The following is a 288,358-nucleotide window of genomic DNA, read 5'->3' on the forward strand; positions in this document are numbered from 1 at the left end:
CATTGACTCCTCCTCATCCTCCTCACAAACTGTCCCCTGCCTACGCGTTTGTGAGGAACCACGTGGCGCTGACTGTCCAGAAGATGATGGAAGTGGTGAATCCTCATCCTCCACCTCTTCCACAACATCATCCCTTAGCGCTTGCAGTGATTTTTCAAGCAGGCAGATAAGGGGGACAGTCATGCTGACTAGTGCATCATCTGCACTCGCCATCCGCGTGGAATAATCAAAGGGACGCAAAACCTGGCAGACATCCTTCATAGTGGCCCACTCTGTGGTTGTGAAGTCTGTACGGCGCTGACTGCGACTTTTTTGCGCCTGATACAGCTGGTACTCCATTACAGCTTGCTGCTGCTCACACAACCGCTCCAACATATGTAACGTGGAATTCCACCTGGTAGGTAGGTCACATATGATGCGATGTTCCGGCAGGCGGTGTCGGCGCTGCAGAGCCGCAATGCGCGCTTTTGCCGTGCTGGAACGCCGCAAGTGAGCACACTCTAGGCGGACCTTGTGCAGCAGTGCATCAAGATCCGGATAGTCCCTCAAAAAACTCTGCACGACCAAATTGAGCACATGTGCCAGACATGGGATGTGAGTGAGGTTGCCGAGGCCCAGGGCTGCCACCAGATTTCGGCCATTATCACACACTACCATGCCTGGCTGGAGATTCGCTGGCTCAAACCACACATCGCTCTCCTGCTTGATGGCATTCCAGAGCTCCTGCGCTGTGTGGCTACGATTCCCCAAAAAAATTAATTTCAAGACGGCCTGTTGACGTTTGGCCACGGCTGTGCTCATGTCGGTCGTAACAGGTACACGTTCATCACGGGTCCATGTGGAGGTGGACTGTGACGGCTCCTGCAGCGATGATTCTGAGGAACTGGTGTAAGAGGAGGAGTCAATGCGTACAGAATGGATTCCTGCAATCCTTGGAGTGGGCAGGACACGTCCTGCGCCACTCGCACGGTCTGTACCCGGCTCAACGACATTAACCCAATGGGCAGTGAGGGAAAGGTATCGCCCCTGTCCATGTTGACTGGTCCACGCATCGGTGGTGAGGTGGACCTTGCTACTGACGGCGTTCAGTAGCGCGTGTTTTATGTGTCCCTCCACATGCTTGTGCAGGGCAGGGACGGCTTGCCTGCTGAAGTAAAAGCGGCTGGGCACACTGTACTGTGGGACTGCCAATGACATCAAGTCACGGAAGCTGTCAGTCTCCACCAGCCTGAATGACAGCATTTCCAGTGACAGAAGTTTGGCAATGCCTGCAGTCAGAGCCTGTGCTCGTGGGTGGTTTGACGAGAAAGGCCGCCTTTTCTCCCATGCCTGTACTACCGATGGCTGTAGACTGGGCTGGGAGTGTGTGGTTGACTGGGAAAGTGGTGCTGCGGGTGGAATGACAGCGGGTCTCTGGACAACAGGGCCAGAGGTTCTTCCACGGCGATCCTGGGAGGAAGCCGAACCAGCTGCGTGTGAGCTAGAGGAAGAGGCAACACGAGCTGAAGAGGTGGTAGCTGCCGCTGTTGGTTGGCCTAGCTCTTCAGTGTGTTTGTCTAACTCCGCCGGGTGCCTGTTGCGCACATGTTTCCACATGTTGGAGGTATTGAGGTTGGCGACTTTTTGACCTCTTTTGATTTTTTGATGACACACCTTGCATCTGACATAGCAAATGTCATCTGCAACTGTGTCAAAAAAGGACCAGGCACTGCAAGTCTTGGGAGCCCCCCTTTTGACTTTTGGAAGAGACATGCTCCTTACGGGTGCCAAAGCGGAGGCTGCAGGATCCGCAGTCTTCCCCCTCCCTCTCCCTCTTTGGGCCGTACGGGGAATCTCTTCCTCAGAGCTGCTCCCACCACCTTCCTGTCCCTGACGCCAAGATGGGTCAAGGACCTCATCATCTACACTACCCTCTGCCCCCAACTGCTCCTCCTGGGTAGTCTCAGCAGCAGAGCACGCACCAGTAAGTGGCACCTGAGTGTCATCATCAGCTGATGCGGCCTGCGAGGTGGTGACCGGAGCCACTGGCCCACCCGCCTCTTCAGAGGAAGACAGAAAAAGCTGTTGGGCATCACTGCACCCTGCCTCTTCTTCCATTTCTCCAATGCTGCTTGGCTGGCCCCCTGTTTCCAAGCCAAGAGATGATTCAGAGAACAGAAGTAGAGACTGCTCCTGTCCTGGGATCTCTGTCTGCCTGGGCAATTTTGCAGGTGGTGAAGAGACAGATGGCTGCTCTCCAGTGCTCTGTGTCTGAGAGGATGTGGCACTAATGGAAGTTGATGCATTAGCTGCCATCCATCCCACAACGGCTTCAATTTGGTCTTCACGCAGCAGCGGTGTACGGCGCTCGGCGACAAAGCTGCGCATGAACGACTGTTCCCTTGTGAAAGTGGGTGCTGATGACTCACCGGTGCCCGCAGCAGGCACAGAATCCCCACGTCCCCTCCCTGCTCCGCGCCCACGCCCACGCCCACGTGCCTTACTCACTGCCTTCTTCATCTTGGTTGACTGATAAAGATAAGCAGAAAAGTACTAACGGCTTTGTGTGCTTATTCCTGAGCAACTCCTCCTAACAGGTATAAGACACACTAATTTTCTAAAGTGTGGACTAGACTTGAATATGAGCTAATGTGGCCTACACAAATGTAAAGTGGTGTAACTGGTGTGTTTGGTGAACTTTATTATTTATTTATTTTTTTGGGGCTGAACTGACAACGGATAGAGCTGCAATCACACGGAGACCGTGCAGACAGCCGTAAACGGCGCTGCAAGGCCCAAAAACCCTCCTCTACTTTATCCTATCTAGTGTTTTTCCACAAATTAGCTGGAGACGGGTGGAAAGACACTAATAGGATTTTTTAAAATAAATTAGCAGCAGACTACACTACTTTGAAAAAAAAGAAAATTGATTTGGCGGTATGACGCAGTGAAAAACCCTGAGCTGCAGACAACCAGGCTACGGCTGCTCACAGACTACAGGGCGAGCTGCAGTCACACGGAGACCGTGCAGACAGCCGTAAACGGCGCTGCAAGGCCCAAAAACCCTCCTCTACTTTATCCTATGTAGTGTTTTTCCACAAATTAGCTGGAGACGGGTGGAAAGACACTAATAGGATTTTTTAAAATAAATTAGCAGCAGACTACACTACTTTGAAAAAAAAGAAAATTGATTTGGCGGTATGACGCAGTGAAAAACCCTGAGCTGGAGACAACCAGGCTATAGCTGCTCACAGATTACAGGGCGAGCTGCAGTCACACGGAGACCGTGCAGACAGCCGTAAACGGCGCTGCAAGGCCCAAAAACCCTCCTCTACTTTATCCTATGTAGTGTTTTTCCACAAATTAGCTGGAGACGGGTGGAAAGACACTAATAGGATTTTTTAAAATAAATTAGCAGCAGACTACACTACTTTGAAAAAAAAGAAAATTGATTTGGCGGTATGACGCAGTGAAAAACCCTGAGCTGGAGACAACCAGGCTATAGCTGCTCACAGATTACAGGGCGAGCTGCAGTCACACGGAGACCGTGCAGACAGCCGTAAACGGCGCTGCAAGGCCCAAAAACCCTCCTCTACTTTATCCTATGTAGTGTTTTTCCACAAATTAGCTGGAGACGGGTGGAAAGACACTAATAGGAATTTTTGGAAAAAATGTGCAGCAGCCTGCACTACTTCAAAAAAAAAAAAAAAAAGGACAGTATGAGGCAATGAACCACCCTCCCTGAACTGAATACAACCAGCTATGGATGGCCTATGTGGCTGCACTCAGACTAGAGAGTGGGCTGCACTCACACACACACACAGAGAGACCTTGCAGATCGCTGTGAAAACAGCGCTACAAGGCAAAAGGAAGGTGAATAGTAGGTGAACACAGCGGTTGCTAAATTAGCCTTTGGAAAGCACAAAGAAGCAAATCGCTATCTCTAAACTGTCCCTCAGTCAGCAAACAGCGTCCTGTCACTAACTGAATTCACAGCAGAGTGATCGCAAAATGGCGCCAGCGACTTTTAAACTGCATCATGACATCATTTCAGCAGCCAATCACAGCCATGCCAGTAGTTTCATGCCCTCCATGCTAAACAGGATGTGCCCACACTTGGAATCTTTCTCATTGGCTGAATTTCTGAATTTTGAATCATTGAACTTCCGATTCCGGTATCCGATACGCGCCAAGTATCGGAATCCCGGTATCGGAATTCCGATACCGCTAGTATCGGCCGATACCCGATACTTGCGGTATCGGAATGCTCAACACTACTCATGAACAATCCGTGAGACTGGGTAGTTCAGACGTTCGAGGTCAAAAGCCGAGAGAGTACGTCATAGACAGAGCGGTGAGACAAAGGCATTGTCAGGAAACAGTCCCAGGTCAATATTCTAAGAAGGTAGTGGATCAGGACAAAAGGCCTAGGCAAACGGATGGTCAAGACAAATCCTAAGTCAAGGAGCAAAGATCAGAATACCAGACAAGGAGCACAGTGCAAGCACACACCTCATAGCCAAAGCTACAATTGGCAGCAATCAAAGGCAGAGAGCTGGTTAAATAGCCAGATAATTACTCTGGACATGAGACACATGGATGAAGCCCTGGCACACGCTGGTCCTGATTGGACGACTAAACTGTCTCTCCAGACACTAACATATCAGCAGGCCCCAGCATCCGATTGGACGGCTGAGCTGTCCATCACCACACTGATAGTTCAGCACGCCCCATTCCTAGATTGGTTAGCAGAACTGTCATTCACTGCATGCGGACACGCAAATAGGAGGAATCGTGACAACTTTATATTTTTCATTATGAATAGAAAGATTAATACAATGAAAATCATTGTTTATTTTCTTCTCAAAACACAGAGATACAGATTTAAAGGTTATATAAAATAGTATTAAACTGTAGCTATAGTTTTAATCTGCAGGAAAATAACAATTTAAACGTGCTGCAGTCTAATTGGAAGAGCGGCTACAGGGAGAAAGTGACATAATATTCTACTTGCAGTCACTGCTTCCAGTCATCAAATTGGGACAGGGGTAATGAATAGTGAGTGTCACTACACAGTGAGCTCGCTGTAATCACTCCCTGCTTCTTGTCTAATATCCTGCTCTGCACACACCCTGCACCAGGGCCAGATTGGGCTCAAAAGGCAGCCCTAGTACACAAACCCCACAAGACCATAAATTATATCCCCACCCCGCCACCATCAAGGCGCAATGAATGGTTCAGTGAATTTTACTTTACTTGGTCATGCCACTTACCACTCCCTTAGAGGAGATGCTTGAAGAATCACATGTGATTGATGCGGCAGTGAACATGATTGACCAGTGCTCCATTCACGCCAAGCACTTCAGAGCCCTGGATCTTGGGATCACTGGGGGTCCCAGTAACTAGAGAGTTATCTCCCACTGAGAGACATTGCTAGGGTTTTGGTTTGGGGTGGTGAAACTTCTGAATGGGCCCATGACCAGGTAACCTTGATTACAAGTGGGTGACGCACCCTAAGAGTGGAGGAGGACCTCGGCAGATGACCGCGCTGTTACTGAAAATAATCTCTATATAAAGACCAACATTGATATTACCATCATATGGTCAGTGGTAGATACCAGTCCTACGGAACATATAAGAGATCACAGCACAGTTATAGCTGGTGGCTTACAGAGGACGTTCTTTCTGATGGAATCGTTCACTTTTCATGTCTTTTCCATCCATCTAGCCCAGACCGACATTCCATCCAGTACTCGGCTGCAGAGATTACAACAAATGCACATTTCATAATTACGCAATGAATAACAAACAGGGTGAATGCAGTCCAAGAAGGAAAGGCAGAATATAATCCTATATGTGCTTGCAGACAATAGTATAATTGAAGCCACTTAGAAGTAACACGTACAAATTGTGGGATATATTGTTCCCCTAAAAAGCCTGGCTATAGTAATATAGTAATTTGCTGCACATACATCAGTGAGGAGTCCGTGTATGGCGTCCCCCGCTGCCCCAACGCATGTTTCGCTTTCTTCGTCAGGAGGTGTGTGCTGGGAAGAGATGGGAGTGTATAAATAGTATGTATGACCAATCAGAGATAGCGGTTATGGAGGTGTGTCAGTCATGTATCTGCTGTGCATCTGAGTAATGAACATCGTAACCAATTCCGGTGTATAGCGCGCATGCGCCGCTGACGTCATCCCTTCCTGGGACACATGGCTTTGCGGCCCTTGAACGCAAGCCACCATGGACCGTCTGTAAGATGGCACATGTGTCTGGGCTCCTGTGCGGCCACTCATCCAGCCATCAAAGGGTGAGAGAGCGCTGCTTACGTCACAACGGATGTTAGGAACCTAACTGCTCTACTGTAGAGCGTGTGCACATTGACTTATATGTGAATGTGGTGCAGAAATAGTGCTGCATATAAGAAAAGCTAAACATACCTTACTGGTACACAAGAAACTGACCCGATTTAAAAAAAAATTATTTCAACTGCACTATTGGTCACAGCAAAACGGTCAAAAAATCTCCGTGATCTTCTAGTAAAGAGCCATTATGCCTCTACATCCAACAAAATGAAGAGTTCTGATTCCGCTGGTCTTCAGGGCTTCTTTCCATGTGGCCTGTGTAAGGCCTGTAAAAATCTAACCAAATATAAAGAATTCTACAACTCAGAGGGTACAACCACCTACAAAATCCTACATAGACTTACCTGTTCATCGTCCGGGGTCATATACTATGCCCAATGCCCGTGTAAAAAGATCTACATTGGAATGACCACTAGAGAGTTCAAAATCCGGGTAAGGGAGCATATACGAGACATTGACAAATCTAAGACCATGAAAAGTGAAGAACCTCTAAAGACTCTCCCGAAGCACTTTAAGAAATTCCATAATTCAGACTCCAGCAAACTCATCCTGAGGGCCATTGACCAGTTTATTGATTGAGTTTATGCCACCAGGGGGCGCAGCACCGCAAGTCAACGAAGCTGCATTCCATTCATTCCCCAGTTTTTACAGCCAGGGGCGGCTGCATTAGAAGGCTCCTGGTTGTAAATTTATTTAACCCCTTCAGATGGATTTACATTGTGTCTGTACGTCAGGTATGGGATATTGTTGCGTTTTTATTTTCTTTTTTTTAAAGAAGACAAGGGTCATCAGTTGGATTGAGCGTACAATAAAGATATTAAAACCACATGAATATTTATTTAATTAAAGTACATTATTCATAATGTGTGTGTGTATTTTTAACTCTTTATTACTATTGGATTAATAATGGATAGGTGTCTTATTGACATCTCTCCATTATTAACCTGGCTTAATGTCACCTTACATTAGCAAATTGACATTAACCCCTTATTACCCCATATCCCACCACTACAGGGGAGTGGGAAGAGAGTGGCTAAGTGCCAGAATAGGCGCATCTTACAGATGTGCCTTTTCTGGGGTGGCTGGGTGCAGACGTTTTTAGCCAGGGGGGGCCAATAACCAAGGACCCTCTCTAGGCTATTAATATCTGCCCTCAGTCACTGGCTTTCCCACTCTGGCGGAGAAAATTGTGTGGGACCCCACGCCAGTTTTTTCTGTGATTTAACCCTTTATTTTTAACACCTAGAGCTCCAAAATTTTGCACACACACACTACTAACATTATTAGTGAGGAATATGTAAAAATATAACGGATATGAAATGGTTTACTGTATGTAAACCATGTCTCATATCCTGTCTGGTCTGGTAAGGAGACAGGAAAAGCTGGCAATTGAATTATCGGCTTTTCTGCTATCTAGCAGATGTCTATGTCTAGCACTGACATATATATATACTGTATATATATATATATATATATATATATATATATATATACACTAGATGGTGGCCCGATTCTAACGCATCGGGTATTCTAGAATATGCATGTCCACGTAGTACACTGTACAGCCCACGTAGTATATTGCCCAGCCACGTAGTATATTGCCCAGCCACGTAGTATATTGCCCAGCCACGTAGTATATTGCCCAGCCACGTAGTATACAGCACAGAGCCACATAGTATATTGCCCAGTGACGTAGTATACAGCACAGAGCCATGTAGTATATTGCCCAGTTACGTAGTATATTGCCCAGTTACGTAGTATATTGCCCAGTGACGTAGTATATTGCCCAGCCACGTAGTATATTGCCCAGTTACGTAGTGTACAGCACAGAGCCACGTAGTATATTGCACAGCGATGTAGTATACAGCACAGAGCCACTTAGTATATTGCACAGCGACGTAGTATACAGCACAGAGCCACGTAGTATATTGCCCAGTTACGTAGTATACAGCACAGAGCCACGTAGTATATTGGCCAGCCACGTAGTATATTGGCCAGTCACGTAGTATATTGCCCAGCTACGTAGTATATTGCCCAGCCACGTATGTCACAGGTTAAAAAATAAACATATACTCACCATCCGAGGGTACCCTTGTAGTTCTGTCGCCTGTGTGCGGTGCTGTCAGCAGCTTCCAGTCCCAGGGTGTGATGACGTCGCGGTCACATGACCGTGACGTCATGGCAGGTCCTTCTCGCGCAGGCGCGCAGGACCTGTGATGATGTTGCGGTCACATGACCATGACGTCAAGGCAGGTCCTTGTCGCACAACATCCTTAGCACCGGAACCTCCGCTTGCATGGAGCGGTCACCGGAGCATCGCGAGGAGCCGGAAAGGCGGCCCGAGGTGAGTATATAATGATTTTTTAATTTTTTTATTATTTTTAACATTAGATGTTTTTACTATTGAGGCAGCATAGGCAGCATCAATAGTAAAAACTTGGTCACACAGGGTTAATAGCGGCGGTAACGGAGTGAGTTACCCGCGGCATAACGCGGTCCGTTACCGCTGGCATTAACCCTGTGTGAGCCGTGACTGCGGGGAGTATGGAGCGGGTGCTGGGCACTGACTGCAGGGGAGTAGGGAGGGACTAATCGGACTGTGGCCGTCGCTGATTGGTCGCGGCAGCCATGACAGGCAGCTGGCGAGACCAATCAGCGACTTGGATTCCATGACAGACAGAGGCCGCGACCAATGAATATCCGTGACAGAAAGAAAGACAGACAGACAGAAGGACAGACAGACAGACAGCAGTGACCCTTAGACAATTATATAGTAGATGGCAGAGTGGTGGCCCGATTCTAACGCGTCGGGTATTCTAGAATATGCATGTATGAGCCACGCAGTATATAACACAGCCCATGTAGTATATAGCAGTGTGAGCACCATATCCCTGTTAAAAGAAAATAAAAAATTTATACTCACCCTCCATCGTCCAGCGAAGCTGTCCCGATGCGCGAGCCGCTGCCGCCAGCTTCCGTTCCCAGAGATGCATTGCGAAATTACCCCGGACAACGGAAGGTGAGAATAGCAGGTTTTTTGTTTTTTTATTATTTTTAATATTAGATTTTTTTACTATTGACAATCCATAAGAGGTATAAGAAAAAGGGCACTCACCGTCAGAAGTCTTTATCAAAATAGTCCTTTATTGTGGCATAAAAACATTCTTAGTAGACAGGTCTTACAGGAGAACGGGGGTGTCACGAGACGACGGACCGTTTCGCGCTTGTGCGCTTCTACAGAGACCTGTAGAAGCGCACAAGCGCGAAACGGTCCGTCGTCTCGTGACACCCCCGTTCTCCTGTAAGACCTGTCTACTAAGAATGTTTTTATGCCACAATAAAGGACTATTTTGATAAAGACTTCTGACGGTGAGTGCCCTTTTTCTTATACCTCTTATGGATTGTGGATTGTGAATTGTGCATGGAGCACCCCGTCTTCTAATACTGGCAACTCAGTTGTGCACTCAGTACGGTAACCCGATGTCTCTGATTTAACCAGCTGTGAGTGCGGATTTTCTCTTTTGTGTGTTTTTTACTATTGATGCTGCATAGGCAGCATCAATAGTAAAAAGTTGGTCACACAGGGTTAATAGCAGCGTTAACGGAGTGCGTTACACCGCGGCATAACACGGTCCGTTAACGCTGCCATTAACCCTGTGTGAGCGCTGACTGGAGGGGAGTATGGAGAGGGCGCCGGGCACTGACTGGAAGTAGGAAGGGACTAATTCTTGGCTGTACTGTGCCCGTCGCTGATTGGTCGAGGCCTAGCGGCCTCGACCAATCAGCGACGCGGGATTTCCGGGACAGACAGACGGGAGTGACCCTTAGACAATTATATATATAGATATCAAGCCAAAATATTTTTGTACACCACATTTCTTGTGAATACCTTTTGACTACCTATAAGCAACTTTCCTTGTAAAGGGGTAGAAAGAACTTGCACCTTGACGTTGGATCTCATTTTAACTCTTGAAAATGCAACGTAGAGTTGTCCATGACCAAAAACGGGCTGCGGTAGATATATGCCAACACGGTTTAGAGTTTGACCTTGTGACTTGTTTATTGTCATGGCAAAAGCTGGTTTTATTGGAAACTGTCGACGCCGAAGCCTAAAGGTACCGTCACATTTAGCGACGCTGCAGCCATCTAGACAATGATGCCGATCGCTGCAGCGTTGCTGTGTGGTCGCTGGAGAGCTGTCACACAGACAGCTCTCCACCGACCAACGATGCCGAAGTCCCCGGGTAACCAGGGTAAACATCGGGTTACTAAGCGCAGGGCCGCGCTTAGTAACCCGATGTTTACCCTGGTTACCAGTGTAAATGTAAAAAACCCCAAACACTACATACTTACATTCCGGTGTCTGTCGCGTTCCCCGGCGTCCGCTTCCCTGCACTGTAAGCGCCGGCCGTAAAGCAGAGCGGTGGCGTCACCGCTGTGCCCTGCTTTACGGCCAGCTGGCGCTGACACAGTGCAGGGAAGCAGAACGCCGGGGGACCCGACAGACATCGGAATGTAAGTATGTAGTGTTTGTTTTTTTTACATTTACACTGGTAACCAGGGTAAATATCGGGTTACTAAGCGCGGCCCTGCGCTTAGTAACCCGATGTTTACCCTGGTTACCAGTGAAGACATCGCTGAATCCGCGTCACACACGCCGACTCAGTGATGTCTGCGGGAGATCCAGCGACTAAATAAGGTGCTGGCCTTCTAGCTCCGACCAACGATGTCACAGCAGGATCCTGATCGCTGCTGCGTGTCAAACACAACGATATCGCTATCCTGGATGCTGCAACGTCACGGATCGCTAGCGATATCGTTGTTAAGTTGTTCAGTGTGAAGGTACCTTAAATGGAAGACCCGTGTCTGAAGGACATAAATCAATGCATGGAATGAACACTTCATCTCCTTTTGCTGATCCAGTGATCACTCTTGCTTGAATGACGTGAGAATGGAGTCCAGTAACAATAAGGCGAGTTCCATTACATAGACCATTTTTCGTATTTAGATTCCGCAGCAACATTATGATTGTTCCAACTTTCAGTTGAAGTCTGTGGGATGGCATTCCTGATGGCGTAAGACTATTTAAAAATTCAACTGGATAATGCTCTCGTTCATCTTCATTGTCTACATCCACTGAATCATCACTTTTATACAACTTATACTCACCAGGCATTCTATCCATCACCTGGGAATTTAGCAGAGCCACGTCATCATTCTTGGGACAGAGAATTGCATGAGAAGAGGCCCTCTCAACACTGCTTTGGTCGTTCACGTTAATTTCAATGCATTGTCCAAAAACATCAGTTACGATGCAGTCAGTGCACAACATGTCTTCTGGTATTTCAATAATATCTTCTCCAAGGTTGTATTCATTGCTAAGTTCACCGTTGCCAAGTTTAAGAAGCCAGTTGCTATACTCTGGGTCTGAAGATCGCATATTGTTAATTAGTTGGAGTTTATTGAACTGTTTCCAAAGGTCAGCCATTTTTAAGCTGGACTCGATGACATCTGTTCTTGTTCCATTTGGTATGACTGGAAGGCATTGCCTAAAATCTCCGCCAATGACAAAAACTTTACCTCCAAATTGAATTTTATTTTTTTCAGCAACATTTGTAGTCATTACTTCACGCAGAAGTCTGTTAATTAAGCTCAAAGCATATTTGGGTGCCATGGTGCACTCGTCAAGTATGAAAACATGTGCATTTTTTAACAGTCTTCCTGCAAATGTGTCTTGTTTTATTCTGGAAATAGAGATTTCATTGACTGGAACTGGTGGAACTGGTATCCCAAAGAGTGAATGGATAGTGTGACCTCCTCGTAAAAGGTTTGCTGCAATCCCTGTTGTAGCCGACGGCAATACGACTTTTCCCAACCCTCTAACGTGATGCATTATAACTTCATAGAGGTATGTTTTACCGCTCCCTCCTGGACCATCAATAAAGAAACATTTTGGCCTTGCATCTGCTTGGTTTTCTATAGTGCTCACAATAGTGTCATATGCAATCCGTTGTTGTTCATTTAAGGAGTTTGTCTTCTCTGTTGCCAACAATAATTCGCAAGCTTCGTCATACTCTGGAACTTGTGGAACTTGAATGGCAGGCTGGGGCACATTAAAGTCTGAAAACGTTTTTCCATGTAGTAGTAAGATATTTTGGACATCTTGCATGGCATAAGATTCGCAATTTTGACAACTTCCACTTCTGTTGTGAAAGACGTAAGCAGTAGTCCTTGATTAGATGTTCTTTAAAATTTGTCCAAAGTTGAGCTGGATTTGTAGGCGGTCCAAATACACAGATGTAGGCAAACAATTCACGAAGTTGCTTAGGCATATGTAGGGTAACTGCGTCTTCTAAAGTAAGTCTCCACACAGTATCATCCAATAGAAGTCCTAAAGCCAAAGCTGCAGCTTTAAATGTATCGTGCAATACTCCCTTAACTGTTTTCAAATCGTCATAAGTTTTAGCTCCTTTGATATGTAGTAGTAACAGCCGAAGGCAATATCTTTCTTGATCCTTGACACTAACAGTATACAGTACATGCGTCCAATTATTCTGCTAACTCCTCGTTGTCTTGGATTCCAAGTTTTATTCCAAATGTAATGCTCTGCAATCTCTCGGTAAAAATAGTGCCTTGCATTTTCGTCACGTTGGTTCAGCAAAAACCATTCCATTAATGTTGATGTCGTGCTTAAAGTTTTTGAGACATCTTTGAATTCAGCATCTTCAAAGAAATAAAGCTGCTGTTGATTTGGTAAATGAATAGCTAAACGTATAATGGCATGGGACTGTGAATGCATTGGAAACGCAAACATCCTCCAAGCAGCTTCTGGAGCACTAACATATCTTGAGTCAACAAAAGTTGATGATTCATCGTGATTGACTGTTTTCTGTTGTATTTCGATGTTAGCTTTGTCATGCCCCTTGTAGATGTACTTGAAGAGATATTTTACACTTTTTATTGAAGCACAGATTTCTATGTTGATGTGACAGTTGTAGCATTTTGATAAGTATGGGTTGTATGGGACTATCCATGAGTTATTTATAATTTTTTTGTTGCAAGCAATGTTATCAATGTGTTGTCGCCGGTAGGATGGGTAGCCATACAAGTCTTTAACAGTGTGCTGTTTCAACTCCTTTGGAAACCCTTTTGTACACTTTCCGTTTTCCATGCATGGACTTTTTGGATTTGCTACACCGCATGGGCCATGAATCATATGAGAGACTACAATATTATACAGTTCAGGATAATTTTCTTGGTTAGGAATTTCAGCCCACACTATATTGTCGATTTCTTCCTCCGTACGAATCTTGGAATCCGTGTCTAAGATAATTAGTATATGCCAATGTAGGAGACCTCGTTTCTGAAACTCTATGACATGTACCATTGCTATGACTGTTCCAAAAAGCCCATTTTTGATGTCTTTCAAAAGGCTGATGAGTTTCAGTCGAAATACACGTGCGACTAAGTCCGGCCTGTATTCAACTTTTTGCCAGGGTTCTAGATTTTTGGTAATTTCCGGGCATTTAGGATTACAGGTCATTGTCACAAAAATGTCAGGTCTTCCAAACTTTGTTACTATTGCCATTACATCTTGATAACGCTGTTGCATGTTGCGGGGGCTACCTTCAAACTACGACGGGAGGAATACTGTTTTTCCAATTGGAATTCCCTTTTCAATTGATTGTTTTTGCAAATGTTCTTGAAGAACGCAGTAGTCTTCAACTTTAAGTTGTTTTTGGTTCATTCTTATGAAATTTAGACGATTAGCTTCAATTTTAACATATGCGTCAACTAAGTACTGTTGTGTCAGTTTCCCACCGTTTAAAATAGGATTAGAAGTAATTTCGGACAGACAGACGAAAACTGTAGTATTGCAGCTGTGTAATTCTTCTTGAAGTTCCTTGTTGGTTTAGGTTTTCATGCCACCCTTGTTCACCTCTTGGAAAGAATAGTGGATACAGAAGAGCATCAAGGTTGCTGTGCAAAATGCTAATTCGTTGTGTCTTAGGAACCAAAGGGTTGTTTTGGTCTGGCTTGAGATGGACTAATATATCCCTTTGAAAAGGAGGTTCTCCATCATCGTTTTGAAAAACAACTGCAACCTCACTTACACGTGGTTTGTTGTAAAGTCGAGGATTCTGTTTATGCTCTTGTTTAACCCCTTCACCCCGAAGCTTGTTTTCACCTAAGTGACAGGGCCAATTTTTACAATTCTGACCACTGTCACTTTATGAGGTTATAACTCTGAAACGCTTCAACGGATCCTGGTGATTCTGACACTGTTTTCTCGTGACATATTGTACTTCATGATAGTGGTAAAACTTCTTCGATATGACTTGCATTTATTTGTGAAAAAAACAAAAATTTGTCGAAAATTATGAAAATTTAGCAATTTTCAAACTTTTAGTTTTTATGCCCTTAAATTAGAGAGTTATATCACATAATATAGTTAACAAACAACATTTCACACATGTCTGCTTTACATCAGCACAATTTTGGAAACATAATTTTTTTTTGTTAGGGAGTTATAAGGGTTAAAAGTTGACCAGCTATTTCTCATTTTTGCAACAAAATTTGCAAGACCATTTTTTTTACGGACCACCTCACACTTGAAGTGACTTTGAGGGGCCTATATGACAGAAAATGCCCAAAAGTGACACCATTCTAAAAACTGCACCCCTCAAGGTACTCAAAACCACATTCAAAAAGTTTATTAAACCCTCAGGTGCTTCACAGGAATTTGTGGAATGTTTAAAAAAAATTGAACATTTAACTTTTTTTTCACAAAATTTTTACTTCAGATCCAATTTGTTTTATTTTACCAAGGGTAACAGGAGAAATTGGACCACAAAAGTCGTTGTACAATTTGTCCTGAGTACGCCGATACCCCATATGTTGGGGTAAACCATTGATTGGGCACATGGCAGAGCTCGGAAGGGAAGGAGCGCCATTTGACTTTTCAATGCAAGATTTGCTGGAATTGAGATCGGAACCCATGGCTCGATTGGAGAGCCCCTGACGTGCCTAAACAGTGGAAACCCTCACAAGTGACACCATTTTGGAAAGTAGACCCTCTAAGGAACTAATCTAGATGTGTGGTGAGCACTTTGAACCTCCAAGTGCTTCACATAAGTTTATAATGTAGAGCCGTAAAAAAAATGTCATATAAGTTTCACAAAGAATTATTTTTTGCCCCAAATTTTTTATTTTCCCAAGGGTAACAGGATAAATTGGACCCCAAAAGTTGTTGTGCAATTTGTCCTGAGTATGCTGATACTTCATATATGGGGATAAACCACTGTTTGAGCACATGGCAGAGCTCGGAAGGGAAGGTGCGCCGTTTGACTTTTCAATGCAAAATTGGCTGGAATTGAGATCAGAACCCATGTCGCGTTTGGAGAGCCCCTGACATGCCTAAACAGTGGAAACCCCCCACAATGGACCCCATTTTGAAAAGACCCCATAAGGAACTTATCTAGATGTGTGGTGAGCACTTTTAACCCCCAATTGTTTCACAAAAGTTTAGAATGTAGCGCTGTGAAAATTAAAAAAATAATTTTTTCTTTCCACAAAATGATGTTTCAGCCCGCAATTTTTTTCCCAAGGGTAACAGGAGAAATTGGACCACAAAAGTTATTGTCCAATTTGTCCTGAGTACGCTGATACCAGATACATGGGGGGAAACCACTGTTTGGGCGCACGGCAGAGCTCGGAAGGGAAGGAGCGCCGTTTGAAATGCAGACTTAGATGGATTGGTCTGCAGGCGTCATGTTGCATTTGCAGAGCCCCTGATGTACCTAAACAGTAGAAACCCCCCACAAGTGACCCCATATTGGAAACTAGACCCCCCAAGGAACTTATCTAGATGTGTTGTGAGAACTTTGAACCAACAAGTGTTTCACTACAGTTTATAACGCAGAGCCGTGAAAATAAAAAATATTTTTTTTCCACGAAAATGATATTTTAGCCCCCACATTTTTATTTTCCCAAGGGTAACAGGACAAATTGGACCACAAAAGTTGTTGTCCAACTTGTCCTGAGAACGCTGATACTCCATATGTTGGGGGGAACCACTGTTTGGGCGCACAGGAGAACTCGGAAGGGAAGGAGCACTGTTTTAGTTTTTCAAAGCAGAATTGGCTGGAATTGAGATCGGACGCCATGTCGCGTTTGGAGAGCCCCTGATGTGCCTAAACAGTGGAAACTCCCCAATTCTAACTGAAATCCTAACCCCAGCCTTAACCCCAGCCCTAACCCTAGCCCTAACCCCAACCCTAACCCTAACCCTATGTTATGACCCCAATGGCGAGGGTCTCAGAGGTACGTGGAAGTCTGCAGAATACAAAAATCCAGCTCATAGGGCAGTGGTAACTGGGTTGACCATATATCTACTCCTAACGCCAACACTAGAAGTAGCCGGGGATCATTCCTACGTTGATTCTAGATGACACGCTCCAGCCGGAGAATCTAGCTACCCCTAGTAGAGGAAAACAAAAGACCTTTCTTGCCTCCAGAGAAGGGGACCCCAAAGCTGGATAGAAGCCCCCCACAAATAATAACGGTGAGGTAAGAGGAAATGACAAACACAGAAATGAACCAGGTTTAGCACAGAGAGGCCCGCTTACTGATAGCAGAATAAAGAAAGGTAACTTATATGGTCAACAAAAACCCTATCAAAATCCACACTGGAAATTCAAGAACCCCCGAACCGTCTAACGGTCCGGGGGGAGAACACCAGCCCCCTAGAGCTTCCAGCAAAGGTCAGGATATAGATTTGGAACAAGCTGGACAAAAATACAAAACCAAAACAAATAGCAAAAAGCAAAAGGCAGACTTAGCTGATATAACTGGAACCAGGATCAGTAGACAAGAGCACAGCAGACTAGCTCTGAAAACTACGTTGCCAGGCATTGAACTGAAGGTCTAGGGAGCTTATATAGCAACACCCCTAACTAACGACCCAGGTGCGGATAAAAGGAATGACAGAAAAACCAGAGTCAAAAAACTAGTAACCACTAGAGGGAGCAAAAAGCAAATTCACAACAGTACCCCCCCCTTAGTGAGGGGTCACCGAACCCTCACCACGACCACCAGGGCGATCAGGATGAGCGGCATGAAAGGCACGAACTAAATCGGCCGCATGAACATCAGAGGCGACCACCCAGGAATTATCCTCCTGACCATAGCCCTTCCACTTGACCAGGTACTGAAGCCTCCGCCTGGAGAGGCGAGAATCCAAGATCTTCTCCACCACGTACTCCAACTCGCCCTCAACCAACACCGGAGCAGGAGGCTCAGCAGAAGGAACTACAGGCACAATGTACCGCCGCAACAAGGACCTATGAAATACATTGTGAATAGCAAACGACACAGGAAGATCCAGACGAAAAGATACAGGATTAACAACCTTAGCTATACGTTTAGAGCATGCTGAGATAACATGTGTAGAATCACCACAGTAGTAGCACAAGCCATTCCGGCGTCTATGAATTTTCCGCTCATTTCTAGTCAGGATTCTATCACATTGCATTAAATCAGGTGTCTGTTCAGACAACACCATGAGGGAATTTGCGGTTTTTCTATCACATTGCACCGAATTAGGTGTCTGTTCAGACAACACCATGAGGGAATTTGCGGTTTTGCGCTCCCGCAACCGCCGGTCAATTTGAATAGCCAGTGCCATAGTATCATTGAGACCTGTGGGAATGGGAAAACCCACCATAACATTCTTAATGGCTTCAGATAGGCCATTTCTAAAATTAGCGGCCAGTGCACACTCGTTCCAATGTGTCAGCACGGACCATTTCCGAAATTTTTGGCAATACACTTCAGCCTCGTCCTGCCCCTGAGACATAGCCAGCAAGGCCTTTTCTGCCTGAATCTCAAGATTGGGTTCCTCATAAAGTAAACCGAGCGCCAGAAAAAACGCATCAATATCAGCCAATGCCGGATCTCCTGGCGCCAGCGAAAAAGCCCAATCCTGAGGGTCGCCCCGTAAGAACGAAATAACTATTTTTACTTGCTGAGCAGAGTCTCCAGATGAACAGGGTCTCAGGGACAAAAACAATTTACAATTATTCACAAAATTCCTAAACTTAAACCTGTCTCCGGAAAACAGTTCAGGAATCGGTATTTTAGGTTCTGACCTAGGATTTCTGATAACATAGTCTTGTATGCCCTGCACACGAGTAGCCAGCTGGTCCACACTTGTAATCAAGGTCTGGACATTCATGTCTGCAGCAAGCATAGCCACTCTGAGGTAAAGGGGAAGAAGAAAGAGAAAAAAAAAAAAACTCAGAATCTTCTTTCTTATAATCCCTCTTCTGCAACGCATTAAACATTTAATACCGGCCTGGCAAACTGTTATGACCCCAATGGCGAGGGTCTCAGAGGTACGTGGAAGTCTGCAGAATACAAAAATCCAGCTCATAGGGCAGTGGTAACTGGGTTGACCATATATCTACTCCTAACGCCAACACTAGAAGTAGCCGGGGATCATTCCTACGTTGATTCTAGATGACACGCTCCAGCCGGAGAATCTAGCTACCCCTAGTAGAGGAAAACAAAAGACCTTTCTTGCCTCCAGAGAAGGGGACCCCAAAGCTGGATAGAAGCCCCCCACAAATAATAACGGTGAGGTAAGAGGAAATGACAAACACAGAAATGAACCAGGTTTAGCACAGAGAGGCCCGCTTACTGATAGCAGAATAAAGAAAGGTAACTTATATGGTCAACAAAAACCCTATCAAAATCCACACTGGAAATTCAAGAACCCCCGAACCGTCTAACGGTCCGGGGGGAGAACACCAGCCCCCTAGAGCTTCCAGCAAAGGTCAGGATATAGATTTGGAACAAGCTGGACAAAAATACAAAACCAAAACAAATAGCAAAAAGCAAAAGGCAGACTTAGCTGATATAACTGGAACCAGGATCAGTAGACAAGAGCACAGCAGACTAGCTCTGAAAACTACGTTGCCAGGCATTGAACTGAAGGTCTAGGGAGCTTATATAGCAACACCCCTAACTAACGACCCAGGTGCGGATAAAAGGAATGACAGAAAAACCAGAGTCAAAAAACTAGTAACCACTAGAGGGAGCAAAAAGCAAATTCACAACACCCTAGCCCTAACTCTAGCCCTAACCCTAGCCCTAACTGTTGTGAATTCTGTTTGTGGGCTCCCCCGGTGGTGTTTTATGGTATTGCCACTTATTTGCCTTCTTCTATCCTTGATCACCTGTTGACACCCATTAGGGGAGTTTCCTATTTAAGCCTGCTTGGCTGCTGGTCTGATGCCGGCCAACAATGTATCAGTAGCATTCTGTTGCATTCTCCTGCCTCAAGTTCCAGTTCAGCTAAGTTGAATTTTGTTCCTAGTTAATGCTATTTTTTGTCCAGCTATCTGCAATGTGACTCTCTGTAGCTGGAAGCTCTCGTGGACTGAAATTGCCACTCCAGTGGCATGAGTTGTCACTGGAGTTTTAAAGTAATTTCAGGATGGTGTTTTTGAGTAGTGTTTTGAAGTTGACCGTGAAGTGACTCTTTCCTGTACTTCTGCTATCTAGTAAGCGGACCTCACTGTGCTAAATCTGCTGTTCATCCTACGTATGTCTTTTCCTCTTGACTCACCGTCAATATTTGTGGGGGCCTGCTATCTCCTTTTGGGGTTCATCTCTGGAGGTAAGGCAGGCCTGTATATTCCTCTGATAGGGGTAGTTAGATCTCCGGCTGGCGCGTGGTGTCTAGGGCATCGTAGGAAACACTCCCCGGCTACTTCCAGTGTTGTGTCAGGTTCAGGTCACGGTCACTTTAGTTTCCATCACCCGAGAGCTAGTCCGTTTGTTATTTTTGATTTCCCTGCCATTGGGAAAATCATAGCACCTAACCCTAACCCTAACCCTAATGGGAAAATGGAAATACATACATTTTTTTAAATTTTATTATTTTTCCCTAACTAAGGGGGTGATGAAGGGGGGTTTGATTTACTTTTATAGCGTTTTTTGGCGGATTTTTATGGTTGGCAGCCATCACACACTAAGAGACGCTTTTTATTGCAAAAAATAGTTTTTGCATCACCACACATTTTGAGAGCTATAATTTATCCATATTTTGTCCCACAGAGTCATGTGAGATCTTGTTTTTTGCGGGACGAGTTGACGATTTTATTTGTACCATTTTCGGGCACATAACATTTTTTGATCGCTTTTTATTCCAATTTTTGGGAGTCGGAATTAACAAAAAACAGCAATTCCTGAAATTCTTTTAGGGGGGGCGTTTATACCATTCCACGTGTGGTAAAATTGATAAAGCAGCTTTATTCTTCAGGTCAGTACGATTACAGTGATACCTCATTTATGTAATTTTTTTATGTTTTGGCGCTTTTACACAATAAAAACTATTTTATATAAAAAAATAATTGTTTTTGCATCGCTTTATTCTGAGAGCTATAACTTTTTTATTTTTCTGCTGATGATGCTGTATGGCAGCTTTTTTTTTGCGGGACAAGATGACGTTTTCAGCGGTACCATGGTTATTTATATTCGTCTTTTTGATCACGTGTTATTCCACTTTTTGTTCGCCTGTATGATAATAAAGCGTTGTTTTTTGCCTTGTTTTTTTTTTTTTTTTTTTGCGGTGTTCACTGAAGGGGTTAACTAGTGGGATAGTTTTATAGAGCGGGTCGTTACGGACGCGGCAATACCAAATATGTGTACTTTTTTTTTTTTTTTTTATTTACATAAATAAATGGAGTTATTGGGAAATGTTTTTTTTTTCTTTATTTGGGGATTTTTTTATTTTATTTTTATACATCCTATTTTTTTTTTTTTACTTTCTACCATTGTCCCAGGGTGGGACATCACTGTTTTAGATCAGATCGTTGATCTGACAGTGTGCATAGCCATCTTGGATCTGGGGACTCCTTCCGGGTCACCGGAGCAGCGCGATCTCATCGCGTTGCTCCGGTGGGAGAGCGCAGGGAGCCCCCCGTTCCTGCGCGATCCCCCTCTATGCCGCTGTCACTACTGACAGCGGCATCAGAGGGGTTAAATGCCCGCGATCGGCGCTAGCGCCGATCGTGGGCATTGCTGCGGGGTGTCAGCTGTCATATACAGCTGACACCCGCACCCGATCACCGCGGCGCTCAGCGCGAGACTGTGGTGATCGATGCGCCGTACTAGTACTGCGGCTGGCACAAATGCAGTGCCGGCAGCGCAGTACTAGTACGGCGCATGGCGCGAAGGGGTTAATGGCCATGACAATAGAAGGCATTTCAGTACCGTTTTGTATAGCCCTCTGTTCCTCCTCAGCTTGAACGTCTTTTAGCATGCGATATGCGGCAGCAAATGGGCTTATTTTTTGTAAATATACATCAATTTGGTTCATCAGTTCAGCATCACACTTTTTGTTTTATTTTAGGTTCATGCTTTGTTCTGTAGCCTCATTTGTATCAATGATGTATAATTGTGCAAATTTTGGTGGTTGTCCTATTTCTGGGTGAAGTGTTCCAGTGCGGTGGTAGATCTGGCCGTGAATTTTAAAACAATACGGTCCGAATCCAGGGGGCGGTGCAATGTTGGCACCGAATGAAGCAAACGCATGAGAACTGTTGATGCTTCTGATATTTTCCATGAAATTTCTACTGTGTTGATGCATTCCTTTCATTAACTGCTAAAACAGATCTGAGTAGTGAGGTCTCGGTAGCATAACTTTTCCTTTTTGGCAGCATTGAGTAAACTGATTGTCAGATGGTTTTTCATCTATGAAATTCAGAGAGTCGCATTTAGAGCAAACTGCATTCATATTCCCACAGTAGTGTTCATGACTTGTACTTTCATTGTCTGTTAAGTAATGTGCAAGTTGTTGAATATTGTCCTGGTTGTGCGCCTTAGTTGGTAGAGCATTCGTTTTTTATTAATTTGGTGATCATGTTGTTCCTGTCGTACAACAGTTTGTTGTGGTGTCTCCGGTTGGCGACGGTGTCTGTGAGATTCCGCATCCTGGGCTTGTCTGGCGGCAGTTTGTTGTGGTGTCTCCTGTTGGCGACGTTGTCTGTGAGATTCCACATCCTGGGCTTGTCTGGCGGCAGTTTGTTGTGGTGTCTCCTGTTGGCGACGTTGTCTGTGAGATTCCACATCCTGGGCTTGTCTGGCGGCAGTTTGCTGTGGTGTCTCCTGTTCCCGATGTTGTCGTTTTCTTGCTGCTGCTGCTGCTTTTCTGTCATCCTCATTGGCGTATTTTCATTTACGACCCATTCTAAGATAGAAACACAGGGACATGCCGCCCATACAGGGAGACGCAGGCACACACCCTACACAATGGCGGCACTTCACTTGACAGCAGTGGAGGACAATGATGATTCCAGAATTCGCGGCAGACTGTGCCCGTCGCTGATTGGTTGAGGCCGGCTGGCCTCGACCAATCACCAAGGCGGGATTTCCGAGACAGACAGACAATTAGACCCTTAGACAACACAATGGCGGCACTTGACAGCAGTGGAGGACAATGCCCGTCGCTGGCGGCCTCGACCAATCAGCGACGCGGGATTTCCAGGACAGACAGACAATTAAACCCTTAGACAATTATATATATATAGATATATAGACTGTATATATGTTTTCACTAATATCTGAGCCCATGGATCCATTCTATGTCCATTTTGCAAGCTGGCGAGAAAATCTCGCCGTACTGATTCCATACGGATGACACATGGATAATTTTTGGAGAAAAAAATCGCATCCTCGCATTGAATACGGATCACTGTTCAGGAACTATTCTGCGTATCTCGGCCATAAAAAACGGACCGTATTTTGATACGTTAGGTCTGACTCCGGCCTAAACGTTCTGATTGTGTCACAACTGCTTCATCCAGTAATCTAAATTACATTGTTGGATACACTGATATGTTGTTGGGTTCAGCTTCTCTTTCCCTACTGCTCTCAGATGAAGTAGCAAAAACCCGCTGACAGATTCCCTTTAAATAAAATGGGTAACAGGATTGCACAGAATTCTCATAGCACTAAAACAAATTGGATCAATATCTGTCTAATCTACAAATGGAACCATTATCGAGTTACACACAGTGACCTTCTCTACCCTGACTGTGTTATACTCCTTATTTATTTATTATGCTTGCTTATAACACTTTATATATTTACACTAATAGATACAGTTTCTCCTATGGGGTGCAATAGAATATTGAATCCTATAAATATAATGGGCATTTTGTGTGAAATCACCAGTAGTGATGGGCGAACCCCCCGATGTTCGGGATCGCCGGATACGCCCGAACTTTTTGTAAAGTTTGAGTTCGGGGCCGGAGATGTCACGAACTTGCGTCCGAACCCCGAACTCGGACTTTACATATATGGGATGGGGCGGGGGGAGCTGTAAAAAAAGCAGAAAATTAATAATAAACATTATAATTATACTTACCTGTCCAGCGATGCGTCCTCCCATCCCGCTGTCTCCCGGCCACATCTGCTTCCGGGGCCACTCATTAATTGCTGGCAGTGTTCACTGCACTTGGCAGTCTTCGGCTTTTTCCGGCAGTGTTCTTGCGGTGACGTCACCGCACGTACACTGCCGGAAAAATCCAAAGACTGCCGAGTGCAGTGAATACCGGCGGAAGGTAATGAGCGGCCCCGGAAGCAGATGCGGCCGGGAGACAATGGGATGGGAGGACGCATCGCTGGACAGGTAAGTATAATTATAATGTTTTGTGGAAAAAGAAAAAAAAGAAAAAAAAAAAAAAAAAGAAAAAAAAGAGCATGAACCGCACATCCCAAAATCATACGTTGATCTAAAGCCGCTAGGCAAAAATTTAAATACTGAACATGAGGTTTTCAGTTTAACATTCTGATGAGACTGTATGAAGCCCACTGCCCCTTCACGGCAAACCTCGTAGTGGGTCCTAACGCCCTAACGGAGCGGAGCCGTGCGGCGACCACCGCCGCAGCGGCCATGCACCAGCAGGGCGGACGGCCTGTTGCCCCACAGCACCCATGCTGCGAGACTGAGTCCCCAAGACTCCAGACCACACCGCCCCACCAGCACAAAGCCACAGCAACAATGGCCGCCACACAGCACCAGCACCAAAATGAAAAGGAGCATTTAAACTCGCCTTCCTCCAGCTCTTCAGTGAGAGCCAAAATGGGCTAGACCCCTTACTTTGCAGTCTCCTGCTAATTAAAATCACCTGAGCCAAATGGGAGAAGTGCTGGTCCAAAAAAAGACAAGTACATGCTTTGTGGAAAAAGAAAAAAAAGAGCATGAACCGCACATCCCAAAATCATACGTTGATCTAAAGCCGCTAGGCAAAAATATATTCTTTTTGCACATAGCATGTACTTGTCTCTTTTTTTGGACCAGCACTCCTCCCATTTGGCTCAGGTGATTTTAATTAGCAGGAGACTGCAAAGTAAGGGGTCTAGCCCATTTTGGCTCTCACTGAGGAGCTGGAGGAAGGTGAGTTTAAATGCTCCCTTCATTTTGGTGCTGGTGCTGTGTGGCGGCCATTGTTGCTGTGGCTTTGTGCTGGTGGGGCAGCGCGGTCTGGAGTCATGGGGGCTCAGTCTCGCAGCATGGGTACTGTGGGGCAACAGGCCGTCCGCCCTGCTGGTGCATGGCCGCTGCGGCGGTGGTCGCCGCACGGCTCCGCTCCGTTAGGGCGTTAGGACCCACTACGACGTTTGCCGTGAAGGGGCAGTGGGCTTCATACAGTCTGATCAGAATGTTAAACTGAAAACCTCATGTTCAGTATTTAAATTTTTGCCTAGCGGCTTTAGATCAACGTATGATTTTGGGATGTGCGGTTCATGCTCTTTTTTTTCTTTTTGCACATGATTATAATGTTTATTATTAATTTTCTGCTTTTTTTTACAGCCTGAACTGGACCCGAACAATAACATGAGTTTCCCATGGAAACCCGTGTTAGGGACCGTGTGACCGAACACTATACCTTCGGTACGGTCCCGAACTTTACAGTTCGGGTTCGCCCATCCCGATTCACCAGTATTCAGCCCTGGCATTTCAGAGCACACAGGACCACTCGGTGCGTGGTGAACGGTGAATGTGAAATATTTTTGTGCGCTTTTGGGTTATTCCTGATTTGGGTATATGTCACATTTTTAAAATAAAAATTGCTGTAAACTGCACTTTATCATCGACAGACAAAAGCTGAATTGACATAATGGAGAATCTAAATTTCCCTCCAGGAAAATTTTAATTTCGTTCAACTGGAGGGACGGACATATTTGTAATAAAAAGCTCCATCATGCCAAAAACGCTATATTTGATAGTACCAAAAATGTGAGTGAGATGTCGGAAATTCCATGGAAAAGCAGCTTCTTTTGTCCTTCCAGTTTCATGTCTGCAGCGTCTATTCTTTCAGCATTTTTGCAGCGTTTTTCATGGGAAACAATCTCACATAAAACGCAGCAATATCAAGGCGATTTTTCTGCCAAAAAACACATTTCATGAGCAGTAATGTCTGAAGGAAGCACTTATTGAGTGAACATACCTGCACCATCTTATTACCAGTGAACATTGCAGACTATGGGCTATTATCTTTACTAGATACTAACTTCAACAATTATCTTGAAGTATGTGATTTCCATAGTTGCAGTTTCGTCTTGAATAGATTCTCATCATCTTCTCTCAATGTTCTGTTGAGTAAAGCAGATGAAAATGATCACAATTTAGCGCAAATCACATTCCTGCAGTGATGTGATAACCGCTCCAACCAACAAGCAGAGCTCAATCCTGACATTGTGTATAGTGCACACTGTTACTCCATACGCTGAACTGCTTGCTGAAAGATTCCTTTGGGGTGAAAAACCCCTTTAGTGGCTATGGTTAGCCAGGGTAAATGCACCTTAAAGAGAACCTGTCAGCAAGTAAAGTCATGGCTGTAATGGTGCTGCAATACTGATTACATTGATCTCTATGGTGAAGAAATCCGCGTTGTTGTTTCTCTATAATTACCATGTGAAGTTTTCTGCAAATGAGATTTCAGTGCACAGGTACCGGACTGTTTAGCTAGTTAGCTTTCCTTAGACTTCATTGTTAAAAAACATATCCAGTTGAATCCATTATTTTTTAGCAGGACAAAACAGTTGTATCCGCACAACTTTTTTGTTTATTGATTGCTGCTGGATCTGTTCTTCCTGATGATTAATGGACATGTGAACAAAGCCTTACTTTAGGGCACATATGTCAAACTCTGGCCCACAGTGTGAGTATATTTTGCCCGCAAAGGCGGGTAGGACCACTATGTATATTTGGCCAGGTCCCCCACCTGGTATCACATCCTAGATGCAGATACAGTTGAAAGAAATGATATAGGAGAGCCCGATGATGTCACTACAAAAAGTGCCCTGTACTGAGTTGTGCAGAGGATATGAAGACATGAAGAGATCGGAGCAACAGGGGAACGGGCAGAAGTGAGTATTTTTTTAAATGTGGGGTCTATTATACTGAATGGAGCACAAAGTGGGGCACATTATTCTGTATGAAGCACTATGTGGGGCACATTATACTGTATGGAGCAATATGTGGGGCACATTATTCTGTATTGAGCACTATGTGGGGCACAATATTCTGAATGGAGCACTATGTGAGGCATATTATGCTGTATGAAGCACTAAATGGGGACCATTAAACTGTATGGAGCACTATGTAGGGCCATTATACTGTACGGAGCACTATGTGGGGCCATTATACTGTTTGAAACACTTTTTGTGGCCATTATACTGTATAGAGCCCTATGGGGGGCCATTATACTGTATGGAGCACTATTTGTGGCCAATATACCGTATGGCGCACTATGTGGGGCCTTTATACTGCATGGAGAACTTTTTGTGTAATCACTGCATATTTCAGGGTTATGTGCTTCTGAGGACTAGAAACCTGGTTGTGACCTTATATAATATGGAGCTAGCCAGTCTCACCTACCAGTTTTGCTTTGATGTTTTACTCATTGTTTGTTGTGTTTACACCCCAAATCCCTCTTAATCCTGGAGATCAAACCTATTAAAGTAATTTATGAATGGTCATAACCCCTCTATGAAGGTAATTATAATCTCCTTAATATTTGCTTCCCTGTGCCCCACATTGTTACATGATGTACTCAATAGTCTGTCTGAACAGTGTGGGATGCAGTAAGCAGCAGAGATGTAAGCATTAAAGGGAATCTGTCAGCAGTTTTTTGCTATATAATCTAAGGACACTATAAAGTAGGGGTTAAAACACTGAACTCCACGATGTGTTACATATCCAGTTGTGTGCTGATTTTTTTTAGACCAAAGCTTTAACCACCTTTTGGTTAACATTACTGTGACTACCTGGTCTTATGAGCCATGACCCGACTTTGCCCCCTTCTGTGATAAGCACCTCACTGTCTATAGCTATGTGCATGAGAGCCTGGTGTGGGTGGCGTTAGCTGTGGTATGGGCTGGGTTAGATGTGATATGGGCGGGGTCAGCTTTCTCAGCTCTGCTGCATTGCTAAATCTAAAAACTCTGTCAGAATGGCTGCACCCAGTAAACGAGCCAATACATCCTTGGATTCAGGGTCTCTTTTCCTATATTATGCTGCTCTCAGCTGAAATAGCAAAAAAAATACTAACAGATTCCCTTTAAGCAAAAATTATTTTAACTTTGTAGCTGTTGTGAATCTAAAAGTAATTGATCAAGGTAATAAATAAGAGAGAGTGATCCAGCTCACTCACGTAGAACTAGCCTGCAAATCCTCAGCTCGGATAAAAAAACACTCCTGCTTGTTGGTAGCATTAGGAAAAGATAGTGATATCCAACTGATTTCTGGATAAAAAAAATTTGAAAACAATTTTTTAGTAGAATTTAATAAAAACAGAACATTCCCAGTACTATAAAAAAAAATGGGAGACCTTTTCCAAAATGTTCTGTTTATATTCAATTCTACAAATAAAACATTTCAAAAAAATTATATCCAAAAAAAGATCTGGATAGCCCTACTTTTTCCAATGGATCAAGCCACTCTCCAAATTACATATGTGGATTATTTACCTCTGACATAATACTACAAAAGGATATGGAAAAGGCTCCTGCAAGGGCAAACACATGGCAGATGAAGTTTAATGTTAATAAGTGTAGAGTAAAGCACCATGACCAGAGTAATAGTACTGCTGCATATAGATTAAAAGTAAATATATTAGAGAACAGGACAGAACAGGAGAAGCACTTGGGTATTCTGGTTTATAAGTAAGCTGAGCAGCAGTTCTCAATGTCAAGCAGCAGCCACAAAAGCAAACAAGATTTTAGGCCGTATAAAAAGAGAGATAAAATCCACATCTTGGCTATGGGATCTAATTTGGGCTCCACATTTTAAAAAAAGATATTTGGAATTTAGAGTCAGTTCAAAGGTGGAAACTAGATTATTACTAGATCTCATTTACAGGTACTTCTCACAAAATTAGAATATCATCAAAAAGTTAATTTATTTCAGTTCTTCAATGCAAAAAGTGAAATTCATATATTATATAGAGTCATTACAAACAGAGTGATCTATTTCAAGTGTTTATTTCTGTTAATGTCGATGATTATGGCTTACAGCCAATGAAAACCCAAAACTCATTATCTCAGTAAATTAGAATACTTTATAACACCAACTTGAAAAATGATTTTAAAATTCAAAATGTTGGCCTACTGAAATGTATGTTCAGTAAATGCACTCAATACTTGGTCGGGGCTCCTTTTGCATCAATTACTGCATCAGTGCGGCGTGGCATGGAGGCGATCAGCCTGTGGCACTGCTGAGGTGTTATGGAAGCCCAGGTTGCTTTGATAGCAGCCTTCAGCTCGTCTGCATTGTTGGGTCTGGTGTCTCATCTTCCTCTTGACAATATCCCATAGATTCTCTATAGAGTTAAGGTCAGGTGAGTTTTCTGGCCAATCAAGCACAGTGATACTGTTGTTTTTAATTCAGGTATTGGTAGTAAATAGTAAAACACATGTATTGGTTACTGTGATGAAGACCATAGGGGCCACTGCCACAGCATAGCTAAGTCCTAACTCCCACCACCAGGCGCTCTCTTTCTCAGACCTATCTTCAGGATGCGTGCAGTCTGGTGTAGGGGCTATAAAGTACTTTGGGGTTTGGGTTTGAATCTTACTTACTTTTCGGGTGTGATCCATTACTTAGGTTGGAGATGCGACGTTTGAAAAAGGAAGGACATATATTAATAATATAGTATTGGGGCTACTAGGAAACTAAACTTAAGGAAAGCAAATTTCCATCTGCTCATAGATGATCTGGATACTGGGCAATGTGCTTGAAAATAAAAATACACAAAGCAAATGAGAGACTATTATAAGCATCTTGAATAGGACGTGTGCACAATATTTAAATTATGGGAATGAACAAGCTGGAAACAGGAGGAAAGCACTAAAGCTAAATAGAACTCCAAGGGGCAGAATAAATGAGGAAAAGAAAATGATTAGGGAAATAAAGAAAGTGGATAGGGATGAAACATTAAATAATTATTAAGGATAACATAAATATATTATGTGGAAATAAAATCAAGACAGCAAAGACTTAGTCAGAGAGACTAATTGCCTTGGAAAGTAAAAATAATCCAAAATTATTCTTCAATTACATAAACAGCAAGAAATTTAAAAAAATGTTAGTGTTTGCCTCCTCAAATTAATCTGGGAGAAATGGTGGAAGAAGATGAGGGAAAAGCCAATCTACTAAACGCCTTCTTCTCTACAGTATATACACAGGAGAATCCTATGACAGATGACATGATCAGGGATACCATCAATTCTCCATTAAATGTCACCTGCTTCACTCAGAAGGAAGTACAGCGCTGCCACAAGATCACTAAAGTAGACAAATCAAAAGACCCGGATGACATACACCCCTGAGTAGTACTGCAGGAATTAAAAAAGCCCTCCTCCTCCCATCAAAGTTTTCATCCTCTTAGTATATTGCAATCATCATATTACATAGCACTGTGTACTTACAATTGCTCATTTTGCTCATCGACCCAGATAATTCTTCTGTTTTCCATTAGGTCTATGATTCAAAATTCACTTTCTGAATCCTTCTAAGCTCTATGTAGAAACAGGAGGTTAATTTTCTCTGCTCAAGTAATGTGTCCCTGCAAAAGTCTATGGTGGAGGTGGATGAGCAGCTGGGTCAGGAGTTGAGGGGAATTATTCATGCAGGGACAAGAGACTTCTTGTTTCAACATAGATCAGAAAAATGAGAAGAATTAAAACTTAGTAGAAAGGCAAAATGAGCAATTGTAAGTACACAGTACTATATTATATGATGATTGCAATCTATTAAGAGTATAAAACAATTGATGGCAATGCTTCTTTAAGTACCATGATAGACAGACTACTATTTCTAATTTCAAGGATTCTATAATAACAAGGTCTGAATCACAGGACAGCCGCTGTTATGGCGGTAACTCACATGCCTCCTCAGCATCGCTCTTCTCATCACTGTCACCATGCGGCTTTTCTTTTTGTCAGGTGGGCTCGCTGAGTCTTGCCTCTTGGAGCACTGCTGCATATGAGTCCATTTGGCTTTAGGGGAGTGTGGCTGGTTGCTGCAGGAATTTAACCCTGCTGTGTCCTGCAGATATTAGGTTCCGAGGCCTATCCCTTGCAAGCAAGCTTTATATGAGGCAGCTCCTCTGACCAATCTTGTCCCAAACATTGGTTCCTAGTCAGTTTGTTCTGCTAGTATCCTGGTAATTCATGTGTGTTTTGTTTCTCCCATTGTTGACCCCATCTTGCCTGACCTCTCCGTTCCTGACCTCGGCTATGTATCGTGAACCTGTGCTGCCTGCCCGACCTCAAACCGTCTGACCTCATCCTTTTCTTTGCCCTCCTTTACCTGGTACCCAGCTACCCTAGAGTGGAACCTGGCATCTACTGGAAAGCCTAGAGACACCCAGGAGACATTCAGTCACATCTCTCCATGGTAGGCTTGGCCGGTAGTGCCTGACCTCTCCGTTCCTGACCTCGGCTATGTATCGTGAACCTGTGCTGCCTGCCCAACCTCAGACCGTCTGACCTCATCCTTTTCTTTGCCCTCCTTTACCTGGTACCCAGCTACCCTAGAGTGGAACCTGGCATCTACTGGAAAGCCTAGAGACACCCAGGAGACATTCAGTCACATCTCTCCATGGTAGGCTTGGCCGATAGTGCAGTGGATCAATAATCATCAGCGTTACATTCACCCACCAGGGTAACAGCCACATAGCAAATGTGGTACCAATATTCAAGAAGGGGACAACATCATAGCCTGGCATTCGTAGGCTGTTAAGTTTAACCTGTACATCTTTGAGTGTTTTGTAAGAGATGCTATCCTGGAGTATCCCAAACAGAATAACTTAATTTTCCAATATCAACATATGTTCATGAGGGATCTGTCCTGCAAACTAATCTTATCAGATTCTATGAGGAGGTAACTTCTAGATTGGACCAGGGAAACACAGTGGACGTTGTCTATCTGGACTTTTCAAAGGCGATACGGTGCCACACAAAGCTTTGCTCTCATTTTATGGAGCCAGGGGAAAATATGTGTAATTGGTTTAACAACTGGCTCAGTGTTAGGAAACAGAAAGTTAACAGTGGGGTTCCACAGGGATCAGTAATGGGAGGGTCAGACATAATGCTGGTGCATATGCATCGGGGCCACACTGCCCCACGTGTGCCGCACATGTGCCACACTGATGTGCAACGTGAGCACACGGACACACGGACACGGATAACTCCGGTACCATTTTCTCCGATCCCGGAATTATCTGGACGTGTGAGACTGGCCTAAGAATTAGACAATATTGATAAATATCACCCATTGGGAAATATTTATCAAGCTATATGTGGCAGATTTTGATGTAATTTTATGACCTGCATAATATTTTTTTTAATGTGTTTTACTTCTTATAAATTGTCTGATTAGAGACCCTGGACTCATTAGAAGGGAGCATGGCTTAAAGAGCAACACCATTTGCCAAAATAATTTAGCAAAATTGTGGCACACATTTCTGGCACTAAATAAGCCAACTAACTACTGGCTAAACTTAGACTCAACAGTCTTAACGTTAGACAGATTTATCAAACAGTATGAAAACCTTTGATGATTTTTAAGATTGTATAGTCTAAGTGTGCACTGTTTAAGAATCAGTTTTTATAAATAGTCCCCATGTTTTATTAGATTCTTTCACACCAGAAACATAACGCAGAATAAGGGCTTGTTCAGACAAACTCATTAAGCGTCCGTGTGCTGTCCATATCCAAAACTGATATTAAGGCAGACAGAACATTGTCAAATGCGTGTCAATGGTATAGTTCACATGAATGTTTTCACATAGACCAATGGACTACGTGTAAAAATGGCAGCATGCACTACTTTGATCCATATTCTAGATCAGACATGCCCATTATAAAGTCAGGTTCACATCGTCCATTTTACGTCCAGGAAAAAATAACAATTTTTAATCCGTATTTGTCTTCTATATAGCATAATTATTTCAGTTTTTTACGTCTGTATGCAATCCATATTTCCATTTTATAAGTCTGTATGGTGTATAAAATCCGTTTTTAACATGAACAATTTAATAAATAATAAAAATCAAATTCAGCTTCCTATCTTTATAATTGTGATGTATTTGTAAAAATTGCATAACATGTGGATTTTAACCTAATGTTCGAGTCTGATCCAGAATATGGATCAAAGTAGTGAATGTTGCCATTTTCCATACGCAGACCATTGGTCCATGTGTATAAATGAACCAATGGTCTGCATATAAAAATGGTCTGTGTAAATGGACCAATGATCTGCGTATAAAAATGGTCCATGTATTTACGTTAACTACACCATTGACTTGCATTAATTCCTGTGCTCTCCGTATTCTATGGCTATGTGCACACGCTGCGGATTTTGCTGCTGATCCACAGCGGATTTGATGCTGCGGATCTGCAGCAGTTTTCCATGAGGTGTACAGTACCATGTAAACGTATGGAAAGGAAAATCCGCAGTGCACATGCTGCAGAAAAAAAATGCGTGGAAACACAGCGGTTTACATTCCGCAGCATGTCAATTCTTTGTGCGGATTCTGCAGCGGTTTACACCTGCTCTACAATAGAAATCCGCAGGTGTAAAACCACAGGTGGAATACGCACAAAAACAGCAGAAAAACTGCAGTAAATCGGCAGTGCGGTTTACCTGCAGATTTACCAAAAACAGTGCAGAAAAATCCGCACACCATTCCGCACCGTGTGCACATAGCCTATCAGTTTTGCATATGGACAGCACACTGACATTTATTCTCATCTGAATGAGCCTTAATTCAGTGGATGTGTATAAAAAAGCCCAGATCATATATAAGTTACCATTGGTATGTTATGTTTTTTCATGGATGCATCACAATGAGGCAGTCACACTAGCAGTATTTGGTCAGTGGAGCACCCCCACGCATAAGGGCAATGGGATACTCGGTACCGGGTCCCCCTGTCTCAGTTCTGGGGATGTCACGGTGGCCCGACCCGGTCCGTGGCCCTTTGAGGGGCGCCCAATTAAAAGGTTGAAGTTTGTCTGGTGTTCGTGATGCCACCTGTGGTATTCGGTCAGGGTGACCGACACTGCTTAGGGGTCCGCTGGGGTGATGAAATGGCAGCTAGATGGTATACCTTCCCACAGGTGAAGTATGTCCCCAGGGCTTCCCAGATGTGTAGGTGGTGATGGTGGACGATGTAAGGCGCAATGAATAACGAGGACACAAAGGTTGCAGTCTCTTTACCTTTTACTGAAGACTTCAGCGTCCACAGTCCAGAGTACCATTCACAGGGCAGGCAGAGTCTGGCTGGTCCGAAGGCATCTCCAGAGTTCTCTTAACCAGGTGGAAATCAGTAGCCTTCCTACTAGCGCCTGTGTGTTGTAGTACTTCCCTGCTGAGCACCACGGGATAGTCCTCACAACTTTCGTGGATGTTTCTGATGTTCTCTCTCTCGTCCCCCAGATGGTATGGATAGGACGAACCCGTATGACTGGGATGGCCTGAGGCTTGTTTATAGGGACCCTAGAGACGCCCCGACCCCCACAATTTGCCACCGTGTCTTCTTAGGTATTTAGGTCGGGCAGCCAACTTGGAATTGACTGTCCTGCCGGTCTCTGAAGTAATGCGTAGAGTCAATTACTCCCTCGGTGTTCCAGCCACCGGCTACGCGCCTCAGAAGGAGGCTGCCGATCTCGGGGCAGAACTCCTCCCGGTATTATCTCCTTGTGCTGTGACTTCGTTTCTCACTCTCTACAATACAGTTCGCTTTGTGTCCTTTCTTAGGATACTGCCGCACGTGGGGCAGGCGCAGCTCCGTAGCTTTCTATCTCGTGCTAGGCCTCTGTCAGGATCCCACCCCTGACAGGGACCCTCTGTCTGCAGCTCAGATGTTCCTCCTTTCCCCCTGTCTGCCTGACAGGTGTTGCCTGGGCAAAGCCCAGCCAGCGTCTCTCTCACTTTCTATCCAACCCACCAGTTTTACCCTTCTGTGAGGAGTGCCCTACTAGATAGGAGCATGGCTCCCCCTGGTGGATTAGAGTGTGAAATGTGTTGTGATACCGTGATATCTGGAAAGATGAACTCCTTTAGTGCCATCAGATGTAATATCACTCCCCCTGGTTGAAGAATGACATTACTGCAGCAATCAGGACTCTGGGGCGCTGCACTCCCCCCCCCCGTTAAATCCAGTACTCCCAGACTGGGAAAAGAAGAACAACAATACATGTTAGCAAAAGACATACAAAAGTTTTGAAATGCTATAAACAAGTAAATATAACGATGCTTCCCTTTATGGGAGGTGAGAACACTTGAACGTTGCAAAATAAGAACATATTTACATGGTATATAAGGCAAATGGGAAACAGTTATTATCTATGAAACACAATTGCCCATACAGGTATTCTATCTATTAAATACTAAGTGCTATCTCTCAACAATAAATTCACATTTTCTTTCTCTAAGTGCAAAGCCTATCAACCATCTATCTATGGCTCTCTAGAGGACTCACTAATCCCTACGGGTTCACTTTATTGAAATTCAGAACAGGTTTCACCTCCACTACAGGCTATACTGTATCTTTCTTCCAACTTCCTTTATCCTCAGCTTTATTTAAAGTACATCATTAAACATTTTACTCTCAACATTTATCAAACATTTCACTATTCTTGGCTACATACTATCATTATGTAAAACACTATCGCTATCTAACTTCTTTAAGCAACATTTTCACTTTTAGACATTCCCTTTAAGAGGAAACTCCAAGTCTTTTCAGAGGTAGTGCAAATAATCACATCATTAATTTTCCAAGTTTGTTTAAAGCAGTATGACGTGATAGGATATGAGGGACCCGTTACAAACCCCCGAACGTTGGTCTTGGGTGCGCTACAAGACGTGTAATCCTGACCCGGAATTCTGCCGCACCAACGGGTTTTTCTTCAGGTCTGTGACGCAAAGCAGTTATTTTACAGCATAATTAACAGCAGTTTCTGTTAAGAGGCAGTCTCTGTAAAAGCCTCCTATGTAAAACCAGTATAAAGCACCTTTAAGAAGGTGCAAACTATGTACAGGGACAGTTTGTGAATCATTCACCGTCCATAATTCCAATGTTCTTTGGTAAAAAGCAGGATAACTTGTGCAAACTTGAAACAATAGGGATCCCGTGTAAACAAATGGATCCCTTTAAGGGTACCGTCTCACAGTGGCACTTTGGTCGCTACGACGGCACGATCCGTGACGTTCCAGCGATATACTTATGATCTCACTGTGTCTGACACGCTACTGCGATCAGGGACCCCGCTGAGAATCGTACGTCGTAGCAGATCGTTTGAAACTTTCTTTCGTCGTCAAGTGTCCCGCTGTGGCGGCATGATCGCATCATGTAACAAAGGTGTGCACGATATGACATGCCCGTACGACTGTCCCGTACGACTTCTACATCGCAAATACTTCATGAAATTATCGCTCCAGCGCCGTGCATTGCGAAGTGTGACCGCAGTCTACGACGCTGGAGCGATAATGGAGCGACACTGGAGCGTCACGGATCGTGCCGTCGTAGCGACCAAAGTGCCACTGTGAGACGGTACCTTTAGAGTTAACCCTGGATGGGTTTAAGCAGCAGGAAACAAACAGTTAACTATTTACATTGTCGTGGTTTCGAGGTTTATTCTCATAGAAGGTTGCAAGACATCAGTCGGTAATGAACACTTCTTGACCGGGGAAGCTTTGGTTCCGTGCTCTCGTCTGAAGCGGTGTCAATATTGTTGGTTCGTCCCTCAGGTGCGGTCAAGTCACTAGGAGTTTGGATTCGAATGTCAGTTTTGGTAGCAAGTTCAGTAGCGGCAATGATGCACACAGTGGTGGTAGTGTTAGGATTTGTCAGTTCAGAGTTAGTCTTAGGGTACCGTCACACAGTACCATTTTGATCGCTACGACGGTACGATTCGTGACGTTCTAGCGATATCGTTACGATATCGCAGTGTCTGACACGCAGCAGCGATCAGGGATCCTGCTGAGAATCGTACGTCGTAGCAGATAGTATGGAACTTTCTTTCGTCGCTTGATCACCCGCTGACATCGCTGGATCGTTGTGTGTGACAGCGATCCAGCGATGTGTTCGCTTGTAACCAGGGTAAACATCGGGTAACTAAGCGCAGGGCCGCGCTTAGTAACCCGATGTTTACCGTGGTTACCAGCGTAAACGTTAAAAAAAACAAACAGTACATACTTACATTCCGGTGTCTGTCCTCCAGCGTCTCAGCTTCTCTGCACTGTGTGAGCGTCTGCCGGCCGGAAAGCGAGCACAGCGGTGACGTCTGACGTCACCGCTGTGCTTTCCGGCTGTGGAGAGAAGCAGAACGCCGGGGACAGACACCGGAATGTAAGTATGCACTGTTTGGTTTTTTTACGTTTACGCTGGTAACCAGGGTAAACATCGGGTTACTAAGCGCGGCCCTGCGCTTAGTTACCCGATGTTTACCCTGGTTACCGGGGACTTCGGCATCGCTCCAGCGCCGTGATTGCAACGTGTGACCGCAGTCTACGATGCTGGAGCGATAATCATACGATCGCTGCGATGTCACGGATCGTGCCGTCGTAGCGATTAAAATGGTACTGTGTGACGGTACCCTTAGTGAGGATGGCAGGTGGCGCTACAGTAGGTTCACATCGCTTAACATTTTTAGCGTACCAACCTTGCTCACTCCAATGGCGGGTGTAGGTTACATGATCTCCTCTGTTCAAGTTTCTGTGATGGTGTCCATCGCGGAACTGAGCTTCCACGTTGTAGCTGGTAACAAAGACTTCGGTCGGCAGTCCCGGCTCTTGTATAAAGCCCCAACCCCTTTTCGGTGAAAGGCCAATACCGTTCCTTGCCTCGCCGAGTTCTTATTACCACGTTTGGTCTTAGGCTTCTGTACTTTAGGTGGGTCATTTTGTTCTGTCTCCTTTCGATGTTTCCAGTGTGAAGTTAAGCATTGTTTATACTGCTCCCAAGTGATCACGGCAATGTAGGCCCCCTCCTGCTTGGACCCGTCCGGTTTGGTCTTCGTGGCATCCCATTTGAAGATCACCCCCTCAGAGCTCACGTCTAACGGTTAGCCCATAGATGTGGGTAACGGGGGCAGTATCCCTTCCATCGTGCCGAGAGCTGTCACAACTAGTTCGGCAGCAGGTGGTTGGTCACAGTCGGGGCGGGGAGCGGTCACCGGAGCAGGATCGGTCGGTGGGGCAGGGGCGTTTCCCATACCTGCGTCTGATGTGGTTCCACCGATGTCGATCCGCTCCGCTCATGAGGACACTGGAATCTGCTGCTGCTCGGACCGCGGTTCTTCCAATGCGGTCTTCCGGCATAGTTCCGACTTCCATTTCCTCGCTGCTGTCGGCACCGCGTCCTGGAGTGGGGAACTCTGCTCCTCCACCGGCGGATCCAAGGAGTCCGGATCCTCCAGCTGCAGTAGGTTCGGGTCCGCCTCCAGTCGACTGAGACAGTCCTGGGTCACTTCATCGTCATTCAGGTACTCGCTGGTCGCCCTCACTGCCTCGAGGTCAGCGACTGCATATGCACGTTGCGCCTCCATTTTCTGAGGGTGGAGCTCCTTCTTCGCTTCGGGGCACGTCGTCTTCTCGCAGCAGTAGTCGGAGGAGGTGGTCGTCACTTTTGGCGCCGCTTTGGTAGTCTCCTCCCATGGCACGCCCTTCTCCTTCTCCTGCACTCCTCATCGCGCTGTAATGGCGGCGGTTTTGGCGGGAATTTTGGCGGCAAATGGCAATACACAATCTTTAAGAAAATCACAGTTCCAATCACAATTCTGACACAGTTCTTAGGCACACATGACCCGATTTTCAGGCTTAAGTAGATCCTGTTCGTGACGCCAAGATTTGGAGCGCCCCCACGCGTAAGGGCAATGGGGTACTCGGTACCGGGTCCCTCTGTCTCGGTTCTGGGGATGTCACGGTGGCCCGACCCGGTCCATGGCCCTTTGAGGGGCACCCAATTAAAAGGGTGAAGTTTGTCTGGTGTTCGTGACGCCACCTGTGGTATTCGGTCAGGGTGACCGACGCTGCTTATGGGTCCGCTGGGGTGACGAAATGGCAGCTAGATGGTGTACCTTCCCACAGGTGAAATATGTCCCCAGGGCTTCCCAGATGTGTAGGTGGTGATGGTGGACGATGTAAGGCGCAATGAATAATGAGGACACAAAGGTTGCAGTCTCTTTACCTTTTACTGAAGACTTCAGCGTCCACAGTCCAGAGTACCATTCACAGGGCAGGCAGAGTCCGGCTGGTCCGAAGGTAGTATATCCAGAGTTCTCTTAACCAGGTGGAAATCAGTAGCCTTCCTACTAGCGCCTGTGTGTTGTAGTACTTCCCTGCTGAGCACCACGGGATAGTCCTCACAATTTTCGTGGATGTTTCTGATGTTCTCTCTCTCGTCCCCCAGATGGTATGGATAGGACGAACCCGTATGACTGGGATGACCTGAGGCTTGTTTATAGGGACCCTAGAGACGCCCCGACCCCCACAATTTGCCACCGTGTCTTCTTAGGTATTTAGGTCGGGCAGCCAACTTGGAATTGACTGTCCTGCCTGTCTCTGAAGTAATGCGTAGAGTCAATTACTCCCTTGGTGTTTCGGCCACCGGCTACGCGCCTCAGAAGGAGGCTGCCGATCTCGGGGCAGAACTCCTCCCGGTATTATCTCCTTGTGCTGTGACTTCGTTTCTCACTCTCTACAATACAGTTCGCTTTGTGTCCTTTCTTAGGATGCTGCCGCACGTGGGGCAGGCGCAGTTCCGTAGCTTTCTATCTCGTGCTAGGCCTCTGTCAGGATCCCACCCCTGACAGGGACCCTCTGTCTGCAGCTCAGATGTTCCTCCTTTCCCCCTGTCTGCCTGACAGGTGTTGCCTGGGCAAAGCCCAGCCAGCGTCTCTCTCACTTTCTATCCAACCCACCAGTTTTACCCTTCTGTGAGGAGTGCCCTACTAGATAGGAGCATGGCTCCCCCTGGTGGATTGGAGTGTGAAATGTGTTGTGATGCCATGATACCTGGAAAGATGAACTCCTTTAGTGCCATCAGACGTAATAGCACTCCCCCTGGTGGAAGAATGACATTACTGCAGCAACCAGGACTCTGGGGCGCTGCAGTCAGTATTTTACATCAGTATTTGGAAGCCAAAACCAGGAGTGGGTGATAAATGCAGAAGTGGTGACATGTTTCTATTATACTTTTCCCCTAATTGTTCCACTCCTGGTTTTGGCTTACACATACTGATGTAAAATACTGACCAAATACTGCTAGTGTGACGCCGGCCTAAGGGTAGGTGCAGATGGCCGAATTATTGGTCTGAGTGTGATCCGACAAAACATTCTATACCACAAAAAGAGACATTTGGGGTTTTACATGAGCGCTCCCCTGCGTATATAGCAAATTGCATGTGAGTAGAGCGTTACTTTAGCATCATTGCCGTCAGTATTGCAGTATGTTCCAAAGCTAAAAGAGACCTACACTGTGTTTGGTAATGTGACAAATCCCACACCTCACCGAGACTTCATCCGCCTTCTTAATGATAATCTGTCTCCTATGATATCCCTGTGTGCTTGACATTTCATCCCTCAGAAATCTAGAGGTAGCAGTGAGCTGCATACTGATGCGTTGTGAAGGTCATCGGGTCGCTACATGACAACAGCAGAGCGGAGATGGGTATTAGATGACTAGCTGCTGCAATCTTTTACATCAGACCACACTGAACTTTGTATTTGTTTTTTATTTGTATTATTATTTGTATTATTTATTTGTATTTTGTATTTTTTTTCTTCCAGTAAATGTACTCCTGTAAATGCAATTGATGTAAAATACAAATTACATTTTAATAAAATAAGACAATGTTCTGCACACTCCATATTTGTGTTTACCTGTCATCTTTATGGTCAGTATTATTGCTTATGAAAAAGCCCTCACTCTACTCCTCATTTTTCCACATTGACCAGACTTCCTCTACCTGGTGGAATCTTTGATGGTCTCTTGTCAGTTTGCACTTGTGGTCAAAAGTTTTGAAATTGACACAAATTTTGGTTTTCATGAAGTTTGCTGCTTCAGTTTATTGTCAGGTATTTCTATGGCTACTGAAGTACAAATATTAGCATTTCATATATATTAAAACTTTTAATGACAAATTCATCAATTCATTATGACAAGACTTAATATTTTCAGTGTTTACCATTATTTTTCCAGACTTCTGCCCTTCGCATTGGCAGCTGGATATCATCTTCTGGGCCAAATCCTGACTGATGACAACTCATTCAGTATAATTTGACAGACATAGCCTGGGGAAGCATTTGTGCAGGGGGCATTTGTGCACTTCTATCTGTGCACATTTAATCGAAGTACATTTATCAAAGTACTGGCAGTTACAACATGGATGAATCTAACATGCATCTCTATTCTCTTCATAAAGGTAATCATATCATTCAACCTCTGAACTGAACTACCTTGCATGTCTTTTTACTGCAGTAATTGTCAGCAAGCAACCTGAATGGTAATCATATCATTCAATCTCTGAACTGCACTACCTTGCATATATTTTTACTCCAGTCATTGTCAGCAAGCAACCTGAATGGTATTTAACTCATTCTATCTCTGGAATTGAATCCTGCATGTATCTAGATTTGTTAGCCATCTTAGCAAGCATTTGTTTTGGTATATTTTTGTATATAGCTATTGAACTTGTTTCTGCTTGTTCCTTATGCACAGAGGTCATATAACTGTTTTCAAAGTGGTTTATGATCCATGCAGGCTTGGACATTTGTCTGTTTCTATTCACTACAATTATTGTATCCTGCAGTCTCAAGTTAGTTTGATTGCTAATGAGTAGTGTTGAGCATTCCGATGCTGCAAGTATCGGGTATCGGCCGATACTTGCTGTATCGGAATTCCGATACCGGGATTCCGATACTCTTGTGGTATCGGGTATCGGGTATCGGAACAACATTAATGTTAAAATGTGTAAAATAGAGAATTAAAATAAAAAATATCGCTATACTCACCTGTCCGACGCAGCCGGGACCTCAGCGCAGGAACCGGCAGCGTTGTTTGTTTAAAATTCCCGCTTTTACATGGTTACGCGAAGTCCCGGCTTGTGATTGGTCAGGGCGGCCATGTTGCCGGGCCGCGGACCAATCACAGCAAGCCGTGACGAAAATACGTCACGGCTTGCTGTGATTGGTCCGCGTCCCGGCAACATGGCCGCCATTAACCAATCACAAGCCGTGACGTCACGGGAGGCTGGAAACGCGCTCATTTTAAAAAGGGCGCGTGTCCAGCCTCCCGTGACGTCACGGCTTGTGATTGGTTGCGTCGCGGTCAACCAATCACAAGCCGGGAGGCTGGACACGCGCCCATTTCAAAATGAGCGCGTCCAGCCTCCCGGCTTGTGATTGGTTGCGCCGCGATCAACCAATCACAAGCCGTGACGTCACGGGAGGCTGGACACGCGCCCATTTCAAAATGAGCGCGTCCAGCCTCCCGGCTTGTGATTGGTTGATCGCGGCGCAACCAATCACAAGCCGTGACGTCACGGGAGGCTGGACACGCGCCCATTTTAAAATGAGCGCGTGTCCAGCCTCCCGTGACGTCCCGGCTTGTGATTGGTCAGGGCGGCCATATTGCCGGGACGCGGACCAATCACAGCAAGCCGTGACGTAATTTCGTCACGGCTTGCTGTGATTGGTCCGCGTCCCGGCAACATGGCCGACCTGACCAATCACAAGCCGGGAATTCACGTAACCAAGTAATAGCGCGATTTTTAAACAAACAACGCTGCCGGTTCCCTCGCTGAAGTCCCGGCTGCGTCGGACAGGTGAGTATAGCGATATTTTTTATTTTAATTCTTTCTTTTACACATTTATATGGTTCCCAGGGCCTGAAGGAGAGTTTCCTCTCCTTCAGACCCTGGGAACCATCAGGAATACCGTCCGATACATGAGTCCCATTGACTTGTATTGGTATCGGGTATCGGTATCGGATTGGATTCCGATACTGTGACGGTATCGGCCGATACTTTCCGATACCGATACTTTCAAGTATCGGACGGTATCGCTCAACACTACTAATGAGAGAAAAAAAGTAAGATCTAAGAGCTAGCCTCCTATAAATTTAGACATAGCCTGGGGAAGCATTTGTGCAGGGAGCATTTGTGCACTTCTATCTGTGCACATTTAATCGAAGTACATTTATCAAAGTACTGGCAGTTACAACGTGGCAGTTAGGGCAGGAGAAAGGTAAGACAATCAAATAAATCTATTCCCTGTACATTTGGAACACAATAAATATTCACCATATGCATTTGTATAATCTATATCCTTGTTGCTTCATTCACTCACATTCACCGCCCTTGCATTAACTCTTTACACTCCATCCATATTGGCCCCTCTGCCCTTTCCTCACGTATGTATAGCACTCACGCTTTGTTCACATTGCTTAACAGCGCAGACCCACTCAGTCTCACCATCCAACACAAAAGGAGCTCTCACAAATCACTTAACCATCTGCTCACTCTTTCTATCCTCCTTCTCCTTGTCGCAGGAGACATCTCTCCCAACCCCGACCCCCCATGTTATAGCAAGTCTAACCTCCCAACCACTACACTCAGAAACCTCTAACCTTATTAATATCCCATGCATGCCTTCTGCCTCTTTCAAATGTGCCCTTTGGAATTCTCGCTCTGTGAGTAATAAACTCCCTTTCATCCATGACTTCTTCCTTTCTAATTCTCTTCTCCTGGCTCTTACTGAAACCTGGATCCAGCAGTCAGACACCACCACTGCTGCTGCTCTTTCATGGTGGACTACACTTTTCTCATACTCCAAGATCGGACAACAGAGCAGGTGGAGGCGTTGGCCTGCTCCTATCAACCAAATATACCTTCCAAGTTATCCCCCAAGTACCCTCACTTGTCTTCCCTTCCTTTGAAGTCCATGCTGTCAGACTCTACATCCCCTTCTCCATGTGAGTGGCGGTGGGGTATCATCCTCCCGGCCCCTCTTATCAGTTCCTGGATCACTTTGCCACCTGGCTTCCACACTTTCTCTCCTGTGACATCCCCACCCTCATCATGGGTGATTTCAACATCCACATTGCTTTTCCCCTCTCCCTATCTGCTTCTCATCTTTTATCTCTAACCTCCTCTTTTGGCCTCTCGCAGCATACAAACTCTCCAACGCATGAAGGCGGAAGCTCTCTTGACTTGGTCTTCTCCCGGCTTTGCTCAGTGGACAATTTTACAAACTCCCCTCTCTCACTCTCTGACTACAACCTTATTTCATTCTCTATCAAGAGCTGCCATCCCGCTCAGGTCACCCCCACTTTCCACATTTATAGAAACTTCCAGGCCATTAACACCCAGAAACTTATGAAGAACTTGCAGTCCTCGTTGGTCCCTATCTCCTCCATCTCATGTCCTGATTCTGCACTCAAGCATTACGATGAAACCCTGCAAAGTGCCCTGGATGAAATTGCACCTCCTATACATAGAACAACTCGGCACAGGTGGCGACAACCATTGCACACACTGCAAACACGTTTCCTGCAGCAGTGCTCCAGGTGCACCGAACGTCAGTGGAGAAATTCTAATCTACCCAAACATTTCATCCATTATAAGTTCATGCTTAACCCCTTTACCCCCAAGGGTTGTTTGCACGTTAATGACCGGGCCAATTTTTACAATTCTGACCACTTTCCCTTTATGTTATAACTCTGGAACACTTCAACGGATCCCGGTGAGTCTAACATTGTTTTCTCATGACATATTGTACTTCATGATAGTGGTAATATTTCTTTGATATTACCTGTGTTTATTTGTGAAAAAAACAGAAATTTGGTGAAAATTAGGAAAATTTTGCAATTTTCCAACTTTGAGTTTTTATGCAATTAAATCACAGAGATATGTCACACAAAATACTTAATAAGTAACATTTCCCACATGTCTAGTTTACATCAGCACAATTTTGGAACCAAATTTTTTTTTTGTTAAGGAGTTATATGGGTTAAAAGTTGATCAGCAATTACTCATTTTTACAACACCATTTTTTTTAGGGACCACATCTCATTTGAAGTAATTTTGAGGGATCTATATGATAGAAAATAACCAAGTGTGACACCATTCTAAAAACTGCACCCCTCAAGGTCCTCAAAATCACATTCAAGAAGTTTGATAACCCTTCAGGTGTTTCACAGGAATTTTTGGAATGTTTAAATAAAAATGAACATTTAACTTTTTTTCACAAAAAATTTACTTCAGCTCCAATTTGTTTTATTTTATCAAGGGTAACAGGAGAAAATGGACCCCAAAAGTTGTTGTACAATTTGTCCTGAGTACACCGATACCCAATATGTGGGGGTAAACCACTGTTTGGCATGGCAGAGCTCGGAAGCGAAGGTTCGCCATTTGACTTTTCAATGCAAAATTTACTGGAATTGAGATGGGACGCCATGTTGCGTTTGGAGAGCCCCTGATGTCCCTAAACATTGAAACCCCCCATAAGTGACACCATTTTGGAAAGTAGACCCCCTAAGGAACTTATCTAGTTGTGTGGTGAGCACTTTGACTTATTTAAGTGATTCATAGAAGTTTATAATGCAAAGCCGTAAAAATAAAAAATCATATTTTTTCACAAAAAGGATTTTTTCGCCCCCAATTTTTTATTTTCCCAAGGGTAAGAGAAGAAATTAGACCCCAAAAGTTGTTGGACAATTTGTCCTGAGTACACTGATACCCCATATATGGGGGTAAACCACTGTTTGGGCACATGGGAGAGCTCGGAAGGGAAAGAGCGCCGTTTGACTTTTCAATGCAATATTGACAGAAATTGAGATCGGATGCCATGTTGCGTTTGGAGAGCCCCTGATGTGCCTAAACAGTGGAAACCGCCAATTCTAACTGAAACCCTAATCCAAACACACACCTAACCCTAATCCCAACGGTAACCCTAACCACACCCCTAACCCTAATCCCAACCCTATTCCCAATCGTAAATGTAATTAAAACCCTAACCCTAACTTTAGCCCCAACCCTAACCCTAACTTTAGCCCCAACCCTAACTGTAGCCTTAGCCCTAACCCTAGCCCTAACCCTAGCCCTAACCCTGGCCCTAACCCTAGCCCTAACCCTAGCCCTAACCCTAACCCTAACCTTAACCCTAGCCCTAACCCTAATGGGGAAATGGAAATAAATACATTTTTTAAATTTTTTTATTTTTCCCTAACTAAGGAGGTGATGAAGGGGGGTTTGATTTACTTTTGTAGCGGGTTTTCTAGCAGATTTTTATGATTGGCAGCCATCACACACTAAAAGACGCTTTTTATTGCAAAAAACATTTTTTGTGTTACCACTAGTGTTGAGCGATACCGTCCGATACTTGAAAGTATCGGTATCGGAAAGTATCGGCCAATACTGGCAAAGTATCGGATCCAATCCGATACCGATACCCGATACCAATACAAGTCAATGGGACTCAAGTATCGGACGGTATCCCTGATGGTTCCCAGGGTCTGAAGGAGAGGAAACTCTCCTTCAGGCCCTGGGATCCATATTAATGTGTAAAAGAAAGAATTAAAATAAAAAATATTGCTATACTCACCTCTCTGACGCAGCCTGGACCTCACCGACGGAACCGGCAGCGTTCTTTGCTTAAAATTCGCGCGTTTACTTCCTTCTGTGAAGTCCCGGCTTGTGATTGGTCGCGTGCCGCCCATGTGGCCGCGACGCGACCAATCACAGCAAGCCGTGACGTAATTTCAGGTCCTTCAGGATTTTAAAATTACGTTCTGGCTTGTGATTGGTCGCGTCGCGGTCACATGGGCGACGCGACCAATCACAAGCCGTGACGTCACGGGAGGCAGGAAACGCGCGCATTTTAAAATGATTTTGTGAGGCAGAATGACCAAAAACCAGCTATTCATGAATTTCTTTTGTGCGGGGCGTTTATACCGTTCTGCGTTTGGTAAAATGGATAAAGCAGTTTTATTCTTCGGGTCAGTACGATTACAGCGATACCTCATTTAAATCATTTTTTACACATCTGAATATTTTTTTGTTTACACTATATCATTGCCCCGGGGGGGGGGGGGCATCATGTTATAATGTAAGATCGCTGATCTGACACTTTGCAGAGCACTGTGTCAGATCAGCGATCTGACTTACAGTGCTGCAGGCTTACCAGCGCCTGCACTGAGCAGGCGCTTGGTAAGCCACCTCCCTGCAGGACCCGGATGCAGCCCCATGGCCATTTTGGATCCGGGGCCTGCAGGGAGAAGGTGGTAGGAGACCCTTGGAGCTACGCGATCACATCGCGTTTCTCCGGTGGTCTCAGGGAAGCACCCAGGGTGCCCCCTCCCTGCGCGATGCTTCCCTATACCGCCGGAACACTGCGATCATGTTTGATTGCAGTGTGCCAGGGGTTAATGTGCTGGGGGCGGTCTGTGACCACTCCTGGCACATAGTGCCAGATGTCAGCTGCGATAGGCAGCTGACACCCAGCCGCGATCGGCCGCGCTCCCCCGGTGAGCGTGGCCGATCGCTATGACATGCTATCCCATCGGTGCCACATACAGTCATATGAAAAAGTTTGGGCACCCTTATTAATCTTAAGCTTAATGTTTTATAAAAATTGTTTATTTTTGCAACAGCTATTTCAGTTTCATATATCTAATAACTGTTGGACACAGTAATGTTTCTGCCTTGAAATGAGGTTTATTGTACTAACAGAAAATGTGCAATCTGCATTCAAACAAAATTTGACAGGTGCATAAGTATGGGCACCCTTATCATTTTCTTGTTTTAAATACTCCTACCTACTTTTTACTGACTTACTAAAGCACTTTTATTGGTTTTGTAACCTTATTGAGCTTTGATTTTCATAGCTAGGTGTATGCAATCATGAAAAAAGCTACTTAAAGTGGCCACTTGCAAGTTGTTCTCCTGTTTGAAGAGTGGCATCATGTGCTCCTCAAAACAACTGTCAAATGATCTGAAAACAAAGATTATTCAACATAGTTGTTCAGGGGAAGGATACAAAAAGCTGTCTAAGAGATTTAACCTGTCAATTTCCACTGTGAGGAACATAGTAAGGAAATGGAAGAACACAGGTACAGTTCTTGTTAAGGCCAGAAGTGGCAGGCCAAGAAAAACATCAAAAAGTCAGAGAAGAAGAATGGTGAGATCAGTCAAGGACAATCCTCAGACCACCTCCAGAGAGCTGCAGCATCAATTTGCTGCAGATGGTGTCACTGTGCATCGGTCAACTATACAACGCACTTTGCACAAGGAGAAGCTGTATGGGAGAGTGATGCGAAAGAAGCCGTTTCTGCAAGCACGCCACAAACAGAGTTGGCTGAGGTATGCAAACGCACATTTGGAGAAGCCAATTTCTTTTTGGAAGAAGGTCCTGTGGACTGATGAAACCAAGATTGAGTTGTTTGGTAATACAAAAAGGGATTATGCATGGCAGCAAAACAACACAGTGCGTTGTATAGTTGACCGATGCACAGTGACACCATCTGCAGGAAGTTGATGCTGCAGCTCTCTGGAGGTGGTCTGAGGATTGTCCTTGACTGATCTCACCATTCTTCTTCTCTGCCTTTCTGATGTTTTTCTTGGCCTGCCACTTCTGGCCTTAACAAGAACTGTACCTGTGTTCTTCCATTTCCTTACTATGTTCCTCACAGTGGAAATTGACAGGTTAAATCTCTGAGACAGCTTTTTGTATCCTTCCCCTGAACAACTATGTTGAATAATCTTTGTTTTCAGATCATTTGACAGTTGTTTTGAGGAGCACATGATGCCACTCTTCAAACAGGAGAACAACTTGCAAGTGGTTACTTTAAGTAGCTTTTCTCATGATTGCATACACCTAGCTATGAAGTTCAAAGCTCAATGAGGTTACAAAACCAATAAAAGTGCTGTAGTAAGTCAGTAAAAAGTAGGTAGGAGTATTTAAAACAAGAAAATGATAAGGGTGCCCATACTTATGCACCTGTCAAATTTTGTTTGAATGCAGATTGCACATTTTCTGTTAGTACAATAAACCTCATTTCAAGGCAGAAACATTACTGTGTCCAACAGTTATTAGATATATGAAACTGAAATAGCTGTTGCAAAAATAAACAATTTTTATAAAACATTAAGCTTAAGATTAATAGGGGTGCCCAAACTTTTTCATATGACTGTATGTACTAAGAAAGAAAGATAGGGCTTATAAATGGGAGTCACCACTAAATCAATAAATAATACAGCTTTATTAAACATGTATACAGGAGACAAAACACACTAAAAACATTTAAAACAACAGAGGGATGTACAATACCCCCATACTTACAAAGAGCCTATAATAAGGCACAAAAACCGCACCTCCCCCAACAGAGTGTAATTCACATGCCTAGTGGCTCAATGTCACCCAAATGACACAACATGTACAGCCTGGCCAGTCCCATACGGTAATCCTGTCAGGCACCATATGGAAAAAATACTGTAATTACCACGGAAAACATGATGATATACAAGACATGGAATCGACCATCAAGGCTGTGGGAAACAGAATGCAGGCTAATAAAGAGGTAAATATACTGACCAATGTCCACCATGCATAGAGCCAACCGTCTGGAATGAGTCAACCAAAGATGAAGTGCAATAACTATCATATCCCATAGGTGCCAATGTGAGGCAGGGTCAGGCTAGGTCAATAGGACATGTGTATGTAATAGAGTGCAGGGTTGCGTATGTCACCACGGAACAGACAGACCAACTGTTGAGGGGAATTTATTAACAGGGGTAAAATTCTCCTCGCAGGGAGTAAACAGGGGGTTAATGGAGTCAAACAGTAAACAGTAAAACAATTAAGCGGAATCAAAAGGGTTAACGAGTGTTCTGGTAACTTATCAGCCCAGGGAGGTCCTGACTGGAGGGTACTTTTTTCCCAATGTGGATACAGTCACCAGCAGGGCTTGAGATCCTGAAGTCTCTTCTGTGTCTCCTGGAAAGTCCGGGGTTAAGCCTCTGCAGCCTGTTCTTCTCAAAGTGAAACTGGAACCAGGAAATAGCACAGCCTCCGTCGCTGCTGCAGGAGCCTCTGTGTACCAGGCTGACAGTCTCTCTGTAATAACGCTGTCACACACACCCTGGGCAGCTACTTATCACACTCAGGGATCTTTGCTTGTCACTGCGGTCATCAGGGCAGCACGGTCACAGTCTCTGATTCAGGAGGCTTCCAAATCTACACCCCCACATCCAGCCTTCACTCTGGTGGGTATCTCAGCCTCAGTGCCCTCACGAGGAGCACTACTTTTAGGGGAGCACGGCGTTGCAGCCTGCCCTCTCTTTGGCGCGCTGCCTTCTCTCTGCTCTCCCGCTCTTTTCTGACCACTCCCCTCTCTCTTCCCAGCAGTCCCCTGGTCCCCTCTGTCCAGGGCAGAACGTCTTCCCCCCAACAACCCAGCTGTCTGACTATGTGGTTCCAGGCAAGGAGCAGGGAAAGCAACCTCCTTACATTCCCCCTCTCTTAAAGCTCGCCATTCCACGGGCGAGGTCTCTTCGTGCTTCTCTTTGTTCTTCTGAGGGGAGTCAGATACTGGCAATCCTTGCATCTCCTTCTGCCTCTCTTCTTGCACATACTCCCAAACTAAATGGTTTAGGAGCTGTTCATCAGTCAGGTTGAGATATGCTTTCTCTGCTTCTTCAACAACTGCTGTCCTCTTCTTTTTTTTCTTCTTCTTCTTAGCCTTGCCGGTAGCAGGTGTTTGCGTAGGGGCTTCTTGCTCAGGTTCCTCAGTCTGGGGGCTTAGTACAAGCAATCCTTCTCCATAGCTCCCCCTCTCTTTGACAGGAGCATTCTCGTCGAAGCTTGAGTCAGATGAATTAAGACCATGCAGGCCGGACTCTTTGTCATCTGCGCCGGGCTCTGCGGACATCACTTCCCAGGGCTTCTCAACCACACGCCCTGTCTCACACAGCTGTTCCATTTCCCCTGTCCGATCAGGAGCTGGTGAGCTGACAGCCAGCACATTCTTCACCTCAGGGGATGACATCAGTGGTTTCTCCTCATTGGCTCGGGCCTTGAAAACGAGTGTCGCAGGAACACTTGGCACTTTCTCTCCTTCTTCGGCAACTCATGCTGGGCAAGGTAGTAAAGCACTTCGGTGGTCTTCTCGAGCGAACGTCACTTTCTTTCCTCCGGGCTGAGTCTCACCAATAAAACCTTCAGACCCAGGCTGTAGATCCACTAGGCTCGCCTTTACGCGTTGGGACAGCGCAGTCATTTCACCAGAGATGCTTGACACCTTCTCCATCTCTCCTTGGCGTCCGACATCGTGGTACTGTCTTGCCTTAGGTGGAACTCTTCTCTTCCTGCCGTACCATTCCCTCCAGGGGCGACGTTCCCTCCAGTTAGCAGGACCCTCAGAGGGGTGAGCGGATCTCTGCCACCGCTCTTCTCGGGTAGGGCAATTTCTGGACATGTGTCCCACCTTTCTGCACGTCCAGCACTCACGTCTGCATCTGTCTGGAGGGCGCTTCAGTCTGGATCGTTGACCTCGGCGGGGAACACCTCTCATCTGCGGTTGCTCTTCACCCCAGGATACAGAGTTACACTCTGGGGCCACCTCCGAAGCCTTCTTCATGCTGCGCACCTCTCCTCTAACTCTTTCTGGCGGCTCTCGCATGTTACCTCGGGGTATGCCGCTGGTCCCCAAAACGGCAGTAAGGGCTTTCCCCAGACTCTCAATCTCCTCCCATATTCTTCTTATCTTCAGCTGGGAATCTCGGGTCCACATTGCCTCCTCTTCATTCTGACTGGGTGCTCCGCAGTTGTAGCATCTAGGCAGTCTTCTTCGCCGAGCGGCACTAGTCTCACTTTGGGGGGCGGTCTCTCTTTCTCGCACCGGAGGGCTGTACTCTGCAGCAGGGATCTTCTTATATTCAGCCACCTCCTCACGGACTCGCTTAACCTCCTTCTTCAAGTCTTCTACCCATTGAGGGGCTGTTACCTCCCTGCTCCATACCTTTCCCACTGGCCCTACCACCCCTTGCTCTTGCTCGCGCATGCGTGCCTCACTCCCGACCTCAGAGAAAGTCATATCTAGCTTTACGCGCATGCGCTCTCGCAGGGCCTGTTTCATCAACACGTCTCGCAAGCCTGTCACCAGTTGGTCTCGCAGCACAACGTCAACTGTCCCCACACCTACGCCGTCCTTCCGTATAATGGCAGTATGAAGCTCTTGCAGTGCGTTCATATATTGAGTCACGGTCTCCCCCTCTCTTTGTACCCGGCGGAACAGTCGCATGCGCAGCTCCCCTACGTCAGTGGGGTCCCCATGCGTCTCCTCAAGTATACGTAATACTTTGTCCAGGGTATCTCTCGCCTGGGGGGGGTCTGAGCATAACAGAGTCCCGTGCATCCTCCTCTAGGGCCATCACAGCTATTTCCGCCTGCAGAGCCGGTGTCATAGGATGCATCCGCATCATCCCTCGGATGCGCTCCGTCCAACCCCACAACATGACATTACTCCCTGAAAATTTTGGCAGGTTAGCTAACATGGCTCCCAGGGAGATGCTAGACCTGGGACCTCCCTCAACTGCTTGGTCTGCCCCTTCTGCGCTACCGTGTGACATCCTGCCGACTACGCCAAGTGTAATAGAGTGCAAGGTTGCGTATGTCACCACGGAACAGACAGACCAACTGTTGAGGGGAATTTATTAACAGGGGTAAAATTCTTCTCGCAGGGAGTAAACAGGGGGTTAATGGAGTCAAACAGTAAACAGTAAAACAATTAAGCGGAATCAAAAGGGTTAATGAGTGTTCTGGTAACTTATCAGCCCAGGGAGGTCCTGACTGGAGGGTACTTTTTTCCCAATGTGGATACAGTCACCAGCAGGGCTTGAGATCCTGAAGTCTCTTCTGTGTCTCCTGGAAAGTCCGGGGTTAAGCCTCTGCAGCCTGTTCTTCTCAAAGTGAAACTGGAACCAGGAAATAGCACAGCCTCCGTCGCTGCTGCAGGAGCCTCTGTGTGCCAGGCTGACAGTCTCTCTGTAATAACGCTGTCACACACACCCTGGGCAGCTACTTATCATACTCAGGGATCTTTGCTTGTCACTGCGGTCATCAGGGCTGCACAGTCACTGTCTCTGATTCAGGAGGCTTCCAAATCTACACCCCCACATCCAGCCTTCACTCTGGTGGGTATCTCAGCCTCAGTGCCCTCACGGGGAGCACTACTTTTAGGGGAGCACGGCGTTGCAGCCTGCCCTCTCTTTGGCGCGCTGCCTTCTCTCTGCTCTCCCGCTCTTTTCTGACCACTCCCCTCTCTCTTCCCAGCAGTCCCCTGGTCCCCTCTGTCCAGGGCAGAATGTCTTCCCCCCAACAACCCAGCTGTCTGACTATGTGGTTCCAGGCAAGGAGCAGGGAAAGCAACCTCCTTACATTCCTTACATTCCCCCTCTCTTAAAGCTCGCCATTCCACGGGCGAGGTCTCTTCGTGCTTCTCTTTGTTCTTCTGAGGGGAGTCAGATACTGGCAATCCTTGCATCTCCTTCTGCCTTTCTTCTTGCACATACTCCCAAACTAAATGGTTTAGGAGCTGTTCATCAGTCAGGTTGAGATATGCTTTGTATGTACCTTATGTGTACTTTTTTCTATAGGTGATACCCTGTCTGGGGCAATTCCGTATCTCTCTCTTTTCCTCACAGTGGTTATTCTAGTGGGGTTGCCTCTTGGATGTCCTCTTACTGGATGTGTATATCCTTTACACGCTACCATTGGGTATTTGGCTAGCTTCAGTGCATATTGCATATACGTGCATATTGCCTATATTTTGCATGTAGTGCATATATGTACATATGTGTATTTTCTGAGTCCATGGTCTTTTTTCATCCTGGAAACTATTATCTTTCTGTCTTTAGGTAAACAGCACTTTTCATATAATGAGTACATGCCCTTTTTATTTTATTGTATTTTATTTATTTATTTTTTTTATTATTTTTTTTTTTTAGTTCCTTTATATTTTTAATTTTTTATTTTTTTTAAATTTATTTATTTATTTTTTCATTTGTTCGTTATATGTTCAAGCTACTTCTGCTCACACTTCTACATAGTCTCCATGCAGCTATTGAACTCAATATCCTGTATTATCAGGTTTTCAGGCTGCGTCATCTGTGTGTTACTGATGGCATATATCCGTCTGCACCCATCTCATCTTAGTTAGACTCCCTGCACAAGCGCATTTTCCGCAGTGCGCGTGTCGCCTTGGCAACTGAGAGCGGACTGCACACTTCCGCTCTGTGAAGCCGGCGCATGCGCAGTGCCTACACGCTGGGCCCGGCACCTTCAGACGCCATTGCTTAGACTCCATGCGGCGCTCCCAGCAGCCTCACAGCTGCTGTCGGTAAGTTACCGATCACTTGGTATTTAAGCAGGAGGCAGGACATACGGGCACTACCCCTGACGAAGCCACCCCTGTGTGGCGACACGCGTTGGGTGCCTGTTGTCTGCACCTCTGTCTCCTACAGGGTACACATGTCCTATTGACCTAGCCTTGTGAAGGGACAAATTAAGAAAGATTCTCCATTTTTGTGTTTTTGACTCCATTTTCTTGTTGCTTAAAGATAAATTCTGTTATTTATTTAGGTAAAAGGTTACAGCTGCCATGAAATAATTTTATCTTGTTGTTCACAAGCCTGTTATTCAACTAGGCTATGGTTCATAATTGGTATAAAGACCTTGAGTCTTCTGACTCGAGCCAGATAATAGTTTCGGGGGTGTATCGCTATACAAGACTGAGGCACCTGTTAGAAAAACACATACTATGCCAAGAAGATATGACCATATATGTAGTTTCCGGTTTTTCTGTATTCTCATGGGTTAAGTTTTTCCTGCATTCTTATAGGTTAAGAACTGTGAGCGTGTTCTTCTGCTGATTGGTTGAAGTATAATTTCTATGATTATGAAAAGCAATACACAATAAAACGGGGGCCAGAGATCTGCTCGATCCCCCATACAGAGGCACACGTCTCCGTCTGGTCATTTTCAGTTGCCGGCAACGCCCTGTAGAATAATTTGGAAATCACTGAGTCAACCATGAAGGATCAATTTAGATCCTCCCTCAACAGTTGGCGCCCGAAAACGTGGGGCCCCAAGCAGGAATGCCTCTGCCCCCCGGAGGACAACAAGACAAAGGATCCTCGGACCGGACACAGGCACTGGAAAATTAGGACTGATCATCCCCCACAACAACCACGGTAAGTTGGCAGTTATACTGTCCAGACTGACCGTTTGGTGTGGTTTTCTGTTGTGAATTAGACTTTTTTGGCTCCCTCTAGTGGTTACTAGTGATATGACTCTGGAATTTCCTTCCCTCTGTCTGCACCCAGCTGGGTCGTTACTTCAGGGGTGTTGCTATATAAACCTCCTGGAACCTTAGTCCAGTGCCTGGCATCGGTGTTATCAGACACATTCTGTTTGCTCCTGTTTGCTGGTCCTGGTTCGTGTTAAATTAAGCTAAGTCTTGCTTCTTTGTTTTTTGGGTCATTTGTTTGCTATCATTTTTGTCCAGCTTGTACTAAATGTGATTCCTGACCTTGCTGGAAGCTCTAGGGGGCTGGTGTTCTCCCCCCGGGCCGTTAGACGGTTCGGGGGTTCTTGAATTTCCAGTGTGGATATTTTTGATAGGATTTTTTGCTGACCATATAAGTTATCTTTCTATATTCTGCTATTAGCTAGTGGGCCTCTCTTTGCTAAATTCCTAGCTCATTCTTATGTTTGTCTTTTCCTCTTACCTCACCGTTATTATTTGTGGGGGGCTTCTATCCAACTTTTTGGGGTATTTCCTCTGGAGGCAAGAAAGGTCTTTCTTTTCCCTTCTAGGGGTAGTTAGCTCTCCGGCTGGCGCGAGACTTCTAGGATCAACATAGGAACGTTCCCCGGCTGCTGGTATTTGTGGTGCTAGGATTAGTTATATGGTCAGCCCAGTTACCACTGCCCTATGAGCTGGTTTTCTGTATTTACTGACTTAGCATTATTCCTGAGACCCTCTGCCATTGGGGTCATAACAGTATGCCAGGCCAATATTGAATGTTTAAAGCATTGCAGAAGTGGGATAATAAGAAAGGAAATTCTGAGTTTTTTTTTTTTCCCTCCTTCTCTTCCTCCCCTTTACCTTTGAGTGGCGTGTGCTTGCTGCAGACATGAATGTGCAGACCTTGATTACAAGTGTTGACCAGCTGGCAGCTCGTGTGCAGGGTATACAAGATTTTGTTACCAGTAGTCCTATGTCTGAACCTAAAATACCTATTCCGGAATTGTTTTCTGGAGATCGATTTAGGTTTAGGAATTTCAAGAATAATTGTAAATTGTTTCTTTCTCTGAGACCCCGTTCATCTGGAGATTCTGCTCAGCAAGTTAAAATTGTTATTTCTTTTTTACGGGGCGACCCTCAGGATTGGGCTTTCTCGCTAGCGCCAGGAGATCCGGCATTGGCGAATATTGATGCGTTTTTTCTGGCGCTCGGATTGCTTTACGAGGAACCCAATCTTGAAATTCAGGCAGAAAAAGCCTTGCTGGCTATTTCTCAGGGTCAGGATGAAGCTGAAGTGTATTGCCAAAAATTTCGGAAATGGTCCGTGCTTACTCAGTGGAATGAGTGTGCTCTGGCCGCAAATTTCAGAAATGGCCTTTCTGAAGCCATTAAGAATGTGATGGTGGGTTTCCCCATTCCTACAAGTCTGAATGATTCTATGGCGCTTGCTATTCAAATTGACCGGCGTTTGCGGGAGCGCAAAACTGCTAATCCTCTGGTGGTAGAAATGAACGGAAAAATCATAGACGTCAGAATGGGTTGTGTTTTTACTGTGGTGATTCTACACATGTTATATCAGCATGCTCTAAACGCCTAACAAGGGTTGTTAGTCCTGTCGCCATTGGTAATTTGCAACCTAAATTTATTTTGTCTGTGACTTTAATTTGCTCTTTGTCTTCTTACCCTGTTATGGCGTTTGTGGATTCAGGTGCCGCCCTGAGTCTTATGGATCTGTCATTTGCCAAGCGCTGTGGTTTTGTTCTTGAACCGTTAGTAAATCCTATTCCTCTTAGAGGTATTGATGCTATGCCATTGGCGGAAAATAAACCGCAGATTTGGACGCAGGTGACCATGTGCATGACTCCTGAACATCGGGAGGTGATTCGTTTTCTTGTTCTGCATAAAATGCATGATTTGGTCGTTTTGGGTCTGCCATGGTTACAGACCCACAATCCAGTCCTGGATTGGAAGGCAATGTCTGTGTCAAGTTGGGGCTGTCAGGGAATTCATGCTGATTCCCCGCCGGTGTCTATTGCTTCCTCTACTCCTTCGGAAGTTCCTGAGTATTTGTCTGATTATCAGGATGTATTCAGTGAGCCCAGATCCAGTGCTCTGCCTCCTCATAGGGACTGTGACTGCGCCATAGATTTGATTCCAGGTAGTAAATTTCCTAAGGGAAGATTATTTAATCTGTCAGTACCTGAGCATGCCGCAATGCGTTCATATATCAAGGAGTCTCTGGAGAAGGGGCATATCCGTCCATCCTCTTCCCCTCTTGGTGCGGGATTCTTTTTTGTGGCTAAGAAGGACGGATCTTTGAGACCTTGTATTGACTATCGGCTACTGAATAAAATCACTGTAAAATTTCAGTATCCTTTGCCTCTCTTGTCGGACTTGTTTGCCCGGATTAAGGGTGCCAAGTGGTTCACCAAGATAGATCTTCGTGGTGCATACAACCTTGTGCGCATTAAGCAAGGTGATGAATGGAAGACTGCATTTAATACGCCCGAAGGTCATTTTGAGTGCTTGGTGATGCCTTTTGGGCTTTCTAATGCTCCCTCAGTATTTCAGTCCTTTATGCATGATATTTTCCGGAAGTATCTGGATAAATTTATGATTGTTTATCTGGACGATATTCTGGTTTTCTCTGAAGATTGGGACTCACATGTGGAGCAGGTCAGGATGGTGTTTCAGGTTTTGCGTGAGAATGCCTTGTTTGTTAAAGGCTCAAAGTGTCTCTTTGGAGTACAGAAAGTTCCCTTTTTGGGGTTTATTTTTTCCCCTTCTGCTGTGGAGATGGACCCAGTCAAGGTCCGAGCTATTCATGAGTGGACTCAACCCACGTCAGTTAAGAGTCTTCAGAAGTTCTTGGGTTTTGCTAACTTCTACCGTCGTTTTATCGCTAATTTTTGTAGCGTTGTTAAACCTTTGATGGATATGACCAAGAAAGGTTCTGATGTTGCTAACTGGGCTCCTGCAGCCGTGGAGGCGTTCCAGGAGTTGAAGCGCCGGTTTACTTCGGCGCCTGTTTTGTGCCAGCCTGATGTCTCACTTCCCTTTCAGGTCGAGGTGGATGCTTCTGAGATCGGTGCAGGGGCCGTTTTGTCGCAGAGAGACCCTGGTTGTTCTATAATGAGACCATGTGCTTTTTTTTCTAGGAAGTTTTCGCCTGCTGAGCGGAACTATGATGTTGGCAATCGGGAGTTGTTGGCCATGAAGTGGGCATTTGAGGAGTGGCGTCATTGGCTCAAGGGTGCTAAGCATCGTGTGGTGGTCTTGACTGATCACAAAAATCTGATGTATCTCGAGTTTGCTAAACGCCTGAATCCTAGACAGTCCTGTTGGTCATTGTTTTTCTCCCATTTTGACTTTGTGGTCTCGTACCTACCGGGTTCAAAGAATGTGAAGGCTGATGCTCTTTCTAGGAGCTTTGTGCCTGACTCTCCTGGAGTCTCAGAGCCAGCTGGTATTCTTAAAGAGGGAGTTATCTTGTCGGCCATTTCTCCGGATTTGCGACGTGTGTTGCAGAGATTTCAGGCTGGTAGACCTGACTCTTGTCCACCTGACAGACTGTTTGTTCCTGATAAATGGACCAGCAGAGTCATTTCCGAGGTTCATTCCTCGGTGTTGGCAGGGCATCCAGGGATTTTTGGCACCAGATATTTGGTGGCTAGGTCCTTTTGGTGGCCTTCCTTGTCACGGGATGTGCGGTCGTTTGTGCAGTCCTGTGGGACTTGTGCTCGAGCTAAGCCTTGCTGTTCTCGTGCCAGCGGGTTGCTCTTGCCCTTGCCTGTCCCGAAGAGGCCTTGGACACACATTTCCATGGATTTCATTTCAGATCTTCCGGTGTCTCAGGGCATGTCTGTCATCTGGGTGGTATGTGATCGTTTTTCCAAGATGGTCCATTTGGTGTCCTTGCCTAAGCTGCCTTCCTCTTCCGATCTGGTTCCTTTATTCTTTCAGAATGTGGTTCGTTTGCACGGCATTCCTGAGAATATCGTGTCTGACAGAGGATCCCAGTTTGTTTCCAGGTTCTGGCGATCCTTTTGTGCTAAGATGGGCATTGATTTGTCATTTTCATCTGCCTTTCATCCTCAGACTAATGGCCAAATTGAGCGAACAAATCAGACTCTAGAGGCTTATTTAAGGTGTTTTGTTTCTGCAGATCAGGATGATTGGGTGACCTTCTTGCCATTGGCTGAGTTTGCCCTTAATAATCGGGCTAGTTCCGCTACTTTGGTTTCGCCATTTTTCTGCAACTCTGGTTTTCATCCTCGTTTTTCCTCGGGACATGTTGAGCCCTCTGACTGTCCTGGGGTAGATTCTGTGGTGGATAGGTTGCAGCGGATTTGGAATCATGTGGTGGACAACTTAAAGTTGTCACAGGAGAAGGCTCAGCGTTTTGCCAACCGCCGCCGCGGTGTGGGTCCCCGACTTCGCGTTGGGGATTTGGTGTGGCTGTCTTCTCGGTTTGTTCCTATGAAGGTCTCCTCTCCTAAATTTAAGCCTCGCTTCATCGGTCCTTATAAGATTTTGGAAATCCTTAATCCAGTGTCCTTTCGCTTGGATCTTCCGGTGTCGTTTGCCATTCACAACGTGTTCCATAGGTCTTTGTTGCGGCGGTACGTTGTGCCGGTGGTTCCTTCTGTTGAGCCTCCTGCTCCGGTGTTGGTTGAGGGCGAGTTGGAGTATGTAGTGGAGAAGATCTTGGATTCTCGTCTCTCCAGACGGAGGCTTCAGTATCTGGTCAAGTGAAAGGGCTATGGTCAGGAGGATAATTCCTGGGTAGTCGCCTCTGATGTTCATGCGGCCGATTTGGTTCGTGCCTTTCACGCTGCTCATCCTCATCGCCCTGGTGGTCTTGGTGAGGGTTCGGTGACCCCTCCTTAAGGGGGGGTACTGTTGTGAATTGAACTTTTTGGCTCCCTCTTGTGGTCACTAGCGACATGACACTTTGATTTTCTTTCCCCAGCTTGGTACCCACTTGGTTCGTTAGTCCAGGGGTGTTGCTATTTAAACTCCCTGGATTCTCAGTCTGGTGCCTGGCATCATTGTAATCAGTTCCTTTCTGTTTGCTCCTGTCTGCTGGTCCTGGTTCTTTGCAAAATAAGCTAAGTCCTGCTTCCTTATTTTTTGGTTATTTGCATTGCTCTTATTTTTGTCCAGCTTGTACTAAATGTGATTCCTGATATTGCTGGAAGCTCTAGGGGGCTGATATTCTCCCCCCGTGCCGTTAGATGGTTCGGGGGTTCTTGAATATTCAGCGTGGAAATTTTGATAGGGTTTTTGCTGACCGTATAAGTCGTCTTCCTATATTCTGCTATTAGTCAGTGGGCCTCTCTTTGCTAAAACCTAGTTCATTCTTACGTTTGTCTTTTCTTCTTACCTCACCGTTATTATTTGTTGGGGGCTTGTATCCAACTTTTGGGGTCTTTTCTCTGGAGGCAAGAAAGGTCTATTGTTTCCCTTCTAGGGTTAGTTAGTTCTCCGGCTGGCGCGAGATGTCTAGAACCAACGTAGGTACGTTCCCCGGCTACTGCTATTTGTTGTGCTAGGATCAGTTATACGGTCAGCCTAATTACCACTGCCCTATGAGCTGTTTTTTTGTGTGTGCAGACTTGGTAATAACCTCTGAGACCCTCTGCCATTGGGGTCATAACACGATTCTCCCTGCTCTGCCACAGAAGGTAACTGTATCGGCGCGCTGCGCTCACCAATACAGTTACAGTAGCGTAGCATCGGGTAGGCCCCCTCTGAGCAGCGTCATCCCACCTTGACAAGCTGACTCTGATCGGGACGGTCCTAGGTTGTTTAATATTAAAAACCTTACCATGTGTCAAAGTTGTCCTCAGTGTGTGAATAAGGGCAGACAAACGGACCAGGTTATTAATTCCACAGTTAATTAATTAAATTCCACAGTGATGACACTGTCTCTCAAAAAACCATGGGATAGTCTTTGATTATGTCCATTTGACATTGTTATTTATGTGTTATCTGTTTTGAGCTGCAATAGGATGTACATTGTACATAAATAATACTGCCATCTTGAAACACATGTCCAGTACCAGCGCACTACCTTTGGTTCTATGGCTTGAAATTTTATGACTTTTTAATACAGTCATATGAAAAAGTTTGGGCACCCCTATTAATCTTAAGCTTAATGTTTTATAAAAATTGTTTATTTTTGCAACAGCTATTTCAGTTTCATATATCTAATAACTGTTGGACACAGTAATGTTTCTGCCTTGAAATGAGGTTTATTGTACTAACAGAAAATGTGCAATCTGCATTCAAACAAAATTTGACAGGTGCATAAGTATGGGCACCCTTATCATTTTCTTGTTTTAAATACTCCTACCTACTTTTTACTGACTTACTACAGCACTTTTATTGGTTTTGTAACCTCATTGAGCTTTGAACTTCATAGCTAGGTGTATGCAATCATGAGAAAAGCTACTTAAAGTAACCACTTGCAAGTTGTTCTCCTGTTTGAAGAGTGGCATCATGTGCTCCTCAAAACAACTGTCAAATGATCTGAAAACAAAGATTATTCAACATAGTTGTTCAGGGGAAGGATACAAAAAGCTGTCTCAGAGATTTAACCTGTCAATTTCCACTGTGAGGAACATAGTAAGGAAATGGAAGAACACAGGTACAGTTCTTGTTAAGGCCAGAAGTGGCAGGCCAAGAAAAACATCAGAAAGGCAGAGAAGAAGAATGGTGAGATCAGTCAAGGACAATCCTCAGACCACCTCCAGAGAGCTGCAGCATCAACTTCCTGCAGATGGTGTCACTGTGCATCGGTCAACTATACAACGCACTGTGTTGTTTTGCTGCCATGCATAATCCCTTTTTGTATTACCAAACAACTCAATCTTGGTTTCATCAGTCCACAGGACCTTCTTCCAAAAAGAAATTGGCTTCTCCAAATGTGCGTTTGCATACCTCAGCCAACTCTGTTTGTGGCGTGCTTGCAGAAACGGCTTCTTTCGCATCACTCTCCCATACAGCTTCTCCTTGTGCAAAGTGCGTTGTATAGTTGACCGATGCACAGTGACACCATCTGCAGCAAATTGATGCTGCAGCTCTCTGGAGGTGGTCTGAGGATTGTCCTTGACTGATCTCACCATTCTTCTTCTCTGACTTTTTGATGTTTTTCTTGGCCTGCCACTTCTGGCCTTAACAAGAACTGTACCTGTGTTCTTCCATTTCCTTACTATGTTCCTCACAGTAGAAATTGACAGGTTAAATCTCTTAGACAGCTTTTTGTATCCTTCCCCTGAACAACTATGTTGAATAATCTTTGTTTTCAGATCATTTGACAGTTGTTTTGAGGAGCACATGATGCCACTCTTCAAACAGGAGAACAACTTGCAAGTGGCCACTTTAAGTAGCTTTTTTCATGATTGCATACACCTAGCTATGAAAATCAAAGCTCAATAAGGTTACAAAACCAATAAAAGTGCTTTAGTAAGTCAGTAAAAAGTAGGTAGGAGTATTTAAAACAAGAAAATGATAAGGGTGCCCATACTTATGCACCTGTCAAATTTTGTTTGAATGCAGATTGCACATTTTCTGTTAGTACAATAAACCTCATTTCAAGGCAGAAACATTACTGTGTCCAACAGTTATTAGATATATGAAACTGAAATAGCTGTTGCAAAAATAAACAATTTTTATAAAACATTAAGCTTAAGATTAATAAGGGTGCCCAAACTTTTTCATATGACTGTATTATATAATAATAAAGATTGAATTTTTTAAATCAAACTTGCAATCTAACCGTCTTTTCCTTGTGTCATTACTTGGGGTTGTGTGCTGTTAGAATACCATCCATACCTGAAGACCTCTGAATCAAACTGCCACACTGGTTGTAAATTTAAGATGGAAAGGTATACACACATAGAATATAAATCACATTTAAATAATGGATGGCAGTGTGATACATAGGTAAAGAGATAAACATGTATATACATGTTTATCTCTTTACCTATGTATCACACTGCCATCCATTATTTAAACACAAAAACAAAGAAAGTAAATAGGGAATGTGTGCAAATAATGCTCCAAGGTGTGACAGTATGGGGGTCTCGTAAATGGAGAACTAAGCAAGTGGAAACAATTGGGCAAACCAAGGTGCAAAGTCAAATAACAACCACAGGTAACCATAATATGTTTAATACACCTGTAAACAATGCAGGAGAATAGTTACCATATAAATGTGCAGCAGAGACACCCATGGGGTATTTCACTCTCATACTGAGGGTACTGTCACACAGTGCAATTTTGATCGCTACGACGGTACGATTCGTGACGTTCTAGCGATATCGTTACGATATCGCAGTGTCTGACGCGCAGCAGCGATCAGGGACCCTGCTGAGAATCGTACGTCGTAGCAGATCGTTTGGAACTTTCTTTCGTTGCTTGATCACCCGCTGACATCGCTGGATCGTTGTGTGTGACACCGATCCAGCGATGTGTTCGCTTGTAACCAGGGTAAACATCGGGTAACTAAGCGCAGGGCCACGCTTAGTAACCAGATGTTTACCCTGGTTACCAGCGTAAACTTAAAAAAAACAAACAGTACATACTTACATTCCGGTGTCTGTCCTCCGGCGTCTCAGCTTCTCTGCACTGTGAGCGCCTGCCGGCCGGAAAGCGAGCACAGCGGTGACGCGGTGACGTCACCGCTCTGCTTTCCGGCTATGGTGCTTACACAGTGGAGAGAAGCAGAACGCCGGGGGACAGACACCGGAATGTAAGTATGTACTGTTTGTTTTTTTTACGTTTACGCTGGTAACCAGGGTAAACATCGGGTTACTAAGCGCGGCCCTGCGCTTAGTAACCCGATGTTTACCCTGGTTACCCGGGGACTTCGGCATCGCTCCAGCGCCGTGATTGCAAAGTGTGACCGCAGTCTACGACGCTGGAGCGATAATCATACGACGCTGAGACGTCACGGATCGTGCCGTCGTAGCGATCAAAATTGCACTGTGTGACAGTACCCTGACACTGAGACGAAATAGATGGCAAGTGAGTACAAATCGTCCCACTCTACTGGATGAGAATGGATCTGATTTTTCGTACGCTAGTGTGATTCATTTTCTCTGCTCGTCTGTCATATTTTGTTATACAGAGCCTGTGTTAAATTTCCAGCCTCAGCCACCGGAATAAAATATATTGTTAAACTACATCTTTCTGAGTTAATGTAAATAAAGGGAACATTAATGACTTAATACTTCTTAATGTGACTGAGCTTCTAAATACTTTAATGTGGTAACTCTCTATAGACATTCTCTTACCTTCCTGACAACCACTATCCCCCATATCAACGCTTAGGCCATGTGCACACGTTCAGTATTTTTCACGTTTTTTTTGCGTTTTTTCGCTATAAAAACGTGAAAAAAACGCTTACATATGCCTCCCATTATTTTCAGTGTATTCCGCATTTTTTGTGCAAATGTAGCCTTTTTTTCCACGAAAAAATCGCATAGCGGAAAAAAAGCAACATGTTCATTAAAATGCAGAATTGCAGGGGATTCCGCACACCTGGGAGTCCATTGATCTGCTTACTTCCCGCACGGGGCTGTGCACACCATGCGGGAAGTAAGCAGATTATGTGCGGTTGGTACCCAGGGTGGAGGAGAGGAGACTCTCCTCCACGGACTGGGCACCATATAATTGGTAAAAAAAAAAGAATTAAAATAAAAAATAGTCCTATACTCACCTTCGATGTCTTCCCGCCTCTCCACTGCACGCTGCCGCTTCGGTTCCTGTAGCTGGTGTGCGGTGAAGGACCTGCCGATGACGTCGCCGTCTTGTGATTGGTCGAGACCGGTCATGTGACCGCTCACGTGACCGCGACGTCATGGAAGGTCCTGCGCGCACACACCAGCTATACGGAACGGACGCCGGTGAGGAGATCAGCTGTCTGCGGGTGAGTATAAGCATTTTTTTTATTTTTTTTATTATTTTTAAACATTCTATCTTTTACTATAGATGCTGCAAAAGCAGCATCTATAGTAAAAAGTTGGTCACACTTGTCAAACGCTATGTTTGACAAGTGTGACCAACCTGTCAGTCAGTTTTCCAAGCGATGCTACAGATCGCTTGGAAAAAGCTAATTACGCTTGCAGAATGCTAAAAAAAACGCGAAAAAAACGCAAAAAAAAATGCGGATTTCTTGCAGAAAATTTCCGGTTTTCTTCAGGAAATTTCTGCAAGAAATCCGGACGTGTGCACATACACCCTTCAGCTGGCCCTCCTTCATTATTTTTATCAGTCCTCCCCATTCCCACCGGACTTAATTACAATGAAGCAACATGATCTAGTATCAGTAACCAGAAGTTGAATTAAAATTTTCAAGTCATTATATAATAAACATTTTGAAAATATTGAATTTCTCACGCAGAACGCTGAACACATCTTATAAGAATCTTCTACAAAACATCTAGCTTTGCAGAGATCGTACAAAATACGACCATATAACACGCTCCAATAGTGCACCACCAATTAAATCGACATTTAAAACAAAATGAAGGAATGGAAACATATTGCAGATATGCTCGAGTTCATATGTCACATGGCCAGTGTGGAAATACTTTCTAAATCACAAGTTTAATAAAGATATTAATATATTTTGCACAGCAACCAATGTAGTTAATGCATGATATGTAACATTCCAATGAAACATGTATTGGAATGAATGTTAAGTATTAATATTTTCCTCGACATACTGTAGCATTTGGTTTTGGTTCAGATGGAAGGATAATGTGAATGGAAATTAAAAATACAGATACTATCCACATTATAAGTATTAGCTGTATACCATATAGTATATACTTATTTAATCATTACTTATATTAAAGGAAATCTGTCAGTAAAATCAACCCCCAACCTCCAGACCCCATATATAAGCATGTAGGTCTATGAAATGTAAGTCCATTGACTCATTTTCTTATTTTATCTGTTGCTGCCTTCCCGATAAATTAATATATTGATTTATATGCAAACCATTGACTGCTTTCCATCTTCTATCTGTTGCTGCGTTTCCGAGAAATTAGCATTTTAATTCATATGCAAATTACACATTATGTGCTCTGATCATGACAGAGCACTTAGCTAGCAAATGGCTCTTTAGCTTGATTAATAATTTACTATCTGATTTCCTTGCCGGCTGTTTGACATTACAAAAATCAATAAAGTTAAGGAGGCCGGTGCTGGGTGGGAAAAAACCTCAGGAAGCAGAGGGTCAGAAAGTGCTGTCAAACTCAAAGCACTTAATGCCTAATTTGCATATGAATTAAAACCCTAATTTCTTGCAGCAACAAATGGAAGATATAAAGGTGGATTTACATTTCAAAAATCTGTATGCGCATATACTTGGTTGGGGGTTTGATTTTAGTGATACATTTTCTTTAAAAAAAATTTAGGACCAGATATCACATTCCCCAAACCTATTCCTTCTGTCCCTTGCAAGTTTATGAGGACCCTTGACGTTTGGTTGCAAGCTTATCCATTTTGGCCAAAATTGTAACTAGTACCTCATCTAATATATTATATACATCATTTAATTTTTCATCTTTTTTGAACTTTTTATCATCTTTTTGCAGGGTGCGGCAGGGCCCCTTTATGCTGATTCTTGTGTGTTGCATGTATATATATACTGCTGGACAGCCCGCCTGCTAATACTATGGGCGTGATCAATAGGTTGTCCAGACACTGTGCATCACATTTATCTGTGTGAATACTGTCTTATGCATTCCATACCTGTGTGCATTTTTGCTACTAGTGTCGGGGTCGTCACGACAATATCCTTCATTCACCAGTCATCCCAAATTAGTCTATGAGCACTGGTACTGGGTAAGAATGAGTCAGACAAAGAGCTGGTTCAATCTCAGTGCATGCTCGTGCTTCTACAAGTATCAGCAACGGTCACAGCAACTGAACTTTATTTCCTGATTCATAGCATCATGTAGTGTTAGGGGAAGGCGTGCAATAGGCGGGGTTAGGCGGGGTTTAAGCAATATATGTCTAGTATTCTGTCTTTCTGATTAGTACTGACGTCATCTGGTGGATCCTCCTCTCTTCACATTTCTCAAGTTTCGACTTCAACAGAAACGAAACTTAGCTTCTCAGAAACGAAAGTAGGGCATAGGCGAATACTGGCAGCCATTTTAAATATAGTTACATCTACATCAGCAAGCAGAAAGGGGAAAACTTATTGTTTCACAGCATAAGAATATAAAAGTACAAAAAGTGTATAAAGATATATCTTTTTCACCCTGACAATCCCCCCTAAACACTAAGTTTTTCCCTTAAAGAAAGATCCTTTGAGACTGTCCATGTGATGGGGAAAGGGGAGGTGGATTTCTTCATCCAGACACCTCAGAAGCTCTCCCCTTGCGAGAGGCCTCCAGGCAGCTGAACCCTCCACTAACCTCACATGGAGTTCTCCCGCTGTCCCTAAACTAAATCTCTTAGCGTCATCTGAGAATAGGGGGTTTTGTCTAATTTCTTGAGGGGGACATACTTAGGGATCTCCCCTGGATCAGTACCATCGTACTCTAGTGGGTCTACTTCTTGATTGAGGAAGGTGCCAGTCGGAATTGCTTTGGCAATAACCTTTTTATACAAGGGAATAACACAACAGAGAATTATCGATCCAATTATAAGGAGGGCAATCAGTACCAGACAAGCTTGTTGAAGGAATCCCTTGAGCCCACCCAACCAGCCGGAAAAGAAAGATGTGTCTACTCCAGCATTAGTTTTCAATTCTGCTGCCAACCCAGTTATCTTTTTAAGGGCTATCATGGTTTTTCCATTCACTCCAGAGTTCTGAGGGATATAGGTACAACATTCTTCTCCCATCATCCCACAAACTCCTCCTTTCTCAGCCAAGATCATATCAAGGGCTAGTCGGTTTTGGAGGGTCATTCTAGTGTTAGGGCCCAATTCCTCAACTATACCCTGAAAGGCATCACAGCTATAATTGACAAATCTTTGTTCACTGTAATATATGTAATTGATCCAATCAACATTTTTATTAATCTGCACCTGTGGGATCAAAGAAGCAAAGCCGGCATAAATCTGGTTCTGAGCTTTAAACTGGTCAGGCCCCCTTGGCACTCCAATGGCATCAATATATACTAGTGGATCTTCTTCATAACTCATGTGGAGCTGATCAAGGCTTCTCCTATTTCTGGTAGGTTCATCAGGTGTCTCTGGATCCCAAGGTAAAATCTTGAACTGCATGGCTAGTTTAACAAGGGTGCATTGACCTGTCCAGGCATTAGGCAACCTAGGACGGAGCTTACCATCTCCACATAACCAATAAATGTCGCACATATATTGTGTATGTTTAATTAGCAAGTCAGTATCTAGAGAACTGTTCTCTTTGCAGAAACCTGTCTCGAAGATCCCTACTGGTGTACCTGTGGTGTCGTGGGAATTATAGCAGGTGTAATTGTCAGCTAATACGGTTACTTCTCCTGGGACCTTTAGTTTGGGTTCCTCATGAATTAGTGGGACGTAATCTGGGCAATCAGTGGGCTTCAGACCTTTCAACAGATTCATGACACAGGCAGTGGTGTTGTCATCAGGAAAAAGCAATGCATGTGTGTATAGATGTGTATTCGCAGCAGCACAAGCAATACATCCTACAGAGATATTCTTGACTCTTACATTCTATCTCACCCATTGTAACCATACATTTTTCCTTGGGGCTGTTTGTGTTTCTATGGAGAAAACTTCTTGCCAACTGAGACCTGGAATGGGGATTACTTCATTAACTACATTTTGCAAACGCTCACCTGGGCCTGTTTTAGCTGTACTGGTAACAGGGGCCTTGGTTGGTCTGAAGCTAATATCCTGGAGCTGTATATGGCCTAAATTCCCATAGTATCCACCATTAAATACATTATGAAAATGCCTTCCCAGTACAAACGTCTGCAGGTCAGCAGATTGGGGGCTTTCAAGATTTAGGAGGAGGGGGTGACAGTTTTTACCCCATCTACAGCCCCTAGGTGGTTGTAGAAGGGATGTTAGATGCATTCTCCCACGAAGACTCCTACCCGTCCCATCCTTAGGGAACATGGCTTCGCTAGGTCTATATCCCCAATCATCCCCCGTATTCCAGGCAGCATCTGACCAATAATAACAATTATTGTTGTCATTTCTGGTAACACATATATAAAACTGGATGATTCCCTCTACCACCTGTTGAGTCTCGAGGCACTTGACCACATCGCAGAAATCAAATCGCCAGATATTTACCGGGGCCGTTAAGTTTACCCAGAGAATAGTGGCACCAGGATTCTTATTTACAATAGGGGCCGAAGAGGTAGGGGCGAGGATGGCCCTCAGCCCCAGGACCAAAAACAACAGCAACATTTCCCTTCAGTCACTACTGTGACTAAACACTGGTTCGGTCTCTTTTACAGTGTGAGGCGTGGATCCAACTAGGTTTTCCTTCGAGCTTGACAGCTGTGGCTGTGGTCAGGAGCACTTGGTATGGTCCATCAAATCTTGGTTCCAGGCTCTTCCGGACGTGCCGCTTTATCACTACCCAGTCTTCTGGCTCCAAGGGATAGTGTCCAGGAACCTTGTCTGGGTCTGGATGAGAACTGAAGACAGTTAAATGCACTTTGGCAAGGTGTCCATGTAAGGCCTGCACATAGCTAGTCAAGTCCTGGTACTTGAGTTGCAACTGTTGTGGAAAGAAACATCCAAGATTGGGGCCCCTGCCAAACAGAATCTCATATGGTGACAGTCCTGTCTTCCTGTTTGGGGTATATCTTTACTGAAAACAAAGCCGGAGGAAGGCATTCTGTCCACGGTTTACCAGTCTCTGCCATTGTCTTTTGGATTTTAAGCTTAAGAGTTCCATCTAGTCTCTCCACTTTTCCACTGCTCTGTGGATGGAGTATGCAATGCTTGACTTACCCCCAGTGCTGCCATTACCTCTGACATGATCTCTCCAGTAAAATGGGAACCCCGATCGCTTTCAATGACTTCAGGAACTCCATACCTGCATATGATCTCAGCCATCAGTTTCTTCGCCGTTGTCTTTGCCGTAGCTTTGGCAACTGTGTAGGCTTCTGGCCAACCTGAAAATAAATCAATGCAGACCAACACATACTCATACGTCCCTACCCTAGGCAACTGAATATAATCAATCTGCAGTCTCTGAAATGGGTAAAGGGGCCGGGGAGTGTGTTTGGATGGAGTTTTCACTGTCCTACCCTGATTATGTGTGGCACATATCATGCAGCTCTGTACCTGCCTTTCTGCGCAGGTGGAAAACCCCGGGGGCAATCCATTGTTTCTGGAGGGTGTCACACATGGCCGTCTTCGAGTGGTGCACATTCTCGTGCAGAACCTGTGCCATCATTGGGTACAGTACCTGTAGTAGGCAGACCTTTTCACCCCTCCTCCATAACCAAGTGACGGTATCAGAGCAAGCCCCTATCTCTTGCCACCTATTTTTCTCCTCCTTACTTGCCTGTTCTTGTAACCGGGCTAAGATGTCTTTTGACACAAGTGGAGATGGTGGGGTGTCTAGGTGATGTACTTTAGAGGCTACAGGAGTGCTTGCTGCTTTCTTGGCAGCCTGGTCTGCCAATGGGTTACCCTTTGCCTGTCCATCAGTGCCTTTTGTATGTGCCTTTACCTTTATGATGCCTGCTTGGGTGGGAAGCTGTAGTGCATTCATAAGTTGGTGGACTGCCTCAGCATGTTTAATGGGGTGGCCATTTGCTGTCAGGAAAGCCCTGGCTCTCCAGATAGGCCCATAATCGTGTGCAAGTCCAAAAGCATACCTGGAATCCGTGTAGATATTTACAGTCTTACTTTCTGCTAGTTTGCACGCTTCTGTGAGCGCCTTGAGCTCTGCTTCTTGTGCAGACATATGAGCTGGCATTGACTCTGCCTTGATTACCTCATGTTCTGAGACCACAGCATATCTGGTACAGAAGCGTCCTTGGTCATCTTGGTGATGGGATCCATCTACAAAAAGCTCAAAATCAGCATTAGGTATGGGCACACTAGAGACAGTAGGGAGACCAGCCGTTTCCTGAGACATCAATTCTAGACAATCATGTGGTTTGGAAACCTGATCTTGTTCCTCTGGATCCATATTAGAAAGAAAAAAGAGTGTCCTTTTCCATGTCACCTACCCCTCCCCCATTTGGATCCATAGGAACTGGAAGCTTAGGCACCTCCGGAGTTTCCAGAACAGTAACTGCATTAACTGTCCGTAGGTCTTGTACCAGCCGGTACACAGGGGGTTAGCCGGGTGGGGGCTTTTCTTAACGGGAAACAAGGGCGTGTTACATGGGGAAACACGGTATCATTATCGAGTAACATTTGTATTTGCCCCTTGAGACCCCGCTCCTGATCATATTTCAAAGGGTATTGATAGACTTTGGGAAAAGGGGCACCAGGTTTGAGAAACACTTTTACTGGTTCTACAGGCATTATTGGGGGAGAATCTGGGTCTATCAGGACCATCATAATCGTAGGAAGGGCATGTAGGATACACATCTCATTATGTTCATCTGCATAGGGGTTATATAACGTAAGGACCATCTGACCATCATCTTGGAATTATATTCTGGAGCGGAACTGTGATAATAAATCTGCCCCCAGTAAATTTACCAGACATACGGGAGAGATTAGCAACTGAACAGTATCCTCAAGGAAAGGACCCACAGAATTTTGTAAGAGTATATTTATTCGGTCTGCCATCTACTCTAATTAAAACAAGCTCTTGGTCTGAGAATTGACATTGGGGGGCTTGGGAAATTCCCAGACATAGGGTTAAAAAAAAGATATTGGATTTGTGTACGGTGGGAGGAGGGCAGGAGCTGGAGTCTGTTACGTGGGCCACTGATAAGGAACGGAGCTGTGTCCTTGTAGCTTGTAGCTGCAGTGGGGGCTGGAATTAGAGCAGAATTCGCTGCAGCTACTGATTTAACCTTTAATTTCCCTGCTGATGCAGAGTGGGGTAAGTTCCTTAAACCTTTTTTACTACTTTTAATGCATCATCTGGAATGGAAGTCTCGATATCGGGTCTGACTGACATTATTGCCTCTTTCAATTCAGATTTAAGGCCGGACATTAAAGCTGCCACAAAAATGTGTGAATGGGCTTTATTTTACAATGAGAATCCCAGATCTTTAAATACTACGATAAGACGCCCATAGAACTTCTCGGCAGTCCAGGATATATTGGTGCCTTGGGGTTAAGGGGCATAAGGCTTACAGTCGGGAGTAGAGGCTTGATTTCCTGGGGAGGGACCATATCATCTAACAGGGAGCCCTCCTGTTTCAGATTATTATTTTTAATTATTTGTCTTTCTAACACATTACCCTCAATCACTTTCTCAATTCCTTCCTGCACCACAAAACATTCAGTTTTTTTTTTTTTTTGTCATAGTAATAGACAACTTTCATTTTTCAACGTGACAAAAACAATCAGAATTCACTTCCTCTGTTGATCCTCATCTTTTACCAATCTTTCAATCACACTGATAACCAAACAATCACTTACAAGTTTCCTTCTAAAACTAGACACTAGATTTCACTTTCAATTTACAATATTTCTTTATACTTCAAAACAATATTGTCGCTTTAAACAAAACACAGATCTACCAGCGCGTACTACACCAAGAAAATACAGAGAAACTCAAGAGCGCAGCCACATGCCCCCTCCACACCAGAGACACAGCATAGATAAGAAAATCGCAACATTCCTCAGCACAGAAAAGAGAAAGCAATAGCGCAGCTGTTTGACCCCTCCCATCGGGTATCTCAGAAATCTCACACAGAAACGGAATACAGCAGTTCTCAGACTTAATTAATTTCTACAAAAACTTCATCACACAATTCACTTGCCAGAACACCTTAGAAAAACCAATGATTGAGAATATTTTCCCTGCATTCCTGACAGATTTATTTCCCCATCTTTGGGCTAACAATATCAGATTCATCACACAAATTGAAAGTCTTCTTTTAGTCCCGAGAACGACCCGCCCCACACACGCGACAGGTTTCCGCCCAAGGTGGATTCTGCTCGCCACAGGCAGGACACACCCAAGCTTCCGGAGACCTCGTGTCGCCGCCATTATAAGGCGGTGGCTGGGACTGCATGTTCAACATCAGTGGCGCGGCGGCCATTTTACAATCTGCGAGATTACAGTTCGGAGGCATTTTATAACCAAACATGGGCTCTGCATCCTCTGATCCTCCCTCTCCATCAACCTCTTTCCATCCCTGTTCTTTAAGCCTCACGCAACTCGTAAATGAGCTTGCGCTTGTTCTAACAATCCTTTATCCTTCAACATGCCCCTTTTGTTCTCTATGAGATTGTGCCATGTAGACGGCTGCAATCTCCCTGACAAGGGCAATCCTACATACTTGTACAACCTCTCAACATTCTTGACTGTCTTCTTGCCCTCCCGTGACTCTACTATTGTCTTGACTTCCACAGCATCCTCATCTAACTTGTGGGCCACAGACTTCTTCTGCTTTAAGAGACGCCACATGACTCACAGAATACTACGCCCTGCTGCAGCTCAGGCCACTGACAACGATATCAACACTGTGTCCTAAAGCACGGAACCTCGCGTTCAACGTACTATGAATATAGAGCCTTGCGCTCAATAGTTCCTGTCCCTAACCTGAACACCAGTGATTACAGACTATCCTGTCATGATATTCTAAACCGTTGGGAGGCAGTCTCCTAATGAGAACCCCTCCACTGAAATACAAGTGGTCCCCTCTCGGGACGTCTTAATTACCTATCTGTACAATATCACAGAGGCTGCGTCTCCTATCCCTTTCTCTAAGCCGCCCCCCCAAACTACAACTTTCTCAATCTTTCACTCTATTTCGCTACTAGACAATAGACATGGGTAGGGTGGTTGAATGGAGTACGATGACCGGTGGAGGAGGTATGGTGTACACGAGGACGCGCAGGATGCGACGTCTCTCAGTTGCTGGTTCGGAGCGTGGCACGGGATCGCGCTCGGTCTCACCACTCGACTGGTCACCCCTCGGACCCAAGGAGACCACAGACAAACCAATAACGGCTGAGACACTAGCAAGTGTGACACATACAGAGTATATGATCTCCACTTACCGTGTTTGGAGGGTGATCAGTCCTCGAGGTCAGCCACTACGGGTGTCATCCACGGACGTCCAGGGATGGGTCCAGGGGGTCTCGGATCGCTGGCCACGCCCCACGTTGGAAGGGCCAAATTGTCGGGGCCATCACGACAATATCCTTCATTCACCAGTCATCCCAAATTAGTCTATGAGCACTGGTACCGGGTAAGAATGAGTCAGACAAAGAGCTGGTTCAATCTCAGTGCATGCTCGTGCTTCTACAAGTATCAGCAACAGTCACAGCAACTGAACTTTATTTCCTGATTCATAGCATCATGTAGTGTTAGGGCAAGGCGTGCAATAGGCGGGGTTAGGCGGCGTTTAAGCAATATATGTCTAGTATTCTGTCTTTCTGATTAGTCCTGACGTCATCTGGTGGATCCTCCTCTCTTCACATTTCTCAAGTTTTGACTTCAACAGAAACGAAACTTAGCTTCTCAGAAACGAAAGTAGGGCATAAGTGAATACTGGCAGCCATTTTAAATATAGTTACATCTACATCAGCAAGCAGAAAGGGGAAAACTTATTGTTTCACAGCATAAGAATATAAAAGTACAAAAAGTGTATAAAGATATATCTTTTTCACCCTGACACTAGCAACAGGATCAGAATAGCCGGTCTCAGGAGCGCAGAAGGAGAACACAGACACCAGTTAGGGTAAAACCACAACGCGTTTCAACGGCGTGCGCCGTCTTCTTCAGGTGGATATTTATTAATGATATGCAAGGAAGCAGTATTTAACCTTACAAGGACAAAACACAGAACAGTGGTAATTACATACGCAAATGTAACATACAAAAAGTGGGCATGTATCATTTATTACAACATTTTAGCAGCAAAACAGCAAATACAACATACAGATAGCGGGCATGTCTCATTTGTTGATAGCAACTTATAAGGCGTATCCGCATTGTATATGAAATCATAATAGTAAAACTAAATATCCATACATGCAGAGGACAATGTGACCTATCATCACTATTGTTCACAACACCACCACAAAAAAGATGATACTCAAGTCCTAGTTAATTCAAAAGATACAAAATTTCTTTATTGATTAAAAACTAACAGACACATGTGAACAGGAATGAAGCAAATAAGCCATACCAATACGGGAATGCTGTGCAAAAAATAGGGGAGCACGGATCCTTGGACATATACCACTAATTATATTATACTAATACCTGGCCATTTATAATATCAATAGGCTATTACCACTAAAACGAAAAGACCAGTCCTCAGAGGGCTACCCATTAGTGCCATAATCACAAAGGATCGCCACACCTATTAATACATTGTTATTACCTTAGGATGATGTGGTCAGGATGTCCAGGGAGTGTGCGCCCACCCCAACGCGCGTTTCGGTGAAGTACCTTCGTCAGGGGGCATATGGTACAACACACACAGTGAGTTTAAAAAGGCTGAGACTGGAAGTATGTGCAGCATGAGAGACCGGAAGTGATCCTCCGTTACCATGACAGCTGCGGCGCCAGCCGACGATCGCAACAAGGGCAGGAGGAGCAAACATTGGAGCCCAACGTGGTCACCACCACCCATCTCAAGTGCAGAAGCCGGCAAGGCGTAGCGGCGACCTATAACAGGAGGTACGCGCAATATCACGTATAGATGACCGGAAGTTGTAGGGTATACCATGGCAACCATGACGCCGACCAACCCAGCTCTGCGCGCGAGAGAAGCAATCACGGGGCCCCACGTGACCACAATCTCCAGACACGCGTTGCTGCACACATCAGACATCACAGTGCCAGGCTATAAATAGCAGGAATGCCCAAATGGATATGCCCATAGATCCAATAACAGAAATGGATACAACCAAGATGTAAGGAGATGTAATATTTCAAGTCAATAATATACAGCAGATATATAGGTAAATAAATACAGTCAGAACTCTAATAATGAACTCAATTAAACCATAATCCACCTCTAAAAAACAGCAGGATGCCCTACAGCTCGACAATTATCCAAGTCTCACATATGGCATCAATCAAAAATATTCCGGCCTGTAATGTAAACCATATACTCAAAGCGATCATATACTACATCTGCCTATGGTGAAGAGAATAGTATTCAAATGGAGATAAACCCTCATCACCATCGGAAGTTACCTATATTCAAACCCAATTAGTCAGATAGTGAGAGGAAATCCAAAACCCATCTTTACAGTATTATCCCACAGATCAATACATATTCTCCACAGTATCATACATGAAATATACATAAAAATATAAATTAGACACAAATATGATGCCATGTCTCCTCGCTTTCAAACTTGATGGTATTCCACAAATCTTCGTAGACCTTTGACTCTTGTATAATAACAGGGCATAGTCCTTCTGATGACCAACAGGAGCGAGTAGTCAGGGCAACTTCTTCCTCGATCCTAGACACGACACTATCCAGGCTCAGCCAGCAACTAAATAACTATACAAAATCTAAAACACAACAATAAAAACAAATCTAAGAAAAAACAATAAAAACAAGAGCAACAGCACCTTACTGGGCCATGGCGACTGAAAAACAGCAGAGGAAGGGGGCATAACTAATATTCTCATTCAATCCTTTTGGGTGGACTGTATCCAAGGTCCAAATCCATCTTGACTCAATTTGAGCCAATCTTTTAAAGATTGCAGCCCCCCCGAATCCCAACCTCCAAACTATCAATACCTACAATCCTAAAGAGGCTGGCATCGCAACCATGATACCTCCTAAAGTGGCGGGGTAATGTCTTTAACATGTATGCATCCTCATTGTTAATTGCCGCAGTGATCCCCCTAACATGTTCCCTCACCCACACTTTAAGCTGCCGTGTCGTCATCCCAACGTAGATTTTATTACACGGACAGAGTGCATAGTAAATAACATTCCTGCTAGTGCAGGTGATCGATTTTCTAATGGTAAAATGAAAGGACGCAGCACATTGACGACGACACATCTGGCAGGGAGAGGTCCCTCTCCCACAGCCCCAGGAACAGATTGGCATACACCGGGGCAAAGGGAACCCCCATAGCTGTTCCCTGGAGCTGCAGGAAGAAGGACCCCTTGAATAAAAAGAAATTATGGGTGAGTGCAAATTTTATTAGCTCGTACACCAGTTCCACAATATCAGTTGGTAGGTTGGAAGTACTTAGAAAAAAATCTCGTAGCCCGAAGCCCATCTTCATGGCGGATACTCGTATATAACGATTCAATGTCAGCTGTTACTAACATCACATCACTCTCCAAGTGTATCCCATCTACTCTTCTCAGAAGATCTCCAGTGTCTTTAAGGAAAGATGGCAATGCCTCGACTAACGGTTGTCACTTTGAATCGATCCAACGATCCACATTTTCGAGGTAATTGCCACTCCCTGATATGATGGGGCGGCCAGGGGGCGTCTGCATGTCCTTATGAACCTTTGGTAACAGGTAAAAGGTGGGAATATGATAAACATAACACACCAACCCATTTCGTTAAACTGAGGATGGGTAACACTCCAAACTTAGTATGAACATACTGACTATAAAGTTATTAAACTATACTTAGTCACAAAGTGTTTGTTATTTTTTTTTTTTTTAAAGAACTTTATTCACATATAAACAATACACACAATTAAAACAGTGCCTCAAAATCAGAACAAAATAGTAATATACAGGCCAGCAAAAGGAGCTGTGGGTATCCAGACAAAACAGTTACCTTGTTTTAAAGTGACAGTGCAGAGTTGTTACTGCCAGACCATATCACATAAAGGTGCAAGTGCATAATATTCTTTAAACATTCATCATTGTGGTACAGCCGCTATCGAGAAAAAAATACATGTTTCTCTAGGGGACAATTCCTCACCACTAGATGTTCAAAACAGAACCACCAGGTATCATAAACCTGTGTGCCTTATAGCTGCCCTGTAACCAATATGCCTCGGACTACCACCAACATAACAGGTACCGTTGACACAGGCAGAATCACCTGAGCAAAAGAATAACATATCAACACCATTTTATTGCACCTCCCGTCGGCCTCAAATGACATGTAACTAGATTATGCATAAATGTCACGTGTAATCTGCTCGGTACATATAACCTGGATACAACCGCCGATCTCCTGCCTCGTGGCACGCTAGACCTCAGCTACCCCGATGCGCGTTTCGCATCTGCTTCCTCCTGGGGGCGTGTCTAAGGCCAGGCATCATAGCGTACTTAAGATCTAAAGTGACCAATCAGGTTCTACATACGGGGCTTCCACCGGCACGTCACACAAAGATAGTGCCCTCCCACCAGCCAATCAAATACTATACACAGGGCTACCCCAGCGCATCACCCGGAGACCACACCTACTCATCGCCATAAACACTCCCAGTTCTCCTATGTCATATCAGGACTGTGCCCCCGGACCATTCCCGATAGTCAGCGCAGGCAAGCTCCGCTGCACGGCACCCAGTCAGTGGATCGCATCCCCACAAGTAGGTCAATGGGACCCCTCCTCACCGTGCCATATCTCAGATCATGGCTGCCTGAAGCCAATGGTCATCCAGGCACAGACCAAAAACGCAAAGTGGGAGAGTGTGAATACCGCGTATGACACCGGTGATAAATACATGGATATGAGAGCCCCCATCGGAAAAAGGTGTGTTAGACGAACACAGGCGAACTAGGGATCGCACAACAGATAGCGAGGAGCGTCTGGGACCTCCCTAGCAGGATGAGGTACCAGCCACCACCATCACCCTAAGGCGATCCCAAAAGACAGGCATACACAGAACAGGCATACTCCACAAACCATAGTCACCCAAACAACATCGGCCCTTTATTGATTGACTCATGGTCATTTATCTAAACCAGCAGTACCATCCCAAAGCACCCAATTGAACTCCACCATGAGCAATGCATTAGATACTGCTGACTGAGCCCATCATTGATGGCAGTTCCTGTGCTTAAATCCAACCTCAAAATATAGGGGTGCGGAATTGGGTATCTGATGACCAATATTTGCCCAAATCAACCCCCTCAAAAAACAGACAAAAGACTGCCATTAAACCACAATAATAAGACAAAGTCCGCTGGTTCCTCAGATCTTCACATAATCATGGTGGTTTCCAATGTCGAACAAAATCCAAGCCAACCAACTCCTGTTTCCTTAATGCACATATCTGTCCATGGTTACAGCTCAAAAAGGTCCATCATCCACCCAATTTAGAGTTGTGCGACAGAAATCAATAGCCAGCAAAGATAGTAGACGGCTGATAACCCGTTGGTGCACACATCAATCCATGCTTATGGCTCCAGATATCCTGTCTTTAACTTAGGTTTATGAGGCGGAAGCCAAAATCCCTTTTTCCCCCGATGCGAGCTCCCAAGATCCTATCACCAATTGGTTGTTGCTACATCCATATAACCCCGGGACGCAAGTGTGAGAACCTGAAAAAATAAAAATAAATTAAAAACAATCTAAAACACCTAAAACAATGAACCCAAACCAAACAACACCGAAATAAAACACTAAAATTGACCGACAAAACCAGAAAACAAAGAATATGTGCACAAAAAGAGATCACAGAAACTACCCAAGACCCAAATTTTCATTCAATCCCTGCGGAGTTAGGGTGCCCAGCCGATAAATCCATTGGCTCTGAACTTGAGCCAGGGCTTTCCCCAAATCTCCTCCTCTGGGGCCCATGCTTACAAGGTCTATGCCTTTTACCTTCATAAAACTGGGATTACAGTCGTGGAATTTTTTATAATGCCTCGGAATTGTCTTCAGACTAGACAGATCTTCAACTGTTTTGGCTCGCTCGATGTCAAGCACGTGTTCCCGAATCCGTATCCTTAGTTCCCTGGTGGTAAGACCAATGTATACTTTTCCACACGGGCAGGTCGAGTGATAAATCACCCCCTTTGAGGTGCATGAGATGAGCTTTCTAATTTTGTATGTTTTCGACCCATCAAAGTTGGTGAATTTTTTAGTTTTGACACAATTTGCGCAAGCCTTACACCGGCCACATGGAAAGAAGCCCACTAAAACCATCGTCCAGACCTTTCTTCTTCACAGGCTCATAATGACTATGTACTAAGATATCACGAATGTTCCTTGACCTTTTTGCCACTATGGCAGGTTTCAGGGGTAAGATTTGTTTTAACACTGGGTCAGAGTGTAAAACCACCCAGTGCTTCTCTACAATCCACCTAAATTCATACCATTTATTGTGGTATCCCGTGATTAGTCGTACCTGATCCCTGCTATCTGTTGTTTTTCTCATATTGTTATTATAAAGCAAAACGTCCCTAGGTGTGTTTTTGGCTCTCATTAGCCCCCTCCTTATTGTTTTCTGACCATATTCACGCTGTGAAAACCTATCGGCCAGCTCTTTTCCGATTGGGTCACAAAATCAACCTCACTTGAACAAATGCGGCGAACTCGCAAAAATTGCCCAATAGGAATCCCTCTAATTGTTGAAGGTAGATGTGCAGACTGAGCATGCAGCAGCGAATTAGTGGCTGTATTTTTGCGGAATACATTAGTGACAATGTCTCCCTCTGGGCGGGCACGTATCTGCAGATCCAGGAAGTCAACTGACCTTCCATACTTAAACGTAAGTTTGACATTTACATTATTCTGATTTAAATTCATCATCAGGGCATTAAGCTCAGAGATGCTCCGCTCACATACAAACCAGATGTCATCAATATATCTCATGCACTCCTGGATGAGATGACTCTGGGGATGGGATTGCTCATGAAGATATCCCTCTCCCAAGCCCCCAGAAACAGGTTTGCATAGGAGGGGGCGCAGCATGCCCCCATCGCAGTACCCCGTAACTGCAGACACGTGCCACACCCAAAGACAAAAACATTATGTGAAAGCACAAATTCCAATAGCTCCAACAACAGCTGTGCTAATTTTTTGTCTAAATTACTTGACTCCAAATACCAAGCCACAGCCCTAATCCCATCCGCATGCCTAATTGAGGTGTAAAGTGCCTCCACATCTGCGGTGACCATGACACTATTGGGACCCAGCTGGAGATTATCCAGTCTGCGCAGGGCTGCTGTGGTGTCCTTGATGAATGATGGCAGTTGACTAACCAGAGGTTTGAGGTAATAATCAAGGACCTGGGTGATAATCTCACAGAGACCCCCATTGCCCGACACAATAGGTCTCCCCAGAGGGTCAATGGGGTCTTTGTGTATTTTGGGTAAAAGATATAATGTAGGCATCCTTGGGTGCATATTCCTGATTAGTTCCCATAATCTTTTGGGGATTATGCCCTCCTGGAATGCCCTCTCCAAAATGTCACTTAGTTGGTCCTGAAAAGACCTCATAGGGTTACTGGCCAATTTCTTGTAGCAATCTTTGTTGTCCAAGAGTTTGTATGCTTGTTTTTCATATTGGGTGTGGGGCCATGTTACCAAATTACCGTCTTTATCAGCCGGTTTGAATACGACGTCCCCCCACCCTTTAAGAATATCCAAAGCTCTTCTGTCTGACTGCCCAATATTGGAATGGCCAAACCCCTTGCCAGCAAGTTTCTCAATCTCTCCAGTTACCAACCTTGTGAACATTTCTACTGCCGGGCAAACATTCAAAGCTGGAAATTTCTTTGATTTCCCAATCAAATGGTTTGGAAATCCACTCACCTCAATGGGATTGCTTTCCAATTCTAAGGCTTCCAAATTAGCCAGGGCTTCCCTTTCCACCTCCGTATCAAAACTAACATCCCCTTGCCCCTTGTGATGTAGCTTCTTTAGAATAAGCTTCATTGAAAAGAGATGTAAGTCTTTCACTGATGTGAATGCATCTAAGGAAAATGAGGGACAGAAAGTAAGACCTTTTTCAAGAATAGACGTCTGTTCATGTGATAATACATGCGATGAAAGGTTAATCACCTTCATTTTGTCATTTCTTTGGTATGGTCTCTTTTTGAAAAAGTCGTGAGATTTAGAATTACCACCATACCTAGTATGCTTATTCCATGGAACAGTCTCTGTATCCTGATTTCAAATCCCCGCATCCGACATTGATGATGCAGAGCTAATAGAGGTAGCTCTGAAATCCCTTCTCTCCTTGCTGGGACGTGGATCCTGCCATTTGTAAACCCTATTATTCTCATAGTCTGTGACATCCCTAGAATATTTTTTGGTTTTCACAGCACAAATATCTTTCTCCCATTTTTCAAGGTCATTAGTAATTTCCTTGAAAAAAGTCTCTAATTGATCTTTCTTTAACTCTTTTTTGAGTGAAAGCTCCAATCTACTGATCTCCTCCTCTATCCTCTGGATGGACAGAGTATTGCTCTCTATAATAATTTACAAAAACTCCAAAGAGCACGCTGAGGCAGCTGACATCCACCGATCCACCAATTTTGCTCACACAGGTCAAAGGTTGGATACAACTTTACCCTCAACCCCTGCAGGATGAGGTACCAGCCACCACCATCACCCTAAGGCGATCCCAAAAGACAGGCATACACAGAACAGGCATACTCCACAAACCATAGTCACCCAAACAACATCGGCCCTTTATTGATTGACTCATGGTCATTTATCTAAACCAGCAGTACCATCCCAAAGCACCCAATTGAACTCCACCATGAGCAATGCATTAGATACTGCTGACTGAGCCCATCATTGATGGCAGTTCCTGTGCTTAAATCCAACCTCAAAATATAGGGGTGCGGAATTGGGTATCTGATGACCAATAGTTGCCCAAATCAACCCCCTCAAAAAACAGACAAAAGACTGCCATTAAACCACAATAATAAGACAAAGTCCGCTGGTTCTTCAGATCTTCACATAATCATGGTGGTATCCAATGTCCAACAGAATTCAAGCCAACCAACTCCTGGTTCCTTAATGCACATATCTGTCCATGGTTACGGCTCAAAAAGGTCCATCATCCACCCAATTTAGAGTTGTGCGATAGAAATCAATAGCCAGCAAAGATAGTAGATGGCTGATAACCCGTTGGTGCACACATCAATCCATGCTTATGGCTCCAGATATCCTGCCTTTAACTTAGGTTTATGAGGCGGAAACCAAAATCCCTTTTTCCCCCGATGCGAGCTCCCAAGATCCTATCGCCAATTGGTTGTTGCTTTAGCATTTATTATCGGGGGCCTGCTGCACCCTGCGAGTGCATTTGTCATCTGACAAGGTTTTGGTGAGTCTACTCTTCATGTTGAGTTTTTTTGAGTTTTTCTATGTTAGCTCCTTCTGTCCCCCCTCCTCTTGATACCTATTAGCATCCATTCCATTATAAAGCTGTTTTTGATGTTGATTTTTTTTTATGTCATTTACCTGTCAGTTAGTAGTGATTGACTTCTAGTGCTTTCTGATTATGCCATGGAGCTCGGCATTTGCTTGCAGTGGAGACATTATGGTGTGTGGTGAGGAAGCCATTTTAATGATTGATAATACATGTTACAAAGTCATGGGCAGACTGTTCACATCGGCGGCCATTGTAATTCACATGGTATTTGGCTCTATTTTATGGCAACTAAAAAAAATTGAAAGGTTGCCCAGCATGAAGAAGGTAATGTGACATCTTCCAAATTATTTCCCCTATTTAAAAATAAATTGCTAACTTTGTATTATCTATTAAATTAGACTTGATACTTTTTTTTTCTTATACCACATGCACTTTTGCAGGTTACACCCTTACTATGTCCCCAAAAATGTGCCCCTGGATATTGGGGCATTTTGGTACCACACATAGAAAACTCATTTCCACTGGATTAGGAAAGGTTGTGGATCTGGAAAAGAGTCTTTCTAACTCTTTAATGTGTCCAGTAGTTCTCCACTTTTTCCAGGAGCCTCTGGGAATTCTACGACAGTAGTCAAGTAACCTGTAATTGCAGAAGGATATAGACCTATTATTACGTTGCTGCCAAAAAAGTCAAATGTGAATGTTAAAATTAGATATGAGTAGATGAACAGCACCTAGGTCTGAACACACTTCAACTTCTAATGTAAGACTTTCATACAGTACAGGAATATGAAAGAATCATGAAAAGCTTGGAAAATAAGTGACAGCCAGAGCTTAAAAGATAACTAAAGGGGGAGCACTACAGAGAGGACATGAGATTAAAGATATACACGTATAAAGCAGCAGCTGAAAAGCAAAGTGGGTTTGAGCAATATATCTTCCTCTGAAGCTAAAGATTAACAAGGAGAAGCGTGAGAAGAAAATTTTCTAAGATCAGACACTATTGTTATGTACTGGGGGATGGTCTTGTCACTGGTGTATATAGCATGAGTTCTGAAACACAAAGACATTGTCCCAGAGCTCTTCATCACTATTTAGTATTCGGCAGGGTTCTTCAGCAGAGGAGATGTATCATCTATTTATATGGAAGCGAAGACGCCTTGACAGTGACATCAGATGTACAGAAAGAACAGACTCCAGATATGATCTTTGGCTTGTTGAATAATTTACCTACTCAAGGGTTTATTATCATAGACAGTTGTGTATTTCCAGTGTATCTAGCTAGGATCTTACAACACTCAACACAATCACCTAGACCAAAATACTGACTATTCATTCTACCTCTTTAGGGCACAAGTCAAGACATTGATGTCATTTATCACATTTGCTTCCAGGAACGCTCATATCCCTATAAACTTTCAGTGTAAACAGGCTGCCAATCACCCGACAAGAGAGCAAAACACTTGTTTGTCTTGTAAAATAGGACAAGTGGTGCCAAAAACAATGACAGTCTCTTACCGATTGTTCCGCGGCTTGCAACATACCGATATACTATCATTTCATAACCTATTAATGACTGCTAGCCACTGACGTTCATAGCAGTAACAAATGATGATGAAATGAGTAGGGCTTCTATGATTTATTCTAGCTTTATTTTCTCTAAAGCCAATGGGAGTACTAAATCACGGAGTATAACTGCCATCGCACCCACTCCATGGGGATTGCTGTGAACTCTGTTTCTGGGCTCCCTCCTGTGGTCATGAGTGGTACTGTGTGAGTTCTCTCTTTGGGCTCCTCCTGGTGGCTCTTTTTGTTATTTTGCAGGTTTCTGGCAGGATCAGCTGTCTCATCATCTGCTAGTTAGGTTTCCTATTTAATCCACCTGGTCCTTCATTCCTTGCCTGTTGCCGTTGTATTCAGTGCTATTCTGATTGCTCCTGTCTACATCCGTTATCAGTCTCTCCAAGAGAAGCTAAGTTCTGTTTGCTTATTTTTGCTCATCTGTGTTCAAGATGTTTCCTAGTATATGATGAGTTTTTGTCCAGCTTGCTAATATGTGATTTCCCTGCTTGCTGGTGCTCTGGGGTGCTGAGTTGCTCCCCCCACATCGTTAGTTGGTGTGGGGGTTCTCGCATTCTCTGCGTGGATATTTTTGCATAGGGTTTTTTACTGACCGCACAGATCCCTTGCTATTTTCTGCTATCTAGCGTTAGCAGGCCTCATTTGCTTAACCTGTTTCATCTCTGCGTTTGTCTTTTCCTCTTAACTCACCGTTATTATTTGTGGGGGGCTTCTATATCTCTGGGGGATTTCTCTGAGGCAAGTGAGGTCTTACTTTCTCTTTAGGGGTAGTCAGTTTCTCAGGCCGTGAAGAGACGTCTAGGATTTCAGGAAACGTTCCACGGCTGCCTATAGTGTGTTCGGTTAGGATCAGGTTTGCGGTTAGTCCAGTTACCACATCCCCAGAGCTCGTCCTATTATTTTCTACTTAGCTGGTTAGATTTGTGATCCTAAGCCACTGAGGATCATAACAGTGCAACAGGCCAAAAGTGTTAAATGCATCGCAAAAGTGGGATAAGAGAAATCCTGAGTTCAATTTTTTTTTTCTGCTCTGCAGTCTGTCCTGCTTCTCTCCTCCCCTTAATCTCTGGGTGGCTTTGAGTTCTGCTGCAGACATGGATATTCAGAGTCTGACTTCTAGTGTGGATCATCTTGCTGCAAGGGTGCAAAGCATTCAGGATTTTGTTGTTCACAGTCCTATGTCTGAGCCAAAAGTACCTATTCCTGAGTTGTTTTCTGGAGATAGATCTAGGTTTCTGAATTTTAAGAATAATTGTAAATTATTTCTTTCTTTGAGACCTCGTTCCTCTGGTGATTCCACTCAGCAAGTTAGAATTGTTATCTCTCTGAATGTGGATGCGTTTTTTCTGGCGCTTGGATTGCTTTATGAGGAACCTAATCTGGAGAACCAGGCAGAAAAGGCCTTGCTGGCTCTCTCTCAGGGTCAGGATGAAGCTGAGGTGTATTGTCAAAAATTTCGGAAATGGTCGGTGCTTACTCAATGGAATGAGTGTGCCCTGACTGCAAATTTCAGAGAAGGTCTTTCTGAAGCCATTAAGAATGTTATGGTGGGGTTCCCCACGCCTGCGAGTCTGAATGAGTCAATGGCTTTGGCCATTCAGATTGATCGGCGTTTGCGGGAGCGCAAACCTGCGCACCATCTGGCGGTGTTTTCTGAACAGAAACCTGAGTCTATGCAATGTGATAGGATTCTGACCAGAATTGAACGGCAAAATCATAGACGTCAGAATGGGTTGTGCTTTTACTGTGGTGATTCAGCTCATGTTATCTCAGCATGCTCTAAGCGCACAAAAAACTTTGCTAGATCTGTCACCATTGGTACTGTACAGCCTAAATTCATTTTGTCTGTTACTTTGATTTGCTCTCTGTCATCCTACTCAGTTATGGCTTTTGTAGATTCAGGTGCCGCCCTGAATCTGATGGATTTGTCATTTGCCAAGCGCTGTGGTTTTATCCTTGAGCCATTACAGTTCCCTATTCCATTGAAGGGAATTGATGCTACACCATTGGCCAAGAATAAACCTCAATACTGGACTCAAGTGACCATGTGTATGACTCCTGCACATCACGAGGTGATTCCCTTTCTTGTGTTATATAATTTGCATGACGTTGTCGTGTTGGGTCTGCCATGGTTGCAGGCTCATAATCCAGTCCTGGATTGGAAAGCTATGTCTGTGTTGAGTTGGGGTTGCCAGGGAATTCATGGCGATGCTCCCTTGGTATCAATTGCTTCCTCTACTCCTTCTGAAGTCCCTGAGTTTTTGTCGGACTACCAGGATGTATTTGATGAGCCCAAATCCAGTGCCCTACCTCCTCATAGGGATTGTGACTGTGCTATAAATTTGATTCCTGGTAGTAAGTTCCCTAAGGGACGACTGTTTAATTTGTCAGTACCAGAGCATGCCGCTATGCGGAGCTATGTAAAGGAGTCTTTGGAGAAGGGACATATTCGCCCCTCCTCATCCCCTCTTGGTGCGGGATTCTTTTTTGTGGCCAAGAAGGATGGTTCGTTGAGACCCTGTATAGATTATCGCCTTCTAAATAAAATCACGGTCAAATTCCAGGATCCCTTGCCATTGTTGTCTGATCTGTTTGCTCGGATTAGGGGGTCTAGTTGGTTCACCAAGATAGATCTTCGTGGTGCGTATAATCTTGTGCGTATAAAACAGGGCGATGAATGGAAGACAGCATTTAATACGCCCGAGGGCCATTTTGAGTACTTGGTGATGCCTTTTGGACTTTCTAATGCCCCTTCTGTGTTTCAGTCCTTCATGCATGATATGTTCCGAGAATATCTGGATAAATTTATGATTGTGTATCTGGATGATATTTTGGTCTTTTCAGATGATTGGGAATCCCATGTGAAGCAGGTCAGGATGGTATTTCAGGTCCTGCGTGCCAATGCCTTGTTTGTGAAGGAATCCAAATGTCTCTTCGGAGTCCAGAAAGTTTCCTTTTTGGGCTTTATTTTTTCTCCTTCTTCTATTGAGATGGACCCAGTCAAGGTCCAGGCTATTCATGATTGGACTCAACCTACATCGGTTAAGAGTCTTCAGAAGTTCTTGGGTTTTGCTAATTTTTACCGTCACTTCATTGCTAATTTTTCTGGTGTGGTTAAACCTTTGACGGATTTGACCAAGAAGGGTTCTGATGTGACTAACTGGTCTCCTGCGGCCGTTGAGGCCTTTCAGGAGCTGAAGCGCCGGTTTTCTTCGGCTCCAGTTTTATGTCAGCCAGATGTCTCTCTTCCCTTCCAGGTCGAGGTTGATGCTTCTGAAATTGGAGCAGGGGCTGTTTTGTCACAGAGAAGCTCTGATTGCTCTGTGATGAAGCCATGTGCCTTCTTTTCAGGAAAATTTTTGCCGGCTGAACGGAATTATGATGTTGGTAATCGGTAGTTGTTGGCAATGAAGTGGGCATTTGAGGAGTGGCGACACTGGCTAGAGGGAGCTAAGCCGTGTGGTGGTCTTGACTGATCATAAAAATTTGATTTATCTTGAGTCGGCCAAGCGGTTGAATCCTAGACAGGCTCGTTGGTTGTTGTTTTTCTCACGTTTCGATTTCGTGGTCTCGTACCTTCCTGGTTCGAAGAACGTGAAGGCTGATGCTCTTTCTAGGAGTTTTGTGCCTGACTCCCCTGGAGTTTCTGAGCCGGTTAGTATCCTCAAAGAGGGGGTAATTTTGTCTGCCATTTCCCCAGATTTGCGACGGGTGTTACAGGAATTTCAGGCGGATAGACCTGACCGTTGTCCATCAGAGAGACTGTTTGTCCCAGATAGATGGACCAGCAGAGTTATTTCCGAGGTCCATTTTTCGGTGTTGGCGGGTCATCCTGGGATTTTTGGTACCAGAGATTTGGTGGCTAGATCCTTCTGGTGGCCTTCCTTGTCACGGGATGTGCGTTCCTTTGTGCAGTCTTGTGGGATTTGTGCTCGGGCTAAGCCTTGCTGTTCTCGTGCCAGTGGTTTGCTTTTGCCTTTGCCGGTTCCTAAGAGGCCTTGGACGCATATTTCCATGGATTTTATTTCGGATCTTCCGGTCTCTCAGAGAATGTCTGTCATCTGGGTGGTTTGTGATCGTTTTTCTAAAATGGTCCATTTGGTGCCCTTGCCTAAGTTGCCTTCTTCCTCCGATTTGGTTCCGTTATTTTTTCAGAATGTGGTTCGTCTGCACGGCATCCCTGAAAACATTGTGTCTGACAGAGGATCCCAGTTTGTGTCCAGATTTTGGCGGTCCTTTTGTGCTAAGATGGGCATTGATTTGTCTTTTTCGTCGGCCTTCCATCCTCAGACGAATGGCCAAACCGAGCGAACTAACCAGACCTTGGAAACTTATTTGAGATGTTTTGTTTCTGCTGACTAGGATGATTGGGTGACTTTTTTGCCATTGGCCGAGTTTGCCCTTAATAATCGGGCTAGTTCGGCTACTTTGGTTTCGCCTTTTTTTTTGTAATTCTGGTTTTCATCCTCGTTTTTCCTCGGGTCAGGTTGAGTCTTCTGACTGTCCTGGGGTGGATTCTGTGGTGGATAGGTTGCAGCAGATTTGGAACCATGTGGTGGACAATTTGATGTTGTCACAAGAGAAGGCTCAGCGCTTTGCTAACCGTCGTCGCTGTGTGGGTCCCCGACTTCGTGTGGGGGATTTGGTGTGGTTGTCTTCTCGTTATGTTCCTATGAAGGTTTCTTCTCCTAAGTTTAAACCTCGTTTTATCGGTCCTTATAAAATTTTGGAAATCCTCAATCCTGTGTCATTTCGCTTGGACCTCCCGGCATCATTTACCATCCATAATGTGTTCCATAGGTCTTTGTTGCGGAGGTGTGTGGTGCCTGTGGTTCCTTCTGTTGAGCCTCCTGCTCCGGTGCTGGTTGAGGGAGAATTGGAATACGTGGTGGAGAAGATCTTGGATTCTCGTATTTCAAGACGGAGGCTTCAGTATTTGGTTAAGTGGAAGGGCTATGGTCAGGAGGATAATTCCTGGGTTGTCGCCTCTGATGTTCATGCGGCCGATTTGGTTCGTGCCTTCCATGTGGCTCACCCTGATCGCCCTGGGGGTTCTGGTGAGGGTTCGGTGACCCCTCCTCAAGGGGGGGATACTGTTGTGAACTCTGTTTCCGGGCTCCCTCCTGTGGTCATGAGTGGTACTGTGTGAGTTCTCTCTTTGGGCTCCTCCTGGTGGCTCTTTTTGTTATTTTGCAGGTTTCTGGCAGGATCAGCTGTCTCGTCATCTGCTAGTTAGGTTTCCTATTTAATCCACCTGGTCCTTCATTCCTTGCCTGTTGCCGTTGTATTCAGTGCTATTCTGATTGCTCCTGTCTACATCCGTTATCAGTCTCTCCAAGAGAAGCTAAGTTCTGTTTGCTTATTTTTGCTCATCTGTGTTCAAGATGTTTCCTAGTATATGATGAGTTTTTGTCCAGCTTGCTAATATGTGATTTCCCTGCTTGCTGGTGCTCTGGGGTGCTGAGTTGCTCCCCCCACATCGTTAGTTGGTGTGGGGGTTCTCGCATTCTCTGCGTGGATATTTTTGCATAGGGTTTTTTACTGACCGCACAGATCCCTTGCTATTTTCTGCTATCTAGCGTTAGCGGGCCTCATTTGCTTAACCTGTTTCATCTCTGCATTTGTCTTTTCCTCTTAACTCACCGTTATTATTTGTGGGGGGCTTCTATATCTCTGGGGGATTTCTCTGAGGCAAGTGAGGTCTTACTTTCTCTTTAGGGGTAGTCAGTTTCTCAGGCCGTGAAGAGACGTCTAGGATTTCAGGAAACGTTCCACGGCTGCCTATAGTGTGTGCGGTTAGGATCAGGTTTGCGGTTAGTCCAGTTACCACATCCCCAGAGCTCGTCCTATTATTTTCTACTTAGCTGGTTAGATTTGTGATCCTAAGCCACTGAGGATCATAACAGGGGATATATGCATCCATTTTATGAACCGATAGCACCTACAGCACTTTTTTTAATACTTTAGGGATAGCTAATCGCACGGATAGCACTTTATTGTTCACAACCAATAAGTTGTATGGATAGTACCCACTAAAATACAGTGTGTTGCTGTCAAAACTTCCTCATCGTTTAGTTAGGAGTATGCTGGCATTATAGTATTGCTACAGCTCAGAAGGACATCCCTATAATTAAACTAATTTGGCACAAAGAGCAATTCAAGAAATATTTTAATAATTTATTTCTATTCACACTTTAACTAAAAAGTTATATTTTAATTCTTTCACTCCAATTGGATTAGTCAGTGAACATGCAAACCGTAAGCTTTAATTGTGAGTAGTAACTGTTTAAGTAGGCGCAAAAGCGGGATCGTTGCGCTGATTATGGCGTCATCACCGCTTACCGTTTTTGTGCAGTCCTAAGTCTTGGAGAACCACACAAATGTCAGACATCCATGCCCACTCTTCAGTTGTTATGTATGTAGGCTGCCTAGAATACCGACAGGCATGTTGGAGCTGGTATTTGACAACTGACTTCTGCTGCTCATAAAGCCTTGCCATCATGGGTAGTGTGGAGTTCCAGCGCATGATGATATCGCACATCAGTCGGTGATTTGTCATTTGCATGCGATGCTGCAGCACTCCTAGAGCAGCGGCATCTGTAGCCAACTTGCAGAAATGTGGCATACCTTGACCAGAAGCTCTGCCAAATTTAGGTAGGTTTCCAGAAATCACTGAACCACCAAGTTTAGCACTTGGGCTAAGCAAGGTACATGTATCAATTTCCTAAGCTTCACCGCCGCCACCAGGTTACATCCATTATCACACATGACCACGCATGGTTGGAGGTTCAGTGGTGAGAGCCATAAATCTGTCTGGTCTGTTATTCCTTTCAATAACTCTGCTGCGGTGTGTGGTTTGTCTCCTATACGAATTAGCTTCAGCAGAGTCATTGCCGCTTCACTGAGGCAGTGCTGCAGAGCTTTCAGCTTCTAGCTGATGTGGACGATGTGCTCTGAGATACCAAATCGGAGATGGAGGATGAGGAGGAGCAGGAAGGAGTTCAGAAACTGGTGTAGGAGTTGGAGAAAATCATGATAGAAATAGGGCCAGCAATACTCAACCACGGTAGCATATGTGTCGCGCCAGGGTGGGACTCGGCTGCAGCTTCCACAATGTTTACCCAGTGTGCCATCAGGGAAATGTAGCGTCTCTGGCCACAGGCACTTTTCTGTGTATCGGTTGTTAAGTGTACAATCCTAGTTAGTGCCTTGGGTAAGGGCACGGGTGATATTCCTGGACAAGTGCTGGTACAATACTGGGACGCCACATCGGGAGAAATAGTGGCGGCTGTAGACCAAGTATCGGGAGACAACTGCCACCATGAGTTGGCGGAAATCCTCCGTGTCTACGAGCCTAAACGAAAACATTTCCACAGCAAGCAGCCTTGAAATGTGCCTGTTTAGGTTTGAATCTGTAGATGGGTGGTTGGGAATTTTATTTTATCTATTTTGAACTGTGATTTCTGTTATGCTGTAATGTGTATTGTCTGTACAAGTCCCCTCTATAATTTGTAAAGCGCTGCGGAATATGTTGGCGCTATATAAATAAAAAATATTATAATTATTATTATTTATTTTTTGTTCCAAGCCCTTGGGGTAGGGAGAACTGAACGCTGTGCTGAGACTAGCTTTTGGAAGTGCCTGATAATAGTGCTTTAGAATGTGCAAGGACAGGTGCAGGGATGGAGGCATCTATGCTAATGTCATGGGCAGGGAATTGAGAAGCACCTAGCACAGGGGAAGAGGCAGTGGTGTCAACTGCTAGCACAATCATGGATCCACGTGTTCGGCCCACCGATTCGGGTGCTAAAATGACATGTGCCTGATCATGCTGGTGGTGGTTAGGCTCTTAGCGGTCAGGCCCCTATTGATATTGGCATGGCACAGGTTGCAAATGACCATTTTTTTGTCTCAAAACGCTCTTTAAAAAGCTCCCAGACTGGGGAACACCTATCTCTTTGACAGAGAAATTCACGAGTGTCGCTGTCTCTTTCTGCCTGTTTCGGTGTTTCTGATCCCTTGACCATGTGGAAGACTGGGCGGTGCTGTCAAGCATGCTGGAAGCATTACCTGCAACCACCTGTTCACATTGGTGTGACTTGAGAAGTGGTGTTCCGTGCCTTCCTGCAAAGTGGGACAGGAAGCTATGTGTCGTGGATGGGCATGTTTCTTGTGCTCCATCAACAAGCATATTCACACCTGGCCCACGACCTCGGCATCCGCGTGCACTATCATCAGCACTTCCCCTTCCCCATCCCTTACCACACACCTTTCGCATATTCTAATTGCTAGGTCTCTGGAAACCAAGTTAACTTTATTAACTGAAACTATATTTTTTAATTAACCAAAAAATTTGGTAAACTGTAGCCAGTCAAGCAGTTTTAAAAATTTTTAAACTACTGTAATTTTACACAAAGCAGGTTAAACTGTATGAATGACAATAGTCAATTTTTTGATCCAAAACATTTGGTCAACTGTAGCAGGCCAAGTGGTTTTTAAAAATGTAAACCACCAAAATTAGCTTAATGTGTGTACATTTTGGCAGCCAATCAGTGCAGAAACCATGCACAACGTTCAGACACAAGGGCTTATGTCATTGGCTGCCAAAGTCACATGTCCTTCTCCATATAAAAAGCGGACCTGTTGTTTTGCTGGTGCCATTTTGTCAGTGCAACAGCGCAAAGAGGCTACTTATGCTGATGTTGCAGGTTGTCATATGGTTAGATAGGATCCTGTCCTGTGTGAAATTAACCTTCCAGCATCTAACTAGTTTATGCTAATAGTGTTGTGCAGGCAAGAGTCCACATTTCCTAATCCAAATTGTTTGGGCTAATACCGTGTTGCAGCCAGGACGTCACATTTATTAATCAAAATCTTTGGGCTAATATTGGAGAGAAGGCAGTAGGCCTAATTTCCTAATCAAAATCATTTGGGCTAATATTAGGGTGAAGGTAGGAGGCCCCATTTCCTAATCAAAATTGTTTGGGCTAATATTTGGGTGCAGACACCAGGCCGCATTACCTAATCCAAATCCTTTGGGCTAATATTGGGGTGCAGGCACCAGGTCCCATTTCCTAATCCAAATCATTTGGACTAATATTGGGGTGCAGGTACCAGGTCCCATTTCCTAATCAAAATCATTTTTGGCTAATATTGTCGTGCAGGCAGGAGGCCTTATTTCCTAATCAAAATAATTTGGGCTAATATTGAGGTGCAGGCACCAGACCCCATTTCCTAATCATAATCACTTGGGCTAATATTAGGGTGCAGGCAGGAGGCCCCATTTCCTAATCAAAATTGTTTGGGCTAATATTGGGGTGCAGGCAGGAGTCCACATTTCCTAATCAAAATCGTTTGGGCTAACAATTTTGGGCAGGCACCAGGCCCCATTTCCTAATCAAAATTGTTTGGGCTAAAATTGTTGTGCAGAAAATAAATACTGATTCTTAATTTAGTGACAGGTGACTGACAGGTCTGGTTGTAGGGTTGTGAAACAGCTGGTTAAAAGAGGAGAAGGGTTCATCCAACATGAGTGGGAAAAACCAAGGTCATAGTGTAAGGGAGAATAGGCTTGGTGTTCAACGTATACGTGGGTTAGGTGGTAATGTTACTGAAAGCTCTACTGAACAAACACCAGCTCATCCTATCCAAAGACAACTGACAACATCTGTTACTGTACTGGCTACCAGTCTCCATTTCTGTAGCAGATGCACAGTGGAATGTCTTGTAGATGAGGGCCAGAAAGAGTATGTGCTCCAGTGGATGGCAAATGTTGCATCAAATGGCCTCTCCTCCTCTTCCTCAACCTTAACATCACACGCAGCTCAATCCTCAAAGGTGGCACCCTAATTACCCTTGTTACCCCTTAGTCTCCACTTTCCAACTGCCCAACTGACTGTGGGGAACCACAGTTGGGTGAGTCTGCAGAGCTGTTCACACATTCTACATCTATTCCATGAGCATCAGGGATCTACTCTAAATATTCACAGAATCCAGACAAGGAAAATATTCTGCACCAATACCCAAAATTGTTTGCAGTTGAATCCTTGGCCAGACGACAAAGAGTCCGAGCTGAATCCAGACCTTCGTTACCAGAAGTAAACCCCCGGGGGTGATCCTGATGAGACTCATACCTGAGGTGCACAATGGACTGTGTTATGGTATCAGGGCAGGAAGAGGAGGGGGGTGACTCTTAAGATATAACAGAGAGGATGACGATGAGGTTGTAGATGCAACTTGATGAGAACTCAGAGGTACGCAGCTGAGTAGCTCAGCAGAGGAGGTGGAAGGGGAGTAAGACGAGGAGGTTATATTGCGGAGTGCCGCACAGACACGTAGTGATGCAACCACGATAAGCACTGCATCCTCAGCCACAACTCTGGCTGTGGCCTGCAGCGAATGCGAGTCTGTAGTTCGCAGGGGTGGCAAGGATTGTCTAGCCTGGGTCTTTTTTGAGTCTGCAAGAGATGACCCAACTTACGTTGTTTGCCAACTTTGCAAGAAATAACGCAGTAGAGGCAAAAATTGCAATAATTGCAATAATATGACTACTATATGCATGAACCAGCACGTGCACGAACATGCCTTATTCTGGGATTCTCATTGCGCTAAAATGCAAACTAATGGGCCTCGGCAACCACCAGCAGTCCCATCAACCGCATCTCCTACTTCTTCCTCCTCCATCACCGTGGCAAGTGTTGTCACACAGGTCTCTGGCTGCAGAACAACCACATGTTTGCCCCCTACAGTCGGAGTGAGTGAGAGCCTGTCAGCTGTTAAAGGGAACCTGTCACCCCCAAAATCGAAGGTGAGCTAAGCCCACCGGCATCAGGGGCTTATCTACAGCATTCTGGAATGCTGTAGATAAGCCCCTGATGTAACCTGAAAGATGAGAAAAAGAGATTAGATTATACTCACTGTTGTGAATTAAACTTTTTGGCTCCCTCTTGTGGTCACTAGCGACATGACACTTTGATTTTCTTTCCCCAGCTTGGTACCCACCTGGTTCGTTAGTCCAGGGGTGTTGCTATTTAAACTCCCTGGATTCTCAGTCTGGTGCCTGGCATCGTTGTAATCAGTTCCTTTCTGTTTGCTCCTGTCTGCTGGTCCTGGTTCTTTGCAAAATAAGCTAAGTCCTGCTTCCTTATTTTTTGGTTATTTGCATTGCTCTTATTTTTGTCCAGCTTATACTAAATGTGATTCCTGATATTGCTGGAAGCTCTAGGGGGCTGATATCCCCCCCCCGTGCCGTTAGACGGTTCGGGGGGTTCTTGAATATTCAGCGTGGAAATTTTGATAGTGTTTTTGCTGACCGTATAAGTCATCTTCCTATATTCTGCTATTAGTCAGTGGGCCTCTCTTTGCTAAAACCTAGTTCATTCTTACGTTTGTCTTTTCTTCTTACCTCACCGTTATTATTTGTTGGGGGCTTGTATCCAACTTTTGGGGTCTTTTCTCTGGAGGCAAGAAAGGTCTATTGTTTCCCTTCTAGGGTTAGTTAGTTCTCCGGCTGGCGCGAGATGTCTAGAACCAACGTAGGTACGTTCCCCGGCTACTGCTATTTGTTGTGCTAGGATCAGGTATACGGTTAGCCTAGTTACCACTGCCCTATGAGCTGGTTTTTTGTGTGTGCAGACTTGGTAATAACCTCTGAGACCCTCTGCCATTGGGGTCATAACAGTATGCCAGGCCAAAAGTAATACTTAATGCATTGCAGAAGTGGGATTATAAGAAAGGAAATTCTGAGTTTTTTTTTTTTTTTCTTTCTTCCTCCCCTTTATCTCTGAGTGGCTTGAGCTTGCTGCAGACATGAATGTCCAGACTTTGATTACTAGTGTGGATCAGCTTGCTGCTCGTGTGCAGGGCATTCAAGATTTTGTTACTTGTAGTCCTATGTCAGAACCTAAAATACCTATTCCTGAACTGTTCTCTGGAGACCGATTTAAGTTTAGGAATTTCAGGAATAATTGTAAATTGTTTCTATCTCTGAGACCTCGTTCGTCTGGAGACTCAGCTCAGCAAGTAAAAATTGTTATCTCTCTCTTGCGGGGCGACCCTCAGGATTGGGCCTTCTCGTTAGCGCCAGGAGATCCGGCATTGGCAAATATTGATGCGTTTTTTCTGGCGCTCGGGTTGCTTTACGAGGAGCCCAATCTTGAAATTCAGGCAGAAAAAGCTTTGCTGGCTACCTCTCAGGGCCAGGATGAAGCTGAAGTGTATTGCCAAAAATTTCGGAAATGGTCCGTGCTTACTCAGTGGAATGAGTGTGCTCTGGCCGCAAATTTCAGAAATGGCCTTTCTGAAGCCATTAAGAATGTGATGGTGGGTTTCTCCATTCCTACAAGTCTGAATGATTCCATGGCGCTGGCTATTCAAATTGACCGGCGTTTGCGGGAGCGCAAAGCCGCTAATCCTCTGGTGGTGTTGTCTGAACAAACACCTGATTTAATGCAATGTGGTAGAATTCAGACTAGAAATGAACGGAAAAATCATAGACGTCAGAATGGGTTGTGTTTTTACTGTGGTGATCCTACACATGTTATATCAGCATGCTCTAAACGCTTAACAAAGGTGGTTAGTCCTGTCGCCATTGGTAATTTGCAACCTAAATTTATTTTGTCTGTGACTTTAATTTGCTCTTTGCCTTCCTACCCTGTTATGGCGTTTGTGGATTCAGGTGCTGCCCTGAGTCTTGTGGATTTTTCATTTGCCAAACGCTGTGGTTTTGTTCTTGAGCCGTTGGTAAATCCTATCCCTCTTAGAGGTATTGATGCTACGCCATTGGCGGAAAATAAGCCGCAGTTTTGGACACAGGTAACCATGTGCATGACTCCTGAACATCGGGAGGTGATTCGTTTTCTGGTTCTGCATAAAATGCATGATTTGGTCGTTTTGGGTCTGCCATGGTTACAGACCCATAATCCAGTTTTGGATTGGAAGGCAATGTCTGTGTCAAGTTGGGGCTGTCAGGGAATTCATGGCGATTCCCCGCCGGTGTCTATTGCTTCCTCTACTCCTTCGGAAGTTCCTGAGTATTTGTCTGATTATCAGGATGTATTCAGCGAGTCGAGGTCCAGTGCTCTTCCTCCTCATAGGGACTGTGACTGCGCTATAGATTTGATTCCGGGTAGTAAATTTCCTAAGGGAAGATTATTTAATCTGTCTGTACCTGAGCATACCGCAATGCGTTCGTATATCAAGGAGTCTCTGGAGAAGGGGCATATTCGTCCATCCTCTTCCCCTCTTGGTGTGGGATTCTTTTTTGTGGCCAAGAAGGACGGATCTTTGAGACCTTGTATAGACTATCGGCTTCTGAATAAAATCACTGTTAAATTTCAGTATCCTTTGCCTTTGTTGTCGGACTTGTTTGCCCGGATTAAGGGTGCCAAGTGGTTCACCAAGATAGATCTTCGTGGTGCGTACAACCTTGTGCGCATTAAGCAGGGAGATGAATGGAAAACTGCATTTAATACGCCCGAAGGTCATTTTGAGTACTTGGTGATGCCTTTTGGGCTCTCTAATGCCCCTTCAGTGTTTCAGTCCTTTATGCATGATATTTTCCGGAAGTACCTGGATAAATTTATGATCGTTTATCTGGATGATATTCTGTTTTTTTCTGATGACTGGGACTCCCATGTAAAGCAGGTCAGGATGGTGTTTCAGGTTTTGCGTGAGAATGCTTTGTTTGTCAAGGGCTCAAAGTGTCTCTTTGGAGTGCAGAAGGTTCCCTTTTTGGGTTTTATTTTCTCCCCTTCTGCGGTGGAGATGGACCCAGTCAAGGTCCGAGCTATTCATGATTGGACTCAACCCACGTCAGTTAAGAGTCTTCAGAAGTTCTTGGGTTTTGCTAACTTCTACCGTCGTTTTATCGCTAACTTTTCTAGCGTTGTTAAACCTTTGACGGATATGACCAAGAAAGGTTCTGATGTTGCTAACTGGGCTCCTGCAGCCGTGAAAGCTTTCCAAGAGCTGAAGCGCCGGTTTACTTCGGCGCCTGTTTTGTGTCAGCCTGATGTCTAACTTCCCTTCCAGGTTGAAGTGGATGCTTCTGAGATCGGTGCAGGGGCCGTTTTGTCGCAGAGAGACCCTGGTTGCTCTATAATGAGACCATGTGCTTTTTTTTCTAGGAAGTTTTCGCCTGCTGAGCGGAACTATGATGTTGGCAATCGGGAGTTGTTGGCCATGAAGTGGGCATTTGAGGAGTGGCGTCATTGGCTCGAGGGTGCTAAGCATCGTGTGGTGGTCTTGACTGATCACAAAAATCTGATGTATCTCGAGTCTGCTAAACGCCTGAATCCTAGACAGGCCCGTTGGTCATTGTTTTTCTCCCATTTTGACTTTGTGGTCTCGTACCTACCGGGTTCAAAGAATGTGAAGGCTGATGCTCTTTCTAGGAGCTTTGTGCCTGACTCTCCTGGAGTCTCAGAGCCAGCTGGTATTCTTAAAGAGGGAGTTATCTTGTCGGCCATTTCTCCGGATTTGTGACGTGTGTTGCAGAGATTTCAGGCTGGTAGACCTGACTCTTGTCCACCTGACAGACTGTTTTGTTCCTGATAAATGGACCAGCAGAGTCATTTCCGAGGTTCATTCCTCGGTGTTGGCAGGGCATCCGGGGATTTTTGGCACCAGAGATTTGGTGGCTAGGTCCTTTTGGTGGCCTTCCTTGTCACGGGATGTGCGGTCGTTTGTGCAGTCCTGTGGGACTTGTGCTCGAGCTAAGCCTTGCTGTTCTCGTGCCAGCGGGTTGCTCTTGCCCTTGCCTGTCCCGAAGAGGCCTTGGACACACATTTCCATGGGTTTCATTTCAGATCTTCCTGTGTCTCAGGGCATGTCTGTCATCTGGGTGGTATGTGATCGTTTTTCCAAGATGGTCCATTTGGTGTCCTTGCCTAAGCTGCCTTCCTCTTCCGATCTGGTTCCTTTATTCTTTCAGAATGTGGTTCGTTTGCACGGCATTCCTGAGAATATCGTGTCTGACAGAGGATCCCAGTTTGTTTCCAGGTTCTGGCGATCCTTTTGTGCTAAGATGGGCATTGATTTGTCGTTTTCATCTGCCTTTCATCCTCAGACTAATGGCCAAACTGAGCGAACAAATCAGACTCTAGAGGCTTATTTGAGGTGTTTTGTTTCTGCAGATCAGGATGATTGGGTGACCTTCTTGCCATTGGCTGAGTTTGCCCTTAATAATCGGGCTAGTTCCGCTACTTTGGTTTCGCCATTTTTCTGCAACTCTGGTTTTCATCCTCGTTTTTCCTCAGGACATGTTGAGCCCTCTGACTGTCCTGGGGTAGATTCTGTGGTGGATAGGTTGCAGCGGATTTGGAATCATGTGGTGGACAACTTAAAGTTGTCACAGGAGAAGGCTCAGCGTTTTGCCAACCGCCGCCGCGGTGTGGGTCCCCGACTTCGCGTTGGGGATTTGGTGTGGCTGTCTTCTCGGTTTGTTCCTATGAAGGTCTCCTCTCCTAAATTTAAGCCTCGCTTCATCGGTCCTTATAAGATTTTGGAAATCCTTAATCCAGTGTCCTTACGCTTGGATCTTCTGGTGTCGTTTGCCATTCACAACGTGTTCCATAGGTCTTTGTTGCGGCGGTACGTTGTGCCGGTGGTTCCTTCTGTTGAGCCTCCTGCTCCGGTGTTGGTTGAGGGCGAGTTGGAGTACGTGGTGGAGAAGATCTTGGATTCTCGTCTCTCCAGACGGAGGCTTCAGTATCTGGTCAAGTGGAAGGGCTATGGTCAGGAGGATAATTCCTGGGTGGTCGCCTCTGATGTTCATGCGGCCGATTTGGTTCGTGCCTTTCACGCTGCTCATCCTGATCGCCCCGGTGGTCTTGGTGAGGGTTCGGTGACCCCTCCTTAAGGGGGGGGGTACTGTTGTGAATTAAACTTTTTGGTTCCCTCTTGTGGTCACTAGCGACATGACACTTTGATTTTCTTTCCCCAGCTTGGTACCCACCTGGTTCGTTAGTCCAGGGGTGTTGCTATTTAAACTCCCTGGATTCTCAGTCTGGTGCCTGGCATCATTGTAATCAGTTCCTTTCTGTTTGCTCCTGTCTGCTGGTCCTGGTTCTTTGCAAAATAAGCTAAGTCCTGCTTCCTTATTTTTTGGTTATTTGCATTGCTCTTATTTTTGTCCAGCTTGTACTAAATGTGATTCCTGATATTGCTGGAAGCTCTAGGGGGCTGATATTCTCCCCCCGTGCCGTTAGACGGTTCGGGGGTTCTTGAATATTCAGCGTGGAAATTTTGATAGTGTTTTTGCTGACCGTATAAGTCATCTTCCTATATTCTGCTATTAGTCAGTGGGCCTCTCTTTGCTAAAACCTAGTTCATTCTTACGTTTGTCTTTTCTTCTTACCTCACCGTTATTATTTGTTGGGGGCTTGTATCCAACTTTTGGGGTCTTTTCTCTGGAGGCAAGAAAGGTCTATTGTTTCCCTTCTAGGGTTAGTTAGTTCTCCGGCTGGCGCGAGACGTCTAGAACCAACGTAGGTACGTTCCCCGGCTACTGCTATTTGTTGTGCTAGGATCAGGTATACGGTTAGCCTAGTTACCACTGCCCTATGAGCTGGTTTTTTGTGTGTGCAGACTTGGTAATAACCTCTGAGACCCTCTGCCATTGGGGTCATAACAACTCACCTGGCGGGCGGTCCGATCCGATGGGCGTCGCGGTCCGGGGCCTCCCATCTTCATGGGATGACATCCTCTTCTTGTCTTCACTCCGGCGCAGGTGCACGTTGTCTGCCCTATTGAGGGCAGAACAAAGTACTGCAGTGCACAGGCGCCGGGCCTCACTGACCTTTCCCTGCTCTTGCGCACTGCAGTACTTTGCTCTGCCCTCAACAGGGCAGCCCCAGCATGAAGACATGAAGAGCACATCATCGTAAGAAGATGGGAGGTCCCAGACCGGACCGCGACGTCCATCGGTCCGGACCGCAGCAGGATCGCCCCTGGGTGAGTATATTCTACATCATTAGATAAGCCCATGATGCCGGTGGGCTTAGCTCACCTTCGATTTTGGGGGTGACAGGTTCCCTTTAAGGAAGTAGAGATGCCTGCTGTTTTTGTTTCACCGATCACACCACATCTTTCTCAATCCACCATAACATCTCCGCCTCAGTCCAGCAGTTTGTCATCCTCACCCTTCTCCACCCTCTCGCAGCACAGCAACCAGCCCTTGGTCCTGCAGTTATGGTCACGTAAAAGAATGTTTCCTTCTACTCATGCTAAAGCTAAGAACTTAAACTCCATCATCTCCAATCTGTTAGCCACGGAAATGCTGCCTTTCTGCCTGGTGGATACAGACGGTTTCTGAAAGCTGATGGTCGTCGCAGTCCCCCAGAAGCTGTGCCTGTGCTACACCAGCATGTTGCAGACAATATCACCTGTTCCCTGAAAAAATCTGTCTGCCAGGGTGCATTTCATTTCTGACACCTGGACAAGCAAATATGGGCAGGGACATTACATCTCACTGACTGGGCACTAGATGACTTGGGTTGCTCTGCGAGCAGGCGGGCAAGGAGCTGGAATCCCCAAGGCTTGCAAGACAAACCTCTCTATCTAACACTTACTCCACTGCTTCTGGCTCCTCTACCTCCTCTAGGGCCTCTAATTGTGCCCTCAACCTCTCCCTTATTAAGACACACATTCCAACAGTGCAGAGAGACCCCTCACATCCGTACTGCGGAGCCAGGGCTCACTGAAATCTCGCAGTGTTAAAATTAATATGCCTTGGAGATCTCAGTCACACAGCTCAAGAGTTGTGGACAGCTATCCAGGCACAGATGAAGGACCTCTGCACTCTTCTGTACAATTTTGAAATGGCTACTAAGATGGTTAGTGCTGCCGATGCCGTCAGCAGCATCACTATCCAGTCATCTACTGTACATGCTGGAGCCCACTTTGAATAGTCTGCGTGAGGAGATGGTGGTCCCAGAGGAAGTGGTGAAAACAGAGGAGGATGCGGAAGGGATAACAATATCTCTAAGTTTCATACAGATGTGGCACAAGTGGTTGCCATGGGAGGGTTCATTACAGTGATCGAGGGTGCTTATGGTACCAGCAAGCCGAGGAACAAATGTCGGAGGACAAGGAGGAATAGGTAATGAGCGTGGAACAGTTAGGAGATAGAGACAATAGTTATCCCCTCTCTGTTGTCTGTGGTTGGCGGAAGGACAGAGGAGGCAACCTTGAGTGTTACCCCGCCACCAACATACCATGGACTTGGACCTCAAGGAAGCGCCCGACACATGAACGCCTTCTTGATGCACTATCTGCAACATGAACTCTAGCACCATCTATTGGAAATAGCAATCCTAAAAGTCTATACTGACCATTTAAAGAGCCTTGTCACATGACTGTATTCAGGCAGTATAGAACATACTTGGTCTCCTTAAAGAGAACCTGTCACCAGGTTAAAAGTGGCTATTTTTTGGTCTATAATATTCCTGCTGCTCCCCAAAGTATTCAAAATGTTTCTTTTTTTAAATCCATCATATGGTCCCAAAGATATTTACCTTTTTGTTTACTGCAACTTTTTATGATCTTTAGCAAGTAGATGTTGCTTATAGGGTAACAATACAGCGCGACCTAAAGATACGCCAGCACTTCCCCAATCACACACCCGAAGAATCATGTGAGCAGCACCTTTTGATAAAAATTAGCAGCAAACAAAAAGATTCATCTCTCTGGAACCAGATGGCAAATTTACAAGAAAAGAAAAGCAAAAAACCCGGAATAGTGAAGGGAGCAGTAGCAATCCATTAAGAGGAAAATGGGACACTTGACCTGGGGACAGGTCCTCTTTAAAGGATTGATTTTGACCTTTTAGGGTTGATACTTCCAATAGGTGACACCAGGGACCCAGCATTAAAAGTTATGTCCCTTTCTAGTAATTCTTTGTCACTTGATGCAGTTTGGCATGAAAAAAACAGACTGCAGTATACTCACCATCCATGGTCTACTGGTGAGTCTCCATTGCTGTTCCTGATGTCTGACATTGGCTGTGGTGCTGAGGTCATGTCAACAGTGCCACAGCTAATCAGTGAGCTCAGCAGCTCTGCCAATGTAGAATAAGTGCTCTACCCAGAACCCCTGAGCTCACTGATTGTCTGCTGCGCACTCTAAGGCTACGTTCACATTTGCGTTGTGCGCCGCAGCGTCGGCGCCGCAACGCACAACGCAAATAAAAACGCAGCAAAACGCATGCACAACGCTGCGTTTTGCGCCGCATGCGTCGTTTTTTTCATTGAATTTGGACGCAGCAAAAATGCAACTTGCTGCGTCCTCTGCGCACCGACGCAGGCGCCGCAGCGACGCATGCGGCGCAAAACGCAAGTGCGCCGCATGTCCATGCGCCCCCATGTTAAATATAGGGGCGCATGACGCATGCGGCGCCGCTGCGGCGCCCGACGCTGCGGCGAGGACCGCAAATGTGAACGTAGCCTAACTGATGTCTGTGCCACTGCCAGACACCAGGAGCAGCGGCGGATTCTCACCAGTACAGTGAGTAAAGAGCATTTTGTTTTTTCTTCTTTGTTTTTAATATACCGAACTGCACTGGGGATGAAGATTTCTTGGAAGGTTACAACTTCTTTAAACTAAAGTATTATTTGATCCATATTGATATCACGCCCAAGAACCCCTTTAAAAATGAAAAAATAATCGGATGGCAAGAGTAATTGATAGTCACAGCAATGTAGCTAAACAAAAGAGTGATGGAAATGGTGCAAAATAGAGAAACCCCTTTTCCTCTATTGGTGTAAAATGCAGACTGAATAATTTTTATTTCGTTTACTTACTTACACAGTGCTATTATCATATTCCACTGCACTTTGCACACATTATCATTGTTGTCTCCATTGAGGCTCACACTCCACATTCCCTATCAGTATGTCTTTGGATTGTGGGAGGAAACCGGAGAACTCGGAGGAATCCCAAGCAAAAATGGGGAGAACATACAAACTCCTTGCAGATGTTGTCCTTGGTGGGATTTGAACCCTGGACCCCAGAGCTGCAAGGATGCAGTGCTAACCACTGAGTCAGCCTTTGCTCATACACTGAGCATACCTCAGTGATGTGTGGCCTTACCCTATGTCATTGCAGAAGTGTATTCTTTCTGTTATCATCCCTTATATTCTAAGCTTTTGATGATTATTGGGATCATTTCCAAATGACTCGTCTTTGTGATATAGAGTTATTAGGTCGTCCAACACCTGCAGCTCTGACCTTTGTTTTATAGATATGACAGTATGCAATAATGTGGAATATAGATCCTGATGCTCTGCGTTCAGGCTGCCGCCCCCGCATTCAGTATCCCTTCAGCTGTTACTGCAGAGACATCCGATGTAATTTACCGAGAGCTCAGCTATCCCTACCAGCTATCCAAATCCCGTGTTGCCCTACAATAAAACTGCAGTCTTATCAAAGAAAATGCAATTCCTGGACATTTCCATGGCTTATGTTACATGAAAATTCTAATTATATTAAGCCGAGAATACGTGAATGTCAGCAGCCCAGCAAATCAATTATGGCGCAAGCAGAGAGGGTGCTGATACTCCATCATTAGTGCACGGGGTGTCAGGCTCCAGGCTCACAGTCCCTGCAATCCATGGCAGAGAACCTCAGCACTCCAGCAGATACAACATAACAGATACTTCTTTATTCCATCAATAAAAACAGCAATGTTTTGCCTCTCAGCAAGAGGAACCTAAAGAAAAACAGTAAATACAACTAAATAATGCATCACAATATAACACTTAGAACATTTATATCTTTACACATGATTTATTTGGTCCTTGGAGTGCAATCTCTGTTTTTCTATAGGCTCTTTTTCCATCACAAAATAACATCTGCAGTGAGTTTTTCTTAATGCCTGACTTCAGCTTCCAGCTTTGCTTTATCTGGAGCCCTGTTAACCCCTTCACAACCTTGGGATTTTCCATTTTGGCGTTTTTATTTTTTTCCCAGAGACATACCTTTTTTTATTTTTCCATCAATATGGCCATGTGAAGATTTGTTTTTTGCGGGACGAGTTGTACTTTTGAAAAATACCACTAATTTATGTCACATAATGTACTGGAAAACGAGAAAAAAATTCCAAGTGCGGTGAAACTAATTTTTTTTCACCATGTTCACTAACTGCTTAAACTGACCTACCATTATGATTATCCAGATCATTACGAGTTTGTAGATACCAAACATGTATAGGTTATTTTTTATTTAAGTTATGAAAGAAAAATTCCAAATTTGTAAAAAAAAATAAAATAAAAATGGCGTCATTTTCCGAGACCTAAACGTCTCCATCTTTAGGGATCTGGGGTTGGGTGAGGGCTTATCTTTTGCGCACCAAGCTGATGTTTTTATCAATACCATTTGGGGGTAGATATGATGTTTTAATCACCTGTTATTGTATTTTATTGCAAGGTTGCAGTGGACAAAAAATGTAATTCTGACGTTTTGATTTTTTTTCTCGTCACGCCATTTACCGATTGGATTCATTATTTTTCTAATATTTTGATAGATCAGGCATTATAAATGTGGCAATACTAAATATCTGCATTTTAGCATTTTTTTATTGTTTTCTTTTGAATTGGGTGAAAGGGGGGTGATTTTAACTTTTATATTTTTTTTAAACATTTTTTTTAACTTTTTACTTGCTCCACTAGTCTCCATAGGAGACTTGAAGCTGCTGATCGCCTGTGTTATTGGTGACTTTGCGGCGCTCATAGCAGATCGGCAATGACAACTACAGGGGTGTCCTGAAGACCCCAGGCTGTCATGCCAACCCATCAGCACCCTGCGATCATGTGACATGGGCAGCGATGGGCGGGGCTAGTGACATGATTGTGGCGCGGGCATGTTAAAAGGTAACGGGGGATCAAGATTCCACCCACGGTTATAGGGGGCACATGTCAGATAATAAAAAAGGGTTTAAAGGGAATCTGTCTGTAGGTTTTTGGTATGTAATCAGAGAGCAGCATAATGTAGTGGAACTGTGGAAGAGACCCTAATTCCAGGGATGTGTCACTTACTTGGCTGTGTTTTACTGTTTAAAAAAACCCCAAAACCTGTTTTATCAGCCGGAAATTATCACTATAGGCCTAATTGTCTCATGCCATCTAGATCAACCCCACACCCAAAACTGATTAGCAGCTTTCCATCCATATATTATGTATACAGGAAGCTGACAATCAGTGGTGTGAGTGGGGTTACAGAGGGCAAAACATTCCCAGCTCTGCTACATCTGCAATAGAGAAAACTGTGATTCTATAACAGCTGTTGCACCCAGTATAATAAGTGACACATCACTGGAATCAGGGTCTCTGTTCTTATATTATCCTGCTGTCAGATTACATAGTAAAAACCTGCTGACAGATTCTAAGAGCGTTTAGCTGGAAACGCGTAGACCTGTGTCCTTTCTTTTATCCCCTTAGCCTCCCTGTGTCTCTCCCCTCCTCCTTTATTTTATTAATATGATTTGATCTTGCAATTTTAATCTTTAATTTTTTCTTCCATATTGCTGTTTGCCCAATTACCGGTCTGGAGTCCGTGCACTGGATAATGTTGATGGAGGCACCCCTTTTCCGCACTCTGTGAGCTGAATATTCTCTGTTTTCCCCTTTGTGTATTTAAACTCAAATTCCTCATTTGTTATAATAAACTTACAGGAGAGAAAGCCTCCTATAAAAAAAATCTCAGTGCAGTTGGCATATTGTCTACCTGAAAGCCTATTTGTTCACCGTCACTGCCCATATGGTGGCACAGCCCTCAGACTATATTCCCTTCTATTAGTTTCTGCGTCACTCTTGTTTTAAGACTTGGGTTGTTTCTTGTTACTTTTTGCATTTTCGATATTTAGTGTTCCCATGAGGGCAAAACTGTAAACTCATTATAACATATATTTCATAGATTAGACTGCTTGTGTTACTTCTCCTTTTTATGTTGGGGTTGTAATATTGATCGTTTGCACACTGTGTATTATGTATTCACTATATCAGGTCCAAGTAAATATAATGGCTGCAAATTGCAAAAAGGGAATAAAATCTATTTTGCAGCCCGGTGATGAGGCCAACTCTTCAGAATGATTTATTTAGGCTATTGCCTTAAATGTTGTAATGTCTTGTGTATATGTAATAATCATACTTTATAAATTCCAATTAGTCACAGGCAATTATGCAGCCATCTACCTCTGTTCTACAGATACTGTCAGCGGCTCATCTGTGCATCCAGCTCATTATCGGCTTGTGTGCTGCTCCTTTCTCAGTCCACTCTATCTTGTCATCATGTTTGTTCCTCAGCTCCCGGCTTGTCTTCTCTAATATCTGCCTGTGTTTATTTTTCAGATCCCCCCTAAGGTCTACTGTCTGACAGCAATCCCATTTACTCCTGAAATATAGCTCATTTATCACTACAGCTGGCTACCGACCCCTGCAGCTAAGTATGCACATTCACCCCGTTACATATTTAATTAATATATGTACAGTATATCAATTAAATCTACAAATATACACTGCCGATTTAGCAAATGTTCCCACCTACAAAGAATGGAGAAGTCTAGAATGATTCCCAGTATTATTGCCCCATGTGCCCATCCCAACCAGGCCCCTTGTGTCAACCCTTGTTTTGAGATCCACCACACAAGTTCCCATTATTAAATTGACATGAAAAATAATATATTTATCAGTAAACCACATTTTACCCAATTTTACAATGAATTCCAGGATTTGATCATCACATACAGTGGGGAAAATATACTGCCGATTTTGCAAGTTTTCCCACATACAAAGAATGGAGAGGTCTGTAATTTTTATCATAGGTACACTTCAACTGTGAGAGACAGAATCTTAAAAAAAAAATCAAGAAAATTATTGTATGATTTCTACATAATTAATTGCCATTTTAATTAATGGAATAAGTATTTGACACAATAGAAAACAGAACTTAATATTTGGTAAAGAAACCTTTATTTCCAATTACACAGGTCAGTCGTTTCCTGTAGTTCTTGACCAAGTTTGCACACACGGCAGCAGGGATTTTTGCCCACTCCTCCATACAGATCATCTTCAGTTCTTTCAGGTTCCAGGGCTGTCGCTGGACAACATTGAGTTTCAGCTCCCTCTAAAGATTTTCTATTGTGATCAGGTCTGGAGACTGATAAGGCCACTCCAGGACCTTGAAATGCTTTTCACGGAGCGACTCCGAAGTTGCCCTGGCTGTGTGTTTGGGTCATTATCATGTTGGAAGACCCAGCTATGACCCACCTTCAATGCTCTTACTGAGGGAAGGAGGTTGTTGGCCAGGTTTTTTTATTGGATGGCATACGGACTCGTAGAGTTTTATAGGTCCATTCACACATACATGAAAATCATGGATCTGAGAATGAGATCCGTGAGGGCCAGAGAATGTTTTAGTCTGATATGATTTTGAGGATCAGAATAGGACATGCTCAATGCATTTGTAAAAGCGCACAGCACACAGACACTGCACATGGATACAGGGATGTAGCATTATTATGCATAGCACAGTCCCTTAGTATAGTGTAATCATTTATTATGTATAGCGCAGTCCTTTAGTATATAGTGTAATCACTTATTATGTATAGCACAGTCCTTTAGTATATAGTGTACTCACTTATTATGTATAGTACAGTCCCTTATTATACAGTGTATTCACTTATGTATAGCACAGTTTCCTCTTTTATTATGTTTAACACCGTCCTTTATTACGAATCATCCTTTCTAGTTATGTATGGTGCCGTCCCTCATTACATAGCTTCCTCAGCTGTTATGTACAGTGCTGTCTCTAACATAGAATATTCTTGTTATTTTTGTTATTCACAGCGCCCTCTTTTATTACATAGTCCCAGGGCCGGACTGGCCATCTGGCAGTTCTGGCAAATGCCAGAAGGGCCTGTCTGGTCGTGGGCTGCCTCGTCTGCTACGTTGTTAGCAGAATCAGTGTTCTCAAGACACCCATACTGTTAAGAGTTGTGATGGCGCACAAAGTTGCTGACTCCATCACTTACCCCAGCAGGCCACAGGTATCATTAGATTATTGGTCTTGTAGAAAATCTTCCTTTCCTCCATCAGGGTAATATTAGTAATATATCCCATCTGGTTCTTGGGGACGGGGACAACATGGGCCTGTGTGATGTCAAATGCCAGGGCTGAATTTCATCCCCAGTCCGTACCTGCATAGTCCCCTCTCTTAATAGATATAAAATGACTGCTGATCGAGCAGCCGGTGACCAGACGACCAGTCCATCAGCTCCTCCATTAGAAAACACACTTTCCCATGCTCCATCAGCCATCACAGCTTTATATATCTAACAAGACAGGATGGTATGTAATACAGACAGGGCTCTATATATTCCGATATGTAAAGGATGGAACTGTACAGAGAGGGCACTGTGTAATAAGGGACGGCAATATACATAATAAAGGAGACTATGTAATATATATACATGTATGTGTGTGAGGCTATAGATAGCTAGCTAGCTAGATAGATAGATATAGCTTTGTCACCATAAAATGAGGGGGGCCCAGATACATTTCTTGCACAGGAACCCAAGCTGTCAGTATCGGCCCCTGTATACAACATATTGTGTGTTACAGTTGATATACGGTTTCATTTTATGTTGCTGTGAGCTGTTATGATTGGAGCAAGATTAAGTGACAAGAGCATGTTGGCAGATTCTACAGCGGTTCATCCCACATTTAAAAAGATCTCTGACAAATTAACCATGTTTTATGATGAATGTGGGTTTCAAATAAGCTTGAAGAAAGAATGGTACCTCACTTTTATGGCTATATGGAACAGCCTTACTGTAATAAGGAGGATAAAATAATGTTTTCATATAATATTCGAACAGATTTATGAATAGATTTTATTTGGTTGAACTGTGGACCAAACTGCAGAGACAAAGTGGGTTTTGTAATGCTGTCAGTGTTTTTCTTATTATAGGATCATTGCTTTTTATCTTATGTAAAATGTCAGAGGCTTTTTTTTTAAAAAAATCAATGAGGGATAAGCTCTTTTTCGGTGATTATCCTGAGAGTTAATCAATTCACCTGATAATTTATCCTGATCGCTACAGTTTTTATTTATACAGTGAAAAGAAAAAGGGTAGCAAGGTTTTAAACTTTTGACTTTCAGGCTCCATGTCTCACCTTCCACTACGGCTTTGATCGTGAGACTGCCATCATTTTATAAACTATCATCTTGGCTATCTCATACATACATTTGATTTACAACTATTTAGCATATGATTAGATATGCATATTCTTGTCATGTCACTGTATTATTACTGCTTTGCTTCTGGTGGTGGTAAAATATTTTTCTTCCTGTATACTACAAATTACAATCTGTTCTCACATTCCATAATAGCTCAGTGTGTTATTAGGTTGATTCCCAAGCGAAAGGTCACTGGTTCAAATAAAGGAGCAGCCATGAAGAAGATTTCCCAAGAAAAGAGAAATAGCTTCATCCAGCTCATCAGCAGGAGTCTCCTGGCCAAGAAAATTGCCAAACTGCATCACGTGAGTGCCATGACAGTAAGGAAGAATACAAAATGAAGTCCGTCCATCTGTTCAAAATCCAAGAGGTGGACGTCCAGGCAAAATATTGGAGTCAACAAGTTGGCTCATCATAAAGGTCTACAGTTCTGGTGTGACAAACATGACAGTGAAAGTGGCTTGTATGCTTCATAATAGTGAGATCACAGACATCCATGCAGGCACCATGTGACACACGTTACACAAGAATGGTGGCCTGAAAAAAGATGAAGAAGCCTGGACTTCAATATCATCATAAGAAGTGTGGGCTCGAGCTTGCAAAAAATTACAAAGAGTGGACAGTAGAAAATGTAAAATGCGTGTTTTGGAGCAATGAGACTAAAGTCAATAAACTAGACTCTGATGGGTGCAAATGAGTCTGGAAGAAACAAGGAAAAATGGGCTAACGGATCGAGAAATTGAAGGAACTGTTAAGTCTTGTGGAGAAAAATGGATTATGTGGGGTTGTTTTGCAGCGAAAGGCATTGGATACTTGACCAGGATTGATGGTGGTCTCAATGCTGAGCTACATGTGAGTATTATACAAGATGAGTTGCTTTGTACTATGGGTATGAAAAGGACGATATAGTGTTCCAGCAGGACAACTACCCGAAGCATAGGTAGAGATTGGCAAAACAATGGTTCAATGACAATGAAGTAGAGGTGTGGGATTGGCCTCCACAGTCCCCAGACCTCAACCCAATTGAACACTTGTTGGTAGAGTTGTAGAAAAAGATATATACCTATCCAAGTGAGTCGACCAGTATGCACCAACTTTGGGAATATGTACAATAGACCTGGGATGAGATTTTGGTCAAGACATGCTTGAATCTGATCGAGAACATGCTCAGACAGATTCAAGCAGTGATTCAGAAAAAAGTAGTTTTACAAAATACTTACAAAATAAAAATTTAGATTTTTAGGAGTAAAACAGTAACAATGCAGTGACATGACAAGAACCTGAATAACCATATATAAAATAGTTGCAAGTCAGTGGATGCAGTAGTGAATGGTGAGATATGGAGCCTGAAAGTCAAAAGTTCAAAACATTGTTACCCTTTTGCTCATCAGTGCACTGTATGTGTGAATTCACCCTCAGGAATAGCTTTGATTGTGTGCTTGGGGTGACTGCTGGATACATGTAGGATTGTGCTACCTGATATTGGCTTAACAAATGTTAAAGTGGAAATGTGGTTGTCATTGATACCACCTGCTTGTAAATCCAAAAAAGACATTTGTGTGGGATGAAATGTAAAAGTCAGCTTATAATGATTGTTATTTAGATACTGTACAAATTCTTGTATGACAAATACACTACTTCTGTTGATGAAGGGAAGGTCATCAATGTATCTGCCATACCAGAACAATTGGGACAAAAAAAGATTGTTAGTATAATAGAGGCAATATTTTCCCCCCAAATTACATTACGAGGTTAGCCAAAGATGGAATCTACCCATGGACACTCCACTGCATTGGAGAAAAACATCATGATCAAAAGAAAACAATTATGAGTCATAAGAAATTAGGCAACATGAATCATATAAGATTGTAAATCCAAAGTAAAACCATTGTATGTTGACAAGTGAAATTCAAAAGCACTTATAGCGATATCATGTGGATTTGATGAACATCATAGTTTTACTAAGTGAAATCACTATTCATGTCAAGCCTGCAAGCTGTTTCTGAACACGGGAATCCTTAAAAGAAAACCTTGGTTTTCTTTGGGATAATAGTTGAAATAGAGAATTTAGCCACTCACCTAGATGTTCTGTAACAGATCCTTTCCCAGAGACAATGGGTCTCATGGGAGGAGGAACAGGTGCTTTAGTGGGAATCTTTTTGGATATATTACCTGGGAACATGTAGTCCGGATGGCCTTAACATGCACAAGGCAATCATGTTCCATTACTGAACATTGTATACCATCATTTTTTTTCCTTGATTTTCTATCTACTTTTTAAATGTGTATGTCTATATATGTCTAGTTTCCTGCTCTCATATGCCTTGAGCCACAAGTGTTCTTGACATTGGTGAGGGCCATGATGGTCAGGCCCCCAGCGATCAGAAAGTTATCCCCTATCTTTTGGATAGAGGATAACTTTTAAATTTGAGAATACCCCTTAAAGTTGTTCGAATTAACAGCTGTGCTCATCACTGCGCCATCATTGAGCTGGGAGCCTTGTTTAGATCAAGGGCTTGATTCAAGTTCTGACCCGCTTACATAAGTATATAATGTATATATAAGCTGTGTGATAATCAGGACTGTTGGCACAAACATCTTTGTGATCTGTGAATGGATACATCTTATACAATATTTTTTTCATAACAGTTGAATTATTTTCTTCTCTCACGAATACAGCCCATCTTCTTTGCATCTCTTACATGAGGGCATCATTGATATTTTATTGCGGACTTTGGCTACACATTGTTTTTTTTTTGTCTACCCACGAATACTGAACTTCTGCATTGAACAGTATATTGAAACTAGCTATTGAACCCGTTCTACGCCCGGGTGGCGAGCATTTATATTGGTATATGGTCTCCATCCTGTCATGTGCTGCTCCATCCTGCATCCCCATCCTGTCATGTGCTGTTCCATCCTGCGCCCCCATCCTATCATGTGCTGCTCCATCCTGCGTCCCCATCCTGTCATGTGCTCCCATCCAGCGCCCCATCCTGTCATGTGCTCCCATCCTGCACCCCCATCCTGTCATGTGTGCGCCCCCATTCTGTCATGTGCTGCTCCCATCGTGCGCAATCATTCTGTCATGTGCTGCTCCCATCCTGTGCCCCCATTCTGTTGTAATGTGCTGCACCCATTCTGCCTGTTCCTGTTTCCATTCTGCCATATGTTGCTCTCATCTTTCTCTCTCCGGCTCTACTGCCCGAGTGCAGCTGTGCTGAGTGCGGGCGGCTGTGCGTGGCTGTGCTGAGTGCGGGCGGCTGTGCGTGGCTGTGCTGAGTGCGGGCGGCTGTGCGTGGCTGTGCTGAGTGCGGGCGGCTGTGCGTGGCGGTGCTGAGTGCGGGCGGCTGTGCGTGGTGGTGCTGAGTGCGGGTGGCTGTGCATGGCGGTGCTGAGTGCGGGCGGCTGTGCTGAGTGCGGGCAGCTGTGCTGAGTGCGGGTGGCTGTGCTGAGTGCGGGCGGCTGTGCTGAGTGCGGGCGGCTGTGCGTGGCGGTGCTGAGTGCGGGCGGCTGTGCGTGGCTGTGGTGAGTGCGGGTGGCTGTGCATGGCGGTGCTGAGTGCGGGCGGCTGTGCTGAGTGCGGGCAGCTGTGCTGAGTGCGGGTGGCTGTGCTGAGTGCGGGCGGCTGTGCTGAGTGCGGGCGGCTGTGCGTGGCGGTGCTGAGTGCGGGCGGCTGTGCGTGGCGGTGCTGAGTGCGGGTGGCTGTGCATGGCGGTGCTGAGTGCGGGCGGCTGTGCTGAGTGCGGGCAGCTGTGCTGAGTGCGGGTGGCTGTGCTGAGTGCGGGCGGCTGTGCTGAGTGCGGGCGGCTGTGCGTGGCGGTGCTGAGTGCGGGCGGCTGTGCGTGGCTGTGGTGAGTGCGGGTGGCTGTGCATGGCGGTGCTGAGTGCGGGCGGCTGTGCTGAGTGCGGGCAGCTGTGCTGAGTGCGGGTGGCTGTGCTGAGTGCGGGCGGCTGTGCTGAGTGCGGGCGGCTGTGCGTGGCGGTGCTGAGTGCGGGCGGCTGTGCGTGGTGGTGCTGAGTGCGGGTGGCTGTGCATGGCGGTGCTGAGTGCGGGCGGCTGTGCTGAGTGCGGGCAGCTGTGCTGAGTGCGGGTGGCTGTGCTGAGTGCGGGCGGCTGTGCTGAGTGCGGGCGGCTGTGCGTGGCGGTGCTGAGTGCGGGCGGCTGTGCGTGGCGGTGCTGAGTGCGGGTGGCAGTGCTGAGTGCGGGCGGCTGTGCTGAGTGCGGGCGGCTGTGCTGAGTGCGGGCGGCTGTGCTTGGCGGTGCTGAGTGCGGGCGGCTGTGCGTGGCTGTGCTGAGTGCGGGCGGCTGTGCGTGGCTGTGCTGAGTGCGGGCGGCTGTGCGTGGCTGTGCTGAGTGCGGGCGGCTGTGCTGAGTGCGGGCGGCTGTGCGTGGCGGTGCTGAGTGCGGGCGGCTGTGCGTGGCTGTGGTGAGTGCGGGCGGCTGTGCGTGGCGGTGCTGAGTGCGGGTGGCAGTGCTGAGTGCGGGCGGCTGTGCTGAGTGCGGGCGGCTGTGCTGAGTGCGGGCGGCTGTGCTTGGCGGTGCTGAGTGCGGGCGGCTGTGCGTGGCTGTGCTGAGTGCGGGCGGCTGTGCGTGGCTGTGCTGAGTGCGGGCGGCTGTGCGTGGCTGTGCTGAGTGCGGGCGGCTGTGCTGAGTGCGGGCGGCTGTGCTGAGTGCGGGCGGCTGTGCTGAGTGTGGGCGGCTGTGCGTAGCGGTGCTGAGTGCGGGCGGCTGTGCGTAGCAGTGCTGAGTGCGGGCGGCTGTGCGTGGCTGTGCTGAGTGCGGGTGGCTGTGCGTGGCTGTGCTGAGTGCGGGCGGCTGTGTGTGGCTGTGCTGAGTGCGGGCGGCTGTGCGTGGTGGTGCTGAGTGCGGGCGGCTGTGCGTGGCGGTGGTGAGTGCGGGCGGCTGTGCGTGGCGGTGCTGAGTGCGGGTGGCTGTGCGTGGCGGTGGTGAGTGCGGGCGGCTGTGCGTGGCGGTGGTGAGTGCGGGCGGCTGTGCGTGGCGGTGGTGAGTGCGGGCGGCTGTGCGTGGCGGTGCTGAGAGTGCGGGCGGCTGTGCTGGGCGCCGAGTGCTGGCGGCCTGAGCAGGCGGGGACACCGGCGCGCTGTGGGGGTCAGGTGCTGGAGCTGCCGCTAGCTCAGGCCCCCAGCACTTGCTATATTTACCTCTCCCCCGTTCCACTGCTGCGTGCCGCTCCATGTTCCGGGTCTTGTGGCTGTGACTGTTCAGTCAGAGGGCGGCGCTCATTAAGCGCGTCATCGCGCCCTCTGAACTGAACGTCGCAGGCAGAGGATGTGGAGGATGGAGCAGCGCGCATCACTGGAACGGGGGACAGGTAAATATAGCATACTCACCCTCCTGGCTCGTCCCTGCTTCTCCGTTGGAGATCGCGGTGTGCGTTCAGTGCTTACGCATACCGCGATCTCCTGGGAGCGTCACTCTGTGGGGCCCAGACTGCACCGGCGCTTGCGCTTGCGCAGTCTATAAAGGCTTCGGACAGAGTGACGCTCCCAGCGATATATTATAGATGCAAAAACCAAAGTTGCAGTGCACAATATACTTCACTATACCTTTTTTTTTACAATTAACTTATGTATACGTGTATGTGTGGTTGGTACAAAGGCCAGGCACATGATTTATTCATTTCAATAACACTACAAAGCAGGGGCGGACATATTATTGGTCCAACCAGGTTCCCAAGGGTAAGGGGTCTACTTTCAACTCCAAAACAGGTGGGATTGTGCATTGTGATGAGCTATGTGGCTGCACAGGGCCTATACGTTGTTCTTGCACATGTGCCTCTTCTATCTGTGACTGCCAGTGCTACTAAGGACCAGGGGGCACTAAGATAGGAAAGGGTTCTTTACAGTAAAGGTGACCATACACTTTATAAATCTGTCAGCCGACAATTATCTCATGCAGCTTCCCCATACACATGAACGCTCGGGTCACACAGCCGCTTATGTGATTTTAATGGGGGAGAGTGGAGAGCGTTTCCAGTGGATTCTTCTGCCATTGAATTTTCTTCCCTGCGAAAATAGGTACTAGGTGTCTGAATTCAAGCTGCACAATATTTATCTCCTCCAACATCATCTATCAAGAGACAATTGGGATGCACCTACTCACATTACATTGTCGCCTGGTCACACCAAAGTTAGAGCATTCGGCCAACATTGACCTAATGCGCCGATAATCTAATGGCATTTGGAGTGGGGAAACTCTACATCTCCCGATCCTGTTAATAGCAATACAATTACAGCATTCGAAAAAAGGCTAAATACTTAAAGGAACCAGTCACCAGGTTTTTGCCACCTAATCTGAGAGAAACAAATTGTAGAGACAGAGTCATAAAGACTGGTGTAGCACACGCCTGTCGTAGTGAAGTGCCCGCTGGACTACACTGAGCTCATTTATTAAGCGGCGTGTGCCACTTAATGAATTTGATCAGTGGACATAACTATGCCCGTCCCATCAGTATCCCTCCCATACTACATCCATATTGGCGTTTCTGGCCGGGACTGCCATACAAATGTCAAGAGTCGCAATATTTTACACAACTCCCAAGTTGTGCTAAAATGTTGTAGCTCATCATCGTCTTTACTCCAGATCTCTGGTTTAAACACCAAATGAATCACCCACAGAAACCTTGATTCCAGTGATTTATCACTTACTTGGCTGCTTGCTGTAGTTTTGATAAAATTATTGTTTTATCCTAAAGAGATTATCAATAGAGGACTAGTAAATCTGCTGCCATATAGTCCTCCATATTTATGAGCTCTGTATAACGACACTACCACCACTGACTGGCAGCTTTCTGCCTATGTACAGTATAATCAGAAAGCTGCAGTGTGCGTGGGGTTTTTCAGCGCTCAGCATTAGAGGACTGCTAGATCTGCAGCAGAAAAAATAGTGATTTCATAAAAACTGCAGCAAGCAGCCCAGTAAGTGATGTATCGCTGGAATCAGGGTCTTTGCCCCTATATCATGCTGCTCTCAGATGGGGTAGTAAAAACCTGGTGACAGATTAAATAATAACAAATAGCATTATGAGTTTACAGTTGCTTTAACAATGAAAGATGCATATAGTAATTGAGCTAGAAAAAGTGTGCAACTGTGATAAAGCATAGCTGGCAAAAGTAGACAGGTTTTGCCTACGAAGTCTAAAAAGGTTGTAGGACATGTTACACATAATGTTGTAGTTTAGTTTAATGGTAAGTCAATGTTAAAATATTTGTTAAAGGGAGTCTGTCAGCAGAATACATCTTTAAAAAGGCAATAGTATCAGACCTAAAAAATGGTTAGATATTAACTGAGAAAACGCTTTTGATCCATCTTTGTTGGACTTGTTTATCAGACATAAACTTACAGTATATCGTTCTATTTTCGGGATCGAGGCTTCTGACCTCATAGGTCGGAATATAAAGGAGCACAACTAATTGGAACAGCAGCAACATTGTTATCTAATATATAAAGCTGAATGTGTGTGTGTGTGTATGTATGTATGTATGTATGTATGTCCGGGATTGGCATCTGAACCGTAGCAGCTACAGCCACAAAATTTTGCACAGTCACACGTCTGGACCCCGAGAGCGTCATAGGCTATGTTGTGAGGTGAAATTTTAACCCCGCGCTTTCCAATTCACCAAACAATTTTGCCCCTATCTACATAATGGGGAAAAAGTGAAAGGAAAAGTGTTGGAGGCGTCGCAGCTACAGGCACAAAATTTTGCACAGTCACACGTCTGGACCCTGAGAGCGTCAAAGCTATATTGTGAGGTGAAATTTTAACCCCGCGCTTTCCAATTCACCAAACAATTTTGCCCCTATCTACATAATGGGGAAAAAATGAAAGGAAAAGTGTTGGAGGCAAATTAACAGCTGCCAGATGTGAACAAGGGGGACTTAAAGAATGACAGCGATGGCACCAAAGAGTATATACTGTACAGTTGCTAAGGTGGGGCCCCAACATGGGATAATCACACCACCACGGGGATATGAACACACACACAAAATGCGCCACACACTACCACGTGCTCGAACACATATACCACCCTCAGTGCACATTTCACCACACATACACCAACCTCGCCACATAAAAGTAGAAACACAAAAGTCGCCGCTCAAAACTCGCCACGCGCAAAACTCTCCACATGCAAAACTCGCCACACGTGCAAAACTCGCCACACGCAAAACTTGCACACGCAGAAAAATTGCCACACGCAGAAAAATTGCCACATGCACAAAAGTTGCAACACATGCAAAAGTTGCCTCACACAAAACTTGCACATACTCAAAAGGCACCACACATAAAACTCGCCACGCGCAAAACTCGCCATGCGCAAAACTTGCTGCACACAACTTGCTACACTAACCTGTCACATGCAACTCGACACACAAAAAGTTGCTACACGCATGTCGCCACACAAAACTCATCTCACAAAAGTCCCTACATGCATGTCGCCACACGCAACTCAACACACACAACTTGACACACGAAACTCGCCCTAAAACACACACAAGTCTGGTATCCTTCAAAAATAAAAATCTGATTAATAAGCAGACAAACTACAAGAGCAACAAATGTACCATATAGGAATCCGGCAGCTGTCAGTCACATGACCAGTCTATTATGTGTATGTGTGAGCTAATATATACTGCCAGGGGGTGGGCTTACTGTTGGCTGGGGATTTATCAGGCTGCCATTTTAGCTTACAAATACTGAGGTAAAAATACTGACCAAATAACGTGTGAACGAGGGCTAATACAGGAGGAGATGACATACAGCTATATACTATATACAGGAGATGACACACAGGTATATACTATTTACAGGGGAGATGACACACAGGTATATACTATATACAGGAGGAGATGACACACAGATATATACTATATACAGGAGAGATGACACACAGGTATATACTATATAGAGGAGGAGATGACATACAGGTACATACTACATACAGGAGGAGATGACATACAGGTATATACTATATACAGGAGGAGATGACACACAGGTATATACTATATACAGGAGCAGATTACCTACAGGTATATAGTATATACAGGAGGAGATGACACAGGTATATGCTATGTATAGGAGGAGATGACATACAGGTATATACTATATACAGGAGATGACACACAGATATATACTATATATAGGTGAGATGACACACAGGTATATACTATATACAGGAGATTACATACAGGTATATCTAATATATAAAGCTGAATGTGTGTATGTATGTATGTGTGTATGTCCGGGATTGGCATCTGTACCGTCGCAGCTACAGCCACAAAATTTTGCACAGTCACACGTCTGGACCCCGAGAGCGTCATAGGCTATGTTGTGAGGTGAAATTTTAACCCCGCGCGTTCCAATTCACCAAACAATTTTGCTCCTATCTACATAATGGGGAAAAAGTGAAGGGAAAAGTGTTGGAGGAAAATTGACAGCTGCCAGATGTGAACAATGAGGACTTAAAGAATGAGAGCGATGGCGACAAAGAGTATATACCGTACAGTTGCTAAGGTGGGGCCCCGACATGGGATACTCACCACACACGGGGATATGAACACAAACACAAAATGCGCCACACACTACCACGTGCTTGAACACATATACCACCCTCAGCACACATTTCACCACACACACACACCAACCTCGCCACATAAAAGTCGAAACACAAAAGTCACCACTCAAAACTCGCTACATTCAAAACTCGCTACATGCAAAACTCGCCATATGCAAAACTAGGCTCATGCAAAACTCGCCACACGTGCAAAACTCACCTCATGGAAAACTCACCTCATGCAAAACTTGCACACACAGAAAAATTGCCACATGTACAAAAGTTGCACCACATGCAAAAGTTGCCTCACACAAAACTTGCACATACTCAAAATGCACCACACATAAAACTCGCCATGCGCAAAACTCGCCATGCACAAATCTTGCTGCACACAACTTGCTACACTAACCTGTCACATGCAACTCAACACACAAAATGTTGCTACACGCATGTCGCCACACAAAACTCATCTCACAAAAGTCGCTACATGCATGTCGCCACACGCAACTCAACACACACAACTTGACACATGAAACTCGCCCTAAAACACACACAAGTCTGGTATTATCCTTCAAAAATAAAAATCTGATTAATAAGCAAACTACAAGAGCAACAAATGTACCATATAGGAAATACGGCAGCTGTCAGTCACATGACCTGTCTATTATGTGTATGTGTGAGCTAATATATACTGCCAGGGGGGAGGGCTTCCTGTTGGCTGGGGATTTATCAGGCTGCCAATAGCAACCAATCACAGCTCAGCTTCTATTTTGCTACAGTTAATTAACCTGAGCTCTGATTGGTTAATATAGGCAACAAAGACATTCTCAGTATAACAAAGCTAATATATGTTGTGAAATGCTTCTATTTGCTTAGTTTTTGCCTTTTAATAATTACATTTCTATCTATTTGTTTTGTGGTTTTTGTGTGCAGAATAAATTTTTGTTAACACATTCTATTTTGCTAACAGCAGTCATTAACCCGGGCGAAGCCGGGTAGTACAGCTAGTCTAATATATAAAGCTGAATGTGTGTGTGTGTGTATGTATGTATGTATGTATGTATGTCCGGGATTGGCATCTGAACCGTAGCAGCTACAGCCACAAAATTTTGCACAGTCACACGTCTGGACCCCGAGAGCGTCATAGGCTATGTTGTGAGGTGAAATTTTAACCCCGCGCTTTCCAATTCACCAAACAATTTTGCCCCTATCTACATAATGGGGAAAAAGTGAAAGGAAAAGTGTTGGAGGCGTCGCAGCTACAGGCACAAAATTTTGCACAGTCACACGTCTGGACCCTGAGAGCGTCAAAGCTATATTGTGAGGTGAAATTTTAACCCCGCGCTTTCCAAGTCACCAAACAATTTTGCCCCTATCTACATAATGGGGAAAAAAATGAAAGGAAAAGTGTTGGAGGCAAATTAACAGCTGCCAGATGTGAACAAGGGGGACTTAAAGAATGACAGCGATGGCACCAAAGAGTATATACTGTACAGTTGCTAAGGTGGGGCCCCAACATGGGATAATCACACCACCACGGGGATATGAACACACACACAAAATGCGCCACACACTACCACGTGCTCGAACACATATACCACCCTCAGTGCACATTTCACCACACATACACCAACCTCGCCACATAAAAGTAGAAACACAAAAGTCGCCGCTCAAAACTCGCCACGCGCAAAACTCTCCACATGCAAAACTCGCCACACGTGCAAAACTCGCCACACGCAAAACTTGCACACGCAGAAAAATTGCCACACGCAGAAAAATTGCCACATGCACAAAAGTTGCAACACATGCAAAAGTTGCCTCACACAAAACTTGCACATACTCAAAAGGCACCACACATAAAACTCGCCACGCGCAAAACTCGCCATGCGCAAAACTTGCTGCACACAACTTGCTACACTAACCTGTCACATGCAACTCGACACACAAAAAGTTGCTACACGCATGTCGCCACACAAAACTCATCTCACAAAAGTCCCTACATGCATGTCGCCACACGCAACTCAACACACACAACTTGACACACGAAACTCGCCCTAAAACACACACAAGTCTGGTATCCTTCAAAAATAAAAATCTGATTAATAAGCAGACAAACTACAAGAGCAACAAATGTACCATATAGGAATCCGGCAGCTGTCAGTCACATGACCAGTCTATTATGTGTATGTGTGAGCTAATATATACTGCCAGGGGGTGGGCTTACTGTTGGCTGGGGATTTATCAGGCTGCCATTTTAGCTTACAAATACTGAGGTAAAAATACTGACCAAATAACGTGTGAACGAGGGCTAATACAGGAGGAGATGGCATACAGCTATATACTATATACAGGAGATGACACACAGGTATATACTATTTACAGGGGAGATGACACACAGGTATATACTATATACAGGAGGAGATGACACACAGATATATACTATATACAGGAGAGATGACACACAGGTATATACTATATAGAGGAGGAGATGACATACAGGTACATACTACATACAGGAGGAGATGACATACAGGTATATACTATATACAGGAGGAGATGACACACAGGTATATACTATATACAGGAGCAGATTACCTACAGGTATATAGTATATACAGGAGGAGATGACACAGGTATATGCTATGTATAGGAGGAGATGACATACAGGTATATACTATATACAGGAGATGACACACAGATATATACTATATATAGGTGAGATGACACACAGGTATATACTATATACAGGAGATTACATACAGGTATATCTAATATATAAAGCTGAATGTGTGTATGTATGTATGTGTGTATGTCCGGGATTGGCATCTGTACCGTCGCAGCTACAGCCACAAAATTTTGCACAGTCACACGTCTGGACCCCGAGAGCGTCATAGGCTATGTTGTGAGGTGAAATTTTAACCCCGCGCGTTCCAATTCACCAAACAATTTTGCTCCTATCTACATAATGGGGAAAAAGTGAAGGGAAAAGTGTTGGAGGAAAATTGACAGCTGCCAGATGTGAACAATGAGGACTTAAAGAATGAGAGCGATGGCGACAAAGAGTATATACCGTACAGTTGCTAAGGTGGGGCCCCGACATGGGATACTCACCACACACGGGGATATGAACACAAACACAAAATGCGCCACACACTACCACGTGCTTGAACACATATACCACCCTCAGCACACATTTCACCACACACACACACCAACCTCGCCACATAAAAGTCGAAACACAAAAGTCACCACTCAAAACTCGCTACATGCAAAACTCGCCATATGCAAAACTAGGCTCACGCAAAACTCGCCACACGTGCAAAACTCACCTCATGGAAAACTCACCTCATGCAAAACTTGCACACACAGAAAAATTGCCACATGTACAAAAGTTGCACCACATGCAAAAGTTGCCTCACACAAAACTTGCACATACTCAAAATGCACCACACATAAAACTCGCCACGCGCAAAACTCGCCATGCACAAATCTTGCTGCACACAACTTGCTACACTAACCTGTCACATGCAACTCAACACACAAAATGTTGCTACACGCATGTCGCCACACAAAACTCATCTCACAAAAGTCGCTACATGCATGTCGCCACACGCAACTCAACACACACAACTTGACACATAAAACTCGCCCTAAAACACACACAAGTCTGGTATTGTCCTTCAAAAATAAAAATCTGATTAATAAGCAAACTACAAGAGCAACAAATGTACCATATAGGAAATACGGCAGCTGTCAGTCACATGACCTGTCTATTATGTGTATGTGTGAGCTAATATATACTGCCAGGGGGGAGGGCTTCCTGTTGGCTGGGGATTTATCAGGCTGCCAATAGCAACCAATCACAGCTCAGCTTCTATTTTGCTACAGTTAATTAACCTGAGCTCTGATTGGTTAATATAGGCAACAAAGACATTCTCAGTATAACAAAGCTAATATATGTTGTGAAATGCTTCTATTTGCTTAGTTTTTGCCTTTTAATAATTACATTTCTATCTATTTGTTTTGTGGTTTTTGTGTGCAGAATAAATTTTTGTTAACACATTCTATTTTGCTAACAGCAGTCATTAACCCGGGCGAAGCCGGGTAGTACAGCTAGTTGACGATATTGTCAATACTACTCGTGTGGTCGGAGACTGCAGAGGTATGGATCGACAGTACAGGAAAATATTCTTCTTTCTCTTGCCTGTTAAATGTCAGGTTTGAAGACCCTGGAAGTCATTGAGGACACGTTGCATTTATCATTTTATTTCTTTCACTCCGGTGGAGCATTACGGTAGCACAGCTCTTAGTGAACATAATTGACACAGATTCTGCTTCACTCTCAGAAGATAAAGTTCTAAGAATCGGACTTAAAATACCTGTGGCTACGGGATAAAATTAGCAGCATTATACAGTGCAGGAATAATATAGCAATTATACCTTCACCCCATGGATGAAAGTCAAAGTGCAGACAGTACAATGTAAAGCTCAAGAAAAGGAACCGGAGCTGCTCAATTCATATAGAATTTTCCATCTGTTACTAGGGTTTTTTTTTTTTAGCGGAATGGCACCTTGAAGTTGCAGACATGGGCATTTATTGTTCATTCAGATAACACCATATCTTATCCATGTTTCCTGAGGTAGGATATGGAGTTGTAATATGCAACACCATCTAGAGAGCCAACAAGTGGAGAAGAGGCATTTTTTGCTGAAGCTGCTTTTGGGTGCAACCCAGGGGCAGACATACCATTGGTGCAACTTGTGCAGCAGCACAAGGGCCCAAAAGGTAAGGAGGCCCACTTCCACCAACAACTCAGGTGAAGTTGTGCTTTACGATGAGCCATTGGGCCCATATATTGTTCCTGCACAAAGACCCAATTCTGCCTGTGTGTGCCACTGGTGCAACCATTGAAAGTTCCTTTTTATGATGCCTGTGTTGTAAAACCAACAGTTTTGGGCAATCGCGTCCCCCAACTTCCTCCAACCATTCTGCGGCTCGATGATTCCTCTGGGCTTCCAATCTCTATACCTTCTTCTCTTGGTGTTCTTCCACCACGAGCGGTTTCCTCCTGAACTTGGGTAACCTCTGTATGTCCAGCGTAAAAACCAGCTACTGTGTTTGCAGCCTGCACTGCATGGACTTTGTTGCGTGCCCGCTTTTGAGTCAGCATACACGTGAAAACTTGCTTGAACCTTTTTCGAAAGTGCTTGGAGATAAGAGCGTAAACAATAGGATTTAGGCATGAGTTAGCGTAGGACATACAATGGGACACAAGGCGGAAGGCATATGTAGCCCTGTTGAAGGGAAAGTGTCCAAACCAGAAGCACAGGATGACTAAGTGATGAGGCAGCCAACAGATGCAGAAGAGCACGGCCACTATCACTATCATTTTGGTCACTTTGTGCTTTGCTTTTCGAGACTCAGATACGGTCTTCACGGGATCAACTGAAGTCCACAGAAAACAGATGGTCCTAGCATAAGACAACCCAAGAATAAGTACAGGTAAAAGGTACCCAAAGACAAAGGTTGATACATCCATGATCTTCCGTCTACGGTCTTCCCAGTTTGGAATACAAATAGGCACTTCATTGTAAAGAATGATGTGATAGTAGCTCAAGTAAGGGCCGGCAAACAAGATAGAAAGGGCCCATATAACGGCAATGGCTGCCAGGGCATTTCTAGCTGTACGGAGGTCTCTTGATTTAAGTGGGTAGCGGATGGCCAAATACCTGTAGATGGAGGGAAAATAAGACAAAAATGAGTTAGATAATAAATGTGAAATATATCAGTACCAATAATTGTAAAACAGAGTTAATGATTGTAAGTGGCAACATCTAGTTCTATGTCAATGAATTATTCAGATGATTGACTATCACTACATAGTGGCAAGTTATCAAATAAACAGTGGTCTGTCTCTAGAAGGATGTCTCTAAAAGGTTAACAGCAAATATGACAGCAAAAATATGCCAGAAAAATAACCCCCTGCTATAGATGCTTCATCATTATTATTATTATTATTATTATTATTACTATGCTTCGTTATTGCTATCAATCTGACAATCGATCTGCTTCATCCTCAGGTATGTCCGCTGGCTGCACCCCCAATCCCATCACCATCACCCAACTTTCCTGATCTTCCTCACCCTGCTATTCCTGGTATGTCCGCTGGCTGCACCCCCAATCCATCACCAAACTTTCCTGATCTTGCTCACCCTGCTATTCCTGGTATGTCCACTGGCTGCACCCCCAATCCGATCACCATCACCCAACTATCTTGATCTTCCTCACCCTACTATTCCTGGTATGTCCGCTGGCTGCACCCCAATCCCATCACCATCACCCAACTTTCCTGATCTTCCTCACCCTGCTATACCTGGTAGGCCTGCTGGCTGCTACTACTGTTTGTTTTTTTGTTTTTGTTTTCTCCTTCCTCTGCATGTTTTCTCATTTTAATTCCTCCATGCCAATACAAAGTTGGCTTCATCTTTCCATTTGGATCTACGGTATTTCCCCTTGCATTTTCCCTTCTGACTTCTAATTAATCCCCTCCTGTGTCTGTGACTAGTCTCTCTGCTGCTCCTCCCTCCTGATCACACCTGGCCTATTTCATGTGCACTACTTAGCTTGTTATAAATTCAGAGACACAGGCCTGTCTGGACCGTGGTCTGTCTCTAGAAGGATGTCTCTAAAAGGATAACAGCAAATATGACAGAAGCAATATGCCAGAAATGAGCCAGAAGTAAACAGATGGTAAGACTAACCACTGTTAATAAATGTACTAAATTTATTTCCCTTTCCACCACACTTACTCATCATGCTGACATATGCTCTAACAGTTTTGGCTTCATTACTCATCAGCCTCCTTTGCTATCCCCAAACCCCAGCACCCTCTAACCAAGTAATAATCTCTCCTTCTCTCCTGCCTCCCCACCTGACCTCCTCTGCAGACCTGCTCCTCAACCTCAGATCTCTCCTAATAAAACAGAAAACAAGCCACCCACTCCCCTTCTCCCACCTGCTCTGTCTCTCTCTGCTTCTCACTGCTGGAGACATATCTCCCAATCCTGGACCCCCACAACTCATACCTCCCATTACTACCCCCTCCTATCGCTCCCAACCCAATATAAACACCCGAAATCTTGCCCACCTCAAATCCATGCCCATGACACCCACCCCCCTGCACCCTCTCTCTGGATCACTATGGAATGCCCGCTCCATCTGCAATAAACTCCATGTGATTCACAACGTCTTTACCTCTCGCAATCCTTTCATTCTGGGCATCACCGAAACATGGCTGACATCCTCTGACACTGCCTCCCCCGCTGCACTATGTTACGTTGGCCTCCTGTCATGTCGGACACTGTTCAAACTAGGGCATCCGACAGACAGCGGTAATTCCACTTACGTCCACTACACCCTCAGTGGCGTTGGCTAGACTTTATCCAGCTTGCTCAGGGTTAATCTAGCTGGTAATTTGGTTGGAGGCTGGGTCACGCCCATGGCCTTTAAATAGTTGTGCTGGACTTTGGGGCGTCGCCGATTATAGCTTGTGTCTTGTGCCTGGTGATCTCAGTCTGGAGTGGTGGTCTAGGAGAAGGAATATCGTATCTGGTGGTGTATTATCCTTTGTCATATTTCTCCTTCCTATATTTGTATTTGTTTTGCCCTGTGCACATTATAGTGTATTCCTGTGTGACTGCGGCGTGGTGCGTTTTTTCAGTTATCCCTGTCTGTGCTTTCTGTGGGGATTGGTGTGTGGTCTCTTCACTGGGTGGCGGGTGGTGGTTTCAGCTTAGGGCTGAAACAGGAGTCAGGGTCAGGCCTGGCGGCCCAGACATGCACACCTTTAGTGTAACTTCTGGGAGAGGGACAGACAGGGTTTCCCTAGCCTGAGGGATATCACAGGGGCCCGGGTAACCAGCCTTAATCTACCCAGTACTCCCGTGACATTATAATCGGCCCAAAAAGAAAAAAAAAAGTATTTTTTTTTATGTCATGGATTCCATGACTTCCATAACCCGCCAGTTAAAGGCGCTGTTCTTACAGGTCTCTGAATTGAAGGGGGCAGTTCAGCAACAGGGTCTTGTGGTATCTAATGTGCAAGTGGAAACTGCAGGGAGAGTTGCAGAGCCAAAAATCCCTTTACCTGAGAGGTTTGCTGGGGAACGCAGTAAATTTGTTGTTTTCCGTGAAGCTTGCAAATTGTATTTTCGTATGCGCCCGCTTTCCTCAGGTAATGAGTCTCAGCGTGTGGGCTTGGTTTTGTCATTACTGAACGGAGACCCCTGTTATGAACTGGTGGTTTAGGAGCAACATGGGATGAGCTCTGGAGGAGGTGGTACCTGTACTGACCGCAGTTCCTGATCTTAACACAACACTAGAAGTAGCCGTGGGATGTTCCTGTCACTCCCTAGACACCTCATCACAGCCGGAGAACTAACTACCCCTAAAGATAGAAACAGGAAAGCTATCTTGCCTCAGAGAAAATCCCCAAAGGAAGACAGCCCCCCACAAATATTGACTGTGAGTGGAGAGGGAAATGACATACGCAGAATGAAACCAGGATGAAGCAAAGGAGGCCACTCTAGCTAGATAGATAGAATAGGACAGAATACTGTGCGGTCAGTATTAAAAACTAGAAAAATCCACCACAGAGTTTACAAAAATCTCCACACCTGACTAAAGGTGTGGAGGGTAAATCTGCTTCCCAGAGCTTCCAGCTTAACTGAATAAATCCATGCTGACAAGCTGGACAAGAAAAAACATAGAAAGTGCTGAACGATAAAGTCCACAAAATGTGGACTGCAAAGAACAAAGCAAGGACTTAACTTTGCTGAACTGGTCAGAACATCAGGGAAATCCAAGAGAGATGTGAATCCAAGCAGGAACCATAGGCAACTGGCACTAGCTGAAGGATAGAGCCAGGATAAATAGCCGAGTGTCATGGTTCCCAATGGCAAGGGAACGTAAGAAACATATAAGTAACGAACGAGCTCTCGGGTGATGGAAACTCGAGTTGACCGTGAGCTAAATCTACCACACAACTAACAGTAGCCAGGGAGCATACCTACGGCTTCCTATATGCCACGCGCCAGCCGGAGGACTAACTACACCTGGTAGAGGAAGAAACAGACCTGGCTTACCTCTAGGGAAATACCCCAAAAGATGATAGCAGCCCCCCACATGTAATAACGGTGAATTAAGAGGAAAAGACATACACAGTATGAAAGTAGATTTAGCAAAGAGAGGTCCACTTACTAGATAGCAGAAGGATACAAAAGAGGACTTCACGGTCAACTGAAAATCCTTTCAAAAACCATCCTGAAATTAATTTAAGACTACTGTGTCAACTCATGACACAGGAGTGGCAATTTCAGCCCGCAAGAGCTTCCAGCTACAGAGAATAACAAAACTGCAAACTGGACAAAAGGTACAAAACAAAAGGACAAAGTCCACTTAGCTGATCAGCAGACTAGTAGCAGGAACATGCAACCGAAGGCTCTGGTTACAATGATGACCGGCAAGGAAAAGACTGGAGAGCAAGGCTAAATAGGAAACTCCCAAACACTGATGGAAGCAGGTGAACAGAAGCAGCAAAGTGCAAACAAGTCACCAGTACCACCAGCAACCACCAGGGGAGCCCAAAAAGCGGATACACAACAGTACCCTCCCCTTAAGGAGGGGGCACCGAACCCTCACAAGAACCGCCAGGGCGATCTGGATGAGCCCTATGAAAGGCACGAACCAAATCCGAGGCATGAACATCAGAGGCAGTTACCCAAGAATTATCTTCCTGACCATAGCCTTTCCATTTAACCAGATATTGAAGTCTCCGTCTGGAAATACGGGAGTCCAAGATCTTCTCTACGACGTACTCCAATTCACCCTCCACCAGCACAGGAGCAGGAGGTTCAGTAGAAGGAACCACCGGTACCTCATATCTCCGCAACAACGCCGATGGAACACATTATGGATAGCGAAAGATGCCGGGAGGTCCAAACGAAAGGAAACAGGGTTAAGAATCTCCAAAATCCTATAAGGACCGATGAACCGAGGCTTAAATTTGGGAGAAGAAACCCTCATAGGGACAAAACGGGAAGACAACCACACCAAGTCCCCAACGCGAAGGTGGGGACCAACACGACGACGACGGTTAGCAAACTGCTGAGTCCTCTCCTGGGACAATTCCAAATTATCCACCACTTGTCCCCAAATCCGATGCAACCGATCCACCACCGCATCCACTCCAGGACAATCCGAAGATTCAACCTGACCAGATGAAAAACGCGGATGAAACCCTGAATTGCAAAAGAAAGGAGAAACCAAAGTGGCAGAACTAGCCCGATTATTAAGAGCAAACTCCGCCAACGGCAGAAAGGCAACCCAATCATCCTGATCCGCAGACACAAAACACCTCAAATAAGTCTCCAAAGTTTGATTAGTTCGCTCCGTCTGGCCATTGGTCTGAGGATGGAATGCAGACGAAAAGGACAAATCAATGCCCAACCTGGCACAGACTGCCCGCCAAAATCTAGACACGAACTGGGTACCCCTGTCAGAAACGATGTTTTCCGGAATACCATGCAAGCGAACCACATTTTGAAAAAACAGAGGGACCAACTCAGATGAGGAAGGCAACTTAGGCAATGGCACCAAATGAACCATTTTAGAAAAACGGTCACACACCACCCAGATGACAGACATCTTCTGAGAAACAGGGAGATCCGAGATAAAGTCCATAGAGATGTGCGTCCAAGGCCTCTTCGGAATAGGCAAGGGCAACAACAACCCACTAGCCCTAGAACAACAAGGCTTGGCCCGAGCACACACATCGCAAGACTGCACAAAAACACGCACATCTCGAGACAGGGAAGGCCACCAGAAGGATCTAGCCACCAAATCTCTGGTGCCAAAAATTCCCGGATGACCTGCCAGAGTAGAAGAAGGAACGTCCGAGATGACTCTAGTGGTCCACTCGTCAGGAACAAACAGTCTACCAAACGGACAACGATCAGGTCTATCCGCCTGAAATTCTTGCAAAGCACGTCGCAAATCTGGAGAGACAGCAGACAAAACCACTCCATCCTTAAGGACACCAGCAGGTTCAGAATTCCCAGGAGAGTCAGGCTCAAAACTCCTAGAAAGAGCATCTGCTTTCACATTCCTAGAACCCGGTAAGTACGAGACCACAAAATTAAACCGGGAAAAGAACAACGACCAACGTGCCTGTCTAGGATTCAGGCGCCTGGCAGACTCCAAATAAATTAAATTCTTGTGATCAGTCAAAACTACCAGCTGATGTCTGGCACCCTCAAGCCAATGACGCCACTCCTCAAATGCCCACTTCATGGCCAAAAGCTCCCGATTACCAACATCATAGTTTCGCTCGGCGGCCGAAAATTTTCGCGAAAAGAATGCACAAGGTCTCATCACTGAGCAGTCGGAACTTTTCTGCGACAAAACCGCCCCCGCTCCGATCTCGGAAGCATCGACCTCAACCTGAAAGGGAAGAGAAACATCAGGCTGGCGCAACACAGGGGCAGACAAAAAGCGGCGCTTAAGCTCCCGAAAGGCCTCCACGGCAGCAGGGGACCAATTGGCAACATCAGCACCCTTTTTAGTCAAATCCGTCAGAGGTTTAGCAACGCCAGAAAAACCAGCTATAAATCGACGATAAAAATTAGCAAAGCCCAAGAATTTCTGGAGACTCTACAGAGAAGTAGGCTGCGTCCAGTCGTAAATAGCCCGAACCTTGACAGGGTCCATCTCAATAGAAGAAGGGGAAAAAATATACCCCAAAAATGAAATTTTTTGAACCCCAAAAACACACTTTGAACCCTTTACACACAAAGAATTCTCCCGCAAAACCTGAAAAACCCTCCTGACCTGCTGAACATGAGACTCCCAGTCATCAGAAAAAATCAAAATATCATCCAAGTACACAATCATAAATTTATCCAAATATTCACGGAAAATATCATGCATTAAGGACTGAAAAACAGAAGGTGCATTAGAAAGGCCGAAAGGCATTACCAAATACTCAAAATGGCCCTCAGGCGTATTAAATGCGGTCTTCCTCTCATCCCCCTTCTTAATTCGCACCAAATTATACGCCCCATGAAGATCAATCTTAGAGAACCACTTAGCCCCCCTTATGCGAGCAAACAAATCAGTCAGCAAAGGCAAAGGATACTGATATTTGACTGTAATTTTATTCAGGAGACGATAATCAATACAAGGCCTCAGAGAGCCATCCTTTTTAGAGACAAAGAAAAAACCAGCTCCTAAAGGAGATGAAGAAGGACGAATGTGTCCCTTTTCCAGGGACTCCTTAATATACTCGCGCATAGCAGCATGTTCAGGTACAGATAGGTTAAACAAACGACCCTTTGGAAATTTACTGCCAGGAATCAGATCTATGGAGCAATCACAATCCCTGTGAGGAGGGAGTGAACCAATCTTAGGCTCTTCAAAAATATCACGATAATCAGACAAAAATGCCGGAATCTCAGATGGAATAGATGACGAAATGGACACCATAGGAGTGTCCCCATGAGCCCCCCGACATCCCCAGCTTAACACAGACATAGCTTTCCAGTCAAGGACTGGGTTATGAGACTGTAACCATGGTAATCCAAGCACCAAAACATCATGTAAATTGTACAACACAAGGAAGCGAATCACCTCCTGATGGTCTGGAGTCATACGCATAGTCACTTGCGTCCAGAACTGTGGTTTATTACAAGCCAAAGGTGTAGAATCAATACCCTTCAGAGGTATAGGGACTTCCAGAGGCTCTAAATCAAACCCACAGCGCCTGGCAAAGGACCAGTCCATAAGACTCAGAGCGGCGCCAGAGTCCACATAGGCATCCACGGTAATAACTGATAATGAACAAATCAAGGTTACAGACAAAATAAATTTGGACTGTAAAGTGCCAATTGAAATGGACTTGTCAACCTTCCTAGTACGCTTAGAGCATGCTGATATAACATGAGCAGAATCACCACAATAGAAGCATAACCCATTTTTACGCCTATAATTCTGCCGCTCGCTTCTGGACATAACTCTGTCACATTGCATTTTCTCTGGCGTCTCTTCAGAAGATACCGCCAAATGGTGCACGGGTTTGCGCTCCCGCAAACGCCGATCAATCTGAATTGCCATTGTCATGGACTCATTCAGACCTGTAGGCGCAGGGAACCCGACCATAACATCTTTAACGGCATCAGAAAGGCCCTCTCTGAAATTTGCCGCTAAGGCGCACTCATTCCACTGAGTAAGCACAGACCACCTACGAAATTTTTGGCAGTATATCTCCGCTTCATCTTGCCCTTGAGATAGGGCTATCAAAGCTTTTTCAGCTTGAATCTCCAAATTAGGTTCCTCATAAAGCAACCCTAAAGCCAGGAAAAACGCATCCACATTGAGCAACGCAGGATCCCCTGGTGCCAATGAAAATGCCCAATTTTGAGGGTCACCTCGCAGCAAAGAGATTACAATCTTAACCTGCTGGACAGGATCTCCTGAGGAGTGAGGTCTGAGAGAAAGGAATAATTTACAATTATATTTGAAATTCAAAAACCGAGATCTATCTCCGGAAAACACCTCTGGTGTAGGAATTTTAGGTTCAGAAATAGGAGTATGCATAACAAAATCTTGTAAATTTTGAACCTTCGTAGCAAGATTATTTAAACCTGCAGCCAAACTCTGAGGATCCATCTTTAAACAGGTGAGCTCAGAGCCATTCAAGGATTAGAAGGAGAGAAAGGCAAAGGCTGTAATTAGAGCTGAAATACAACTGATCCAACTATGGAGCAAACATAGGAAAAAAAAAAAAATCTACAGACTTCTTTTTTCTCTCCTTTCTTCTGCCAATAAGTTTAACACTGGCCGGTCATACTGTCATGGTTCCCAATGGCAAGGGAATGTAAGAAACATATAAGTAACGAACGAGCTCTCGGGTGATGGAAACTCGAGTTGACCGTGAGCTAAATCTACCACACAACTAACAGTAGCCAGGGAGCATACCTACGGCTTCCTATATGCCACAAGCCAGCCGGAGGACTAACTACGCCTGGTAGAGGAAGAAACAGACCTGGCTTACCTCTAGGGAAATACCCCAAAAGATGATAGCAGCCCCCCACATGTAATAACGGTGAATTAAGAGGAAAAGACATACACAGTATGAAAGTAGATTTAGCAAAGAGAGGTCCACTTACTAGATAGCAGAAGGATACAAAAGAGGACTTCACGGTCAACTGAAAACCCTTTAAAAAACCATCCTGAAATTACTTTAAGACTCCTGTGTCAACTCATGACACAGGAGTGGCAATTTCAGCCCGCAAGAGCTTCCAGCTACAGAGAATAACAAAACTGCAAACTGGACAAAAGGTACAAAACAAAAGGACAAAGTCCACTTAGCTGATCAGCAGACTAGTAGCAGGAACATGCAACCGAAGGCTCTGGTTACAATGATGACCGGCAAGGAAAAGACTGGAGAGCAAGGCTAAATAGGAAACTCCCAAACACTGATGGAAGCAGGTGAACAGAAGCAGCAAAGTGCAAACAAGTCACCAGTACCACCAGCAACCACCAGGGGAGCCCAAAAAGCGGATACACAACAGCCGAGCCAGAATAGACGATCAGTGGAAGCAGCTGCTGACTGCTAAATCCAAGGAGCAGCAGTTCCACTTAAATCCACCGGAGGGAGCCCAAGAGCAGAACTCACAAAAGTGCCACTTACAACCACCGGAGGGAGCCCAAGAGCGGAATTCACAACAGTACCCCCCCTTGAGGAGGGGTCACCGAACCCACACCAGAGCCCCCAGGCCGATCAGGACGAGCCAAGTGAAAGGCACGAACCAAATCGGCGGCATGGACATCGGAGGCAGCAACCCAAGAATTATCCTCCTGGCCATAACCCTTCCACTTGACAAGATACTGAAGCCTCCGCCTCGAAAAACAAGAATCCAAAATTTTCTCCACCACATATTCCAACTCCCCATCAACCAACACCGGGGCAGGAGGATCCACAGAGGGAACAACGGGCACCACATATCTCCGCAACAAAGATCTATGGAAAACATTATGAATGGCAAAAGAGGCTGGAAGGGCCAAATAAACCGAGGTTTGAACTTAGGGGAAGAAACCTTCATAGGAACATGACGAGAAGATAACCAGACTAAATCCCCCACCCAAAGCCGGGGACCAACACACCGACGGCGGTTAGCAAAACGTTGAGCCTTTTCCTGAGACAACGTCAAATTGTCTACCACATGAGTCCAAATCTGCTGCAACCTGTCCACCACAGAATCCACACCAGGACAATCAGAAGGCTCAACCTGCCCCGAAGAAAAACGAGGATGAAAACCAAAATTACAAAAGAAAGGCGAAACCAAAGTAGCCGAACTAGCCCGGTTATTAAGGGCAAACTCGGCCAACGGCAAGAAAGCCACCCAATCATCCTGATCAGCAGACACAAAGCATCTCAAATAGGTTTCCAAGGTCTGATTAGTTCGCTCAGTTTGGCCATTTGTCTGAGGATGGAACGCCGAAGAAAAAGACAAATCAATGCCCATCCTAGCACAAAAGGCCCGCCAAAACCTAGAAACAAACTGGGAACCTCTGTCAGACACAATATTCTCCGGAATGCCATGCAAACGAACCACATGCTGAAAAAACAACGGAACCAAATCAGAGGAGGAAGGCAATTTAGGCAAAGGTACCAAATGGACCATTTTAGAGAACCGGTCACAAACCACCCAGATAACAGACATCTTCTGGGAAACAGGAAGATCCGAAATAAAATCCATGGAAATATGCATCCAGGGCCTCTCAGGGACCGGCAAAGGCAAAAGCAACCCACTAGCGCGGGAACAGCAAGGCTTGGCCCGGGCACAAGTCCCACAGGACTGCACAAAAGAACGCACATCCCGCGACAGGGAAGGCCACCAAAAGGACCTAGCAACCAAATCTCTGGTACCAAAAATCCCAGGATGACCAGCCAACACTGAACAATGAACCTCAGAAATTACCTTACTAGTCCATCTATCAGGAACAAACAGCTTCCCCACTGGACAGCGGTCAGGTTTATCAGCCTGACATTCCTGAAGCACCCGCCGCAAATCAGGGGAGATGGCAGAAAGAATCACCCCTTCTTTAAGAATGCCAACCGGCTCAAGGACTCCAGGAGAATCAGGCAAAAAACTCCTAGAGAGGGCATCAGCCTTAACATTCTTAGATCCCGGAAGATACGAGACCACAAAATCAAAACGGGAGAAAAACAGGGACCATCGAGCCTGTCTAGGGTTCAGCCGCTTGGCCGACTCGAGGTAAATCAGATGCTTATGATCGGTCAAGACCACAACGCGGTGCTTGGCTCCCTCAAGCCAATGTCGCCACTCCTCAAATGCCCACTTCATAGCCAACAACTCCCGATTGCCAACATCATAATTGCGCTCCGCAGGCGAAAACTTTCTGGAAAAAAAGGCACACGGTTTCATCAAAGAACCATCAGAATTCCTCTGAGACAAAATGGCCCCTGCCCCAATCTCAGAAGCGTCAACCTCAACCTGAAAAGGAAGAGAAACATCTGGCTGACGCAACACAGGGGCAGAAGTAAATAGGCGTTTAAGCTCCTGAAAGGCCTCAACGGCCGCAGAGGACCAATTCGCCACATCAGCGGCTTTCTTCGTCAAATCGGTCAGGGGCTTAACCACACTGGAAAAGTTGGCAATGAAACGGCGATAAAAATTAGCAAAGCCCAAAAATTTCTGAAGGCTCTTCACCGATGTGGGTTGAATCCAGTCATGAATGGCTTTGACCTTAACAGGATCCATTTCTATAGACGAGGGAGAAAAAATAAAACCCAAAAAAGAGACCTTCTGAACTCCAAATAGGCACTTAGACCCCTTCACAAATAAAGCATTATCACGAAGGATCTGGAATACCATCCTGACCTGCTTCACATGAGACTCCCAATCATCGAAAAAAATAAAAATATCATCCAAATACACAATCATGAATTTATCAAGATAATTGCGGAAAAAATCATGCATGAAGGACTGAAATACAGAAGGAGCATTAGAAAGCCTGAAAGGCATCACAAGGTATTCAAAATGGCCTTCGGGTGTATTAAATGCAGTTTTTTATTCGTCACCCTGTTTAATACGAACAAGATTATATGCCCCTCGAAGGTCAATCTTAGTAAACCAACTAGCCCCCTTAATCCGAGCAAACAAATCAGAAAGCAAAGGTAAAGGGTATTGGAATTTGACCGTGATCTTATTAAGAAGGCGATAATCAATACAGGGTCTCAAGGAGCCATCCTTCTTGGCAACAAAAAAGAATCCCGCTCCCAATGGTGACGAGGACGGCCGAATATGCCCCTTCTCCAAGGACTCCTTAACATAGCTCCGCATGGCGGCATGCCCTGGCACAGACAGATTGAAAAGTCGGTCCTTAGGGAACTTACAGCCAGGAATCAAGTTAATAGCACAATCACAGTCCCTATGTGGAGGAAGGGAACTGGACTTGGGCTCATCAAATACATCCTGGAAATCCGACAAAAACTCAGGGACTTCAGAAGAGGGGGAAGAGGAAATTGACATCAAAGGAACGTCACAATGTACCCCTTGACAACCCCAACTAGTCACAGACATAGATTTCCAATCCAGCACCGGATTATGTTCCTGTAACCATGGAAAACCCAGTACAACAACATCATGCAAGTTATGCAACACCAGAAAACAGCAATCTTCCTGATGTGCTGGAGCCATGCACATGGTCAGCTGAGTCCAATACTGAGGTTTATTCTTGGCCAATGGTGTAGCATCAATCCCCCTCAAAGGAATAGGGCTCTGCAAAGGCTGCAAGGAAAAACCACAGTGCCTGGCAAATTCCAAGTCCATTAAGTTCAGGGCAGCGCCTGAATCCACAAATGCCATGACAGAAAAGGACGATAATGAGCAAATCAGGGTCACAGATAAGATAAATTTAGGCTGTACAGTACTGATGGTAACAGACCTAGCGACCCTCTTAGTACGCTTAGGGCAATCAGAAATAACATGAGCAGAATCACCACAGTAAAAACACAGCCTATTCTGACGTCTGAATCCCTGCTGTTCTGCTCTAGTCAAAATCCTATCACATTGCATAGGCTCAGGACTCTGCTCAGAGGATACTGCCATATGGTGCACAACTTTGCGCTCGCGCAGACGCCGATCAATCTGAATGGCTAGAGACATAGATTTGCTCAAACCAGCCGGTGTGGGGAACCCCACCATAACATCTTTAAGGGCTTCAGAAAGACCCTTTCTGAAAATTGCTGCCAGAGCATCCTCATTCCATTTAGTGAGCACAGACCATTTTCTAAATTTCTGGCAGTATAATTCTGCCGCTTCCTGACCCTGACACAGGGCCAACAGGGTTTTTTCTGCATGATCCACAGAATTAGGTTCGTCATACAATAATCCGAGCGCTTGAAAAAATGCATCTACATTAAGCAATGCCGGATTCCCTGATTAAAGGGAGAATGCCCAGTCCTGAGGGTCACCACGCAGCAGAGAGATGACAATTTTAACCTGCTGAATGGGATCACCAGAGGAACGGGGTTTCAAAGCAAAAAACAATTTGTAGTTATTTTTAAAGTTCAAAAACTTGGATCTACCCCAAAAAACAAATCAGGAGTAGGAATTTTAGGCTCTAAAGCTGGAGTCTGGACAACATAATCTTGGATACTTTGTACTCTTGTAGAAAGTTGATCCACACGAGAAAACAAACCCTGAACATCCATGCCAGCGCCAAAATCCTGAACCACCCAGAGATTAAGAGGAAAAAAAAGACAAAACAGACTGCAGAAAAAAAAAATGACTCAGAACTTTTTTTTCCTTCTTTTGAGATGCATTTAATTCATTTTTGGCCAGTTGCACTGTTATGAACTGGTGGTTTAGGAGCAACATGGGACGAGCTCTGGAGGAGGTGGTACCTGTACTGACCGCAGTTCCTGATCTTAACACAACACTAGAAGTAGCCGTGGGATGTTCCTGTCACTCCCTAGACACCTCATCACAGCCAGAGAATTAACTACCCCTAAAGATAGAAACAGGAAAGCTATCTTGCCTCAGAGAAAATCCCCAAAGGAAGACAGCCCCCCACAAATATTGACTGTGAGTAGAGAGGGAAATGACATACGCAGAAAGAAACCAGGATGAAGCAAAGGAGGCCACTAAAGGTGTGGAGGGTAAATCTGCTTCCCAGAGCTTCCAGCTTAACTGAATAAATCCATACTGACAAGCTGGACAAGAAAAAACATAGAAAGTGCTGAACGATAAAGTCCACAAAATGTGGACTGCAAAGAACAAAGCAAGGACTTAACTTTGCTGAACTGGTCAGAACATCAGGGAAATCCAAGAGAGATGTGAATCCAAGCAGGAACCATAGGCAACTGGCACTAGCTGAAGGATAGAGCCAGGATAAATAGCAGAGCCAGAATAGACGATCAGTGGAAGCAGCTGCTGACTGCTAAATCCAAGGAGCAGCCGTTCCACTTAAATCCACCGGAGGGAGCCCAAGAGCAGAATTCACAAAAGTACCACTTACAACCACCGAAGGGAGCCCAAGAGCGGAATTCACAACAGACCCCCAAGCATGGGCGTTTTCATTACCTTCTGATTCAGCTGCATTTAACTCAGTAGAGAGTTTTTTTCTGCTCTTGGACTCATTTATGATGATCCTGACAGATTGGCTCTAGCAGAATCTAAAATACACGCTCTCCACCAGGGGGAGCGAATGGCAGAGGATTACTGTTCTGAATTTCACCGCTGGGCAGTGGACACACAATGGAATGACCCGGCGCTGCGGAGTCAGTTTGTATGTGGGGTTTCGAGAAGGGTTAAACAAGCCCTTCTGATGTATGAGACTCCTTCTTCTCTAGAGTCTGCCATGAGTCTTGTTGTTCGCATTGATCGCCGTTTGCGTCAGGGGGTGCTAGAGACGCCGCCTTTGGGGGAGGTCGTAGGTGCACGTGATGTTGCTGCAGGTGAGCCCACGGAGCCTATGCAAATCGTAGGGGTGTCGCATCATCAAGCCCCCTCGCTCAGGAAGCAGGGACTGTTTTTGCTGTGGTAAAAAGGGGCATTATGTAAATGCTTGTCCTCTGTTTTCAAAGAAAAAGCGCAATGGCGGAAAACTACTAAGCTCAGAGGGTGTGGAGGAGGCCAATCTGAGCTTATGCATATCCTCCATGGTGGTCTCTCAATGTATGCTTCCTGCCAGAGTTATTGTCGCTGGCAGAGAGCTGCCAATCACTGTTTTTGTGGATAGTGGTTCGGCCACTAATCTCATTGATGAGGAGTTTGCGCGCACGGCCGGGTTCACGGTCGAAAAATTGCCTCATCCTATCCGGGTGGTCACCATCAATGCCAACCCTCTCCCACAGGGGGAGATTACTGAGTTTGTGGCTGAGGTTAAACTCCACATTGGGGTCCTACATTCTGAGCAGGTTACATGTAGGGTGCTCAGTAATCTTCCTGCACAAATGGTTCTGGGTTTTCCATGGTTGTCTATGCACAACCCGGTGATTGACTGGAAAACTCAGGACATAATTCAGTGGAGCGGATTTTGCCAGGAGAATTGCCTGGCCACATGTGTGTCCGCTGTGATTCCAAGCATTCCTGAGTCACTGCTGGATTTTGAGGATGTGTTCTCAGAGAAGGGTTGCTCAGAATTGCCACCACATCGCCCCTATGACTGTACTATTAGGTTTAAACCAGGGGCCAAATTGCCGAAAGCTAGGATGTTCAACATCTCTGGTCCTGAGAGGCAAGCGTTAAAAGACTACATTGCTGAGAGTCTGAGCAAAGGGCACATCAGGCCTTCATCCTCGCCGGTGGCAGCGGGGTTCTTCTTCATTAAAAAGAAAGATGGCGGACTACGCCCGTGTCTGGATTTCAGGGAGTTAAACCAGATTACGCTTCGTGATCCATACCCTATGCCTCTAATACCTGATTTGTTCAACCAGGTGGCTGGTGCTAAGTGGTTTTCCAAGCTTGACCTCAGGGGGGCGTACAACCTCATAAGAGTCTGTCAAGGTGATGAGTGGAAGACGGCTTTTAATACTCCTGAGGGTCATTTTGAAAATTTGATGATGCCATTTGGGTTGACAAATGCGCCTGCAGTTTTTCAACATTTCATAAATGATGTTTTCTCGCATGTTCTGGGGAAATTCGTTATTGTGTAACTAGATGACATTCTCATTTATTCATGCGACCGTGATACTCATTTAGAGCATGTGAGGCAGGTGTTACAGCTACTCAGGGAAAATAAGCTCTATGCTAAACTTGAGAAATGTGTATTTTCGGTTCAGGAGTTGCCTTTCTTGGGTTATATTGTGTCTGCTTCAGGGTTTAAAATGGAAGCCGCTAAGGTGCAAGCGGTACTGCATTGGGAACGGCCTGATAACCTAAAAGCACTCCAGCAGTTCCTTGGGTTTTCCAACTATTATAGAAAGTTTATCAAGGATTTTTCTACCATTGCTAAACCGCTTACTGACATGACGAAAAAGGGTACCAATTTCTCCGCCTGGCCTGAGGCTGCTGTGCGCGCATTCGAATTTCTGAAGAACAGTTTTGCTTCAGCCCCCATTCTAGTGCAACCGGACGTATCCAAAACAATTACTGTGGAAGTTGATGCGTCTGAGGTTGGAGTGGGGGCGGTGCTGTCACAAGGCTCATCCTTGGGCGAGTTGCGTCCTTGCGCCTACTTTTCCAAGAAGCTGTCGTCTGCCGAACATAATTACGATATCGGCAACAGGGAGTTGTTGGCTATCAAGTTGGCTTTTGAGGAATGGCAACACTTTTTGGAGGGGTCGGTCCATCAGGTTACAGTTATCACCGACCATAATAATCTGCTGTATTTGGAGTCAGCCAAGCGTCTGTCCCCCAGGCAGGCTCGCTGGGCATTGTTTTTCACGCGGTTCAAGTTTTTTGTTACGTACCGACCTGGGTCTAAGAACACTAAAGCGGATGCTTTGTCCAGGTGTTTTCCGGGGGGAGAACCTCAGGAAGATCCGGTACCCATCCTCCAAAAGGGTGTAGTGGTCTCGGCTCTCAGGACCAAAGTTGAGGCTGAGATTGCCAAGGCTCAGGAGGAGGTACCACCAGAGCTTCCCGTTAATAAATAATTTGTACTGCTCCATCTTCGCCTAAAGGTGTTGGGTGAACATCATGATGCGGACCGGCTGGTCAGTATGTTTCACCGCCGCCATCCGGACAAGCTGGGTCCTATAAGTCGTGAGGGCCCTGGGGTCCCTCGTAGAAGGCGGGGTACTGTCATGTCGGACGCTATTCACACTAGGGCGTTCGACAGACAGCGGTAATTCCACTTACGTCCACTACACGCTCAGTGGCGTTGGCTAGACTCTATCCAGCTTGCTCGGGGTTAATCTAGCTGGTAATTTGGTTGGAGGCTGGGTCACGCCCACAGCCTTTAAATAGTTGTGCTGGACTTTGGGGCGTCACGATTATACCTTGTGTCTTGTGCCTGGTGATCTCGGTCTGGTGTGGTGGTCTAGGAGAAGGAATATCATATCTGGTGGTGTATTATCCTTTGTCATATTTCTCCTTCCTATATTTGTATTTGTTTTGCCCTGTGCACATAATAGTGTAATCCAGTGTGACTGCGGCGTGGTGCGTTTTTTCAGTTTTCCCTGTCTGTGCTTTCTGTGGGGATTGGTGTGTGGTCTCTTCACTGGGTGGCGGGTGGTGGTTTCAGCTTAGGGCTGAAACAGGAGACAGGGTCAGGCCTGGCGGCCCAGACATGCACATGCAGCGCCCCAGAGTCCTGGTCGTTGCAGTACTGTGGCTCCGCCACTATGGGGAGCTATGGTGCGTCCGATGGCACTGAAGGAGTTCATCTGATCAGGTATCACAGACACCAATACATTTCACAGCCGGGCCTCCGGGGGGAGCTAAGGGTGCTATTCATTAGGCCACTCCCCACCATAGTGGGTAAACTGGGGGTCAGGCAGGAAGTTAGATCAGAAAGCTGACTGGGTTGGAACCAGGCAACACCTTGTGGCAGAGGGTGTTGTAGGGGAAGATACAGTAGGGTCTCTGTCAGGGGTGGGATCCTGACAGAGGCTTGGCAACGAGAACGAACGTAACGGGACCGTGCCTGCTCCGGGTAGCGGCGGTGCCCAAGAAAGGATTAGAAGAGAGATAGATTGTGCTGAGTGAGAAACGGGATCATGCAAAGGAGAAATACCAGTAGGAGTTGTGCTGTAAGACCGAAGCAACATCCTACTGAGGCGCACTACCGGTGGCCGGAACGCCGAGGGAGTAGAATAACATTCAGCTTCAAGCAATACTCCAAACAGCGGCAGGACAGTCAGTCTCAGGCGGGCTGTCTAACTCAAATCACCTATGAAGTCTTGGGAGGCAATTGTGGGAGAGGGGCATCTCTAGGGTCCCGGAAGAACTCCAGGCCTACCCGTCAAACGGGTGCCGTTCCTACCCGAACCTCAGGGAGGGACGGAGGATTAGCAGAACATCATCTAGTCGAGTTGTGAGGGAACATCAGAAACAGACACAACAGTTGTGGGGTACTTTCCGTAAGCACAGCAGGGAAGGACTACAACACATAGCGCTAGGGGAAGGCACAGATTTCCTCCTGTGAAGAGAACTCTGGAAGTGTCATTGGACCGGCCGGACTTGCGCAGCCTGGTGAGCCGTATTCTGGATTGAGGACCCAGAGATCTTCAGTAAAGAGGTAAAGAGACTGCAACCTGGTGTCCTCATTATTTACCGCGACCTGCACCCCACAACTGCACCGTTACAACACCCCTTATTGCACCGGACGTCCCCCACTGACAGACAGGGCCACGGACCGGGTCTAGCCACCGTGACAACCCCAGAACTGAGACTCAGAGGCCCGGCTCCGGGTACCCCTCGGCCCTGCGGCGGTGTGGGGGCGCTGCACACACCTTTAGTGTAACTTCTGGGAGAGGGACAGACAGGGTTTCCCTAGCCTGAGGGATATCACAGGGGCCCGGGTAACCAGCCTTAGTCTACCCAGTACTCCCGTGACACCTCCACTTCACCCGCATTCCTTGCCCTGGCAATAAACATGGTAGAGGAGTGGGCCTTCTCCTTTCTTCCAACTGTACCTTTAACCCAATCCCACCTCTACCCTCCCTTATCCTCCCTTCTTTTGAAGTCCACACTGTCCACATCTACTCCCCCTACAACCCCCTCATATACCGACCTCCGGGCCCGACCACTGCCTTTATTGACCAATTCTCCACCTGTCTCCTTCACTTTCTCTCTGCTGACATTCCCACCATCATCGTGGGTGATGTCAACATCCCCATTGACACCCACCAGTCAGCAGCCTCCAAACTCCTGTCCCTTACTTCATCCTTTGGACTTACTCAGTGGTCCTCCTCAGCCACCCACACAGATGGACACACATTAGACCTTGTCTTCACCCGTTTCTGCTCCCTATCTAACTTCACAACCTCCCCTCTCCCTCTATCTGACCACCATCTACTCACTTTCCCATCCCTGCCCTCCTCACCTGTTACCCATGTCCAGCAACATGCGCACCCATGCAGGAACCTCGCAAACCTAGACACCCACACACTCTCTGACTCTATCCTACCACTAGCATCCATCCACGACACAGACACTTCCAATGATTTCTACAATGCCACTCTTGCATCAGCTATTGACATGGTCACCCCTGTCATGCATAGCAGAGAGCGAAGAACCAATAGACAACCCTGGCACAACAACATCACTAAAAAGCTTCGGCAAGTATCCAGAATTGCAGAAAGGCGTTGGAAGAAAACACATTCGCAAGATGATTTCACTGCACTCAAACAAGCAACACTCGCATTCAAATCAGCTCTCACCTCTGCTAAACAGGCCTACTTCACAACCCTCGTATCTTCCTTATCCCACAACCTCAAACAGTTGTTCAACACTTTTATCTCCCTCCTCCGCCCACCACTGCCCCCTCCGAGTTCCCTAATCGTTGCCGATTACTTTGCCTCGCACTTCAAAAATAAGATCGACCAAACAAAGCAAATCTTTGTCGTCAAACCACTACAATCCCTTTGTATACCAGACCAATGCCCAAAAACCATAACTTCCCTCTCCAAAATCACTGAAGGGGAGTTTGCTTATCTTCTCTCCAAATCACACCTCACCACTTGTGCACTTGACCACATCCCATCTCCCCCCACAACCTCACCACCACACTAATCCCATCCCTAACCCATCTCTTCAACCTATCACTAACTTCTGGTACCTTCCCCACTGCTTTCAAACATGCCACAAGCACACCTATGCTCAAAAAGCCATCACTTGACCCAAGCACTATGTCCAGCTTTCGCCCCATATCTTTGCTCCCATTTGCATCCAAAATCCTTGAGCAGCACGTCGATGCTGAACTTTCCTCTCACTTTGCATCTAACTCTCTCTTCGACAACCTACAATCTGGCTTCCGTCCCCACCATTCCACTGAGACTGCCCTGACCAAAATTACTAATGACTTACTGCCAAAGCTAACAGACAATTCTCTATACTGCTCCTTCTAGACCTAGATCATCTCACCTATACATCTGACCCCAAAAGGATCTCTTTTTTGGATATTAACTTTGAGGTGGATTGTACTGGTCGTATTCAGACCGATATATATCGGAAATCAACTTCGGTGAATTCTTTGATTCATGCATCTTCCTCACACAATCCTTCTACAATTAGGGCCGTCCCGGTCGGACAGTTTCTCCGGGTGAGGCGGGTCTGCTCGTCCGATGACAGGTTCGAGGCACAGGCCTCGGACTTAAAGGCAAGATTCAGTGCACGTGGTTATTCTAACCGTTGCATAAAGAATGGCTACCAGAGAATGGCTACCCCACGTGCCGATCTTTTGAAACCATCTAGAGCTCGAGTAACAACTAAAAGTCCGGGGCCTATCAGATTTATCTCCACATACAACCATAATTGGGAGGACATGAGGCAGATTCTTCGGAGGCATTGGTCGGTTTTGGGCATGGAGCCGTCCCTGGGAGCAATTTTGGGCGATCGTCCAGCTATGACAACCAGGAGGTCTAAAAATCTCAATGACCTCCTGGTTAATAGTCACTATGTTCCTCCTACAGCTAATCCATTTGGCTCTAGGGCTCCCACTTTAGGCTCCATTCCGTGCGGTCACTGTCTTGCCTGCGCAAATGTCCTGCGCTGCACCACATGCTCTTCCTCCGATGGTAAAAGAACTTTTGATATTAGACATCGTATCTCATGTAGTAGCTCAAATGTTATTTATTACGCAACATGTGGTTGCCCAAAGATTTATATAGGGCTCACATCGAGGGAATTGAGAATAAGGGTTCGGGAGCATGTGCGGGACATTTGCACGGCCAGGACAGTGACCGACCCCTCTCTTCTCAAAACGATCCCACGCCACTTTTGGCAACATCACGGGTGTGAACCATCTACATTCATGGTAAGAGGGATCGATGCTTTTCATCTGGGGATTAGAGGTGGTAATTATAAAAAAATGTTAGCACAAACGGAAGCAAAGTGGATCGTGATGTTGGACACTATGACCCCTGAGGAGTTGAACGAATCGCTATCATTTGCTTCCTTCCTTTGAGTTTGCTTCTGGATGGTTGCACTCTGTGTGTGTTTTTTTTTTTGCAATACTTATCGTCTTCCTGATACGCCTATCTGTACATATACACTCACCGGCCACTTTATTAGGTACACCATGCTAGTAACGGGTTGGACCCCCTTTTGCCTTCAGAACTGCCTCAATTCTTCGTGGCATAGATTCAACAAGGTGCTGGAAGCATTCCTCAGAGATTTTGGTCCATATTGACATGATGGCATCATACAGTTGCCGCAGATTTGTCAGCTGCACATCCCAAAGATGCTCCATACAAGGCAGGATGGATCCATGCTTTCATGTTGTTTACGCCAAATTCTGACCCTACCATCCGAATGTCGCAGCAGAAATCAAGACTCATCAGACCAAGCAACGTTTTTCCAATCTTCTACTGTCCAATTTCGATGAGCTTGTACAAATTGTAGCCTCAGTTTCCTGTTCTTAGCTGAAAGGAGTGGTACCCGGTGTGGTCTTCTGCTGCTGTAGCCCATCTGCCTCAAAGTTCGACGCACTGTGTGTTCAGAGATGCTCTTAGGCCTACCTTGGTTGTAACGGGTGGCGATTTGAGTCACTGTTGCCTTTCTATCAGCTCGAACCAGTCTGCCCATTCTCCTCTGACCTCTGGCATCAACAAGGCATTTCCGCCCACAGAACTGCCGCTCACTGGATTTTTTTTCTTTTTTGGACCATTCTCTGTAAACCCTAGAGATGGTTGTGCGTGAAAATCCCAGTAGATCAGCAGTTTCTGAAATACTCAGACCAGCCCTTCTGGCACCAACAACCATGCCACGTTCAAAGGCACTCAAATCACCTTTCTTCCCCATACTGATGCTCGGTTTGAACTGCAGGAGATTGTCTTGACCATGTCTACATGCCTAAATGCACTGAGTTGCCGCCATGTGATTGGCTGATTAGAAATTAAGTGTTAACAAGAAGTTGGACAGGTGTACCTAATAAAGTGGCCGGTGAGTGTATATACGCATGTATGATGCCTGTATTCTCTATGTATCCCTGTTTGTTGGTGCAGGGGGGGTTTTAATATAAATGTATTTTTTATTTCTGTTTTTATTTTGGTTGTCATTTGTCTTTATCTATATATTGGTTTTCCAGCAGGTCTCTTTGGCCTCTTTTATATCTCAATACATGCAACATGATGGATGGCTGCAACACTGAAATTGATTAAGGACATCTCTTTGCATCAACGCTGACCTTCTGCCACCCATACACAGATGTGCAATGTGACTGTTAAAAATATTGATACAAGTGTATTGTGCTGAAAAATTATATTGATTTATTTAATATATGATTTGTGTGCACTGTGTATGAGAGCGCTGGCTCTGCGGTCTATAGCTAATGGTAGATGTTCCTTCAGTTTTTGAGTACACTTTGGCAGCCCCTTTCATTATGTGCATGGATTTGCCTTTATTTGCGCCCAGGTGGGAGTGCGCATGCGCCCAGACACTCTGTGTTGCCGATATGCACCGGCGCGTCTTGTGCCTCCCTCGCACGTATGGGGTTAAATTTTTTTTTCCCCTGCTTGCATAGGGATGTGTGACGCTCTGGTGCATAGTACGGGGCCTGAGCTGGGCGGGGCGCATGCGCCGCTAATAACCACTCTCATTGGCCACCTGGACATCACATGTCCGGTCACATGGCCATTTAAGGTCCTGTTCTTCTGCTAAACCTTACTTCCTCTTGACAAAGCGGTGCTTTTGCACGCGAAACGCGCGTCAAGGGTCTCCTGCATCTACACCCTGTGTCCCCCAGCCCTGCCCCCGGTAAGCTCTGCCCTTCTGGCGATGTTTTTGTCCAGCGGTATTATTGATTTCTACACGACTACTGATGGCAATCTTACCATAGTACCTTATGCACTGTCACTTTACTTAATGGATTGTTATATCTACTTACATGGGCATGTGCAATGGTGGACTCTTCTGGGCATATCTGTGTCTATCCTGGTCTTTCTTCTATTGTGGTGTTATGATTTTTGTACTCACTTGAGATTATTGTTAATAAAGTATATATATTTTTTACCTAGTTGCTCCAGCTTTTCTCCTTCTTTGCAATCTTCTAGACCTGTCCTCTGCCTTCAACACATTTGACCACTGCTCCTACTACAGATCCTCTCCTCCTTTGGGGTCAAAGACCTCGCCCTATCTTGGATCTCCTCATACCTTACCAACTGCACATTTAACGTTTCTTACTCCCATACTACCTCTTCATCTCACCCCCCTCTCTGTTCATGTCCCTCAAGGCTCTGCCCTTGGGCCCTTACTCTTCTTAATCTATACACTCGGCCTGGGACAATTCATAAGGTCCTATGGCTTCCAGTACCATCTATATGCTGATGACACTCAGATCTACCTCTCTGGCCCAGATGTCACCTCTCTGCTCTCCAGAATCCCAGAGTGTCTATCAGCCATATCCTCCTTCTTCTCCTCTCGCTTCCTCAAGCTCAATGTGGACAAATCTGAACTAATTACCTTTCCTCCATCTCGCGTATCTTCCCTACCTGATCTATCAAAATAAATGAAATCACACTTTCCCCTGTCCCCAAAATCCGCTGCCTCAGAGTAACCCTGGATTCTGCCCTGTCCTTCAAAGCAAATGCTTGTGCATGCCCTAATCATCTCCCACCTCGACTACTGCAACATCCTCCTCTGTGGCCTACCCTCTAACACTCTCGCACCCCTCCAGTCCGTCCTTAACTCAGCTGCCCGACTAATTAATTTCTCTGTTCGCTACACTCCTCCCTCTTTGCAAATCCCTTCACTGGCTCCCAATTTCCCAGCGTATCCAGTTTAAACTACTAACACTGACCTACAAAGCCATCCATAACCATTCTCCTCCGTATATTTACAAACTAATCTCTCAATATCTTTCCTCACATAATCTCTGGTCCTCCCAAGACCTCCGTCTCTCCTCCACGCTTATTTGCTCCTCACTCAATCGCCTCCAAGACTTCTCCCGAATATCCCCTATCCTCTGGAATTCTGTGCCCCAACACGTCCGGTTATCCACCACATTTGAATCCTTCAAGAGAAACCTGAAGAAACTTACAACCTTTAATAACCACACGACCACCTCAACACCATCGGAGCTACTGCAACCCTCAACCTACTGTCTCTTTCCCCATAATCCTGTAGAATGTAAGCCCGCAAGGGCAGGGTCCTCTGTATCAGTCGGTTATTGCTAGTTTTGTTTACTGTGAGTGATATTTGTATTTTGATGTAACCCCTTCTCATGTACAGCACCATGGAATTAATGGTGCTATATAAACAAATAAATAATAATAATAATAATAAACCAATAAATGTTTAAAAAAATGTTTGAGTTCTTTAAATCACCTGGGGTACACATTATAAATATACGGTCCCTGACAGAAGTTATGTCGCTTATCCATGTTATGTAAATAAAAGCTTATAACCTAATGTTAAATTCATCCATTGGTTGTATAAATTATTCTTTTGAAAGCTGAAACCCTCCGAAATGTGGTATAGGTTAAGAAAATAAATTGGCATCAACACAGAAATATTGATCAGTTAATGAACACAGAATGGTCAGATTTTGGCAAGACAAAAGTTTTGTCGCCTGGTCATATAATGCACCCAATCCTAGTTTACATCCTCACCTGTGCTCGGTAAATGATCAGTTAATTAGTGTGTGTGTATAAAAAGAAGCCCAGCTGTCATGATTCTCAATGGCGAGAGAACATAGCCCAGCATATATGAGAACTAGCTCTTGGAAGATGGAAACTATACTGACCATGAACTAAACCTGCCGCACAACTAGAAGTGGCCGGGTAGCATGCCTACGTTTTTTAACCCTAGATGCCCAGCGCCAGCCGGAGAACTACCTAATCCTAGCAGAGGAAAAGACAGTCCTGGCTCACCTCTAGAGAAATTTTCCCAAAAGGCAGACAGAGGCCCCCACATATATTGGCGGTGATTTTAGATGAAATGACAAACGTAGTATGAAAATAGGTTTAGCAAAATCGAGGTCCGCTTTCTAGATAGCAGGAAGACAGAAAGGACACTTTCATGGTCAGCAGAAAACCCTATCAAAACACCATCCAGAAATTCCTTTAAGGGGGGCGTGGCTATGTAGCGGAGCTGTGAGGACGCGTCTGGCTGGAGCTCCGATAATCCTGACCTGAATCCTCTGCTAATATTTGCCTGCGGGGGTTTTCCGATCCACCGCTGTGTTCCCCTGGGTGCCTGGAGGTGCCCGGCTTCAGAGAGGCTGCGCGGGCGGCTTCGGTTGGGTGAACTCCGGGAGAGCCTGGAAGGAGGACGGCGCTGCTAGAGGCGGCGGCCATTTTCACTACCACGCGCGCTGACGGCGGAAGGCGCGAAGCTGATCCTGCTGCACGGGAGAGAGCTGACTGATCTCCGGTGCAGCTCTTCAAGGTACGGGGGGGGGAGTCTCACGGTGTGTGCCCTAAGAAACGGGCCCCGGGCTCCCTCTCATCAGTGCCGCACAACGCTTTATAGCGCTGACTGTTCCTGGCGCATACTATACTGGAACTTCTCCCCCACTCCATTACCTGCACGGTGGATGTGGATCTGCCATATTCTAACTACGGTATATACTACAGCTACCTGGGTGTAACCCTGAGAATTAATACAGATACTACGTTCTTATCGTTCGCTGCTGGTTCTACTCCCTGGATCCCTCTCCCTCCTGAGAGAACATTGGGTTGGATTATAATCTACCATTAACCCTGTGGTGCACGGCTGATAGGACCCCATAGGTTGTTTGTGTATTGTACCACAGTATTGCATTGCTCGGGCAGAACCTGTACCCTATTAAAATACTAAGTGATCCTCATTATGTCATCCGCACATCGCACCAAAAATCTAAGTGCTGCTGAAAAACTCAAAAAATTTACACGTTCTGATCCTCCTGATAATCTACGCTCTAAAAAGAATAATACTTCTCCTATGGGGAAATCCGAGACCCAGGTACAAAATCGTGCCTCCGAGGATGAGGGGGATGGAGATCAGGAGGACTTGACTCTGAGACAGGCATCTGAACAATTGATGCAAGCTATATCACTGACTAGAACCTCTCTAACTGGGAAGATAGAGGAGGTGCACTCTGAGGTGGGGCGCCTTCGCCAAGATATGCAATCTATGAAGGGCCGTATTACAGAGGTTGAAACACGGGTGTCTCGCCTGGAGGACAACTCCGCACCTATGGAAGCTAAATTGACAAAAGTGGCAGGCTCTATAAATGCTTGGAAACAGAAGGCGGATGATCTGGAAAACAGACTACGCCGAAATAACATCCGTATTATAGGCCTACCGGAACGCTCAGAAGGCCAACAACCTGAAAAATTCTTGGAGGGCTGGCTCAGAGATATTCTGGGAGATGAATTCTCCCCTACATTTGCTGTGGAAAGGGCCCACAGGGTCCCAACAAAAGCTCCTCCTCCTGGCGCTCCACCAAGACCCTTCTTGGCCCGCCTCCTTAACTCCAGAGACAGAGATATGGCTCTTCGTATGGCGAGGCAAAAAAGTCCTATTAAATTTAACAACGCTACTATCTCGATATTCCCAGACTTTTCTATGGAGTTACAAAAACAACGGTCTCAGTTCATGGAGATAAAGAAACGACTAAGAGAGAAAAATGTCGTGTATTCAATGCTTTATCCTGCTAGACTCAGGGTCGTGTATAAAGGTTCTTCTTCCTTTTTTACCACCCCGGCGGACGCTGAAGAGTGGCTACGGTCATGTGTGGGAGTGGACAGGGGAGGAGAGAAATCCTAAGTTGGCTGCTGTTTATATTTACATGGATCTACAAAAAAGGAGCCCTCTTGTCGGACAGATTTTCTAGTTTCTTTTCATCAGGAATCTGGAACTCTCTCACCGGTTTTTCCTTGTTGATGAGTGGAGCTCCTTTGCCAGCGCCCTAGGAAACAACTTTACCGAACTCTGTGTCCAGAGATGGTATCCCCTTTTTTGGACTGGGTTATGCGGAGCACGGGTTTTTGCTCCCTTAAGAAGCATTATTTGATCTTCAATGTTTTGGTTTTGTTCATTGTTAGTTATATAGCCATTACTGCCATGTTTTTCTTCATCACCGGCGTGACGGACACTCGACGTGATACTATATTTTCTAAACTGATGAGATATGGCGTCTGAAGTAACATGCATGACCTGGAATGTGAGAGGTCTGGGGTCGCCTCGTAAGAGAGTCAAAGTATTTTCTCAGATAAGACGTTATCGCCCTCATGTAGTAGCTTTAGTTGAAACACACCTAACTAGAGACTCGTCCCGTTATGTGCAGAAACCTTGGGTACAATGGTCTGTGCACGCATTCCACACTAGTTATTCTAGAGGGGTATCTTTGTTAATCCATAAGGATATTAGATGGGAGGTCAGAGAAGTTCGGAGGGATCCGGAAGGTCGCTTTGTGTTTGTGTATGCGAATATAAATTCAGAGGAGTATGTTCTGATGTGTATATATAACCCTCCTCCTGCTAATATGTCGGTTGTCAAGAAGGCGGTCGACTTTGCCTTAAACTATCCAGATGCGCATGTTCTCTGTATGGGAGATTTCAATATGTTAATGAATGAGGGTATGGATAGACTCCGGCTTGATGGGGGGACCACGGATGTGGGTTCTTCACCATCTCGATTGTCAATATTCATGGAAGGTACTGGCTGGTTAGATCTTTGGAGAATGCACCACCCCGACGTAAGGGAATATACTTGTCATTCGTCTGTCAGACGTACTTTATCTCGCTTGGACTATGTATTCGGTTCCAGTAACTTGGCGGTACGGGTGGGGGAGGTGTGTCATGGGAATAGAGGAATTTCAGACCACAGTCCAGTGATCCTTAAACTTAAATTGGGTCGGGTGAGGAATATTTTAACGTGGAAGGTAAATCCATTCTGGCTGAAGTTAATAGGCCCGGAGGACCGGACTGTTGACCAACTGGACTGTTTTATTGCATCCCACCCTATGCCGCAAAACCTTAATATTCTCTGGGACGCCCTTAAGGCATACCTGAGGGGTTGTTTGTCTTCTACCATCTCGTATATTAAGCGACAGACCTCAAAGGAAGACGATGACATGGACGAGCGACTGAGAGTTTCGGAGGCGGCTTATATAGCTAACCAGACGAATGAGAACAGATTGGAGTGGCTACACTTGCACAGACTCCATAGTCAATATACTGACACTAAATCTAAGCGCAAACTATTTTTTACTAGACAGACATACTTTGAAATGGGAAATCAGTCCAGTAAACTCCTAGCATACATGGTACGCCAGCACAATGCGTCCAATACTATACTTAAAATCCGGAAATCAGACGACTCTGTAGTAACCTCGACAGATGACATACTCCAATGCTTTTGTGATTTTTATAAAGAACTGTATAGTTCCAAGGGAGACTCTGATACCTCGGAGTGTCTAAGTTATTTATCAGATTTAGTGTTCCCCGCGTTGAATGCTGCACAACAAGCCTTTTTAGACGCTGACTTTACTCTTGATGAGGTGAACAAGGCTATAACTGACATGGCCTCTGGCAGGGCACCTGGACCGGATGGCTTCCCTATTGAAATATATAGAAAATATAGAGATGCTTTGGTTCCAACTCTGCTGAAAGTATTTCAGGGGATTTGGGAGGGAGGCTCCTTGCCGGATTCTTATTATGAAGCAAATATCATAGTCTTAAAAAAGGAAGGGAAGGACCCCCTAGACTGTGGATCTTATCGTCCTATTTCATTAGTTAATGTGGACTACAAGATTTTCACTAAAATTCTAGCTACTAGATTGAACACGGTAATATTAGATATAATTCATCCAGATCAGACAGGTTTTATGCCGGGTAAGAGTACCTCTATTAATATCAGGAGGGTTCAATCAATAGCTCAATATAGTACGTTGGTCCCTGAGAATAAATGGGCCATGGCCTCGCTGGACGCGGCTAAGGCATTTGACTCCCTTGAATGGCCTTTTCTGTCCGCATGCTTACAGCGCTTCCAATTCGGTCCTAAATTTCAAAAATGGATTGCAGCATTATATTTGAAACCAAGAGCCCGGATAATTATCAATAATTCTATTTCTGAATCTTTCTCCCTAAAGAGAGGGACTCGCCAGGGATGTCCTCTATCTCCGGCCTTGTTTGCCCTTGCAATGGAGGCATTGGCGATTCGTATGAGATCCTCCCCGTTGGTTAGGGGCATTACGATAGCAGACCGCGTGGATACTGTGGGTCTATATGCGGATGATATGGTTGTATTTCTTGATGAGGTGGAGGAGACCCTGCCTCACGTGATCACTACTATAGAGGGATTCAGTAGACGTTCTGGACTATATATTAACTGGGATAAATCTGCCTTGATGCCTCTCTTTCATGGCTCGGCAGCACACCTTAATACGCTGTCCCTATTGCCAGTTGTCACTAGTTTTAAATACCTAGGAATAATTATATCAAAAGATAGTAGACTGGATTTACAATTTAATATTCTCCCGTTGCTGGAGTTTGTTAAACATAAATTTGCTATATGGAGTAAGCTGCCTCTATCTGTCTCGGGTCGTATAAATTTGATAAAAATGATACTCCTCCCGAAGCTTAACTATTCCCTCCAACATAGTGCAGTACTGGTTCCTAAATCCTTTTTTGCTAACTTAAATTCTTTAACTACATCCTTTATTTGGGGGAGGGCTAGACCCAAACTCAAATTATCCACCCTACACAGATCTAAGCAAATGGGAGGGGCGGCGTTGCCAGATTTTTTTTTATACTACTTGGCCGGACAGCTTAGAGCTCTGGGGAAATGGATGCCTGGGAGCGATTTACCAAACTCGGAAAACCACCTGGCTTATGCTGCCAAGATCAGCTGCCCGTTGGGTTTCCTGGAAATAAACAAACCCTCTGCCCCTAAGTTGTTGCCGTTGCTTCGGTTGGCAAGGTTGATTTGGCGTCAAGTGAAAAAGGTGATCCGTTTTGACGGTATTGTAGCTGAAATGCCATTATGGGATAGTGAATACTTCCCGAGCTTACTGAATCACCCTTCCGCTCAATTTTGGACGTCACGCGGTGTTTTGTCGCTTGGTGATCTTTATGAACAGGGAACCCTAATGTCCTTTGAACAAATCCAACATAAGTATGATATACCGAGGCCTCAATTCTTCAGATACCTTCAACTTAGATCGGCGATTCAGTCACATCTTCGAAGTGTGGAGGTGACACGGGTTATTTCCTCCTTCCCACTGATAGGGATTTTTAAGTCACAGGGACCCCGTGGTCTTATTTCTGCACTGTATACTTACATGTTGTCCGTGGGTGCGGATGCTACTTTGTTGCCGATAAGGGAGAAGTGGAGGGTCCTGATACCTGACTTACAGGGTGAGGACTGGGAGATGGCCCTTGAGTCCCCAACCAGGGTGTCCCCCTCGGCTAACAATAAAATGATACAGTTATATATTCTGCATCAATCATATCTAACCCCATTGAGACTATTTAAAATTGGGTGGTCCCGATCTTCTGAATGTACTAGATGTCATATGGAGGAGGCGGATTTCATACACATGATATGGGAATGCCCGGTTATTATGTCTTATTGGAGAGAGGTAGCCTCGTTGTTGACTTCCCTTGTACATATTCCTGTTCCCTTGACCCCATCAGTGTGTTTGTTTGGGATTTTGGAGGAGGAAATCTGGGGCCAACACGTTCAAATTTTTTTGAGGGAGACACTTTTTCTGGCAAGAAAATTGATTGCCTTGCGCTGGATGGGTACTTCGCATCCGTCCCTTAGGGCCTGGATAGAGTTGGTGAATCTGATTGTGCCGTATGAACGCACCTTATACCAGAATAGAGGTTGTTTAGAGAAATTTAATAAAATCTGGGACTTATGGAACTCGTCGTATCTCACCATGTCACCACGTAATTAAGGGCCTAGATTCAGTATATTAATGAGTTGGGAGACTATACGATTCACGCTGAGCACTGAAACCGTTATACTAAGGTGATGGAGTTTGTTTTGTTTAGGCAGTAAGACAGGTTGAGTTTTAGGATTTTCAGTATATGTGACATACTATTATATCTTAAATATGCATAATCCGATCGGTGTATATAACATTATGTTAATGTATCTATCGTTATGATGTACCTGCACTGACCTGGAAATATGTAAACTGTATGTACATGTGAATTAAGCGTTTAAATAAACGAATTTAAAAAAAAAAAAAAGAAATTCCTTTAAGACTCTAGCATTAACTCATAACACCAGAGTGGCAATTTCCGATCACAAGAGCTTTCCAGACACAGTAACGAAACAGCAGCTGTGAACAGGAACAAAATGCAAAAACACACAAGGACAAAAGTCCAACTTAGCTGGGAGTTGTCTAGTAGCAGGAACAAGCACAGAAGGCTTCTGATTACATTGTTGACCGGCAAGAAACTGACAGAGGAGCAAGGTTATATAGCGACTCCCACATCCTGATAGGAGCAGGTGAACAGAGGGGATGATGCACACAAGTTCAATTCCACAAGTGGCCACCGGGGGAGCCCAGAATCCAATTTCACAACAGTACCCCCCCTCAAGGAGGGGGCACCGAACCCTCACCAGAACCACCAGGGCGATCAGGATGAGCCCTATGAAAGGCACAGACAAGATCGGAGGCATGAACATCAGAGGCAGTGACCCAAGAATTATCCTCCTGACCGTATCCCTTCCATTTGACCAGATACTGGAGTCTCCGTCTGGAAACACGAGAGTCTAAGATCTTTTCCACAACGTACTCCAACTCACCCTCAACCAACACCGGAGCAGGAGGCTCAACGGAAGGCACAACCGGTACCTCATACCTGCGCAACAATGACCGATGAAAAACATTATGAATCGAAAAGGATGCAGGGAGGTCCAAACGGAAGGACACAGGGTTAAGAATCTCCAATATCTTGTACGGGCCGATGAACCGAGGCTTAAACTTAGGAGAAGAAACCCTCATAGGGACAAAACGAGAAGACAACCACACCAAGTCCCCAACACAAAGCCGAGGACCAACACGACGACGGCGGTTGGCAAAAAGCTGAGTCTTCTCCTGGGACAACTTCAAATTGTCCACCACCTGCCCCCAAATCTGATGCAACCTCTCCACCACAGCATCCACTCCAGGACAATCCGAAGATTCCACTTGACCGGAGGAAAATCGAGGATGAAACCCCAAATTACAGAAAAACGGGGACACCAAGGTGGCAGAGCTGGCCCGATTATTGAGGGCGAACTCCGCCAAAGGCAAAAAAGCAACCCAATCATCCTGATCCGCAGACACAAAACACCTCAAATATGTCTCCAAGGTCTGATTAGTCCGCTCGGTCTGGCCATTAGTCTGAGGATGGAAAGCAGACGAAAAAGACAAATCTATGCCCATCCTAGCACAGAATGCCCGCCAAAATCTAGACACAAATTGGGTCCCTCTGTCAGAAACGATATTCTCAGGAATACCATGCAAACGAACAACATTTTGAAAAAACAGAGGAACCAACTCGGAAGAAGAAGGCAACTTAGGCAAGGGAACCAGATGGACCATCTTAGAGAAACGGTCACACACCACCCAGATGACAGACATCTTCTGAGAAACAGGCAGATCCGAAATAAAATCCATCGAGATGTGCGTCCAAGGCCTCTTCGGGATAGGCAAGGGCAACAACAATCCACTAGCCCGAGAACAACAAGGCTTGGCCCGAGCACAAACGTCACAAGACTGCACAAAGCCTCGCACATCTCGTGACAGGGAAGGCCACCAGAAGGACCTTGCCACCAAATCCCTGGTACCAAAGATTCCAGGATGACCTGCCAACGCAGAAGAATGAACCTCAGAGATGACTCTACTGGTCCAATCATCAGGAACAAACAGTCTACCAGGTGGGCAACGATCAGGTCTATCCGCCTGAAACTCCTGCAAGGCCCGCCGCAGGTCTGGAGAAACGGCAGACAATATCACTCCATCTTTAAGGATACCTGTGGGCTCAGAATTACCAGGGGAGTCAGGCTCAAAACTCCTAGAAAGGGCATCCGCCTTAACATTCTTAGAACCCGGTAGGTACGACACCACAAAATTAAACCGAGAGAAAAACAACGACCAGCGCGCCTGTCTAGGATTCAGGCGCCTGGCAGACTCAAGGTAAATTAAATTTTTGTGGTCAGTCAATACCACCACCTGATGTCTGGCCCCCTCAAGCCAGTGACGCCACTCCTCAAAAGCCCACTTCATGGCCAAAAGCTCCCGATTCCCAATATCATAATTCCGCTCGGCGGGCGAAAATTTACGGGAAAAAAAAGCACAAGGTCTCATCACGGAGCAGTCGGAACTTCTCTGCGACAACACCGCCCCAGCTCCGATTTCAGAAGCGTCGACCTCAACCTGAAAAGGAAGAGCAACATCAGGCTGACGCAACACTGGGGCGGAAGAAAAGCGGCGCTTGAGCTCCCGAAAGGCCTCCACAGCATCAGGGGACCAATCAGCAACATCAGCACCCTTCTTAGTCAAATCAGTCAATGGTTTTACAACATCAGAAAAACCAGCAATAAATCGACGATAAAAGTTAGCAAAGCCCAAAAATTTCTGAAGACTCTTAAGAGAAGAGGGTTGCGTCCAATCACCAATAGCCTGAACCTTGACAGGATCCATCTCGATGGAAGAGGGGGAAAAAATGTATCCCAAGAAAGAAATCTTTTGAACCCCAAAAACACACTTAGAACCCTTCACACACAAGGAATTAGACCGCAAAACCTGAAAAACCCTCCTGACCTGCTGGACATGAGAGTCCCAGTCATCCGAAAAAATCAGAATATCATCCAGATACACAATCATAAATTTATCCAAATAATCGCGGAAAATGTCATGCATAAAGGACTGGAAGACTGAAGGGGCATTTGAAAGACCAAAAGGCATCACCAAATACTCAAAATGGCCCTCGGGCGTATTAAATGCGGTTTTCCACTCATCCCCCTGCTTGATTCGCACCAAATTATACGCCCCACGGAGATCAATCTTAGAGAACCACTTGGCCCCCTTTATACGAGCAAACAAATCAGTAAGCAGTGGTAACGGATATTGATATTTAACCGTGATTTTATTCAAAAGTCGATAATCAATACACGGCCTCAAAGAGCCGTCTTTCTTAGACACAAAGAAAAAACCGGCTCCTAAGGGAGATGACGAAGGACGAATATGTCCCTTTTCCAAGGACTCCTTTATATATTCTCGCATAGCAGCGTGTTCAGGCACAGACAGATTAAATAAACGACCCTTAGGGTATTTACTACCCGGAATCAAGTCTATGGCACAATCGCACTCCCGGTGCGGAGGTAGTGAACCAACCTTGGGTTCTTCAAAAACGTCACGAAAGTCAGACAAGAATTCAGGAATCTCAGAGGGAATAGATGATGAAATGGAAACCAAAGGTACGTCCCCATGAGTTCCTTTACATCCCCAGCTTAACACAGACATAGCTCTCCAGTCGAGGACTGGGTTATGAGATTGCAGCCATGGCAATCCCAGCACCAAAACATCATGTAGATTATACAGCACCAGAAAGCGAATAACCTCCTGGTGATCCGGATTAACACGCATAGTCACTTGTGTCCAGTATTGTGGTTTATTACTAGCCAATGGGGTGGAGTCAATCCCTTTCAGAGGTATCGGAGCCTCCAGTGGCTCCAAATCATACCCACAGCGTTTGGCAAAGGACCAATCCATAAGACTCAAAGCAGCGCCAGAGTCGACATAGGCGTCCGCGGTAATAGATGACAAAGAACAAATCAGGGTCACAGATAGAATAAACTTAGACTGTAAAGTGCTAATTGAAACAGACTTGTCAGGCTTCTTAGTACGCTTAAAGCATGCTGATATAACATGAGTTGAATCACCACAATAGAAGCACAACCCATTTTTTCGTCAAAAATTCTGCCGCTCGCTTCTGGACAGAATTCTATCACATTGCATATTTTCTGGCGTTTTCTCAGTAGACACCGCCAAATGGTGCACAGGTTTGCGCTCCCGCAGACGCCTATCGATCTGAATAGCCATCGTCATGGACTCATTCAGACTCGCAGGCACAGGGAACCCCACCATAACATCCTTAATGGCATCAGAGAGACCCTCTCTGAAAATCGCCGCCAGGGCGCACTCATTCCACTGAGTAAGCACAGACCATTTGCGGAATTTTTGGCAGTATATTTCAGCTTCATCTTGCCCCTGAGACAAGGACATCAAGGCCTTTTCCGCCTGAAGCTCTAAATGAGGTTCCTCATAAAGCAACCCCAAGGCCAGAAAAAACGCATCCACATTGAGCAACGCAGGATCCCCTGGTGCCAATGCAAAAGCCCAGTCTTGAGGGTCGCCCCGGAGCAAGGAAATTACAATCCTGACCTGCTGTGCAGGGTCTCCGGCAGAGCGAGACTTCAGGGACAAAAACAATTTGCAATTATTTTTAAAATTTTGAAAGTGAGATCTATTCCCCGAGAAGAATTCAGGCAAAGGAATTCTAGGCTCAGACATAGGTGCATGAACAACAAAATCTTGCAAATTTTGTACCTTTGTGGCGAGATTATTCAAACCTGTAGCTACACTCTGAAGATCCATTTGAAACAGGTGAACACAGAGCCATTCAAGGATTAGAAGGAGAGAAAGAGAGGAAGGCTGCAGTATAGGCAGACTAGCAAGTGATTCAATTAAGAGCACACTCAGAACTAGAGGGAAAAAAAAAAAAAAAAAAAAATTGTAGCAGACTTCTTTTTTCTCTCCTTTCTCAGCCAGTAATTTAACCCTTTTTTGGGCCGGTCAAACTGTCATGATTCTCAATGGCGAGAGAACATAGCCCAGCATATATGAGAACTAGCTCTTGGAAGATGGAAACTATACTGACCATGAACTAAACCTGCCGCACAACTAGAAGTGGCCGGGTAGCATGCCTACGTTTTTTAACCCTAGATGCCCAGCGCCAGCCGGAGAACTACCTAATCCTAGCAGAGGAAAAGACAGTCCTGGCTCACCTCTAGAGAAATTTTCCCAAAAGGCAGACAGAGGCCCCCACATATATTGGCGGTGATTTTAGATGAAATGACAAACGTAGTATGAAAATAGGTTTAGCAAAATCGAGGTCCGCTTTCTAGATAGCAGGAAGACAGAAAGGACACTTTCATGGTCAGCAGAAAACCCTATCAAAACACCATCCAGAAATTCCTTTAAGACTCTAGCATTAACTCATAACACCAGAGTGGCAATTTCCGATCACAAGAGCTTTCCAGACACAGTAACGAAACAGCAGCTGTGAACAGGAACAAAATGCAAAAACACACAAGGACAAAAGTCCAACTTAGCTGGGAGTTGTCTAGTAGCAGGAACAAGCACAGAAGGCTTCTGATTACATTGTTGACCGGCAAGAAACTGACAGAGGAGCAAGGTTATATAGCGACTCCCACATCCTGATAGGAGCAGGTGAACAGAGGGGATGATGCACACAAGTTCAATTCCACAAGTGGCCACCGGGGGAGCCCAGAATCCAATTTCACAACACCCAGCCCCCCAGACCTTCACTTAAACTGCAACTTGAGCTCTGACAACATGCCAAAAATCCACCCTGCGACCAAAGCCTGGATTATCAAGAGGCTGAAGACCAGATCCACTGCAGAGGTGGCTGGCACCTTTAATATGTCTCAGCGTCAAGTAAAAAGAAATAAAAAAAGATTTAAAGAGACTGAAGATGTGTTTGACAAGCCCAGGTCCGGCAGACCCTGCAAGACAACTGCTTAGGAGGAATGTTTGTTGGTTAGAAAATCCAAAGCAAACCCCTCTTCCACTGCAGCAGAGCTCCAACAGGCCTGGTCACCTCAAGTCCTTGTGTCAACTAGAACAGTTTGTAGGATTCTGTCTTGAAATGGCCTCCATGGTCGAATCAGTGCCCAGAAGCCAGCACTAAACAAAAGGCAAATAAAAAACCGTGTGACATTTACAAAGTCCCACAGCCTGCTAAACAGTGGAAAAGTGGCAGAAGGTGGATTTCTCTGATGAATCTTCAGTAGAATTACACCACAGTGGCCGCAAATACTGCAGGAGACCTACTGGAGCCCGTATGGATCCAAAATACACCCAGAAAACAGTTAAATTTGGTGGTGGAAAGATCATGGTCTGGGGTTACATTCAGTATAGGGGTGTGCGAAATATTTGCAAGGTGGAAGGCAATATCAATAACCTAATATATCAAGAAGTATTAGCCACCTCTTATATTCCAAATCATAAAAGGGGTCAAATTCTGCAGCAGGATTGTGCTCCATCTCATCCATCCATCTCTACAGCAAAGTTCCTCCAGGCAAAAAAAGATCAAGGTGCTCAAGGACTGGCCAGCCCAGTCACCAGACATGAACATCATTAAGCATGTTTGGGGTAGGATGAAAGAGGAAGCTTGGAAGACAAAACCAAAGAATCTAGATGAACTCTGGGAGGCATAGAAGACTGCATTCTTTGCTATTCCAGATGACTTCATTAATAAATTGTATGAATCATTGTTGAACCGCATGGATGCAGTCCTTCAAGCTCATGGAAGTCACACAAAATATTAAATATGACTCTAATAGCACGACAACTTCATTCACCAATGTTATGCAACATATATTTGTATTTTAAGTTAATTATTTGCTTCAATATCACATTACTTTCTGTGGGCGACAAAACTTTTGTCTTGCCAAAATCTGACCATTCTGTGTCCATTAACTGATCAATATTTCTGCATTGATGCCAATTTATTTTCTTAACCTAAACTACATTTTGGAGGGTTTCAGCTTTCAAAAAAATAATTTATACAACCAATGGATGAATTTAACGTTAGGTTATAAGCTTTTATTTACATAACATGGATAAGCGACATAACTTCTGTCAGGGACTGTAGAGAAAATATACTGCACTGATCAGTTATTATGTGACAGTCAGTATCTCATGATCATTCTGATATAAGGCTACCATCCAAGAACAATTTAAAACCAAATTACAAGAGCAACTAGAATATCAAGGAATCATCTACTACACTACAAAGCTAAAGAAGAAAATAAACGGGTTCCTCTAGTAGTCACCTACAATCCAAATCTAGAGGTGCTAATGGGAGCTGCACAGAAATTGCTACAAAAAGATGCCCGATTACAATAATTTTTTCAGACCCCCCACTACTGTGTTTTAGGCAGCCCCCAAATCTAAGAAGCATCATTGTCAGAAGCTCCCTGTCCTCTCCAACAGCTGCAGGAACCTTTCCTTGCAACCAGAAAAAATGTAAAACTTGTCCATTTATAATGACCACAGACAAGATAAAGACCTCAGTATCAGGACTACAAAATAACAGGTACTTTCAGCTGCATCACATCTAATGTGGTGTACCTTATTATTTGTATTATTATGTATTATTTTTTTTCATGGACTCTTCAAATGGTATAAGTTGCATGGTACTGGTCAGATATGGCCTTGGTCAGATGTGCCATCATTTGAAGTGACATCTTTAAAGTGTCATCAGAAATATTGCAGAAAGATAACCCATGGTATATTCTCCTTCATGCTGTCATGCCCTGATCCATTTCCTTTCATTCACAGGTATGTGCGAACTGTCTCCTAATCTGAACTAGCCACTGCACCCTCTGAATCCCATGTGCTTCTATCCCTCTTCTAACTGCTGGTATGTGCGAACTGTCTCCTAATCTGAACTAGCCACTGCACCCTCTGAATCCCATGTGCTTCTATCCCTCTTCTAACTGCTGGTATGTTGCTGCTTTTTCCCTGACTTTAATTCCATGTTTCATACTTCAAGCTTGCTGAATGCATATTGATATGCACATGTTCCTCACACCTAGCTCTATCCACCCATCTTATCCTATCCTTCACCAACCTTGATGCTAATCAAATGTACTATTAACTGCAATCTGTGAATTGCTCCCTGCTGTGAACTATCCCCCACCTCCTTTCTCCTCCCTCTTCCTCTCTCACCTGGATTCATTTCATGGACTCTTCAAATGGTATAAGTTGCATGGTACTGGTCAGATATGGCCTTGGTCAGATGTGCCATCATTTGAAGTGACATCTTTAAAGTGTCATCAGAAATATTGCAGAAAGAGTCCAGAAATAGGCCAGACGGTAAGACTAATCACTATCTTCTAAATTTACTTGCCTTTCTTTTCCTCCCCTGCTCTTTAAACATGCTAACATTATCCCCACCGTTTTTGCTCCACTAATCCTCACTTTCCTTCACCCACCTGTTTCCCTTTCTCCGCTTATTCTCACTGCTGGTGACACATCCCCCAATCCTGCCCCCTGCCTCATACATTACTACCCCTTACCCTATCCTTCTCACACTGAGAAACCACCGCAACCCCTCACACTTAAAACCTGTGCCACTGACCCCCACCACACTGCTTCCCCTCTCTGGGGCACTTTGGAATGCCCGCTCTGTCTGCAACAAGCTCCACATGGTCCATGATCTCTTCACTTCTCGCAACCTTTTCTTCCTGACCCTCACTGAGACCTGGCTGACGCCCCCTGACACGGCCTCGCCTGCAGCACTGAGTTACGGTGGCCTCCAATTTACCCACACTCCTCGCTCTGGCAACAGACATGGTGGAGGAGTGGGTATCCTTCTTTCTAAAAACTGCTCCTTCAACCCTATCCAACCCCCACCCTCCCTTATCCTCCCTTCTTTCGAGGTTCACTCTGTCCGTATTTACGCTCCCTCCAATCTCCAAATGGCCATCATATACCGACCACCTGGCTCAGCCACTACCTTCATTGACCAATTCTCCACCTGGCTCCTTCACTTTCTCTCTGCCGACATCCCCACCATCATCATGGGCGACTTTAATATCCCTACTGACACCCACCAGCCAGCAGCCTCCTAACTACTGGCCCTTACTTCATCCTTTGGACTCACCCATTGGTCCACCACAGCCACCCACACAGACGGACATACACTAGACCTCATCTTCACCCGCCTTTGTTCCTTATCTAATCTCACAAACTCTCCCTTCCCCCTATCTGACCACCATCTACTCACCTTCTCATCCTTGTCCTCCTCACCTGCCCTCCATATCAAGCCATTACCACATCCTCGCAGAAACCTCGCACATCTAGACACTCACAGACTCCCAGACTCTTTCCTACCCCTGTCCTCCATATCTTCACTGCACGACACGGACAGCACCACCACTTTCTATAACTCGACCCTCACATCAGCCATAGACTCAGTCGCCCCTCTCATGCATGGCACAGTGCAACAAACCAATAGGCAACCTTGGCATAGCAATGTCACAAAAAAACTTCGACAAGCATCCAGGGTTGCGGAGTGGCGTTGGAAGAAAACACGCCTGCCAGACGACTTCACTGCCTTCAAACAAGCTACATTTGACTTCAAATCAGCCCTCACCTCTGCTAAACAGACCTATTTCACTAACCTTGTATCTTCACTATCCTACAACCCAAAACAACTGTTCAGCACATTTAACTCTCTCCTCCGCCCACCACTGCCACCTCCAACTCATTTCATCTCTTCTGAGGACTTTGCCACCTACTTCAAAAACAAGATCGACCAAACAAGGCAAACCTTTACTTGTCCACCACCCCAACCACTCCATATACCAGACCTCTGCCCTTCCCTAATAACCTTCCTCTCCAACATCACTGAAGGAGAGCTTACTCGCCTCTTTTCCAAATCACACCTCACCACCTGTGCACTTGACCCCATGCCTTCCCACCTGCTCCTCAACCTCACTAACACACTTATTCCAGCCCTAACCCATCTCTTCAACCTATCGCTCTCTTCTGGTACCTTCCCCTCTACCTTCAAACATGCCACCATCACACCCATCCTCAAAAAAACTAACCTTGACCCAACTGCTATGCCCAGCTATCACCCCATATCACTGCTCCCATTTGCTTCAAAACTCCTTGAGCAGCATGTCCATGGTCAACTTTCCTCTCACCTCTCATCTAACTCTCTCCTTGACAACCTCCAATCTGGCTTCCGCCCCCACCACTCCACCGAAACTGCACTGACAAAAATTACTAATGACCTAGTCACAGCCAAAGCTAACAGACAGTTCTCCATCCTCCTCCTTCTTGACCTGTCCTCTGCTTTCGACACAGTCGATCACTGCCTACTGCTACAGATTCTTTCTTCCCTTTGCATCAAAGACCTCGCCCTGTCCTGGATTACCTCATACCTATCCAACCGCACATTTAGCGTTTCCCACTCCCACACTACCTCCTCATCCTGCCCTCTCTCTGTTGGAGTCCCTCAAGGCTCTGTCCTAGGACCCCTACTTTTTTCCATCTATACCCTTGGCCTAGGACAACTCATAAAGTCCCATAGCTTCTAGTACCACCTGTATGCGGACGACACTCAGATCTACCTCTCTGGCCCAGATGTCACCTCCCTGCTGTCCAGAATCCCGAAGTGTCTGTCAGCCATATCCTCCTTCTTCACCTCTCGCTTCCTAAAACTCAATGTAGACAAAACCGAATTCATCATCTTTCCCCCACCTCACGTATCCCCCCTACCCAATCTATCTATTATGGTAAACAGCATCACGCTCTCTCCCGCTCCTGAAATCCGCTGCCTCGGGGTAACTCTTGACTCTGCCCTGTCCTTCAAACCTCACGTCCAAGCTCTTGCCACCTCCGGTCGCCTCCAACTCAAAAATATTGCCAGAATCCGTTCCTTCCTCAGCCCACAATCTACCAAAACTCTTGTGCATGCTCTCATCATTTCCTGCCTCGATTACTGCAACACTCTCCTCTGTGGCCTCCCCGCTAACTCTCTTGCACCACTCCAGTCTGTCCTCAACTCTGCTGCCCACCTAATCCACCTCTCTCCTCCCTACTCCCCTGCTTCTCCCCTCTGCAAATCCCTCCACTGGCTCCCAAACCCCCAACGAATCCAGTTCAAACTACTAACACTGATCTACAAAGCCATCCACAACCTGTCCCCTCCCTATATCTCTGAACTAATCTCCCAATATCTTCCCTCACGTAATCTTCGTTCATCCCAAGACCTCCTACTCTCCTCCACACTTATTCGTTCCTCACACAATCGCCTCCAAGATTTCTCCCGAATATCCCCCATCCTCTAGAATTCCATGCCTCAACACGTCCGATTATCCACCACCCTCAGATCTTTCAGACGGAACCTGAAAACCCATCTCTTCAGGAAAGCCTACAGCCTACAATAACCGAGCCGCCGCCTCACCACCGCCAGAGCCACCGCCGCCTCACCCCTACCTTCTGTCTCTTTCCCACTATCCCATAGAATGTAAGTCCGCAAGGACAGGGTCCTCTCCCCTCTGTACCAGTGTGTCACTGTAAACCTGTTTACTGTAAATGATATCTATAACCCTGTATGTAACCCCTTTCTCATGTACAGCACCATGGAATTAATGGTGCTATATAAATAAATAATAATAATAATAATAATAATTTGTACCAAATGTCCAACTGGGGGTCTGTATGTAAGGGAGACAGGGCAGAAACTGAGAACAAGGATGAACTCTCATCACCATGCAATAAGAGAAAAAAGAATGGATCGACCTGTGGCAAAACATTTTTGTATCCTAGATCACAGCCCCATGGACATGAGATCACTTGTATTAAAGGGTAATTTAAAATCTCATTGAGACAGAAGAGTCTGGGAGTATAAGCTTATGACAACCTTTTGACACTCTCAGTGCAGGAATGAATGTGTTGCATGGATTTATGTCTTTTTACATCAATTAAGGAATTTGCTCCTCAGACCTTGTGGGGGCATCACAACACAGAACCAGACCCCAATCAGAGGACAATAAAACATTCACACTCCTTATCTATGAACTGCTCCAATATTTATGGACATAACTGTTTATCACTCTCCCATAATGATAATTCTGCTTCACGTCACCTGTCTTATCTATGACATTATTTCTGTACTGTGATGTGCATAAATATGTGATTCTTCAGATTTTGTATTAGTCTATGCCTGATGAAGAGGCCTGAGTAGTCTCGGAAGCTTGCAATTTGTTACCATCTTTTCAGTTAGCCATTAAAAGGTATCAACCACTGAGGACTCTCAATTGTAAATATTTTTCTATCTACTGGCTAACACTGTACAAAGATATATATCTTTCCTGTATCAAGCTGGTTTATTAATCTTCATAAACTGCACAGTTTAAGTAAACAACACAAGACAGCCTTTTGTGGCCCAGAGTGAAAACCCCCCAGAAAATAAACAGTCCATATAGTACTGCAGGTCCGCCTGCTCAGGTAAGTGTCATTTAGCAAACACACTGGAGGCCTCCACACCTCCAGTCCCAGACAGTGAATGAGACACTTGGTCTCCATTTTATCTGCCAAACCATGCCCCCGGTGTGGGATATGTGATCAGTCAGTCCCATCCATCTCTGACTGCTGGTAAAACCTGGCCCTGATTTGCCCTATTAACTCTCTAAGCATTATATGTGCTGGAGCCTACTTTACCGGGCTTACATCACCAAAGCTACCTACCTTGGTGATACATATCTCTCGTCAAGGACCTATCTGGCGGCCATCTTTCAATGCATATATAGGGTAGTGTAAGTGTGTTAATATACTCACCAATAGGCATCCCAGTTTCTAGTGTCGTTCTGAACTTCTTTTGGGTCAAGTGACCTCGTCATTTTGACGCTCCATAGACCTACCCTATAAAAATTACTTTTGGCTCACACGTAAGAGTCCTGTGTGGTCTAGGGAGTCAAAATAGAAGTCACATGAGTGAGAAGAGGACAGGAGCTGAGCTGGAAACTGGTGAAGACAGCGATTGGTATTTTAATGCACTTACACAACCTTATAGATACATTTACACAGCTTTAGGGCATACAAAATGTCATGGGAGTGCCTCTTTAATCTAACATAGGCTTATCCACTTATTCCCAGATGCCCTAAAGCAGCCACATTTACTGCATCTATGGTATGTACGCCTTTAGTAACAAGTTTAGCAGTTGCTATGAGACCTGAACGTCACTCATTTAGTGATGATGATGGAATGAAAACATAGGGAACAATGGAAAATGTATGAGTGCAGATGGCCATGAACTGAAGGGCAAGCAAAGACAAAAGCAGTCATATTGTCATGTCCTGAACCCATCTGCTTTAGAAGATAGTCACAGTGGAAAGTGGGAGTCCATTCCTTGTTTTCCCACAATAACTCACTATTATACAACCTTGTTCTAAAATGTAGAAAATATTAATTTAAAAGTACAATAATTTATCAGTAAGGCTACGTTCACATTTGCGTTGTGCGCCGCAGCGTCGGCGCCGCAGCGCACAACGCAAACAAAAACGCAGCAAAACGCATGCACAACGCTGCGTTTTGCGCCGCATGCGTCGTTTTTTTCATTGAATTTGGACGCAGCAAAAATGCAACTTGCTGCGTCCTCTGCGCCCCGACGCGGGCGCCGCAGCGACGCATGCGGCGCAAAACGCAAGTGCGCCGCATGTCCATGCGCCCCCATGTTAAATATAGGGGCGCATGACGCATGCGGCGCCGCTGCGACGCTGCGGCGCTGGCCGCAAATGTGAACGTAGCCTAACTGCATCAAACCTTTTGACTGAAGATGTATATGATACAGATCATACAAATCATACACATGTGAACAGGCTGTAGTAATTAATTTTTACAATTACCGTATTTTCCGGCGTATAAGACGACTTTTTAACCCCTCAAAATCTTCTTAAAAGTTGGGGGTCGTCTTATACGCCGGGTACAGACAAATGTGCATATGGTGGGTGGGGGAGAGTGGTCCCGATGACTAAGAGAGGGGGCGTCTCACAGTAAAATGTGAGTGGAGTATCCCCCTATTACCTCATTGCGGCACCGTGGGGGTCTCTGTGCTGGGAGCGGCAGCTCCTCTTCATGCCGTGGGTGCTCTGTGCTGTGGGGCGGCGGCGCATTTTCGTGCCGTGGGTGCTCTGTGCTGTGGGGCGGAGGCGCATCTTCTTGCAGCGTCGGGACTCCTCCGGCATCTCAAGGCCCGGAGGCACCGGCAGCTCCATTGCTGCGATGCGGTGGCCTCCGGGAAAATGGCCACTGAGGGCGGCGCATGCTCAGATTCAGATCTCGTCCCGAGATCTCGGGAGACGAGATCTGAATCTGAGCATGCGCCGCCCCCAGCGGCCATTTTCCCGGAGGCCACCGCATCACAGCAATGGAGCTGCCGGTGCCTCCGGGCCTTGAGGAGATGCCGGAGGAGCCCCGACGCTGCAAGAAGATGCACCACCCCACAGCACCCACGGCACGAAGAGGAGCCGCCGCTCACAGCACATAAACCCTATGCTGCCGCAATGAGGAGCCGCCGCTCCCCAGCACAGAGACCCCCACGCTGCCACAATGAGGTAATAGGGGGATATACTCCACTCACACTTTCCTGTGAGACGCCCCCTCTCTTCGTCATCAGGACCACTCCCCCCCCAAAAGGCACATATTCACCGGCCCTATAAGACGACACATGGCATATAAGAAGACCCCCGACTTTTAAGAAGATTTTATATTTTAACTGGAAAAGTTGGGGGGTCGTCTTATACGCCCAGTCGTCTTATATGCCGGAAAATATTCTTTTTCGCCATGATGATGTTTAACATTCATGCAAGGTATTCAGTGTTTGCATACATCTTGGTGCACACAGTTTTCTGTTGCACTCTTTAGTTTGTTGATGTACATACAGTATCTTCATAACTAACGAAGAGAAGGTGCATAACTTTATGGATTCATATGCAAATCATTGCCATTGACCTTGATTTTAAAAACACATATACTATACATATATTTATGGCATATTGGACTGTGTATTAAAGTGGTGCTTGAAAGTTTACGAACCCTTCAGAATTTTCCTTATTTCTGCATAAATTCAGGAGATTTCCACCCTAAGCAGGGCCGACGTCACCACTCGGGGCACCTGGGCAAGTTCTGGGGCCCTGGACAAATGGGAAGGGGGCCCCCTCTTCATTGGGGACACATGCGCGCCCCTCAAATACTCACCTCTCCCTGTTCCACACTGCTCCTTTTTCTTTAGTGTCTTCTGACTTTGCGACGTCTCAGGGCAGAGGGCGCAATGACGTCACTACAGCACACGCTCTGCACTGAGCAGTGCAGAGAATCAGAAGATGCTTAGGTGACCGCAGGAGCAGGAGACGAAAGGCGAGTTTTTGATTATTTATTTTTTATGTATGTAGCAATATATGGGGCCATTGTACTGTATGGACCATTATATGGGGTCATTATACTGTATGGAGCACTATATTAGACTATTATATACTGTATGGAGCAATATATGGGGACATTATACTGTATGGAGCATTATACAGGGTCCATTAGTGTATATGCAGCATTATATGGGGCCCATTATACTGTAAGGAGCACTATGTGTGGCCCATTACACTGTATATAGTACTATGTGGGGCTCATGATACTGGATGGAGCAATATATGAGGCCCATTATACTGTATGGCCCATTATTCTGTATGGAACAATATATGGGGCTCATTATTCTGTATGGAGCATTATATGGGGCCAATCTTTATCTTTTTTTTATATAGCGCTAACATATTTTGCAGCGCTTTACAGTTTTGCACACAATAACATTGCTGTCCCCATTGGGGCTCACAATCTAAATTCCATATCAGTATGTATTTGGAATGTGGGAAGAAACCAGAGTGCAGCGCCCCAGAGTCCTGGTCGTGCAGTGTTGTCGCTCTTCCACCAGGGGGAGTGATGGTACGTCTGATTGTACTAAAAGAGTTCACCTGACCAGGTATCACAGTCACACACTACACTTCACACTCCGGCCACCAGGGGGAGCAAAAGGTTCTATTTATTAGGCCACTCCTCACACTCTGGTAAAACTGGGGGTTGGCTAGGAAGTTAGGAAGAAGCTGACTGGGTTTTGCCCAGGTAACATCTAGAGAGAGAGTTGCTGGGAAGATCCAGGGAGGTCCCTGTCAGGGGTGGGATCCTGACAGTGGCCTAGCAAGAGACAGATCGTCACGGAGCCGCGCCTGCACTTCATTGCGGCGACATCCTAAGAAAGGACAAGAAGCTAAGTATATTGTGGAGAAGTGAGAAAGGAGATCACAGCAATAGGAGATAATACTGGGAGGAGTCGTGCCCTAAGACCGTGGCAACATCCTTCTGAGGTGTGTAGCCGGTGGCCGGAACACCGAGGGAGTACTGGCTCTACGCATTACTCCAGATAATGGCAGGGCAGTTAACTTTAGGTTGGCTGTCTCACCTTTACACCTATGCAGACAATGGAGGCAATTGTGGGAGAGGGGCATCTCTAGGGTCCCTATAAAAAAGCTCCAGGCCTACCCCGTCATACGGGTGCGTCCTATCCATACCAACTGGGGGACGGAGAGAGAACATCAGAAACAGATACAAGAGTTGTGAGGACTATCCCGTGGTGCTCAGCAGGGAGGTACTACAACACACAGGCGCTAAGTAGGAAGGCTACTGATTTCCACCTGCAAAGGGAACTCTGGATGTGCCTTCGGACCGGCCGGTCTCAGCTAGCCCTGTTAGCAGTGCTCTGGAGTGTTGATCGAAGTCTACAGTAAAAGGTAAACAGACTGCAACCCTGTGTCCTCGTTATTTACTGTGACCTACACCATTACCATCTACACCTCGAGGGAAGCCCTGGGGACATACTTCACCTGTGGGAAGGTATACCATCTAGCTGCCATTCCATCACCCCAGCGGACCCCTAGCAGCGTCGGTCACTCTGACCGAATACCACAGGTGGCGTCACGAACACTTGACAGACTTCTACCTACACCTTTAACCCCTTCCCGACCCATGACGCCACATAGGCGTCATGAAAGTCGGTGCCAATCCGACCCATGACGCCTATGTGGCGTCATGGAATGATCGCGTCCCTGCAGATCGGGTGAAAGGGTTAACTCCAATTTCACCCGATCTGCAGTAACAGGGGGAGTGGTACTTCAGCCCAGGGGGGGTGGCTTCACCCCCTCGTGGCTACGATCGCTCTGATTGGCTGTTGAAAGTGAAACTGCCAATCAGAGCGATTTGTAATATTTCACCTAAAAAACTGGTGAAATATTACAATCCAGCCATGGCCGATGCTGCAATATCATCGGCCATGGCTGGAAACACTTATGTACCCCCCCCTACCACCACCGATCTCCTCCCCGGTCCTCCGTCCGGTGCTCCGCTCCCCTCCGTCATCCTGTCTGCTCCCCCGTCCTCCTGCCCGCTTCCCCCGTGCTCCCATGCCACCCCCCGTCCTCCGATCCACCCCCCATGCTCAGATCCCCCCCCTCATACTTACCGAGCCTCCCGGTGTCCGTTCGTCTTCTCCATGGGCGCCGCCATCTTCCAAAATGGCGGGCGCATGCGCAGTGTGCCCGCCGAATCTGTCGGCCAGCAGATTCGTTCCAGGTATATTTTGATAACTGTGATATAACCTATCACAGTGATCAAAATAATAAAATAGTAAATGACCCCCCCCCCTTTATCACCCCCATAGGTAGGGACAATAATAAAAAAAAAGAAATTTCTTTTTTCTTTTTCCTCTAGGGTTAGAACTAGGGTTAGGGGTAGGGTTAGGGGTAGGGTTAGGGGTAGGGTTAGGGCATGTGCACACGGTGCAGATTTGGCTGCGGATCCGCAGCGGATTGGCCGCAGAACCGCAGCGGATTGGCCGCGGATCTGCAGCGGATTGGCCGCTGCGAATTCGTAGCAGTTTTCCATCAGGTTTACAGTACCATGTACACCTATGGAAAACCAAATCCGCCGTGCCCATGGTGTGAAAAATACCATGCGGAAACACTGCGTTGTATTTTCCGCAGCATGTCAATTTTGTGCGGATTCCGCAGCGTTTTCCTCAATAGGAATCCGCAGGTGAAATCCACACAAAAAAACACTGGAAATCCGCTGTAAATCCGCAGGTAAAATGCAGTGCCTTTTACCTGTGGATTTTTCAAAAATCGTGCGGAAAAATCTCACACGAATCCGCAACGTGGGCACATAGCCTTAGGGTTAGGGTTGGAATTAGAGTTAGGGTTGGAATTAGGACTAGGGTTGGAAATAGGGATAAGATTAGGCTTGTGGTTAGGGTTACGGATAGGGTTAGGGGTGTGTTGGGGTTACAGTTGTGGTTAGGGTTGGGATTAGGGTTAGGGTTGGGATTAGGGTTAGGATTAGGGATTAGGGTTACGGGTGTGTTGGGGTTAGGGTTGTGGTTAGGGGTGTGTTGGGGTTAGGGTTGTGATTAGGGTTATGGCTACAGTTGGGATTAGGGTTAGGGGTGTGTTGGGGTTAGTGTTGAAGTTAGAATTGAGGGGTTTCCACTGTTTAGGCACATCAGGGGTCTCCAAACGCAACATGGCGCCACCATTAATTCCAGCCAATCTTGCGTTCAAAAAGTCAAATGGTGCTCCCTCCCTTCCAAGCCCCGACATGCGCCCAAACAGTGGTTTACCCCCACATATGGGGTACCAGCGTACTCAGGATAAACTGGGCAACAACTATTGGGGTCCAATTTCTCCTGTTACCCTTGCAAAAATAAAAAATTACTTGCTAAAACATAATTTTTGAGGAAAGAACAATTATTTTTTAATTTTCACGGCTCTGCGTTATAAACTTCTGTGAAGCACTTGGGGGTTGAAAGTGCTCACCACACATCTAGATAAGTTCCTTGGGGGGTCTAGTTTCCACAATGGGGTCACTTGTATGGGGTTCTACTGTTTAGGCACATCAGGGGCTCTGCAAATGCAACGTGACACCCGCAGACCATTCCATCAAAGTCTGCATTTCAAAAAGTCACTACTTCCCTTCCAAGCCCTGACGTGCGCCCAAACAGTGGTTTACCCCCACATATGGAGTATCAGCGTACTCACAACAAACTGGGCAACAAATATTGGGGTCCAATTTCTCCTGTTACCCTTGTGAAAATAAAAAATTGCTTGCTAAAACATCTTTTTTGAGGAAAGAAAAATGATTATTTATTTTCACGGCTCTGCCTTGTAAACTTCTGTGAAGCACTTGGGGGTTGAACGTGCTCACCACACATCTAGATAAGTTTCTTGGGGGGTCTAGTTTCCAAAATGGGGTCACTTGTGGGGGGTTTCTACTGTTTAGGCACATCAGGGGCTCTGCAAATGCAACGTGACGCCAGCAGACCATTCCATCAAAGTCTGCATTTCAAAACGTCACTACTTCCTTTCCAAGCCCTGACGTGCACCCAAACAGTGGTTTACCCCCACATATGGGGTATCAGTGTACTCAGGACAAATTGGGCAACAACTATTGTGGTCTAATTTCTTTTGTTACCCTTGTGAAAATAAAAAATTGCTTGCTAAATCATCATTTTTGAGGAAAGAAAAAAGATTTTTTATTTTCAAGGCTCTGCGTTGTAAACGTCTGTGAAGCACTTGGGGGTTGAACGTGCTCACCACATATCTAGATAAGTTCCTTGGGAGGTCTAGTTTCCAAAATGTGGTCACTTGTGGGGGTTTCTACTGTTTAGGCACATCAGGGGCTCTGCAAACGCAACGTGACGCCCGCAGACCATTCCATCAAAGTCTGCATTTCAAAAGTCACTACTTCCCTTCTGAGCCCCGACGTGTGCCCAAACAGTGGTTCCCCCCCAGATATGGGGCATCAGCGTACTCAGGACAAACTGGACAACAACATTTGGGGTCAAATTTCTCCTGTTACTCTTGTGAAAATAAAAAATTACAGGCTAAAAAATAATTTTTGAGGAAAATGATTTTTTATTTTATTTTCACGGCTCTGCGTTATAAACTTCTTTGAAGCACTTGGGGGTTTAAAGTGGTCACTGCACATCTAGATTAGTTCCATGGGAGGTCTAGTTTCCAAAATGGGGTCACATGTGGGGGAGCTCCAATGTTTAGGCACACAGGGGCTCTTCAAACGCGACATGGTGTCCGCTAACGATTGGAGCTTATTTTTCATTCAAGAAGTCAAATGGCACTCCTTCCCTTCCGAGCACTGCCGCGTGCCCAAACAGTGGTTTACCCCCACATGTGAGGTATCAGTGTACTCAGGAGAAATTGCCTAATAAATTTTAGGATCCATTTTATCCTGTTGCCCATGTGGAAATGAACAAATTGAGGCTAAAAGAAATTTTGTGTGAAAAAAAAGTACTTTTTCATTTTTTCGGATCAATTTGTGAAGCACTTGGGGGTTCAAAGTGCTCACTATGCATCTAGATAAGTTCATTGGGGGGTCTTGTTTCCAAAATGGGGTTACATGTGGGGGAGCTCCAATAGGCACACAGGGGCTCTCCAAACGCGACATGGTGTCTGCTAACGATTGGAGCTAATTTTTCATTCAAAAGTCAAATGGGGCTCCTTCCCTTCCGAGCCTTGCCGTGTGCACAAACAGTGGTTTGTGACCACATATAAGGTATCGGTGTACTCAGGAGAAATTTTCCAACACATTTTAGGATCCATTTTATCCTGTTGCCCATGTGAAAATGAAAAAATTGAGGCTAAAATAATTTTTTTGTGAAAAAAAAGTACTTTTTCATTTTTACGGATCAATTTGTGAAGCACCTGGGGGTTCAAAGTGCTCACTATGCATCTAGATAAGCTCCTTGGGGGGTCTAGTTTCCAAAATGGGGTCACTTGTGGGGAAGCTCCAATGTTTAGGCACATAGGGGCTCTCCAAATGCGACATGGTGTTCGCTAAAGATTGGAGCCAATTTTTCATTGAAAAAGTCAAATGGCGCTCCTTCCCTTCAGAGCCCTGTCGTGCGCCCAAACAGTGGTTCCCCCCCACATATGAGGTATCGGCGTACTCAGAACAAATTGTACAATAACTTTTGGCGTCCAGTTTCTCTTTTTACCCTTGGGAAAATAAAAAAATTGTTGCTAAAACATCATTTTTGTGACTAAAAAGTTAAATGTTCATTTTTTCCTTCCATGTTGCTCCTGCTGCTGTGAAGCACCTGAAGGGTTAATAAACTTCTTGAATGTGGTTTTGAGTACCTTGAGGGGTGCAGTTTTTAGAATGGTGTCACTTTGGGGTATTTTAAGCCATATAGACCCCTCAAACTGACTTCAAATGTGAGGTGGTCCCTAAAAAAAATGGTTTTGTAAATTTTGTTGTAAAAATGAGAAATCGCTGGTCAAATTTTAACCCTTATAACTTCCTAGCAAAAAAAAAATTGTTTCCAAAATTGTGCTGATGTAAAGTAGACATGTGGGTAATGTTATTTATTAACTATTTTGTGTCATATAACTCTCTGGTTTAACAGAATAAAAATTCAAATTTGAAAATTGCTAAATTTTCTAAATTTTAGCCAAATTTCCATTTTTTTCACAAATAAACGCAAAAATTATTTACCTATATTTACCACTAACATGAAGCCCAATATGTCTCGAAAAAATAATCTCAGAACCGCTACGATCCGTTGAAGCGTTCCTGAGTTATTACCTCATAAAGGGACACTGGTCAGAATTGCAAAAAACGGCCAGGTCATTAAGGTCAAAATAGGCTGGGTCATGAAGGGGTTAATTGGACGCCCCTTAGCAGGGCCACGGACCGGGTCAGGCCACCGTGACATCCTCAGAACCGAGACAGAGAGACCCGGTACCGAGTACCCCGCTGCCCTGCGTCTGGAGGCGCTCCAAGAGTACCCGGAGGAAACCCATGCAAACACATGGAGAACATACAAACTCCTTGCAGATGTTGTCCTTGGTGGGATTTGAACCCAGGACTCTAGCGCTGCAAGGCTGCAGTACTAACCACTGAGCGACCGTGCCACACAATATACTGTATGGAGCATTATATAGGGTCCATTATTTTGTATGGAACAATATGTGGTGCCCATAATACTGGATGGAGGATTATGTGGTGCCCATAATTTTGTATGGAGGACTATGTGATGCCCATAATGCTGTATAGAGGACTATACGGTGCACATAATACTGCATGGAGGACTATGTGGTGCCCATAATATTGCATGGAAGACTATACTGTCTGGTCTAAAATGAAAAGTTTGCAATCACTCTGTGTGTCACTCTATGTGACTGCAGAACTTTCAATCCCCCCTGCGCATGCATTGTGCACTGCAAGAATTTGCGGCTTTCTGAGCTATTGTAAACTTTACAATAGATATCTCATGTAATGTAAGAAGTAAATGAAATCTTTGGCATTGTAATATACCTATATTTCTCTGCCGTATCTGTGAATCATGAACTGTGGTATGTGTTAAAGGGGCCCACTGAGACTCGTTCGCCCGGGGCCCAAGAAACCGTAGAGCCGTCCCTGACATTAAGTAATAAAAGCATTATCTATTATTATCTATTTGGAGAACCAAAAATCAAACAAATGAGTCATATCTGCGAATGTCAATAGTATGTGAACCTTTGCTTTCAGTATCTTGGGTTAACTCATTGTGCAGCAATAATTATATACTGTATATGCAAATTGCCTCTTCAGAGAAAAAGAGGACTTGAATTCCATAGCGCCATCTGCTGGAAGTAGCGATCCTACAAGTCACAATCAACCCTTTAACGAGTCGTGCAATATGACTTAGGATAAGAGCCAAATCAATATCTCAATTCGCAGACACGGTGTTTCGGGCTGTTGGCCCTCGTCAGTGCGAAGCATGAGAACTGATTTGGCTAGGTGAGAGGCTCTGGACTGGGGTCTAAGGGGTAACGTTTCTCCTTATGGAGAGTGACATACCAGCTGGCTTGTCAAGGTAAGGAGGCTTATTCGCCGTGCAGTGCTCCTCCGGGAAATTTAATATGCAAATTGCTTCTTCAGAGAAAAAGAGGACTTGAACTCTATAGCACCACCTGTTGGAAGTAGCGATCCTACAGGTCACAATTAACTCTTTAACAAGTCATGCAATATGACTTAGGATAAAAGCCAAATCAATATCACAATTCGCAGCCACGGTGTTTCGTGCTGTTGGCCCTCGTCAGTGTGACGCATGAGAACTGATTTGGATCAGTTTTTGATTTTGATGCAATGTGCATCACCAACACATTTTTTCATTATAAATAGCGATCTAATCATGTGCAAAATGCACTTTATATAGTTACATCATACCTGCTTATTTAGTCATAGGAGTGTGCTTCATGTCATTCAGTCATGATTGTCACTGCACACGCAATTTGAATTATGTTTACGGGGTTGCGCCGATGTCACTCAAATCAGCTTTGAAAAATACTGCACTTGTGCACTGTGTATTGTGAAGTCGCACTAGAGCAGTGTCGATCAGTGAGCCATACATGTGCCGTGACGAGCAGCTCCCTGCGTGTGTGCACTAAAGCTGTGTGTAGTACCTAGCTTCACTGACTGTGTGTGGCCAAAGTCGCTCATTAAAGCACAAACGTGGGGAGCCACACATCACGGTGCATGCACGGCTCCTCGGTTGCGCGAGTGCAGGATTTTTCAAAGCAGATTTGAATGACGTTGGTGCAACCCCAGGAAAATCATTCAAATTACGTGGGCAGTGACAACCGTAACTGAGTGTATTGAAACACACCCCTGTGACTAAATAAGCAGGTATGATCTAACTTTTGAAAGTGTTTTTGCACATGATTAGACCACCGTTTTTATGGAAAAAAATGTGTTAGTGATGCACATTTTATCACTAACAATGCACTGGGGACAGTTTACATGCTAAAAAGGACATAACAGGTTCCATTTAAGTGTCCTCCTGATGAACGTTAACATTAGCTAATCTGAGATATGCCTTTAGTTGCTTAGAGATTACCTTGGGTTCCTTAGTGACTTTGCTGACAGCTAGTTGCCTTACTCATAGAATAATTCTTGATGGTTGATCATTCTTGGGAAGGGTAATAATGGTCTTGAAATTTTACCATTTATCTGACTGTGGACTATTTAAGACCAAACTCTTTAGAAATGGTTTTGTAACCTTTTTCAGCCAGATGAAAAACATCTCTTCTTTTGAAGTACTCAGAGATTTCCTTTGCTTGTGCCATGATACACTTCCACAAGCGTGTTGTGGAGATCAGACTATGATACATCCCAGTTCTTTAACTGCTTCCTAACTGCTCACTATACATAAATGTCAGCGCTTGCTGGGCTTTGAGCAGCACCGACGTTTATGAGTGGTCGGTGGTCTCGCAGCCCTCAAAACCCCCAGGGTCCTGCAAGCACTACAATTCCTGTGCAGAGTGGTATCTCGGACAGGTGACATCAATCGGTACCTGATTGGATCAGGTCCAAATGATGTTAACCCTTTGCTATCTGCTAGATGCCGCGATCACAGCATTTAGAAGATAGCAGAGGGAGACCACTGCATACTCACCTCTCTGACGCCCCCCGTGATGAGATCTGATCACATCACGGGGAATCCCGCGTTGTCATGGCAGCCGGAGGTCACGTGATGACCTCTGGGTCTGCCAACCAGAGTTGGCTTGTTAGATTCAGCCAGCAGCTGAGTCTAACAAGTGATCTGACAGTGTAAAACTGTCAGCTCTCATTCAATGTAATACATGTGTATTGCATTGTATGAGACCAGTGATCAGAGAAATAAAAATTGAAGTAAAAGAGTAAAAAAACAAAAATGTTTTTTAAAACTATTAAAAAAAATACATTTAAAAAACAGTAAAAAATATTAAACCAATAAATACATATATTTATGTAAAAACAAAATAGCACACATATTTGGTATAGTCACGTCAGGAACGACCTGACCTATAAAAATGTCACACTAGTTAACTACAACAGTGCACACCGTAAGAAACGAAGCAAAAACCTTTGCTTTTTCATCATGCAGCTGAACAAAAGGTTGAATAAAATGTGATCAAAAAGTCAAATCAAAATAAAAATGGTAGCAATGAAAATGTCATCTCGTCCCATACAAAAAAAAACAAGTCATCATACAGCTCCACAGCAGGAAAATGAAAAAGTTATAGCTCTCAGAATAAATCGATGAAAAAATAATTATTTTCTTATAAAATAGTTTTTATTGTGCAAAAGCGGCAAATATATAAATGGGTTATAACTGTAACCGTACTGACCTGAAAAATTAAGCAGCCTTATCAATTTTACCACGGGTGGAATTACATTAAAAAAAAACAATTCCCGAATTGCTGTTTTTTGTTCATTCTGTCTCCCAAAATCGGAATAGAAAGCGATTAAAAAATGTCATGTGCTCAAAAATGGTACCAATAAAACAGTCAACTCGTCCCGCAGAAAAGAAGCCCTAACATGACTCTGTCGGCTGAAATATGAAAAAAATTATAGCTGTCAAAATATGGTGATGTAAAAATTTGTTTATGTAAAAAAAAAGTGTCTTTTAGTGTGTGACAGCAGCCAAACATAAAAACCTGATATAAACCTGGTATCGCTGTAATCGCACCGACCTGAAGAATAAAGTCGCCTAATCACTTATACCGCATGAGAAACTGCATTAAAGATAAATAAAACCAATTCTTCACCTATTGTAGATTTGTTCATTTTGCCTCCCAAAGATCGCAGTAAGGCTTGGCTCACATTTATCCTCCACTCTGTGCTGAGCGCTTACACTGAGGTTTCCGTGTAAATCTCTGAAATACGTGATTCAGACAGAACCTCTGGAGAATCACATATTTATTTAAAAATATATTTATTTTTTCTGTGATGTATTGTGCATAAATATGTGTGTCAGGACTCTGAACATTTTTTACCTTTTGTGCATTACTGCCCTTTTCCAACATGGCGTCTTTGGTCTCATGTGCACTTGTCTTCCTGCTATAAAACTCCACCCCAGCCTTCAGTCTGTGCTAGATTATTCTGCTTTGCATCCAGCTCCTGATTACTCCCTGGCTATACACCTGTACCTGCTCCTATGAACCTGTGTTGGAGATCCTTCCACTCTGTTCTGAGTTCCTGCTGCATACACCAGTGTTCAGTAATCCTCCTTCATCTGCTGCTCATGTTACTTCCATCTGCATTTGCTGGACATGTAAGCTGTTTCTGCTCTGCAAAACCTGAGACTATTAACCAGGCCTCCCTGGTTGAGCTAAGATATGATTTGAACTGCCTAATAGCATATCTATCTGTGTCTGGACTAGGTCAAGGATCTATTTGTGTCAAGTTTCCTCAAGAATAACTGTGCTTCATAGACTTTCGGTTTGTTTGCATCTACCTCTGAAGTTTCCTATTGACTGCTAAGCTGCGTTTATTATATGCACCAAGTGTTGTGGTCTTGAGTTTCTCTCTGCACCTGCTTGAATCACCGTGTGATAACATAAACTTTACCACTTATAAAACTGTGTCCTGTTGTCTTGTTCCACGCAAAGAGTCTCCTGAATTATCCCCTATAATTATTACAATGTGATTCTTCAGAATTTCTTTTAGTCTATGCCTGATGAAGAGACCTGTGTAGTCCCTATAATGAGCCAGATGGAGGCATTGTGGATGTCGTCTGACCTGTGATCCGGCAGTTTTAGTCTTTTCAGTCTGTAAGGATTGTAATTGCTCAGGTGCGGCAGGTGACACTCAGGAGACACGTTCCATTAAAAGTTCACAGGGTTTATTGCTCCATAAACCACATAGCAACATGAACAACAGGTAAACAGTCTTACATAAGACAGATGAATCCTCAATGTCCATAGTAGAGCTACGCTCTCTCAGGTCTGCGGGCACACAGACTGTGCTATGTCCATCACGCAGGCTCTCCAGCCTAGATATGGTCTCTGTGTGCTGTTCAGGACGTCTGTCCCCACTTGGAACCGTCCAACACACAGGCCACTCTGCAGTGCCCAGCCAGGACACATGGAAGTGTGTCCACCCTGACAGACTCCCAAACACTCACACCATGTGCTACACACACCTCCTTTACATAGGTGTAACCACACCCAGGTACCTGTCACATGGCCAGTCAGCTGAGCGTGACACCACCACAGGTCCTTAAACACAAAACCATCTTGGGTGTTCAGACACACCTCTTGGGGTGGGTTTGTAGGTGACTGGACCCACCCATCTCTCCAATCACCTGGAAGCCTTCCCAATGTAAACAAATCCCTCAGCAGTCGATCTGCTTGAGCAAAACATACCCAGGCTTCCATCACATGGCCACCCACCTCTGCGATACATACCGCCCATTAATCACATGACCAGTCGCTATGCCACATATTCCCCCTCTCTGCATAAAGCCGTGGGGCTTGGCACTTTCTATTACCTGACCAGAGATCCTTCTCAGTCGTCCCTGACAGTCAAACCGTCTGTCAAAGTCAGGGCCTGTTACTGAACCCTTTCGTCTGCATTCGTCAACCATTTCCGTCACCCCCTTTGATAAAGATGACCCCTTGTCATTTCTTTCCTCTGCTACAGGATCTCCCGCTTAGGTCACTGAGCCCTGAACTAACTGAGGAGTCACTATTTCTACTTCTTCCATCTGGCCACCTTCAGTTCCCTCTCTGTTGTTGATCTCTCCTATTGTCTTTTTTCGGAGAGCAGCTCCTCCCTTTACCTCTATATCCTCTGTTAACTTCAGCTTGAGGACTTGCAGTCTTTAGAGAACCTCTTCGACTCTCTAGACCGTGAGTTAAAGGCGGTGGCAATCTGTTTGCCAATCCTTGCAGCTCTATATTGGTCTGCTCCTTCTCACATCTTAGCTGCTCTATCTGTTTCAGGTATGCCACACGATACCTCAGGAGCATTTGGATATTCCCAAGGCTCTCCATGGATCCGATGACAAGGAATGGAACCATCCCATCTTCACCCACGACCTGGGCTTCATCATCAGCCAGAATGCTCACTCTCATAACACCGGATCTATTCACCATCTCTTGCATCACCTTGCCAAATCTTCCGATGACTTTCATCACCAGACCTCTGGGCGCTTGCACGACATCTTCTACAATACCCAACCGACTTTGAGCTTCTCTTGCTAGCTCCAGATGTCGAGCGGCTTCCTTATTCTTCAACATGATCATTTGTTTTGTGCGGAGGCATTGTAGATGCATCTCACTCAGGACAGCCACCCGCTTCACTGTGACTTCCCTAGTCGACAGTATGACCAGTTGATGGGTCTCAGGTGCCCAGTGCACCCTACATGCTTCGACCGCCTTTTTAAACGCTTCATGCACCTCCTCACTGGCACACGCTTCTTGCATGTCTTCGGGTACGTCTATTACGCACTTGAAGATCGAAGTATCACCTTCTTGGTCATATCGTTGGACCTCCTCTTCCTTAGCGTCAGCGCAGTTTTCCAAGACCTCGATGTCCTTTGTTTGGCCATCTGGTGGCACTTCCCTTGCTGGATTTCTTCCTCCGTGGAGGCCCCTTCTTTGGTCACCCTCTCCAGCTAACTCTCCTTCATAGCGATCATATCAGGAGAGCGCAACAGTTCGATTTCCCGGTCATTCGTGGATCTCTGGAGCTGTTGATTAGTCTCCTTTATCTTGAGCTCTCGGAGAACTTTATCTTGCTCTTCTACCAAGCAGTGATGCTCATCGTCTTTCTGGAGAAGCTCCTGCTGATTCTTCTTTTGGGCCTCTCTGAACACCTTCATATCTTTCAGTATGCCCTTGTTCATGTCTTGACACGCTGATAGGTGACCCCTGAGCTCAGAGACTTCCTTCTCTAGGTCACCCACTCTGTGCTCAATTGCTTGCCTCAGGACCCTTTCTCGTTCAACTGTTTCTTTAAGCAGCTCTATGTTATGGTCCTGCTCTCTTATGGCTAGCACATGTCGCACCACCAGTTCTTTAATTAAACTTTCAGATGGGGTCTCTTGCCCACCCACACTCTTCCTCTTCAGGGTTCCACCTGTTTCTGCACCCACATCTATGGTCTCTGCAGGGCACTCTGTCTGTTTGCTATTAGATACCTCTTGAATCTTGGTAACTTCAGAGTTCTCCATATTTTCAGCATCAGGTACTCTGGAGCCTTCATCATACTGAGCAACTTCACTCTTTCCGGGCATTGCAGATGTGGGTCTACTACAGAAAACACTCACACCATGTGCTACACACACCTCCTTTACATAGGTGTAACCACACCCAGGTACCTGTCACATGGCCAGTCAGGTGAGCGTGACATCACCACAGGTCCTTAAACACAAAACCATCTTGGGTGTTCAGACATACCTCTTGGGGTGGGTTTGTGGGTGACTGGACCCACCCATCTCTCCAATCACCTGGAAGCCTTCCCAATGTAAACAAGTCCCTCAGCAGTAGATCTGCTTGAGCAAAACATACCCAGGCTTCCATCACAGGGCCACCCACCTCTGCGATACATACCGCCCATTAATCACATGACCAGTCGCTATGCCACAAGTCGTACATAAAAGCAAGGTCCTCCAGTTTTGTGCACCTCTAAAAAGAAAGACACCACTGAACAGAGGCCAGATGGCATCCAGTGTAACTCTGTTGCCGCATTATAGTGAGTGGCTCCTGTGTGTATTTCATCTGAATCCCGTCACTGAGATTTAGATGGAAACCCCAAAGTAAGTGCTTAACGTAGAGCGCCGCATAAATATGATCGCAAATGTTATATAAAATGTTGCCAATAAAAGCATCAATACAATCCACAATAAAAGCAAGTCCAAACTCAGGTCCATCATCTGTTAACGGATATATAGGGGGCTTCCATGTTACTGGTAGTACAAAGTCTCTGGGAAGAGCACTATGGTTCCTCACCCCCCAAAAGAAATTCAGCAAATTCTCCGCTCCCAAATCCAAATGCCACCTCCCTTCTGAGCCCCAGTGTGCTTAATCCACATTTAGGGCCCACATGTTTGGCATTTATGAAGCGTAACACCCCAGGTTCCTGGTTGTTACAGTGGCATTGCTTTCCTCATGGGGAGAGTGATGTCATGCTTGGAAGCGAGGAAGGATTCCTTTTATCAGGTATTCACAAAAATGCAACATGTTCTTACTCCAGACCAGAAGGGGTAGCTCTAATCCAGTTTATGGGTGGCTCCCTATATATATTCTGGCCGGAGGGAAAGTAGTCATTCAGTCTGTGAGAGAGTCTGAGAAAGGAAGGAGAGAAGGGGCCGTGCAGGCACGTGGGGTGCTGCAGCTCCTGGAGGGGAGAGCGAAGGACGGAATAAGTTGAGGGGTGCAGTTTTTAGAATGGTGTTACTTTTGGGTATTTTCTGTCATATAGACCCCTCAAAGTCACTTCAAATGTCATATGGTCCCTAAAAAAAATGGTTTTGTAAATTTTATGGAGAAATGAGAAATCGCGGGTCAACTTTTAACCCTTATAATTTCCTAACAAAAAAAAAATTATATTTCAAAAATTGTTCTGATGTAAAGTAGACATGTGGGAAATGTTATTTATTAACTAAAGTGCTAAAAAAATAAAGGGAACACTTAAACAACAGAATATAACTCCAAGTAAATCAAACTTCTGTGAAATCAAACTGTCCACTTAGGAAGCAATACTGTTTGACAATCAATTTCACATGCTGTTGTGCAAATGGAATAGAAAACAGATGGGAATTATTGGCAATTATCAAGACACCCTCAATAAAGGAGTGGTTCTGCAGGTGGGGACCACATCTCAGTACCAATGCTTTCTGGCTGAACTTTTGGTCACTTTTGAATGTTAGTTGTGCTTTCACACTCATGGTAGCATGAGACAGACTCTACAACCCACACAAGTGGCTCAGGTAGTGCAGCTCATCTAGGATGGTACATCAATGCGAGCTGTGGCAAGAAGGTTTGCTGTGTCTGTCAACAACAACCCAGCAGCTACCTCAGCCTTTGTGAAAGGAGGAACAGGAGGAGCACTGCCAGAGCCCTGCAAAATTACCTCCAGCAGGCCACAAATGTGCATGTGTCTGCACATACGGTTAGAAACCAACTCCATGAGGATGGTCTGAGTGCCTGAGGTCCACAGATGGGGGTTGTGCTCACAGCCCAACACCGTGCAGGACGCTTGGCTTTTGCTACAGAACACCAGGTTTGGCAAATTCACCATTGGTGCCCTGTGCTCTTCACGGATGAAAGCAGGCTCACACTAAGCACATGTGACAGACGTGTCAGAGTCTGGAGTGGAGAGCGATCTGCTGCCTGCAACATCCTTCAGCATGACCTGTTTGGCAGTGGGTCAGTAATAGTGTGGGGTGGCATTTCTTTGGAGGGCCACACAGCCCTCCATGTGCTTGCCAGAGGTAGCCTGACTGCCATTAGGTACTGAGATGTGATCCTCAGACCCCTTGTGAGACCATAGGCTTGTGCAGTTGGCCCTGGGTTCCTCCTAATGCAGGACAATACCAGACCTCATGTGGCTGGAGTGTGTCAGCAGTTCCTGCAAGATGAAGGCATTGAAGCTATGGACTGGCCCGCCCATTCCCCAGACCTGAATTCGATTGAACACATCTGAGACATCATGTCTCGCACCATCCACCAAAGTCATGTTGCACCACAGACTGTCCAGCAGTTGGCGGACGCTTTAGTCAAGGTCTGGAAGGCGATCCCTCAGGAGTCCATCCGCTGCCTCATCAGGAGCATGCCCAGGCATTGTAGGGAGGTCATACAGGCACGTGGATGTCACACACACTACTGGGCATCATTTCCTTGTCTTGAGGCATTTCCACTGAATTTGGATTAGCCTGTAACTTCATTTTCCACTTTGATTTTGAGCATCATTCCAACTCCAGACCTCCATGGGATATTAGTTGTGATTTACGTTGATAATTTTTAGGTTTTATTGTTCTCAACACATTCCACTATGTAATGAATAAAAATTTACAACTAGAATATTTCATTCAGTGATATCTAGGATGTGGGATTTTAGTGTTCCCTTTATTTTTTTGAGCAGTGTATTTTGTGTCACACAACTCTCTGGTTTAAGGGCATAAAGATTAAAAGTTTGAAAATTGTAAAATTTTCCAAATTTTGGCAAAATTTTCGATATTTTCTGAAATAAATGCAAGTTATATCGAATAAATGTTATCACTATCATGAAGTACAATACAGTATGTCATGAAAAAACAATCTGAGAATCACTGAGATCCGTTGAAGCGTTCCAGAGTTATTTCCTCATAAAATGACGGTGGGCAGAATTGTAAAAATTGGTCCGGTCACGAAGGCAAAAACAGGCTCTGGCATGAAAGGCTTAAATAAAAGAGATTGCCCACTCATACCTGATTGTCATCTCATTTGTTGAAAACACAAGACTCTCAAATTATTTTCCAATCCTAAAGGTTCAATTACTTTTGCCACTAAGACGTGATATTGAATAAGTTTCCAATAAAAAAACAAAGTCTAATATATTTCATTTGGTTCGGTTTATCTACTTTTAGGACTGAAAATCTGATGTAGTTTTAGGTCAAATTTAGGTAGAAGTACCGAAAAATCTGAAGGTTCACAAACTTTCAAGCACCAATGTAGTTTACCGTGCTCTATAAAGCAAATTACATTAAAGGGGTTGTCCCAAGTTAGCAAGTTACCACCTACAGATATACAGGCTAAGTACGTTGATTGCTGAAGGCCTTTGAAGTGCCCTTTTTGATTGGGGTTTTGGCTGTGCATGTGTACCACCGCATGTTTACCACCACTCCATTCACCATCTATGGGACTGCCAGAGATTACCAATATAGTGCTTGCTTATCTTTTGCAGTCCTATAGACAATGAATGGTAATTTATTAATCCTTTTAAAGGGAACCTGTCACCCCCAAAATCGATGGTGAGGTAAGCTCACCGTCATCAGGGGCTTATCTACAGCATTCTGTAATGCTGTAGATAAGCCCCCGATGTTACCTGAAAGAGGAGAAAAATATGTTAGATTATACTCACCCAGGGGCGGTCCCGCTGCGATCTGGGTCCGATGGGTGTCTCAGGTCCAGTCCGGAGCCTCCCATCTTCATTCCATGATGTCCTCTTCTGGTCTCAACGCCGCGGCTGAGGCGCAGGCGTACTTTGTCTGCCCTGTTGAAGGCAGAGCAAAGTACTGCAGTGCGCAGGCGCTGGGCCTCTCCGACCTTTCCCGGCGCCTGCGCACTGCAGTACTTTACTCTGCCCTCAACAGGGCAGACAAGGTACGCCTGCGCCACAGCCACAGCGTTGAGACCAGAAGAGGACATCATGGAATGAAAATGGGAGGCCCCTAACCGGACCTGAGACACCCATCGGACCGGACCGCAGCGGGACCGCCCATGGGTGAGTATCTATATATATAATTGTCTAAGGGTTTTTCCGTCTGTCTGTCTGTCTGTCCTGGAAATCCCGCGTCTCTGATTGGTCGAGGCCGCCAGGCCTCGACCAATCAGCGATGGGCACAGTATCGACGTAGATGTCATAATGGTTGCCATGGCGACGATGATGTCATAAAGGTTGCCTCGACCAATCAGCGACGGGCACAGTCTGCCGTGAATTCTGGAATCATCATTGTCCATATACTACGGGGACATGCATATTCTAGAATACCCGATGCGTTAGAATCGGGCCACAATCTAGTAATCTAATATCTTTTTCTCCTCTTTCAGGATACATCGGGGGCTTATCTACAGCATTGCAGAATGCTGTAGATAAGCCACTGATGACGGTGAGCTTACCTCACCATCGATTTTGGGGGTGACAGGTTCTCTTTAAATTTATGTTAAAAAGTAAATTATAGAATTTTTTTTTTCACTGGGATCCAAGTGCTTCAGAGGGCCCAAAGGCTCTAGAGATACCAGTATTAAATGCATTACATAACCAACAAGTTTAATGAGAAAGGTCTAAATCATTTCAGGCAATTAAATGTGTATTTCTGCATATATTGAACATAAGATGCAGTTCATTAAAGACACTTATCACGTAATGATCTCTCTCACTTACACTGGAGGTTCCAGAGAAGTAATGGGCAACATTTAATTGCTGCTTTTATTAGATAACTGTAGAAGGAATTATATATTGCAGAACTAATAAAGTAATTACAGGATCACCTCCGAATGAGTTCTAGGAGAATGTTGACTGAAAAAGAGGGAGTTCTATTTTTCACAATCCATTATTTGCTTTATGTAATTGTATGTGCAATTCAGTCTTTTTTTGTCAAGTGCTCGATGAAAAGAACATGCTGTCTAATTGCCCAGTGTAAATGTATTTTTAATTTCTCAACTATCACCACGATCACCCACTGTGGTCACACACTGGCAGAGGACCATTACGCTGCCTTAATTTGCACTTTCTTCTAATATAGTTTAGTGCTCTTCAAATCCTAATAGTAAATGGACTTTGTAGGGGAATAATGATTGGGGATTTAGAGGTCGAAGTTGAACTTCATAATTAAAGGGACGAGTTTATCCATCTGCCCCATATGAAGAGACCATTACAGTAAATTGTGTGTGATAGTTGGCCATTTTACACTGTGGCTCAGAAGCGTCTGTGTCTCTGCTGACCATAGTTTATTGTACCAACATGCATCAAACATGAGGCATTCCGAGAACATTTTTATACCTAAAGACTGTATCTTTAGCTATAAACATGAAAAAATACTTACATCCAATAGGTACAATATCTGGCTACCAAGACCAAATGTCATTTAAGTGGTTGTGGAATAAAACATTTTAAAGATTCAATTTTATTTGTCCCATTCCATAGTCTGCAGATTTTTTTTTTTTTTTGTGAGAGAAAAAGGCCTTTCTTATAACAGTAAAAGGATTTTAAGAAAAGTGGACCCCAAACACTTTTATACTGGTACTATAACAAACAAATCAGGTAATTACCCTCCCTGCTCTCGGTTATTGTTCTAGTTTCTGTATTTTGGTTGTAGCAGTGATATCACTTCTACAGTGATCATTGCAGCTGCAGACAATCACTGAACTCAATGGCAAGTACGAATAACTTTACATTACCTTTAGTGTAAACTCAAAGGCAAAGGCCAAGGGTAAGTCAGGCGTTCCCCGACCCCGACGCGCGTTTCGATAGCACTTCCTCAGGGAGCGTGGATGTGTAATGTTATCCGTACTTGCCACCTATGTGCTTTAACTCTCTTGCATGCACTGTGATTTTATTTAGATTTATAATGTTTAGCTACCTCCATGTACTGTTGTACTTTACTATTTTAGCCACTGCCTGTAAGCTATTCAGGGACATATAATGCTGACAGCAGCACATATTTCACTTAGAGCACTGTCTCTCTTTACTTGCATCTTGCCTACTCTCATCCTGCGAGTTTGCACTGGGACTATTTATAACAATTGTTACATTTACCCTGCTGTGCATATTTGTTATCATTATCGAGCTGGCCTCTATGGGTATTTTTTGTCAGGCCTTCCCCCACATTGTGAGGCACCGTTGCTTTTGTTTTTAATCTTTGTTATTATATATTCCTTAATAAAAATAGATTTTTTATATTTAAAGTGTTTAGGTTTCTTACCTTCCTTGACTAGTGTGAATAAGTATGGTTGGCTATCTTTGATTTGCTACACTTAAGATCAGAGCAGTCTCGGAACGTCTGCACTGGAGCTTGGGAGCATGAGAACCTGCTCTGTTTAATATGTTTTGAGTATAAAAGCATTTTAAGCGGGTTTTCCACAAACAAAGTTCATTTTAGTTAATAGATCTTGGAATTAAAATAAGTTTCACAATTGGATGTGTTTAAATAAAATGTTCCTGTGCTGAGATAATCTTATACATGTGCCCCTGCTGTGTACTGTGTAATGGCTGTGTCTTACCGTGCAGGAACATGGTCTGATCATACCACATCTCCTGAGGAGGGGTGAAGCAAAAGAAAGTATACAGACAGGACAGCACAGGATCACAAATAATAATTTTTGTAAGAAAAAACATTTCACTGCCTGTTTTTAAGCAATGGTTTACCTCAAAGAAAGAATCAGCTGTGATCCCGTGCAGCAATGTGTATCCTCTTTTGTTTCTCTCCTGCCCAGGAGCTGTGTTATGATCAAACCATGTTCCTGTACGGTCAGACACAGCCATTACACAGTACACAGCAGGGGCACATGTATAAGATTATCTCAGCACAAGAACATTTTATTTAAACACATCCAATTGTGAAACTCATTATTCAAAGATCTATTGATTAAAATGTTGATTAAAATTAACTTTGTGGGAAAACCCATTTAAGGAGGATTTTTCACTAAATTTTTCATGTTGAACTGGATGTACAATGTAATATTCACTGCACAGCAAAATAAAATGTTATATATATATATACATATATATACATATATATATATATATATATATATATATATATATATATATATATATATAAAACCTCTCCATTGTAAAGATACTAGCAATTAAAGTATTTTTTCATCTAATAACTTTTTGTTCAGTTCAAGTAGGTGTCTGTTTTCACTGGGGGTGTGCACTTCTTCTCCCTGAGTTCTGCTGACCAATCATAAAGCAAGCAGCAACACAGCAGAAAAAGAACACATCCTCACTATAGCTTAGAGCAGGTTTCTCAGTGTATGAGATGCAGGATATACAGTCCTGATCTAACCTTCCATATGATTAGAACACAAATTGATAACACAATAAAGGTCCCTGTCAGACGCAACATAGCTGAGTTTAGCTGTGACACATTACAAACGCTTCTACCAACTTTCCTCCCTTGCACCTCAGCTGTACTGTCCCTTTCCTCATACTGCCTGCCCAGAGAGGTGTCAGTAGTCACATTTTTGTCTCTTAGATCAGAGCAGGGTGTCATATCTCAGACAGTAGTAGTATAGAACAAATAGAGGAGAAAATCCAGCTTCCAAAAATATAAAAATTTATTGAAGATAAAATCCAAGATCCAAAAACATGGTTCACAGGAGAAGAAATGGCAGCATGCTACATGTTTCGAACAATAAGTTCTTTTTGTTCGAAACATGTAGCATGCTGCCATTTCTTCTCCTGTGAACCATGTTTTTGGATCTTGGATTTTATCTTCAATAAATTTTGATATTTTTGGAAGCTGGATTTTCTCCTCTATTTGTTCCACTGCCTTACGTGAAGACTGCACGTTATCCGGGCTTCCCCACAACAAATGCCTAGTAGGTGAGCTGGTTTTGTCACATTTTTTTTTTTCTTTTGTTGTAGTATAGAACAGACTGTACACACAACAGACAGAAGTGTTACCAAAATTTCCAGATACATTTTTGTGACTCCCATCAGTCACAAACAGTACTATGTACTTCCATGAATCACTAATATGAAAAGAAGGAGGACAATTGGAAGTTTTATATTAAAAGTTAGAAAATGATCTTTATTAACAATGACATATTAAAACCAAAGGCAACCATCATATAGTGATGGTGCCATAGACATACAAAAATGCAAAAAGACACCAGACAAGAAAGGTCTACCACACAGAAAGTAGTCTGGTAAGAAAAGGAAAAAACCTATATGAATAATAGAGGTGCAAATAACATATATGCAAGCAATATACCCTGATAGCATTGGTCCCATATGACCTGACCCATATGCATTCAGTGCAGGCAATTTGTACACGTATGTTTGGTATTCAACCTAAGTCACACTTGATCCTAATCACACTGATGATCTATGGGTATACAATCACTCAGGGCAGGGGGCTGAGTCCATGCTCCGTGCCCCATATCAAAATGCCTAGATAGTCAAAGGTGAATGCAAGCATACATTACCAGAGTGCCAGTAGACCAATTGCACATGCCCCGACGCGCGTTTCGCCGCTAATCGCCTTGCTTTCTCAAGAAAGCAAGGCGATTAGCGGCGAAACGCGCGTCGGGGCATGTGCAATTGGTCTACTGGCACTCTGGTAATGTATGCTTGCATTCACCTTTGACTATCTAGGCATTTTGATATGGGGCACGGAGCATGGACTCAGCCCCCTGCCCTGAGTGATTGTATACCCATAGATCATCAGTGTGATTAGGATCAAGTGTGACTTAGGTTGAATACCAAACATACGTGTACAAATTACCTGCACTGAATGCATATGGGTCAGGTCATATGGGACCAATGCTATCAGGGTATATTGCTTGCATATATGTTATTTGCACCTCTATTATTCATATAGGTTTTTTCCTTTTCTTACCAGACTACTTTCTGTGTGGTAGACCTTTCTTGTCTGGTGTCTTTTTGCATTTTTGTATGTCTATGGCACCATCACTATATGATGGTTGCCTTTGGTTTTAATATGTCATTGTTAATAAAGATCATTTTCTAACTTTTAATATAAAACTTCCAATTGTCCTCCTTCTTTTCAGACAGAAGTGTTAGTACATCTCATAGACTGAAAAATATGTTGTAAGCAATGGTGGGACCAGTTCTTTCTCCAGTGTGTTGCTGCCTGCTTTTGATTGTTCAGTGCCATTTAAGGACAATAAGTACATGCCCACAGTTAAGACTGTCTGATAACAGCCACTTGGACTTAATAAAAGTTAACTCATTAGATGCCAAATCCTTTGCTTGCCAATATCTCTTTCCTCATGTACAGGCATTGCTGGACCTTAGGTATCCATGGTTGCGACCACCAGCAACTAGCTAGCTATCTGTTACTGTATCATTGGTCGTAACCATGGATACCTATGGTCCTGCAATGCTTGCACATGAGGAAAGAGACATAGCAAATCAGAAAAACTATACTACATTTCTTATTGGAGACATTTGTCAATATTATTATTAGAACTACTACATTTTGGGATAGGATCTTGGGGATGGGAATACCCCTTTAAGTTTCATGCACAAAGGAAATTAACATTGGAGAATTTTTAGTATTTGGTCAGTATTTTACCTCAGTATTTGTCAGCCAAAACCAGGAGAGGAACAATCAGAGGAAAAGTACACTGCTCAAAAAAATAAAGGGAACACTTAAACACCAGAATATAACTCCAAGTAAATCAAGCTTCTGTGAAATCAAACTGTCCACTTAGGAAGAAATATTGATTGACAACCAATTTCACATGCTGTTGTGCAAATGGAATAGACAATAATTTCCATCTGTTGTCTATACAGTCTGGACAGTTTGATTTCACAGAAGCTTGATTTACTTGGAGTTATATTCTGGTGTTTAAGTGCTCCCTTTATTTTTTTGAGGATGGAAATTATTGGCAATTATCAAGACATCCTCAATAAAGGAGTGGTTCTGCAGGTGGGGACCACAGACCACATCTCAGTATCAATGCTTTTTGGCTGATGTTTTGGTCACTTTTGAATGTTGGTTGTGCTTTGCTTTCACACTCGTGGTAGTATGAGACGGACTCTAAAACCCACACAAGTGGCTCAGGTAGTGCAGCTCATCCAGGATGGCACATCAATGCGAGCTGTGGCAAGGTTTGCTGTGTCTGTCAGCATAGTGTCCAGAAGCTGGAGACACTACCAGGAGACAGGCCAGTACACCAGGTGATGTGGAGGGGGCCGTAGGAGGGCAACAACCCAGCAGCAGGACCGCTACCTCCGCCTTTTGTGCAAGGAGGAACAGGAGGAGCACTGCCAGAGCCCTTCAAAATAACCTCCAGCATGCCACAAATGTACATGTGTCTGCACAAATGGTTAGAAACTGACTCATTGAGGATGGTCTGAGTGCCTGATGTCCACAGATGGGGGTTGTGCTCATAGCCCAACACCGTGCATTACCCGTGGCATTTGCCACAGAACACCAGGATTGGCAAATTCACTACTGGTGCCCTGTGCCCTTCACAGATGAAATTAGGTTTACACTGAGCACATGTGACAGATGTGACAGAGTCTGGAGATGACCCGGACCAGGGGCTCTATCCCTGTCCTTAACACTAGGGGGTGCCCTAGCTCACCCTGTTCTCCAGCATACTTCAGATGGCAAAGATGCCGGGCCCTCTACCCTTGTCTACTGTGCACAGTAGTACACCAACCCGACAAACAAGGCAACAAAAAACGGTAATTAGTTCTTACCGGTAATTGTATTTCCAGGAATCCACCTGACAGCACCATTGGAGGACGTCCTTCTTATCCGCAGTGGGACAGGAACCACAAGTTAAAAGGACCCTCCCCACTCCACCCACCAGTGATTTTCTAAGTACCACATCTGGATGGATGCAAAAAAGAGAGTTTATTTACAATTACACACCAATGTTACATCACATTAGTCAGTAGTAAAAGTTTGCAGTGGGAGGGAACTAGTAGTGCTGTCAGGTGGATTCCTGGAAATACAATTACCGGTAAGAACTAATTACCGTTTTCCAGTCCACCACCTGACAGCACCATTGGAGAATACCAAAGGATGTTTAGCTAGGGTGGGACTACTGCATGTAAGACTTTTCTACCAAAGGCTAATTGGTCTGATACGACATCTAATTTATAGTGTCTAGCAAAGGTAGAAAGACTAGTCCAAGTCGCCACCCTACAGATTTGCTCAGCTGAGGCACCCCCCTTCTCTGCCCATGATGTAGAAATGGCTCGTGTTGAGTGGGCCCTAAGAGTGTCCGGGGGATCTTTCCCTTGGTTTGTATATGCTAGGCTAATCATGTTTTTAATCCACCTAGCAATGGTTGATTTTGCTGCCTTGCAACCCCTATTTGGACCACCGTATTGTATAAATAAGTTAGTGTCCCGTCTCCAACTTTCTGTCACCCCCAGGTATTTTAGAACAGTCTCCCTAACGTCAAGGTTATGGTAGACCCCTTCTTTTCCGTTTTTAGGGTGTTGGCAGAAAGAAGGAAGGATTATCTCCTGATTTATATTGGTAGATGATACTACTTTGGGGAGGAAAGCTGGGTTATGTTTGAAGACTATTCTGTCGTCAAAGATTTGAAGATATGGGTTCTGGATAGAAAGAGCCTGCATCTCCCCTAGCCTTTTAGCCGATGTGATGGCAATTAGGAAGGCGGTTTTAAAGGAGAGACTGGCTATGTCCATATCTTCTGACAGTAAGTAAGGGGTTTTACACAAAGTGTTAAGGACCAGGTTTAGGTCCCAAGGAGGAGTTGATTTCCTCACAAGTGGCCTCATTCTCTGTGTGGCCCTGGAAAATCTCGCTATCCAGGGATGAGAGGCTAGTGATGTATCAAAACATACACTAAGTGCTGCAATCTGTACTTTTAGAGTACTAGGCCGAAGGCCCTTGTCAAATCCGAGTTGCAGGAAATCGAGGATTTTAGGGATATCTGGTTTTGAAGTATCCACATGACCTTTTCCCAGAAAGGAACAATACCGCTTCCAGATCTTGTTGTAAATCGCCGAAGTCACCGGCTTTCTGCTTGCCTGGAGTGTGGTAATGACTTCCTCTGACAGGCCTCTGGATCTTAGGGTTTGCCGTTCAGGATCCAAGCAGATAGGTGCAGAGAGTCTGGATTCTTGTGGAACACCGGACCCTGAAGTAGAAGGTCCTGCCTGTTCGGAAGAAAGACTGGTTCTTCTGTTGACATCCTGGACAGTAGAGAAAACCAGCTTCTTTTCGGCCAAAAAGGAACCACCAGGATTACAGTTGCTTTCTCGTCTCGTATCTTCCTGAGTGTCTTCGATATCAGAGGAAGAGGCGGAAATGCGTACAGGAGGCCTTCTCCCCAATACTGAGACAACGCGTCTACTCCTGTGGCTCCATCTAGAGGATTCAGAGAAAAAAATGCTCTGACCTTTGCGTTTGACCTGGTGGCAAAGAGGTCCACCTGAGGTGTGCCCCATTTGTGGCATAGACCGCTGAATACTTCCGGGTTCAGTTCCCACTCTCCGGGATGTACCGACTTTCGGCTCAAGAAATCTGCTAGCTGATTCTTGGCACCTTCCAGGTGAACTGCCGAGATGGATTTGACAGATCTTTCTGCCCACCTGAAAATCTGGTCTGCTAAGTGCTGCAGTGGTGGATGTCTCGGACCTCCCTGGTGTCTCAGAAATGCCACTGCTGTGACATTGTCGGACAGTATTCTCACGTGTCTGTCTCGGACCAATGACTGGGCCTGGCCCAACACTTTCCAGATCGCATACAGCTCCCTGAAATTCGATGATCTTGCCGCAATCTGAGGAGTCCATTCTCCCTGGTAGTATGTTCTTCCTATATGACCGCCCCATCCGTATTGACTGGCGTCTGTGGTAACCGTAACACAGGGATCGAGTACCCACGGTACTCCCTCTCTCAGATTCCTCGGTGTGGTCCACCAGGTTAGGGATCTCTTTACCGACGGAGACACAAGCATCTTCCTGTCTAGGGAACTCTGTTTCCTGTTCCAGGATCCTAGGACTTCTCTTTGCAACTCCCGCGAGTGGAATTGGCTCCATCTCACACAGGGTATGCATGCTGTCATGAAGCCGAGTATCCTCATTGCCTCTCTTATGGAGGGGGTACTTCTTCTGAATTGATGGATGTGCCTGATCAAGGCCTCTTTTCTGTCTTCTGGTAAAAAAGATGTTCTTAGATTGGAATCTAAGATCACCCCCAAAAATTTTATTCTGGAATTTGGGACCAGGCAGGACTTTTTCCAGTTCACAATCCACCCCAGCTCCTGTAGCATGGAAAGGGTGAAAGTGCAGTCTATCTTGAGTAGTTTCTGTGATTTCGCCATTATCAGGAAGTCGTCCAGGTATGGGACTATGGTCACATTCTGGTTTCTTAGATAGGCCACAACTTCCGACATCAACTTGGTAAAAATCCTGGGCGCTGAAGCAAGCCCGAAGGGGAGACATCTGAACTGGAAGTGATGTACAATCCCCCTGTTCATTATGGCAAACCTTAGGAATTTTTGGTAGGAGAGGTGTATCGGGACATGATAGTATGCGTTGCTCAGGTCTAGGGTACACATTACCATGTCTTTGTCTATTAGAGGCGTCGTGGATCTTATAGATTCCATCCGGAATCTTTTGTACCGGACCCATTTGTTCAATGGTTTTAAATTTATAATCGTCCGGGAGTCCCCGGATGGCTTCTTTATTGAAAATAAATGGGAATAATGGCCTTCGCCTCTTTCTGAGACGGGAACTGGCACAATCGTTTCTAATTCCAACAGCTCCTGGATGTTTGTCCACATGGAGGAGTTGGAGAGCGGGCAAGGTCGGGTTACTACAAATCTTTCTGGGGGACTGCTGGAGAACTCTAATTTGTATCCCTGTGCAATTACTTGTAGAATCCAAGGATTCTGGGACACCTTCTGCCAACCCCCTAGAAATTTCTGTAATCGACCTCCCACCTTTATGTCATTTATTTGACTTTGGTGTACCTGCACTAGGGAAGATGGAGTCTCTACCTTTTCCACCCTTGGGATAAGACCACCTCCCAGTCTTCCCTTTCCCCTTGTAGTCTGTCCTCTGACCAGGTCGGGACCTACGAAAGGGCTGATATTTTTTGGTATTCTCCTCAGGGAAACCCTTCTTTTTATCTGAGGCCTTTTCTAGAATATCGTCTAGAATTGGTCCAAATACTTTATTTCCTGAGAATGGGATTCCACACAATTTATTTTTCGACTGGAGATCCCCCGACCAGGTCTTTAGCCATATGGCTCTTCTGGCCGCGTTAGACAGGGATTCGCTTCTAGCCGCAAACCGTACAGATTCAGCAGAAGCGTCTGCCATAAAGCCTGTTGCGAGTTTGAGCAATGGCAATGATTTAAGGATAACCTCTCTGGAAGTCTTGGCTTTGAGGTGATCCTCTAAATCGTCAATCCATAAGTGCATTGACCGGGCTACGGAGGTTGCCGCTATATTGGCCTGTATTATTGCCGCGGAGGACTCCCAAGTTCTCGTTAGCAAACCGTCTGCTTTACGATCCATAGGATCTTTTAATGCGGAAGAGTCCTCAAATGGAATTGAGGTCTTCTTCGCCACCTTTGCTAGTGGGACATCAATATTGGGAACTTCGTCCCACACTTTAATGTCCTCAGGGTTGTAGGGCAGACGAAGTCTAAAGTCCCTGGGAATCACTAGCTTCTTCTCCGCTTCCTGCCACTCTTCCAGGATCATGGAACGGATGTGGTTGTTGACGGGGAAGACTTTTGTCACCTGGGCATGTAATCCGCCAAACATCTCGTCCTGGATTGAGGTTTCCTCTGGTGTATCTTGTAGCTGCATGGTGTTACGTACAGCATAAAGAAGTTCATCTGTGTCTGCTGCGGAGAAGAGATATCTCTTCCCCTTGCCCACAGATCCATCTCTTTCTTCCTGGTCAGAACCCTCCGAAACCTCACCCTCGGAGGAGGGGCTAGACTCCCTTGGCCTTTTCCGTGAAGTCTGCGGTTCTGACTGAGCCTGGGAAAGATTCAAGTTTGAGATAGAAGCCTGAACCTCCTGTCGAATCATGGTCCTCATGTTGGATAGTAGTGCCGTCTGCTCATCACCCACAATTTTGGATGTGCACGATCTGCACAATGGTTTCCGCCAATTTTCTGGAAACTTAGTGGCACAAATCGGGCATTTATTCTTCCCCGACTTTTTCCTTTCAGTTGTGGGGATGGGAGGCTCAGCCTAGGGTAAATAGACATACGTGGCTGTAAGTAGAGGAGCAGGGGGGAGGGGTGGGCTTTGTGGTATGGCTTTTACAAAGCCTACTCACGTGCCCCTGAAGCTGGTCAGTCCCCTCAGGTCTGGTAGTGTCCTCCATGAGGATAATAACACAATATAGCCGTGTACACCTTTGTCAGGATAGCCGGCGGAATAACGACCCCCATAATATGTTTATATAGGTTTTTACCTGGTTGATCCTGCCTCCTTACCGCGCCCCGCGCGGTTGACCGTGCTGAAAGGGGCCTTCCTGAAGGCCGGCGCCGCCGCTGGCGTCCCCCGGTCCCATGCTCGCCGCGACCGGAAGTGACGCGGCCGCGTGTACTGGAGCCGGCAGCGGCCGCCGCACAGAGAACCCTCGCCGAGAATGGCTGTGGCCGCATACGGGAATGGCCGCCGCTCCAGCAGCGCCCGGACCGAGAGCCCCAGCCTGGAGAAACAGACCTTAGCCCCAGGAGCAGCGCTACACTGGGGAGGCTGAGGGACCCCCCATCTCAGGTATCAGCCGCAGATATCTTGCGGCGGGGAAGGGAAAGGCTGGGCCCCCCGATCCCCACCATCTGCACAGCACCGTCGGAGGCTACGTCTTGCAGTTCCTATCCGCAGTGGGACAGGAAAAACACTGGTGGGTGGAGTGGGGAGGGTCCTTTTAAGTTGTGGTTCCTGTCCCACTGCGGATAAGAAGGACATCCTCCAATGGTGCTGTCAGGTGGTGGACTGGAAACAAGGGTTAACAGAAAACTCAAGACATACAAAATATTCAGTCACATGTAACAGAGGAATGCATCAGGGTGTGAAGGTAGGGAATAAACCAAAACAGAGAAGGATAATAATAATAATATAATAATAATAATTTTTATTTATATAGCGCCAACATATTTCGCAGCGCTTTACAACTTATAGAGGGGAATTGTACAGACAATAGACATTACAGCATAACAGAAATCACAGTTCAAAACAGATACCAGGAGGAATGAGGGCCCTGCTCGCAAGCTTACAAACTATGAGGAAAAGGGGAGACACGAGAGGTGGATGGTAACAATTGCTTTAGTTATTTGGACCAGCCATAGTGTAAGGCTCGGGTGTTCATGTAAAGCTGCATGAACCAGTTAACTGCCTAAGTATCTAGCAGTACAGACACAGAGGCTATTAACTGCATAATGTGTATGAGAACATGATGCAAGGAACCTGATTATGTGTTTTTTTGTTTTTTTTTAATAGGCCACACAGGGATAGTTAGGTTAATGCGTTGAGGCGGTAGGCCAGTCTGAACAAATGAGTTTTTAGGGCACGCTTAAAACTGTGGGGATTGGGGATTAATCGTATTAACCTAGGTAGTGCATTCCAAAGAATCGGTGCAGCACGTGTAAAGTCTTGGAAACGGGAGTGGGAGGTTCTGATTATTGAGGATGCTAACCTGAGGTCATTAGTGGAGCGGAGGGCACGGGTAGGGTGGTAGACTGAGACCAGAGAGGAGATGTAGGGTGGTGCTGAGCCATGGAGTGCTTTGTGGATGAGGGTAGTAGTTTTGTACTGGATTCTGGAGTGGATGGGTAGCCGGTGTAATGACTGGCACAAGGTAGAGGCATCGGTGTAACGGTTGGTGAGGAATATGATCCTGGCAGCAGCATTCAGGACAGATTGGAGCGGGGAGAGTTTGGTAAGAGGGAGGCCGATTAGTATAGTTACAATAGTCCAGACGAGAATGAATAAGTGAGACAGTAAGAGTTTTTGCAGAGTCAAAAGTAAGAAAAGGGCGAATTCTAGAAATGTTTTTGAGATGCAGATAAGAAGAGCGAGCCAGTGATCGGATGTGGGGGGTGAATGAAAGCTCGGAATCAAGGATGACCCCAAGACAGCGGGCATGTTGCTTTGGAGTAATGGTGGAACCGCACACGGAGATGACAATGTCAGGCAAAGGTAGGTTAGTAGAGGGAGAGAACACGAGGAGTTCAGTTTTTGACAGGTTCAGTTTCAGATAGAGGGAGGACATGATGTTAGAGACAGCAGTAAGACAATCATTGGTGTTTTCTAAAAAGGTCGGCGTGATAACAGGAGCAGAAGTGTATAATTGGGTGTCGTCAGCATAGAGATGGTACTGGAAACCAAATCTACTGATTGTTTGACCAAGAGGGGCGGTATACAAAGTGAAGAGGAGGGGGCCTAGGACTGATCCTTGAGGAACCCCAACAGTAAGGGGAAGGTGAGAGGAGGAGGAACCAGCAAAACATACAGTGAACGATCGGTTAAGAATAAGGAATTACCATGCATACAAACCAAGCAACAGACACTAATAACTCCTTCAACTCTCCTTGTCATATGTACTCCTCTCCCACAGTTAGCCATGCAGCAAATGCTAGCTCTGACAAGGATTTGTAACAGAGCCCAGATTATAAAGGTTAAGGGAGTGGCTAACCGAGCTCAGCTGTGAACACAGGGATTTCCAACATGGCCGATTAACCCCTGTTCTGCCAGAAGAAAAACATTTAAAATGAAGGAGAAGTGCTTCTTCACAGTGCTGGAGTAGGAGCAATCAGAAGCTGCGTTCTTCTGGCTTCACACTGTCGTGGTTATCCCGTGACATCACCTTTACATGAAACCTCTTAGCAGCTGGAAAATCCTAATGGTTCGCAGATGTGAGGATAATCAGCTTTAATGCTCAGAAATGTGTAAAAGGGCAGATTTACGACAGTAGAGATAAGAACTAGGAGAAAACGTAAAATATGTTTGTCTGCTTTATAAAAATTATGAAGTGAGGTTTTTATGAACTGCGTGGATATAATAGATAGGAAAGTAATATTTTCAGAAACGTGATGAAATGGCGAAAGCAAAAAATGGTTTCATGTCTCTGGGCAATGGCCAGCATGCCACCAACTAGATAAGGGCCAGATAGATGACAGTATTTATGCCATGTTACCTATCGATGAACAGATAACATCAAGATAAAAAATATGACAACGATGTATTTCCCCGGGGACCTTCAGTAGCGAAGATATCATAAAAGTTGAGAATCTCATAATTTCTTAAGACTAAGACATATCCTATAGCTCTCTGAAGTCCGGACATGTTATTATGAATCACCAGAGGAGAGGTGTGTGAGTGTAACTTGTGCTGATAAAAACCCAATGCCAATTATGATCTTTGCTCAAAGCCAGAAAGATATATTGCTGTGAAGGAATTGATCTACATTTTCGCTAGGAGTTCTCTCCATAAAACTGCACCATTACTGTGACCCAGATTTAGTATGATTCTGTCATTATTCCTTTTTATTTGATGTAATTGTATATATCGTATTGTTTTGTTCCCATTTTGTATCATGTTGTATATTTTTTATAAACACTGCCTATCTTTTTTTATTAAAATATAAAATGCGCTACCTGCAACGGGTGTTCAATTGGCCTGTGTCAATGATTGGTTGTGGCAGCTAGTGGTTCTTTTGTTGTTGTGGAGCTGGCAGTGACCGTACAGGGGTAGATATATATATATATGGAAATTATTGGCAATTATCAAGACACACTTAAAGGAGTGGTTCTGCAGGTGGGGACCACAGACCATATCTCAGTACCAATGCTTTCTGGCTGTTTTGGTCACTTTTGAATGTTGGTTGTGCTTTCACACTCGTGGTAGCATGAGACGGACTCTATAACCCACACAAGTGGCTTAGGTAGTGCAGCTCATCCAGGATGGCACGTCAATGCAACCTGTGGCAAGAAGGTTTGCTGTGTCTGTCAGCATAGTGTCCAGAGGCTGGACGCGACCAGGAGACAGGCCAGTACACCAGGAGACGTGGAGGAGGCTGTAGGAGGGCAACAATCCAGCAGCAGGACCGCTACCTCAGCCTTTGTGCAAGGAGGAACAGGAGGAGCACTGCCAGAGCCCTGCAAAATTACCTCCAGCAGGCCACAAATGTGCATGTGTCTGCACAAATGGTTAGAAACCGACTCCATGAGGATGGTCTGAGGGCCCGACTGTTATGACCCCAGTGGACAGGGTCTCAGAGGAACGTGTAAGTCTGCGAGATTCAAAAATCCAGCTCATAGGGCTGTGGTAACTGGGTTGACCAAATAGCTACTCCTAACGCCAACACTAGAAGTAGCCGGGGATCATGCCTACGGTGATCGCTAGATGACTCGCGCCAGCCGGAGAATCTAACTACCCCTAGGAGAAGAAAACAAAGACCTCTCTTGCCTCCAGAGAAAGGGACCCCAAAGCAAGATACAAGCCCCCCACAAATAATAACGGTGAGGTAAGAGGAAATGACAAACACAGAAATGAACCAGGTTCAGCAAAGAGAGGCCAGCTTACTAATAGCAGAATATAGCAAGATAACTTATCTGGTCAACAAAAACCCTATTAAAAATCCACGCTGGAGATTCAAGAACCCCCGAACCGTCTAACGGTCCGGGGGGAGAACACCAGCCCCCTAGAGCTTCCAGCAAAGGTCAGGATACAGATTGGAACAAGCTGGACAAAAATACCAAACAAAACAAAAGCAAAAAGCAATGAAGCAGACTTAGCTTGAAATACAGGAACCAGGATCATAGGACAAGAGCACAACAGATTAGCTCTGATTTCAACGATGCCAGGCATTGAACTGAAGGTCCAGGGAGCTTATATAGCAACGCCCCTGAACTAACGGCCCAGGTGAGGATATAGGAAAAGACAGAAGCTCCAGAGTCAAATCACTAATGACCACTAGAGGGAGCAAAAAGCAAAATCACAACACCCGACGTCCACAGATGGGGGTTGTGCTCACAGCCCAACACCCTGGAGGACGCTTCACATTTGCTACAGAACACCAGGATTGGCAAATTCACCACTGGCACCCTGTGCTCTTCACAGATGAAAGCAAGTTCACACTGAGCACATGTGACAAACGTGACAGTCTGGAGATGCCATGGAGAGCGATCTGCTGCCTGCAACATCCTTCAGCAAGACCGGTTTGGCAGTGGATCAGTAATAGTGTGGGGTGGCATTTCTTTGGAAAGTCGCACAGCCCTCCATGTGCTCGCCAGAGGTAGCCTAACTGTCATTAGGTACCGAGATGAGATCCTCAGACCCCTTGTGAGACCATATGCTGGTGCAGTTGGCCCTGGGTTCCTCCTAATGCAGGACAATGCCAGACCTCATGTGGCTGGAGTGTGTCAGCAGTTCCTGCAAGATGAAGGCATTGAAGCTATGGACTGGCCGACCCATTCCCCAGACCTGAATCCGATCGAACACATCTGGGACATCTCTCGCACCATCGACCAACATCATGTTGCACCACAGACTGTCCAGGAGTTGGCGGATGCTTTAGTCCAGGTCTGGGAGGAGATCCCTCAGGAGACCATCCACTGCCTCATCAGGAGCATGCCCAGGCATTGTAGGGAGGTCATACAGGCACGTGGATGTCACACACACTACTGGGCATCATTTCCTTGTCTTGAGGCATTTCCACTGAAGTTGGATCAGCCTGCAACTTCATTTTCCACTTTGATTTTGAGCATCATTCCAACTCCAGACCTCCATGGGATATTAGTTGTGATTTAGGTTGATAATTTTTAGGTTTTATTGTTCTCAACACATTCCACTATGTAATGAATAAAGATTTACAACTGAAATATTTCATTCAGTGATATCTAGGATGTGGGATTTTAGTATTCCCTTTATTTTTTTGAGCTGCGACTTACAGCTGTAATCGCAGCAAGATGTGGCGCAACAAAGTATTAAGTTAAAGGGGCTGAATGATATTGCACGCCCCACTTTTCAGTTTTTGAATTTCCACAAAAATTTAAAATAACTAATAAATTTTGTTCAACTCCATAATTGTGTTCCACTTGTTGTTGATTTTTCACCAAAAACTTACATTTGGTATCTTTATGTTTGAAGCATGATATGTGGGAAAAGGATGAAAAGTTGCAGGGAGCCAAATACTTTCGCAAGGCACATTATATATATACGATTAAATTAAAAAAAATATGGTGTATATACCATATGTGGTGTCCCTGAGGGTCTGTTCGCCACAGAGGTACTGTACCTCAGCGAGTAAGGAGGGGGCACTACCCGGTAACCGCATAATAGCATCCAACACCACTCCAGGCCAGGGGATCTGGGCGGACCCTATTTAGGGAGGGCCCAATCTCAAGCTGGAGGGGGAACTAGGTAGAGGGTGTGGGTGGAGGAAGGAGATAAGGGTAGGAGACCTGAGGTAGAGTGACATTTGGGAGTGGAGTGTTGTTATGGAAACAGGAGTGAGGCAGAGTTAGTTAGTGAGAGGAGAGAAAGAGGAGCTCCAGAGAAAGAAGAGGTCCTAGGGGCCAGGAAAGTGAAGAATCCGCCTGTGGCGCCCGAATCTATGCCGACCGTAGTCGGGTGGAGGGACCAGGTCGCAGTGGGAGGACCGGTCCCATACTAGTGGAGAGACTGTAGGACTCAGCTAGCAAACCGAAGGCTGTGGTGTCTGTATGTGCCACAGCCAAATCTAATCACATTCGCTAAAAAGGCAGCCACATAGGGTCAAGGGGACCAGGAGGACGTCGCCTGACATGACGTGATGGGGTACCCATGACTCCAGACCGCCTTTTTGAACTAAAACACCCCAACACCTCTTATCACCTTTTACTCACCAAGGAGCTGAACCCCCCTATGAGGAAAAACCCAAAAGAATGACATTAGACCAAATTTGGATTAAATGGCCACAGCAGCCTTTTATTAACATAAAATTACAACAAGTCAACAATGTTCCCCTCCCAGGAAGGGGTGGTCCTCGAAGCCACAAATAAGCATTGCAAATAAGCCAAATTATTTAAACCTTTTGGCCTCCAGGCTTAGTCTTGCCCCCAGCCGCTAAGCACCAGCTCAGAGGCAGTTAGTGACACCTGGAGATGAGAAAGAGCAGTAACAACTGGGTTAAACGCCATCGACTTGACTTCCGCCACAATCCATAAATTAAAAGATAATCCCAAAAATACCAAACGTTGCAGTATTTTTTATCACCAGCGGTGAATCAGCTGACAAAAAATTTATCGCAGCTGCTACCCTTTCCGACAGGCATGGAAAACAATTTTTTTTATTCTGGACTTCCTTGCCCCACAACGATAGCGCAACCACAATAGGAAACAAATGAAGGAGCAAACGTCTCCCTGTCCATCCTCGTTCCCTCCAAAAAACGGGCCATTCGGCCAACAACCAACTGCCTTGAAAAAACAATCCAAAACCGCGGTCATCCACAACTGCGATAAACAAATCCAAAACATCTGCATCTACCACCGGCTCGATCCATATAGATTTACCATTGTAATCCTCCAAGAATTTTGACCAAACTGCCAAATCTTCCCGTAGTTCTTTCTTCAATCTTATAAAATGAGACGGAGATTTTACGCCCACGGTTGCCAGAGATAACCTCCTGCAAAATGGCCGGCCCATCGGCATAATCCGGCAAGCGAAATTCAATTTTCCTAGCAAAGATTGCACCTCCCGTAACTTCAACTTTTTTGACTTACATGCTTTCAACACCTCTTCACGTAACGCATTAACTTTTTCGTCTGGCAGTCTACAAACCATTTCTACTGTATTGATTTCAATTCCCAAAAAACTCAGAACAGTAACTGGTCCCATTGTCTTCTCCTCTGCTAACGGAACCCCGAAGTTCTTAGCCACTCATTCCATTGAATGCAATAACAATGAACAATCGGCACTCCCAGCCGAACCTATAAACAGAAAGTCATCCAGATAGTGAATACAGGATGACAAACCCGTTACGTCTTTTACCACCCATTCCAAAAATGTACTAAAGGTTTCAAAGTACGCACAGGACAAAGAGCAACCCATGGGAAGGCAGCGGTCAACGAAAAATCCTCCATTCCAATAACATCCCAATAAATGCATACTATCTGGATGAACCGGTAGCAGCCTAAACGCTGCTTCAATGTCCGTTTTTGCCAGCTGCGCACCTTCCCCGCAAAAACGAATCCAATCCATGGCCGGATCAAAGGAAGTGTAAATCACAGAACCTAACTGAGGATCAATACCGTCGTTCACTGATGACCCTTTTGGAAAAGACAAGTGATGTATTAATCTGAATTTATTGGGTTCCTTCTTGGGGACTACCCCTAACGGAGACACCCTCAAATTATGCATAGGAGGTATTGCGAACGGGTCAGCCATCCTACCAACTTCCTTCTCTAGCTTCTCTGTGACTACCTCGGGGAATTGCCAAGCCGATTTTAAATTCTTCTTAGAAACATTAACTGCCGTCTCAACAAATGGAATTCGAAAACCATCCCTAAAGCCCTCTTCCAGCAAAGCAGCCGCTGCTGCATCCGGGTACCTATTTAGGAATGGCACCTTCCCGTCCAGACGAATTGGAGTCGTTCCTTTTTTCAAGTCCATCACCCCCTTTTTGTCTACTTCCCCTGAAACATTTTGACGATCCATCTGTGCCCCCACATGTTGCACACTCATGCTTGAATTTGCATTTTGCCCCAAATCTACAGGATCCTTCATTAAAAGCGAAACACAGTCCTTTCTGTATAGCCGCTGATTGACCCGACTGACCTGCCCCCCCGGCGCTTCCTGGAAAGGACTGATGCCCGGACCCTATATGCGATGGGACCATCACCCGCATCCAAAGATCTATGTCTTTGTGGTCCCAACGAATGCTAGGCCTAATCGCTTTACGCTGGCGAAATTGTTCGTCGTATCTCAACCAGCCTTGACCCCCATAAACACGATAAGCTTCGCCTATGGCATCCATATAACAAGAAAGGCCCGAGCAATTCTCCGGAGCCTTTTCACCGATCACACTCGCCAAAATGGCAAATGCCTGGAGCCAATTTGCGAAAGTTCTGGGAATCAATCTACATCTCCTTTTTTCTTCATCATCTTTTTTAGAATCATCCTTCCTGAACCTATCTAAATTGAATCTCTCCAAGGGTAACAATGAAAATATCTCAATGTATTCACCTTTCCATATCTTCTCCCTCGTGTCATTTTTTAAATGCACCCCAATGGGCCTTCAAAACACACATACACTTCACCCCGTGCCGCGTCGTCCAAACGCGTCGAGTCCTCCCTTTCTTTCTCGCCTTCCCCTGATTGACTGGCTACAGATATCGAAGCCGAGGGTGCAGTAGCCCCTGACCCTACATTATCGCTCCTTGTGCCTTCTGCCGACAAATCCCTCGAACCCACACTACTACTATCCCCTAATAGACCCCCAAAAACAGGAATCCTCCCAGAATTCCCAATCCACGCGGCAGACGGGGGTGCACCAACTTGCACGCCCCCGGACCCCCACAAGGAAGCCAGATCTCTAAGCCCGTGCATAATCAAACTTAACCCCCCGTTAACCCCCTTGTAAGCATATCCCGACCCCCACCTACAGGCGCCGTTAACAAGGGAGTATATGATAAAAAAGGATTGTTCTCACCTAGCTGCCCAAGCGCTGTGGACCCGGCAGCCGAAAATCCTGAAGCCTGACGCCTTGGATCCTCCTCCACATTCTGACCGTGTTGATCACTGGATACTTCAGACAGCCCGCTGATGTCTCGTGAAGCCCCTAGCCTGGCTGTGGATGTCCCTGTAGCTGGCGCCGCCGTAGTCACTATAACTGAGCCAACCTGAGGCTGCTCATGCTGGGAATTGCTGGTGACCTGAGAGGGCAAAGGGGTGTACGCAGAGCTTCACCCTGGCCTATGCTGCTGCGACGAACCCATCCCTGACGAGCCCTGCTCTGTCCCAGGCAGAGCGCTGCTGACAGGGCCGGCATGCTGCCGCCCGTGGTGTGCTCCCTGCTGAGAGGCCTGATGGTAAGGCCCCCGTCTGCTGCGTCCTCTTGTCATAACGCGCCGACCAGGCTCACCTGAGTTGGTGCGCCCTGCCGCTCCAGGTCCCGACACCCCTCGTGGATCTCTAGAAGAAGGGGAGGCCGACACCTCCCCTTGATGCAGGCTCCGCCGGCTGGACGGATTCCTCCCAGCTCTGCCGCGGGGAACGGCCAACCCACGGCGCGCGCTCACTGCTGGAGGGTCCCCAGAGGGGCTCCTGACACGGTGCCGAGCCCAGGGGTGACTTCAGGGCTCAGGCGCGCCGGAGGCTTGGACCTCCGCCGCCGGCGGCCCTCAGAAGGGACCTGGGTAGATCCTGTCGCCTCTCACTACCTACACATCTGGGAAGCCCTGGGGACATACTTCACCTGTGGGAAGGTACACCATCTAGCTGCCACTCCATCACCCCAGCGGACCCCTAGGAGCGTCGGTCACCCTGACCGAATACCACAGGTGGCGTCACGAACACCAGACAAACTTTACACCTTTAATTGGACGCCCCTCAGAAGGGCCACGGACCGGGTTGGGCCACCGTGACATCCCCAGAACCGAGAGAGATAGACCTGGTACCGAGTACCCCATTGCCCTTAATGTGGGGGCGCTCCACTGAGACAAAAAGATAATAGAGGGTGGAACAGCATGAACCCCCTTCCATCCAGCTGTGTATCTTTGACATTGAGAATTCAATTCCAGTCGAATAAATTTGCCCAACTCTAATAAACAACAAGAATTTGAGAAATGTTCAAAAAACATTAAAACTTGGCAATGAGTAGGATTCTGTATGTTTCCGCATGCTGTGCATGTCACCTTTATGGAGAACAAATCTATTATTTTTTTTATTTGGCATCAGGTATGCGGCAATAGATATAGAGCTCACCCTGACCGAATACCACAGGTGGCGTCACGAACACCAGACAAACTTTACACCTTTAATTGGACGCCCCTCAGAAGGGCCACGGACCGGGTCGGGCCACCGTGACATCCCCAGAACCGAGAGAGATAGACCCGGTACCGAATACCCCATTGCCCTTAACGTGGGGGTGCTCCAAACTTTGGCGTCACGAACAGGATCTACTTAAGCCCGAGAATCGGGTCATGTGTGCCTAAGAACTGTGCCAGAATTGTGATTGGAACTGTGATTTGCTTAAAGACTGTGTATTGCCATTTGCCACCAAAATTCCCGCCAAAACTGCCACCATTATAGCGCCACGAGGAGCGCAGGAGAAGAAGGGCGTGGAGTTGTGGGCGTGAACGAACTGAGAAGCGCGAAGAATAATGGCCGCCCAGTCTAAATATTTCTGTATCTTGAGGACGTGTCCGTCAGCAGCCGAGGTCCGCCTCCTGATTCTCCATGGCGGGCGGAGACCGAAAAACGAAACCATTCTCCAGAAGGAGAAGAAATGGAGTTGGAGATCAGAGGGGACCCTCGGAAAAGAAAGGCCCCGCACAGACCCTCATCACCGGAGGACTACTCCAATATGCCACCGCTGGAGAGCCTGGAATCCTGGGAGCTGTCTATGGAGACCCCGCTGCCTGCACCACCACCAACCCCGGCGCTTTCCCAGGAGGAGTGGAGTGGCACCGAACGAGTCATCCCTAGTGCAGGTACTCGGTGCCGTGGCATCTCGGGGGTCCGCCTTCCTTCCGCACCTGCTCCGTTCACCACCACGACTGCTGGAGCCTCGGCAACCCCGTCACCAGACCCCAGACCACCAGGAGAGCATGACCTTGGGCCCTTTCCCTGGGGAGAATACCTGCGGCATCTAATCGCAGAGTACCAGGGGGAAGTGGAGCGGGAGGCTCGAGGCGAAATGCTGGACGACTCTATACCTAAGTGGGGTGTTGTGGTGAAGTACCAACCGCAAGAGGGGAAAGGTTTCATCCAAGAAATTGGATCCCCAGTGAAAGTCCCTGTTACCCAGGACGAGGTGAAGTCCTGCCTGTGCGGAGACAGCGTGGATCTGGCCTTGAATCCTGGGGAGGCTGTGACCTACCGCCGGTACCAGAAGGGAAATAGCCGGTGGGCCCGGGACTTGCAGAGGTGCACAGCCCTCTTAGCGGTATCCAGGACCCTGGAAGAAGAACTTACCGCTGACGTGGCTCCAGCAGCTCCTGCTGTCACTTGCATCATCCACCGGACCACTCAGACTTTTATTGCCGCGCACGAACTGACCGTGCAGGAAAAACAAACTCATGGAGTGTACCTGGCGCCGGGAGTGAACCTGGATTCGAGTCAGCCTAAGCCACAGAGGGCTACCTGTCAGGTAAAGCCCTGGTGGAGACCGCCAGAATAAACCTCGGAGAACTGAAAAATGTATATAGTTCTTTTAAAACTGTTTGTTTCTTCTTTGCTGCTTTAAAACCCGTAGGGGTTAGTTAGTCCTCTAGAGAGCCATAGATAGATGGTTAATAGACTTTGCACTTAAGGAAAATGTTAAATTATTGTTATAAGATAGCACTTAGTAGGTAGAATACCTGTATGGGTAATTGGTTTTAAAGATAGATAATAACTGTTTTCAATCTGCCTTTTGCACAATGTAAATATGTTCTTGTTTGTAACGGTCAAGTGTCCTCACCTCCCATAAAGGGAAGCACAGTTAAATTAATTTGTTTTATAGCATTTCAAAAATTTTGTATGTCTTTTGCTAACCTGTAATTGCTGTTTTCTTTTCCCAGTCCCGGAGTACTGATTTTAATGGGGGGTGGGGGGGTTGTGCAGTGCCCCAGAGTCCTGGTCGTTGCAGTAATGTCGCTCTTCCACCTGGGGGAGTGATATTACGTCTGATGGTACTAAAGGAGTTCATCTTTCCAGGTATCACAAGTCACACACTACACTTCACACTCCAGTCCACCAGGGGGAGCCTTGCTTCTATCTATTAGGGCACTCCTCACATACGGGTAAAACTGGTGGGTTGGATAGAAAGTTAGTCAGAAGCTGCCTGGGTTTGACCCAGAGAGGACCTGTCAGGCAGGCAGGGGGAAAGGAGGAACATCTGAGCTGCAGACAGAGGGTCCCTGTCAGGGGTGGGATCCTGACAGAGGCCTAGCACGAGATAGAAAGCTACGGAACTGCGCCTGCCCCACGTGCGGCAGTATCCTAAGAAAGGACACGAAGCGAACTGTATTGTAGAGAGTGAGAAACGAAGTCACAGCACAAGGAGATAATACTGGGAGGAGTTCTGCCCCGAGATCGGCAGCCTCCTTCTGAGGCGCGTAGCCGGTGGCCGGAACACCGAGGGAGTAATTGACTCTACGCATTACTTCAGAGACCGGCAGGACAGTCAATTCCAAGTTGGCTGCCTGACCTTAATACCTAAGAAGACACGGTGGCAAATTGTGGGGGTCGGGGCGTCTCTAGGGTCCCTACAAACAAGCCCCAGGCTATCCCAGTCATACGGGTTGTCCTATCCATACCATCTGGGGGACAGAGAGAGAGAGAACATCAGAAACATCCACGAAAGTTGTGAGGACTATCCCGTGGTGCTCAGCAGGGAGGTACTACAACACACAGGCGCTAGTAGGAAGGCTACTGATTTCCACCTGGTTAAGAGAACTCTGGGTGTGCCTTCGGACCAGCCGGACTCTGCCTGCCCTGTGAACGGTACTCTGGACTGTGGACGCTGAAGTCTTCAGTAAAAGGTAAAGAGACTGCAACCTTTGTGTCCTCGTTATTCACTGCGCCTTACATCGTCGACCATCACTACCTACACTTCTGGGAAGCCCTGGGGACATACTTCACCTGTGGGAAGGTACACCATCAAGCTGCCACTCTATCACCCCAGCGGACCCCTAGCAGCGTTGGTCACCCTGACCGAATACCACAGGTGGCGTCACGAACACCAAACTTTACACCTTTAATTGGACGCCCCTCAGAAGGGCCACGGACCGGGTTGGGCCACCGTGACATCCCCAGAACCGAGAGAGATAGACCTGGTACCGAGTACCCCATTGCCCTTAATGTGGGGGCGCTCCACTGAGACAAAAAGATAATAGAGGGTGGAACAGCATGAACCCCCTTCCATCCAGCTGTGTATCTTTGACATTGAGAATTCAATTCCAGTCGAATAAATTTGCCCAACTCTAATAAACAACAAGAATTTGAGAAATGTTCAAAAAACATTAAAACTTGGCAATGAGTAGGATTCTGTATGTTTCCGCATGCTGTGCATGTCACCTTTATGGAGAACAAATCTATTATTTTTTTTATTTGGCATCAGGTATGCGGCAATAGATATAGAGCTCACCCTGACCGAATACCACAGGTGGCGTCACGAACACCAGACAAACTTTACACCTTTAATTGGACGCCCCTCAGAAGGGCCACGGACCGGGTCGGGCCACCGTGACATCCCCAGAACCGAGAGAGATAGACCCGGTACCGAATACCCCATTGCCCTTAACGTGGGGGTGCTCCAAACTTTGGCGTCACGAACAGGATCTACTTAAGCCCGAGAATCGGGTCATGTGTGCCTAAGAACTGTGCCAGAATTGTGATTGGAACTGTGATTTGCTTAAAGACTGTGTATTGCCATTTGCCACCAAAATTCCCGCCAAAACTGCCACCATTATAGCGCCACGAGGAGCGCAGGAGAAGAAGGGCGTGGAGTTGTGGGCGTGAACGAACTGAGAAGCGCGAAGAATAATGGCCGCCCAGTCTAAATATTTCTGTATCTTGAGGACGTGTCCGTCAGCAGCCGAGGTCCGCCTCCTGATTCTCCATGGCGGGCGGAGACCGAAAAACGAAACCATTCTCCAGAAGGAGAAGAAATGGAGTTGGAGATCAGAGGGGACCCTCGGAAAAGAAAGGCCCCGCACAGACCCTCATCACCGGAGGACTACTCCAATATGCCACCGCTGGAGAGCCTGGAATCCTGGGAGCTGTCTATGGAGACCCCGCTGCCTGCACCACCACCAACCCCGGCGCTTTCCCAGGAGGAGTGGAGTGGCACCGAACGAGTCATCCCTAGTGCAGGTACTCGGTGCCGTGGCATCTCGGGGGTCCGCCTTCCTTCCGCACCTGCTCCGTTCACCACCACGACTGCTGGAGCCTCGGCAACCCCGTCACCAGACCCCAGACCACCAGGAGAGCATGACCTTGGGCCCTTTCCCTGGGGAGAATACCTGCGGCATCTAATCGCAGAGTACCAGGGGGAAGTGGAGCGGGAGGCTCGAGGCGAAATGCTGGACGACTCTATACCTAAGTGGGGTGTTGTGGTGAAGTACCAACCGCAAGAGGGGAAAGGTTTCATCCAAGAAATTGGATCCCCAGTGAAAGTCCATGTTACCCGGGACGAGGTGAAGTCCTGCCTGTGCGGAGACAGCGTGGATCTGGCCTTGAATCCTGGGGAGGCTGTGACCTACCGCCGGTACCAGAAGGGAAATAGCCGGTGGGCCCGGGACTTGCAGAGGTGCACAGCCCTCTTAGCGGTATCCAGGACCCTGGAAGAAGAACTTACCGCTGACGTGGCTCCAGCAGCTCCTGCTGTCACTTGCATCATCCACCGGACCACTCAGACTTTTATTGCCGCGCACGAACTGACCGTGCAGGAAAAACAAACTCATGGAGTGTACCTGGCGCCGGGAGTGAACCTGGATTCGAGTCAGCCTAAGCCACAGAGGGCTACCTGTCAGGTAAAGCCCTGGTGGAGACCGCCAGAATAAACCTCGGAGAACTGAAAAATGTATATAGTTCTTTTAAAACTGTTTGTTTCTTCTTTGCTGCTTTAAAACCCGTAGGGGTTAGTTAGTCCTCTAGAGAGCCATAGATAGATGGTTAATAGACTTTGCACTTAAGGAAAATGTTAAATTATTGTTATAAGATAGCACTTAGTAGGTAGAATACCTGTATGGGTAATTGGTTTTAAAGATAGATAATAACTGTTTTCAATCTGCCTTTTGCACAATGTAAATATGTTCTTGTTTGTAACGGTCAAGTGTCCTCACCTCCCATAAAGGGAAGCACAGTTAAATTAATTTGTTTTATAGCATTTCAAAAATTTTGTATGTCTTTTGCTAACCTGTAATTGCTGTTTTCTTTTCCCAGTCCCGGAGTACTGATTTTAATGGGGGGTGGGGGGGTTGTGCAGTGCCCCAGAGTCCTGGTCGTTGCAGTAATGTCGCTCTTCCACCTGGGGGAGTGATATTACGTCTGATGGTACTAAAGGAGTTCATCTTTCCAGGTATCACAAGTCACACACTACACTTCACACTCCAGTCCACCAGGGGGAGCCTTGCTTCTATCTATTAGGGCACTCCTCACATACGGGTAAAACTGGTGGGTTGGATAGAAAGTTAGTCAGAAGCTGCCTGGGTTTGACCCAGAGAGGACCTGTCAGGCAGGCAGGGGGAAAGGAGGAACATCTGAGCTGCAGACAGAGGGTCCCTGTCAGGGGTGGGATCCTGACAGAGGCCTAGCACGAGATAGAAAGCTACGGAACTGCGCCTGCCCCACGTGCGGCAGTATCCTAAGAAAGGACACGAAGCGAACTGTATTGTAGAGAGTGAGAAACGAAGTCACAGCACAAGGAGATAATACTGGGAGGAGTTCTGCCCCGAGATCGGCAGCCTCCTTCTGAGGCGCGTAGCCGGTGGCCGGAACACCGAGGGAGTAATTGACTCTACGCATTACTTCAGAGACCGGCAGGACAGTCAATTCCAAGTTGGCTGCCTGACCTTAATACCTAAGAAGACACGGTGGCAAATTGTGGGGGTCGGGGCGTCTCTAGGGTCCCTACAAACAAGCCCCAGGCTATCCCAGTCATACGGGTTGTCCTATCCATACCATCTGGGGGACAGAGAGAGAGAGAACATCAGAAACATCCACGAAAGTTGTGAGGACTATCCCGTGGTGCTCAGCAGGGAGGTACTACAACACACAGGCGCTAGTAGGAAGGCTACTGATTTCCACCTGGTTAAGAGAACTCTGGATGTGCCTTCGGACCAGCCGGACTCTGCCTGCCCTGTGAACGGTACTCTGGACTGTGGACGCTGAAGTCTTCAGTAAAAGGTAAAGAGACTGCAACCTTTGTGTCCTCGTTATTCACTGCGCCTTACATCGTCGACCATCACTACCTACACTTCTGGGAAGCCCTGGGGACATACTTCACCTGTGGGAAGGTACACCATCTAGCTGCCACTCCATCACCCCAGCGGACCCCTAGCAGCGTTGGTCACCCTGACCGAATACCACAGGTGGCGTCTCGAACACCAAACTTTACACCTTTAATTGGACGCCCCTCAGAAGGGCCACGGACCGGGTCGGGCCACCGTGACATCCCCAGAACCGAGAGAGATAGACCCGGTACCGAGGACCCCATTGCCCTTAACGTGGGGGCGCTCCACTGAGACAAAAAGATAATAGAGGGTGGAACAGCATGAACCCCCTTCCATCCAGCTGTGTATCTTTGACATTGAGAATTCAATTCCAGTCGAATAAATTTGCCCAACTCTAATAAACAACAAGAATTTGAGAAATGTACAAAAAACATTAAAACTTGGCAATGAGTAGGATTCTGTATGTTTCCGCATGCTGTGCATGTCACCTTTATGGAGAACAAATCTATTATTTTTTTTATTTGGCATCAGGTATGCGGCAATAGATATAGAGCTGGCAGTGTAGGGCAGCCTGGCGCAGCTGAAACCTTTCTCCATCGCTCCGTCTAGAAGCTAGTTAGCTACGATAGTTAGATTGCTTATTTTAGAATCTTGCTGAAGCAATTCCAAATTAAAGTTAGCTCTCGTTTTTTGCTTTTTTTTCTCATTGTTATAGTTGGCGTTTAATAATAGATATGTATAATTAATGATTGTTCTACCATTTCCTTACTTCTCAGTATATTGCGAGCCAATGGAAAAAAAACAAAACAATATGCAACTGTTAGTCATAAAGTCTCGGAACAGTAACAACAATCCTACATTATATTCTAATGTGCTTTCCGAGGGATATAACAATATCAGGCTGCTAAGCTGCCAGGCAGCTGTACACAATCTCTGACAATCCCTGGAACTATTTGTAGTCCGTTCTGTGCCCCCAATCCTGCCTGAGAGCGAGATCTAGATGTTTTATACCAATCTCCTGAAGCATCCAGTCCCAGGGGTACTAATCCATTGTGTAAACCTAGCATGATGAATAATCCCTGTAAGGAACTTTTGTAGAGGAGCCAAATGTTTGACCTGGGCTGTATTACTGACCGATGATCACCAATGGCAGACGAGGTAACAATACAAGATGCTGTGCTGAGAGTATATAGGTTATGGGTCTAGAGCTGTCTGTCACTATCACTACCAAAAGTGACTTCACTTGGTGGCTCTAGTCTCTCCACGCTGAGTATTCTTACAATTTGTACTGACAGTGCACTCTGCTGCCTGCTTGTTACTTCTGATCAGAGCTGGCGAGTGAGCGCACTGTCACTGTGCATCTAATTTTTTTTCCTTACTCAAAAAGGTGTCTTTATTTTGCCAAGTCATTTTTTATCATAGGGATTCAGTAAAAGTGCGGCACTGTTAGCTTTTGATAGCCTCTGCGTTGCTCTGCTTATTGCTGGCTCCAGAAAGGGTTAACTGAGAATCGATAAATGACCTAACTCTGACAATCCAATAGGAAAGTTTCCTATTTTTTTTTTTACCTCTTCTCAGCTGATTTATGACCACAACAAAGTTGAATATGCAGGAAACAAAGACCCCCAAAAAAGATAAACAGTGCAACATATTTAATAAAATTTCAAAAATGAATTTTAGCCCCAAATATATGCATTTAAGTAAACAAAAAAATTCCCAAAGGTGGACAACCCCTTTAACTTTTGTTGTGTATTCATTTTATAGGACATAAGTGGAGCCATGAATTTCTGGAAGCTACTTATATTCCTCTTGGTAGTAAAAAGTCATGCTTGTCTATTCATTTTTAGTAGCAGCTCAGGGAAATGAGGTCATGGAGCTTCAAGCAAAGAGAATAATGCTGGACTCTCAGCATTAAAGGGGTTGGTGACTTTATTTTAACAGATGTATTGGGGACATAATTTTGTGGCACTTGCTTATATCTAAGTATTACAGGTCCTCCTTCTGTACTTGTCCTCACAGACGGCTGTAAAGTCCACATAACGCTCGCTGATGGAGGAGCATGTGACCAGCTTTCCCCTGTGAGATGTTCTACAATTGGAGGAGCCTGGCGGACTGGTCTGGTCACATGACCCTCTATCAGCAGCCATATTGTGGGCAGGAGAGCTGAGGAAGGCAGCACTAGCAAGTGCAGAAGGAGAGCATGTAATGCTTATATACTAGTAAGTGCCACACAATTGTGCCACCAGCTCATTTGCAAAACTGTAGATAAAGTGGCCAACCCCTTTAATAATTAGTAAAATTACAAAATTCCCTCTTCTGCCACATACTGATCTTTCTATAAGGTTGTTGGAGGTATATATATTTTCAATCTCCTGTGTCCAGCTGCAAATATCTAAAAAATACTGGGGATCTGGATGATGGAGACCCCTTGGTGGAGACCCCTGTTCTGTCTGTAATTACCAGTGTAACAAATATATGAAACCTATTCTCACATCTCCGATCAGCGTCACTCCATTGTCTGCAGTCACCTGGCAGCAAAATCAGAGGGCGTGAAGTGATCGCTGCAGCCAGTCAGCAGCTTTTGTTCGTCTGCAGCCATCATTTTTTATCCAAACAAGAAGAAACATCTATTTTCCCAGTGGTCGGCACTCATAGCAAGTGAGCATTTCTGCTACACACAGGTGATCTGATCATCGCGTGTGTGTAGCAGAGGCGATCAGACAACTGCAGCTTCTAGTCTCCCATGGAGACTATTGAAGCAAGTAAAAAAAAAGTTTTAAAAAATTAAAAAAAATCTAAAAGTTCAAATCACAACCTATTTGTTATCGCCATGTTCAGAATCGCCCGATCTATCAATATAAAAAAAGAATTAATCCGATTGCTAAACGACATAACGAGAAAAAAAATTGAAAGCGTCATTGAAAGCATTATACTGCCTCTGTACAAATCCCTAGTTAGACTGCACATGGAGTACTGTGTCCAGTTTTGGGCACCGGTGCTCAAGAAGGATATAATGGAACTAGAGAGAGTACAAAGGAGGGCAACAAAATTAATAAAGGGGATGGGAGAACTACAATACCCAGATAGATTAGTGAAATTAGGATTATTTAGTCTAGAAAAAAGACGACTGAGGGGCGATCTAATAACCATGCATAAGTATATAAGGGGACAATACAAATATCTCGCTGAGGATCTGTTTATACCAAGGAAGGTGACGGGCACAAGGGGGCATTCTTTGCGTCTGGAGGAGAGAAGGTTTTTCCACCAAAATAGAAGAGGATTCTTTACTGTTAGGGCAGTGAGAATCTGGAATTGCTTGCCTGAGGAGGTGGTGATGGCGAACTCAGTTGAGGGGTTCAAGAGAGGCCTGGATGTCTTCCTGGAGCAGAACAATATTGTATCATACAATTATTAGGTTCTGTAGAAGGACGTAGATCTGGGGATTTATTATGATGGAATATAGGCTGAACTGGATGGACAAATGTCTTTTTTCGGCCTTACTATGTAACTATGTAAGAACTACATTTTTTTGGTCACCGCTACATTGCAATAAAATGCAATAGTATCAATAAAAACGTTGGCTCGGCACGCAATAAATAAGCCCTCACCCAACCTGAGATCGCGAAAAATGGAGATTCTACAGGTCTCGGAAAATGGCAACTTTTTTTTTTTACCAAAGTGTGGATTTTTTTCACCACTTACCGTATACACTCGAGTATAAGCCGAGATTTTCAGCCCATTTTTTGGGGCTGAAAGTGCACCTCTCGGCTTATACTTGAGTCATACCCAGGGGTCGGCAGGGGATGGGGAGCGGGGGCTGTCTAATTATACTCACCTGCTCCTGGCTCGGTCCTTGCAGGTCCCTGGTTCTCCCGGCGCCGCTTCTTCCTGTACTGAGCGGTCACATGGTACCGCTCATTACAGTAATGAATATGGACCCGACTCCACTCCCATAGGGGTGGAGCTGCATATTCATTACTGTAATGAGCGGTAACGGTGAACGCTCAGTACAGGAAGAAGCTGCGGCGCCGGAGAACCAGGGACCACGCCAGGAGCAGGTGAGTATAATAGGGAGGGGGAGCACTGCGCGATATTCACCTCTACTCATTCCAGGCGCCGCTCCGTCTTCTGCAGTGACGCTCAGGTCAGAGGGCGCGATGACGTGGTTAGTGTGCGCCCTCTGCATGAACGTCAGTGCAGAAGACGCTGAAGATGGAGCGGCGCCGGAACGAAGTCAGGTAAATGCTGAAAGTGCCGGGGGCCTGAGCGACGAGAGGTGAGTATGTGATTTTTTTTATCGCAGCAACAGCAAATGGGGCAAATATCTGTATGGAGCATCTTATGGGGCAATATTCAATGTTTGTGCAGCATTGTATGGGGCAAGTGTGTCTGTATGGAGCATCTTATGGGGCCATAATCAACGTTTGTGCAGCATTATATGGGGCAAATATCTTTATGAAGCATCTTATGGGGCCATAATCCATGTTTGTGCAGCATTATATGGGGCAAGTGTCTGTATGGAGCATCTTATGGGGCCATAATTAACGTTTGTGCAGCACTATATGGGGCAAATATCTCTATGGAGCATCTTATGGGGCCATAATCAGCATTTGTAGAGCATTATATGGGGTAAATATCTCTATGGAGCATCTTATGGGGCCATAATCAACATTTGTGCAGCATTGTATGGGACAAATGTCTGTATGGAGCATCTTATGGGGCCATTATTAACATTTATGCAGGATTATATGGGGCGTATTTTGTATGGAGCATCTTATGGGGCCCATCATGAACTGTATGGAGCATCATATGGGGCTCCTGATTCAATATGGATATTCAAAAACACTTAACCTACTGATGTCTCAATTAATTTTACTTTTATTGGTATCTATTTTTACTTTTGAAATTTACCGGTAGCTGCTGCATTTCCCACCCTAGGCTTATACTTGAGTCATTAAGTTTTCCCAGTTTTTTGTGGCAAAATTAGGGGGGTCGGCTTATACTCGGGTCGGCTTATACTAGAGTATATACGGTAAATAAAAAATAACCTAGACATGTTTGGTGTCTATGAACTTGTAATGACCTGGAGGATCATGTTGGCAGGTCAGTTTTAGCATTTAGTGAACATGGTAGAAAAATAAACTGTGGAATTGCACTTTTTTTGCGATTTCACCACAATTGGATTTTTTCCCCCCATTTTCCGGTACACAATATGTTAAAACCAATAGTGTTGTTCAAAAGTACAACTTGCCCCTCTAAAAACAAGCCCTCACATGGCCATATTGGCTGAAAAATAAAAAAAAGTTATGGCTCTGAGAAGAAGGGGAGCAAAAAACCAAAATGCAAAAACGAAAATACCTCCAGTCATGAAGGGGTTAAAGACAAAATATGCTTAAAGATGTTGTCCACTACCCCGATAACCCCCTTTTAAAATAACAATAACACCTACCCACACCCTGCACAGGTGCTGCTCCAGCTCTGTTGGTGCCAGGTCTCCCAGAGCTCTGCAGCCGATCAGCTGCCATTATTACTACTTCCACTTGCTTGAGGTTTGTTCATGGGAGGTGAGAGCGCAGCAGCCACTGATTGTCTGCAGGGCTCAGGTGGCATAACAATGTCAGGTGAGCCCTGGGAAACCAGAGCCGACAACACTGGACTGATGCTAGTGAACAAGGTGAGTATATGTTATTTTACGGGGGAAAATACTTATTTTAAAAAGTGAATGTTCAGGGGTTTTCCCAATATTAGAATCCCTTTTCAGCTCCATATGCTCTCTACTCTCATTTTTAAGTCATATTCACACGATCAGTATTTGGTCAATATTTTCCATCAGTATTTGTAAGCCAAAACTAGGAGTGGGTGAATAATACAGAAGTGGTGACGTGTTTCTGTTCTACAATTCCTGGTTTTGGCTTACAAATACTGATGTAAAATACTGACCAAATACTGAATGTGTGAGCATGGACATGGAGAGATAATGTTACAGTCCCTTGAAAGTAGCTCTCAATAGGTGACGGGCCCCAGAGGACCAAGTGAGCCCGAGCATCTGTCTGACGCAGCGCATGTCTGTGTGCACTTTTGACTGATGCTGTAATCTATAATGCAGAACCTGCTCAGATTTAAAGAAACACAACATACTACATTTACTAACCAGCAGCAAATTCACAAAAAGTATGGGAATGCATGGGGATTTTTAGGCAGCAACCGTAATGAGCAAAAGAAGGGAGCATCTGTGATTGTTATTTGGAGAAGATAGTGCAGGTTTATTAAGATCAAACCCCTTCATTTCCATGAGATTTACCTTTAAGAGGGGAGATCAACTACGAAATTAAAATACCTAGAATGTTTTATGATGATAAAATAAGTGGAATTCATGTTACAGATCCCATTCCAAACCTGCTTGGTTTCCTCGCCAGTCTCTTGTTTAGCATGTACTGCCTGTAGTGGTTATTACACTGGCCAATAACTGACTGCAGAGGTTACATGTTCATACTGATGGAACAGGAGGTACAGAGACCAGCTGGGCATTTCCTGTCCAGATGGAATGTGTCTGCTGCAGCCAATGGCATGTTGGTCACTACTCAGCCAGTGATTGGCTGCAGGAGTCACATGCCCATGTATACCAAACAGGAAGTACAGAGACCGGTGGGGACCTAGGAAGAACTGGAGCAGAAGTCTTGGGTGGGAGATAGGTAAGGTGCATGTTACATTTTTAATTATCTTCATGAAGAGCAGACTCACCAAAACCTTGTCTGATGACAAATGCACTCGCAGGGTGCAGCAGGTCCCCGATAATAAATGATAAATGCTAAAGCAGCACAGGTGCAAGCTACTGATGAGAGCAACCACCCACTCGCCCAAATATTAGCGGGGTTGGCTGCCTAGTAGCAAAAATGCACACAGGTAATGTTTGCATAAGACACTATTCACACAGATAAATGTGATGCACAGTGTCTGAAGAACCTATTGATCACGCCCATAGTATTAGCAGCACTATATATATAACACACAAGGAACAACATAAAGGGGCCCTGCCGCACCCTGCAAAAAGATGATAAAAAGTGCAAAAAAGAAGAAAAATTAAATAATGTATATAATACATTAGATGAGGTATTAGTTACAATTTTGGCCAAAATGGATAAGCCTGCAACCCAACGTCAAGGGTCCTCATCAACTTGCAAGTCCTACTCTAATATCAAAAACAGCTAACATAGAAAAACTCAAAAAAACTACATGAATAGCAGACTCACCAAAACCTTGTCAAATGACAAATGCACTCGCAGGGTGCAGCAGGCCCCCGATAATAAATGCTAAAGCAGCACAGGTGCAAGCTACTGTCTTATGCAAGCCTGGTTGCTCTCATCAGTAGCTTGCACCTGTGCTGCTTTAGCATTTATTATTGGGGGCCTGCTGCACCCTGCGAGTGCATTTGTCATTTGACAAGGTTTTGGTGAGTAGGACTTGCAAGTTGATGAGGACCCTTGACGTTGGGTTGCAAGCTTATCCATTTTGGCCAAAATTGTAACTAATACCTCATCTTATGTATTATATACATTATTTAATTTTTCATCTTTTTTGCACTTTTTATCATCTTTTTGCAGTGTGCGGCAGGGCCCCTTTATGTTGTTCCTTGTGTGTTGCATGAATATATATAGTGCTGGACGGCCCGCCTGCTAATACTATGGGCGTGATCAATAGGTTGTCCAGACACTGTGCATCACATTTATCTGTGTGAATAGTGTCTTATGCAAACCATACCTGTGTGCATTTTTGCTACTAGGCGGCCAACCCCTCTAATGTTTGGGCGAGTGGGTGGTTGCTCTCATCACCTGTGCTGCTTTAGCATTTATTATCGGGGGCCTGCTGCACCCTGCGAGTGTATTTGTCATCTGACAAGGTTTTGGTGAGTCTGCTCTTCATGTAGTTTTTTAGAGTTTTTCTATGTTAGCTACATTTTTAATTATCTTACCATATTCTGGGTGTTTTTTTTATTTCAGTGGCTGCACAACCTCTTTAAATCTGCATCAATATCTGTCAGACTTAAGGTGAGATATGCTATGAAATAATTTGCTCATACGGTATCATGATGTTATGAATATGACCTTTTTTACCTTTTTTTTAATTTATTGTTTTACAGTATTTTATACTAGTCGTGGTACAATTGATCATTCCTTGTATATCGTATAAAATAACATTATGACCTGCACGAAAATATGAAATACTGACATCAATTGACAGAAAATTTGTGCAGAATTGACATATGGAAATTAATGGGACGTGATTGAGGAGATGAGTTTACCGCAGAATATGTAGGAAATCAAATGAGCACAAAGGTACTTGATTACTAAATATATTCATCATAATATATCACCCCTGGGAAGAAGCAGAAGAGATGATGAAGTGAAGAAAAAAAGTACAAAATAAACAGTATGAAAAAAATAAAGCAGCCAATGATAAGAATATAGAAGTGAATGGGGAAAGATGAGAGGATGTTATACGCTCGTTCAGTCTGCTAGGATCCAATTTATATAAATAATCAATGAATTAATGAATTATTAATTAAACTAATATTAAAGGTTGATAACACCTCTGACAACCATAAACAGATTTGACTAGAGGGAAAATGATTAAGGATGATGTGCTCAGGTGGAAGAGACGGGCACGAGCTGAAGTCAGCGATGCAAGGAGACAGAAGGAAGGGGGGAGAAGATTATGTTTTTTGGCGGAAGAACAGTTGTATTGGTAGAACTGCTAAATAAACTTTCTCAGTAATGTATAAAATGCGTTTTTTTGGGTTTTTTTTACCTGTCAACTGAGACGGCAGCCAACGTGAAACTACTGGCATACATGGACAGGTATATGGAGAAGTGAACAGCTTTGCAGAGGAATGCCCCAAATAACCATCCATCCAAGGTGTAGATAGTCGCTTGAAACGGCACACACAGTAGTATGAAGCATAAGTCAGCCACCCCCAGGTTTAGAATGAAGAGGTTTGTGGTGTTGTACTTGGTCTGGCCATTTCTTAGCAGTACAACCAAAACTAAACCATTCCCCACTGTGCCCAGAGCAAATATCAAGGAGAAGACGACGGGCACAATGATTCCCCCAGGGGGCAGTTCGGATGAGACTGATCCATTCCATGCCTGAGACATTGCTGTGAATCATTCACCTCCCTGCGGAGAAGCAGAAACAGAAGAAGAACAAAATTCAAGTTTATTAAATTACAATGTTCATTGCAATATTTTATCTTATAAATGATTAATACAAATTATCTATCTATTATATAACTATCTATTATCTATCTATCTAGTGCCTATCTATTATCTATCATCTATCTATCTATCTATCTATTATCTATCTATCTATTATCTATCTACCTATCTAATCTAGTGTCTATTATCTATCTATCTATCTATCTATCTATAGTGTCTATCTATTATCTATCTATCTATTATCTATCTACTATCTATTATCTATCTATCTACAGTATCTATCTATTATCTATCTATCTATCTACAGTGTATATCTATCTCATATCTATTATCTCTCATATCTATCGATCTCTTATCTATGTATTATTTATCTATCTATCTATCTATCATCTATCTATCTATCTATCTATCTATCTATCTATCTATCTATCTATTGTGTCTATCTATTATCTATCTATCTATTATCTATCTATCTACAGTATCTATCTATTATCTATCTATCTATCTATCTATCTATCTATCTATCTACAGTGTATATCTATCTCATATCTATTATCTATCTCATATCTATCGATCTCTTATCTATTTATTATTTATCTATCTATCTATCTATCTACAGTGTCTATCTATCTATTATCTATCTATCTACTATCTATCTATCTACAGTGTCTATCTATTATCTATCTAATATCTATTATCTATCTACAATATCTATCTATTATCTATCTACAATATCTATCTATTATCTATCTATCTCTCTACAGTATATATCTAGCTCATATCTATTATCTATCTCATATCTATCGATCTATTATCTATTTATCTATCTATCTATCTATCTATCTATCTATCTATCTATCTATCTATCTATCTATCTACAGTATCTAGAGAAAGAAAATTAGAGCAGCACAAAGAAAGAGTCCGGGTGCAGAGCCCCCCAGGCAAATACCAAACCTCAATTATAAAAATACAGAAAAATTGGAGGCAGCACACCGTTTGTAGTGAAGAGGAGCTATTTAATCAGCCCAGAAAGCGACGTTTCGGTCCCAACAGGAACCTTTCTCAAGCAGTGAACATGTGAAAGTGCAAAGTATATAAAGAGTATGCATAATTATAATCATTTGCATTAATCATCATTGTGAGAGCATGTATTCACATTATAATTGACATGCATAAAGTGCAGACAGTGCTACAAGAATTATTCATCACATAAAGTGCAGTGCATAAATATAGATAGAGAAGGCATTGAAAAATATGCATTTAGACATCAATTGGTAATGATAAAACAGGTGTAAAACCTTGTTAATCACATCCATGACTTGTCCCACTCTCTTAGGTAAAGGCAAAAACATGGCATGGCGACATTTCGGCTCACACTGTGCCTTTTTGAAAAAGGCTCAGTGTGAGCCAAAACGTCGCCATGCCATGTGAATCTGAATAAAATCCACCTTTTTTCATCTAAACTCTATGGAGTGCTGCTTTCCTTTTTTCTCTTTATCTGGACTGGGGCAAGTATTGGATGCTTTGCTGACGAAGCTTGTGCACCCACTTATTGCTATTGTGCTGTTCCATTTTTTTCTCTATCTATTTATCCATCTATGTACACTATCTGTCTCTACTACAGTTGAGGCAAAAAATGACATATTTTATGAAAATAATTATAAAAATGAAAATAATTAGGCACACAATAATATATTTTTAGACATTATATATTAGTATTTTTTCTATATCTGCTCTAACTTCTTCATCCAAGCTGTTACCATACATACAAAAATAACCAGTTGTATTCGAGCCGACGTTTTACTGTTTGAGACACTGCACATGACTCACTAGATCTATCTATATGTCTAGGGACAGCAACATATAAAACACTGCAATATCATCATACTTTGCACCAAAAGCCAAACTCAGCTCTGCTGTACTGACAAATTCATCGCTAACTGAATGCACGTCTACAGGTAAGACCAATGACCACTTCATTCAGTAGTGCATTAATACCACCAATCAGACAACTATCTCTACATATAGATGTATAGTTTAATGTGACTATCACACACAAATGAGTAATGATTTAAATAGCTGTATTACCGTACATTGTAAAGGAATCCAACACAAAAGACAACAGTTGAAACATTTTATAGCTTAAAGTAATAACATAATTGAATAACATTGCATTATACAGCTGTGCTAGATAAGTGTTGGCCACATGTATTCCCTAGGAGCAGGTAGAAATACTTTGTAGAAATACTTGTTTACTTAAACAGAGAGCATATAGATTCATACACAATATATATACATATATATGTATCACGTTCTTGATATGGTGCTAATTTATGAGTATGTCAGTAGAGCATATCCTCGCATGATGCAGACATGTGTGCCCCTGTATTCCTCCTGGATAATTCAATCTGCACATAGTCACCTGCATACAGGCGCAATATCCACATCAGCGAACCTGTGTGGAAGAATTCCTGACTCTCTAGTGGCCATGAAGCCCTGAACATATGCTTTGTGGCTACTGAGTGCTCCATTGTCTATAATGTGCAAATAAAAGCTTTTCCCCTTCTTACCTTCTGTCTAAGCTGCTGTACTTGTTTCATCTCCCTCTTTCTCTATCGAGCCTTCTCTTCTGCTCCCTCCTCCTCTCACACTCGTTCCATCCCTCCCTCTTTCACAGTCCCTTTCCCCCTCTTCTTTTTTTCACACAAGCTGTCTTAATGTATTCAGACTGTCTCGTTCAATCATTGTGTCTCAATTGTATGACTACTTGTTTAATAGACTCTGCAGTGTTACATAGATTCGAACTTGGCGTAGGCTATCCTTATGTAATTATGTTTGTAGCATGGAAATTTGATTCTCTTTGGTCTTGTTTAATTGACGTCAATAAGCAATTAAAATTCTATCTTCTCGCTCCGGTCTTTTGTGTCCCACATTTGGCTGTTTCTTCTTGTTTATACCATAAACATTCAAGGTAAAACATATTGAGAACAAACAAAGTTATTCCCATGGTATCGAAAAGGAAAAGATTGGTGCCATGTTCGGTGCCAACTCATGGGCTGGCTGACGTCTAACCATCTCCCGGAGTCTGTAAGGCTACACCTACATTAATGCTCTACAATGAGCATTGTTATGTTCAGACACCTTAAATCGCTACTCAGACATGCCCCTATATGCTTGTATTCAGCCTAATTGCGCAAATAGTGTCCAAGAAATAAAATTTGGTCCCTGCTTGACCTCCTTTCTTGAAGTGGTAGACTAGGCTATTACCTACAAAAAATAGCAAAAGTTTGTTAGTGATAAGTATCCCTGGAAACTTCCAAGATAGTCTGTGTATGGTTTGGGTGATGTGCCCGGAGTATGCATTGGTCTGGCTTCCAGGTCAAATATCTCTAAATGGTCCAAAAGGGAATGTTCTCCAGCACCAAATGAAAGTAGTTAAAACTTAGCCTTTAATCATATAGGATAAAATTAATTGGCAGAATGAGCGCATAATAAAAACCAAAACCCATATTGCTAACGCGTTTCGGGTAGAAAAACCTTTACTAATAGCTAATTAAGAGTTTTACTACCTGAAACGCATAAGCATTATGGTTTTTTTAATAGGTGCACATGCTGCCAATTTTATTATCCTATATGAATAAAGGCTAAGTTTTAACTACTTTCCTTTGGTGCTGGAGAACATCTCCATTTGGACCATTTAGACTAATGCTATTGTGTCTTTAAAGATATCATACAATGCCAACAAGCAGAGCCCAAGCTTTCATCTTGTTGACTTTATTTGCCTCATTAAAGCAAACAGATACTAAGAGATACATGGAGGAACATGTCTGAATACCAGAGTCAGGTATTCCCACAAAATCCCTGAAAGAATACTCGGGAGAGCATCAAGTGATGTGAATCAATTTGTGGCAAATGTTACTGGGATCTGTTCTATATTTTGTTCTTTTTCCTCAAAATCTAGGACCCATACTTTTTCTAGCAGTAAATAACACATTGTTGGCTTTCTGCAGACTAGAACTACCATGATGACGCATGGTTCCCAATTGGATTTTTTAAAAATTCTGGAGAACTTATAAAAAAAAAATAGAGAGAGCCAACATTCCTTACAAATGGAAAATATTAGTAATTCTTTAACCCCTTCACAACATCTGCCATACACATAGAATGCATCAGAATTGGCCTGGTCAGGAAGGCGAAACAGGCTTCGGGGCGAAGGGGTTAAAATTTTAATTGTTATGTTTACAGCCCATAATACAGAAATAAACTCATTGACTGCATTCATGGTAAACTGTAAAATAATGATGATTACAATCTTAATAATCTGTACAAGCTCCTCCTGCTCCATAAAAATTACCGACACAGACACATCAAATTATTTTTATGAACAGGTAGAAAAGTGCCCTATTTTACTGATGCTCCAAGAACTCCTGTAAGATTGATAATTCTGCTGTGGTGGCAATATTAATTTCTTTAATTACTTCTACTGTACTTGCACAACCATTCTAGTTTCCAACAATCAAATAATGGTGTCCAATTTCATTTTGCTATGAGATTCTGTAAATTCTAGCAATGCAACTGCATGTAGCCCAGAAAAGGAACATCAGTTGGAGAAGAAATGTGTCCAATTTTGGCAGGACATTGCCTTCCTTGTTCACTGATTGTAAACCAAGCAGCATGGCATGGTAGCTTGCAAATAATTCATTATCAGTTCAATTTTAGCAATACTAGCAATTAGTTAAGAAGAGGGTCGTAGACATAAGACCTGGGAGATGTAAACTGGTTGGTGACGTCACCGCTGTGCTCTGCTCTTACTTTACGGCCGGCAGTCAGTCAGTGCGGGAAGCAGACTGCAAGGGACCTGACGGACACCGGAATGTGAGTATGTACGTTTTTGTTTTTTTTACTTTTACGATGGTAACCAGGGTAAACATCGGGTTACTAAGCGCGCCCCTGCGCTTAGTAACCCGATGTTTACCCTGGTTACAAGCGAACGCATCGTTGGATCGGTGTCACACACACCGATCCAACGATGACAGCGGGAGATCCAGCGACGAAAGAAAGTTCCAAACGATCTGCTACGACGTACGATTCTCAGCAGGGTCCCTGATCGCTGCTGCGTGTCAGACACAGCGATATCGTATGGATATCGCTGGAACGTCACGGATCGTACCGTCGTAGCGACAAAAGTGCCACTGTGAGACGGTACCCTTAGAAAGCAAGATGTAGGAGGAAAGTTGGGCTTCATAGACTATGACCAGTGCTCCAGAAATGGGACTTGTAAGATGAGCTGGACTGTCAGGTTGGCGGCATAATTAGGAGGAATATTTAGTTGATAGTATCTCTTTTCCCTAGTTCCTCAGCAGAGTTGCAGTATTTTTCAGAGATCCAGGACCCAGACACTAAGCAGGGAGCTGCATAGGCAACCAAAACCATGGTAATGCTCTTTAATTGTCCTCAAGAGGAGCCCAGTGAGGGATATCATTTGGAGCCATCAAAAATTGTGGTCTGGTCCCAGCTGGACACGAGTTGACTCTAGACCAAGTGTTTGCCCTTAATTCCAGATTGTGTTGTGTGGCACACAGCTACAGGCTCCAATGGCTGGTGGGCAATCTCATTAGCAGTCATCTACATCTAGTGCGTCACCTTTGGTCCCTTGTGACATTATCAGAAAATTTCATTAGTTGTGTTAAACAAAGATGCAGGGGCTGCAAAAGCATGCTTGGCGCAATCAGCGTGTGGAGCTTCCCCAATGTGATCGATTAACTCTGTTCTCTCTGTAATGTCAGTCCTGATACACCACGGACAAACCAACACTGACGAGTGGTATTGTTTTTAGAAAATAAATGGTATGTCCATTTTAATACAAGGCAAATTTTTTAAATATATGATATCCAGTAAAGCTGGTAGAGTGCAAGTGTGGACATAGCATTAGTGCAATCTGGGAAACGTGAGAAAAAAAACAGATTTTTATGCGCTACTGATAAGTGGAAATGAGGATGCAAAGTCAGGAACTGTATTAATGCGGTTTCAATCGAGCTTTTCGAATTGCACACACTTCTTCCTTAAGATATAACTCATAATCATACACAAGGCAGTCAGACAGTTTCATAGTGGCTGAATTTAAATAAAGGTGCCAAAAAGACACGTAATATGTCAAACTTCACTTGTTGCCAATCATACACCAAACTATTTATGGCTCACCTAAATAATCATACCCTTGACACAATCATTTACATAACACGAGTTCAATTCCGAACCTCACACATTAATTTTTATTTAAATTTATATTTTATTTTTCAGCAATTCATAAGAAATACTTTATTTATATCATATTTACACTATATACAAACGAATACACATATCTATGTGAAAATATTTAAATATTCACGCTATGTAGAGATCTGTTTGGTGGTGACATCCTGGGAAAGAAAACACGTCAATTTGAACCACATTAATACAGTTTTTGGCTTTGGATCCTCATTTCCACTTATCAGTAGCGCGGAAAAATCTACATATTCCATATATTGTTTTTTCACAAGAGCCCACTTCTGTCTGTGTCTGATTTTGATGGAGTGTATCTAATATGAAATTGTTAAGGTAGCCATACACCTTAGATAACAATCTCCCCTGGCTCTGCCATAGCTATGAATGCTTTTCTTGGTCCGAGTGGTCAGGAGTTCTCTATGGGGAAAGTGCAGTAAAATGCCGCCAGCATCAAGTGGTAGCTACTTATCCACATACATAACAAAAGGATTGGAGAAAAATTGGAGCCACTTGATCTGTATCTTTCCTACCATCATCCTTCAGGGCTGCACATAAACCCAGACTCATATTGAAAGGGTAACTGAGAATTGTATCCCAGCCCCTATATATAATACTCCTAATACATCATAGGCTAACATAGGAGGACAACAGGAGCATTTGAATAAAAAATATACAAAGTTTATTGAAAATCACATTAAAATGTTACAACACACATAAAAACCACCATGTGAAGACACCATGAAAAATGACCATAGTACCCTTATCCTTGCTAGTAACAGTAACCTTAGCCAAGGATAATAACATATAATAATGTTTAAGTACCGGAGCTATAGATTTTCCAAAGACCACTCCAGAAGAAAGCCGCAATGTTAGTACGTGTTATCAATCTATCCAAGCCCTGCCTAATTAGGCTTATTTCAGTACGGCTGTAACACCAGAAAAAAACGGCCCCAGAGTGGACGATTATACTATACAAAATCCCCAGGGAGACATGCGTGCAAAGCCCACTAGCGTGACAGAAGCACTCCCCATCCGGATGTTATATATAGCCCCAGTCTTACCAGGTACTCGGCATCCCTGAATCAGGCGCTACCGCCGATGCGTGTTTCGCTATCCGTACCGTCGCTTTTTCAAGGGGAGGTGTTCCATCCTGCCTAACTGGTACCTTTTATGCCGGAAATCCCTGATCACATGGAAGTCACATGATCGGGCAGCTGACAGAGGCCGTGTGTAAACGGCGCATGCGCCCGCACCTGCCGACCCCACCGCCCACCAGCCCGGCCAGCGTCTGAAGTCAAGCGAGCAGGAGCAACGTTGCCATAGCAACCCGGTCGCTAACCACAGACGCCTATCGGCCGAGCACAGGAGGCGCAGGGAAGGGAGAAAGCGGACGCACGCGCACCACAACCCCAAAGGTCAGCAGACACATTAACCCCATGTGCACAGAAATATTCAATATATAAGTAACACACACAGAATTGTTGTGAATTAGACTTTTTTGGCTCCCTCTTGTGGTCACTAGTGATATGACTCTTGGATTGTCTTTCCTCAGTTTGGCACCCACCTGGGTCGTTAGTCCAGGGGTGTTGCTATATAAACCCCTGGATCCTCAGTCCAGTGCCTGGCATCGTTGTAATCAGATCCTTTCTGTTTGCTCCTGTCTGCTGGTCTTGGTTCTTGCAAAATTAAGCTAAGTCCTGCTTCCTTGTTTTTTTGGTTATCTGTATTGCTCTTATTTTCTGTCCAGCTTGTACTAAATGTGATTCCTGATTTTGCTGGAAGCTCTAGGGGGCTGGTGTTCTCCCCCCGGGCCGTTAGACGGTTCGGGGGTTCTTGAATATCCAGCGTGGAAATTTTGATAGGGTTTTTGCTGACCGTATAAGTCATCTTACTATATTCTGCTATTAGTCAGTGGGCCTCTCTTTGCTAAATATCTAGTTCATTCTTACGTTTGTCTTTTCTCCTTACCTCACCGTTATTATTTGTGGGGGGCTTGTATCCAACTTTTGGGGTCTTTTCTCTGGAGGCAAGAAAGGTCTATCTTTTCCTTTCTAGGGTTAGTTAGTTCTCCGGCTGGCGCGAGACGTCTAGAACCAACGTAGGCACGTTCCCCGGCTGCTGCTATTTGTGGTGCTAGGATTAGATATACGGTTAGCCCAGTTACCACTGCCCTATGAGCTGGTTTTTTATGTTTGCAGACTTGGTATGTACTTTTGAGACCCTCTGCCATTGGGGTCATAACAGTATGCCAGGCCAAAGTTGAATGTTTAATGCATTGCAGAAGTGGGATAATAAGAAAGGAAATTCTGAGTTTTTTGTTTTTTTTTTCCTCTCTTTGTTCCTCCCCTTTACCTCTGAGTGGCTTGTGCTTGCTGCAGACATGAATGTCCAGACCTTGATTACAAGTGTGGATCAGCTTGCTGCTCGTGTGCAGGGCATACAAGATTTTGTTACCAGCAGTCCAATGTCTGAACCTAAGATACCTATTCCTGAGCTGTTCTCTGGAGACCGATTCAAGTTTAGGAATTTCAGGAATAATTGTAAATTGTTTCTATCTCTGAGACCCCGTTCATCTGGAGACTCAGCTCAGCAAGTTAAAATTGTTATTTCTTTCTTACGGGGCGACCCTCAGGATTGGGCCTTCTCGCTAGCGCCAGGAGATCCGGCATTGGCAAATATTGATGCGTTTTTTCTGGCGCTCGGATTGCTTTACGAGGAACCCAATCTTGAAATTCAGGCAGAAAAAGCCTTGCTGGCTATTTCTCAGGGCCAGGATGAAGCTGAAGTGTATTGCCAAAAATTTCGGAAATGGTCCGTGCTTACTCAGTGGAATGAGTGTGCTCTGGCCGCAAATTTCAGAAATGGCCTTTCTGAAGCCATTAAGAATGTGATGGTGGGTTTCTCCATTCCTACAAGTCTGAATGATTCCATGGCGCTGGCTATTCAAATTGACCGGCGTTTGCGGGAGCGCAAAACTGCTAATCCTCTGGTGGTGTTGTCTGAACAAACACCTGATTTAATGCAATGTGATAGAATTCAGACTAGAAATGAACGGAAAAATCATAGACGTCAGAATGGGTTGTGTTTTTACTGTGGTGATTCTACACATGTTATATCAGCATGCTCTAAACGCCTTACAAGGGTTGTTAGCCCTGTCGCCATTGGTAATTTGCAACCTAAATTTATTTTGTCTGTGACTTTAATTTGCTCATTGTCTTCCTACCCTGTTATGGCGTTTGTGGATTCAGGTGCTGCCCTGAGTCTTATGGATCTGTCATTTGCCAAGCGCTGTGGTTTTGTTCTTGAGCCTTTGGTAAATCCTATTCCTCTTAGAGGTATTGATGCTACGCCATTGGCGGAAAATAAACCGCAGTTTTGGACACAGGTAACCATGTGCATGACTCCTGAACATCGGGAGGTGATTCGTTTTCTTGTTCTGCATAAAATGCATGATTTGGTTGTTTTGGGTCTGCCATGGTTACAGACCCATAATCCAGTCTTGGATTGGAAGGCAATGTCTGTGTCAAGTTGGGGCTGTCGGGGAATTCATGGTGATTCCCCGCCGGTGTCTATTGCTTCCTCTACTCCTTCGGAAGTTCCTGAGTATTTGTCTGATTATCAGGATGTATTCAGCGAGTCCAGGTCCAGTGCTCTGCCTCCTCATAGGGACTGTGACTGCGCCATAGATTTGATTCCAGGTAGTAAATTTCCTAAGGGAAGACTATTTAATCTGTCTGTACCTGAGCATACCGCAATGCGTTCGTATATCAAGGAGTCTCTGGAGAAGGGGCATATCCGTCCATCCTCTTCCCCTCTTGGTGCGGGATTCTTTTTTGTGGCCAAGAAGGACGGATCTTTGAGACCTTGTATTGACTATCGGCTTCTGAATAAAATCACTGTTAAATATCAGTATCCTTTGCCTCTGTTGTCGGACTTGTTTGCCCGGATTAAAGGTGCCAAGTGGTTCACCAAGATAGATCTTCGTGGTGCGTACAACCTTGTGCGCATTAAGCAAGGAGATGAATGGAAAACTGCATTTAATACGCCCGAAGGTCATTTTGAGTACTTGGTGATGCCTTTTGGGCTCTCTAATGCTCCTTCAGTGTTTCAGTCCTTTATGCATGATATTTTCCGGAAGTATCTGGATAAATTTATGATTGTTTATCTGGATGATATTCTGTTTTTTTCTGATGATTGGGACTCGCATGTAGAGCAGGTCAGGATGGTGTTTCAGGTTTTGCGTGAGCATGCTTTGTTTGTTAAGGGCTCAAAGTGTCTCTTTGGAGTACAGAAGGTTCCCTTTTTGGGTTTTATTTTTTCCCCTTCTGCGGTGGAGATGGACCCAGTCAAGGTCCGAGCTATTCATGATTGGACTCAGCCCACGTCAGTTAAAAGTCTTCAGAAGTTCTTGGGTTTTGCTAACTTCTACCGTCGTTTTATCGCTAATTTTTCTAGCGTTGTTAAACCTTTGACGGATATGACCAAGAAAGGTTCTGATGTTGCTAACTGGGCTCCTGCAGCCGTGGAAGCTTTCCAAGAGTTGAAGCGCCGGTTTACTTCAGCGCCTGTTTTGTGCCAGCCTGATGTCTCACTTCCCTTTCAGGTTGAAGTGGATGCTTCTGAGATTGGGGCAGGGGCCGTTTTGTCGCAGAGAGGCCCTGGTTGCTCTGTAATGAGACCATGTGCTTTTTTCTCTAGGAAGTTTTCGCCTGCTGAGCGGAATTATGATGTTGGCAATCGGGAGTTGCTGGCCATGAAGTGGGCATTTGAGGAGTGGCGTCATTGGCTCGAGGGTGCTAAGCATCGTGTGGTGGTCTTGACTGATCACAAAAATCTGATGTATCTCGAGTCTGCTAAACGCCTGAATCCTAGACAGGCCCGTTGGTCATTGTTTTTCTCCCGTTTTGACTTTGTGGTCTCGTATTTACCAGGTTCAAAGAATGTGAAGGCTGATGCTCTTTCAAGGAGCTTTGTGCCTGACTCTCCTGGAGTCGTAGAACCAGTTGTTATTCTTAAAGAGGGAGTTATCTTGTCAGCCATTTCTCCGGATTTGCGACGTGTGTTGCAGAGATTTCAGGCTGGTAGACCTGACTCTTGTCCACCCGACAGACTGTTTGTTCCTGATAAATGGACCAGCAGAGTCATTTCCGAGGTTCATTCCTCGGTGTTGGCAGGGCATCCGGGAATTTTTGGCACCAGAGATCTGGTGGCTAGGTCCTTTTGGTGGCCTTCCTTGTCACGGGATGTGCGGTCATTTGTGCAGTCCTGTGGGACTTGTGCTCGAGCTAAGCCTTGCTGTTCTCGTGCCAGCGGGTTGCTCTTGCCCTTGCCTGTCCCAAAGAGGCCTTGGACACACATTTCCATGGATTTCATTTCAGATCTTCCGGTGTCTCAGGGCATGTCTGTCATCTGGGTGGTATGTGATCGCTTTTCCAAGATGGTCCATTTGGTATCTTTGCCTAAGCTGCCTTCCTCTTCCGATCTGGTTCCTTTGTTCTTTCAGAATGTGGTTCGTTTACACGGCATTCCTGAGAATATTGTGTCTGACAGAGGATCCCAGTTTGTTTCCAGGTTCTGGCGATCCTTTTGTGCTAAGATGGGCATTGATTTGTCGTTTTCGTCTTCCTTTCATCCTCAGACTAATGGACAAACGGAGCGAACTAATCAGACTCTGGAGGCTTATTTGAGGTGTTTTGTTTCTGCAGATCAGGATGATTGGGTGACCTTCTTGCCGTTGGCTGAGTTTGCCCTTAATAATCGGGCTAGTTCCGCTACTTTGGTTTCGCCTTTTTTTTGCAACTCTGGTTTCCATCCTTGTTTTTTCTCGGGACATGTGGAGCCTTCTGACTGTCCTGGGGTAGATTCCGTGGTGGATAGGTTGCAGCAGATCTGGAATCATGTGGTGGACAACTTAAAGTTGTCACAGGAGAAGGCTCAGCGTTTTGCCAACCGCCGCCGCGGTGTGGGTCCCCGACTTCGTGTTGGGGATTTGGTATGGCTGTCTTCTCGATTTGTTCCTATGAAGGTCTCCTCTCCTAAATTTAAGCCTCGCTTCATCGGTCCTTACAAGATAGTGGAAATCCTTAATCCTGTGTCCTTTCGCTTGGATCTTCCGGTGTCGTTTGTCATTCACAACGTGTTCCATAGGTCTTTGTTGCGGCGGTACGTTGTGCCTGTGGTTCCTTCTGTTGAGCCTCCTGCTCCGGTGTTGGTTGAGGGCGAGTTGGAGTACGTGGTGGAGAAGATCTTGGATTCTCGTCTCTCCAGATGGAGGCTTCAGTATCTGGTCAAGTGGAAGGGCTATGGCCAGGAGGATAATTCCTGGGTGGTTGCCTCTGATGTGCATGCGGCCGATTTAGTTCGTGCCTTTCACGCTGCTCATCCTGATCGCCCTGGTGGTCCTGGTGAGGGTTCGGTGACCCCTCCTTAAAGGGGGGGTACTGTTGTGAATTAGACTTTTTTGGCTCCCTCTTGTGGTCACTAGTGATATGACTCTTGGATTGTCTTTCCTCAGTTTGGCACCCACCTGGGTCGTTAGTCCAGGGGTGTTGCTATATAAACCCCTGGATCCTCAGTCCAGTGCCTGGCATCGTTGTAATCAGATCCTTTCTGTTTGCTCCTGTCTGCTGGTCTTGGTTCTTGCAAAATTAAGCTAAGTCCTGCTTCCTTGTTTTTTTGGTTATCTGTATTGCTCTTATTTTCTGTCCAGCTTGTACTAAATGTGATTCCTGATTTTGCTGGAAGCTCTAGGGGGCTGGTGTTCTCCCCCCGGGCCGTTAGACGGTTCGGGGGTTCTTGAATATCCAGCGTGGAAATTTTGATAGGGTTTTTGCTGACCGTATAAGTCATCTTACTATATTCTGCTATTAGTCAGTGGGCCTCTCTTTGCTAAATATCTAGTTCATTCTTACGTTTGTCTTTTCTCCTTACCTCACCGTTATTATTTGTGGGGGGCTTGTATCCAACTTTTGGGGTCTCTTCTCTGGAGGCAAGAGAGGTCTATCTTTTCCCTTCTAGGGTTAGTTAGTTCTCCGGCTGGCGCGAGACGTCTAGAACCAACGTAGGCACGTTCCCCGGCTGCTGCTATTTGTGGTGCTAGGATTAGATATACGGTTAGCCCAGTTACCACTGCCCTATGAGCTGGTTTTTTATGTTTGCAGACTTGGTATGTACTTTTGAGACCCTCTGCCATTGGGGTCATAACACAGAATAGAATGAATGAATTAACCACAGTCATACAAATAATGTTTCTTCCTTCATAGTCATAAGCATTGGTGGAGATATCCTGAGTGTGTAACTCAATCGATGATCAAAAATGGGATGAGGAACCAAAGATCCAAATCGTGCAGAAAAATCTAAATCAAACAATAAAAAATAAAATTATAAAACAATATAACACAGAAGAAACAAAAAGACGGGGAAGGGAAACTCTAAAACACAATAACCCATATATTACAAAAATGGTGCAAAATTCAAGGCCTCATTGAGACCATTAGGTCTGACCGTATTTAGGGTCACAATCCATTTCAGTTCGCGCTGTGCGAGGAGTTGTTTGATATTCCCTCCTCTTATCCCTACATGGATCAGATCTATCCCCCTAACCCTAAAGCTCTTGGGGTCACAATTATGGACCTCTCTGAAGTGTCTGGGGATAGTTTTTAACTCTGAAATGTCCTCCACTGTCCCGGCCGCGCCAATGCCCCGCACATGCTCTCTGACTCTCACTCTGAGTTCCCTAGATGTTAAACCAACATAAATCAGAGGACAACTACACGTCGCATAGTATATTACATTTCTGCTGCTGCAAGAGATATAATCCCGTATTTGAAATTCCCTCTTCCCATCTACAGAGTGAAAGGAGGTGCTGCGCAGGACATTGGCGCAGGCGAGACAGTGGCCACAGGTGTAACACCCCTTAATAGGTCTTGTTGAGCTAAGCAAACCAATAGTTGGTGCCGTATAATGGCTTTTCACCAAAAGATCTTTTACATTTTTGGCCCTACGTGAGGTCATTAGTGGATAGTCGGATAGATACGGACCCAAAGAGGGCTCAGTGCTCAAAATGCGCCAATGTTTTCCAAGGATGGATCTGATACTTTCCCACTCATGATTATATTCGGATATAAATTGGATTGGTCCATCCATCCTGTCTTTACATTTTTTACTATTATTATAAAGCAATTGGTTGCGTGGAGTCCTCTTGGCCCTGTTATACCCGTATCGAACACACCGCTTACTATACCCCCTCTGTTGGAAGCGTTCTCTCAAATCTTCTGCCTGTCTGTCAAAAGTATGGTCCATTGAGCAGATCTGCCTCATCCGGAGGAACTGTCCTACTGGGACGGCCCTGACCGTGGCTTGGCTGTGCCCCGTTGTAGCATGAATTAAAGGGCCACTGCCACCCCCCTCCAGCCGTTATAAACTAAAAGAGCCACCTTGTGCAGCAGTAATGCTGCATTCTAACAAGGTGGCTCTTTTAGTTTTAGGTTCAAGTATACCCCAAAAAATGCGCAGGCGCAGTAAGCTCTGGCCGTCTGCCGTCCAAGCCAGGCTTTCACACTGCGCCTGCGTGGGCAGTGCGGCCCCCACCTTTGGAATCCCAGCCCCGCACTGTGCATAATGCCTAACACAGTACGGAGCTGGGAGCTTACTGCGCCTGCGCAGAACAGTACTACACAGCGCAGGCGCCGGTTTGAAAACGTAAACAGCGCTGAGGGGGCGGCGCAGAAAGACCAAGAAGATGTGAGTGACGGCAGAGGATCTGGCCAAGCTGGGGAGGGAGGACCAGCCTACGTGGCTAGAGACACCAATTATGGCTAAGTATCAAATCGCTTTTTTGGGGGTATACTTGAACCTAAAACTAAAAGAGCCACCTTGTTAGAATGCAGCATTACTGCTGCACAAGGTGGCTCTTTTAGTTTATAACGGCTGGAGGGGGGTGACAGTGGCCCTTTAAAGAATTAACAGCTGTTGTTTTACAGAATACATCCGTCTCAATTGACAAATCACTACCAACCATTAAACAAATATCCAAAAAATCAATCGTACTTATAGGTCAATTTGATATTAAAGGGATTTGAATTGAGCACAGCCATAAAATCCCCGAGCTGTTGCTCCGTTCCACGCCAAAAAAACAAAACATCATCAATGTAGCGCAGCCAACACAGCACATGATCTGCGGCCCCCGCCCCCGCGTCACCAAAAACCAACCTCTCCCAGTACCCCAGAAAGAGGTTGGCGTACGCGGGCGCGCAGGCCGCACCCATGGCCGCGCCACGCTTTTGTTGGTAAAAAGCATCTTTAAACGTAAAAAAATGATGCGTAAGAACGAACTGCAATAGCTCGAGGATAAGCTCACACAGAGGGCCGCCCAGGTCGGAGGTCCCCAGGAAGAAGCGGACCGCACGCAGACCATCGGCGTGGTCGATACAGGTATAAAGGGCCTCTACATCAGCTGTTACAAGTAAAGTCCCACTTTCCACAAAGACCCCATCAACCCTAGTTAGGACGTCCGTTGTGTCCTTGACAAAAGATGGCAATGTTTCCACCAATGATTTTAAATAAAAATCTATAAATTTACAAATGGGGTCACATAACCCCTGAATTCCTGACACAATTGGACATCCAAGAGGGTTGACAGGGTCCTTGTGGATCTTTGGGAGAAGGTAAAATGTCGGAACCCTCGGAAACTCCACCGTCAAACCTTCAAACACTTTTTATTTATTATACCCTCCTCGAGTGCCTGGTACAAGATTTTTTGTAACTGCCCCGAAAAGGAGACCACCGGATTATGAGAGAGTTTAATATATATTGTCTCATTTCGGAGCTGTTTAAATGCTTCTCTCTTGTATTTTTCCACCGGCCATACCACGATGTTCCCTCCCTTGTCTGCAGCCTTAAAGACTACATCATTTAATGATTGTAACTGGCGAATTGCCTCTCTTTCCTTCTTTGTCAAATTATCATATTGTCTCCGTGTGGGGAGTTTTTTAAGATCTTCTGTAACTAATTTAATAAACACCTCCACAGTGGGGCAGAGAGACAAGGGAGGGAACCTCGTAGATCTAGGAAGTATCGCCGATGAAAACTCACCTCTTGGTGTACTTGTTTGTTCCTCTAACAGCTCCTCCAAAATCCGGAGAGTCTCCTCCTCGGTGCAACCAATTGAGTCCGATCCATGTCCCCTTCCAGAATGCAACTTCTTTAAGACCAATTTTCGTGCAAATAAATGCAGGTCCTTTAGTGCTGTAAAAAAGTTGAAACCATTAGTAGGTGAGAATGAAAGCTGTTATGGACTGGTAATTTAGGAGCGACATGCGACTAGCTCTGAGCAGGTGGTAACTATACAGACCACAGTTCCTGATCTTAACACAACACTAGAAGTAGCCGTAGGATGTTCCTGTCACTACCTGGACACCTCGTCACAGCCGGAGAACTAGCTACCCCTAAAGGTAGAAACAGGAAAGCTATCTTGCCTCAGAGAAAATCCCCAAAGGATAGGATAGCTCCCCACAAATATTGACTGTGAGAGGAGAAGGAAATGACATACGTAGTATGAAACAAGATTTAGCAAAGGAGGCCACTTCTAGCTATATACATAGTAAGGAAAGAACACTGTGCGGTCAGTAATAAAAACTAGAAAAAGTCCACCGCAGAGATATGCAAAAATCTCCACACCTGACTAAAGGTGTGGAGGGCAAAATCTGCAGCCCAGAGCTTCCAGCTTAGCTAAATAGATCCATACTGATAAGCTGGACAAATGAGCAAAACATAGAATGTGCTGAACAATAAAGTCCACAACAAATGGACTGCAAAAGGACAAGCAAGGACTTATCTTTGCTGAACTGGACAGAGTGTCAGGGAAATCCAAAAGAGCAGTGGCTACAAGCAGGAACAATTGACAACTGGCATTGATTGAGGGCTAAGGCCAGACTAAAATAGCCGAGCCAGAAAGACGATCAGTGGAAGCAGCTGCTAATGCTAAATCCAAGAAGCAGCTATACTGTTGTGAACTCTGTTTTCAGGCTCCCTCTTGTGGTCACTGGTGGTATTGTGTGACTTTTGCTTTGGGCTCCCCCGGGTGGCTTTGTTTGTTATCCTGCTGGTCTCTGGCTATCAGCTGGTTCGTTATCCTCTGGGAGGTTCCTATATAGCTCTGTTTTACTTCCACTTGTGGCCGGCTGTCGATGTAATCAGTGCTACTCAGATTCCTTCTGACTACCTTGCTCCCAGTCCATCCAGGATAAGCTAAGTTTTGTTTGCTTATTTTTTGATCAGCAGTGTTTATCATGTTTTCTGTTCCAGCTTGCTAAAATGTAATCCCCTCGCTTGCTGGTTGCTCTAGTGGGCTGAGTTTCTCCCCACACACCGTTAGTTGGTGTGTGGGTTCTTGAAATCTCAGGATGGATATTTTGTAAGGGTTTTTTATTGATCGCATAGACCCCTGCTCTATTTTCTGCTTTCTAGTACTAGTGGGCCTCTTTTGCTGAATCTGATTTCATCCCTATGTATGTGCCTTCTTCTTACTTCACCGTTAATATTTGTTGGGGGCTTCTATATCTTTGGGGATTATTTCTCTGGAGGCAAGCGAGGTCTTTCTTTCTCTTTAGGGGTAGCTAGTTCCTCAGGCTGGCTCGAGACATCTAAGAATTTTTTAGGCACGTTCACCGGCTACCTCTAGTTGTTTTGGATAGGTTCAGATTTGCGATCAGTCCAGTTACCATCTCCCTAGAGCTCGTCCTTAGTTTAATCACTTGCTGATCTATTTGTGATCCTCCGCCACTTGGGATCATAACACTATACCACTCAAAACCACAGGAGGGAGCCCAAGAGCAGAACTCACAAAAGTGCTACTCACAACCACCGGAGGGACCCCAAGAGCGGAATTCAAAACAGAAAGCCCCCTACTTAAAACACTGAGTTGACTATCGGAGAGGACATGTTCGGACAAATTAATTACCTGTAAACCCTCCTGAGTCCGACCATCCGACTGTTTCCCTGCTGACCCCTTTTTTACATGCTGTCTTGTAGTCATTTTTTCACTTGTTTGAGGGCCATCCTTATCACGGGAACTTCTTTTCCCTATCTGTCTATCCTCCACAGTTGCGGTTGATTTAAATGAAGTGGATCGAGATCTCAAGCGTGACTCATTTTGAAAAAATGGGCGTGATCGTTCGTTACCATTCCTCCATTTATACATTTTACTAGTTTGTTTGTCATTCATGTCACACTGGAATTTTTTTGATTTTATTTGTTGGATATCATCCACCCATTTTTGGACCTCTTTTTCCACCTCACTATTGAATTTTTTTAAAGTCTCACACGACATCTCCTTTTTGATAGTTGATTGTAGGGCCTCTATCTCAGTTTCCATCTCTTTTAGTGAATTTGCGTTCATCTCCTTGACAATTTCCATAAACCCGATAGAGCATTTACTGACACACTCTTCCCACCTTTCCCTAATACCAACATCCTCTACCGGGAAAGATGGGAATACCTGCACCCTTAGGCCCCTGGGAATTAGTCCCTTCTGTAGATATCTGTCAAGAAAGGCATGGTTCCACCAAACCTTAGTTCTTTTCCTCAATAAGTCCTTGAATCCCGCCATTGTTTCCTGTAAACCCCTAGAGTTCCCCTCCAAGCCTAATTAACTGGTGTCTTTAAAAACACTGCCGATTCAGGGAAGAGATGGCTGGCCCAAATCAGCGGATTTTATTGGCTTTGAAGGGCTTGCACACTACTAGGACAACCCCTTCTCAATCAGCACATTTTCCCCTGTAAAATAACAACACTTATCTCCGGTGCTGGTGCCATTCCAGTGATGTCAGCACTGGCACGCCCGAGGATCGTGTGACATTTTTATACCATATGCTTCTTGCGCCCAATCAACACTGGCTTCTTTCTCCACACTTTCAGACAAATCAGACATATGGAGAAGGTCTATGGAGAAGGTCAGAGGTACGGCTGGCCACTTACATCCTCTTGATATCTTATTCCGTATTTCCGAAGACAGGAAGAGTGAAGCCAGTGCTGATTTAGCGCAGGGCTCGCATGACATAATCTCATGCAATCCTCGGGAGAGCCAGTGTCGACACTGCCGGAATGTTGCCAGCACAATAGGCAAGTATAAATGTTGATGTTTTACGTGGGCAAATGTGCTTATTGAGAAGGGGTTGTCTGAGTAGTAGACAATCTCTTTAATACATATGGGGGCATTTAGACTCCTGTTTCATGTACTCCTCACACCTCCCATGTGTATTGTGTTTTCCCTTGCTTTCCTTATCTTCATCCCTCTTCTCTGAGTGTTGTCAGTCTTTATAAACGCTGGATAAGTGATTCAGTCAAATCCGTCCAAGACCAGGTTTAGCAGAATTTACTGTGTATGCAAATTGCAAAGCATCAAATCATCTGGCATAAGGTGATACATTCAAAGTGATTTAAAAAAAGGACAATTTTAACAAAACATAACGCCGATCCTTTGCTTTCATTAGCTGTAAATATTCAATGTTTTTATCCATCTTGAAGAAAAATAAATTCCTGATAATCTCATTTTGTTGTACAAAATGCAGTGTCTGCCCCATTGCTATAATTCTCCCCAGATACAGTGGAAACAATGTAGTTCTACTTAAACTGGAAAATGGCTGGAAAATAAATGTCTGGAAAGTGATCGAAATTTTCGCAAGGAGACAGAAATGTACAGAATTTTATGGAGCTGCACACAAATACATACAATGCATAAAATAAAAACTTGCACGTTGTCGTGACCTCTTTGCTGTGCATGAAGTTTAGAATTTGAAAAGCAACTTATAAATTAAAAAAGAAGAGACGGCGGCTCATGTATGGTATCATGGATCTGAAGACAGGAGAGAGAATCACACTTACCTAGAAAAATCGAGCTGTCAGACACAAATATGGATGACCGTAACCTGTGATACTACTGTCACGACCCACAAGGGTCGGACCAGCAGACGGCACAACTTACAGGCTTCTTTAAAGACCATAAATTTATCTCTTCCTCCCGAAAATCTGTCAGGGAGAGATATTTTGGGTTCTGATTGAGCCAGGACTTGAGTCGAGACCAAGAACCCCATCACCTGCTGAAGCTCCAGCATCACCTGAGTCCGCAACTCGGTAACCTCATCCTTGAGGGTCTAGATCAGGCAAGCAAAGGCCTCATCCTGAGCCATGGGTTCACCGGAAAAAAGTATGAGTTAGTGATAATGTCATGACCCACAAGGGTCAGACCAGGGGACGGCACAAAAAACACCAACAACGGGGATGGAAAAAAGGGGGTAGAAGGTCCTAACAATAGGAAACGAGGGATGGGGCACCTCCTAACACAGCCTGTGCCTGTTTCTAAGCTCCCCCAATGCCCTATGCGGGTCCTTCCCCCCACCGCTGTCGCATGCCTCATCCCTACCTAGCACCTCACCATACCCTGGCTAATGTACTGGCTGGCAAGGATGCTAGCCTCACCACTGTAGATAGTGTAAACACAGGGGTAGTGACAAGCACGAGACAGACAAAGACAGGAAATAAGGAAACTTAGCTTTCAAGCTTCTGCTGCAAGTTCCACACAGCAGAGCATTCAGGACCTCAAGCAGCTGATACACGCTGACACCAGACTCCTTTAATGAAGCTAAATTTAACCATACTCACGTCATCACCCAGTTCACAGAAGTCATGGTCTCCTGTAAGGCTAGGTTCACATTGCGTTAGGGCAATCCGTTTAGCGCTAGCGGATTGCGCTAATGCAATGTATTTGTAGGGGTCGTGTTTAGGTGTCGCGTTAACGTCCCCGCTCTTGCAGATCCCCGATCTGCGAGAGCGGGGAACGGACCTCGGGCGCGCCGCGGACGCTGCAAGCAGCGTCCGAGGCGCACCACAAAAGAACGGCACATCGGTAGCGCGAGCCGAAAAAGGCACGCGCTAGCGATGCGCTTCAGGCAGAAACAACATTGCTGTCAATGGGTGCGCTAACGGACCCGTTGCACGACGTTAATTGCGACATTTTCGCCGTGCAACGCTGTCCATTAGCGATCACCCAATAACGCAATGTGAACCTAGCCTAACAGAACTAAAATAATAAACCACAATATTCCTTACTTGTCAGACAAGAAGATAACAATCCATTTGTCCCATGACGGGTCTACATCTGGAACATCTAGATGGCAGGCTGCATTTTTGCATGATGTGACTATACAGCCTGTCAGCCAGCAGAGACACTGAGCAGCATGTGCCTTGCGGCCAACTCCTATGACCTGGCTGAGAACCACTGAGGAATGAGCTGCTGAGAGTGCAGCATCAGTGTGTAGAAGGGAGGACTGGGCTGCCAGGGCTGCTAAAGTGCCGGGTCCGGAACTGCTGGGGTTGAACCTCCTGTTCCAAGCGGGAACGAGTTTGCAGCCAGAACGAACCAGTAACCATGTTGAAGGGGGAGTGGCCAGTCGGAGTGAGGTAAAAGGGGGTGCACAGAAACTGAAGGGTACTTCCCGAGAGAATGACGAACAGGTGCAGACTGCAGCCACTGTGAGGGGAGCGACAGGCAGTGGCATGTGGAGAAAGGGCTGTATTGTGAGGGACTCCCCGATACCGGCGGATGCGCAGGAGAGTGTACGACCAATGGAGCATCACAGTACGGACATCCAGGTGTTGGCTGACATCGAGAGAGGCGCACGCCGGGCAGAGCATTGCAGCGCAGCCATTCGGGTGATGGCGGCTGTCAAAGAGGCACATGCCGAGAGGAAACTTGTGAAGTGCACTATTTTTTTGCTCCACAGATATATGGAATATGGACTAGGGCTCAGTGGGCACAACTGGAGACTGCCCACTGCCATCAGCAGTAGGAAAGTGTGCTAGGCAAGGACGCCAGCAGACATTACACTGACCGCCGCCGGCATCCTGCTACCCATGGGACTTTCAGAGAGTGACAGGCTGCAGAGTCACGATAAGTGAAACTGTTAACAAGAGACTGTTTAGTTTAAACGACTGTTACTCAGTTTAGTTTTGTACCTTTTTTCCCTGCTATCTCCCTGGGAAGAGTTCCCTACTGTTGAATAATTAAACACAGTTAATCCCTGCTCTGCAGCATTTGTGTTACTGCATCCCAGCACATGCATATTACAAGTGACTAGCGGTGACCTCATCGAGGTTACTGCCGGTCACTGCAGCTGTGTTCCCAGCTGGGCCCCTGAAGTGCAATGACCTCAGTACCATGAGAAAAACTAAGTGAGCTCACCACAGTTCAAGCTCAGTGACTTCACCATAGTGAACTGAGTGAACTCACTGACCTTGAACTGCATCTTATAGACGTCTCTCCATTACTAAGCCATGGGCTCAATGTCACTGGCCAATACAAAGGTGACATCAACCCCACAAATATGAACCTCGCTTGCCACCGCCACCGGGCAAAGCACCAGCATTGGCTCATCTAATAGATGCGCCATTTCTGGGTGGCTGTGGGCTATTTTTAGGCTGGGGGTCAATATCCATGGCCCCTTACCAGCCTGCGAATACTAGTCCCCAGCTGTCAGCTTTAGCTTGGCTAAATAATTAAAAAAACAGTGTGGATTCCTCTATTCTTGATAAACAGCCTAGCTAATGCTGACAGCTGAGGGTTGCAGCCCACAGCTGTAAGTTTTGCCTGACTGGTTATCAAAACTACAGGGGAACCCACGCCAATGTTTTTTATTATTATTTATTTATAGCGCAATTGAAGGAAAAATTGATGCCACTTTTCCTGGTGTCTGCCCTTTATTTAAGCTGCTTTGGCAGTTTGGGTCCCCCTTGAAGGTGTTGTCTATGCATTTGGTTTTGCATCCCATTGAATTAAATGGTGCTTGGCTATGTTTGGTGAACTGTTGGGCGAACATAGCCGAACCTAACCTTGAAAGATTGGCTCATCTCTAATGCAGATGAGAAAAAAATAGCTGGTAATTAAGGTCCAATCAGGTTCAGTCATCAACAGAATAACTTCCTGAATAACCTAGTAGACAACCAAATAATGCACATTCTGTATTGTACATATATTGATATATTATGTTGGTTTATAGGTTAGCTTATCACATCATAGACTGAATGTGTACAGTCTTCTAAAGGGAGCTTTTCAAGTCAAATAAGTAAGGTATTTGTACATTTTGTCTGACATTCTGTAGTTTTCACTCTCGAAGTTCACATGAACTATATTCTATTTTCTGCCATAAATTATCGAGCACAAACCAGGTTTTTGGGTACTTCACAGAGAAGCTCATAAGGACTGTTCTTCCCTATCACTTTCAGTAGATGTCTGCGCTCCTTGGAACCATCAAAGTTTTATTTGAGGCATATCACTTCCCATTTACTGTTAGGGTCAGGAAAACGAAAACTCATCCACTTCTACTACTCTTCCATTATTATTCTAGAAAAGTTCTAGCAGTTTTCACATAACCAGCTGCATTTACCAGTTATTCCTTTTCTATCAATTTCAATCCCTCATTATTAAACACCAGAAACCATCAGAACCCTCCTTTGTTCTTTTTAGCAGGCAAGTTTGGATATTTTTTGTGGACCACTGCCCTCAAAAAAAGACTTTTTAAACAGCCATAGGCTATAATGTGTTGATATCAGAAAAACAATGTAGGTAATCAGCTGCACTTACAAATTTGTTTCAAATGATGCTTATTTTTATTTAAAAATTTAATTGGATTAATTGTGAGTCACCCGCCAGGGCCGTGGGGTACCCGGTACCAGGTCCGGTGTTCACAGGGGGATGTCACGGTGGCGACCCGGTCCGTGGCAATGGGCGCCCATGTAAAGGGAAATTGAATAAAGTTTATGTTCGTGACGCCACCTGTGGTATTCGGTCAGTGGGGACCGACGCTGCTTTAAGGGGTCCTCTGGGGTTATGTTATGGCAGCTAGATGGTATAACTTCCTACAGGTGAAGTATATCCCCAGGGCTCCTGGCGTGTAGATGGAAGATGGTAAATGGTGCAGTAAAGAATGAAGACACAGGTTTGCAATCTCTTTACCTGGTTTACTGAAGACTTCAAGCAGCCACAGTCCAGGGCACCAGATCACAGGGCAGGCAGGGTCCGGCCGGCTTGGAAGCGAATCCAGAGTTCCCCTTAACCAGGTGGAGTTGAAAGCCTTCCTCTAGCGCAGTGGTGCTGTAGTCCTTTACTGCCTATGGCTTCAGATAAGGTCCTCACAGTTCTCTCTGTCCCCCATATAGGATAGGACAGTACCTGTATGACAGGTAACTCGAGCCTTTTTACCGGGACTCTATCACGCCCCGGGCTCTATGTGTTACTGTGTCTTCAGGTGTATGTGGCGGACAGGTAGCTTGCAGTTCAGCTGTCCTGCCGGTCTCTGCTGTAAGTCCTAGAGTCCATTACAACCTCGGTAATCCGGCTACCGGTTATCTGCGCTTCAGAGGGAGGCAGCTTGTTCACAGCTGGTCTTCCCTGATATCACTCTCCTGTGCTTCACTCTCCTTCACGCTCACTGAACAATGTCCTTTCCTTCTGTATGTCTCTTTCCAGGAGCTGCAGCACTTTCTCATGGCTGCACGGCTCCTCATACGTTCTTACTGCCTCAAACTGCTCCAGTCTGCTTCCTGGCACTTTCTGACTAACTTTCCCTTCAAAGCCACAATATATCTGCATATGCAGGGAAGTTACCTAGAAATAGGATCAAAAGCTCCCCCTTGTGGCCTGGAGAGTGAACATGTTGTGTGCATTGTGGTTACCTGATAAAAGATATCCTTCATGGCTTCCAAATGTAACATCACTCTCCCCGTGAGGAAAGAAATGCTACTGTTACCACCAGGACCCTGGGGCGCAACAATTGGATCTAATGAAAAATAGTGATAGGTAAAGTGATTATGTTTTGACCATGCAGGCGTCTTTTTCAAACATAGTGAAGTCCAAAAGGCCAAGTAAATGAAGTACAGCGTACTCTTAGAACTGCCAGCAGTCGTGTACAGAGTTGAGCGGCTTTTACTTTTTTCGGATCGAGTCGGGTTTCGCGAAACCCGACTTTGTCAAAAGTCGGGTCGGGTGAAATCAGCCGATTATTGCGAAAAGTCGGGGGCCGACTGAAACACGAAACCCAATGCAAGTCAATGGGGAATCAAAGTCGGCAGTGAGTGGAGGACAGGAAAACACCTACAGTGCCCATTTTAATGCCAAAAACATCAATTCTTATTACTGAAGCTTGTCAATCTTAATTTACTTTATAATAATAGTTAGGCATTGAAAACTGGGGGTCATTTGGCTAAAGTTGTGGGGGGGTAGGGCTGGCTCAAGATTTTCGTGGGCCCAGGAAACGCAGACTACGTCACGGTGGTGGAGCAGGGAGAGGTAAGTATTTCAACTTTGCAAGTGCTGTGATCCTGAGCAAGCAGGGGGGACCCACTCGTTGGCATTGGCACTGGCACAGGGCCCCTCATAGCATGGCGGTGTGTTTGACGGCGGGTGGCGCCTCCCACCGGCGGAGACACTTTTGTGTACTATGAGGGGCCCTGTGCCAGTGATGTCGCCAACGAGTATGCCCCCCCACCTGAAGGAACCTGCACTTTCATCTACACCTTCCTCTTTGTCCCCGTGTAAGGTGGTATAGTATGCGGGAAGGGGAACCTGACTTTCAGCAGGGTCAGATTCTGGCTGTGTAGAGTGCTAGGGGAATGTAGTGGTCTGGGTCAATGTACCAGCAGACTCATCTAGCAATGGCTGGGCAATGGGCAGGATGAGGAGGAAACACAGATATAGGCCCAAATAATAAAGTAGGCTAAATGCAGTTCAAAATTGGTAACAGGACTAAACAGGCGGCATTGCTTTGTTCAGTGGAGGACAACTGTAATGAGTGGCAGACACAGTTAGTAGGCCCAAATAATAAAGTAGCCTAAATGCAGTTCAAAATTGGTAACAGGACTAAACAGGCGGCATTGCTTTGTTCAGTGGAGGACAACTGTAATGAGTGGCAGACACAGTTAGTAGGCCCAAATAATAAAGTAGCCTAAATGCAGTTCAAAATTGGTAACAGGACTAAACAGGCGGCATTGCTTTGTTCAGTGGAGGACAACTGTAATGAGTGGCAGACACAGTTAGTAGGCCCAAATAATAAAGTAGGCTAAATGCAGTTCAAAATTGGTAACAGGACTAAACAGGCGGCATTGCTTTGTTCAGTGGAGGACAACTGTAATGAGTGGCAGACACAGTTAGTAGGCCCAAATAATAAAGTAGGCTAAATGTAGTTCAAAATTGGTAACAGGACTAAACAGGCGGCATTACTTTGTTCAGTGGAGGACAACTGTAATGAGTGGCAGACACAGTTAGTAGGCCCAAATAATTAAGTAGGCTAAATGCAGTTCAAAATTGGTAACAGGACTAAACAGGCGGCATTGCTTTGTTCAGTGGAGGACAACTGTAATGAGTGGCAGACACAGTTAGTAGGCCCAAATAATAAAGTGGGCTAAATGTCTGCCAAAAAATTGTTCATAAATAAACAGGTGGCATAGCTAGGGCTCCTCTGATGAGTAGCAGACAGTGGTAGTAGGCGCAAAGTATTAACTGGTCTAAATGGAGGCCAGGGCCCCTGTATATTTTCACTATCATCTATCATTTCAACAAATTTGTTTTGGCAGTGCCATTGAAGGATTTAACAGCACAGACTACACAGTGGTGGAGCAGGGAGAGGTAAGTATTGCAAGTGGTAGAGCACTGTTAGAGCTGGGGGGAACACTCTCTCGTGGGCGGCGGTACTGGCACAGGGCCCCTCATATTACGACGGTGTGTCTGACGTTGGTTGTGCACCACCACCATCAGAGAAACTTCATTGTACTATGAGGGACCCTGTGCCAGTGCCGTCACCCAAGAGTGGGCCCACCCACCTGTCCAGGCAAACGGCACTCACACGGGTGCTTGCGTCAGGTGGTGACCACGGCCCTGTGGGGGGAGTCAGCCCATTTAGGGAGGTATAAAAATGGCCTATGGTGGACATTCAGCAGCTGCAAATGGAGGAATTGGAGAAGTCAGTAAGAGGAGGCCAAAAGCAAGACATTTTTCAGGCAAGCTACGTGTCTGCAGGGGAAGGTGGGGCAAAATAATTTGAAATCCATGATTGGATTGGATTTTAATGAAGGTTAGATCATCAACATTTTGGGTAGCCAGACGTGTCCTTTTTTCGGTCAGTATTGAACCAGCAGCACTGAAGACTCTTTCTGATAGCACACTAGCAGCAGGGCAAGCGAGCTCCTGTAATGCATATTCTGCCAATTCAGGCCAGGTGTCTATTTTAGATGCCCAGTAATCAAAGGGGAATGACCTGTGAGGGAGAACATCGATAGTAGTTTTCCTACTCCCAGATAAGGGAGCCTTCAAGGCCTTGTGTAGCCAGACGATGATGCTGGCTCAACACCTCCAGCCTTAGGTGCTATTGTGCTTTTGCCACTACCACCAGATGCACCACCACCACCATCAGTACCAGCTGGCAACCACCGCCCATGGGCTCTTCCACCAGACTTCCTCATTTTTTGGAAAATCTAACCAAAATAACAACCGTTATATGGTACTGTAAAACAAGATATAAGGTGTATATAAACTTGTTGAGAATTTAAATCTCCCTTTTTTTTGGGAGACTGAACCAAAACTCAGGCCCTGTGCATAAAACAACACCATGTAAGTGGCTGAGAGTGGCTGGCTGATATACGACAAACTAACAGGACAGAAGTATATCCACTTTGTGAGAATTTGAATCTCACTTTTTTGGGTGGGAGACTGAACCAAAACTCAGGCCCAGTGTATAAAACAGCACAATGTAAGTGGCAGAAAGTGGCTGGCTGATATACGACAAACTAACAAGACTGAAGTTATCCACTTTGTGAGAATTTGAATCTCACTTTTTTTTGTGGAGACTGAACCAAAACTCAGGCCCAGTGTAAAAAACAACACAATGTAAGTGGCAGAAAGTGGCTGGAAGATATATGAAAAAATACAAGGACTGTAGTACAATTTCAATCTCCCTACAATGATCTCAGGACAAGTATGGCAGCAATAAAAAGGACTGCTGCACACAAAAGTGTGGACAAATAAACAAGATAACTGTGCAGAAAGGAGCAACAGGATTTTTGCTTTTAAAAAAGCAGTTGGTTTGCACAGCAGCGTGCAAACAGCAATGCAGCCAGCGTCGGACTGGGGTGTCTGGGGCCCACCAGAGGAATGGACTCTAGGGGCCCACCCTACAGCTATATGCAAATATCTGTCATTATAGTGGAGCATCGGCTGTAAAACACCGGCGGCTGCTGCACATCTACCGTGTGCCCCAATAACTGGGATGTATAATTACGGTAGTTTACATTAATGGGGTTCTTGGTTAAAACAAGTTATCACTGATCCATGGGCTCCATGGGATAGGTGATCGCTTAGATCCGACCATTAGAAATTGCACTGATCTGAAGAATGGGGAAGTTTTATCCCTGAGAGGACACTTTTATCACTATTTTAAAATGCAGCGGCAGGTGGGATTTCTGACCGCAGCTCCATTCATTCTCTTTGGGGCTTCCAGAAAAAAACAAGTGCAGCCGCTGAGGGAATGAATGGATCAGTGATCTAGTCGGACATGCCACTCCAGTCTAATGGGGATAAAAAGTTCCACATTTTGCGGAGTGGGTCCAAGCAGTCAGACCCCCACCAATCAATACGTTATCACTTATCCTGTGGAGAGGTGATTACTTTTTTCCACAGGAAACCCATGTAAGTGCATCTCCGCCGCTGTGTACAAAGCATTACAACTCTAATGTAAATAAAGAATCTTCTCCTAATTAATATCAGAGAGAACAAATGACCACCATACACAACACAATCCACTATACCAAGACCAATAATACCACATACAGGAAGAAATACCACCACACCATGACCAGACCACATAGTGACCGAATAATACTACATACAAGGGACAAATACCACCGCACCATGTCAAGACCACATATTATCACCACTTGGTGACCAAATAGCACATACAAGGGACAAATACCACAACACCATTTCCAGACCACATATTACCACCACTTGGTGACCAAATAGCACATACAAGGGACAAATACCACAACACCATTTCCAGACCACATATTACCACCACATAGTGACTGAATACTACAATACTGATCAGTAATTAAAAAAAAACAAAACACAATACTATCACCAACCATAAGTGCCAGTATTCACAGGAGATCTGTACTTAGTATGCAGTGTCTGTGTAGAGGTAATACAGAGATCACTGGTGACATTATACACAGGAGCTCTGTATATAATGTATAGGTAATACAGTGATCACTGGTGACATTGTACACAGGACCTCTGTATATAGTATACAGTGTATAGTGTCAGTGTATAGGTAACACTGACTCACCAGTGACGTCTCTAGGTGAAGTCCTTCATCTTTCATCCAGCACAGACCGCCGTCACTTCATCCAGCCAGGACTCGTTTCTGCAGGAAATAACAGTTATCTCGAGCTCCGCTTGCAGAACACATTACTTAATTTTTCACAATTCTACATTACACCACATGAAGAAAAAAAGGCGATATAGTGTCACTCTGCACACTAACAGGACCGCCCCCCCATTTAAAACAGTGTCCTCAAAAAATAAAATAAATACATCACTGCAGTAATAATATCCCTTAATTAGCCCCTATGGTAATAATATTCCCCACCCTGGCCCCGTTTATCTCATTCCTGGCTCCAGCCATATGTTCTCGCATCCTGCCCTCATGAGTATCCATTCTACCCCATATGATCTCCCCATCCTGCCCCATTCTGTCTCCTTCGTATCCATCCTGCCCCATGATCCAATCCTGCCCCATGTCTTTCATTCTGCCCCGTGTCTCCAATCATGCCCCGTGTCTACATTCTGCCCATGCCTCCAGTCCTGCCCCCAGTGTGTCCAGCAATCTGCCCCAGTATGTCCAGCATTGCCCCCAGTGTCCAGCAATCTTCCCCAGTATGTCAAGCATATTGCCCCAGTGTGTCCCGCATTTCCCCCAGTGTGTCCAGAAATCTGCCCCAGTGTGTCCAGCATATTACCCCAGAGTGTCCAGCATTGCCTCCAGACAGTGTGTCCAGCAATCTGCCCCAGTGTGTCCAGCAATCTGCCCCAGTATGTCCAGCACTGCCCCCAGTGTGACCAGCAATCTGCCCCAGTGTCCAGCATTGCCCCAGTGTACAGCACTGCCCCCAGTGTGACCAGCAATCTGCCCCAGTGTCCAGCATTGCCCCCAGTGTGAAAAGCAATCTGCCCCAGTGTCCAGCATTGCCCCCAGTGTGTCCAGAAATCTATCTGCCCCATTGTCCAGCAATCTGCGCCAGTGTCCAGCACTGCCCCCAGTGTGACCAGCAATCTGCCCCAGTGTCCAGCATTGCCCCCAGTGTCCAGCAATCTATCTGCCCCATTGTCCAGCAATCTGCCCCAGTGTCCAGCATTGCCCCCAGTGTGTCCAGCAATCTGCTCCAGTGTCCAGCATTGCCCCCAGTGTGACCAGCAATCTGCCCCAGTGTCCAGCATTGCCCCAGTGTACAGCACTGCCCCCAGTGTGACCAGCAATCTGCCCCAGTGTCCAGCATTGCCCCCAGTGTGAAAAGCAATCTGCCCCAGTGTGTCCAGAAATCTATCTGCCCCATTGTCCAGCAATCTGCGCCAGTGTCCAGCATTGCCCCAGTGTCCAGCATTGCCCCCAGTGTGACCAGCAATCTGCCCCAGTGTCCAGCATTGCCCCCAGTGTCCAGCAATCTATCTGCCCCATTGTCCAGCAATCTGCCCCAGTGTCCAGCATTGCCCCCAGTGTGACCAGCAATCTGCCCCAGTGTCCAGCATTGCCCCCAGTGTGAAAAGCAATCTGCCCCAGTGTCCAGCATTGCCCCCAGTGTGTCCAGAAATCTATCTGCCCCATTGTCCAGCAATCTGCGCCAGTGTCCAGCATTGCCCCAGTGTACAGCACTGCCCCCAGTGCGACCAGCAATCTTCCCCAGACTTACCCCCACCCCCCCACCCGCCGCCGCCTTCACCGCACCCGCACCGCGCGCCGGCTTATGTCCTCCTCCAGCCCCCAGTACCCCCGTCCTCATACTCACCTGTCCCACACACTGCACGGCCGTGCCGACATCCCTCGCGCTCTGTCCCGACTCCCGGCGGCGGCGCAGCATCGCATCTGCTTCCTGCTTGTGCGGTCATGTGATACTGTCATTAAGGTCATGAATATGCGCATATTCATGGCCTTAATGAGCGGTACCACGTGACCGCACAAGCAGGACGAGCTGCAGTGCAGACGCCGAGACCATCGCTGGAGCAGGGTCCTGGTGAGTATCGTCTTCAAGGGGGGGCGGCCCTGGAGCAGTGGGGGCCCTACCAGCAGGTGTCTGTGCCTGGGCCCACCGGAGGATCCTCCGGTTCTCCGGTGGGCCAGTCCGAGCCTGAATGCAGCTATCTGGATAAGGCAGCCTAATAAGTTACAGAGCTGATGCACAAAAATATACCCTCCACTGTCCCTGCAAAAAAAAGGTGGTGTTGGACAGTGGAAATTGCTACAGCACAAGCAGTTTGGGGGTTAATCTTCCCTCCCTAACTATATCCCTTCTTCTGATGAAGCTGCAGCAACCTCTCCCTATGCTAAGATCGGCAGAAGTAAGATGGCGGTCGGCGTGCACGCCCCTTTATAGCCCCTGTGATGCCGCAGAAAGCGCTGCCCACACTCTGCGTCCTCCTTCATTGGCTGAAAAATGGTGCTGAAAGCGTCATACGAAACACGACTTTGGCGCAAAGATCGCCGACCGCATGGCCGATCCCACACTAGGATCGGGTCGGGTTTCATGAAACCCGACTTTGCCGAAAGTCGGCGATTTTTGAATTTGTACAATCAGTTTCGCTCAACCCTAGTCGTGTATCATCTGTCTATTATGCCAGGAGAAATTGGTGTGTGAGCGCAGCCAGCAATATCAGGAGTAGTGATCACAGAACGTGCTGTGCTATGGACTTTGGAAACAGAAAAATTTGGGCCCAATACTGTGTTTTTCATTATGATGAAGATGGACAGTTAAGTAAACTTTTTTATTTTAAAGCAAACTTGATGACCCCTAATGTGTGTGCGGCGTGTCCTAAAGTTGAAGAACTGGAGACAACGGAGGCCTGCGGCCAAAACATGAGTGTTACACACCACACCCATAGCACAAGAGAATCAGGACACCGTTTGTTTGTAGGGTGCCAGGGTGTGAGAACACAACAGCCCCTCACCCATGACTTCTGCCCTGTGCACCTTACATATAGATTTAAGGACAAGATTTTGAAGTAGGATCACCTATGACTTTAGAAAACGTTGCACCTGGTAAAAGTTCCTGGCACAAAATTATCTAGGTGAACGTTTAAATCACAGATAAGGGCTCATTCACATGTCCATTTTTCACATCTGAGTGCTATCCATGGTTTTCACTGATAGAACTCATATCTATGATACTCTATGGGGCTGTGAACATAGGAAAAACATATAAGGAAAATGCACAAGAAACCAAGTAGAATATAAAACATAATATTTATTAGGAATATGTATTAAAAAGTAATTTAAAAAGTAGGGAATGAAAAGAATTGCATGGTGAAGACAGAGAATGGTTAAAAAACAGAGGCACAACAGACCTCCGGGTCCGGGCTGCTCGCCATGTCGTCTTCCACGTTGCTTTTTGCATCCTCCTCCGGTTCCCGCTCTCTCCTTAGGGGGCGCAGCTTCTTCTTCCTCTTTCTTCCGCCATTCAAGATCAGGAGGCGGATCTCAGTTGCTGGTGGGCATGTCTGCACGGTACAGTAGTACTTGGAGTGGGTGGCCATTATTTTCGCGCCACACAGTTAGTTCCCGCCTACGATGGCGCACTTGTCTTTTCCAGCGCTCCTCGTGGAGCTATAATGGCAGCAGTTTTGGCGGCAATTCACAAGTAACAGTCTTTCAGCACATGACTTCTGCCCTGTGCACCTTACATATACAGTAGATTTAAGGACAAGATTTTAAAGTAGGATCACCTATGACTTTAGAAAACGTTGCACCTGGTAAAAGTTCCTGGCACAAAATTATCTAGGTGAACGTTTAAATCACAGATTAAAGGCTCATTCACATGTCCAATTTTCACGTCTGAGTGCTATCCATAGTTTTCACTGATAGAACTCATATCATACCTCCCAGCCGTCCCGGATCCCGCGGGACTGTCCTGATTTTGACAGTCAGCCCCAGGATCCCGGACGGGACATTAGTTGTCCCGCACTACGTGCCTAGGGCGGGGACAATGCAGCAGGGGGTGGCATCTGAATAAGGTTTGTGGCTGTTTTTTTTTTTTTTTTTAATAAAAGCTGGGTCACCTCCCGACCGACACCGCCCCCCCGCCCCCTGTGCGGCGCTGCCATGCTGAGGGAGAGAGCCAGCAGCAATCAAAATGAATGGTCAGCAACTCAGCATACCTCCTGTGTGTGCACGGAGCTCCGGCTTCTCCTGCTCTTATCTGCTATCCCGGCAGAGAAGGAGAGATGGGGGAGGTGCAGGGACAGTGCAGAGCTGTGAGCAGGAAAAACTGAAGAGCTGCACATGGACATCAGCCGCCCCTGCACTACAGAGCAGATTGTGTGATGTGTGTGTGTGAGCTGTGTGATGCTGCATGTGTGTGTGTGTGTATGAGGTATCTGGTGTGTATGTGATGGCTGCGTGTGTATGTGATGGCTGTGTGTGTGTGTGATGGCTTCGTGTGTGTGTGTGATGGCTGCGTGTGTGTGTGTGATGGCTGCATGTGTGTGTGTGATGGCTGCGTGTGTGTGTGTGATGGCTGCGTGTTTGTGTGATGGCTGCGTGTGTGTGTGATGGCTGCGTGTGTGTGTGATGGCTGTGTGTGTGTGATGGCTGCGTGTGTGTGTGATGGCTGCGTGTGTGTGTGATGGCTGCGTGTGTGTGATGGCTGCATGTGTGTGATGGCTGCGTGTGTGTGTGATGGCTGCGTGTGTGTGATGGCTGCATGTGTGTGTGTGATGGCTGCGTGTGTGTGATGGCTGCGTGTGTGTGTGTGATGGCTGCGTGTGTGTGTGATGGCTGCGTGTGTGTGTGATGGCTGCGTGTGTGTGTGTGTGATGGCTGCATGTTTGTGTGTGTGGCTGCGTGTGTGTGATGGCTGCGTGTGTGTGTGTGTGATGACCGCGTGTGTGATGCATTTGTGTCAAAGCTGCATGTGTTTGTGAGCTGCGTTTGTGATGCTGCATGTGTATGTGTGATACTGCGTGTGTGTGTGTGTGATGCTGCATGTGTGTGAGCTGCGTGCGTGTGTGAGCTGTGTGTGTGAGCTGTGTGCCTGGGTGTGAGCTGCGTGCCTGTGTGTGTGCTGCGTGTGTGTGAGCCGTGTGTGTGAGCTGTGTGCGTGTGTGTGAGCGTGGGTGTGAGCTGCGTGCCTGTGTGTGAGCTGCGTGCCTGTATGTCATTATACAGTATGGAGCATCATGTGCGGTCATTATACAGTATACAGCATCATGTGCGGTCATTATACAGTATGCAGCATCATGTGCGGTCATTATACAGTATGCAGCATCATGTGCGGCCATTATACAGTATGGAGCATCATGTGCGGTCATTATACAGTATGGAGCATCATGTGCGGCCATTATACAGTATGGAGCATCATGTGCGGTCATTATACAGTATGGAGCATCATGTGCGGTCATTATACAGTATGGAGCATCATGTGCGGCCATTATACAGTATGGAGCATCATGTGCGGCCATTATACAGTATGGAGCATCATGTGCGGTCATTATACAGTATGGAGCATCATGTGCGGTCATTATACAGTATGGAGCATCATGTGCGGCCATTATACAGTATGCAGCATCATGTGCGGTCATTATACAGTATGGAGCGTCATGTGCAGCCAGTATACAGTATGGAGAGTCATGTGTGGTCATTGTACAGTATGGAGCATCATGTGTGGCCATTATACAGTATGGGGCACTGTGTGGCCATATTTTTTTGTTTATAATTATTGTATATGAAACAGTGTGATCGGCAGTGCTAAATGGGTGTGGTTGGGACGTGGATATGGGTGTGACTAATTATGAATGGGTGTGGTCAGAGGCGTGGCCTAAAATTTGCCGCGACGCGCTTCGCGCGCCGCAAACTTTGCCCCTCTTTCCCGTCTTCAAAAGTTGGGAGGTATGCTCATATCTATAATACTCTATGGGGCTGTGAACATAGGAAAAACATATAAGGAAAATGCACAAGAAACCAAGTAGAATATAAAACATAATATTTATTAGGAATATACGGTATGTTAAAAAGTAATTTAAAAAGTAGGGAATGAAAAGAATTGCATGGTGAAGACAGGGAATGGTTAAAAAAACAGAGGCACCACAGCTACACACTGATGACACAAATGGTGAAAAAATGATGCACAGATACATGAAGGGGAATAGACAAGAAATAAATACATAAAGTTTCAGAAAAAATACCCAAACATAAACTGGTGGGTAACACTCAATTTCTAACCTACTTATTACGGTCTTTCTAGTGGCACTGACAGTATTTCTGAAAACATCACCTTGGGGGTCCTGGCCTTCAGCTTCTCTCCTAATTCCTTGTGATCATTTTTAAGGATATTCCACCTCCCTCAAACTTTGTCATTGGTACCGATGTGTATCATGACAGTACCATGACAGCTGGGTTTTCCCCATCCTCACCAAGCAATCTGTATCTGATCCTGAGCACCCGGTAGACAACACACTGTTCGGTATTCACAATCTCGGCCACAAATGACCCTTTCTCTTCACCTAATTATAGAGTCCCCATCCACCAACATCTGTCTGGCCTTTGCTGCACCCCTATTTTCCTCCTTCCTGCAGCAGTTGTTTTCCTGGTTGCTAGGAGCAAGGTCCTGCTGCAGTGATTCCAGTCCTGGGCCTATGTCACGATGTGACTGAAGTGGTGTGACTTGACCCCACGAATAGTTGGTCAACGGATGGCACAGACACACCAGGGAACACCAGGGAAACGATAACAACGGTGAACCCTGTCGATGGGGAATGGACACCTTCTGCACTCACCTGAGGATGTGCCCTGATCTCACTATCATCCCTATACGGGTTATTTCACCCTGTCGCCAAGCAGAATACCTAATCCCTCACGTGCCCTGCTCTTATCCCTAAGTAGTGAACTGGCTGGTGAGTGCCCTGGTCCCACCACTGCACTAATACAACAAAAGGAATGGTAAGACAGACGCCAAAAGGGACAAGGTAAAAACTGCAACACTCAGCTCCCTCTGCTGCACTGAGATGAAAAAAACAGATTGCAAAGAAATTGATCACCTATATAAAAAAAATGTTTTATTAAAATTATATCTATAAAAATTCTTAGTAAAATATTATCAGAGAATATGGACCAATATATGGATACGTGGATAATCGTGAAAGAACCACAAAGAAAACAACAAGAGAAAACGACCATAAATCCACTAAAATCAATTTTATTAATATATAATTACAGGGTTTACGAATAACGGTAAAGGGAAAAATACAGGTTTCAAAATTTGTAAGACACTGTTAAAAATCAGTATTTCTTATAGCACTGAAAGGAAAATATACTTTTGAGAGCTTATGTGCAGAAACAATCATGTGCAAAAAATTGATGAATAAAAAACAGTGTGTAATATCACAACTAATTCATGAAAAAAGGCTATAAAAAAGCAAAACTTTGTTTAATAATAAAGTATTAGTGCATTGTGCAAATATGCAAAAAGGGAAAAAGGTATATAGGATGTGCTAAGAATTATTCTTTGTGAACGTTTGCACTTATTTTTGTGGATACCCAGTACATATTATCTGGCACTGATAGCGTTATATACTGATCTTTGTTAGCACATCCTATATACCTTTTTCCCTTTTTGCATATTTGCACAATGCACTAATACTTTATTATTAAACAAAGTTTTGCTTTTTTATAGCCTTTTTTCATGAATTAGTTGTGATATTACACACTGTTTTTTATTCATCAATTTTTTGCACATGATTGTTTCTGCACATAAGCTCTCAAAAGTATATTTTCCTTTCAGTGCTATAAGAAATACTGATTTTTAACAGTGTCTTACAAATTTTGAAACCTGTATTTTTCCCTTTACTGTTATTCGTAAACCCTGTAATTATATATTAATAAAATTGATTTTAGTGGATTTATGGTCGTTTTCTCTTGTTGTTTTCTTTGTGCACTGAGATGAGAAGATGGAGGAAATATATACTCCCTGTTTGCCTCCCTCCACACAACCAGGGGGACGCGGCTGCTGACGCACCCAGCGAGCTCTTTCCTCCAGCTTGGTCGCTGTAAAATGCACTAACACCGACAGTCAGCTGATGCATCAGGTGACCTCTTGAAGGATGGTGGGAGTGGTCATCACACACATCAGCTGACCCAGCGGCAATGCAATTACACCAGCAAGCCATCGGGGGAAAAACTGCATTAACCCCCAATGGCCTGAAAGGAAAAAAGTTTTAAGTTGATGAAACCAGATCTGCCACAAATCCAAAAATGGATTGTGACAGCCTGCATTCCTAATATCAGCCAAACAGGCATATTTAATAGGTAGTGCCAGATCAGGACTAGGCTCTCTGGCACTTTTCCCCCAACCCTTCTTTTAACTGTTACCCAACTGCATATTTCTGGGTCCACATCTTCCTTACCTCTACCCTCCTCCATATCACTGGCCCCAGCCAGCACATGATCAGTGAGCTCTAACCTCCTCTCCAGGTTTGCAATGCTCCCGAGTGTTGCAAGCTGCACATTTATGTTTTCAAGGTCAGGAAATGCTGCGTGTTTGATGCTGCATTGAGCCGCAGCGTCAAACACGCAGCGTCTAGGGGTTACAGCATAGTGGAGGGGATTTCATGAAATCCCGTCTCCACTATGCTTTAAAACATGCATGCGGCAGACCTGCGTAAATGGACATGCGGCGTGTCTTTTCAGAACGCAGCATGTCAGTTTACAATGTGACGCCGCACCGAAAATTTCCCATAGATAATCATTAGATGCAGTAAAATCACATCTAATGATTAGTCACAGGCGTAGTAACTGCGTAAAGGCAGCTTACTATGCATGTCTTCTAATTTAAATAAGCTCTTACCTGTCCCGCTGCCGGAAGTCCCACATCCACTGCAGTTCTCAAGGTAAGCTAAGTTCTCGTGATAACTTGGCTTACCGCGAGAACTGCCGTGCACGTGACCGGGGGTTATCTTCGGTCACTAGTCTGGTTCTCACGGTCAGCTGATCAGCTGATTGTGAGAACGCTGCAGTGTAGGTGATCGCTGGAGAGTTATCACCAACGATCATCTACAAACTCTGCTTTGTCTGGATGTCAGGCATCCAGATGTAGCAGAGGTGTACTTGTCACGGGACACTCGTTATTAAGGACTACATCGGACTCAGGGAGTATACTGTTGGTTTATTATTTTTCTTTTTTTCCAGGAGACGAGGACATCGCATAGGATTGAGCGTACAATAAAAATATGGTCAAAACTGTGTGATGTTTTATTTCATTAAAATACTTTATTCTGCATGTGTGTGTTTTATTAACCCTTTAGGATAGTATAGTATAGGATTAGTAATGGTGGGTATCTTATTGATGCCTCTCCATTACTAAACCGGCTTAATGTCACATTACAAAGGTGACATTAACCCCTTATTACCCCATATCCCACCGCTACAGGGGCGTGGGAAGAGAGAGGCTAAGGGCCGGAATTGTCGCATCTTACAGATGTGCCATTTCTAGGGCGGCTGGGGGCTGGTATTGTAGCCGGGGAGGCCCAATATCCATGGTCCCTCTCTAGGCTATAAATATCAGCCCGCAGCTGTCTGCGTAGCCTTTCTGGCTATAAATTATAGGGGGACCCCACGTCATTTTTTGGGGGGGTCTCCCTATTTTTATAGCCAGTAAAGGCTAAATATACAGCTGTGGGCTGATATTCATAGCCTGGGAAGATCCATGGGTAATAACCCCTTCCCAGGCTACAAACATCGGTCCCCCAGTCGCTGGCTTTCCCTCTCTGGTGCAGAAAATTGCGCGGGAGCCCACGCTATTTTTTTTCATTTTTTACCATATTGCTTTTAAGGCCGGGGTCACACTTGCGAGAAACTCACATGAGTCTCTCGCCTCAATACCCGTCACTGCCGCCAGCACTCGGACCGGAGCGTTCAGCTACATAGAAATACATGCAGCTGCACACTCCGGTCCCGCGTGCCGGCGGCAGTATTGAGGTTCGAGACTCGTGCGAGTTTCTTGCAATGTGACCCCGGCCTAATGCAGATTACGTGTGTGTGTGTCTTTATTTAAGGCCGGTATCACACATGCAAGAAACTCGGACGAGTCTCGCATTTTAATACCCGGCACTGCCCCCGCCACTCAGGAGCGGAGCGTGCAGCTGCACAGAAATACATGCAACAGCAATCTCTGCTCCCAAGTGTCGGCGGCAGTGCTGGTTATTAAGATGCGAGACTCATCCGAGTTTCTCGCATGTGTGATCCCGGCCTAACTGTTTATTACCACTTCATTATATTTATTACTAAACATTGGGCTTGGTATTATCTATCCAGGGCCGGCTCCAGGTTTTCATGGGCCCTGGGCGAAAGAGTCCCAGTGGGCCCCTTTAACACATACCACAATTCATAATGCACCGATAGAGAAATAAAGGTATAGTACAATGCCAAAGATTTCACTTACTTCTTACATTACATGAGTGATATACATTACATGAGTGATATCTATTTTACATTCTACATTAGCTCAGAAACCGGACAGTATAGTCCTCTATACAGAATAATGAGCCCCATATATTGCCCCATACAGTACAATGGCCCCATATAGTGCTCCATGCAGTATAATTGGCACCACATAGTCCTCTATACAGAATAATGAGCCCCATATAATGCTCCATACAGTATAATGGGCCCCACAGAGTGCTCCATACAGAATGAGCCGCATATATTGCTCCATACGGAATTGACCCCATATAATTCTCCATACAGTATAGTGTGCCACATATAATTCTCCATACATATTAGCCAACTCATGTGTACCTGAAAGCCACATTAAGGCGTTTCTCTTTTCCAGGACCTAACTTAATGCCAATCCTCTCTTAGAATAAAGTCTTCATCTGTATAGAAACATGAATCCTCTCTTAGACTAAAATCTATATCTCTGTGGAGGGGTAGTGGTCCTGTTGTGATTAAAAACACCTGTGGCTAAAAGTAATATTTCATATTTGCATGTTATGGCGCTACAGAGTGCTGCCTTTTTTGTTTGATTGTATATGAGTTGGTGACTCTAGGTTAGCACCTGTTCACACTTAGTTTATGTTTGGATGTGACGGTCAGTTTTTTTTTAAATACAACAGCTTTAGGCTTATGCAGTTTAGGGACTGTGTTAAACAAATAGCAGATGGTGCTGTGTTAAAAGGGTTATCCAGGTCTTTTGCTTTTTTTTTTAAATGAGCCAAGAACTTATTTTAAAGTAGTTGCCTGTGACCGCTCAGAGTGGTCACAGACCTCTTCTGATGGTGATTCTTCTGCTTCTAGTGGCATCATGGTGAAAGACAATAGTTCCTTCTCTTCCGCTTTTTTCTGTTGTCGTGGAATCACTGCCAATGTCATGTTCATTGACAGGGGACATCCTGCTGCCTACCTACGGGGAGCCAGCTGTCAATGGGCAGACCAGAAGAGAAAGAGCTGCTCCGTTGAAGTGAGGTCAAATGAAGCCTGAGAATTGCTGGCTAAGCCATAATATATTGTCGCTGGTTAGCAATTACCTACCGGAAAAATCTTAGCCCCATAGCGAAAAATAAAAAAGTCCCGACTAACCACTTTAACTATTGTAGTTTGTTTATATGAATTTAGTTTTTCTCTAGAACTACTGTATGATCTCTCAGGTATGTGTAATTTTTTTCCCATAATCCTCCATTTTGTGATGAAACAAATAATGGTTGAAGTAGTCTCAATTAAAACAGTTTGTTCTCACAATAATATCTGAATGTTGATGATTCTGCTAAAAGCTGAAATTCTGGAACAGTCTTTACTCATGACTTAATCGTTAGGTAGGTAAAGAGAAAAAAGTGAGCACTGTCCAAAAAATAAATACACAAAATATATAATCAAATTCTAAAGTGGCTCGGTAGTTAGCTGTGTGATTTGAAAAACGTATAGTAGGTTAACAGGCCTCACATCATAATATCAGTGTGGGTGTGAACACTGGCTTGCCCCCAAAATTAGAAAAAAGCAGTCACTGCACTAGATGACATCTTTGTTAATTCTATCAGTGTAGATACTGCACTCCCCTCTGCCTAGCTTTACAGCACAGTACCACGTAATCCCTTCACCCCACAAGTTGTTTTCACCTTCATGATCAGGCCAAATTTTACAATTCTGACCAGCGTCACTTTATGTTTTAATAACTCTGGAATGCTTCAATTGTTCCCAGTGTTTCTGAGATTGTTTTCTTGAGACATATTGTATGTACTTCATGATAGCGGTAAATTTGTTTATTTGTGAAAATATCGGAAATTTGGCAAAATTTGGCAATTTTCAAACTTTTAGTTCTTATGTCCTTAAACCAGAGAGTAACATTTATCACATGTCTACTTTATACCTGCATCGTGTTTTGAACATAATTTATTTTTCATAGGATGTTAGAAGAGTTAAAAGTTTATAATCAATTTCTCATTTCTCATTTTTCCAACATAATTTACAAAACCATTTTTTAGGGTCCAAATCACATTTGAAGTGGGGGTCTGTATGAAAGAAATGACCTAAAAGTGACACCGTTCTGAAAACCTCAAAACCACATTAAAAAAGTGTATTAACTCTTCAGTTGCTTCACTGGAATTAATGCAATGTGGAAGGGAAAATGAATATTTTCACACAAGATAACAGGAGAAAATTCACCATACAATTTGTTGTGCAATTTCTCCTGAGTACATCAATACCCAATATGTGGAGGAAGACTACTGTTTGGGTGCATGGCAGGACCCAGAAGGGAAGGAGCACCATTTGACTTTTTGAACACAAAACTTGCTTGAATCATTAGAAAACCCCATGTGTCATGATTCTCAATGGCGAGAGAACATAGCCCAGCATATATGAGAACTAGCTCTTGGAAGATGGAAACTATACTGACCATGAACTAAACCTGCCGCACAACTAGAAGTGGCCGGGTAGCATGCCTACGTTTTTTTATCCCTAGATGCCCAGCGCCAGCCGGAGAACTACCTAATCCTAGCAGAGGAAAAGACAGTCCTGGCTCACCTCTAGAGAAATTTTCCCAAAAGGCAGACAGAGGCCCCCACATATATTGGCGGTGATTTTAGATGAAATGACAAACGTAGTATGAAAATAGGTTTAGCAAAAATCGAGGTCCGCTTACTAGATAGAAAGAAGACAGAAAGGGCACTTTCATGGTCAGCAGAAAACCCTATCAAAACACCATCCAGAAATTACTTTAAGACTCTAGCATTAACTCATAACACCAGAGTGGCAATTTCCGCTCACAAGAGCTTTCCAGACACAGTAACGAAACAGCAGCTGTGAACAGGAACAAAATGCAAAAACACACAAGGACAAAAGTCCAACTTAGCTGGGAGTTGTCTAGTAGCAGGAACATGCACAGAAAGGCTTCTGATTACATTGTTGACCGGCATGAAACTGACAGAGGAGCAAGGTTATATAGCGACTCCCACATCCTGATAGGAGCAGGTGAACAGAGGGGATGATGCACACAAGTACAATTCCACAAGTGGCCACCGGGGGAGCCCAGAATCCAATTTCACAACAGTACCCCCCCCTCAAGGAGGGGGCACCGAACCCTCACCAGAACCACCAGGGCGATCAGGATGAGCCCTATGAAAGGCACGGACAAGATCGGAGGCATGAACATCAGAGGCAGTGACCCAAGAATTATCCTCCTGACCGTATCCCTTCCATTTGACCAGATACTGGAGTTTCCGTCTGGAAACACGAGAGTCCAAGATCTTTTCCACAACGTACTCCAACTCACCCTCAACCAACACCGGAGCAGGAGGCTCAACGGAAGGCACAGCCGGTACCTCATACCTGCGCAACAATGACCGATGAAAAACATTATGAATCGAAAAGGATGCAGGGAGGTCCAAACGGAAGGACACAGGGTTAAGAATCTCCAATATCTTGTACGGGCCGATGAACCGAGGCTTAAACTTAGGAGAAGAAACCCTCATAGGGACAAAACGAGAAGACAACCACACCAAGTCCCCAACACAAAGCCGAGGACCAACACGACGACGGCGGTTGGCAAAAAGCTGAGTCTTCTCCTGGGACAACTTCAAATTGTCCACCACCTGCCCCCAAATCTGATGCAACCTCTCCACCACAGCATCCACTCCAGGACAATCCGAAGATTCCACTTGACCGGAGGAAAATCGAGGATGAAACCCCGAATTACAGAAAAACGGGGACACCAAGGTGGCAGAGCTGGCCCGATTATTGAGGGCGAACTCCGCCAAAGGCAAAAAAGCAACCCAATCATCCTGATCCGCAGACACAAAACACCTCAAATATGTCTCCAAGGTCTGATTAGTCCGCTCGGTCTGGCCATTAGTCTGAGGATGGAAAGCAGACGAAAAAGACAAATCTATGCCCATCCTAGCACAGAATGCCCGCCAAAATCTAGACACGAATTGGGTCCCTCTGTCAGAAACGATATTCTCCGGAATACCATGCAAACGAACAACATTTTGAAAAAACAGAGGAACCAACTCGGAAGAAGAAGGCAACTTAGGCAAGGGAACCAGATGGACCATCTTAGAGAAACGGTCACACACCACCCAGATGACAGACATCTTATGAGAAACAGGCAGATCCGAAATAAAATCCATCGAGATGTGCGTCCAAGGCCTCTTCGGGATAGGCAAGGGTAACAACAATCCACTAGCCCGAGAACAACAAGGCTTGGCCCGAGCACAAACGTCACAAGACTGCACAAAGCCTCGCACATCTCGTGACAGGGAAGGCCACCAGAAGGACCTTGCCACCAAATCCCTGGTACCAAAGATTCCAGGATGACCTGCCAACGCAGAAGAATGAACCTCAGAGATGACTCTACTGGTCCAATCATCAGGAACAAACAGTCTACCAGGTGGGCAACGATCAGGTCTATCCGCCTGAAACTCCTGCAAGGCCCGCCGCAGGTCTGGAGAAACGGCAGACAATATCACTCCATCTTTAAGGATACCTGTGGGCTCAGAATTACCAGGGGAGTCAGGCTCAAAACTCCTAGAAAGGGCATCCGCCTTAACATTCTTAGAACCCGGTAGGTAAGACACCACAAAATTAAACCGAGAGAAAAACAACGACCAGCGCGCCTGTCTAGGATTCAGGCGCCTGGCAGACTCAAGGTAAATTAAATTTTTGTGGTCAGTCAATACCACCACCTGATGTCTGGCCCCCTCAAGCCAGTGACGCCACTCCTCAAAAGCCCACTTCATGGCCAAAAGCTCCCGATTCCCAATATCATAATTCCGCTCGGCGGGCGAAAATTTACGGGAAAAAAAAACACAAGGTCTCATCACGGAGCAGTCGGAACTTCTCTGCGACAACACCGCCCCAGCTCCGATTTCAGAAGCGTCGACCTCAACCTGAAAAGGAAGAGCAACATCAGGCTGACGCAACACTGGGGCGGAAGAAAAGCGGCGCTTGAGCTCCCGAAAGGCCTCCACAGCATCAGGGGACCAATCAGCAACATCAGCACCCTTCTTAGTCAAATCAGTCAATGGTTTTACAACATCAGAAAAACCAGCAATAAATCGACGATAAAAGTTAGCAAAGCCCAAAAATTTCTGAAGACTCTTAAGAGAAGAGGGTTGCGTCCAATCACCAATAGCCTGAACCTTGACAGGATCCATCTCGATGGAAGAGGGGGAAAAAATGTATCCCAAGAAGGAAATCTTTTGAACCCCAAAAACACACTTAGAACCCTTCACACACAAGGAATTAGACCGCAAAACCTGAAAAACCCTCCTGACCTGCTGGACATGAGAGTCCCAGTCATCCGAAAAAATCAGAATATCATCCAGATACACAATCATAAATTTGTCCAAATAATCGCGGAAAATGTCATGCATAAAGGACTGGAAGACTGAAGGGGCATTTGAAAGACCAAAAGGCATCACCAAATACTCAAAATGGCCCTCGGGCGTATTAAATGCGGTTTTCCACTCATCCCCCTGCTTGATTCGCACCAAATTATACGCCCCACGGAGATCAATCTTAGAGAACCACTTGGCCCCCTTTATACGAGCAAACAAATCAGTAAGCAGTGGTAACGGATATTGATATTTAACCGTGATTTTATTCAAAAGTCGATAATCAATACACGGCCTCAAAGAGCCGTCTTTCTTAGACACAAAGAAAAAACCGGCTCCTAAGGGAGATGACGAAGGACGAATATGTCCCTTTTCCAAGGACTCCTTTATATATTCTCGCATAGCCGCGTGTTCAGGCACAGACAGATTAAATAAACGACCCTTAGGGTATTTACTACCCGGGATCAAGTCTATGGCACAATCGCACTCCCGGTGCGGAGGTAGTGAACCAACCTTGGGTTCTTCAAAAACGTCACGAAAGTCAGACAAGAATTCAGGAATCTCAGAGGGAATAGATGATGAAATGGAAACCAAAGGTACGTCCCCATGAGTTCCTTTACATCCCCAGCTTAACACAGACATAGCTCTCCAGTCGAGGACTGGGTTATGAGATTGCAGCCATGGCAATCCCAGCACCAAAACATCATGTAGATTATACAGCACCAGAAAGCGAATAACCTCCTGGTGATCCGGATTAACACGCATAGTCACTTGTGTCCAGTATTGTGGTTTATTACTAGCCAATGGGGTGGAGTCAATCCCTTTCAGAGGTATCGGAGCCTCCAATGGCTCCAAATCATACCCACAGCGTTTGGCAAAGGACCAATCCATAAGACTCAAAGCAGCGCCAGAGTCGACATAGGCGTCCGCGGTAATAGATGACAAAGAACAAATCAGGGTCACAGATAGAATAAACTTAGACTGTAAAGTGCTAATTGAAACAGACTTGTCAGGCTTCTTAGTACGCTTAAAGCATGCTGATATAACATGAGTTGAATCACCACAATAGAAGCACAACCCATTTTTTCGTCTAAAATTCTGCCGCTCGCTTCTGGACAGAATTCTATCACATTGCATATTTTCTGGCGTTTTCTCAGTAGACACCGCCAAATGGTGCACAGGTTTGCGCTCCCGCAGACGCCTATCGATCTGAATAGCCATCGTCATGGACTCATTCAGACTCGCAGGCACAGGGAACCCCACCATAACATCCTTAATGGCATCAGAGAGACCTTCTCTGAAAATCGCCGCCAGGGCGCACTCATTCCACTGAGTAAGCACAGACCATTTGCGGAATTTTTGGCAGTATATTTCAGCTTCATCTTGCCCCTGAGACAAGGACATCAAGGCCTTTTCCGCCTGAAGCTCTAAATGAGGTTCCTCATAAAGCAACCCCAAGGCCAGAAAAAACGCATCCACATTGAGCAACGCAGGATCCCCTGGTGCCAATGCAAAAGCCCAGTCTTGAGGGTCGCCCCGGAGCAAGGAAATTACAATCCTGACCTGCTGTGCAGGGTCTCCGGCAGAGCGAGACTTCAGGGACAAAAACAATTTGCAATTATTTTTAAAATTTTGAAAGTGAGATCTATTCCCCGAGAAGAATTCAGGCAAAGGAATTCTAGGCTCAGACATAGGTGCATGAACAACGAAATCTTGCAAATTTTGTACCTTTGTGGCGAGATTATTCAAACCTGTAGCTACACTCTGAAGATCCATTTGAAACAGGTGAACACAGAGCCATTCAAGGATAAGAAGGAGAGAAAGAGAGGAAGGCTGCAGTATAGGCAGACTAGCAAGTGATTCAATTAAGAGCACACTCAGAACTAGAGGGAAAAAAAAAAAAAATTGTAGCAGACTTCTTTTTTCTCTCCTTTCTCAGCCAGTAATTTAACCCTTTTTTTTGGGCCGGTCAAACTGTCCTGATTCTCAATGGCGAGAGAACATAGCCCAGCATATATGAGAACTAGCTCTTGGAAGATGGAAACTATACTGACCATGAACTAAACCTGCCGCACAACTAGAAGTGGCCGGGTAGCATGCCTACGTTTTTTTATCCCTAGATGCCCAGCGCCAGCCGGAGAACTACCTAATCCTAGCAGAGGAAAAGACAGTCCTGGCTCACCTCTAGAGAAATTTTCCCAAAAGGCAGACAGAGGCCCCCACATATATTGGCGGTGATTTTAGATGAAATGACAAACGTAGTATGAAAATAGGTTTAGCAAAAATCGAGGTCCGCTTACTAGATAGAAAGAAGACAGAAAGGGCACTTTCATGGTCAGCAGAAAACCCTATCAAAACACCATCCAGAAATTACTTTAAGACTCTAGCATTAACTCATAACACCAGAGTGGCAATTTCCGCTCACAAGAGCTTTCCAGACACAGTAACGAAACAGCAGCTGTGAACAGGAACAAAATGCAAAAACACACAAGGACAAAAGTCCAACTTAGCTGGGAGTTGTCTAGTAGCAGGAACATGCACAGAAAGGCTTCTGATTACATTGTTGACCGGCATGAAACTGACAGAGGAGCAAGGTTATATAGCGACTCCCACATCCTGATAGGAGCAGGTGAACAGAGGGGATGATGCACACAAGTACAATTCCACAAGTGGCCACCGGGGGAGCCCAGAATCCAATTTCACAACACCCATGTTGCATTTGGAGAGCCCCTGATGTACCTAAACAATGGAAACCCCTCACAAGTGACCCCATTTTGAAAGCTAGAACCCTCAAGGAATGTATCTAGATCTGTTGTGAGCATTTTGGACCCCCAGGTGCTTCACAGAAGTTTATAACATTGAACTGTTAAAATGAAAAAATAAATTTGTCATGCAAAAATGTTGGTTTGGATCCAAAGTTTATATTTTTTCAAGGGTAACAGGAGCAAAATGGACCATACAATTTGTTGGACAAGTTCTCCCGAGTAAGCCAATACCCCATTTGTGAGGGAAAACTACTTTTGAGGCACAGAGCAAAGCTCAGAAATTAAGAGGTGCCATTTTGGAGAAGAAAAATTAGTATCATTTTTACGTTTAAAATGTTGTTTTAACCCCAAATTTGTAATTTTTATAAGGGCTAATAGAAAAAAATGAACTTCTCTGTTTGTTGTGCAATTTCTCTAGAGGGCGAAAAATGCCCTACATGTAATTGAGAACTACTTTTCGGCACAGTGCAAAGCTCAGAAGGAAAGGAGCCCCATATTATAGTGGTGCAGATTTTACTGTTATGGTGTGTGGGTGCCATGACCCACTGGGTCTCAATGAATTCATCTAAGGGTGCAATGATCATATTGACAACATGGGTGTGTCACAGAATTTTATACCATTGGGCAGTGACGAAAAAAGAATTATATCTTTACCACAAAAATTACATCTTTACAACAAACATTTTGTTTTAGCCCCAGATTTTACATTTTCACACAGGGAAATGGGTAAAAATGACACCAAAATTTAACACACAGCTTCTGCTGAACATGGTAGTACCTCATATGTGGCTGTACATTACTGCTTAGCCACAAGTCGAGACTCGGGGGGGACAGAGCGCTATTTTCCTAGAATAGTTTGCAGATTCTATATACAGAGCTCATAAGTGCGAGAAAAGCAGAATCACCCCTCAAGTGACCCCATTTTGGAAATTACACTATTTGGGAATTTATCTACAGGTGTAGTCATGATTTTACTATATGGATGTTTTCCAGAAACAAACAAGCAATGGATTTTACTGAGTGAAAATTGCAAACCTACTATTGTAGTGAACATGCATTGTAGTGCCCAGTATGTTGCAGTGCCCAATGCATTTTGCCCACATTATGCCCAGCTCATGCTTCTGGTGATATTATTTACCCATAAATAAGGTGGGCTCTCAACACTACAAAAATGCCAAACATGTAGATGCTAAATGTGGTTTAGGCACACTGTGGGACTCAGAAGCATTTTGGCCTTGGGAGCACAGAATTAGCTGGATTTCTTTGGGGGTTGAGCAGCCATAGGGCTTTTCCAGAGCTTTTATAATGTGGAAGCTCCCTATATTTCTATTGACAGATGATGGACCTGAGCGGGGACTTGCTTTTTTGTGGATTGAGTTGAAATTTTTATTGGGAACATTTTACATAACATTTGGGATCACATTTATCCTGCGTTCTACCCTGAGCACTTACTTTGGAGTTTCCATCTAAATCTCTGAGTAATGTGATTCAGATGAAACCCCCAAAGGATCCATTCACAATAATGAGGCATTAGAATTAATCTGGACTCTGTTTAGCCTCTGTTCAAGGGTCTTCTTTTCAGAGGTGCACAACACAGTGGCGGACCACGCTTTTATGCATGTCTAAAAAGACGGACACTGCTGGATCATGGACCACACAGAATCCAGTGTCCTTATCTGCCTCATTATAGGAAATCTTTTGCCGGGAGTTCCATCTGAGTCACGAATTTCAAAGATTTAAAAGCAAATTCCAGTGTAAGCGGTCAAAGCAGTGCGCAAGATAAATGTGTACCGAGCCTTACTGCAATCTTTGGGAGGCAGCATGAACAAATCAACAGTAGGTCAAGAATTGGTTTTACTTATTTTTTACACTGTTACTCACAGTGATACCAGATTTTATTTTTTTTATGTTTAGCTGCTCTCACACACTAAAAGACCATTTTTATTGGCACATAGCCACATTTTAAGAGCAATTTTTCCATATTTCTGCTGACAGAGTCATGTCAGGGCTTGTTTTTTGTGGGATGAGTTGACATTTTTATTGGTGCTATTTTCGGTCATATGCAATTTTTTAATTGCTTTCTATTCCAATTTTTGGGAGGCAGGATGAACAAAAACCAGCAATTCAGGATTTTTTTATGCCGTTCTGCATGTGGTAAAATTGATAAGGCAGCTTTATTCTTCGGAGCAATACAATTACAGTGATACCACTTTTTTTTATGTTTTGGGGCTTTTACACAATAAAAATAATTTTATAGAAAAAATAATTATTTTTGCATCACAGTATTCTGAGAGCTATAACATTTTTATTTTTCTAGTGTTGGGGCTCTAAGGCAGCTTGTTTTTTGTGGGACACGATGTAGTTTTAATAGATACAATTTTTATTTACATCCGTCTTTTATATTGCATTTTATTCCACTTTTTGTTTGGTGGTCTGATGAAAAATTATATTTTTTGCCTCGTTGTTTTTCTTACCGTCTTCACTGAAGGGGTTAACTAGTGTCACAGTTTTATAGATTGGGTCGTTACGAACTCGGCAATATCAAATATGTGTATTTTTTTAAGTAAAAATACTTATTTATGCGTACAATATACAGTGGGGAAAATAAGTATTTGATACACTGCCAATTTTGCAAGTGTTCCCACCTACAAGGAATGGAGAGGTCTGTAATTTTCATTGTAGGTACACTTCAACTGTGAGAGACAGAATCTAAAAAAAATCCAGAAAATCACATTGCACATGTTATTATTTTTACATCATTAATTTGCATTTTATTCAATGAAATAAGTATTTGATATAATGCAAAAACAGAACTTAATATTTGCTACAGAAACCCTTTTTTGCAATTACAGAGGTCAAACTTTTCCTGTAGTTTTTTTACCAAATTTGCACACAATGCAGCAGGGATTTTGGGCCACTCCTCCATACAAATCTTCTTCAGGTCTTTCAGGTTTCGGAACTGTCACAGGGCACCCTCCAAAGATTTTCTACTGGGTTCAGGTCTGGAGACTGGCTAGGCCACTCCAGGACCTTGAAATGCTTCTTATGTAGCCACTCCTTAGTTGCCCTGGCTGTGTGTTTTGGGTCATTGTCTTGCTGTAAGACCTAGCCATGACCCATCTTTAATGCTCTTACTGAGAGAATTAGGTCAACATTTCAAGATACATGACCCCATACATCCTCCCTTCAATGCGGTGCAGTCATCCTGTCCCCTTTGCAGACAAGCATCCCTAAAGTATGATGTTTCCCCAACCATGCTTCACAGTTGGGACAGTGTTCTTGGGGTTTTACTCATCCTTCATCCTCCAAACACGGTGAGTGGAGTTGATACAAAAAAGTTCTATTTTAGTCAAATCTGACCACATGACCTCCTCCTAAGCCTGCTCTGGATCATCTAGATGGTCATTGGCTAACTTCAAATGAGCCTGGACATGTGCTGGCGTGAGCTGGTAGACTTTGCGTGCCCTTCAGGATTTTCATCCATGACAGCTTAGAGTGTTACTAACAGTAATGTTTGAGATGTTGTCCAAACGCTTTTCAGGTCATTGACCAGGTCCTCCTGTGTAGTTCTGGGTTGATTCATGACCTTTCTCAGACTCATCCATACCCGATGAGGTGAGGTCTTTCAAGGAGCTCCAGACCAAAGAAAATTGACAGTCATCTTGTGTTTCTTCCATTTCCTGATAACAGTTGTAGCTTTCTCACCAAGCTGCTAGCCTATTGTCCTGTAGCCCATTCCAGCCTTGTTCAGGTCTATAATTTTGTCCTGGGTGTCTGTAGACAGCTCTTTGATCTTGGCCATGGTGGAAAGGTTGGAGTGTGATTGATTGTGTGGACAGGTGTCTCTTATACAGGTAACAAGTTCAAAAAGGTGCAATTAATACAAGTAATGAGAACAGAGTAACAGGGCTAAAAGGTCTGTGAAAGCCAGAATTCTTGCTGAGTGGTAGGTGATCAAATACTTATTTCATGCAATAAAATAAAATTTAATTGTTTAAAAATCCTACAATGTGATTTTTTGTTTTATATTTTTAGATTCTGTATCTCACAGACAACAATGAGGGCAGTGAGAGCAGGGTGTCAGCTGTCATGTAAGCTGAACATCCGGTGGCGATCGAATGTGCACAGCTCCTCTGCACTCAAAAAGTCCTTCCCAACCTGGATGTATGGATATGTTTAAGGTCGTGAAGGTGTTAGAGAGTAACTGGGGTTTTCATTTTTATTTGATAAATCAATAGTACACATAAAATAAGCATAATTTTAATATATCTTATCAGAGAAATCTGCTTCTTCCTCCTCTTAGACTGATCTCTCACTCTCAATTCATTTGTAAAATGTGTATTCAGTAGAGGCAGATTTTCCCATAACTGAGCTAGGAAATAACAGTTGTTGTTTTTAAAATTCTATGAACGGGGAAGGTAAGGAAGAGGGGAGAATACAGAAGCAGACACTGCCAGTCTGCTGCAAATTCTACTAAAACAACAGTTATAGTTCTTTATAGAACTTTATGAGCCCCAGCTGTCATCTCCTATCTCAGTAATAGGAAAATATGTTTTCACTAAAGACAGATTTTGCCTGTGGTTTGAGAATTTTGAGAATGAATGATCAGTCCAGGAGCAGAAAGAAGCTCAATATAGAATAGAATATACTAGAAAGTTTCTTATCTACACTTGTACTATAAATTATAATAAAGATATACTCTTAACTACCCCTGGACTGCCCATAGACTATAAATGTCTGGCGGTCCACACTTTACTCTTCACTGACATTCTAAAATGTCAGTGCAGTGTAAGCAGCCTGCTCAAGATCTTGAAGCTGTGAGTGTGTGTAGCCAGCTGACAGGCACAGCCAGACTCCCCACAGCGAAGATAAAAATGGTTTATTACCATGTTCACCATCTTGATTGCTGCATATACTGCATCAAACCAGCGCTTGTATATAAAGATTAGGCAGCACTGACAGTGCTTTCCTCCTCCAGACCAATCGGTCATGTGATTACCGAGTCTAGGAAGGGAACAAGAGCTGCTGGGACAAAGGAGACACAGTCATTTGGGCTTTACAGTCAGGATGCTTATTTTACCCTGTAACTGGTGATAATTTAAAAAACAAGAAAGGCAATTTTTTATTTTTAAAGAGGATAAAGAAAAATAAAAAAAATGTTCTGCCAGTCGTTATTTCCAACCTCGATTCTATAAAAAAAAATATGTCAAGCATGTAGAAATCATTTCTATGCAAGGAAAACACAATTTGAATTAATTTTAGGGGTCCTTTGTGGTTGTAAAAATATCAAATGAGAAAAAGAAAAAAGAAATATCAAAATTACATAAAAAAGTAAGCCTCATGTATCTTGAAAAAAAAGAAAGAGGCAAAAAAATGATTTGAATACACACAAGAAAAACTGTTTTATAGCTGTTAAAAGCGCATGTACCCGAAAATATTCCTGGTGAGGAACAGGGAAACGTGGCCTATTACCGAACTGGTTAATTAGGCAGTTATAATACCAGACAAGGCAGAAGATACAGTGTCTGGTTAAAAGTACAGTAAGTAGGTCACCTCCATGTTCCTTTGTACTTGTTATTGTTTAGACCCAGCAGTTAGACCTGCTCAATTACAAATTATTAATAGCAGTATGCGATCAATAACTTCCTAGTATGGAACCATTGAAATCTGAAGATTCTCCAGTGTTAACCACTTTGCCTTTAATAAAAGCCTATCACTTCACTTGCTGCCTAAAAATAATTCTTAGCAAAACTATACTTGTCACTGGATGTAGGATTTTACAAAAGTTGATACATTTAGGCTTGTAGTTAGGCTTGTAGCTTGTATATTATTTATATGTTGCCTAGAAATAGATTCCATAGCTCACAGCATGTTTCTGGAATTATAAATGTACTTTTCTCCGTTTGATATTTTCTGACATATTTTCTTCCATTAGACATTATCCGAAACCATGAGGAACTGTGTATTTTAGTTTAGACTTCTCTTTCATAATAATCTAAACGCTTATACACAAAACATATTTGGATTTGTCTCATTAACCCATTACTTGCCAAATTAGCAATTTTCAGTTGTTGTTTTTTTGATGACAGATTTTTAATGATCTGGGTCCTAATGAATCAGAAACATAATTTGCAAAATTTTTTGAAGTACGGATTTTTCAGAATAGGGCGTCCCAATATTCAATTAAAAATGACAATGACATGATTTCCTATTTTGAAAACATTCATTTTACAAACACAACACAAAAAAATTGGACCTAATTATAAAAATGATAAAATCTTAGTTGCTAGAAGCTAAAGATTAGGCATCCCAAAAAAAGGACATTGGTAGATAATGGGTTAACATCAATTTGATTAGCATTGTATAATTATAGTATATTTACAACATGGAGATTGAAAATTGGTGTGTGCTGTACAATACATATGAAAAAAATGTTACTAGATGTTTTATTTCAAAAATCTGCTTCTTTCTCCTTCTGGACTGATCATTCATTCTCACAATTTTCAATATATGAATTCAATGAATGCAGATTTTTGCTTTACTGAGATAGGAGTTAACAGGTGGTACACATAATGTTCTTTGGGGAACTGTAACTGCCTCTAACACCTCCCTCCATAGAATTTTAAAAACACCAACTGTCATCTCCTATCTCAGTTATGGTAAAATCTGTCTTCACTGAATACAGATTGTACAGATTTTACCCATCAATTCAGATTGAATGATCAGTCCAAGAGGAGCAAGAAGCAGAGTTGTCTGATAAGATACAGCGGGTGAAATAAATATTGAACACTTCACTAATTTTCTAAATAAATATATTTTTAATGCTGCTATTGATATGAATTTCTCACCAGATGTCAGTAACAACCCATTCAATCAACACAGGCAAAGAAATCCAACCATAGATGTCTGTCACTCTGGGTGAGGGAGAAGCTAGGTGCACAACAACGGGAAGAGGATGGGGAAGCCCAAACACTAGGAAAGGGGGCAATGGAGACCCCTGGCCAGATCTGACAACATCCTGTCGCCCCTAACATTCCTAAATAGGTTCCGCACCTATCACCAACCAGGAATCTAATCCCTGACTGCCCCGAGCGATAGGATCTGGATAGGGAGGGAACGAGGTAAGTGCTAGTCAAACCCCACTACAACTTAGGGTACCGTCTCACAAAACGATTTACCAACGATCACGACCAGCGATACGACCTGGCCGTGATCGTTGGTAAGTCGTTATCTGGTCGCTGGAGAGCTGTCACACAGACAGCTCTCCAGCGACCAACGATGCCGAGGTCCCCGGGTAACCAGGGTAAACATCGGGTTACTAAGCGCAGGGTCACGCTTAGTAACCCGATGTTTACCCTGGTTACCGTCGTAAATGTAAAAAAAAAAAACAGTACATACTCACATTCCGGTGTCCGTCAGGTCCCTTGCCGTCTGCTTCCCGCACTGACTGACTCCCGGCCGTAAAGTGAAAGCAGATCACAGCGGTGACATCACCGCTGTGCTGTGCTTTCACTTTACGGCCGGGAGTCAGTCAGTGCGGGAAGCAGACAGCAAGGGACCTGACGGACACCGGAATGTGAGTATGTACTGTTTGGTTTTTTTTACATTTACGATGGTAACCAGGGTAAACATCGGGTTACTAAGCACGGCCCTGCGCTTAGTAACCCGATGTTTACCCTGGTTACAAGCGAACGCATCGTTGGATCGGTGTCACACACACCGATCCAACGATGACAGCGGGAGATCCAGCGACGAAAGAAAGTTCCAAACGATCTGCTACGACGTACGATTCTCAGCAGGGTCCCTGATTGCTGCTGCATGTCAGACACAGCGATATCGTATGGATATCGCTGGAACGTCACGGATCGTGCCGTTGTAGCGACAAAAGTGCCACTGTGAGACGGTACCCTAAGACAAAGCAGGAAAATAAACGAGGAAATACACTTAGCTTGAGACAACACAAGAGAGCTCAAGCCAGCAATCCTCCAAGAGGCTCCAAGAAGAAACTAGTCGAATTCTAGCACTTCCAATCAGACAGAGGTAAATAGAGCTAACACCAGCGCTTTGCTGAAGGGACACAGGGTATTTAAACATCCCGCAAGGGTATTTCAATAAGCAGCAGAAGGTGGAGGTCGCTGCTAGGTCTTTGAGGGAGAAGGATATCACTCCATAGCAGAGATGCAAAAATCAAGAAGGTGATTGCAAGGCTAAGTGCAATGACCTTCTGCAGCCGGATCCAAAATGACTGCCTGTCGCACCTGACACACCTGTTACAATCTCCATAAATTAAGTTATGTGTAATAATGAGAAATGACATGGGGAAAAGTATTGAAAGTATGAAGCAAGAGAGGTGCAAAAAGGCAAGGAAAGTCATGACACTAGCTGAAATCTATCAGAATTAGAAAGCAATCCTTCCACTTTGTGAAAAATAATATTAGGTGGTTCAACTGATGGCCTATAAAAAGGTGTCTCATTAATATGGTGCCACACAAGAAACATCTCATGATGGGTAAAACCAGTGAACTGTCTCAAGACCTTCGCAACCTTATTGTCACAAAACATACTGATGCCATTGGTTACAGAAGAATTTCTAAACTATTGAATGTTCCAGTGAGCACTACTGGTTCCATAATCCGGAACTGGAAAGAACATCATTTCACCATAAACCGGCCACGACCAGGTGCTCCCAAGATTTCAGACCAATGAGTAAAAAGAATTGTCAGAAGAGTTGTCCAAGAGCCAAGGACCACCTGTGGAAAGCTACAGAAAGAACTGATATCAGCAGGTACCATTGTTTCAAAGAAAAAAATAAGTAATGCAGTCAAGATCCATGGCCTGTATGCACGCTCACCACACAAAACTCCATTGCTGAACAAAAAGCACATTCAAGCATTTTTAAAGTTTGCTCAACAACATTTAGACAAGCCTGTAAAATACTGGGAGAATATAGTCTGGTCAGATGAGATTAATACTGAACTCTTTGGATGCCAAAATACACACCATATTTGGAGGCCAAAAGGCACTGCATATCACCCATAAAACACCATGCCAACAGTGAAGTTTTGAGGTGGTAACACCATTGTGTGATGCTGTTTTTTAGCATACAAACTTCAAATTATTGAAGGATGAATGGAAAAATGTATCAAGACATTCTTGAAAAAAATCACTAGTGATGAGCGAATATACTCGTTACTCGAGATTTGCCGAGCACACTCGGGTGTCCTCCGAGTATTTTTTAGTGCTTGGAGATTTAGTTTTCTTTGCCACAGCTGAATGATTTACAGCTATTAGCCAGTTTGATTACATGTGGGGATTCCCTAGCAACCAGGCAACCCCCACATGTACTTATGCTGGCTAACAGATGTAAATCATTCAGCTGAGGTGATGAAAACTAAATCTCCAAGCACTAAAAAATACTCGGAGGACCCCCGAGTGTGCTCGAGAAATCTCGAGTAACGAGTATATTCGCTCATCACTAAAAATCACACCTGTGCATTGCATGCAACTAGTTTCTCTTTACAGGAGGTGTCTTGAAGCTGTCATCCCCAGCAAAGCTTTTGTACGAAGTATTAATTAAATTTCAGTAAGTGTGTTCAATACTTTTTTCCTGTGTCATTTCTCATTATTATACAAAACTTAATACTATATACTGAGAGCAATGACTGAACCAGCGCCAGTGCCATCCCCGTGACTGAAACCAAATGCTGCTTTAGGGAATAAAGTTCATTTTCTCCCAGCAGCATTCGGCTGGGTGCAGGTCCTGGGCAGCATAATAACACTATTAACCTGCAGATTAACCACACAGCTGCAGGTTAATAGCTTTTTTCTGCTGCCAGGTTCCCTTTAAATAGCTGCATATTATGCTGTAGACTCACATTGTAAAAATATATGCCAGGTGATATATTTTCATAGTTTTTAAGGTTGAGGGTAGACATAAGTCCATCAGGTGCAAACTATAACCTAACATGTTGATCCAGAGGAACACAAAACCCCATGTAGAAGATGCTAACTGCCCTATATTAGGTGAAAAATTTATTTGCGTCTCCACCTACGGAAATCTGACTAGTTCTCTGGATCAACGCCCCATCACCGAATATAATACCCATAATCTGCATAATTATATTTTTCCAAGAAGGGCATCCAAGCCATCCTTCAACTTTATTAGAGAATAAACCATTGCACCATGTGGCAGAGACTTCCATATTCTCACTGCTCTTACATTAAAGGGCACCTGTCACCCCGTTTTTTCAGTATGAGATAAAAATACTGTTAAATAGGGCCTGAGCTGTGCATTACAACAGTGTATTTTGTGGACCCCGATTCCCCACCTATGCTGCCAAAATACGTTACCAAAGTAGCCGTTTTCGCCTGTCAATCAGGCTGGTCTGGTCAAAAGGGCGTGGTGTCTTCCCCCAGATCTTGCTTAGTTTTCCGTTGGTGGCGTAGTGGTTTGCGCATGCCCAAGGTCCCGAATCCACTGCACAGGGGAGTTAAAAGAGCGCGATGTGCACTATTTCATTGGTGATCGGTGGGGGCGGCCATCTTCCTTTGGCCGCGCGTGCGCAGAAGCGGCGCTCTGCTGGCCGTGGCTTCAGGAAAATGGCCGCGGGATGCCGCGCATGCGCAGATGGAGATCGCGGCGGCCATTTTCCTGAAGCAGAATTCGCATCTCGGCTTCAGGAAAATGGCCGCCGCGATCTCCATCTGCGCATGCGCGGCATCCCGCGGCCATTTTCCTGAAGCCGCGGGCAGCAGAGCGCTCCATCTGCGCACGCGCGGCCAAAGGAAGATGGCCGCCCCCACGATCACCAGGGAAATAGAACACATCGCGCTGTTTTCACTCCCCTGTGCAGTGGATTCGGGACCTTGGGCAAACGGGGTGACAGGTTCCCTTTAAAGAATCTGTGTCTGTGATTATGAATAAAACTTTTATCCTCTAGACATAGAGGATCCCTCTTTTTGCCATTGCAGGCCCAGGTGTAAAAAATTATACAAATCTCTGTACTGTCACCTCATATATTTGTACATTATTATAAGATCGCCCCTAAACCTTTTTCCAAACAGAATAACTCCAACTTTAATAACTGGTCTTGGTATTGCTGTTGACCCATTCCCTTAATAACCTTGGTAGCTCTTCTCTACACTCGTTCTAGTTCATCTATGCCTGTCTTAAATATTAGAGCCCAAAATTGTACACCGTATTCTAAGAGTGGCCGCATTTCTAACTTGTATACAGGTAAAATTACAGATGCTTCTCACAAAATTAGTATATCATCAAAAAGTTAATTTATTTCAGTTCTTCAATGCAAAAAGTGAAATTCATATATTATATAGAGTCATTACAGAGTGATCTATTTTACGTGTTTATTTCTGTTAATGTTGATGATTATGGCTTACAGCCAATGAAAACCCAAAAGTCACTATCTCAGCTCCTCCCATTCCGTGACGTCACCGTGTGGGCTGAAGTCGCCGCCGGAGTCACCATGGGTGAGTCTCATATCCGGCCTGTGCGTGTGTGCGGGAACAGGGGGCTGGGCTCTGAATGAAGGGAAGAGGCCCCGCAGCCAGGAAGAGGGGAGGACAGGGACGGCCTGCTGCTGACAGGCGGGCGGCCGGGACCGGTATTACCGGCGGCTGTGCAGGGTCCATGTGTGGGGAGCTGGGGTACACAGCAGGCGGGGAGCATAGGATGCTGGACTCTCCCACAGTGGCCTGAGCGGGGGCCACATCTGTGCTGTGTGTGTGGACTGGACCATTGTGGCCTCCTCTATCACTGGAGCAGTGGGCACAGTGCACAGCAGGCTGGAAAAGTCACTTCAGAAGAAGCCAGGCTGTCATTATTGGGACAAGTGACACGTCGCTGTGTGTCATCCTCATCAGTGCCCGTCTCCAGTAGCAGTAGCCATCTTTCTGTGTTAGGGGCCCACTACACTATGATAAGTATGCACTAAGCTCCATCCCTCCATAACCCCACCTCCATATGACCAAAGCCCCGCCCCTGCCCCACCCCCAACGGGCCATGGAAAACTGGTCTTGCTTAAAGCTGGTCCCTGGTGCAAAAAAGGTTGGGGACCTCTGCTCTATGGGGTTAAGGTGAGGCGAGTTTGCTGGCCAATCCAGCACAGTGATACTGTTGTTTTTAA

At 45.0% G+C, this 288,358-nt stretch overlaps 1 protein-coding gene across 1 annotated transcript; it reads right to left on the reverse strand.

Moving 5' to 3' along the window:
• Positions 1-116,985: 116,985 nt before the first annotated feature.
• GALR3 (galanin receptor 3) lies at positions 116,986-230,716 on the reverse strand. The gene is made up of 4 exons (XM_077278377.1): positions 230,630-230,716; positions 227,653-228,020; positions 125,092-126,710; positions 116,986-118,865 (listed from the first exon to the last, which is right to left on the reverse strand). Exons 2-3 carry the CDS (start codon positions 227,997-227,999, stop codon positions 125,903-125,905), a joined length of 1,155 nt encoding a protein of 384 aa, XP_077134492.1. The 5' UTR covers positions 228,000-228,020; positions 230,630-230,716; the 3' UTR covers positions 116,986-118,865; positions 125,092-125,902.
• Positions 230,717-288,358: the final 57,642 nt, after the last annotated feature.

The sequence above is a fragment of the Ranitomeya variabilis genome, chromosome 8, assembly GCF_051348905.1.
Source record: "Ranitomeya variabilis isolate aRanVar5 chromosome 8, aRanVar5.hap1, whole genome shotgun sequence".
NCBI classification, from domain to species: domain Eukaryota; kingdom Metazoa; phylum Chordata; class Amphibia; order Anura; family Dendrobatidae; genus Ranitomeya; species Ranitomeya variabilis.

Bases quoted from the DNA above. Each gene is read 5' to 3' on its own strand.
- GALR3 (XM_077278377.1), bottom strand. From the start codon at position 227,999: ATGTCTCAGGCATGGAATGGATCAGTCTCATCCGAACTGCCCCCTGGG. The intron at 126,711-227,652 runs GTAAAAAAAACC...CTCCATCTACAG, and splicing joins GCTGCCGTCTCAGTTGACAG to GTATTTGGCCATCCGCTACC.